At 39.8% G+C, this 288358-nt stretch overlaps 6 protein-coding genes across 18 annotated transcripts; 4 read left to right on the top strand and 2 right to left on the bottom strand.

Annotated features, from left to right (window-relative positions):
- Positions 1–609: 609 nt before the first annotated feature.
- Positions 610–94788, bottom strand: LOC124285083 (POU domain, class 6, transcription factor 1-like). 8 transcript variants are annotated; one of them, XM_046721237.1, is made up of 12 exons: positions 94711–94788; positions 59294–59457; positions 33058–33253; positions 32183–32365; positions 18557–18721; positions 16052–16191; positions 15318–15368; positions 14469–14730; positions 12943–13038; positions 10048–10225; positions 9361–9581; positions 610–8718 (listed from the first exon to the last, which is right to left on the bottom strand). In XM_046721237.1, the coding sequence occupies exons 2-12, from the start codon at positions 59390–59392 to the stop codon at positions 8594–8596; spliced, it is 1716 nt and encodes a 571-aa protein (XP_046577193.1). In that variant the 5' UTR covers positions 59393–59457; positions 94711–94788; the 3' UTR covers positions 610–8593. The 8 variants fall into 8 exon arrangements, with proteins under 8 accessions (XP_046577193.1, XP_046577197.1, XP_046577195.1 ...); XM_046721241.1 differs by having other exon boundaries at positions 16052–16188; XM_046721239.1 differs by lacking the exon at positions 94711–94788 and adding an exon at positions 94506–94635.
- Positions 94789–99147: 4359 nt separating this feature from the next.
- LOC124285082 (vacuolar protein sorting-associated protein 41 homolog) lies at positions 99148–144853 on the top strand. 2 transcript variants are annotated; one of them, XM_046721236.1, is made up of 26 exons: positions 99148–99232; positions 100061–100153; positions 100583–100675; positions 100859–100942; positions 102043–102117; positions 103233–103367; positions 109868–109990; positions 111272–111333; positions 114589–114670; positions 115690–115854; positions 116683–116815; positions 117765–117880; positions 118311–118367; positions 119752–119895; positions 121562–121654; positions 123592–123719; positions 127017–127064; positions 136637–136775; positions 137419–137469; positions 138045–138237; positions 139143–139283; positions 142015–142151; positions 142713–142812; positions 143137–143181; positions 143829–143905; positions 144580–144853. In XM_046721236.1, the coding sequence occupies exons 1-26, from the start codon at positions 99203–99205 to the stop codon at positions 144643–144645; spliced, it is 2610 nt and encodes an 869-aa protein (XP_046577192.1). In that variant the 5' UTR covers positions 99148–99202; the 3' UTR covers positions 144646–144853. The 2 variants fall into 2 exon arrangements, with proteins under 2 accessions (XP_046577192.1, XP_046577191.1); XM_046721235.1 differs by lacking the exon at positions 99148–99232 and adding an exon at positions 99762–99838.
- Positions 144854–147788: 2935 nt separating this feature from the next.
- On the top strand, positions 147789–153216 carry LOC124285080 (ASNSD1 upstream open reading frame protein-like). 5 transcript variants are annotated; one of them, XM_046721231.1, is made up of 5 exons: positions 147789–147940; positions 148835–148888; positions 150447–150522; positions 151932–152015; positions 152054–153216. In XM_046721231.1, exons 1-5 carry the CDS (start codon positions 147893–147895, stop codon positions 152074–152076), a joined length of 285 nt encoding a protein of 94 aa, XP_046577187.1. In that variant the 5' UTR covers positions 147789–147892; the 3' UTR covers positions 152077–153216. The 5 variants fall into 5 exon arrangements, with proteins under 5 accessions (XP_046577187.1, XP_046577186.1, XP_046577190.1 ...); XM_046721230.1 differs by having other exon boundaries at positions 151932–152034; positions 152092–153216; XM_046721234.1 differs by having other exon boundaries at positions 150447–150526.
- A 1137-nt stretch (positions 153217–154353) lies between these two features.
- LOC124285067 (ATP-citrate synthase-like) lies at positions 154354–223023 on the bottom strand. The gene is given in 33 exon segments (XM_046721210.1): positions 154354–155503; positions 155613–157549; positions 159105–159187; positions 160392–160505; positions 161198–161341; positions 162591–162741; positions 163340–163374; positions 163376–163495; positions 163947–164040; positions 164411–164538; positions 165464–165574; positions 167692–167773; positions 168638–168742; positions 169158–169249; positions 170177–170281; positions 170615–170730; positions 171289–171341; positions 171780–172024; positions 176445–176453; positions 177419–177564; positions 178510–178627; positions 179430–179491; positions 181041–181100; positions 181185–181255; positions 181550–181668; positions 183557–183687; positions 184172–184251; positions 185304–185395; positions 186063–186161; positions 187020–187082; positions 196901–197026; positions 200102–200272; positions 222892–223023. Coding segments are annotated over 31 exon segments (3282 nt in total). The 5' UTR covers positions 200252–200272; positions 222892–223023; the 3' UTR covers positions 154354–155503; positions 155613–157371.
- A 2824-nt stretch (positions 223024–225847) lies between these two features.
- On the top strand, positions 225848–226559 carry LOC124285066. Its single transcript, XM_046721209.1, has 2 exons — positions 225848–226246; positions 226383–226559. Exons 1-2 carry the CDS (start codon positions 225848–225850, stop codon positions 226557–226559), a joined length of 576 nt encoding a protein of 191 aa, XP_046577165.1.
- Positions 226560–229625: 3066 nt separating this feature from the next.
- LOC124285079 (small ubiquitin-related modifier-like) lies at positions 229626–234454 on the top strand. Its single transcript, XM_046721228.1, has 5 exons — positions 229626–229709; positions 229813–229908; positions 231482–231559; positions 233461–233532; positions 233998–234454. The coding sequence occupies exons 1-5, from the start codon at positions 229689–229691 to the stop codon at positions 234055–234057; spliced, it is 327 nt and encodes a 108-aa protein (XP_046577184.1). The 5' UTR covers positions 229626–229688; the 3' UTR covers positions 234058–234454.
- Positions 234455–288358: the final 53904 nt, after the last annotated feature.

Raw genomic sequence — 288358 nt, 5'->3', positions numbered from 1 at the left:
AACACAAATAGCCATTCAGCTGTGGTTGTTCTTGCAATTTAACATATTAAAATGGAATTCTATGCTGCTTGCAAAATTGAATGTCAAATTTGATTTACTTCAAACAATTCGTGCTTCAGTTTCATCTTTGGAACTACACATAGTTTGAATGACTTGACAAACAAAATTGCACCACAAAGTAGATTATGCCGAACATTAACATAAAACTTGAGAAAGGCATTACAAGTATTTCTTCTAAAGAGGTTCTTTCTCTACAACACACGCTGGCAGCTGCACTGAACTGTTGGGTGAACTTGGCAGTAACAAGTGGATTTAGTAACAGATCAACGGACAACAGAACAAGAAAAACAAAAGGGAAATGGAAGGTATCACCAAGAATTTTCAACATGAGAAGTACCATTAGAACCATAAAGACTTGATAACCTAGCATATATCTACATTAAACACCCCTGACACTGCAAATCAAAAGTTCTACTGGAAGTTTATCAACGGCCAAACAACAGCTCTAATGTTGAAGTTTAATGGGGCGCAGGGGCCTATCCAGGATTTTGGAAAAGAGGGATGCACATAAATCATGAAGTCCAAACGTTAGGGGGGAAATGCTCCTCAGGGAAGTTGGGGGGTGGCGCACAACCCCCACACCCCCTCTCTGGATCTGTCCCTGGGATGTAAGATTATTTAGGATTGGACGCCTTACATCTAAAGAGGAAGAGAGGCCAAAATGTGTCACAATAAGAAGAGATGAGTAATGTTAAATAGCAAACCTCTTTTTTTTCAAATATTTTTCTATACTTTTGAACATTATTTAGGGACTATTATTCGGTGGGAAGGTCGGAGGACGGCAGGTCTTGAAAAACTGTTTCCTAATGCAATATCACAAATCTTGGCTGCCAACCCGACTTTGAATGCATGATAAACAGTTGTGTACTGTAGAATAAAAAACAGCAAATAAATAAAAAGAACTGCTTCTAAAATGCCATTTTTTGTCAGCTGAAGACTCATGGTGAGATAACATAACAAAAGAAAAAAGGAATAAATATTGCACTGGCCACGAACAAAAACAGCAAAACATATTTGACACGTAAACACATAACTTGTTACTGGATCAGGGAATAAATGCAACAAGACACAATAACTAGATGGAAGCAACAGTAACAGTGTCCTGCGTCCAGGGAGTGGCTGATCCGTTCCGATTAACACCCATGGAACTTAACACAACTCTGACCACCTTGAAGACGAGTGACCTTGACCTTGACCTACCGTAAAATTCCACCAATATCAGGGTTAAATATCATTGATCATTTCGGCCATCTTGTCCATACCTTATTTCATATTAGTGGTTTCTGTAAAACAACTGGATTTCGGGTAGAAAAGGATTAGTCTTTTTAAATTTCAGTTGTCTAACAGATTTGTTTCCTTGCCATGCTCTGAATACTGATGCAATATTCATACACTGCATCTACGGAAGAAATCACATCTTGATGAGAATGACGAGCCTTTGTCTTAACTTCTAGGCTGCCCCTCACTTAAATATATTTTCACGAGAATAGTTGAGAAAAAAGAGTGAGAATAAAAAACATTGTCAGTTCAAAGTGATCAAATAATAACATTCTACATGATACGGATGAAACACTGGAGGAAACAGGCCCATAATAGTGCTTCACTGGACCAAGGGTGATAATGGGAATTAATCAGAAACACTCCCTGAAGGCCGAGGATGGGTTCATTGTGTTTTTCCCCCGTCATATACAGCACAATAACCACACAGAGATGAAACACTGATTGTTCAATATGTACACAGCATGGATCAACAAGTCAGCACTTTCCTGGATTCTATGGACACAGAATGAAGATGAAAACATGAAAGCTGTCCTTCATTACATGACTAAATATGATGAAGATTCATGTGGGGTTTAAAGCAAAACAATGTTTCTCCATTGAGAAGTTTGTGCAGGGTTCCAGCAAATGATTCTGACACTCAAATAATACTTCTCAAAATTACATACACCTTTGAATTTGTCATGTTTTGAGATAATGAGTTTGAATCCTGTACATCTCATCAGACTTTGTGTATCCATTTAGTGCCCATACATGGATAGTTAAGTATGAATCACATAGATTATGACGAATCTATAAGGATTATTATGATATAATACAAATTTGACAGGAATCTTCCAATGATATTGGTATAAATCCAATACTTCACAGTTCAGCCCAGTACAAAGGCCGCCATTTTGAACACCTGTGATTAACCTGTGTATCACTTGTATCCAAGACCTGCTTGAACAGAAGAATATGATTAATGGAATCGATGAGCTGGGGAATTATGTTCCAAATGCAACGTAAACATGATGACGAAATTATTTGTAACCTTTGCAGCATAACATATTCATACAACTACTAACAGTTATAAACATGTTATACCATATATAATAGCCATTGTACTGAATCATGGTTAGATGTCAAAGGGTGATGTGTCCGTATATGTTCAGCAAATTATGGACTAAATTTATGGATAAATTTGGTTCTACAAAAGTAAAAATAACTAAAAAGTACAAAAATATACGATGGGGGCAAGAGTCACTGAACACACCTCACAACATGGACAATACTTCATATCAGCACAATTCGAAATCTAAACCAATATGAGGTCAGATTTCACAAATATGCAATAATTCCATGAGAAAAAGTAGTTCCATTGTGAGAAGATGAGAAAATGATTCATATCACTAGTTAATACATAAATGTTGCCATGACAATGAACATAAACAAGGCATACATACAAGCTATTTTTGTAAACATTGCCATGACAACAAGCATAACAAAAATATACAACTCATTACACTGACAACTGTTGCCATGAAAACAATCAGAAAGAAAGTATACATACAATCACTTATTTTCATAAATGTTGCTATGACAACAAATATAAAGAAAGCAAATTAATTCACAAAGGAAGCAAGGAGGTGCCACATCTTTACAAATATCAACATTTGTCGGCTCCAGGTTGTCATTGTTGTCATAGCAACACTTACATCTTATTGTCAGAGCAACATCTACATAATATTGTTTCCATAGCAACAATTATTATATTATTGTCATAGCAACAATTCCATGATATTATTGTCATAGCAACGCTTACATCATGTTGTTGTCATAGCAACGCTTACATCATATTGTTGTCATAGCAACACTTACATCATATTACACACAGTGTAGGCATTTTCTTACAATTGCATCTGCATGAAAGCAGCTGTGTGTCTTGACCTCTCCTCTTCAACATATACAAGCCTAAGGTACAAACTTTGTTCAACGCAATGGACCCTGTAGTCAAACTGATATGTCAAATGATGATCTACATCTAGTTTAAGTACAAAAATAAAGGATAATATCAACACAGGAGAATGAAAACATGACTAGCTTTGCTTTCAAAATTCTCCAGCGTACATCAGTCAACACAACCATATATTTATACATTTATAGTAACAGAATCACAATCGGGAAGATTGTTTATATGTGGAGTCATTTCTGTCGATTCAGCAAATTTGACACATTCGACTTCCACAATCTTTAAATAGATTTCAAAATAACCTTTATCCATAAATGGAATTCATCATTCATTGTTATTTACAAACTTAGCAAATATGTCTCAATAATCTTATCATTTTTATAAAATGAAAACCACGTCTTTCTTTAGTTAAAAACATCTCTAAAATACTCTCTTGGTAAGTTTTTGCTCTTTTCTCTGTTCTGTAGATCGCTCAAATGTAACATTCACTCAATAATGTAAACTGGAGAATTTTGAAAACTTCATAAATGACTGAAAATGATGTATATATATATTTATATAACACTTATTGTGAAAACATATTTAATACATTTTCTCATACAAACGTGAATATATTAAGAGACTCTTGAACTGTAAAAAAACAACACTGCTTCACTTAAAGCAGGGGAGAAACGTCTCCTCATATGACTTGCTTTGCTCGAGTTATTGGAAACAAACAGACTCAGTTTGCAAACCGGACAAGATCGGACGTGAAATAATGAGATTGTCGAACACTCTACTCTATGGGAAACAGCTTTATGATAAACATGAGTGGTTTTAATTATGAAATATCTGCATTTCCTTTAAAGAGGGACCATGTTCACTGTCTATAGTGAGCGAGTGAGTGAGTTTTATGCAGTTTAGGACAGTAATCCAGTTATATCACTTCGTGATGTTGGTGGAATCGACTGCCAAGAATATATTTCCGGAGTATCAATGTAAATAGAGACCAAATAAACTGAGACACAATTACTCACATTTACTCTTGAGCTGACTTAATGTGGCCTCTGTTTTTAACTGGATCAGATGGGACCAGCAAAAATGTCTCATCACTTAGAACTGGACAGTTCAAAATGAAAGGAAGAGATGATTTTGAAATGCATTGACCAATTTAACCATCAAACAGATTTTATGAGATATTTCACTTACTAGTTACCTTGTTTTCCTAATTAACAGAGCTAATTGACATGGTAAATAAATATGAATATTGCCAGCACACTCACAGTCAGATCTGTTGTAATTCTTTTGAGTTGCCAATCATTTCATCAGAAGCAATGGCACTGAATAGAGAAGTAATTGGAGTGAGTTTAGTTTTATGTCGCTTTTAGCAATATTCAAGCAATATCACGGTGGAGGGACATCAGAAAGACGTAACTAAAGATTGAGTGCCAGTGTCTGGAATAGACAGATTCCAAAGTGTTCAACTTTCAATCTTAGTTTTGACACAAATATATTCCAGTTTACAGAGAGAGCCAGATAACACAGTGTCCACTGTAGATCATAAAGAGTCAAGAGTACTCTCCAGTACTGCCAAATAGTCCTATAGCAGTCCCCCTTTAAGTAACCTGCAGTTTCAGTATGAACATCTCGTCTCTTCAAATAAAAATAATTGAGGTACGATCTTTTGAGTCAACACAAAATTGCTATGTATGAAACATTTCAACTGCCATAATGTACAGCGCATGCACATGCTGCCATTGCCCACATGTGACTATTGCACAGCAATATATTTCTTGCACATGTACAGATTCTAACAGCTTAAACATCAACTTCAGACATATTTAACACGTATGGATACAGAGAGTTATTGTGAGCTTGTAGCTGACCTTGGTCCCAGAGTCGTAATGACAAATCACTTAAAAGCATTTCATTCAAATGAAAAAAAATAATAAAAAATGGAGCTCAAAGATAACAAATAACCCAGCAATATTAAAATATATTCTGTCAGTACATTGACAAAATACTTCCCTATTTTTCATATTTTGACAAATTTGGTAAAAATATGGGCCATTTTAGATTTGCTTTGTGAACTTATAATTACTATATTTTGAAATGAAATATTTTAATTTTTTGTTAATTCAAAAGAAACTATCACAACAGTTCTTGTATATTAATTTGCCTAAGAAACTGGTTTCAGAAACAGACTCAAAATCAGCGTTATGCTACCGTGTATGTACATTTTGATTGCGATAGCATCTAGGATGACCAGTGACTATAACTTGCACTACGTTAAGTTAAATAAATAATGATTTTGTACACATATTTGGCAGCATTAAGATATAAATACACATACAAATAAACAAATATTCTGATTCACATTAGTTCATTCATTATATGTGTGTTTTGATATTAAGTAGTTGTGGTTTGCCGATCATCATGCCAATCATAGCTTCTTAATGTAAGCTATGGGTTGAAGGAGTCCCTCGTGTATCTGTCAAGCTTCAGATAAAACTATCACTAATGACCTCAAGTATTTCCACAGGATTTCTTTGTTTGTTGTTTACAGTTGGTTTCTACCACTGTTGTTCACAGTGGCCGATATCACAGAATCAATTTTATGTTGTTTAACTTTTAGTCTGCTAAATTAATTTCAGCACACGGTGCTGTAAACAGGGTGGATGATTTGAAACAGTTGGTGTGTCATAAAATAAGGTACAAGCACAACAAATTGCAGTTATATGACGGTAGCCTATAATTATTGGAGACAGGACCAGACAATCCACTGATTGATATTGTGAAAATAATGACACATTAAGATCTAGTCAACGAGTATGACCTGGATCCTGGTCAACAAAGTGTTCGTAACTTTAGGACCTATCGTAACTATATAGTTTATCATCAGATTACTGGTTACGGTTGTTACTTAGTGATTATAGTTAAAACGTTGTGTAGAAAACATGTGGAAATAATTAAGGTCCTTGGCTCTACATCATGACCATTTCTTACCAGATTCGTACATGCATGCTTCAAGACATGTACTACCGATAATAGTTGTGGATCTGCCATTTTTGTCACATAAATATAGTCATTTGTCATGCTTTATGTTGAGAAATAAAATATCTATTCAGATATGAATCAAATTGTCTCAAAGATTAAATCTCCAAAATGTTATGGTCTTTTAAATTAAATTGAGCCCATTGACACAGATAACTAGTTTAATGGAACATAGTATTCCTTATGCAGTTAACAGTCTATTACCATGTTTTCATAAGCCACAAAAAAATTCAATTATAAAATGGAGTAGATTTTCAAAATGGTTACAAATCCATCTGAAAACTACTGATCACAGTTTAACTTATTATTATTATTATATTTTTATTACAGGTGTTATCCACAAACACGATCGTGGTAACCATCTGAACACAGCATTACTTACAGGTCTGAATATGGTCATGCTGTTTGTCTGAAAACTTTCATGTGTTCACAATTTAGACTGAAATGTTAATTGCTATTTCAATATTTAAACATCATAATAATCTACAAACCTAGCAATAAATTGCACCTTTCCACAATATAACAAAGGACATTCAGTTTCATATGAGGTAATAAACATTTCCTAGAGAGATTATGAATGACTTACAGTCACTGAAGGCGTGTTCATCTGGCATCTAAAACTGCTTGCAATACAACCGTATTACACTTTACGCAGGACTACAGAAGCATACACTCTGACTCAGTTATAAAATTAACAAATATTTGTTCACATCATCAAAACACGTTATCACAACTTCATCAGGTCAATGTGATCCCACAAGCATCACGTTCAGTTGTCGCAGAGATTCTACAAGCCTGGTTAAAAGCCTTCATCAGAAACCAGCACACAGTTGACCAACTGCCAACCTCTAAAACATATCAGACATGGTAAAATTACCAGGAATAAATAACAACCTTATTCTTGACATTCAGAACAGCTTGGCAGTACCGCACAAATTCTGTGAATCTGCTATTCTTCAAAAATGGACCAAACGACATAACACATATGTTGCAGTATAACTTTTTCACAAGAATTTTCACATCTTAGTGAATATACTCTTATACTTTAGGAGCATATTTTTAATTAAAACTGAATTCAACGAAGAATTTAGATGAATGCTGCGTTAACATTCTTCACACAATTCCTGAAAAGGAAATACACACCCAGTGTGTGATTGTCCAAAATGGATGGTACTGCCATGTTGTTCTGAATTCAAGGGAGACAAGTCATACCTATAGAGCACTACATACCTATAAACACAATATCACATAATAGCTTCAACTTACATAGCATGAACAAGCATCAGATCTCAGTGGGATTTCTGTCATGTGACTTTTGTTTTGATCATGTGACTATGTGATCCAGTCATGTGATTAGCTTGTCATGGGACAAAAAAGCTTGAGTCACATGACCACCATTTCAGTCACAAAGCTATTGCTTAAATCATTCAGTACTGATAATTCAGAAAATTTTATAAAGTGAGTAGATGAGCTTTTTAAAATGTTAATGAGCTTTGCCGAACTACAAAAATTATTTTCAGCTCTTTTCACATCATTTCTTGTTTGAAGAAAACATTTTGAACACTAACTCGGAGACGCAGAATTACCAGTACCGAACCCCAATCACTTGAAACACATTTTTAACACCTGTCTCTGTAAGACTATATCTTCACAAACTATACTTCTCAGAATCTGACAAAGATATTGCACTATTTCATGTTGTTTCTCAACTCGAACAGAAACTTGCGTATTCTCATTTTAAATGACTACAAATGCAGCTGAACATGTTCAGCTTCCATGGTATGGAAGTCTTTGTAAGATACTATTCCCAAGCCAGCAATTGTCAGCTCTAACCAGAACCTTCAAATCTCTGTCAAATGTTGAGGACTATATTTCTTCAGAATTTCCATGATTTTTACGTTCAATGGTTAATGTTTGACTTAATAGAAAAGGTCACTTTTTGTGTTTAAACGTATCTGTACACTGACGATATGACAAATAAAGTCATATTATCTACATCAACATAGAATTGACGAGTGAATATTTGTTTTCAGCAATGTAATGTATTAATCAATTATTATCTGGAAGATATAGTCTTACAAGGGGGAGTAATGACAGTGACAGACCCGTTTCGACCTTCTACTGAAAAGTCAGAAATCTGATCTGAATCCTGCTTCTTCAATCTATACTATGGATCATAGCCCTGAGAAAAAACAACCTATTTTGAAATAATAAATAATTAACAAATCTGGCCAAACATTAAACTATGCCGCATATACGTCCACGGATGAGTCACGGTGCTTCTTGTTTCAACTTCTTTATCGTATTTTTTAACGCTTGCCTTTTGTTACAGAACCACACCCTGATGACTTCTCGGTCGTAGTTTAATTTTTCTGCTAATTCTGTCATTTCAGCACCTGAAATTGGAAGACATACAATTAACAATAACAATAATATTGTTTTTAGTATGTGTAGCTTGTTAATCCTGAAACATAACTGAACAAACTGATCTACTATTCAAATTAAACGATATAGAATTGGATGTTATACATGGACTGGTCATTTAAATAAGGATAACATGGGCTATGGGGCTATTTATTTTACTTTCACTAAATTATTGTTGTTTGGGGGGTAGAGGGGGTGGGGAGAGAGAGACAAGGTGAGGTGGATCCTAAATATTGAAACACAAAAATACCAGAAGGGGTGGGATATAAAAATTAACACAGCTACAGCACAGATGATGGTGGGTGAGTTCAGTTTTACGCCGCTTTACGCAATATTCCAGCAATATCACGGCAGGGGACACCAGAAATGGGCTTCACACATTGTACCCATATGATTAATCGAACCCAGGTCATCGGTGTGACGAGTGAACACTTTAACCACTAGGCTACCCAACTGCCCCACAAAGTGCATGGACAAAGGCCATAATTACATGTGTTGGGGGGAATTGTTGCATAGAAAATGGGGGAAGGAGCAGCTAGAAGTGTTCTAAGGCCAGTCCCACTTTCCCACGATAACTATTCCCCTTCAGCCCACACATCCCTTGATCTACTTACCAGAGGGATGGGTGTTCCTCTCAAAATACTGGTTCAATATTTCCAAAGCCTGGGGCGTAAATGATGTACGTCTCTTGCGCTTTTTTGAGGGTTCGCTGCCGATGAACTCGGTGAGATTCTGAACGCCGTTCTTATACCGCTCTTCCGCCTCCAGCATCCATCTCTCTAACACAGGTTTGATTTTCTGGGCGCTCTTCGGAGTTATGTCCAGCTTCTCAAACCTGAAACAACAGAGAGGAGGTAGAAACACCCTTGTCAGGTATTGTTCATTTTCACATTTATAAATCTGAAATGGAATTATTGTGACTTTTTAACATTTTCACATGCACACTTACACCATCCTTTTTTAGGGTCCTAACAAACATAGTAAGATATAGGTAAGAATTTATGGCTGTCTAATTTGCATTTTGAGGAACACGACTTTCAGATTCACCTGATAAAGAAGTAAGAATAAACTTTGAAAGTCATGTTCCTCAAAAAAGTGTTCGTCTTTACGTGTATTACTTCTTCTAAAAGTCACTTCCTGAAAGTCTTTAAACACAGTAGGTTTTATCAGCGAAGCAGCGAGGATTATCAAATGTTGGAGTGGACACTAGATGTTGTGGTATCTTGGGGATTACCTCCCTTTACCACAAACCTGTGACACAACGGATCCAGGAATATGCCATGTGGAGGGTGGGATCTTACCGACAAATAGCTGACTGACTGTAAGCTGGCCCCTCAGTGGCGCTGAGGGCTTGTCCCACCTGTGTCTGGGTCAGTCCCAACGACAATCGACGGATCTTGAACTGCCGTGCAAACTCTTTAATCTCGTCCAAATTGATTCCATCTACAGTCGTACTCTCAGTTGAGTTGCCCACTGTGTCTGGAAAGGAAACTGTTTGCTATATTGACAGCGACAATATTCACGACCAAACTGAAAGTCACTGATTGGCAGATAGTTGTATAGAGAGGGTACAAAATTGTTCAGAATTGCAGAATTGCAGAGGTTCATCTGCGCAATGGCTAACAACAGACCTCCAACAGACACTGGTACAAAATCACCTTGGGAAAATAGAAGCTATGGTCTCTCACACATACTAGGTCTTGAATAGACACCAGGTCTCTCATACACAATGGGTCTCTCATACCCATTGTCTCTCACACACAGCAAGTCCCTCATACACACCATGTCCCTAACAGACATGAGGTCATGTTTCATGGAAACAGCAAAAAAATAAATTCTGATGAACATTCAAATGGCAAAAGGCACATTTGTGGGTAATGATTAACATGTGTGTGAAGTTTGGTAAACCTAGCTTGTAAACTTTAAGAGATATGCTCTGGACAAAGTTTTGGGGCAGAAGGACAGAATGAGTATCTCATAAACACTGGGTCTCTCACACACTGGATATCTCATACACACTGGGTCTCTCACACACCAGATATCTCATACACAGTGTCTCATACACAGTTTCTGGATATCTCATACACAGTGTCTCATACACACTGGGTCTCTCACACACCGGATATCTCATACACACTGGGTATCTCACACACCGGATATCTCAAACACATCAGGTTTCTCATCTTGGTTCGTACAGATTATCAGCCATCATACAGATTAACACGCTGGGTCTCTCACACAGTGTTTCTCATACACACTGGGTCTCTCATACACACTGGATCTCTCATACACACTGGATCAATATACAGCAAGTGTCTCTCTCTCTCTCTCTCTATCTCTCTTTCTCTCGCTCTCTCTCTCTCACACACACACACATACACTGGGTCTTTCACACAGCAAGTGTCTCTCTCACACACACTGAGTCTCTCACACAAAGCAGGTGCCTCATACACTTCAGGTCTCTCACACACACCAGGCCTCACACACACACACACACACACACACCGGGTCTCACACACAGCAGGTGTCACACACACACACACCAGATCTCTCACACACAGCGGGTGTCTCACACATGCCAGGTCTCTTACACACAGCAGGTGTCTTACACACACACACATATACACTGGGTCTTTCACACAGCAAGTGTCTCTCTCACACACACTGAGTCTCTCACACAAAGCAGGTGCCTCATACACTTTGGGTCTCTCACACACACCAGGCCTCACTCTCTCTCTCTCTCTCACACACACCGGCCGGTTCTCACACACACAACAGGTGTCACACACACACACACACCAGATCTCTCACACACACCAGGTCTCTTACACAGCAGGTGTCTCTCACACACACACAAAGCAGGTGTCTCAAACACACCGGATCTCTCTCACACAGCGGGTGTCTCACACACACCAAGTTTCTCACTGAATGTGTCTCACACACCGGGTTTCTCACACACGGCAGGTGTCTTACACCAGGTCTCTCTTTCTCTCTCTCTCTCTCACACACAGGTGTCTTACACACGCAGGTCTTTCACACACAGCAGGTCTCTCACACATCCCAGGTCTCCCACACACAGCAGGTTTCTCACATACACTGGATCTCTCACACACAGCAGGTGTCTCATACACACTGGGTCTCTGAGGTACACCTAGTTTCTCATGTACAATGGGTCTCTCTTGAAATGGGTCTCTCATACATAATTGGTATCACATACACATAGGGTCTGTAATGCTAACTGGGTCTCCCATACACACTGGGGCAGTGGGAATGCCTAGTGGTTCAAGTGTTCGCTCATCCCACCGAAGAACCGGGTTCGATTCCCAACATGGGTATAATGTGTGAAACCCATTCTGGTGCCCCCCGCCATGATAGTGCTAAAAGCGGCGTAAAACTAAACTCACTCACTCACTCACTCTCATACACAGTAGGTCTCTCCAGAACACTGCATCTCTCATACATAGTGGGTCTCTCAAGCACACAAGATCTCTCATACATAGTGGGTCTCTCATCCATAGAATCTATCTACATGTTAGTCTCACTAGTCCCAATGTTAGACGTGAGGATCCCATTGTAACTCATAAGGCCCATTGAGGATTCGAGGGACACACATGGCTTGCTCATCCATGACACCACACATACAAGCTAAGCAGAGTTATCTCCCCTATGTAAATCACAATCACAGATTCCCCATTATAAGGTTTCAGCTGTTGGGGTGGGGGGGTGAGAAGAGAAAAGGAGGAGAAAGGTCATTTTATTTCTGACAACATAAAATTACACATTAAAATTCCTCTTTTTTTTCACAAGTTAAGATAGCTGGGGGGAAGGTTGGTAGCGGCTTGTGCCTTGCGCTGACTGAGGGTCTTACAGGCCGTCTCATGTGTGTATCCCTCCACGCCCCAGGTCACACCAGAGGTCACAGTCCATTAAAACAAAATAATCCCCACTTTGGCTATTACTTTTATAGAAACATTGTGTTCCACATGTTACAGATGTCGTCATCCATACACTTTCACCCTAAATGCTTCTAAATTCTATTCAAAGAGTTCATCTTTCAGTTTTTAACAAATATCTTTAAAAAAAATCATAGTTTTTTAACATTTCCCACGCATTTTCGCATTTATTTAGGGTCACAGAAACCATAAACCAATCAGTACAACAGTGCCACCGATCACGGAGTCCTCGCCATGACTTACCTGGTATGAGTTCACTAATACTGGTGGGAAGTCCATTTGAGGTCAGAACGGTCTTAGGGGCTGAGAGGGTCAAGGGCAGAGACACCGTGCTCTTCTCTTGAAAACAGGTGCAGAAAAAATAGCCAAACTCAATGTTAACTGAGGCAGAACTACAGTAACGTACAATGAGCAGCCAACAGTAAGATACAGCAAGAGCTTTAACTCTACATCTGTCGCAGTAATCCACTACATTGTATACACATACTGCTACACCGAGAAATCAATAGAAAACTACAAGCAGTACGTAGCACAAGATGTCCAGGAGCTATAGCGATTCTATTCCATATAAATTTCAGTAAGGATTTTGATTTTTTTTTTAAATAAATTTCAAATTATTTTTTCATTCTAAATACTTCAAAATAAGACACACAATGCACACAAACTACAAGGACCAATATTGCCAAAATGGGTAAATTGATAAATTGTTGTAACTTTCAAATGTAATTGTGCATTTTTGCAATTCTCAATGCTGATTGGTCAGCAGTAATGATATGCCATAAAAATCTTTCATTGTTGAAAACAATACAATATGACATGATCCACAAGCTCAAACTCAAACATAATCTCATCTGAAGCCAACTATAGTTAGTTTCCATGTAGTGTGGACATTACAAGCTTTTTCTTCATGTCTCAAAATGACAATATCAACATGATAATATTTAGAATATATACCCAAAAATCAAATTTACAGGTCCTGTGCCTTGATAATGAATGGCATGTTTCGTGCCAAGATTAATAAGTCAAAATTCCGTCTACCTAAGTTATTCTCTTTCCAAACAAGTTTTATCTACCTATACACTTAAAAAGTTTCCTTATCATGTCAATGATACGTCTCTCTTCCTGATGAACATTTTGAAATTTACTGCAACTTATATAACCATGTATTTTATCAGTAACTGACAAAACAAACATGAGATAGAATACATGAACAAAACAAAACTCAACATGTGCTGTAACGGAAGTAAGTGCAACACTTAAATAGGCACCATCGGAGCTGTCACAAACAGTATGAAAAGCAAGGGACGAGGTATCACAGCAACATTTTGGCCCACAGGAAAATTTGCCACCTTTAAACATTTTCTTTAATATTTCATAAATCCAAACTGATTTTCTTCATTTGCTAATGGTTTAGATAGAATTTCTGAAAACTTTACTAAAATTCACACTTTTTATATACTTCTAGGTACCATTGTACAAAGAGATCTTAGCTCTAAGGTGACCGTAAATCCCATACCTTAACATAGACTTAAGGTGGTCTTACCGCTAAGGTTGTTTTGTACAACGGCACCCTGTACATGATCACTGCCTGAGGTCAAAACCAGGCCAAAAAATATAGCCATTCTCCTCAGTCAACAAACATGTTACATACCTGTATCAACAGTTTGATAAGCATTTCTGTTAATACAGAACATTTACCATTTCCAGTGGTCCAAAAAGTCCTTATAGAATCTCATCCTTCATATCAAAGTTTTTCTTTGGCAACTTACTTGGTAGCAATTGACTAACGGAGGGGGGAAGTCCATTCGAGGTAGCTGCCGGATTGGCGGAAAGTGCTGAGGGTCGCGTGGGGCTGTGCTGTGCCACAACGGTGTGCGACGTCGACCCACCCACTGCTTGTGTAAGCGTCTGTTGTAATGACGGGGAAGTAGAGATGCTGTGATTGGCTGAATGACCTGCAGCGCCAGCAGTTGATTGGTTGGAGGAAGCTGAAGAATTATTTACTTGAGCGACAGAGACCGGTGTCAGCACCTACAATGTGGAAAGTTCTGGATTAGTAAACAGAAGCCATATCTACATGAGTCAAAGAATCAACATCTACTTGCATCAAAGAATCAACATCTACTTGAGTCAAAGAATCCATATCTACATGAGTCTGTTAAAGAATTCATTTCTACTTGAGTCAAAGAATTCATATCTACATGAGTCAAAGAATCCATATCTACATGAGTCAAAGATTCCATATCTACATGAGTCAAAGAGTCAAAGAATCCATATCTACATGAGTCAAAGAGTCAAAGAATCCATATCTACATGAGTCAAAGAATCCATATCTCCATGAGTCAAAGAATCCATATCTCCATGAGTCAAAGAGTCAAAGAATTTTGAAAATGTTGTTATAAGTGATTTGAAACTGGAAATCTGTTGATAATCATCCCCACCCCACCCCTACCCCCATCTCAAATTTGAGAAATGATATTTGGCTTGGTAAAACGGATACCATAGACAGTACATATAAAGTGTGACAAATATTTATCACAGCATCTTGGATTTGTCTGGGTTTTTTTCTCCCCATTTAATATCATTCAAATTTTAATTTTTAAAAAGTATATAATCACCTGATTATCGAACTTGAATTTTCCATCTAACGATAATCCTCGGATTGCATTCTGAAAACAAAGATAGAAGAAGTCTAGGAAATGAGCAAAGATTATCCTGAACCAGAAGTCTACCCCAATTCTGTCTGACTAAAAGAGACAACTCTGTACAGGGAAAGACAACTTTTACCAAGAAAGAAAACTCTGCATATTGTTAAACCATGAATTGCCCTGCCATCAGTAGTATCCCCTCAACACTATTGTAACCATGGTAACACCCAATTACAACCAGTATCCCTCAACAATATTGTAACCATGGTAACACCCAACTACCACCAGTATCCCCTCAACAATAGTGTAACCATGGTAACACCATACTACCATTAGTATCCCCTCGAGAATGTTGTACCTATGGTAACACCCTACAACCACCAGTACCCCCTATGTTGTACCTATGGTAACACCCTACAACCACCAGTACCCCCTATGTTGTAGCTATGGTAACACCCTACAACCACCAGTACCCCCTATGTTGTACCTATGGTAACACCCTACAACCACCAGTACCCCCTATGTTGTACCTATGGTAACACCCTACAACCACCAGTACCCCCTATGTTGTAGCAATCGTAATGCCATACCACAACCAATATCCCCAAAACAATGCCGTAACCATAGTGACGCACCACTTCCACCAGTATCCCACAATAATGCTGTAACCATGGTAACGCCCCACTACCACAAGCTCCACTTACCTGTGTGCCAAGTGCTAGCAGCTGACCCTGTGCTCCTGTGGACAAAAGTTGTGGCAACGCTGCTGCCAACTGACTCGACACTGCGTGACTACTACTACTACTGCTACCGTGGTGACTTGCAGGGCTGGACACACTGCCTGCTGAAACAATAACATCACCATTAACAGACAGCTTCAAGGTGACACCATTAACAGACAGCTTCAAGGTGACACCATTAACAGACAGCTTCAAGGTGACACCATTAACAGACAGCTTCAAGGTGACACCATTAACAGACAGCTTCAAGGTGACACCATTAACAGACAGCTTCAAGGTGACAAACTTCAGGCTGTGACTACCGACCTATTAATATGCTAACATTATTATATGAATGAAATATGGTAGATGATAAATTACCTGACCAGACAAATGAGTGGGCTTCATAAAAAGAGTGAGTGTGTAAGTTAAGGTTTACAGTCACATCGGCAATATTTCAGCCATATCGTGACTAAAAACAACTTATAATTTCACAATCGTGGTATCGTAACCTCGGTATCAAGATGCAAATCGAATCACGACCTCAGTATCAAAATACATATCATATCGTGACCTCGGTATTGAGATACATACGGTATCGTGACCGCGGTATCGAGATACATATGGTATCGTGACCACGGTATCAAGATACATATCAAGATACATGATGATATCACTTTGGTATCAAGATACATATCGACCTCGATCAAGATACATATCATATCGTGACCTCAGGATGACATCCCTGGTTGCTTGTATGACAAGCATACGTTGTGGAAGGCCATGTCTACCCTGGGTATTCACAATGGCCAAAACGTACAGCAGTCTTATAAAAATAGGGGCATGAAGTGAATGTGAATCGAACATTTATTCAACAAGATGAAGGCAATTTTTTCAGATATCTTTCCACGGGGAACATTAGTTTTGACTTTTATTGTTCACTGACAAAGAGCATGTAAAAAAACACTACTGACTCTTCCACCATATTGGAACAACATATGAAACCGTATCACGTCATGCCTCAAAGCATTTCAATCACCATAAATTACTTACGGCTGAACCAGCTGTAATAACATAAAGCTAAGAGAAAAATACCATTTGGTACGGAACAGCAATATATTTCCTAGTAATCACAGACAGTATTGCATGATGCTTTTCCTCTATTTGTTGATAATATAATCTTCACTTAAAATATTCCCCAGTTTCCCTCTACTTCAATGTACTGGGTGACTTTTATGTACAAAGTTACCTCCCTTGGGATGTCACTGGACTATGATATTACCTTGTAACCTCCCCTTAGGTGTTACTTGACTATCCTGTACTTAGTTACCTCCCTTGGGAAGTTACAGGTCAATGGTATATATATTGCACTATGGTATACCCAGTTACCTCCTGGTAGTTACTAGACTGAGGTATAACTAGTAACATCCCCGGCAGTTACTGGACTTCAACTAACATGTTACCAGATAAGCTTCTATCCATACCATGACATTTGTGTTACCCTTCCAAGCTCTTCGCTGCCACCTGTTCCAAAGCAGCCATTATATGATTCTTGATAATCCCATTTAACCAGAAACTTAGTGAAATGTATTAATTTTTTTGCATGTCTTTGAGAATAGCCTAAAAGTGAACTGGGAGAAGGTTTACAACTGATTTATTATTTCCCAGGTATATTTATCTTTTAAGTCTTTTTGGCTCAAAACCGGACCAATGAATTGCAATCTAACTCGAAAACTACTAAACATATAATACTCAATCAAACATTGATCATAATCAAAATATCAGACCAACTCTGTGATTTTTTTTTCAGAATTTATGTCCTAAAAATAAAAAAGTTGTTTAACAAACTATCATTAAAATTTTGACACAGTTCACTAGTGTTACAAGGGAGGGGTGCAAAGAGAGGAACAGCCAGGTGTACGAGAAAGGATGCAGATGGCACAGCACAGGTAAATGAATCTATAACTTTGTGGCACTTGTGCACATGCTTTTTCTGAATTTTCCTGCAAGAATAGTTCAGTGTCATTTGTCCTGGGCCCACAAACTAACCCAAAAGCTTTGTCATAATCCAAACCGTGATTTCCTGCTATGCACAATGGTATTCAAAATAGAGAAAGAGGGCCACCAATAGACAGTTTAATAGCATTCAAAAACAGATCTTGAATAATTCCAGTTAGTTATATTCATCTTATTTTCTATTAAATGAATCAAGGTATTATTTTCATAATTCTTGTTGTGCTGCCAGGGCATATTGAAAATATTTATCTGAGCCATTTCAAAATTTAAAGCGTCATGGCACACAAATTGAGCACTAGTTCGATCCCTGTAATCCCATCACCAACTGTGGTACACCAAGTTGTCTCCCCTGTCACGTTACACACTGCAAATTCAAACTGGAGTCAGGATCTGCTGTCATGGTGACAGTCAACATGATATAAACAATTTATTCACATCTGATCGTGTTTTAATGGTTTCTAGTCTTGTGTTTACCTGTGACTCCTGCCAGGCCAAGGTTGAGAGGCTGTGCCAGCGCCTGTAAACTGGCAAGATTCGTGGCAATTATCTGCCCATTGGACGTCGTCAAGAGTTGAATCTGTTGATTCCCTCCCGTTGCCAAGGATACCGGGATGCTGATGAACTGTTGTGTGCCATTACCTGCATAAAGAAGAGAACATTGTGACGGATACAATGACATCATTGTTTTCTTATACATCAATAATGCATGCCAGTTACATAATTGTCACCAAAGATCAATAAACAATCAACCGAAAGGTTCTTCTAATCATTGGCTTATACATTCAAGCTTACAGCACACATTACAAGCAGATGACAGTTGAGACATTAAATTTTATCTCAAGTTGTTACAGAAAAACATATTCCTCAATACTGGGGGCAGCGGGTAGCCGAGAGGTCAAAGCATTCGCTCGTCACACCGAAGACCCGCATTCTATTCCCCATGTGAAGCACATTTCTGGTGCTCCCGGACATGTTATTGCTGGAATACTGCTAAAAACAGCATAAAACTATACTCACTCACTCACTCGTCAATATTGAAAAAATAATAGAAACATCAAATATACTCATGGAAACAAATAAGGGAACACATGAAAGCACAAGAGTTCCTTTATTCTTTTCCAGAATTTCACCCACAGTGCAATACAAAGCTTGAGAAGAAACCTGGAAAAGAATAAAGGAACACTTGTACTTTCAGGTGTTCCCTTATTCGTTTCCTTGAGTATACAACACATCACTCATTACTTAGAGGAACTGAGGAGGGACTGATCAGCAAAGCTTGCAGTTTTAGTTCAAGTGGGTATATGGCCAACTTCTGCTATATGGAACAAACTCTATGAATAACAACTTCTTTATTTCATGAGTGCAACGTTTCGCTACAGATTCTGCTATATGGAGGTGAGGTGAAATTGGGTTTAACGTCGTGCTTGAGAATATTTCGCTCAGATGACGACGTGCATGCGTGTGTATGTGTATGTGCAGCTGTTTGTACTAGCCCAGACTTTAGCTGGTTTTATAGTGCTAGCCCACTGAGATACCATGCCGCAGTGAAGCATGAATACCCCACTCAGACACAGTATACTGACTCCGAGCCGACCAGTCCTTGTTGTACCCATTAATGCCGAGCGCCAGGCAGGGACCAACAAGTACCATATTTTAACGTCTTTTGGTATGACGCGGTCGGGGATCGAATCTGCTATATGGAACAAACTCTATGAATAACAACTTCTCTTTATTTCATGAGTGCAACGTTTCGATACAGATTCTTGTACCGTTGTCAAGCAGGAATGATACATGAAAAAAATTGACAAAGAAAACAACATGATTGACTAATGTATTGTTTTCATTGTTACATTTAGTATATATACATCTCCCCCGTCTTCATGTATCATTCCTGCTTGACAACTGTACACAAAACGTCGCACTCACGAAATAAAGAAGTTGTTATCCATAAAGTTTGTGTGCGAGAAAGGATGGAGACGGCACGGCACAGGCTAATGAATCAATAACTTGATGGGCACTTGTGCACGTGCTTCTCTAACACCTGGCTGTCCCTTTCTCTGCACTCCTCCCTTGTAACAAATAGTGAATTGTGTCAAAATTTCACTCACTCACAGCCCTAACACCTGATACATAAGGTTGACCAAATGATGAAATGAATGAATGAATGAGGTTTTACACTGCTTTTGCCAACATTTCTGCAATATCACAGCAGAGGACACCAGAAATGGGCTTCACACACTATACCAAATTGGGGAATTGAACCGGGACCCTGCTCAAATGACGGGCATGTGTTAATAGGGATCAATTCTATCCTGAAATCCCAAAAGAGAAACCAGATAGGATGTCCGGCTGTCAGTAAGCAATATACAACACGAATCTGTTTTTATCTCACGGGAAGGATATAATTAACTTATTCCATACTTTCTATACAGGGTCGGTCAATACATTCTACAGATTCACTCTACGGCACTCCTTGGCAGCTGCCTTGATGGCGCTATGATACGTGTGACTGCCACAGCATGAGTATTACACACAGAGACTGTGTCATTCATTGATTTACCACTGATTTGTACCGACATGTTGTTACAGAATATAACAAGCAGACAGGCCGTGATAGAAACAGCTGTTAATGGCTGGCTGATGGCAGGTAATGGGCAGGATGGTACATGTGGACTGAGACTTTGGGTCCGGAGTAGGACCTGGTACTCATAGCTCTACCAATATTGTCATGTGATATATACAAATATATAAAACAAGAGAGTCGCTGATGTGTATGTATTTTTCCCTGTCATACATGTATTCCTTCTGACGTTTATATGTGTGAGCTAAGATGAGCTTCAGACAGGTTCACAGGATCAGGCCCAGATTTCTTGAAGCAAACTTTAATCTGAATTTTAGATTTGAAAATGCATTTCTTGAAATAAACTGAAATCGATATTAAACTCAAACTTAGTAAACAATTTGAGTTTGGTAGATAGGTTACTTATGTTGTTTAGATGGTTTTTTGTTTTATTTTGTGAGTGAGTGAGTGAGTGAGTGAGTGTGAGTGAGTGAGTGAGTGAGTGAGTGAGTGAGTGAGTGAGTGAGTGAGTGAGTGAGTGAGTGAGTGAGTGAGTGAGTGAGTGAGTGAGTGAGTGAGTGAGTGAGTGAGTGAGTGAGTGAGTGAGTGAGTGAGTGAGTGAGTGAGTGAGGTGAGTGAGTGAGTGAGTGAGTGAGTGAGTGAGTGAGTGAGGAGTGAGTGAGGAGGAGTGAGGAGTGAGGAGGAGAGCGAGCTGAAATGAGCCAGCTGGTCTAACACCAGATTTACCAGTATTCCAGCTATCTTCACAACCTGTCACAGGAAAGTCCAGGGTGAAGTTGGTCTGTCAGACCTCAAGTGCCATGAACCATATTTTGTGGGATACGATCAAATATGAGCACACAGTTGTTACACTGATCGATACCAGATGTATCACACTATAATCATGATATGTCCATTTATAACGGGTCAAATACCAATCACCAAGTGAATACTCACTCCGCTACATTATTTCCCAAGTCAATGGATTGCTGTGCACTTGACTTATGTTCTCAACTCCCTGGGAAGTCTACAACCAAGGCTTCCTTGCTACCCAAGAAATCATGAACACTACGTGTTTCCCATATAATGCTTGTATCAATGGTACTTGACTTATATTCTCAACTCCCTGGGAAGTCTACAACCAAGACTTCCTTGCTACCCAAGAAATCATGAACACTAAGTGTTTTCCCATATAATGTTTGTATCAATGTCACTTGACTAATATTCTCAGCTCCCTGGGAAGTCTACAACCCAGGCTTCCTTGTTACCCATGAAATCATGAACACTAAGTGTTTCCCCATATAATACTTGTATCAATGTCTGAGAATAGTATTTCATGGACAAGTGACAAACTCTCCCCAACACATATTCAGCATTTAATCAATACCAGATCAGTAGGTCCAGCATATGTTATTAGAATGCCATCAATAGCAGGAAATCACTAGTCCGCTCCCAGAGCAAATGTCTTTCAATCACAACAGATTGCAGCAGCTCCAATAACCTTTTCTGTATCGAACGTTAGGTTTGGTTTTACGGCTGCAGATCGTCATCAACCATGAGCAAGACAAATGGGATATTAACACTCAGTAATGTGATCGTGGTTTGCAAGGATTCGAGTTTCTTGAATATATGTCCTTAATTGCATACCAGGGCTCCAGATAATTGTTCAACATCAGGAGTACATACTCCTTATTTTTTCAATGTAAGAGTACTAGAAAACCTTCAGTGTACATTTAGAGTACTGAATGGAAATTAATGGAGTATCAGTAATCTTGTGTTTCATTGCTAGTCTTGCGTAAGCAGGTCAGTAAACAATAAAACAATACGACTGTAAATGATTCTAAGACCGTACACCATTGCTGTGGTGCGTATCTGCTACGTTTTCCAAAATATTTCCTACCATATCGTGCAAATTTATATCCGTACATACGCCGACTAGGCCCTTATCTGGAGCGAGACAAACAAACAGCACCACAAACTTTAAAAATACGTCATAATACCCTTTTACGTAATGTAATGTGATTTTGTTCGAAAGCACGTTCTCGAAACAATGCCTTATGACGCCTGCATGGCAACACGGTTGTCTGGCTCAGCGAGTGCGTATAAGCTCCGCTCACTGGTGTTTCATCTCTACGAGCTATGTCATTGCATAAGCCCAACGATGTTGAGAGTTTCCAGTAGTTGTATACCGGCGGATGCGCAATATTTTGCAAGCACCAGTTTGAAATATTTTCCTTTTTTCACTAATACGCTCATATTTATTTGTATTACGGGCTGCTGAGGTGTTATGTTTTGTGTATTTTATATTTTTAATTTTTTTTTAATTTACATATATATATTTGTCATTCAGTAATTTGCACCATTACATAGAAAAGTGTTTTATTAGTATTTTATTTTTCGAAGCGGTAATAATGCATTACACTAGACACGTCAGTCGTGTTTGCGCCGGTTCGGTCAATGCATTCTATTTATTAGGATTAATTCAAGGGATTGGGGTTAGGGCTAGGGCTAGGGCTAGGGCTAGGGCTAGGGCTAGGACTAGGACTAGGACTAGGGTTAGGGTTTAGGGTTAGGGTTGGGGTTGGGGACCTAATGCAATATATAGTAGGTACATGTCCGGTGGTTCGGTCAATGCATTCTATTTACTAGGATTATTTCAAGGGGTTAGGGTTAGGGTTAGGGCTGAGGGTTTAGGGTTAGGGTTAGGGACCTAATCCAATATAGCAGGTACATGACCGGTGTAATACGTGAGTACCATTTGTTGTTTTTCTTTTTGCATTTTAATACTTTTTTTTCACACAAAAACGGGAAACCAAAAACGTCGAAAGTACATTATGAAATGGGTTAATGTAGAAATTTTGGGCTAATGGAAATTGGTCTGGAATTTGCACTCAAGCCTCTTTCACACGCAACATAAATTTTGTAAAGTAATGATTCGAAGGCTAACTCACCCGAGTGCCGCCACTACACATGCTCATGTCTCCCTCGCTCCTTAGTGCGCGATCCACATTATCCTTACAGTGTTCCCTACATCACTTTTCTGTCACAAAATCACCGATTTATATAAAAACGCCATTCATGCATGCACCGTGAAATCTACGCCTGACGCCTGACGCCAACAACCCTTTTCAGTTTGAGGCATATCGGCTCATTCCACGCCACACGCTAATTTGTAGATTACGGAATGGGACGAGTGTGCCAAATGGCATCGGATCCATTCGGCAATTGTCCGGAGAATAAAATCACGAGACACCAAGTCTACCCGTAGCATTCGTAATTGTCCGTGACCTATTCGACTCTTTCCGTTCATTTCCGTGACGTCACAGGAATGACTCGATAAATTTGCACATTGTGCAACAGTGTGGACGTAGCTCAGTCGGTTAGCTGTCGAGCTAACAATCCGAAGGTCGCGGGTTCGCCTCCGACGGGTTCTCACAAACTGGTTGCTTGTCTTAATGACACGTGACCTACGGCAGAGATCGTCCTCACGAGAAGTTGTGGTGCTGTATTCTAAAGGTGCTCCCATTTGTTACATGTTTGGTACATAGAGCACGAGTGAGTGAGTGAGTGAGCATTAATCTGCTACATTATCGGGACAGACCTGACATTTAAACCAAAAATCTGGCACAGCTGTTAGTTAATTTCTTTGATGAGTATAGTATAGATGTCACAGGTTTGACCAATCATAAAAATCTGAAAATACATATTATACTCAAATCAGAACAGTTGTGTTTAATATATTACATTATTTTATAAAAAAAATACCCCAAAATATGTATATTTATTATTTTCCTTGCTTAAGCAATCCATGATCTATATTTTATGCAAATATAGTTCACACTGTGCACAAAGCACACATTTCGAACATGAACTACGCCACACACCAGCAGTTCAAGTGGGAATTACTCAGATCAGTTACTCTTTCGTCTTTCCTAACATTAAAAAAGAGTTCACAAAGCGAACTAGCACTGCAAGTACCCAGCTGCATCTTTTAGTTGCAATTTCCCTTGGGCAGCATTCTAGGAACTCTATCCACCATGCACTGCAGTCATTACATGTAAGCTGATTATCTCCCTTGGGAAGTGACAGCTCTGCAGAAAATACTACCCTGCACTAAAGGATTACATCCATCTGGATGTAGATGGGTTTTTTCACAATGAATAATATGCTTTGATTTGGACAAAGCAGTAAATAATGTAGTGATCATACATCAGCATTTTAAAATAATTTCAGAGAGCTTACTTCTGACATTTTTTAACTTAAAAACGTAAGTCACAGCAATCTTCTGTGCGGACCATGAATCAAAAGACAAAAAACACACTGAGGTTAAATCTAATCATAATAATAATAATAATAATAATATTGTGAAGATTAAATGTTATAACTCAAAGAGCCGAGTCTTTCTAATCTTCTTTGATGTTGTTTTGTGTGTTGTTTAATGCTTCATTTAATTTCTTAATACATGAATAACCTTCACATTAATGGCATTAGTAACACCCAATAAACCCTCTCAGTATTTAGTTACACTGGGAACAGACCTCAGAGAATATTAAAGTGTATTTTACAGCTTGTAACACTGATATTTTCACACTGAAACTTAACATAGCTGTTGATCCATCATAAATGCTGAAATATTGATCCAGCCTTCAACCAGTTCAGCCGAGTGTGTCCGTCTCTGGCGATATCAATTCAGGTTTCAACAACCACCAGAGAAACAATGGCCGTCCAAAAATCTATAAAGTTTCTTTCAAAGCAACAAAGCAGAACAAAAAAACAATGAAAACACAAAAAACTTGCCTGAACATACATTTCCACTCAGGAAAAGTCGGATATGTTTTTTTCTCCAGAGTTTAAACAAGTACTGTTTATGATTCAGCATCGATGTGCATCATTGTATTAACCTGCTTCCCTGGGACTCACACTGCATACAATACACCGATCAGGACAGAAGAATTGATTTGTATGCGGCAACGTAAATAACATACGTAACAGCACAGCGTGTAACAATGATGCAAAAAAGGAGCTGTTCTGATTTCTTTGGTTTCGGTATGAGAATTCAGAGTGCAACCTCTTTAAAAAGTCCCAAGAGAATGACGGATGAAGAAGTTTACAACTACTCCTCATTATTCCCGATCGTACGTCAAAATTAACAAAGCGTAATCAATAATAACAGTACCAGGTTACCTTTTCATTGCAATATTTTTTGGGGTAACAATAAAATCATATTCATGGCTTTTGACTTCTAGTTTGAATATCAAAAAAGCACAGGAGTGATTCATAGTGAGGTCGAAATAGGCTTCAAAAATGCTTTTAAGATTATCATAGATATATTTGTACAAGAGTGTGAGTGTGTGTTCCCCCTGTACATGGTGTTTGCATTTGCTTGTGTGAGTGAGTCTAGTTTTACGTCGCTTTTAGCTATATTCCTGCAATATCACAGAGGGGACACCAGAAATGGGCTTCACACATGGTACCCATGTGGGGAATCGAACCTGGGTCTATGCATGAAGAGCAAAAGCTTTAACCACTAGGCTACCACACCGCCTAATGTTCGTGTTTGATTGTACTAGTCAGGTCTAAGGCTGGTTTTATAACACTAGCCCACTACAGACACCATGCTTCAGTTCATGATGACACAGAATACTAACTCCAAACTGACTCCACTATCAATCCCTGGAGCACCAGGCTGAGAAACAACAAGTACCATCTTTTAAAATCTTTATCGTCAGATAGTATATCATGGAGGTAGCTGACTGATCTAGTGACTTCAACATGATTTTTTTTACCCACGAACAGTTGACTTTTTAAGATGGGTTTTGTTGACCATCATATTTGTGGCTGCTGTTCGAAGTCTAGAAAAACTGCTTCACACTTCTTTACAGACTGTAGAAAGGTAACACCCATTTTTGATGGAAGGGTCTCATGAATGAAAGGCATTCTTTCAGACAGGTATATCTCCCTGTGGCGTACCAGTTGATTAATTATTTATTAACAACAGGTGCTTATTAATTGCGAATTTTTTCAAAACAAATGCTGTCAAAGGCAGACATTTTTTCAAGTATTTACGGTACATTAATTTGAGGTAAAGGTTACAGCTCTGATCCTGAACCAGAATACAGCCCGTATTTCCCATGAGATAATACCTACAGTGATGCTAACGAGACAACCACATCCACTGAACCCAGTGCCTCAACTCTAATGAATGTATTCAGACAAATCCTACATAAAGCTTCCACATCAGACTTAATGACCTTTATTTCCACAAATTACTGACTACATTCGTTATTTTCCGCTATTCTCATACGCACGTTTAACAAAGCAATCTAAATCTCAAGATAATGAGTTGTATGCCAAGCAGCACCGCTGACCGACTCTTCTTGAATGAGAACACCAATGTATACATAATAAATGAAGCAAATGTTGTATTGTGAAGTAAGTCTTTGAAGAAAAACTACAGAGAACCAAGGAATGGAAGCAAACATGCAAGATCAAAGACACAGTTGGGATCACAGAACGCCAGTCCTGAATATTACCATTCCAAATTTATTAGCGAGTGTAGAGAAATCTGGAGCACTAGCCATAAAGATAGAAAACTGATTTTGAGAGGAGAATATGCAGACGAGAGAATTTCTATGGATGAAAGGGAAGGTGGTTGCAATAATTCACATCAATGCACATAATTATACTTGTGTTGTGATAGACACTGCATATGGTAGAGGTCGTGTGGGGATAAATAGCAACATGGCCATCAGTGTTTCTCCATTACAATATCCCATCTTTCCTGGGTGAAATTTAAAAACAAGTCATTCAGGATTGTGATTCACCTTCAAAACGAGGGAGAATATGCACTTAGGAAATGAAGTTATTGTATCAGGATACAATTATCTCGTACCCATACAGGATACATATTAGGATATGTATCGTATGACAGACTCACAGCATCGTTATTTGTTACGTTATGTCTTATACAGCAAAGTCTGGAACATGAGCAACAATAAGTCGAGTCCCCAAATACCTAGAATCAGGTCGGATATTGTAACCTAATTAATCCACTCTAGACAGCCGGGTGACAAACAGGGTAAATATTGTCAAAACCAATCCATATGCAAGGATATGACTCCACACTAAACAGTCAGGTGACAAACAGGGTAAATATTGTCAGAACCGATCCATAAACAAGGATATAACTCTACACTAAACAGCCGAGGGACAAACTGATGGTAAATATTGTCAGAACCGATCCATATGCAAGGATATGACTCCACACTAAACAGTCAGGTGACAAACTGATGGTAAATATTGTCAGAACCGATCCATATACAAGGATATGACTCCACACTAAACAGTCAGGTGACAAACTGATGGTAAATATTGTCAGAACCGATCCATATACAAGGACATGACTCCACACTAAACAGCCGGGTGACAAACTGATGGTAAATATTGTCAGCACCAATCCATATACAAGGATATGACTCAACACTAAACAGCCGGGTGACAAACTGATGGTAAATATTGTCACCACCAATCCATATACAAGGATATGACTCCACACTAAACAGCCAGGTGACAAACTGATGGTAAATATTGTCAGCACCAATCCATATACAAGGATATGACTCTACACTAAACAGCCAGGTGACAAACTGATGGTAAATATTGTCAGCACCAATCGATATACAAGGATATGACTCTACACTAAACAGCCAGGTGACAAACTGATGGTAAATATTGTCAGCACCAATCCATATACAAGGATATGACTCAACACTAAACAGCCAGGTGACAAACAGGGTAAATATTGTCAGAACCGATCCATATACAAGGACATGACTCCACACTAAACAGCCGGGCGACAAACTGATGGTAAATATTGTCAGCACCAATCCATATACAAGGATATGACTCAACACTAAACAGCCGGGTGACAAACTGATGGTAAATATTGTCACCACCAATCCATATACAAGGATATGACTCCACACTAAACAGCCAGGTGACAAACTGATGGTAAATATTGTCAGCACCAATCCATATACAAGGATATGACTCTACACTAAACAGCCAGGTGACAAACTGATGGTAAATATTGTCAGCACCAATCCATATACAAGGATATGACTCTACACTAAACAGCCAGGTGACAAACTGATGGTAAATATTGTCAGCACCAATCCATATACAAGGATATGACTCAACACTAAACAGCCAGGTGACAAACAGATGGTAAATATTGTCAGCACCGATCCATATACAAGGACATGACTCCACACTAAACAGCCGGGTGACAAACTGATGGTAAATATTGTCAGCACCAATACATATACAAGGATATGACTCTACACTAAACAGCCAGGTGACAAACTGATGGTAAATATTGTCAGCACCAATCGATATACAAGGATGTAAATATTGTCAGCACCAATACATATACAAGGATATGACTCCACACTAAACAGCCGGGTGACAAACTGATGGTAAATATTGTCAGCACCAATCCATATACAAGGATATGACTCTACACTAAACAGCCAGGTGACAAACTGATGGTAAATATTGTCAGCACCAATACATATACAAGGATATGACTCCACACTAAAGAGCCGGGTGACAAACTGATGGTAAATATTGTCAGCACCAATCGATATACAAGGATATGACTCTACACTAAACAGTCAGGTGACAAACTGATGGTAAATATTGTCAGCACCAATCGATATACAAGGATATGACTCTACACTAAACAGCCAGGTGACAAACTGATGGTAAATATTGTCAGCACCAATCCATATACAAGGATATGACTCTACACTAAACAGCCAGATAATAAACTGCTGGTAAATATTGTCAGCACCAATCCATATACAAGGATATGACTCTACACTAAACAGCCGGGTGACAAACTGATGGTAAATATTGTCAGCACCAATCGATATACAAGGATATGACTCCACACTAAACAGCCAGATAATAAACTGCTGGTAAATATTGTCAGCACCAATCCATATACAAGGATATGACTCTACACTAAACAGCCAGGTGACAAACTGATGGTAAATATTGTCAGCACCAATACATATACAAGGATATGACTCTACACTAAACAGCCGGGTGACAAACTGATGGTAAATATTGTCAGCACCAATCGATATACAAGGATATGACTCTACACTAAACAGTCAGGTGACAAACTGATGGTAAATATTGTCAGCACCAATCGATATACAAGGATATGACTCCACACTAAACAGCCTGGTGACAAACTGATGGTAAATATTGTCAGCACCAATCGATATACAAGGATATGACTCTACACTAAACAGTCAGGTGACAAACTGATGGTAAATATTGTCAGCACCAATCGATATACAAGGATATGATTCCACACTAAACAGCCAGGTGACAAACTGATGGTAAATATTGTCAGCACCAATCCATATACAAGGATATGACTCCACACTAAACAGCCGGGTGACAAACTGATGGTAAATATTGTCAGCACTGATCCATATACAAGGATATGACTCCACACTAAACAGCCGGGTGACAAACTGATGGTAAATATTGTCAGCACTGATCCATATACAAGGATATGACTCCACACTAAACAGCCGGGTGACAAACTGATGGTAAATAATGTCAGCACCAATCCATATACAAGGATATGACTCAACACTAAACAGCCGGGTGACAAACTGATGGTAAATATTGTCAAAACCAATCCATATACAAGGATATGACTCAACACTAAACAGCCAGGTGACGAACTGATGGTAAATATTGTCAGCACTGATCCATATACAAGGATATGACTCCACACTAAACAGCCGGGTGACAAACTGATGGTAAATATTGTCAGCACCAATCCATATACAAGGATATGACTCTACACTAAACAGCCGGGCGAAAAACTAATGGATAATATTGTCACCACCAATCCATATACAAGGATATGACTCCACACTAAACAGCCAGGTGACGAACTGATGGTAAATATTGTCAGCACCAATCCATATACAAGGATATGACTCAACACTAAACAGCCGGGTGACAAACTGATGGTAAATATTGTCAGCACCAATCCATATACAAGGATATGACTCAACACTAAACAGCCAGGTGATGAACTGATGGTAAATATTGTCAGCACCAATCCATATACAAGGATATGACTCAACACTAAACAGCCAGGTGACGAACTGATGGTAAATATTGTCAGCACCAATCCATATACAAGGATATGACTCAACACTAAACAGCCAGGTGACGAACTGATGGTAAATATTGTCAGCACCAATCCATATACAAGGATATGACTCAACACTAAACAGCCAGGTGACGAACTGATGGTAAATATTGTCAGCACCAATCCATATACAAGGATATGACTCAACACTGAACAGCAGCCGGGGGACAAACCGAAGGTAAATATTGTCATCAAATGCCATTGATGCTAAACAAACCATCCCTACCAACCCACAGTATCTGTCCATGAGGCTAAACAAGCGACTGGGCACCTGTTCCACAAAGCAAGTCTCACACTATCTGACTGTCAAAAGTCAACACATGTGTGTTAAGATAACCACTCAAAATGATCAGCTCCTTTCTTTCATAATACTGGAGTTAATCTTCCATGGCATGGCTGACCAACTACAGCAATAGAGAATCAGGTGGTCCTTACATTCTTTTGAGGAGTATACCTTTGAACCGTGATGACTTTGTGGAACAAGGACCAGGCCCCGATTTCTCGAAACAAACTTAAGTTTTTACTCAAATTTCAAACTGAGTTTGACAATTTGAAACAGCTGAATTTTTAACTCAACTGCATTTTTTAACTTAAAAAAGCCCAAACAACTTAAGTAATCTATCCACCAAACTCAAATTGTCTGCTAAGTTTGAGTTCAATATTGATTTCAGTTTATTCTGGGAAATGCATTTTCCTGCGTTTTCTCAAATTTGAGTCAAAACTCAGACTTAAGTTTGTTTCGAGAAATCGTGGCCAGGTCACAGCTCTTCCTGGGTGTACAATCCCTTCTCTAAACCAGTCACTACAGATATCGGAATGGTCCCTTCACGAAAAGCACCAGGTGATCAGGACAGAAGCAGAGCAGCCCTTAACATAGAACCTTCAAAAGCCCTAGTTTGTGTTGGGAATATTATAGATGTTATTTTAAGAAGTTATATATTGCACATTCACATTTTGCAATTAATTCAGTAGAACAAATATGGCCAGGTGTTAAACAGGTTCCAAATCAGTCTGAATCCTCCAAAGGAACAAGGAACCCATCGTGATTCTTTGAAACGACAAGATACCACTAATTTTAATTCCTATTCTTGTTTATACAACAGATGCTTGATGCTTGAGTCTACATAAGGAACTGCAACATGTTCTCTTGTGAAAATTGTATGATTTCATAGCAATATCCAAAACCAACTGAGATGTCCAAATTATTTGACTGTGACAGTATACTAAGCAGAACTCTGTGCCCTTTGGAAAAACGGACAAGCTTGAACGTGCAGTGAAGTTGACTGAGTCTGACCTGTAGAGACTGGAATGAGAAGTTGCTGTACACCGAGGGAGCTGGCCGCCGCGGACGCTGCTGCCGCCTGCCCCTGAACGGCAGCTGCCTGCGCCGCTGCTTGACTTGCCAGGAAGAACTGTGGTGCTGCTACCTGGGGCTGTCCAAGAAGCTGGGTCTGACTCGATAATGAGTGGATTGCACCTACACGATAAAAAGTCCAAATATCAACAGGATCATCGCAAGACAGGCTCTGGCAAAAAGATAAAAATGTCAAACTCCGACCCAACCATAAAAACTCATTTCTTCAATTATTGAGGTGTTATGAAAAAACAGAAAGTGTACCAAAGACATGCAGCTGTTCTTGATATTTTAATTACAAAATAGTAATCCAGACGAGCTAAATTTTCATAGTCTGAATTATAACATATTTGAACTATAAATAATTGATGGGAAAAAATGAGATACTGTCTAAAAAACTTAGGGTTTGTTGAAAATTTGACTTCATCATCGATGTTACTGAGCAAGCATTTGAAAAAATATATTTGATAAAAAGTATGAAAAAATAAATGGAATAGTAGTAGTAATAGCCTGGTTAGTGACGTCAAAATTGTAGACAAGTAGACAAGAAGCTGTTGAGCTGTTTGCTGTGGCAGGTGACATGTTCACATCCTTCAGTGAGTTTAAAGTGAAACCACGATATATTTATCGAGGTATTTGTTAATCCGGGCAGCAATTATTCATGGAACAATTTACCACGTGATCAGCATCCCACAATGCACGCAGAAAGTTCATGAATGACCTTGACCATAGATTTTTGTAAATATCCACTAATGATTCAGTGAATCATTTTAGGTGACTTCCAAGATACATTTGACCTTGACTTTGCAACTTACCATTTGCCTCTGATTTGGCGTCTGTGACCGAGGATGTTGTGGATGTGTCTGCTATGGAGGGTACGGACATGAACAAATGGTCGGAGAGACCCAGAGTGCCGCCTGACGCGTTGGGCAGCGATACAGAGGGCATCGTAAAGACTGACGACACAGGGGCCAGGGGGGACTGTGTGGTGGTAGCTGATAGCATAACATCCTGAAAGATAAACATGACATACAGGAACATTGTAGACACTGGTTGCTGAGATATAACATACAGTAACATTGTAGACACTGGTTGCTATGGTATAACATACAGTAAAATTGTAGACACTGGTTGCTGGGATATAACATACAGTAACATTGTAAACACTGGTTGCTGGGATATAACATACAGTAACACTTTAGACACTGGTTGCTACTGTATAACATACAGTAACATTATAGACACTTGTTGCTGGGATATAACATATAGTAACATTTTAGACACTGGTTGCTATGGTATAACACACAGTAACATTGTAGACACTGGTCGCAAAGATGAAACATACAATAACATTATAGACACTGGTTGCTAGGATATAACACACAGTAACATTGTAGACACTGGTTGCTATGGTATAACATACAGTAACACTGTTGACACTGGTAGCTAGAAATATAACATTGAGTAACACTGTAGATGTTGGTCGTTAGGATATAACCTAGAGTAACAGCTTGTGACTGTCACCATAATGCAACACTGTTGACATAGGTTGCTAGAAATATAACATTGAGTAACACTGTAGACACTGCTTGCTAGGTTATACCCTAAAGTAATACTGTCGCCATAATGCAACACTGCTCACACAGGCTGCTAGAAACATAATAATAAGTAACACTGTAGACACTGCTTGCTAGGTTATACCCTAGAGTAACACTGTCGCCATAATGCAACACTGCTAACACAGGCTGCTAGAAACATAATAATAAGTAACACTGTAGACACTGCTTGCTAGGTTATACTCTAGAGTAACACTGTCGCCATAATGCAACACTGTTGACACTGGTTGCTAGAAATATAATATTGAGTAACACTGTAGACACTGCTTGCTAGGTTCTACCCTAGAGTAACATTGTCGCCATAATGCAACACTGTTGACACTGGTTGCTAGAAATATAATATTGAGTAACACTGTAGACACTGCTTGCTAGGTTATACCCTAGAGTAACATTGTTGCCATAATGCAACACTGTTGACACTGGTTGCTAGAAATATAATATTGAGTAACACTGTAGACACTGCTTGCTAGGTTATACCCTAGAGTAACATTGTCGCCATAATGCAACACTGTTGACACTGGTTGCTAGAAATATAATATTGAGTAACACTGTAGACACTGCTTGCTAGGTTATACCCTAGAGTAACATTGTTGCCATAATGCAACACTGTTGACACTGGTTGCTAGAAATATAATATTGAGTAACACTGTAGACACTGCTTGCTAGGTTATACCCTAGAGTAACATTGTCGCCATAATGCAACACTGTTGACACTGGTTGCTAGAAATATAATATTGAGTAACACTGTAGACACTGCTTGCTAGGTTATACCCTAGAGTAACATTGTCACTATAATGCAACACTGTTGACACAGGTTGCTAGAAATATAATATTGAGTAACACTCTCGCTGATCACAAGATGCATACTGAAAGAGCGACTCTGTTTTACATTGCAGTCAAAAAACACGAGAGAAAACAACAACATAAACACAGAATGTCTTCAGCAAATTAATGTTTGTTAAAAGAGGCGTCTAACAGGACTGGTGGTCAGGCTTGCAGACTTGCTTGATTCATGTCATTATATCATAAGTAAATAGACCGATGCTCATTATGTCAATCACCAGATGTTTTACAGAGCGCTAGAATTATTGCTGAATACAGAGTTAACAAACTGGAAAATAAATTTCTCTATGGATGCAATCAGTGAAACCCACAGACAAGTCTAGTGTGTGTTTATTCAGGCTGGGATGATAGTACCCACGTGTTTGTACCTCAGGCAAGTCAGCATTAATATTTAATAAATCCTCGCACAGGGATGAATATTTTATGTCCCAGCAATCATGTCAACACACTAACAAAAGATTACTTCCTGACATAATACCTTCTCTGTGAGAGCAAAACCACAGTGAGAACTAGTCGATATGCAAACAACATGGCCGACAAGTCACGTCTGCTGCATATGACAGGCTGATCTACCACAAACACATCTTCAGTCATACTTGGCTACCAGGGCAGACTGGAGCACAATAGACATGATAGAGCTTGCCAATATTTCAGAGCTTGCTGCCACCAAATGACTGAGCAACTGTGTACAGGAAGATGGTATCTAGAATATTGTTGGAAGCTGATTATGTGTTTGTTGAACATGTTCCGTGATATGGTAGGAAGCCAGGCCTTGCTCAAATGCAGATGGATTCTACGTACATGAAAAGTGAATGTTCAGTCAGAGAAACAATTATTCTAACAATTGCATCGCTCTACCACCATGATTGACAACAAAAATGTTATCTAGTCATGAAGACTGACTGACTGAGTTTAGTTTTACGCCGCTTTTAACAATATTCCAGCAATATCACGGCGGGGGACACCAGAAATGGGCTTAACACATTGTGCCCATGTGGGGAATCGAACCCGGGTCTTCGGCGTGATGAGCCAACGCTTTAACCACTAGGCTACCCCACCGCCCCAAGTCATGAAGAAGTTTACCTGCTGCTGAAAGGGAAATAATTATGGGAAGAGAGAGAAGTATATGGGAATAAACATATGTGATATTAAATTCATCGGTTTGGCGTTGGAAATGATTTGTGTCAAGCGCTATTATCGTAATAAACTGACACCTATAGACTACAATCTGTCCGTCATTCGAGAAGGGCAGAGTAAGTACAGGGTTCAAATTTCAATTAGTCTGGATCTGTATTCCGTCTTATGGGATATATACAGGCATAATATAACATGGTTAATACCGATCCTGGTGAAACTTTCAACTGCTTCAAACATCTCTGTCCACACATCCACCCAAGTTACTGTGTCTGACAACCCAGTCATTAACCAGATGGGTGGTGGGGTAGCCCGGTGGTTAAAGCGTCCTGAAGACCTGGGTTCGAATGCCCACAATATTGGGTAGAATGTGTAAAGCCCATTTCTGGTGTCCCCCACCATGATATTGCTGGAATATTGCTAAGAGCGGCGTAAAACTAAACTCACTCACTCAGTATTAGCCACTTGTTACGTGGGACTGTCTGGAACAATTCTACCCAAGAATTATCATCAGTTTCAGAATCCATTTATGTAAAGAGAGAATGAATTGACACAAGCGGAGCCAATCCAACAATTCTTCAAAGATTCTGTACGTCATTGTTTTTATTCCATCTATAAAAACTTCCATTCTCACTCCCTATCAAAAACAGCTTGTTAAATTTTTTACATGATTTTTTTGTGTCCACAATTGTAACATGTAGTCTATGAGATAATACTATCCGGCTATCACTGTCAGTAAAGCGCTAACGAGGGTGAACCATCCACATTTGTACTAAAGACAACAAAATCAGCACCCAATCAATTTTGTTATTGATGAGCCTTTTCCTTCACTCCTTCCCCCTCTCCAATTCCAGCATCTCATGCATGTGTTCAATCTTGCGAAATTGACACTGTCACATTTCTCAATAGCTCAAGAGTCGGGGACAAAACCAGCACGTATTGATTGGGAAAGCCATCTCCGACTGTCATTCAGTGAAATGAAAGATACATTATTTTACAGGGTTGCCTAGCAACTCTTGACAAGGGAAGCCAGGGGGAGTATTTCCACAAATTAATGGAAGTAGTTCTAACTTAAAACTGAAACAGTAGTTGGCAAGCAGTACCTCACGCTGTCAAGAACTCCATCCTTCATACGCAACAAAACGACAGCACAGAACTTCTTGTGTGTATCTTAGCTATAGATGATGGAGAGATAAACATACACACTTATGTCAGTATTCACGACATTTCACCCCTGTAACATTTGACACGAGTCGCCTATAAATTGCTGAAACAGACACCCTATTATACACGTACGACAAAAAAAGTCGATATTTAGATGGGCCAAATGAGCTGACTGTAAAAGCTAACGTAACAAATGCAATTGTGGTAGAGAGGTTATTTCTAAAACACGCGTCATAACTGTGGTAACAAAAAACCCATTAGTATCACCCTGGTTATAATTGGATCCATTAAAGAATAAAAGCGTACATCAGGGCTCATATTTATGGTCTTCCTGATATAGCTTCGAAATGGGCGAGAGTGCTTTGACATGGAGTTAATAATGTATGAAGAAAGTGCACATTTTATCAAGTAACGAGTGCCGTGGTTGCTGAAAGTGATAGTTATACCCATGACCATTATACAGAGTTATTGGTCAGTGGGAGAATAAGACTGTGAGTGTGTATGGGAGATAAGATGGATAGTGCTTTGTGAGTGAGTGAGGGAGTATAGTTTTACGCGGCTTTTAGTAATATTCCAGTAATATCATCGCGGGGCACACCAGAAATGGGCTAACACATTGTACCCATGTGGGAAATCGAACCCGGGTCTTTGGCGTGACGAGCAAACACTTTAACCTCTAGACTACACCAGCACCCCTATACTGCTTTGTGAGACCGAGATATCCAATAATATTAACTTGAGCAAGCCAGCAAGTCGAGGATATGTGAGTGAAGACAAATGTAGCACTAAAAACTGATGGAAGTCTAGAGTGAGTGAGTGAGTGAGTGAGTGAGTAAGTGAGTTTACGGGTTAGAATTGATCTTCAGTAACCCATGCTTGTCGTAAGAGGCAACTAGTGGTATCGGGTGGTCCGGCTTGCTGACTTGGTTGACACATGTCATCGGTTCCCAATTGTGTAGATTGATGTTCATGCTGTTGATCACTGGATTGTCTGGTCCAGACTCGATTATTTACAGATCGCCGCCATTTAGCTGGAATATTGCTGAGTGCGGCGTTAAACAACAAAACAACCAACCAATCATGTTACAATCAAACAATGTGTCATCTCTCAATGTATGAACATTCCATCACTGATGTTGCCAACAGCCCCCTACAGATCCAAGGAGTCTATTGTTTTGTTATTATGCTCATTTACTTCAGAAGCAGATGTTTAGAGCTCTGGTGAAACACTACGGTCCTTACAGACCAGGGAGGATGAGTGAGTGAGTGAGTGAGTGAGTGAGTGAGTGAGTGAGTGAGTGTGAGTAGTGAGTGATGAGTCCAGTGAGTGAGTGAGTGAGTGAGTGAAGTGAGGGACAAGTGAGAAAGTGAGTGAGTGAGTGAGTGAAGTGTACCCATGTCACTTTTAGAATATTCCAGCAACATCACGGTCACCAGAAATGTCTTCACACAATGTACCCATGTGGGGAATCGAACCTGGGCCTTCGGCGTGACGAGCGAACGCTTTAACCACTAGGCTACCCACCACCTGCCCAGGGATGACGAGAACAAACAGGGACAAACTCCACAGGAAAAAAAGGAAAAAGATAAGAACAAAATGTGCAGCAAAAAGAAACAAAAACAGCAAAACGGTATGCAGAAAGGAAATACACATACAGATCTCCAGCAACCACATCACATGTTTGATGATGCCTCATATGATATCATCATACAAAATCACTGAACACATCGGCTCAAAGCTGTTCGAAAGAATTCATTTGCTGTTTCAACAAAACGGGAAATCTTTCATCTCTTCGTGTTTGTAGTCTTTCCTGAAGGCATCTACTGCCAACATCAAACCCAGCCACATTGATGAGAAATGGATCCATTACAATATTAATTAAATCCACCAAAAACAAAAGAACTTTCTTCCTTTTTAAGTCCGAGTCTTGTCTGACATTCCTCAGCAGACGTCCAATCAAGAAATCACCGAGTACATGAAGGTCACATGTTGCAGCCACAGGAGTCGGGTACCATCACAATAACTTCCAAGGCGGTCTGTCTCACAAACCCTGTATCATATTACTTTCCCTTCAGCCCTTATTTTAATACTGTAGCCCTAAATGAAGCACGTCTAGATTTGCCACATGTTCATGTGTAGTGGGGTAGCCCGGGTGGTTAAAGCGTTTGCTTGTCATGCCAAAGACCTGGGTTTGTTTCCCACATGGGTGCAATGTGAGAAACCTATTTCTAGTGTCTCCTGACGTGATATTGCAGGAATATTGCTAAAAGCAGCGTAAAACTAAACTCACTCACTCCACTCTAAATGTAGCTCCTTGTATTTATCACATTCATGCTTTTTCAGAGAGATGGCGTTAGTCTGCGAAAATGCAAGAGACACAAATAAAACTGTTTCTACTCGCAAACAAAGGGCAGATTCAGCTTTGCTTTGCCTTAATGTAACAGAATGCATCAAAACAGTGAAAAAAAACAGTTGACACCTTCAACATGCTTCGACATTTTCTCAGGGAATCCCCACAGGTCTGTGAAGTTGAAACTCCGGATGATCCGTCCTGAAATGTCTCGCTCAAGCTTCATTAAATTATTTCAATCAGGTGTCAAGTTTGGTTACCCTGGTAACCACATTTTTGTTTAATTTGTCCTCTGTTCATGCAGACAACTTCAACATTCCAATGAACGTGGAAAGTGATCAACAATCATTTTTCACTTTTTCTGTTTCTATTTTTCCTCCCAATATTTAAACTTTTCTAAACCATGCAAGCAAAGCCAATTGTTCACCCTGACTCCATAGATATGTGATATATGTGATATCAGTGTCCTCTAATTTGCCAATACCATACTTGTTAAAGTTCAACTTGATTAAACTTGACCTGATGAAGGGGCAAGTATTAGCCCAGAAACGTTGTGTGTAAATAATATAGAATTTGCACGTCCATATCAAGTGTGTTGTATTACCCTAGCAACTTCTAAATGCCTATCAAACCTTGAAACTTGAATGCATGCTTACGAACTAATTAAGATGATCAAGACAAAAAATATATATTGTTTAGAAAAACAAAGATTTTCAACATAACATTCAGAAATCATTAATACTGAAGAAATTAGTTTTATATTCACTTCTGTCGTAATTAATCTCAAGGAAACAACTGAACCTGACCCAAGGGGCGAAAACAAAGAAAGATCTCGTTTTAATGAGTGGAGGTCAAAGGAAGGACAGGGAAAATAAGGCATCAGTCCTGCAATTAAGAACAGAATACTAATAGAAGAGTCACAATGATGGCCAGCATGTCACAGGTCAGTTAACCCCTTTAATTTCCTCCCAGATGACGGAGTGAAAGGCTCTCAGTGTACATGGCCACTTGTCAGTGATGGAGTCAATCTCAAAGCAAGGCCTGGGCCAGACACATGACAGGGTTCTCTGACAGCTTCAGAAAGGCCATGCTCACGAAATATTACTCTGTCAATTTCTATAAGGCTTATCTTTGTTGTCTTGTCAAAACATTTATTTTATACTTTCTTGAAAATAAACCAAATATTTCTCTAAACGATGAAGTGGGTAATACGATACTTTGTTGAAAATAAACCAAATCTTTTTTTAAAGGCTGAACTAGATGATACTTTCTGGAAAATAAACCAAATATTTCTCTAAAGACTGAACTGGGATGATATTATACTTTCTGGAAAATAAACCAAATCTTTCTCTAAAGGCTGAACTGGGATGATATTATACTTTCTGGAAAATATACCATATCTTTCTCTGAAGGTTGAACTGGATGATTCAAATGAGTCAATTTTATGCCACTGCATATTCATGCAATATTCAGGCAGACGAACTAAGACTGGGTCTGGCTGTACCATCAGGAATCAACCTGCCTTCAGTTTTATGAGTATTCACCTCAACCACAAGGCCACCACAACTTTTCAGAATTTAATCTGCCAACAGCTCAAGCAAATGTTCTTCAGATTTATGTTCATTGTTAACTTCTGTGAATAATAGACCATGAAAACGTCTTTCCTTGAAGAGGATTATCTGACCTAAGGTTGATTAGAACTGCCTGCATCGGATTATAACAATAAAGTTCCATGCAATGAAATTCTGAAGATACTTTCAGACTTGATTCCACACGACTAAAAATAATATAACGACCACCTGATTCTTTCATTTTATTTCAGTTATTCTGTCATAGTATGCCAGATTAGAAACAGCATCATGATCGGGTGGTGCTCAACCTTTTTCAGTTGTGTATACTACTGCTATTATCTAGCTGAAATATCGTGGAATGGAGTGTTAAACAACTGATTTGGTAATATGCCAGACATCTGTTTGTTCTTCATAATCCTCAGCACGGCCATGACTTGACCTTCATCGATGCCATACAATGTAAACATATTGGGACAGATATCTTTTCCTATTGCCTCCACCCCCTTCCCCAACAAATCCATGACTTCACCATTCCTTCATCGATGCCATACAATGTAAATATATTGTGACAGACATCTTGTCTTGGAGCCTCCATCCCCATCCCAACAAATGATGATTTGACCATTCCTTCATCAATGCCATACAATGTAAATATATTGTGACAGACATCTTGTCTTGGAGCCTCCACCCCAACAAATCGATGACTTGACCATTCCTTCATCAATGCCATACAGTGTAAATATATTGTGACAGATATCTTGTCCTGGAGCCTCCACCCCAACAAATCGATGACTTGACCATTCCTTCATCAATGCCATACAGTGTAAATATATGGTGACAGATATCTTGTCTTGGAGCCTCCATCCCCACCCCAACAAATCGATGACTTGACCATTCCTTCATCGATGCCATACAATGTAAATATATTGTGACAGATATCTTGTCTTGGAGCCTCCACCCCCCCCCAACAAATCGATGACTTGACCATTCCTTCATCAATGCCATACAATGTAAACATATTGTGACAGACATAATTTCCTATTCCCTCCACCTTCACCCCCAACAAGCAGATGGCCTGTCCTCCATTCACCAAAGCTCTAGTATTATACTACACAGATAGCCATCACACAGGGGTCATCAAGTGTGACACAACTCCTCTTTGTTAGGTCAGTGCATCAAAGGGGTCATGTCAAATGTATTAAGATAATTTCGTATCGATTACAATGCCACCCAGCATGATGTCAACAAGAAGTTACTGGATGCAACCAGGGAAGACAGAGTAGTCTGCCATTATGTTAAGAAAATTAAAAATATCCAGTATTTATGTTAAGAAAATTAAAAATATCCAGTATTTATGTTAAGAAAATTAAAAATATCCATATTTAGATAGATACAGAACGTCTGTCACTTGAGTTAAATAAAAAAAACAACGATTTCACCAAAAAAAAACAATCTATAACTCCCAGAATGACAATGTGTCATGCTGAACAGTTCTGGAAGTGCAACAAGCAAGGTAATCAAACAAGGAGACAAAGTCATCAATATCTCGCAATGGCAAAATACTCTTCATGATTATGTCTATGAGTTATGATTATGTCAAATATTTAGGTGTGTATATAGAAAAGGGGAAGGAGAGTATTGAAAAGTTTTTAAAGTTCTGCTCCAGAAAAGAGCACTATCACCAATTTCAGTCTAAGTCAAACTTGTTGCCATGGAAATGCCAAAAATATTGTACCACAGTAAAGTTTAATGTGGATATATACTTGACCGACCGCAGAATACCACGCAACTCGGACGTCAGGCAATGGTATTTTTCAACCCCTGCCTTTTGATTCTGTCTGATCTTGTCACTGTCATGTTTGTGCCTTGATTGATGTAAATTGTTCACTGTGATGAAATCGACAACTGGTACATCAGACCAGGTATCAGAGCGAACCGAGAATCAATCCTGAAACCGTGACACTAGAGAGATGTGTTGCTCCAGAACCTTGACCACCTGGGTTCCTTGAAACACTAGCCTACCTGGTCTGTTAGTCAGAGATTTCAACATTTGATACAAACCCTTGCTGACATTTGACAGACAGATCAATACTGAAGCAGCTACAATGTCAGAGGGATACAATGCTCTCCGGTTAATAATGGTTAGTGAATTGTGACAGGTATAAAACATTTATACAACATTAACAAATAACATCTGCATCTCTTGTACATGGTCAGTGATGCTTACTCTCTTGTTATAACATTTATACAATGATCACCCAGTAAATAGCATGTGTTCACTGTGTAAGGTCTGTGATTCTGTATGTTGTTATAACATTTATACAATGATCACTCAGTAAATAGCATGTGTTTACTGTGTAAGGTCTGTGATTCTGTATGTTGTTATAACATATATACAATGATCACTCAGTAAATAGCATGTGTTTACTGTGTAAGGTCTGTGATTCTGTATGTTGTTATAACATTTATACAATGATCACTCAGTAAATAGCATGTGTTTACTGTGTAAGGTCTGTGATTCTGTATGTTGTTATAACATATATACAATGATCACTCAGTAAATAGCATCTGTGTTTACTGTGCAAGGTCTGTGATTCTGTATGTTGTTATAACATATATACAATGATCACTCAGTAAATAGCATGTGTTTACTGTGCAAGGTCTGTGATTCTGTATGTTGTTATAACATTTATACAATGATCACCCAGTAAATAGCATGTGTTTACTGTGTAAGGTCTGTGATTCTGTATGTTGTTATAACATATATACAATGATCACTCAGTAAATAGCATGTGTTTATTGTGTAAGGTCTGTGATTCTGTATGTTGTTATAACATATATACAATGATCACTCAGTAAATAGCATCTGTGTTTACTGTGTAAGGTCTGTGATTCTGTATGTTGTTATAACATATATACAATGATCACTCAGTAAATAGCATCTGTGTTTACTGTGTGAGGTCTGTGATTCTGTATGTTGTTATAACATATATACAATGATCACTCAGTAAATAGCATGTGTTTATTGTGTAAGGTCTGATTCTGTATGTTGTTATAACATATATACAATGATCACTCAGTAAATAGCATGTGTTTATTGTGTAAGGTCTGTGATTCTGTATGTTGTTATAACATTTATACAATGATCACTCAGTAAATAGCATCTGTGTTTACTGTGTAAGGTCTGTGATTCTGTATGTTGTTATAACATTTATACAATGATCACTCAGTAAATAGCATGTGTTTATTGTGTAAGGTCTGTGATTCTGTATGTTGTTATAACATATATACAATGATCACTCAGTAAATAGCATCTGTGTTTACTGTGTAAGGTCTGTGATTCTGTATGTTGTTATAACATTTATACAATGATCACTCAGTAAATAGCATCTGTGTTTACTGTGTAAGGTCTGTGATTCTGTATGTTGTTATAACATATATACAATGATCACTCAGTAAATAGCATGTGTTTATTGTGTAAGGTCTGTGATTCTGCATGTTGTTATAACATTTATACAATGAACACCCAGTAAATAGCATCTGTGTTTACTGTGTGAGGTCTGTGATTCTGCATGTTGTTATAACATTTATACAATGAACACCCAGTAAATAGCATCTGTGTTTACTCTGTGAGGTCTGTGATTCTGTATGTTGTTATAACATTTATACAATGAACACCCAGTAAATAGTATCTGTGTTTACTGTGTAAGGTCTGTGATTCTGTATGTTGTTATAACATTTATATTATCTTAACTTATCTTATCTGTCATCACATACCAATTGCGCAGATCGATGCTCAAGCTGTTGATCACTGGATTGTCTGGTCCAGATTTGATTATTTACAGACCACCGCCATATGGCTGGAATATTGCTGAGTGCAGTGTTAAACAACGAACCAACCATTCGACTTTTCATTGAGTACATCCATTTGGGATATTTTACTGAAAGTTGCTGTTGTCTATCCATAAAAAGTGATCACACCAGCTTCTGCCATTTAGGTCAAGACAATAACCATGCATTCATTTTTATTAATTTGTTAGGTTTTTGTGTGTCTTTTTCTGTATAATTTACACGTTTTTTGTCATATGTACATGGGGGTAAGACTTACGCTCGTATCCCCCTCAATCTTAACGGTGAGGACAATGTTTTTCAAGTGACATTTTTAGAAGTTGGATATGTCTTTCAGTATGTCCAGATACAATTAAAGAAACATGTTAAAACTCATCCTTATCAGATGAGGAAGATATATTCAGGTGATGTGATTTGACTAGAATGAAATTTAATGTAGGGATACAGGCGAATGTCTTTCCAACATGGGTACATGTTGCAAGGATGCATCTAAATCATTAAAAAATACAATAATATATGTTTCATGATAACATCAGTTCATAAGTCAAGTATGGAGAAAGCATTTATTGCTTTAAATACAGATTAGCAGACATGTTCACAAGTCTGTCTTACAGTCCCTGAACCACATTATTTTCCCTACTGCCCTCCCTGCAATGCTTAAGCCCTAAATGAAGCAATTATAGATTTCCCCAAGCCAAAGGGGCTCCTTTTCAATTTAAATGGGTTTGTTTCTTATATGAAAATTATACATATTCAGAGACTAAGCCTTAGTCTAACATGTTCACCAACAACTGAGTGTCCCTTACGGAAAGAGATTGGTGAACTGCCCTGTGGTATGGACAGGTTGATAAGGCCTTGTCTGTGTTATTGGGGAACAAAGCCCCTGTTGTGTGAGTGACAGGTGACAGGGGAACTGGTGTTATTACACCTTTGTCTGCCCGGACAGCGATTTCGGGATTACCACAACACAAGCCCTTTGTTGTCAAAAACACTGAATCAGTCAGCAGGATGCAGCTTTAGGCTGATTTGAACTATCAATATATTGATCTCACCGTGCAGTTTAGAAAAGATTACCGTTCAATGAAAATGAGATTATTGAAAAACTACACATGTGCCATATGGTAATGAAGTTGTACAAAATGACTTTGGTTTATAGCACTGCACTGTTGGTTTATAACACTGTTGGTTTATAACACTGTTGGTAAACATCCAGTCAATTTGCAACACTTTACCTGACAACAAGCCCTACTCAGGCCCGACAAAATGATCTTAGCCGTACAGTTTATTATGTACTGACTTACAATCATCCAAGCACTAAGATACTGTGGGGAATGTCCATGTGAATATTAGTGCTGATGAGAATGTCCATGCCTTAGGTATACTTCTTATAAATATTGGGGGGGCGGTGGGGTAGCCTAGCGGTTAAAGCATCCGCTCGTCACACCGAAGAGCCAGGTTTGATTCCCCACATGGGTACAATGTGTGAAGCCCATTTCTGGTGTCCCCCGCTGTGATATTGCTGGAATATTGCCAAAAGCGGTGTAAAACCATACTCACTCGCTATAAATATTGGACTTTTAGGTCGCTTATAATCCACATACAAAAACAAACAAAACCACCCCACAGTTCAACCCCCTACAATGTCTGGCAGACTTCCAAATTCAAAATTTAATTATGCAACACCAACGCCTCCTTAAGATTGCTTTATCTTTCAGTCATAATCACCCCTCTTTCAATCAAACACTAAATGGCCTGACGGGACCGTGTATGAAATTTGCATTATGCAGAAAAGACATCATCACCATCATCATCATCAGAGTACAACAAAGAATGACAGATTTAATCCTTGTGTACATGTGACTCATGTAGATGCTATATATCAGATGACTCACTTGCAGCTTATCTACGTATTCTGGATCATGTATCCTACACAACACAACTTCTACATCCAGAGAGAGTACTTGCTTCTGGGGCGGTGGGGTAGCCTAGTGGTTAAAGCGTTCACTCATCACGCCAAAGACCCGTGTTTGATTCCCCACATGGGTACAATGTGTGAAGCCCATTTCTGGTGTCCCCCACCATGTTCCTGCTGGAATATTGCTAAAAGTGGCGTAAAACACAACTCACTCACTCACTTACTCATATACTCTGTCAGTTACAATTTATGTCAAGATTTAACCTCCATCACACAAATGTCCCCATAGATTCAAGCATATTAGTCATCAGTCCTATCAGGTTCAGGAGAGTCCCACTGAATGCTTTGTATTGATTCCGTAAAAGCCTAGAAATCATTTGACATTAATACACGTAAAACATTACTGTACAGAGAAACTAGCCCAGGGAATCACAATCAAAGGCATTGGGTAACAATAGTAACATAATACCACAAGTATCATTGATCGCTGTAACAGAATCCTACATTCTAATGAACGGGAGTGAAATGCCAGTGTTATGGGACAATGGTTGACTGACAATGTTAATAGCTTTGTACAACATCAGTCACCTCCAACATGGCCTGTAGGGTAACAGGTGGCAGGCTTATGTCTTTACAGGATTACACCGGGAGGACAATGGGGAGATCGAGGGGTGGGGTGGGGACAGTGGGTGGGGGAGAAGAGGGTGATGTGGGATGGGGAGATCTAGGTGGGGTGGGCTGGGGAGAAGAGGGTGATGTGGGATGGGGAGATCGAGGTGGGGTGGGGTGGAGAGAAGAGGGGTGATGTGGGATGGGGAGGGAGGAGGGATGGGGTGGGAGAAGCTGGTGATGTGGGATGGAGAGAGATCTAGGTGGGGTGGGGTGGGGAGAAGAGGATGATGTGGGATGGGGAGATCTAGGTTGGGTGGGGGAGAAGAGGGTGATGTGGGATGGGGAGACGAGGAGGGATGGGGTGGGGAGAAGCGGGTGATGTGGGATGGGGAGATCTAGGTGGGGTGGGGTGGGGAGAAGAGGGTGATGTGGGATGGGGAGACGAGGAGGGATGGGGTGGGGAGAAGCGGGTGATGTGGGATGGGGAGATCGAGGTGGGGTGGGGTGGGGAGAAAGAAGTTTGTGATTCAGAAAAGAGAAATCAACATTAATACACGAGACAGGATGGGATGGGATGGAAAAGACAGGGGTTGGGTAGAGAGACAGGCGGTGGGGTGGGGGGGAGAGACAGGGGTTGGAATGGAGATACAGTGGGTTGGGTGGGGAGACAGTGGGTGGGGTGGAGAGAGACAAATGTAGAGATGGGGGTGGGATGGAGAGACAGTGGGTGGGGTGGGGAGACAGTGGGTTGGGTAGAGAGACAGTAAAGAGACAGGGTGGGGTGGAGAGAAAGTGGGTTGGGTAGGGAGACAGTGGGTGGGGTGGGGAGACAGTGGGTTAGGTAGAGAGACAGAGACAGGTGGGAAGGGGAGAACAGTGGGTGGGGTGGGAGACAGTGGGTTGGGGAGACAGGGAGACAGTGGGTTGGGTAGGGAGACAGTGGGTTGGGTAGCAAGGGGAATGTTGGGAATCGAACCTGAGTCTTCGGTGTGATGAGCGAATGCTTTAACCACTAGGCTACCACACCGACCCAAAACTGCTTTGAAAAGTACTCCAGTACCAGATAGGATGACCTAGGTCAGTTACCTGGTTGATGTATGTCATTGTACCCAAATTGTGTAGTTCTGATGCTATTATTTCAATCACTGGATTGTCTGTATTTACAGACTGTTGTCATAAAGCTAGAAAATTGCTGAGAGCAGAGTGGAACATAAAACAAAACATTCTGCTAGTAAACAGATTGATTGTGACCTAGTGAGTGTTGATATTACAACGCTTCAAATTTGTTTGAAAAATAAACTGTAAAACAGGAAATAACTTTTTTCACATTACTTTTTTACATTAAATGACTCGATGCATGGTGATCTTAACACAAAATACATCATGGCTCCATAGCATTTTATGCTCAAATATTACCACATGAAACCATTCCGATTACATTTAACGATTCATCAAGTTAATAACCAGTAACATAAAATTAGATTCAATATCTGCAAAAATGATTTCAACCCCAACAAAAAGGGTAGTGTCAGATTCTACTACACAGTACTTCAAGTCTATTCATCAGGTCAAGCGAGCCACAATCTCACCGATGCACTCAACACGATTTTTTATTCAAACAGTTTCACGTCACATTACTCTCCTATCGTGCAAAAACACATTTAATTTTCTCTACAGCTTTTCGGCACAAAATCCTTCAAAAGACCCACTAATGACAATCAGACAATTCCTTTGTAGGAAACCTAATATCTTTCCTCGGCATAAAATAGATATCCATCTTATCGGGCCAGCCATAAGTAATTAAAGAAGATGAATGCGTTCTGATCAAAACTTCTGGCAGACATATTCAGACGTCTAATTCTAGTGAGTTTTGTAGGGAAAGCGTATTGATCCTGGAAAACCTGTCCGCCAGGATAAAACAACTGGGCTACCATCTTCTTAAAGTATAACATGGCTGTATTTTGCTTGAAGCTTAATTCAATGCCATTAATATCAATGATATAGACATAGACTACAACTCTGTATCACAACGGATGGTTCTGAATCTGATATATAAACGTGGGCTACGACACTGTATCACAACAGAGGGTTCTGAATCTGATATATAAACATGGACTATGACACTGTATCACAACAGAGGGTTCTGAATCTGATATATAAACATGGGCTACGACACTGTATCACAACAGAGGGTTCTGAATCTGATATATAAACATGGGCTACGACACTGTATCACAACAGAGGGTTCTGAATCTGATATATAAACGTGGACTACGACACTGTATCACAACAGAGGGTTCTGAATCTGATATATAAACGTGGGCTACGACACTGTATCACAACAGAGGGTTCTGAATCTGATATATAAACGTGGGCTACGACACTGTATCACAACAGAGGGTTCTGAACCTGATATATAAACGTGGGCTATGACACTGTATCACAACAGAGGGTTCTGAATCTGATACCTGATATATAAACGTGGACTATCACTGTATCACACTGTATCATAACGGAGGGTTCTGAACCTGATATATAAACGTGGGCTACGACACTGTATCACAACAGAGGGTTCTGAACCTGATATATAAACGTGGGCTACGACACTGTATCACAACAGAGGGTTCTGAATCTGATATATAAACATGGGCTACGACACTGTATCACAACAGAGGGTTCTGAATCTGATATATAAACATGGACTATGACACTGTATCACAACAGAGGGTTCTGAATCTGATATATAAACATGGGCCACGACACTGTATCACAACGGAGGGTTCTGAATCTGATATATAAACATGGGCTACTTACACTGTATCACAACAGAGGGTTCTGAATCTGATATATAAACATACGCATGACACACTGTATCACAACAGAGGGTTCTGAATCTGATATATAAACATGGGCTATGACACTGTATCACAACAGAGGGTTCTGAATCTGATATATAAACGTGGGCTACTGACACTGTATCACAACAGAGGGTTCTGAATCTGATATATAAACGTGGGCTACGACACTGTATCACAACAGAGGGTTCTGAATCTGATATATAAACATGGACTCACTGTACACTGTATCACAACAGAGGGTTCTGAATCTGATATATAAACATGGACTACTTACACTGTATCACAACAGAGGGTTCTGAATCTGATATATAAACATGGACTACGACACTGTATCACAACAGAGGGTTCTGAATCTGATATATAAACATGGACTACGACACTGTATCACAACAGAGGGTTCTGAATCTGATATATAAACATGGACTATGACACTGTATCACAACAGAGGGTTCTCTGAATCTGATATATACAACAGAGGCTGAATCTGACACTGTATCACACACTATATCACAAACGAGGGTTCTGAATCTGATATATAAACATGGACTCTGACACTGTATCACAACAGAGGGTTCTGAACCTGATATATAAACATGGGCTACGACACTGTATCACAACAGAGGGTTCTGAATCTGATATATAAACGTGGGCTACGACACTGTATCACAACAGAGGGTTCTGAATCTGATATATAAACATGGGCTACGACACTGTATCACAACAGAGGGTTCTGAATCTGATATATAAACATGGACTACGACACTGTATCACAACAGAGGGATCTGAACCTGATATATAAACATAGACTACGACTCTGTATCACAACAGAGGGTTCTGAATCTGATACATAAACATGGGCTATGAACTTCACATATTGTCCCCACACGAGGAACTGAACCTGAGCCTTTGACATTATGCTACCCAAACGCCATACAACTGTCAAGGTTCTGATTTCAATGCACAAAGTGAACAAAAAGCATATCATTTATCAAACATCTGTTGCTTTCCATAATCTTTTATTGCCATCAAATCAAGTTACTATCCTGGATAATAACCGCCCCGAGAAACCGACACGGAAATACAAGAAAGAAGCCATGGAAACACTATCCGACAGTGTTACACAATACTTGCCAAATATGATACAAATGCTAAACGCTATCAATAGACTCAAAGAAACAAGCATGACCTCATTTCAACCATGCCTTAGAGAAGCTAGTGATGTCAGCAGAGTTTTTGCAGCCTGCGATCAATACCACGATGTTAAGAAGATTCAATTTGGGTTTCCAGAGACCCCGGTTACTCCTCAATCGATAACGGCCGACGTGTGGAGGAATTTCATGAACATGCACACAGGGACTGTTGCTGTTGGGCAACTTGTTGGCGGCGACGGCAGCGAGGGAGATTCAGACGAGGAGCGATGCCTGGTTCACTTACATAATGGCCTATCAGTACTTGTATCAATATTGTACCTCGAGCTTACTTGTATCAATATTGTACCTCGAGCTTACTTGTATCAATATTGTACCTCGAGCTTACTTGTATCAATATTGTACCTCGAGCTTACTTGTATCAATATTGTACCTCGAGCTTACTTGTATCAATATTGTACCTCGAGCTTACTTGTATCAATATTGTACCTCGAGCTTACTTGTATCAATATTGTACCTCAAACTTACTTGTATCAATATTGTACCTCAAGCTTACTTGTATCAATATTGTATCTCAAGTATACTTGTATCAATATTGTATCTCAAACTTACTTGTATCAATATTGTACCTCGAGCTTACTTGTATCAATATTGTATCTCTAGTATACTTGTATCAATATTGTATCTCAAACTTACTTGTATCAATATTGTACCTCAAGCTTACTTGTATCAATATTGTATCTCTAGTATACTTGTATCAATATTGTATCTCAAGTATACTTGTACCAACATTGTATTCCGAGTATACTTGTATCAATATTGTTTCCCAAGTATACTTGTATCAACATTGTATCCCAAGTATACTTGCATCAACATTGTATCCCAAGCTTGCTTGTATTGATATTGTATCCCGAGTATACTTGTTTCAATATTGTATCCCAAATATACCTGTATCAACATTGTATCCCATGCATACTTGTATCAATATTGTTTCCCAGGCTTATTTGTATCAATATTGTATCCCAAGTATACTTGTATCAATATTGTATCCCAAGCATGCTTGTATCAATAGTGTATCTGAAGTATATTTGTATCAATATTGTATCCCAAATATACCTGTATCAACATTGTATCTGAAGTATTACTTGCATGAATATTCTGCTCATTATACTTGTATCAATATTGTACTAATATTACTTGCCCCAGTTTACCTGTAAGAATATTCTACCCCCAGTTTACTTTTACTAATATTCTGCCCCAGTTTACCTGTAAGAATATTCTGCTTTAAGAATACTAGTGCCAATATTCTGTTAACCTGTAAGATCACTTCACTCTAAACTGACTTCTATGAATATTCGGCCTTCTCACATGAATACTCTGCACCATGTTCATTTGCATGAATATTCCAACCTGAGTTTTATATGTATGAATACTCTCCCCCAAAATCATGTGAGTGAATATTCTACCCAAGATCACGTGTGTGAATATTCTGCCCAAGATCACAAGAATATTTTGCCCAAAGATCATGTGTGTGAATATTCTGCACCATGTTCATTTGCATGATTATTCCACAGTGAGCTTCCACGTATGAACATTCTGCTCCAAATTCACATGTATGAATATTCTGAATCCAAAATCACGTGTATAAAAATGCTGCACCATGTTCATTTGCATGATTATTCCACAGTGAGCTTACATGTGTGAATATTGTGCTCAAAACTCATGTGTGTGAATATTCTGCAGCAAGCAAACTAACCACATTGCCATTTTCCCGCTCTACGTAGGCGCTTGTGAATGATCTTTATCATAGAGATGGCAGAAAACACTGGAACTGGAGGAGGCGGTTCTGAGACTGAAACCAAAAGCAGTGGTCCATTCTGCCGGGGAATGGTGACAGGCGAACCAAGTCATGCCAGCCAGAGACAAAAAGCACCATTTTGGGGGGGTGAAGGAATCAGAGACCGAACCACACACCAGCCCTCACGAGGCTGACTAACATCCAACCACAGGTTGCCAAAGGTTCCATATTCTGATCCCCTTCCGGGATATATGCAGCCCAAAGAGTGAGTGAGTGAGTATGGTTTTACGCCCCCTTTAGGAATATTCCAGCAACATCACGGAGGGGGACACCAGAATGGTCTTCAAACATTGTACCCAGGAGCGGACACTTTAACCATTAGGCTACCCCCCCACCCATTCAGCCCTGGGGATAATGTGACACGCCCCTTCAGCCCAGGGGATAATATGACATACTACATAGTGTAGCAGGTCTTGCTTCAATATTTCAGCTATATATCGCCATGTCAACAATATGTGTGATGAAAGAAGATTGAATCCCTCTACCACAGTCTGTAACTTCAGCACTTAGAGTAAGCCAACATTCTTGTGGTCCAATAATGTCAATTTGATACTAACCAAAACAAAGAGACCAAATTTTACTTAATAACAAGCCAAGATTGGTAAAACTAACTAAGGATGATAAACTAGAGGAATCTCGATCTGAACCCACAACCAGCATATCCAGGACAAACAAAGGGACACCACTCAGTACAGCAAATTGGACAGCTGGATCTCTAAATCTCATTAATTGCACCATCATCCTTTCATTAAACTAGTTTCTTTTTACAGGTTTCTCATGGGTAAAAAAGATCCCCCCCTTCCACCAATACCTACCCCTAAACTGATTAACATCTACTGAAGAATTATCTATAGAATTCCAATCGTGGAAGACTAAACAAAAATCTGTTGACCTTCACTTGTATAATTATAGAATTCAAATTACCATATTCGCAATTTCTTCTATAAATCAATCAATCCTTGAGCAATAGTTTCTCCGGAGGTCTGACGATTTGAGCTTTGCTCAATATTATGTAAATTTCAGAAATTTATAGTCACTGGAATTGACCCTCATGACAGATGATTAAATTTCTATGGAAATCTGCTAAAAAAATCAAAATAAATGTGCACAGGATTTTCCTGGGGCAAAGATAAGATTGCTCACACTTGCATAATTCATCTTGCTGCCAGGAGGTCTCAAAAAAAAAGTCATCTGTTGTTTTGGGTTTGTGAGGTTTTGTCTTCGTCACAAGAGAAGTTTGTTAGGAGGATGTTTTTCAACATCATTTTATCTTGGAAAGAAATTACAATTTTCAAGAGTATGTAAGTCCTGAATGGTTTTTTGCAATTTTTTGCTTGAAGAACATAATCAAATTTCAGCTCAAGGATGTATTAAAATTAACTTATTGGTGGTACTGCAGACATTTTTGGCTGTTTTATATTTTTTAGGCCAAACCAATTTACTTGGGTTTTTTTATATTAAGAAGTTTAACCCTTAGGTAAGTGTACAAAATACTTGAAAGTTTCACAAAACAAAAGTTTTACTGCTATTGTGTATTTTGTAAGAAATAAATCTTACACTTTATTTTACTGTATGTCAAAAGTTTTACTTTTAAACAGATATTTCTTATAATACTTTCAAACACTTAAATAGTTTTGCTTTCTAAAATTTTAATAGTTTTTCAAGGAACATGTTTTAAGCAAATAATCCCATAAAATAATATCATCTTATGTCCTGTCTCTTGTAACATGGATGAAAAAATGTGTAACAAAAACAAAAAGTTTCCTTGGTTTGAAAAGTGTGTGAGTGAGTATGTTTTTTACCCCGCTTTTAGCAATATTCCAGCAATATCACAGTGGGGACACCAGAAATGGGCTTCACACATTGTACCCATGTTGAGAATCGTGACGTGCCAACACTTTAACCACTAGGCTACCCAACACCCCGGCATCAGCAGTGAGATACTGAGCCATAGTGTTCGGGTTTATGTTGCTCTAAACATTATTTCAGCCACGCTATGTCAGCTGGAGATGCAGCGAGAACCAAGTGTGGTACAGGTGTTCAATGTTTACCACGTCAGTAACATCACCACCTGGTGGTGACAAACATAGGAAATATCATCGCGGCTAATTACGTATTCAGTCCAATTATTCAGAAACTCAAAAAGGATGTAAATATGGATTTGGTTATTATTGTTCTACAATCCCTCGACCAGAATCCAACTAACCCCAACCTCACCCCACCCCACTCCACCCTTTCCCCACCCAAACAACCAACCACCACACCCCATCCCATCCCACTCCACCCTTTTCCCACCCAACAACCAACCACCACACCCCATCCCATCCCTCTCCACCCTTTCCACACCCAAACAACCAACCACCACACCCCACCCCCACTCCACCCCTCCACCACCCCCTCCCCCCCCCCTTCCCCACCCCATCCCCTGCAGTATGACAATTGAACACTTTAACCATTAGCCTACCACCCTTGGACGCATGATGTACAAGAGGACAAGTTCATTCACACATCTGACCTCATTGAAATAAGCTTGTAAACACGACACAATATTACTTGATTTCATACTTAATAATGTTTCGTAATCATGTACACTCATACACAACTGGTTTAAAAGGAATTAGCGAAGGATGAAAATGAGTCACCCACATTCAATAAAACACCTCCATATTACATTTGTGTATACTAGCAAAATATTCACATAGGCTGTGACAAATTAATATCAAAATGATCACAACAAAAAACTCAACCACACTATTTATTCATCTCTGTGTCCTTTCTTTCCTTGCTGAAACTCCCCACATATACCACATTTACTGTAATATGCACCTACAAAATTAAACAATGGCACCTATTATTATATTAACCAAAAATATAATTTGCTGTCTTGACGTCCAGCAGTAGAGAATAAAACTGGTTCAAAACATCAGAGAAGCAAAAACAATACTGACTGTTACTAGGCAACTGAGTGAGTTTAGTTTTACGCCACTTTCAGCAATGTTCCAGCAATATCTGTGGAGAGGACACCAGAAATGGACTTCACACATTGTACCCGTGTGGGAATCGAACCCGGGGCTTCATCAAACACATGAACCACTAGGCTACCCATCAGCCCCTACTAGGAAAGTATAAACCTCTGATTTCTTTTTTCTGTAAATAATCTGTAATGCACACAAGAAAACACAGACTGTCATGTCAAGTTTCAAACTCAATATGAGCACTTATAAAGGTTATTTATAACTGGTATAGAAGTTGGTGGTTATTGGTGTTGGACATATAACATGGAGAATACGGTAGGCCTCAATTCACACTCATGCTTTAGGTGAATCACACCCACCAAAGTTTAATGTACACAGACACCTTTAATAGTTTGTTTGAAAATAATAACAACAATTGCCATGAAAAATTTATCATAAATTGTTCACTACAAAACACTCTACCACTTTACATGTTTTTCTAATACATCTTGTCTGAGGATGACAAAGTTCCTGGTCTGATGCTTATCTCAAATGGACATCAGCTACATAGATCCAACTTTTGTTTTATTGCCATGGGATACCTCCCGGTTCCATGACAAGAAGTAACGCAATTCGGTATTTTTCAAGATCCCAAATTATCAACACTAGACTGATCTGTGAATCAAGTTTCAACAAGAAATATTTAAGGATTAAGGAGGTCTGCTTGGAAAACAGAAAACTGAACACGGATGGATGGATGGATGATATGACCATCAATGTTAATAAAATACAAATAGTGAAAACCATCTTGATATCCTTTTGTCAATATTTATGGATGAATGGATGGATGGACTGCGAATCAATGTTAATAATATACAAATATTGAAAACTATCTTGGTGTCCTGTTTGTTAAAACTCTAACAATATTCAATAACAGATATCAAAATTTCATCTGCATGTTAATGTTATTAAAGCAAATATTTATGATATTCTAACATTAATTAATGAAAACTCACAAAATTATGCTGCATTAGAACTCATGCTGCTCTTTCAAGTCGTTCTGAGCAATTATATAGACCCTAATAATCAATAATGACGTATTTAGTTTCAAATTATTAATATGGTTTTAACACTAATTTTAGAAGTACTTCAATTATATTTAGTTATATTCAGTTGCATATTTGCCCCTTTTCTTATATCTCTCTCTGTGGTTCTTCCTTATTTCGGGGGTGGTGGGGTTGCCTAGTGGTTACAGCGTTTGCTCGTCACGCCAAAGACCCGGGTTCGATTCCCCACATGGGTACAATGTGTGAAGCCCATTTCTGGTGTCCCCCGCCGTATTATTGCTGGAATATTGCTAAAAGCGGCGTTAAACTAAACTCACTCACTCACTCTTCTTTATTTCAAGCATTATTTGTTTCAAAAAAGTTTTGTTTATCATTTAATTTGACAAATAAGAATTCTGTCAAATCAGATAAGATTTGAAAACAAATTAATAATTTGCATCCATTTTATCACTTGACCAGGTCAAATGAATCTTGTAAAGCAAGATCATAAAACATGCTTTAACGCCTGACACATGTGCATTTACTAAGTATATTTTGAACAGCTTGGCTAAACATAATCTTCACCAATCCTTGTATACGTACTTGATTTTATTTATGGCTGAGAATATAGACCCAGTGACCTAGTATAAGAGCCCATTCAAACATCGGGATAACATTCACAATTTATTACTGCTCGTGTCACATGACTGAACAAGCAGTTTGTTTTGATACACAGAAATACTGTATATAAACATGTCGGGGCCAACTATGGTTATCACGGCTCAGCAGTGTATTATGTCACATCACTCCAAACAAGCAACTGTTTCATCAAGAATTATCTCACATGTGTCTACGTTTTCAAGAAAAGTTCAACAAAGCAATATCTGTTCTAAATAGCATATCAACATCAGAATAAATGTTTTCTGAAAAAGCTGTTTTATAATTGCCATAAGTTCTTCACTATCAACACAAAATACAAACTTTTCTTTCCTAAATTGAGTGTAGGACAAAGTTAAGAAAAACATAGTTGGTTATTTACATTCTAACTGTAATTAAGTCATCACTGTAATATATACCGTTATCAATTATAGAAAAATAATTAACAAAAACAATGTTATTATCCACAAAAATTAGTAGTAGTACCTAAAATATATCACCATACCAAAACACAATAAATATCATATCACCAAAAGGACAAGCCTACAAAATAATAGTTTCTGTTCATGCTATTTAATGAAACACAAGTTAATTAAAACATAATTATACTGCATATGAATTAAAAATATATATGATTCATAAACAATAAACACACAACTACAATTCTGACAAAATCAAAAATATTTCAACATTTCATCACTTGATTAGCTATTAAACAAATCTCCACAATTCTAAAATGTCACAACAGCAGATAGCGTCAATATCCATCTTAACTTCCTGATTTAAAATCAATAGCAAACAATTTCAACATAAATCATCTAAACATATGATTCTGAAATGGTCTACATCAACAGCATCTAAATATATCCATAGGAAGCTGGCTACTACATTATGTAACATCATAATTGAATTTAAAATCATTCAATAATGATGAAAATATGAGCAAGTATTCACTGATACATCTCCAGCACATTTCCAACAAATATTCTCAATGACACCCTTAAATTTATGTAAATTCACCCACCACACAAAATACCCTAAATCCACTGGTCAAAATTGTAATGCAAAATATTAGATAAATGAATGAACTGCAAGATAAATAATGCAATATATATCCAGGAACACACATCATGTCCATAGTTCTAGCATACCTGGTTGTACGGAGGTCCGCCAACTTCAACAATGTCTCCTGTTTATACACAACCCACTACCACACGCAGCTGATCATGTACATAAAACTAGTAAAATTCCCCTCTCCATTAAGAAGGAAAAGATATTGTAATATTATTAGTTGCGAGTTCTTCGTCAGTTGGGAGAAGGAAGTCACAAGGATCATTCCATATCATTAGCATAGATTTGTTAATGAGAGATCATTACCTGCATAAAATGTATGCGTACCTGAGCAACTACACATGTGTGGTCGTGCGATCAGCCACAGTAAGACGAGGGAGCATCCCCACAATAGCTTGTCTTACCTGCTTAATAATGGCCGAATGGGCAAGCTTTGTCGGGTCAGGTTTTGTTTCTCCATTGAGGCTTTCCGTAACAGTCCCATCGTTGGAGTCAGTGTCCATGTCGTGTGTGCAGGGATGCCAAAATGATGGTCAGTAGACGAACAGCATTCAATCCAGTGGAGGACCTGCAAAACATAGCCGACTTGATAACTCCCGATCAATCGTCTAGGAACCAGCGATGGCTTCCTGGCTTCATGGAACTCTCATGCTTTTGGTCATCGTGTCAAATTTGTTTTTATTTTGGGGCAAAATGTCGGAATTTCACACTTACCCATAGTGCTAATTAATAATTCGTCGGTACCACTGTGAATATTTCATTGAACAAAGCCTAGTTATTATAATATGATCATTACCTGTCATAATAATATCCAATGTATCACTATGTGTCTTGCTAGAGAGAGGCTCTGTCTAGGTTAAGTAGCAGGCAATAGGATTCCGCGATTCGCTACCAGCAGCAGCGCGGGGATGGATTTCCGTGTCAGGCGCAGTGTTAGAGGTCAAACTGGACCGGTGGAATTGCTGAGCTAATCCCTTTCTCGAATTTATTATCGCACAACCTGGACATTACAAAAGCCCCATCACCGTTTTGTTATAACACTGTTAAACTTGATAAAATCCCAAAGCATTTTATTTAAATAAACACAGATGACACATGTCCATTTTAACAAGTTTTACATTTAAATTCTTGACATAGATTAGGAGATGTTCTTCTCTGAGTATCCATCATGATTGCTATTAATGGTCTCTCCGATTATCTGCCTCATCAAAATTCAAAAGATATTAACACCATTATGGCTCACAACCTTCTCTTCCTTACAATAAATGTGCTATTATTTTGACCAACCCATGCGATCATATGGAACCTGTCGGGTTTTTCCTATCGTCCCAACATTCGATAATCACACAATCTTTGCTCATTGGACAAAGACGTATGAGATGCCATTACTAACGATATGTATTGAGAATTTAGCTGGGACTCGAAGCATAATTATTGAAAATGTCATGTTTGGCGTGCGCAGGCTTCGAATCTATGTTCCCTTGGAGACGGGCAGCTTAATTTAACCGAGGATATTGATGCGAGGTCTCCGCGAGTAATGCAATGTAATTTACGAAGCTCAATATTCCCCCATCCGTTGCTTCCATAATGAGGCTCTTCGAGGATGCTGCATTGATTCTGATAATGGAACCGCATGCAACTGAATTCTAATACAGCGATATGACCTGGGGTGTCTTCGCAGTGCAACAAGCACACTTCCACTCCATCGCTTTACACCATACAAAACCTCACACAAATAGCTGACACTTTTCAAACAAAATTAAATAAAATGTCAACTTAATTTTCGGAATTAGCTTTGTCAACTTTTCCTGTTTCACTTGTTTCAAACATGAAGTCCACAAAAACATACAAATTAATGCATGAATTATTTGGAATAAAAAAATAATTTTATTCTTTTATGGGTTTTTCTGGTGTTATTCCAGAAATAAACATAAAACACATAAATGTAGAAACTATTCAAGTTGACAATGCATACAAGTCCATTATGCTGATGAGAGGGATCTTCCAAATGCATGCATGACCAATATTCAGCACAATACCTTTCTAATGGTTACCTCGCCCAACTACCATTGAATGCAGAGACTTTGTTTAGTTGTACAACTAATCCTGATTAAAATGGATAATTTATCAGTCCATTTCCTTATTTATTATCCAGGAAATACATTATTCTAAACATGTAGTCCTAAATCAATTCACCATTACTACCGTCAAATTCCACCTCCAGTGAAAAACCTGTTCCACTCAACCAATGGTGGCCTGTACAGAGGTTCATTTCCAATGCAAATATCTTCATAAATTTTTATGATCAGGAAACCAAATTAGATGTGGAAATTCCTATCAGCTGCCGATTGTAGTGGAAGGCATACTAATCTATACCCAGTGAAATTGATGGAGTTTCTAAGCAAATAATGGGTCTGGTTGCTAGGCAACTTGGAAAAATCAATACGCCAATTCTGAGAGAGAAAACGTGGACTGGCTGTTTTGTCAAGAGCAGTCAAATATTCCACAGCTAATAGCAGCGAGATATATCTATGTTCTGTTACATACAACAGACTTTTCTATTAACATAATTGACAGATTTACATAATAGTGGTATTATTAGCATAATCCGACAGTAGAATTGCCATAATTTACTCAAAGATCTACATCTCATTCATATTCCAATATGTTCAGAAATTATTTTAATTATTACTTTAAAATGCAGAAGCTTATTTATTCACATCACTTAAATAGCATAATGAGTATTCAGGAAACATGTATATCCCAAGCCATTGTGCATTGGACACACTGAGGGCATCAACAGAGGTCAGACAGAACATGATATCCCAGCCAAGACTTAATCTATACTTGAATGTTTGAATGTAAATATTTTAACTGATCAAAATGTATCATAGAATATCATTAATCTTTGTTTGTTGATGGGAGCTTCTGTCAGATCAAAGGGGTTTTGTTTTTTGTCAGTGGTAAAGATATAAAATGTTCACAAAATGCTTGAAAGAAATTTCTAATAAGAACATTCTGTTTGATTCCATACAGACTGTGTCCTGTTGTGTAACAAAATGATAGTCCCTGGTATTATGCATCAAGTCATCAACATTAATAAAGAAAAATATAAAAATAATATATCATTCAGATGAAACATAGCGTTATTTACCAAAATACTTTGATTAGATTTTAGTGAATGGGCTTGGTTGAACATGAATTTGATTGTATTTCAGACAGTTCATTTTGGATGGGAATTATACCTTTTTCAGTCAGTGTTCGTCCCCCAGGATCCAAAAAGGGCAGGGCGACAGATTTCCAAGTATTATCTTAAGTTATTCATGCATATTATTCTAAAGACTTAAAGAGCACAGTTATTTCACTTAACTTCAACATGAAATAGAAACTAAAAACCACCAAGTGCTAATATGAATTATTGTCTTAAAAGAAGGGTAGAGCGCCAAACAAAGAGTGAGTGAGTGAGTTTGGTTTTACGCCGCTTTTAGCAATATTCCAGCAATATCACGGCGGGGGACACCAGAAATGGGCTTCACACATTGTGCCCATGTGGGGAATCCAAACAAAGAAGGCAGGACGCTGATCCTGCTAAAACTGCTTAGGGGAAAGGTGCTGACAAACCATTGAATAAAGATCCAGCTCCTGGCACATCTAAGGGAGGTAACTCTGCAATCTGCACCAAGGTAGATTTGATTAAATAACACAAACCAAAAGTTTAAACAAAGATGTAAACAGTTGTTTAAAATACCCAGAATCTTTCCTTAAAAATACAGCAATTTCTTCCTTTGCAAGATTTTGCTCAGACTCATAACCTTTACAAATAGAACTTTCTTTCTGTGATGAACTAATTAATTAAAGACGCTGAGGAAATGTGAGCTCTTTATGCCCAATCTTGAATCATCACAGAAAACTATTTGGAACAAAAAATAATCTTCTTATCCAAATCCAAATTAAAAATAACGACCGCTTTCAAAATGACGAGCAATTATTGACCAGTATTAAATATCAATGGCAGCATCTTGAATTTCATCTTGTAACTGATTAAGAGTTGCCATAAAAAAATGATATAATTTGCAAAGTTGAAAATACAAATAAATAGCCCTGTTTCTTGGAAGCCTGCTTTAAATAGATAGCTGATTGTCTGGAATTGTCCAGAAGCATTAGAATTACCTCTCAGTGTGTTGTTCAAAGAAAATCATTTTTTATGACTTAAACTGCAGAATCCTAATGTAACATAAAAGTGTTTCTCAAAAGACTTAATCCGATATACTTAAGAATGAGTTTACTTTTACGCGGCACTCAGCAATATTCCAGCTATATGGCGGCAGTCTGTAAATAATCGAGTCTGTACCAGACAATCCAGTGATCAACTGCATGAGCATTGATCTGCACAATTGGGAACTGATGAATGTGTCAACCAAGTCAGCGAGCCTGACTACCCGATCCCATTAGTCACCTCTTACGACAAGCATGGGTGGGTTACTGAAGATCAATATTCTAACCCGGACCTTCACGGGTGGTTCCATTTGATATTTGGGAAACATCAGCATACTGTAAATGATAGTTGCAATACACTCAATGGGACCACAAATTTTAGTTCCTCAAAGCCCCATGTGTACAGTACACAACACTGTGCATTTAAAAGAACCCACGAATCTGTTGGTGCAGACACCTTGTTGTGGGTACAGCAACGTGCAGTAAACTTGGACAAAGTACTGTGACTATGTGTCCCAGTCCACCCAGCTGTGAATGGGTACCTCGGGAAGGGAAAGGATGGGAAGGCCGCAATAGCTTGGGGTGCCTAGTGGCTGCAAGAGTTGTATGTTCCCCAGGGAGCTGAGATGACATCCAATGATCGAGGATAAAAACACAGCATGTACTAGTTGTGTGGATATGTGCACTCTCTATAAATATCGTATAATAATCCTATAATAATAATAACCGTAGTTCATTATATGCATTTTGATTAAGATATGCAAGTGGATAGGAACAAGAAAATTAGTTTGGTACATCCATCAGTTCATCATAAGTGTCTTCATAATATATGGTGTTAACTGTATTGCGAATCTTAGGAGCACACATCTCTTTCAGAACTGAAAGATCATTAGTGGCTTGAGATAGCTGTGGTTGGTGGACATGTGGGAATGTCAGTTGTTCTATCTCCAGGTGCATCATGTCAAAATATGGTATTTGTTGTTGCTTTGCCTGGCACATGGCTGGGAATAAAACCAGGACTGGTTGACACTGGAGCTAGTATTCTGTGTATGAAACTATGGCTTGGTGTCTCTGTGATAACACTATCAGCTGAGATCAGTGTAGATAAATGCATTCAACCATCCCTCCCTCTTTCCAGCCATGCATACCTCCTTCCCTCCATCCTTCCCTCCTTCCAACATCCATCCTTCCCTCCTTCCAACCATCCATCCATGCATCCCTCCCCACCATCCATCCATGCATCCTCCCTCCTCCATCCTTCCCTCCTACCATCCATCCATCCTTCCCTCCTTCCAACCATCCCTCCCTCCCTCCTTCCAACCATTCATCCATCCATCCCTCAAGCCATGCATCCATCCCTCCCTCCGTCCCTCCTTCCATCCATCCTTCCTTCCTTTCAACCATCCATCCCTCCATCCATCCTTCCCTCCTTCCAACCATCCATCCCTCCTTCCAACCATACATCCATCCATCCATCCTTCCCTCCTTCCAACCATCCATCCCTCCCTCCCTCCTTCCAACCATCCATCCATCCATCCCTCAAGCCATGCATCCATCCCTCCCTCCGTCCCTCCATCCTTCCCTCCTTCCAACCATCCATCCCTCCATCCTTCCCACCATCCATCCCTCCTTCCAACCATACATCCATCCATCCATCCATCCATCCATCCCTCCTTCCATCCATCCATCCATCCCTCCTCCTTCCATCCATCCCTCCCTCCTTCCAACCAACCATCCATCCTTCCCTCCTTCCAACCATCCATCCCATCCATCCCTCCATCCCTTCCCTCCATCCATCCATCCTCCTCCTCCAACCAACCATCCATCTTTCCCTCCTTCCAACCATCCATCCATCCCTCAAGCCATGCATCCATCCCTCCCTCCCTCCATCCTTTTCTCCTTCCATCCATCCCTCCTTCCAACCATACATCCCATACATCCATCCCTCCCTCCATCCATCCTTTCCTCCTTCCAACCATCCATCCATCCCTCCCTCAAGCCATGCATCCATCCCTCCCTCCATCCCTCCCTCCATCCATCCTTCCAACCATCCATCCCTCCATCCATCCCTCCCTCCCTCCATCATGGATGAAGATAAAATTACAGTTGTGGCACAAAGATCGCACAACCAGTCTACAAAAAAACCCTCAAATAATAAACCATTTAAATCATGAAATAAAGAACAGCTTTTGCCATCAAGTGGAGAATCAAACTCAGACCTCGTTCTTCATAACCAGTAAACACACAAACCACTCTCCTAACCTCACCCCCTCAAGCTCTCAGCGACGGAAACACTCAACTAAAGGCAAGAGACAAATCAACACGATTTCAAACAAACCACTAACAATAAACCCATTGATGGAATCTCAGTCCGGTGACTTTATGGCTGCATGATATTGGTGCAGACATAATTTCCTTATTATCTAATCGTCTGCCTCTTCACAAACCATGCTGGTAGCCCGTGCCAATCAGTTCAAGGATTGGTTTTGTTTGACTGTTCGAGCGAAAAGAGCTGAAGTGTGTTTTATTGGCTGAATGTGAATGAGAAAGATGTACACACGTCTGGTGTGTGTAGCCTCCGACAAGGTCATAGAGGTCATTCAACTGATGCTGATGACTTGCTTCACAAATTGAAAATCATGTAACCTGCGATATATTTGTTATGGCTTTGTAAGAATTGGTTAGGTATCAATAACTCGGACATGATTTAATAGTTACTTGCCATAAAATTTACAAACTGGAGTCATGTAAAATCAAGCAGCAATGATATGGCAAACCTTCATTGGATGTAAAGGACTGGCAAGGCTTTGAAAGATCATGACCAAAAACAAATCTGTTACAGTATAAGGTCGTTTTTTTATTCCAGGTTCCGGATGTGAAAATAATCAAGTCTGGACAAGTCGATCCAGTGATCGACATCATGAGTATTGACTTATTATTTTCTTCCTCGTCATCTGAAGATATACATTATTTGTTTTCACTAAAACAGCCATGATCATAATTCAGAAAATATGACACCATTTCCCTCCAAAACTAAATGGTTGCTGCCAAAAACATACACAAAGCAATGACTAGTTTTGAAATGCCTCCAATGAAGGTCTCCCTCATTATTAATATTCTACAGTTCAATACATGGTTAATCTACTGTGTCTATACTGGAAGACATAAATACAATCCAGATCAGATGTCCAAAAATAGCAATTACAGAGAGATTTGATTAGTCAGCCAAGTCCTGTGAATCACTTCCATGCACTTGAACACAACCGAGAATGTAGTCTTCACAAGTTGCCTCCCCTGGGGTCGTCTGGATCCTATACACCTATTTTTTGTTGTCTTATTAACAATTTTTTCTAACACTCAATGCAGGATATACTGGTGCTTTTTGAAAATCCAAAACAAGTAATGCTTTCTAACTTACGAAGGAAAACACTTATTTTCTATTGTTTCAAAGCATGAACATGTAATAAATAATATTTGTGTTTAAATGAAAATAATTGAAAGATTACTAATATGGGGAAAGAACGCACCCAAGCAAAATAATTGTGTTAAAGCTTCACATCCACCCAAAATTATTTGGTCAAAGATTTGGCTCACCCTTAAATAGGTATTGATCCCACCTGCCCCGAAAATAGTTGAGTTAAATATATTAGAACTGCTACAACTACTGCGGGATAAAACCAACACAGCACACATGGCTAAATATTCAAAATCGTACAGCTGGAATATTGCTGAGTGAAGGGTTAGACAACAAACAAACAACAACATGTTTTGAAGAAGAAAAGAAATCCTAACGTGCCAGTTATAATTATTTTACCTCTCTTCCTATTCATCTGAGGAATTGGTCAGGCGAGAACCGATGCATGACCTGGAACTTGAACACAATAAACTTTTGCTGTCTCTAATCATATCAAACTGTCAGCAGATAATTACCTTTGCCTATCAATTAGCAAATCCAGGTTGACTCTCTGTGAGTTACAATACCTGCGTTGCCACAATATGGTGAGTGAGTGAGTTTGGTTTTACGCAGCTTTTAGCAATATTCCAGCAATATCACGGCGGGCCACGATATGGGTCGTCAGCTACCAATGCCATTCGTAAGACGGGGTCGGGGGTTTCAAGCTCACTGACTTGGTTGACACTTGTCATTGTATCAAAATTTTGTAGACCAATGCTCATGCTGTTGATCACTGGCTTGTCTGGTCAAGACTTGAATTTTTACAGACAGGCACCATAAAGCTGGAATATTGCTGAATGCGGCATTAAATTAACGTGTTGGCTGGCTATCCGTTGTATGATAAAGTTTCAAAGAATCTTCGCCTATCATAATGGGTATGTCCACTGTTCCGTGAACCCTCAGTTTCTTGCCAGGATACAAATGTCAATCTATGTACCATGCGTTCAACATTTGGGTTAAACATTAGGATTCAAATAGTAATACTTGGTTACATCTCATGAGTGAGTGAGTATGGTTTTACACCGCTTTTAGCAATATTCCAGCAATATCACATCAGGGGATACCAGAAATGGGCTTCACACGTTGTACCCATGTCACGATGTGGGGACATCTCATGGGACACACTATACCAGGCAATTTATACACATATAGGATGTCATATATTGCACCCAGAAAACCCCTGGATTAGCCACAATCTTCTTCAAGGTACTTAGTTTATTTGAAATAGCGCAGCCAAAATATTGACATGGCCTGTCTGTCCTTGACTTTGATTCTTGATAAAAACTAATACAATTTTATCGTCATTCAATTTCCTCATCATGAACATTTTTTTGCAAACTTTCTAATAACATATTCAAGACACTCATCCAGGAAACTGCAAAAGTGACACCATGTCTTTCGACAACTTGTGACTAGAATATTATCTGTCCATAATAGAAATGCAAGGATGCTTCAATATAGGATTCATTGCATCAGGATCACTGATATACAACAGCCTAAACATCAACACAAGAATTCTTCCTTCTAACGTTTTTTTGACAATGAATAAATGAGGAATATACCATTGGCTGCCATAAATGTGTGTGAGTTTGTGCCTCCGTGCACAGGCATGTGCATGTGCATGTGCATTCACGCATGAGCGTGTGCATTCACAAGTGCTTAATGTAGCTTTTTGCTTCCACAGGTTTCAAAATATGAGGCAGTCAATATTGAAGAGATCATAAACCATATGATATTCCTGCATCAGTAATCAAAACAGTTCCTTGACGAAAGCCCCTCAACATTCCCTGTGTAGCAAGGAAATGAACTAACAAAATATTGTTTCCGCAATGTCATTACCATCTAGAAAGCTGGAAAATGTATTCAGGAAAAGAGAACTAATAATCGATTTTGGTATAATTGTTGTTGCAATTTTACAACTTTGATAACACTAAAATCCTGGCCAAACATAAGTAACACCTTAACACATAAGGTGGGTGGTGGGGTAGGCTGGTGCTTAAAGCATTTGTTCATCACGCCAAAGGCCCGGGTTTGATGTGAGAAGCCCATTTCTGGGGTCCCCGCTGTTATATTGCTGGAATATTGCTAAAGCAGCGTAAAACCATACTCCCTCACTCACTCACTCACTCACACACTCATACATACATACATAAAGTTTTAAACCTGTCATTGAAAACCATTGCAGAAATTCTGAATGATATTTCAGACTTCATGATTTTGTGCACGAGTTAACCAAAGCAACATTAACTGGTATCTCCTTAACAGCATGTATTGCTAATTAACCTGGCAATATACTTTCTCAATTAGACACATAAATATGACCCAGCTGATATGCATTTTAACTACCGTACATTTGATTTCATTTGAGACCGATGAATTGCTCACTAACACAAAATCTAATAATTGCGACAAAACCAAATTTTGCACAGTCAGATGAAATCGACAGAGCAACTCTGATGATTTGTCTCATAATTTTGGACACCTGAACAAAAATCTTGTTTAACAAACAATCATTATTTTGTCGATATTATGTCACTTATCGCTATTTTCTACGTGGGAGGACCACTTGCTGGAAGGAGAGCCAGGTGTGCGAGTTGCACGTGTGCAATTGAAATTCCACTACACACACTTGTTGATTACCTGGCTATTCTACCAGCAAGTGGTCCCCCCTCATAAAAAATAGCAAAAAGAGACAACAAAATAATGATTGTTTGTTAAACAATTTTTTTATTCCAGTGTCCAAAATTATGAGACAAATCATCAGAGTTGCTCTGTCAATTTCATGTGAAATTTGGTTTTGCTGCAATTATTAGATGTTGTGTTAGTGAGCAATTCATCGGTTTCAAATGAAATCAAACGGACGGCAGACATAGATTTGATGTGACTGTTTCCTCAAAATACCTTCACACCGAAGGCATAATATATCAACTTTATTCATACAGTTTTCAACCAGTTGTTAAAAACCCTTCTATAAGAAATCATGAATATTTCAAACCTCATGACACAATGGACTATTAACCCAAGCAACATTCATCAGTACCTCCTTAACAGCATCCATAGACTAACAACTAGTCTCTGAAATGAACATATTTTACTGAAAAAAGGTCATTGTAAAAAAAAATATAATATAATGAAAGGGAGCCCTGAGACTTTCTTCATCTAGACTTGCGTGGGCTTTCTTGGATATATTTGCTTCAGGGTCTGTACGACAGACTACAGCATCCATCGCTAATGAACCTGACGATTTACTCTCAACAAGACACATAAATTTGACCCGTCTGTTTTCTCAAAATATCTTCACACCGGAGCAGAGATCATTAAACCAGAGTTCAATTCCACCATTAGTCATCAAATGGACACATTTTCCTTTAATGGAAATCAGGTCGAGTACCTTTAAAACCCCACATGGCAATTCTGTTAGCGATCAACAGTGTTCCCTGGCAGACCGGACCAACCCTCACGGCTGGCTGAGCTGGCAGGAAGATATAGACATGGGTGACTCCTGCAGATCAATACTCGCTTCTGTGGGGCAACCAAATGACCCTGCATCATAGCAACAGCAAATGTTCGCAGACATAATGGTACGGCAGTCTCCCGAGCATTCCCAATCTCAGCGTCTATTTACATGGGTAATTTTCTGCAGGTCACATGGCCGCTTCAGTGTGTGGATTTCCGCAGTCCGAGACTCTTTTTTTGGACAGTGATATGGACGAACCACAGATAAAAATCATTATATCTAATAACTGTTTCAAGTTTCTGTGTGCTTCACGTGATAAAAATGAAACAATTTTACAATTTTCTTAATTTTAGTCTTTGATTTGAAATTGTAAAATCAAAACAATCCATTCAAAACATGAAATGTATTTACGAGCCTGACACAGCATGAGTATTATCAGAGACGATAAAGAAAAACATAAACAATTTTTCCTTATCAAAGATACAACTTGGCATGAATGAAGCTCATTATGTCAATCAGTGCTTATGATGCCAATCACTGGATTGTCTGTTCCTGGCTCTATCATTTACAACCAATGAGCCTACAACTAGATATTGCTGATAATGGTGTTATATGAACAAATGAACAACTATGAACCTCTCAAAACCCCTTGGGCATGAGTAAAATAAGGATAAGTTGGACACAGTGTCTGAACATCATGACCGATGGATAGCACCTTAGCTCACACTCTCAAACACTGCCCGACCTGAGTTGATCTGGGTTAGAATTGGTCTTCAGTAACCCATGCTAAAATGTCATAAGAGGCGACTAACGAGATTTTGTGCTCAGGCTTGCTGACTTGGTTGACATGTCATTGTATCCCATCGTGTAGATCGAAGCTCATGATGTTGATGACTGGATTGTCTGGTCCAGATCTGATTACTTACAGACTACCGCCATATAGCTTTAATATTGCTGAGAGCAGCGTTAAACACCAAACCAAACCCGAGCTAGGCTGCAACATTGTGTCTTATTAGAATATTCATACACTTGTTCAAAAGTATTGAAAAGTAATGCAATAAAGTAGGAACCCAGTAGGTTTAATTTCACTTGAAAAGTTGAGGATTAACAGCTTTTTTATTCTATTTAAGCAGTTTTGTCAGAAAATCAATCTAATTTTGTATTTCAATAAAATAAGACTGACCAAAAAGGGTTGATTGAGAGAACAAGATGCCTTTTTCATGTAGAATGGCAGTTTTTCTTTCATTTAGGAATTCTAAGCATTATACAATCGGGTTATAACTCTTAATATCCAGTCTTCTGAATCACAACAGATGCAGTGTAGTTTGTCAGGAAACTAAAATATATGAGCATGGTTTACTGATAATATGCAGTGTTTGAACATAATCGATCGTAATCTGCATCATTACGTCCAGGATTGCCTGAAGGGGGCTGTGTGTTTGTATAATTATGGACCATGCACCATTCACATGGGTCCACAAAGGATAAAAGGAGTGGACGAGTGGTCTCTCACCACTTATCGCTATTTCAATCTTATCACAGGAATATTAAGTGAGACAGTTCTTGGATATTTACCACTGGGGGAGACCTGTGTTGCTGACAAACCAAATATAATTATCAATGCCAGTCGCTGATTTGAATCCATGATCATAGGATCCTGGTATTCCCAAGGGAGGCAACCAGGGTTGTCCAAAAGCAAAGCAAAAGGAATTTAATAACTGAAGTCTGTTGTATTTGGCATTCTTTCAAGAACAAGAGTTTTCTACATGGGCACACATGTAAGCAAAACATAGCATATTTCGATCTGATGAAAATATCTTTGTTGTATGTTTCAATTCAACCAAAAGGAAAGTCAGAAAGGCCAAGCCAGTGTTCAGAAAGGCCAAGTAGTTGTTCAGTAGGGTTGAGTGGATGTTCAGTAGTGGGTGTTTAGTAGGGCCAAGTGGGTGTTCAGTTCAGCTTTGTTACACTGGACTATCATATTACATTAAGGTTTGGATTTGGCACAATTAAACCATACAATCCATACATATTGTACTGTAATCTTAAGCAGAGAATTACATCAAAACGTTTAGTGTGAAGGCTGCATATATACAACACATGAACAAAAGACACTTAAACAAAACAAAAAGTCAATATTTATTCACTAAAACTTGTGTTTACAAGAGAATTCTAGTCAACAACAAGCACTCAGACTTTTATAAGTGTCTTAAGGCATTGTCTAACAAAAAAAACCTTCCGTCTGCTTCATCCTCAAAACCTGAAGCCTTCACTCTCAGTGTTAATAACTCCAAAAGCTATTTGGCTTTGGGTTTCAAAAGGAACCTATTAGAGCCCAACAAAAACACTTGTAGACAATAATTGCATGTTTTCGTAATAGCGATCCACTGCCCTGGATGCACACACAGCTGGACAATTGTTATTATCTGTTTTACAAACCTCAGATCGTACAAATCAGACGCAGATGCACTAAGAAATATTCCAGCTACAGGCAGCGGTTTGTAAATAATCAAGCCTGAGTGAGTGAGTGAGTGAGTGAGTGAGTGAGTGAGTGAGTGAGTGAGTGAGTGCGTGAGTGCGTGAGTGAGTGAGATTTTGGGTTCTTCAGCGTGACTTGAAATAAGTGTAACCACTACGCTACCCCACCGCCCCAATATTAAAAATAACAAAATGACTATAATATACATTCAAATCACTTTAAAATTCATAATTTTGTAGAAAAACAGAATGATGCAGCATAAAAGCAGCTGATCCGTGGACACCATAACAAAGTGTCCATGAGTTCAGTGTTTATGTAATTGATGTCAAAACGTGAAGGTGAGGTGAGTTGAAATGGCGTTTAACGGCATACTTAAGAATATTTCGCTCATATGACGACATGCATGCATGTGTATGAGCGGCTGCGTGTACTAGCCCAGACTTAAGCTGGTTTTATAGTGCTAGCTGACTAAGATACCATACAGCAGTTAAGCATGAATACCCCACTCAGACACATTATACTGAGCCGACCAGTCCTTGCTCTCTGGGCGGACGCTCTAACCACTACACCACGGAGGCAGCCAAATCTTTAGTGAAACCCACACCCATAATTTTGGGATTCAAACTCATGATCCTTGTATGAGTACATGTCTTATATGACCTGGGCCCCGTTTCACAAAGCTCTCGCAAAGCCTAAGATCTCGTAACTTTTCTCGTAGCATTCGTACCTCCCATACTGTAACTGTTGACTTACGACAGTCGTAGCGCTACGAGAGCTTTGTGAAACGGGGCCCAGGTCATCAAAGACACACAACGAAGCACAAGAAGTTGCATTGCCTTAGATCACCACTATTATGCTTGCAAAGAAACTAAAACTGATTATAATTGTTAGGTAAATACTCATACATCTTAACCGTTGTTTACAAGCTGTCATTCATATTTTCACTAAAGATGTTTGTATTTGATGCATTATTGATTCATAAATTTTAATACAGTTTTAAGCTGACATAGAATATCATCAATGGAATAATGATGAAAGCAGGGTAAAAAACCAGCTCACTTCCCCAATCAAGGGCAGATAATTCAGTTGCTATACTGCTAATAATGATGACTCCATTCATATGGCGCCAACTCCATACACAATGCACTACACATAGCGCTACAAATATACAGTATATGACCGTCTATAAGACGACCCCATGGATAAGACCCTTAAAATCAGTGTCAAAATGGTATGTTTCGTGCATAAGTCGATCCCCCGCGATGGGTTCCTAATCGCGGCAAACACAGACCACAGACAACTGGCAGTTACCAATAATTATAACTTTGGTCCACATTATTCAAAGAAATATTGCGTCTACTCACGGATCGAAACGAAGTGTAGTTGACAGTAAATGCATAATATATTTTGTTTCTCTAAATATCATATTTATTGTAGCAACAAACTGGCTTGCATATTTTACCCCATTCAACAATCACGAACTGATTACCACCTCGTTTGACGAAAGCATAACCCATGGATAAGACGATCCCCTTCTACAGACTGCTTTTTATGGTCCTCAAAATTCGGCTTATAGACGGTCATATACGGTACTACAATATCAATGTTAACTCAATGGTGACACAAACACATGGTAGTAGATTATAGTCCAGGTATGACTGTTGGAAGAGATAAGTAATTTAGCTGGGACTTGAACAGCAAGTTCAGTTTGGAATTTGTTCCATAGAACTGCACCATTATGATTGACCGATCTTCGGCCAAATCGTTTCAAGTTAGTCCTTGGAATGTGGAAGAGATGCTGGTCTGCTGATGAAGGACTCTGGACGGTTGATACAGCTGGCTACTTCAAGCGGTGCTATGGTTACTAATGTGATTCAGAAACAACTGAATGTCCATGGTTTCATAGTCTAATCTCGCCCTTCTACGTCGGATTTCGGATTGTTTCAGTTCGCACTCTCCACTTATTGCCGGTATGCACATGTAACGCTTTGCAAGAGTGGACAGAAAGGGATATGTGCGGCATCTTCTTTGCCACCAGTGAATCGGGCTGTCATCAAACGATATGTCCGGTTCTGAGTGAAACAGCTTCAGCTCATTTTCAATCTGTTGACCTACACTCAGTGAACTTTTCACCCTCACGATATCGCCCAGCCAGTCAGAAATTGACACATCACTCCTCGGGACTTTAGCTGGTGGTTCTTCTACAGCAGAATCCCCATATGATCCATCATCAACTTCTGTTTTCACTACAACATTTGTGTCTGCCACCTCTCTCGTTTCCTTGCATATTCTTTTCCAAATTTCTTCTCTTTCCGTTACAGAGAGGAAAGCCAGTTTTTTCATCCTCGGATCCAGAGCAGACGCTACTTTCATCTGTTCCTGTATTGCGGCATCGCCATAGCTATCCTCGATAACTTTCACCATGATGGCCTTGACACTCTTCACTAACTCCACATCATCAGGCGAGTCATGCAGGCTACCCTTCAACTTGATCACAATGGGTAGGATGACAGAGAGAGTGTGACCCTTGTCTGGTGAGAGGTAGGCGACTGCAGTGTTAAACACAACCAGAATCTCCACCAGCTTTTCCAGGTGCTCCAGAGATGCTTCCGACAGAGGAAGGTCCGGATGAAGGCAACATTCCCCAACAACAGCCTTCAGGAGGGGTTCCTGTTCTAAATACAGCTGCAACATCTCTATGCTTGAACACCACTGATCATCAAACTCTCTGCATACATCTTTTTCTGGTAAATTCAATGACTTCTGCTTCTGCTTGATATGAACAGATGGTGCAACCTGCTTAATTTGTGAAAACAAGTTTCTCACTTTAGATAAAATCTTGTGAACGGCAGGAAATGAGAACGTTTTGTTGACAGCTGAAGCCACAGTATGGTTCAATCCACAGACACTGTGCCAACATGGACAGCTGGACACGGCTTCAACTATTACGTGGTCGCCATCAGTTACCACCACTGGATCCCTCAGATTCCAGTCTTCGGAAATCTTCAACAAACTGCTTGACAGATCCTTGGGGGTAGTTTCTGTACTGAATGGGAAAGTTTTAATCATTTCAGTTCGAAATGCCCATGCATCGTCAATAAAATTTACCATCACTGTCATATTGTAATCGCCACGGTCTGATCGCCATATTTCAGTCGTAAGGCAGTGCTTAACCGCCTGAGACACTTCTTTCATAACTTTTGAATGTTTGCTCCGATACATTGGGGTAAGGACATCCTCAACAAACTTCTCCTGATCTGGTAGGGAGAATTCAGGACACATCACCATGCACAATTCTTGAAAACTAGGAGATTCAATATCACTTAGAGGTTTCAAATCAGCAATGAAATGTTTGGCAATTGCTTGTGTGATGTCATCTTGTTTTGTATAGTTGGATGTTGGTTTGGAAGAGGTAGTGGCATTACTGTCGCTCATGTCCGTTTGTACAGCTGAAGAAAAACATTCTTCTACATGTTTACGCTTCAGATGCTGTGACAGATTGGATGTGTTTTGAAAATATTTCATCTTTAATCCACAGAGAGTACAGTACGCCGATGTTTTGTCCACATAATTACCTTGACTGTCAACTTCAAACTTAAAGTGCTCCCATACAGGGCTTGTAGCATTACCCCAGAATGCCCTGTAAAAAGATGGCGGTTCATAGATGACTTCCCCTTCACTCTGATTACGTGTGAAGGTTTCGGCATAGACGGGCGTTTTCTTCACACAAACAGAACCCAGTTTCCTCTCCGTGACTTTCTTCATGTTACTCTTTTGGTCAGACACAGCTGACAAATTGAAATATTTCACATTTAAGAAGGGTTTCTTCTGGATCTGATGGCGCTTCTCTAAATGGTACGCCATGTTGGTTGTGTTGTGGCAGTACCTCAGCTGCGTGTTGCACAGCATGCAGTACATGATAGTCCTGTCAATGTAATTGCCGTCCTTGTCAGCTTCAAACCTAAAGTGTTCCCACACATTACTCGTGGTATGTCCCCAAAACTTGCGAAAATATTTCTTCACAGAAGTGTTCTTGGGTTCGTCACTCCTTGCTTTAAAATCCGTCTTGGCACAGATCTCCCTCCGACACTTTTCAGCCAATCGTTTCACCAGATCCTGTTTCTGCTCCGGCGTCATCAAACTCTCATCCTCTAGCATGGAGGGATTGACGTGTCTGACACCAGGATGCTGGTTGACGATGTGCAAGTGCAGGTTCGCTGTGTCCTCCTTAAACTCCAGCCTGCAATCGCACAGCGTACAATACACCACCTCAACGTCCAGATAATTCCCATCATCATCCACCTCAAACTTGAAATACTCCCACACATCATCAGCTCCTTCCTGCCAAAAACTTTTCAAAATTCTTATCCCATCTGCAGACTCCTCTTCACCATCCATCCTTGCTCCTCCTGAAGTTCCTGCCCTCGTGGATGAAGAAGCATTTTGATACTCAACAAAGTTGCTGATGACATTTTCACCTTCTTCTTGTTTAATCACTGTGTTGTCTGCAGCATCATCGATGTACACCATTGAACGTCTTGGTGTCTGATTTCTCACTCCAGGGTGCTTCCTGTCCAGGTGGTTGGACATATTGGTTGTATTTCCACAATACCTCATCTTCAGACCACACAGCATACAATACATGGACTTTTTATCCACATATTTAGTACCTGCCTCTGTGACCTCAAATTTGAAATAATCCCAGACGTGGCTAATAGAACGACCCCAAAAACTTTTCAAAAGCATTCCATTGTGTCGTTCACACCCAGGGGGTTCCTCCATTTTGCCTGCCCAGTGTTAACTACAACCTGAGACAGAAGCCAATGTTGATTGAACACTTCTATTCGCCTTCAAAATGGCGTCAACAAAGTGGTAAAGCAGCTAAATTTAGTCCCGCATTGATCCACATTGTTGCATGCTATCACCACTGAAGCTCACTGCAGAAGCCAGTCGATGCATCGAGAATGAGGTCAAGGTATTTATAGAACTGCCTGAGCCACAAGCCGTCTGCTTGATCACAGTGTAGCCAGTATCTTGATGACGGAACTACTTTCAAAACTGTTGGATGTTATCAAGTTGTCGGACAGGTTTTATGTCTGATTCACTTTACAAATAACTTGAACATAAAGCTATTTTTTTTATCAATTAAGAAACAATCTTCCCAAGTTGTAAATTATTTCTTTAACTAATAAACTAACAGTTTTGCCCTCAGTTTTATTTAATCCTTTCCAAACCGAGTACTATTCATGGACAATTAAAACTATTTCATATGTTACATATTTCTTTGTAAAACACTCAGAATGTTAAAAAAAATGAATTCTATAAAACATTAAATGTCATTTTTCAAAACCTTACTCTTGCCAAGTAAGCATGATTTTGTGTGTTAATATCCATAATAAATACCCTATATATGGCATGGTTCATAAATAATACCATAAATCATTGATAATTTCAATCAATAAATTGTTAAACATATACTGGTGTGTAAGTGGGTCCTGAACTACATAAGGATGCAGCCCATGGTGATTCAAACAGGTATATTAGAAATGTCTGCTGCCACCTGACCAATATATTAGAAATTTAACAAAATCACATAATTCTAAATAGCAGCCATTCTACAAAACATTTCATCACTCTACCAGAAGTTTCATGCCATTACAATCATTGGTCTGTGAGACTTCATGCAGAAAATAACAAATATCTACGGCTTGTGTAACACTGGACACTCTGGACAACAAGACTGCCTTGACATTGGACTGTCTTGATTAAGTTAACAGGACTGTCTTGACATTAAGTTAACAAGACTGTCTTGACATTAAGTTAACAAGACTGTCTTGACATTAAGTTAACAAGACTGTCTTGACATTAAGTTAACAGGACTGTCTTGACATTAAGTTAACAGGACTGTCTTGACATTAAGTTAACAGGACTGTCTTGACATTAAGTTAACAGGACTGTCCTTGACATTACATTAAGTTAACAGGACTGTCTTGACATTAAGTTAACAGGACTGTCTTGACATTAAGTTAACAGGACTGTCTTAAGTTAACAGGACTACATTAAGTGACATCTTGACATTAGTTAACAGGACTGTCTTGACATTAAGTTAACAGGACTGTCTTGACATTAAGTTAACAGGACTGTCTTGACATTAAGTTAACAGGACTGTCTTGACATTAAGTTAACAGGACTGTCTTGACATTAAGTTAACAAGACAGTCTTGACATTAAGTTAACAGGACAGTCTTGACATTAAGTGAACAGGACTGCCTTGACATTAAGTGAACAGGACTGCCTTGACATCAAGTTAACAGGACTGTCCGGTGACAGTCTTGATATTGGTAACAGGACATCAAGTTAACAGGACTGCCTTGACATTAAGTTAACAGGACTGCCTTGACATCAAGTTAACAGGACCGGGTGAGTGAGTGAGTGAGTGAGTGAGTGAGTGAGTGAGTGAGTGAGTGAGTGAGTGAGTGAGTGAGTGAGTGAGTGAGTGAGTGAGTGCATCACCCCCAGCAATGTTTCTGCTGCGCTACCATGGGAAACACCCGAAATCAGCTCAACACACTGTACCAATCTTGGAACCAAACCCAGGCCTTCCATGTGAACATTCAACCAATAACCTATTCCAGAGCTCTATCATGGAATAATTATTCATACAAATTCATTATTAATTAGTACCACTACAAGCAATATATTAGGATTCAGATATTAGGAAAATATATAGAATATTAGTTTCATCATGTATCAGTAATAGCTTAGAGAAAGACCCCAGTCAAAAGTAGTAAAACTCATCTCACAGACATACTATTGAAAAAGGTGTAATTTACGGCTGCACCATTTCACAGATGTTCAAGATAAAATCCTAGCCTAAGGTATCAAGGACTCAAGCTGTTAGTAACACAAAGTTATGTCTAGACATTTTAATAAACTGCTTTGATAAAGAAAACATGTCATCATCTATATGACAATAACATTAAGCAAACACCAACTTAGGGTCATAAAGACATGGCCCAGAGTAAACACATCTATTGTAATCCAAGCACCTATAATTGACACATCAACTTAGGCTCGTTAAGATCTAGCCCAGGGTAAGCATCCAAGCATCCAGTAAAAGTGCAAACTAGATTAGTGCCAGTTGAAATTGGATTAGCAGGATTAAGTACTCACGCTGTCTGATCAATGAAGTTGTTTTTGTAGGACACACCCCATTTTGTTATATTCTGTATTTCATTGGTTATTGTAGGTTACACCCATTTTTTGTATCAGTCAACGAATCATAATCTCTTCCTTGTTTCAATATTAGATAAATAGTCACTATCTCCATTTGTTTGTCAGTAGGGTTTAGACTCCCAACACAGGTCAGCTCTAGCCCTCAGCCCAGAGGGTTATACCAACTCTCTGTGGCCACCCCATGTTATTCCGTTCTTGTAAATAAAATTGTGATTAGCTTCTTGTGACCTCGGACTCTTTGCTGAGTTAATTCCCCCAAGCAGACCAGCACACCAGTTAGATAAGGGGTTTCACCGGCACCATCACTTGGACCCAAGACCAGTATCATAATAGCTTTCCTGAGATCTGATCAGGAAAGGGTCAACAGTCTGTCTTGAAATAATCTCAGTGTTACTGGTGTTAATTATCTCTGCCTACAGTATTCACAATTAACATGATGTTCCTCAACACCTAATTCAGGTGACCAACAGGTAATAACGTTATGTAAACAACCAGGTAAGCATACAATGACTGTTTCCATAGTAACCGGGTCAGTCCACTTAATTACATAGAAACAGAATGGGGGAATATACACAACACAGATATGTACAATATGGCTTTATGTATTCTGTTTCTTGATATTAATTCACATTTGATTTGCCAATGTAGTGAAACTGTTATAACATGCATGTATGTGATACAGCAAATCAGACAGAGTTAGTTATTCTATGTACTAAGTGCAGACAAGTTGCCAAGTCATTTACGGCAAATTTCAAGCCTTTAAAACAAACCACTTTGTAGTGAAAATGAACATGTGTTTATTTTTCTAAAGCTACTTTCTTGAGCCAACATTTTAGGAGCCAAGCCATTTTAAAAAGAGACAACCCGGTTTACCACGGAACCAAGCCTGTTTACCTAGGAACCAATTCAGTTTCACAAGGAGCTAAACCAGTTTACCTAGGAACCATTTCAGTTTCACTAGGAGCTAAGCCAGGTTACCTTGGAACCATTTCAGATTCACAAGGAGCAAAGCCATTTTACCTAGGAAAAATTTCAGTTTCACAAGGAGCCAAGCCAGTTTACCTCAGAACCAAGCCAGATTACCTAGGAACCATTTCAGTTTTACAAGGAGCTAAGCCAGTTTACCTTGAAGCCATTTCTGTTTCACTAGAAGCTAAGCCAGTTTACCTAGGAACCATTTCAGATTCACAAGGAGCCAAGCCAGTTTAACAACTACAAATTCAAAATAAATACAAGAGTAAAACAATGTGTAACAACATAATTCTGAGAGTCTAGTATCAATAAATGTTGATGATTCATGAGATATGACACCACTCCCACAACTATCCACTCCACTATCCCATTCATGACTGAGCTGCCAACATCCTTTGTTGTACAAGCACTGCTGATACGGTAACATGGCATTTCCTGCCAAACCACCTGTCCAAGAGTGAACTTAACTCAGAACTGTATTACAGTAAACCTGGGTCAGCTTATTGTATGGATATGATCTGCTGATCCTTGCACAGCTAAGGGAGACAACTCTGCACCACAAAGTTTAGCCCTTTAACAAACTGGCTGTATCACTCAAATTATAGCATTTACTGTATATCAACTCTCAGCAGTCTATCTCTTAAGGACCTAGAGAATTGATGAAGAAATGAATTGATTTCAAGTCTAGAATTATTCAGTAAGTCTAGATTGCCTCAGCTTCTGAGTATTCTTCTGGGCTCCCTTAGACCCGTGAAGATCCGGGTTAGAATTGGTCTTCAGTAACCCATGCTTGTCATAAAAGGCAACAAGGAGACAAAGTCATCAATATCCCCTGCAATGGCAAAATAATCTTCATGATTATGTCTGCGAGTTATGATTATGTCAAATATTTAGGTGTGTGTATAGAAAAGTGGAAGGAGAGTATTGAAAGGTTTTTAAAGTTCTGCTCCAGAAAATAGCACTATCAATTTCAGTCTATGTCAAACTTGTTGCCATGGAAATGCCAAAAATATTTTATTCAGAATTCCAAAACTACCAAAAGGCACCAGTACACCACCAGATCTATGTATGTGCCAAGTTCGGTGAAGAAATAGAGAAAGGTTTTAGAGTTCAGCTCCGGAAAAGAGCACAACCACCAATTTCAGGCTAAGTCAAAACTTGTTGCCATGGAAATGCCAAAAATATTTTATTCAGAATTCCAAAACTAGCAAAAGGCACCAGTACACCACCAGATCTATCTATGTGCCAAGTTTGGTGAAGAAATAGTGAACGGTTTTAGAGTTCAGCTCCGGAAAAGACAAATGTGCACGGATGGACGGTCGGACGCACGCACGGACGGAGTCCATATTAATCCCCCCTGCAAAACGCATTGCGGGGGATAACTAACAGGAACAGGTGGTCAGGCTCACGAACCTGGTTGACACGTCACAGTATCCCAATTGTTTGTATCATTCTGTTAATCACTGGATTGTCTGGTCCATTTACAGACCGCCGCCATATTATAGCTGGAATATTGCTGAGTGCTGCGCTAAACAACAAACCAACCAACCAACTGGCTCCTTTGGATATTATGCTGTATTGTAACAAAAATGTTTGAATAAGATATCTTCTGGGACTAGATGTAAATCTCCTTGTCAGTGTTAAATAGGCTGATAACACACACAGATCAATTGAGTGAAGGCAGCAGTCAAAGAACAAGCTGTATCCCAGCAACCGGAATAAACCAGTGGTTGATAGTATGAGAGACAAACAACACAATCCAGTCCCCTCTCCCTGTGGATGTAGTCAACCAGATCACACACTGTAAACACTCAACCGAGACCTAGCCAGCACACACAAACATCTACAGTGAAGGATGTAGACTAACTCTCAGTTTCTGGACATATATATCATTTTGATAGAAACAAAGAATTAATTTTAAATTGAAAAGGAGCTCCAGTGAGAAGGGAAATTCAGAACCTGAACAAGAGGAAATCTAAACTTGCATCATTAAGGTGAGGTGAGGTGAAATTGGGTTTAACGTCGTCCTTGAGAATATTTCGCTCATATGACGACGTGCATGCTTGTGTATGTGTATGTGCGGCTGCTTGTACTAGCCCAGACTGAAGCTGGTTCTATAGTGCTAGCCCACTGAGATACCATGCCGCAGTGAAGCATGAATACCCTACTCAGACACATTATACTGACTCCGAGCCGACCAGTCCTTGTTGTACCCATTAATGCCGAGCGCCAGGCAGGGACCAACAAGTACCATATTTTAACGTCTTTTGGTATGACGCAGTCGGGGATCGAACCCGCGACCTTCCGCTCTCCGGGCGGACGGATCATTAAGGGCTTTAACATAGGGCGGAAGGGAAATAATGCAGTATATGGACTGTGAGACAGACTAGGAAGGATGTCCATGTGATCGTTTGTTTGTTGTTCAACACAAGTTTGGGTTACTGAAGACCAATTCTAATCAAATTCTTCACAAGGAGTGCTTGAACTTCAGCACTAATGGCACAGATAAATCTTCATGGCACGGTCAAAATAAGCTCAGTGTGCCTACAGGGCACAAATTGGAATCGTATTATCTAACTTGTAGTGAAATATCATTGATCGAGTTCACAGACGAACCAAACCTTTCGAGTTCTGGCCATAAACATAAATTTCATAACCACCAACTAATGGAAACAGTTGTGGTTGACTGACTCATAATTCCATGTGAACGTCAGTGACCATTGAGGATAATACAATATTGACGTCAAGCATAAACAGCTAGTTCACATAATGTGCTTCACTAAACGAAAGTGCTCTTCATGTTGACACACTTCAATTCCAAAATGTATCTTCATCTCTCTGAATGCCCTGCGGATCATGAGAAAAAGTAGTCATTTAAATCCTAATGTGGTACCGTGGACTTCTTCTGCCATGAAATCCCCTGGAGGAAATGTTCATCAAACCTTTTATGAAACCCAGTGTGCAATAGGCAGTCGTCAATGAGCATGATGGGATTGTATTGTTTTCCAATGTTGAAGACGCTCACATTGATGTTTTGGTGTCCATTTTGAAATTGTATCACGCCAACACAGCTATTGCTGTAATAATAACAGATGGTGTTATCAACGTGTAAAGAAATAACTACCGAGATGTCTTCGTGTTCGGACGTTTTGTGGCTCGACTGAAATCATAACATACATTTCTACTGAGTATTTCAACATGAAAATATCATTTGGATTAATAATGATTAATAAACCTTGATTAATACATATGGCCTCAAGTCATTGAGATTACATTTTAGTATTCTGTTATTTGCTATTAATTCACATTTGATTGAAAAAGTAGTTAAACCGTGAAAACATACCTGTATGTGAGATGACAATCAGAGAACAGGGCAAGTTCTTGTATGTACTAAGTGCATACAAACTGACAAGTCATTTAAAGCAAATTTCAAACTTTCAAAACACACCACTTTGAAGTGAAAATCAAAATTTATCAATTTTTCTAATGCTACTTTGTTGATTCAACCTTCTAAGAGCCAAGTCAGTTTTTTTACCAGGAGCCAAGCGAGTTTCACTTGAAGCCAGCCTGTTTCACATAGAACCAAGCCAGTTTCACATAGAGCCAAGCCAGTTTCACTCAAGGCTAAGCCAGTATAACATGGCACCAAGCCAGTTTTACCAGGAGACAAGCCAGTTTTACATGGCACCAAGCCACTTTTACCAGAAGACAAGCCAGTTTTACATGGCACCAAGCCACTTTTACCAGAAGACAAGCCAGTTTTACATGGCACCAAGCCACTTTTACCAGAAGACAAGCCAGTTTTACATGGCACCAAGCCACTTTTACCAGAAGACAAGCCAGTTTTACATGGCACCAAGCCACTTTTACCAGAAGACAAGCCAGTTTTACATGGCACCAAGCCAGTTTTACCAGAAGACAAGCCAGTTTTACATGGCACCAAGCCAGTTTTACCAGGAGACAAGACAGGACAGTATCCAGGGCTCCAGATAATTTGTCAACATCAGGAGTACGTACTCCTTATTTTTTCAATATAGGAGTACTGGAAAAACTTAAGAGTACATTTAGAGTACTGAATGGAATTTAATGGAGTATCAGTAATCTTGTGTTTCATTTCATATATGCACCACAACATTGCTACTCTTGTGTAAACAGGTCAATAACAATATAACAATACTTTTTCAGATAAATACGTCTGTAAATGATTCTTAGACCGCACACCATTGCTGTGGTGAGTATCTGCTACGTTTTCTAAATTATTTCCTACCGTATCGTGCATATATGTTATCCATACATACGCCGATACAGCCCTTATCTGGAGCCCTGAGTATCACATGGAGTCAAGCCAGTTTCACATGGCACAAGCCACTTTTACCAGGATACAAGCCAGTATCATATGGAGCCAAGCCAGTTTCACATGCAGCCAAGCCTGTTTTACCAGGAGACAAGCCAGTATCACATGGAGCCAAGCCAGTTCTACCAGAAGACAAGCCAGTATCACATGGAGCCAAGCCAGTTCTACCAGGAAACAAGCCAGTATCACCAGGAAGCAAGCCAGTATCACATAGCACCAAGCCAGTTTTACCAGGGGCAAGCCAGTATCACATGGAGCCAAGCCAGTGTTACAAGGAAACAAGCCAGTATCCCATGGAGCCAAGCCAGTTCTACCTGGAGACAAGCCAGTATAACATGGAGCCAAGCCAGTGTTACAAGGAAACAAGCCAGTATCCCATGGAGCCAAGCCAGTTCTACCTGGAGACAAGCCAGTATAACATGGAGCCAAGCCAGTTCTACCAGCAGACTAGCCAGTATCACATGGAGCCAAGCCAGTTGTAACAGGAGACAAGCCAGTATCACATCGCACCAAGACTCAAGATGAAGTGAAAGTTTTCAAAGCAATTAATGATTTCCTGTGTCCATCATCCCATCTAGCAAAGGCCAGGTTACAGTATAAACTTCTCCAAGATTAACTTTCTCCAAGATAAAATGAGATTTACAATAATGTATTAATATTGCTGGTAAATTGCTGTCAGATTCCAAATTTTCTGAAATGGAATTCATTCCGAATAAGCGTTTATGCGAGCTCCACTGGGTAACACTCCTGTTACATGTGTCAGGAACTGTCATTAATTTTATATATATATACCTTCTTAGCTATATTAATACAATATATACACAATCTCAGCTTGTGTTTGTTCAAGTAGTATACACAATGGTGGTACGGGACCAGGTCCCCCCCCAAGGGCTCAATTAAAAATTTGAGCCCTTGGGGAGTCCCTAATCCTGTACCACCATTGTGTATACTACTACTCAGTTGCATGCAAAATTTGATGAAAATCGGTCGATTGGTTTCTGAAATATTGACTTTTAAGTGAGCATGGGGTAGGTTGGGAAAAAGGCTTGGGTCGCCTCGGTGGTGGTTGCTCCTCCGAGCGCTGTGGGCGGACGAGTCGCAGTGCGTGTGCGTGTGTCTCTCTCGGATTGGTGTACGGGTGGGTGGCTGGCTGGCTACATTAAGCATAAAAATAGGCATGCAAGACTGATAAAAAAATCATGATGAGAAACTATCATCACACGGTTGGTGATGTGTAAGGGACTGTGACGTGAGGTATGATCATCAACTCCTCTCTGACGAATGCTCTCGGCGGTCCGTCTTTCAAGTAGTACAAGTTCGGTTCGCCGTCTTTGATATTAACAAGGTCTACGTTGTACGTTTTCATGGACCATATCGGATCGCTGGTGCGTTTTCTGCTGTCTCCCTCATATTCTCCAGGCTGGTACAAGTACCTAACGCTGACCCGGTCCGGTAATGTTTTCTCTGTTTTATCGCGACGTGTTGATGCCGACGACGATTCGACAGATTTCATTTTGATGTCTTCGACGGGTCTCTTGCCCACAAGTCTGGTGACTTCGTTGTTGATGACATCCACCACTCGCGGTAAGCGTACAACCCATTCTGTGTTTCTGTTTCCGGGATCCATTAAATCCTGCGAGTATTGGTGCGAGAACAGGCGTTCGGCTAGGGTGCAATTGAATCTCTTAACGATGGCTTGGCTACGGTGAGCTAACGTCTAACTTGGACACTTGTGCTTGGCCAGCAGCTGCTACACGGCTCCCATGAACTTCGGCGTTTAAATGTCAAATTTTATTCTCGGGATGTATCGAGGCACCGGCAGGTAGACTTCGGACCAAGATTCGAACCAAGTCTCATAAAAACACCGTCATTTGCGAAGACGAGAAAACAAAATTCATAGAACAAGGGAAGCAACAGGCCCGACAAGCCTTCCTTACGAAAACCAAACAAATTATTATCGGAGAAGATTCATAATAAATTGCTTCGCGGACATCAACATCACAGCCGAGACTTAGTGAGCACCCTTGATGACGTCGCGGTGGTTGTAACAATAGGTAAAGATAGAAAGGTTAAAATAGAAAGATAGAAAGTTTTTAAAAATAGTAGCAAAACATCCCTGGTAGCCACAATTCCCCTAGGGTGAAGTAGAAAGATGAAGGTTGCGCAACTTCTCCCTAGGGGACTTATGTGTCGGCTACCTTTCTCTCACCATGACAGTGCCCCCAATTCAGCTGAGTGCAGCTGATGTGATCCTGATTCCTTGCTACCACCAACGAAACACACGAAAGTTGCAAGGAACCGACTGAGGCAACAGTGGGATACGAACACACAATGCATAGCTGCGCGACTACACATCCTAAGTCCACACCTCAACCAATTGCGCTACCAGGGACTTGATAGCTACATTTCGGTTTAACAGGTCTATCCTGAGATTGCATCATCCTCCTAACCTAGGCTCCGTCTATAGAAACGCAAAGGATGTCTTGAACCCGTTTTATAAGCTGAGCGCACCAGACTTCTAGAAACAGTTTATCACAAATTCTACTTCCACATCAAATATTTCAGAAACTATTCCACCTATTTTCATCAAATTTTGCATGCAACTTAGTAGTAGTATACACAATGGTGGTACGGGATTAGGGACTGCTTAAGGGCTCAATTTTTTGTCGGGCCTGCTTTGAATTTTTAAATTGAGCCCTTGAGGGGACCTGGTCCCGTACCACCATTGTGTATACTACTGTTCATTATTTGTGATGGGTGTGGGGAATTGCCCTACTGGTTACAAAACATGGGTGGGGAAATGTCATGTGGGGAATTGTCCTGATGGGGAAATGTCCGTACACCGTATATCCAATAGGAGTAAACAACAATTTTAATGAGATATTTGAGCCCTAAAGCTTTGGGATATTGACCAACACTTGCATGGAATGTATGTGTCCGGTGTCTGGAAAAAAACTCAGACTCTTGTTATGAAAGGACAAAAATATCTTCTGTCAAGGCAAAAAATGTTTGGTTTCACTGATGATAAAATAAAAACTGTCACAACACGACATCCTCTCAAGGGTAATTATTTCTTGAGATGTCACAAGGCTGTCTGTATGATCTCATTTATTTTCTTTTGAATTTTTATTTTTTTGTATTCCAAAATGGCAGCGATCTTTCTTCGTGAAAGTAGGTCTCTCATTTGAGTGAGAAGTTTCTTTCTCTTTTACTTTATACATACCTAGACATTGACATGTATTTCTTTTACTGAATTTGACAGTTCTTATTGCCTGCTTCTGGAACGTTTTTTTGTATTATCTCTTGACTGAATGTGAGTTTAGATGATTTCACAGCATTAGTATTCTGACATCACATCACCTATAGATTATCTAGTCTAGAGCAGACATACGTGTTGACAGCATGGGCAACTGCCGTTTAGAAAACATGGACACATGATCAACCTGGTCGGGTCTAGGACAAATGCCACCCGCACAAAAACCACCCGGACAAATGCCACCCGGACAAAAAACACCCAGACAAAAGCCACCTAGGACAAATGCCACCCAGACACACTGCAACCACCATTTCACCCTAATACTAGACTCCAATCAACACTCTGGACTGATCCACATTCTAGACCGTGATCCACACTCAGGTTGATCCACATTCTAAACCCCGATCCACACTCTGGACTGACCCACATTCTAGACTCCGATCCACACTCCATACCCCAATCCTCACTCTAGACTTTGATTCACACTCAAGACTGATCGACATTCTAGACCCTGATCAACACCTTAGACCTCGATCCACACTCTAGACTTTGATTCACACTCAAGACTGATCCACATTCTAGACCCTGATCCACACTCACGACCTCGATCCACTCTCTAGACCTCGATCCATGCTCTACTTCCCGATCCACTCTAGACCTTGATCTATGCTCTAGACCTTAATCCACACCCTAGACCCGAATCCATGCTCTAGACTGATCCACACCCTAGACCCCAATCCATGCTCTAGACTGATCCACACCCTAGACCCCAATCCACGCTCTAGACTGATCCACACCCTAGACCCCAATCCACGCTCTAGACTGATCCACACCCTAGACCCCAATCCACGCTCTAGACTGATCCACACTCTAGACCCCAATCCACGCTCAAGACTCTGATCCACACACTGGACCCCTTCCACATTCTAGACTGATCCATGCTCTAGACCCTGATCCATGCTGTAGACTAATCCATGCTCGAGACCATGATCTTCACTCATGTTATGGATCATTCCCGTCCCTGATCTTCACTCCCGGATAGTCATTTCAGTCCCTGATACCCAGTCTAGTTTTGGATCTTCACTCTAATCCTTGATCCTCATTCCCCTCCCTCATCGTCATTCTCGTCCCTGATCCTCATTCTAGTCCCTGATCCTCGCTCGAAATAAACTGAGTATGGAGTTCAGAAGTGTTTTGGGTTTTTTAAAACATATTATCAAAGGATTAAGTCATAGAGCTGTCTCATGGCTACACTGAGTATCCAAGATTATGAGTGAGTGAGTTACGCCGCTTTTAGCAATATTCCAGCAATATTGCGTCAGGAAACACCAAAATTGGGGAATCAAACCCAGATGTATGACATGGAAAGCAAAAGCTGTAACCACTATGCTACCGTACCCATCCCCTTCACCCCCACCCACTACCCCCGAGTTTATGGGAATCTATTACCTGTAAATCTGGATCATCCTAATCAGACAAATAAGGTGAGGTGAGGTGAGGTGAAATTGGGTTTTACATTGTGCTTGAGAATATTTTGCTCCTATGACGACGTGCATGCGCGTGTATGTGTATGTGCGGCTGCTTGTACTAGCCCAGACTGAAGCTGGTTTTATAGTGCTAGCCCACTGAGATATCATGCCGCAGTGAAGCATGAATACCCCACTCAGACACATTATACTGACTCTGAGCCGACCAGTCCTTGTTGTACCCATTAATGCCGAACGCCAGGCAGGGACCAACAAGTACCATATTTTAACGTCTTTTGGTATGACGCAGTCGGGGATCGAACCCGCGACCTTCCACTCTCCAGGCGGACGCTCTAACCACTACACTACGGAGGCGGTCGACAAATAAGGAATTCTAACCGACAATTATAGGATTCTGGTCTACTGAAGGGACACAACTCTGCCTTTAACCACCCTTTCTCTAGTCAAGCCACTAAGCAGAGTCAACAACGATGATGTCAGTTATATATTCTCAGATTATGGTTGATCTGTAACACTCTAAGCACAACAAATTCATTCATTCATTCAGAACAAATTAATCCTTCATTCACCATCCAATCCATCCTTCCATTTACCCATGTCACACTTACACGTAATCACAACAGGAGACAGCCAACAAGGTGTTAATTGTCTCGCTGTCTGATTACACATACATCAAAAATAGTTCCGGCTGAGTGATCACAGACACCTTCACAGCCCCACCCCAGGGGTCATCTGGCCTGCCCCCACATGTCTTTGTCCATCATGCTTCATGTCCACACTGACAGGTGGTCAGCAATTACATGTTGTGGTAATCTCTGGTCATTGTGATTGAAAAATTGTAATCTGTCATACAGACCCTGAAACAAATATCCAAGAAAGCCCATGCAAGTCTAGAATATGTGGCAAGTCTGGAGAAGCTGTTTGGGCGCCTTTTCATTATATCGTATAATCATTTTTATGAAAAGAGATTTCTGTAAAATATGTTCACTTCAGAGACTAGATGTTAGTCTGCAATAGTGGGTAAAGCCCAATATAATCTACCTGTTTATATCTGCGTGAAAAAATCCGTTTTTTGACACGAATACTTCAGCATGATGGTTATTTTGAGATAAAACAACAAAAAGGGATTAAAGTAACTCAGTTGACAATATTCCGTTTTGGATATGTATTCTGCCGAAATATTAAATTAAGATGAATTCCGTGTGAGAAATCATTAATCGCATTATGTCGGAAAGCGCATGTTAAATCTCCAAATCTCCAAATCATCATCATCATCATCATCATCATTTATTAATACTATTGCCTATCATACTTCAGACAAAGACTGTTTGATTATGTTTATAAATGAACAATGTTTGATATTGCCTTGAGCAGTAGTTCAGATTTTGTTGCCTGTCATCCAAAGTGGGGAACTCTGGTGAAAAAATGAAAATATAAGACGAACATTCAAACAAAAACATTTGACAGAAAGCAGCACTCAACTTGACATATAACCATCAAACACAAAACACAGTTACAAAACCATGTATATCGCGTTACAGCTGAAACATCTACAGACTGAAACAGGTGCCTGTTTTTAAGACTATTGAATCTATGTAACAAACAATTTGATGTGTATCCAGTAGTGGTGTTCCGATTAATTGAAATAATCGAAGATTGGTCGCAGTGACCAAACGACCAAGCAATCGATCACATTTTCTCATAATCGAACATAAACAATTTTGGAACTACTCTTTTAGTCTTTGAAATACTTGACAATGGAACATATCTTAGAAGTTGTCAGGGCCTGAAAACGTGTTTATTCACTTCACTATCTGAAAATATTTCTCTAAGACTCCGGGAAGTTAATGTTCATGATATATCAGTCATCACTTTAAAGTAGCAAGTTGCATCATGTTATACATATCTGCAATAACAACCTGGATAGGAAAATCTAAAAAATGACGCTAACCAATTTTTTTCAATGATTGTTCGTTGCTTATGAAGCAATCATCATTGTGAGATTTCAACCAATTCCCAACACTAGTATCCAGTCGACAGAGGGCACCTGTTTGATTTGACAAGACGTAAATTTAAAGATCGGCAGTTGTGTCATTGTTACATTGAAATGGCCAGGTCAAGTAAAAAAATGTCTACTTACGACACTACTGTGCAATAGTTGCCGTGTGTGAAACACGCATTATGTCGGAAAGCGCACACTAAATCTCCAAATCATCATCATCAATCACGTTAACAGTAAACTAGTAGTTCACAAGTATGTTTGACAAGTTTTTTATGAGGTTTACTAATCTCCAACTCGCACATTTATGTTAATTTATTACCCTGAAAATGGCAACCACAAACATACATAAGATGTGCTGGCGATTAGGTGCCTGACAGTGAGAGTGTGGGTTTGAATCCTGGATGGGACTCAACCCAACAAAGTACTAGAATCTGAACTTTACTGAGAAAGTGTAATCCCAAATATAACACAGGTTACATTTGACCACTTTCTAAATGGCACTGTGTATTCAAGAAACATTTGTTCCAATTACACTTGATTCGTACTGAACAGAATCACTGACTTCACTAAAAGAATGGATTCCGATCTTGAATATGTATTTGAATATTTGAAACCATGATAGACGTTTCACTGAATAACTGACACAAGTGCATGAATGAATCAAAATCTCATTGTTAATATTACGTGTTCAGTAGTGAGATTGTAATATGCAGACGTCTGTGTTGTAAACATGGGGCAGCGTAAATAACGTTCCTCTATTTCTGCATATTCACAGATCATATGATCAATCAATCCAGCCCATATTTGTATTTTTACAGATTCTTTCAGGTTACATACTTAAATTGGTATTTTTGTTTTCTTTGTGAGGCTATTGCGTACCTTACTTGCATTACGATACATGTTTGCATATTTAACACCTTGTGATGTGAGATACATTGTAACTTTTGCAAAAAGCAGCCCAAGTTTGAATATGGTGATTCTAGTCCAGACAAACTTACCATGTGATTTTGACTAAAATCTTTTTGAAAATCCGGCTAAAAGACAAATTTGGATTGGTAGGCTGAAGTACTTCACTCGCACTGGATTGGTGAATCATTACTGAAATTGTGATTTTAGTTGCTTGTCTGAAGCCCCAGTCTAGTAAAAATCTGTTCTGTAAGCTCAGCAAATGGTAATCCATTTGAAAACACTGATATCCAACATAAACGATGATAAGCCCCATGATTGGTATAGTAGTCTCAATGTTTTCTACCTCAACTGTAGAAATAATAATAAGTTAACATGCAAGTAGTATTTGAGGTTTGAATAATCAAGATAAGAAAATGTACTTGCCAGATGAATGTTTCATTAAAAATGAAATGTATTTGATCAATAAGCAAGAATAAAAACAAACATGGAACAAACATTAATTCACTCTCACACAAACATATATGTTCCCCACATAAAAACTGTATTTGTTCATTGTTTATGACAAGTTATGAGTAATCGTTGTACTGCTCCTGACAACGGCTGAACTTTTTTCTGTCAGTGGCTGAGTAAAGTTATATGATGCTTATAGCAATATTCTAGAACATTCACAACAGGGGATTCTGTGAATGGGCTTCACAAATGGTGCCCCTGAGGGAAATTAAACTCCAATTTGCAAGACAATATCCTTATTATGCCACCCTTGTGTTTCTCAATGAAATTAAAGAACAACAGCAAAACAACAAATTTGATTTTTAGAGTCATTTTGGTCAATAAACCTTATCTTTTTATTAATGACTAGCAAAACATTTACTTTCTTATCATCGTATTGCATGCTTGTTGACAATGCAAATCTCATAGTTATGAGGAACAGAAGTATTTTTAATTGTTTTTTTTCAAACATTAATCATTTTTATATGCTCATAATTGTTCTACACAAATTTCTTTTAAATAACTGTATTATTTCATTTTTTATTATTTATTATCTTTAAAGAATTTCCTGCTGGACAATAGTTTACTGTGTTTGTCAACAAAAATTAGCTTTATTATGCTCTCTGAAGTTTTCTATTGAAATATTTGATTGCAATTAAATACATTTATTCAACTGAAACAAACAAATTGATCACACTGACAAAGTCTCCCTATTTAATAATACTTCTGCTAACTCAACTGTCAGTCATAACAATATGAATTATTCATTCTGAATATAGTCTGTTTTAAGTTTTTATTTCAAAATTCTTCATCTAAGCAAAAACAATTAACAAATTTGAAACTGTTAAATTGGTTACAAAAACAAACAGATAAATTTTCAATTTAACAAATGTTCAAAACCAACTCAAAAGTCACTAAAATTTATATAAAATGTATTACTACACCTTAGTCTAATTGCAATTTGGATGCACTTTTCATAATAATTAACAATAAATTATGATAATACTAGTAAACAAACTGCTGTCAGATTGATAAAAGCACATGGCCGGCTTGCCGCAGTCAGAAATAAACAAGTTGTCAATCAACAGTGATATATGCGTACGAAGCCGGTGTATATTGTCTGTAGATCACACTGGTAAATTCGAAAAGATGGATCCAAAGACAAAATGCATTCTCTGGCCCCGGACAGGCCAAAACGATCGTGATGCGACGGTAGGAAGCATGTTGAAATACCGCACACAATAAATTATGATAATACTACACCATCTTATGTACATGCGCCAGATATTAAAATTTATACAACTCACCAAATATTCGAAATTCCTCAGCGAAATTTGCCAAATTTTCCGACAAACTGCGAAATAAAGATGTATCAGGAAAGGTAACGATGTCGTCTAAATAAATGCCATCCCTAGAAATACGCCGACTGACAATGCACCTAAGCACATGTGCATGTTAATAAATTATGTTAATGATAATTCGTCATAAATAAATATTAGATGTCCCACCTACCTCCAGAAGCTCTACGCCGAGAATTGGATTTGCCAAACAATGGCAAGTCGAATGCGACCGGGAATTTCTATTTTTGGGCACAAGGTTGAACTAATAGTGGGTACCTGCTAAATGCTATATTCTTCACGACTAATTATGTATGCAATTGTAGGCGTCTGTTGGACATATAGGGACGGCTTGTTCGTATTTTTATTCTTATAAGGAAATGCTCCTGTTTGAACTAGTTTATGGTCGATTTCATTAGCATAATACAAAGATTATGAAAGTTATTCTATGTTTATAAACAAGGCGGTATATAGTATGAAACGATTGTATGGATTAAAATAAGAATGAAACATATTTGTGAGAACTCTTTCTGACTTGGGTGCATAAACAACCGATGACCTAGACGTGTCATGTCATAAATGATATTGATTTCTTTAGTTACATTTTTAAGTAATTATGTGCACCTGCCCGACACATTCAATATTATATGTTCTAGCCATCAATTATAATATATTCTAGTTTTCAATTATTGCCTCATCAGTTAGCATAAATTATGCAAATGTATACATTCATGATGAAAGCTAATACAGGGATGTTTATGCTAAATCTAGATGAAAACGTTATGTGTCGAGACTGCTTATAAAGCAGCAGTCGTTCCTTTAAATATAAAAATACTAAACGTAACAAAGATTGCCATAATAGCAAAATGTTGCATTAAAAGTTTTTCTTCCGGTTTATAATTAAGCGTGGACTAAATCCGGGTGCCACGAGAGTGGATCTGGAGGTCCCATAGGAATGTGGATGGGGCAGTCCCACGAGGGTGTGGATCAGATGCTTCCGGTATATCACCGGCAATGTGGATTGGATGGCTACACTAGAATTGTGGATCATGTGGTCCCACGGTAGTATGGGACATGTCGTCAGACGGCGATGTGAAACGGGAGGTCTCACGGGAATGTGGATAGAATCGCTGGATGAGAATGTGGATGAGATGGTCTCATGGAAATGTGAATTGGGTGAACCCAGGAGAATGTGGATCGGATGGTTGTGCACAGAAGACTTCGGCCATTACACTTTGATGACGTAATGACTCGCACGGGATTAACATGGATAGAAATGTCGTCATTATGTATTTGGACAGTTTGGTGCAGCTGTGGTCTTGATGCATGTCTCACCATTTTCCTGACTAACAATTTCTTGGTACACGACGCCGTTTGGAGCCCTGCATTATCATTATGGAATAATGTTGTCGATCTCTGACTTATACGAGTGGAAGTGTTACTTTTTTTAGTCTGTCTCACAGTCCCTGAACCATATAATTTTCCCTACAGCCTAGCCCTCACTGCAAATGTTGATCACTGGATTGTCTGGTCCAGACTCGATTATTTACAGACCGTCTCCATATAGCTGGAATATTGCAGAGTAAAACTAAACTCACTCACTTATATGTACATGCATATACGAATCTACACCTACAAAACAAATCTATCAATTTTCTGATTACACGATGCAATTGTCTCGTCTGACATTTAAAACAAATCCTGATGCTGTTTTTGGTCTTTTTGGCTGGACGTGCTTTTATTTTGTGTGTTGTTGTTTAACGCCGCACTCAGCCATTTTCCAGCTATATGACGGCAGTCTATAAATAATCGAGTCTGGACCAAACCATCCAGTGAACAAACAGCATGAGCATCGGTCTATGCAACTGGGATACGATGACATGTGTCAACCAAGTCAGCCAGTCTGACCACCCAATCCCGTTAGTCGCGTCTTACGACAAGCACGGGTTACTGAAGATCAATTCTAACCCGGATCTTCACAGGTAAGACATGCTTCTAAAGACTCACAGCGACCTCACGATGTTGTGAGGTAGCCAAGTAGTTAAAGCTCATGGTGGCAAAGATCGGAACTTGGTTACCCACATATATAATGTGCCTGTAACCATGTTGTTTTATGCCGCAGTAATTACGATCATAATATTATAAAGACGCCATGTATGGTCAATCCAGTGATTGATAACACAAACCTCCAGTCAGACACACATTGTGACCACCCAATCCACATTTTATTAGGATGTTCTTTAACAAAACGCATAACTGACATTCAAGAAGAGTGAGCGAGTGAGTGTAGTTTTACGCCGCACTCAGCAATATTCCAGCTATATGGAGGCGGTCTGTAAATAATCGAGTCTGGACCAGAAAATCCAGTGATCAACAGCACGAGCATCGATCTGCGCAACTGGTAACCGATGACATGTGTCAACCAAGCCAATGAGCCTGACCACCCGATCCCGTTAGTCGCCTCTTACGACAAGCATGGGTTACTGAAGATCAATTCTAACCCGGACCTTCACGGGTATATATTTTGTCTTCTTATTTTGTATTTATACATATGTACTTTTCCAATACGATGTAAAAGTCGAAATAATAAGTTGGACATTTGATGCATTCAATATTGACGCAGTTATGCATTCGCGAGTGTGTATGTGTATTTGCGTGCGTATGGCAAACCCTTTTCACATTCATTAAGAAATTGCGGATATCTTCAGTTTTTATAAAGAAATCTGTATTATATTTGAAGATATCAGTAATATTTTCAAGCTGATTTGACGATAACTCTAATTTATTTCTGATATTCAAAATAGAATTGCCGATATCTTAAAATGTTACTGAGATATCGAAAAACCATTTCGTGAAATCTTTAAAATGTGTATAACATATATAAAACATTTACCATCATATTGTACACACTCGCGTAAGAAATTAATTCAAGATGCATTAAATTCAATTCAAGATACCTTGAAATATTTAATACATAATCACATACGCACTACATATGTCATTAATTCACTAAAGATGTCTTTAATTCAATGTGAGGTATCTTTAATTAAATTCAATATATCTTCCACTCTGACCGTCACTGGACTGTAAAGATATCTTTACATCAGCTGTTGAAATCTAAAATATAAGTTATAGGAATGTGTGTGTGTGGTGGTGGTGGTGTGTGTGATGTGTGTGTGATGTGTGTGTGATATGTGTGTGTGTGTGTGTGTGATGTGTGTGTGATGTGTGTGTGTGTGATGTGTGTGTGTGTGTGTGTGTGTGTGTGTGTGTGTGTGTGTGTGTGTGTTTTGTTTGTTTCCACTAATCCAGACATGTGTCTGGTTACTAGTCCCCGCCCCGAGATCTTACATACAGCAGTTTCACAGGTATACCACACTCAGACACAGTAGGCTGACCTCAAAATGACCTTTCCGTCTTTAATCACCTTTATGATGGAGGCTGGGGACAGACGAGCAGTTAAGGCGTTCGCTCGTCACGCCGAAGACCCATGTTCGATTCCCCACGTGGTACAATGCATGAAGTCCATTTCTGGTGACCTCGGCCGTGATATTGCTGGAATATTTCTAAAAGCGGCGTGAAACTAAACTCATTCACTCACTCCTCCACTCCTGCGCGATGGATAACAAATTAAATAATATAAATATAGAATATTAATGAGTTTTTCGTTACAGATTCCCACTCGTATCCTGTGAAATATTCAGTTTTATTCGTTTTCTTCTACGATTACGTTTGAATGAGTGAGGTTTAATATTGCCTTGAACTTAATGGCGACGTGTCCACCTTGAGTATTGTGAAAGAAAGACCGAAGTGAAGTAGGTGTTAGATATTTGCAACTTGGATGAGACCCACGAGCTTGGGTTTGGTGTTGACAAACCAAATATGATATGTTGTGAAAGTAAATTGTCAAAAAGGGGATAACCTTTAAGTGGTTATCGATCATGTGCAGAATCTCACCTGCATCACACCAGAATATATTTTGCCATGCTTAGATTGTATCTGCTGCGGTTTGTTCATACAATAACTTCTATATTAATTTATCAGTTCAGGATGGGATTTACTCGAAACCTTTCTGAATCTTACGAGCAAGGCCCTTGATTACAGTTTTCAAGTTTGATCTCTGTCTTGAGAAACGTAACATAAACAGTGTATAATTGTGTAAAATATCACTGAAGAATATAAGCACTTTCAGTGCAGTAATAATTGTTCACTTGTTGTCATAAGAGTCAACAGACTACTGCCAATGGGACTATTCGTTAGGAAAATAGCACACTTCAATTTTCCAAATTTAGGGAGCAGCTCTTGAGTAGTGTTTGAAAAATCAGCAAAGATGAAAACATGGGGTTATGTCGGTTCAGATACAACCAGAGATTAATATTATAATCATATTTTTACTATAATAATGGGCACCTATTCTACAGTGATATGAAGAAAGATACTTTACAGCTACAAGCTGTCAACACATAATAACTTCTCACATTGCAGGATATAGTTCCCTTAATTTTTAATATCTACTTTCAATAATATAGACTTCTTACACAAATAGTTGCTGGATTATAGGTGATGGTCTGCCTTCCCATCAATTTAAAGCAAATAAAACGTATATTACGCCCAAAGAGAAAACGTAAACAAAAATAATTTGTGTCATGTGATACATCTTATTCAAAATGGCGACTCCCTCGGAAGCAAAATTGGGGGTACGATGTTTTCATGTCTTTAGGCTTTTCTGATTCGCAGACATTGACCTGTGTAGTATTGATAACCTGAGCCTAAGATCACCCACAGAGATATGTGGTTTTTAAAATATGGGATACTAACCGATTCTTTATAGCCAAACTTGAAACTTGCTTTGACAGAAACCGGAAATCAGGGTCCACATGCACGAAGCTATCTTAGACTTAGTGCTAAGGTGATCGTAACTCCCATATTATTAACATTGGCTTACGATCATCGTAGCGCTAAGATCGCTAGATCAGAGGATCCTATAAACTGCATTCTTGTGTGCCCAGTACCAGTAAATTGGTCAGTACCATGCTTGTCGTAAGAAGTGACTAATGGGTTGAGTGGTCAGGCAAACTGACTTGGTTGACACATGTCATCGTAAATCAATTGTGGAGATCGATGCTCATGCTGTTGATCACTGGATTGTTTGGTCCAAGCTTGATTATTTTCAGACCGACACCATATTATATAGCTGGAATATTGCTGAGTGCAGTGTTAAACAACAAACCAACAACCAAACACGTCATGGAGTTTGCAGCTTACCCATGCTATGCTTGGCATTTTCTGTCTATAGCTCAAAAGTAAAAAGACATTTCACACCATTCAACTGTCAGCATAATAAGATACCTTTATTTATGTTACTCAACACTACTATCTAAAGTATTTTTTATCTAGTGACCAATGAGTTATAACTTTAACATTAGTACATTTTTATCATTTGATAAGCAACAATGTGGAAACCTTTATTATTGTTTGCCCTTATGCTTATGGTTTTACAATAAACTAATAATGTGTGTTTACAGAAGGTTGAGAAGGTTGAAGCTGTTGATGATTATGACGATGATGATGATGATGACGACGACGATGATGATGAAGATGATGATGATGAAGATTCGGTAATGCTAAATAATCTGTGAAACAAAGTAACAATAATTACTACTAATAATAAATCTAACATGTCTGAGAAAATAGTCTAAGTACCTGCAATGTTAGCTGTTTAAGGATTTGCTGTTTATCAGTTCCAGTGAATTTTAGCTGTATTCCCAAAATATTTGACATGTCATTATGTAAGTTATGTTACATGGATATATAAGAGCAGATTTTAACATATGAAATAAACATGATTGTAAAGCAATTATTCTACTAAGAAACATAAAAACTTGTCTCTGTAAACATCTTGCAATGTGAAGAAATCTTTGTCCAAATGTGTGTTATGTTGGAGTAAGAAAAAACTAAAATGAGACTCACGTCTGACAGACAGAAGTCAGAAGTGAATAATGACACTCTAAATTGTATCATGGGTTTCCATGTTTCCATTTGTACAGGTTGAACCCAAGCTGAAGTATGAGAGAATTGGCAACGATCTGACAGGGATATTCAATAAAGATGCAGCCAGCTGCATGGCTGTACATCCAAAGGTAGACAATACATGTTCACTCAATTAAACCAGGCAATAATTAACAAATTCTACAGCAAAAGTTTTAAAAACTCCCAAATATTGAATACTATTCACCAATTTAGACAATTTATGGCCCCCTTTGGGAATGTTTTAGTTTTTGAAAGTAGACATGTATTCCACGATGTAACCCCATCTGTTGCAGTTCTTGGCTCTAGGGACTCACTGGGGAGTGATCCACATCCTTGACCACAGCGGCAATGACATCAAGAGCAAGGAACTTAATGCAGTATGTCGCACTCTTTATGACACAGTCTTACAACTGTCAGTGACTTTAGCCATGTTAACTATCAGTCGGAAGATCATTAGTGGCACTGTTTGGTCTTTGTAAGCTTATTTCATAAAAGTGCCTGGGTTGAGAATTGTTGGTACATTCACAGATTTTGTTACGTCATGGTTTACTTTAGTGATACGTGCCATTATTATATATGCATATATCACATACTGTATATCGCCGTGTATAAAGCGATCCCACGTGTAAGGCACCACCCTTGTACAAAGCTTCAAAATCAACACTAATTTCTATACTCCGTCTATAACGTGACCTTGAAGAAGCACATCATCAGAGACAGGGTTTTCTTACCATGTCAGCGGGCTGGGCAATCGTAATCGAGGCGAGGCTTATTTTATCTGTATTTGCAGAATATATAGTATGAACAAGGAACCCATGTTTTCTACCAAAGTAGTTCTTAGAACAGTAATTTTGAATGAAATGTTTAGTTTTAATGTCAAACAACGTTACTGGTTATTGGACACCCATTGACATCACCAGGCAGAACAAAATGTGAGATCTTCTATGTGTAAGGTCACTGCCCTTCAAACCCATCTAATTCTAGCTAGGAAAAACTCGCCTTGTATGCGGCGATATACAGCAGTTACCCCAGGCACCTGACTAACCTTTCTGTATTGTGGAGGGGGTGTGTGTGGGTGTGTGGGTGGTAATTCTCATCCAGTTATTAGCATTAATGTCTACTGAAGGTGATGCTATAAACTAGGCTCACTGGCTGCTATTATGCAGATTCATGACATATCTCAGAGTGAAATGTTTCAGTGGTGAAATTCAAGTAATACAATGCCGGGGATATAACTTTCTGATACATCAATGTCAACCAAATCTGCAACAGTTAAACTACACAACCCTGCGGCACAACTACTTAAAACAGAAAAAATCTGTTCTGATGTTCTTAGTCTGTTTTATGTCTGCATTGAAGTGATAGCATCGCACGAATTGCCAAACCTCCCTTATAAGACTTGAATGTAGGATTCTGTCAACAATATTGGCCAGTGTTGATAGATTTGTTATGCATTGATATATATCGTCCCATCCAGCACACAACAACTATCAACCAGATCAGCATTGATTACAAGGGAGACTATGTCGCCAGCTGCTCGGATGATGGCAAGGTAAATACATTGTTGATGCCTACCATTGTCAGTTACTGTGGAGATCAAACTGTCAGGAGCTTTGTTGTCAGAGCTGATATATAGAGCTGTCATTGTCTAAAAGTGAACATTGTAGTCAGATAGAGCTGTTATTGTCATAAAGGGAAGATTGTTGTCAGATAGAGCTGTTATTGTCATAAAGGGAACATTGTTGTCAGATAGAGCTGTAATTATCCTAAAGGGAACATTGTTGTCAGATAGAGCTGTTATTGTCATAATGGGAACATTGTCAGATAGAGCTGTTATTGTCATAAGGGGAAGATTGTTGTCAGATAGAGCTGTTATTGTCATAAAGGGAACATTGTTGTCAGATAGAGCTGTTATTGTCATAAAGGGAAGATTGTTGTCAGATAGAGCTGTTATTGTCATAAAGGGAACATTGTTGTCAGATAGAGCTATTATTGTCATAAAGGAACATTGTTATCAGATAGAGCTGTTATTGTCATAAAGGGAACATTGTTGTCAGATAGAGCTGTTGTCATAAAGGGAACATTGTTGTCATATAAGGAACATTGTTATCAGATAGAGCTGTTATTGTCATAAAGGGAACATAGTTGTCAGATAGAGCTGTTATTGTCATAAAGGGAACATTGTTATCAGATAGAGCTGTTATTGTCATAAAGGGAACATAGTTGTCAGATAGAGCTGTTATTGTCATATATTGTAGAGATAAGACTACTGTTGGGAACAATGCTATCAGAGCTATCAGATTAACAACATTATTGTTAGATTGAGCTGTAATTATCATATAGGGAACAATATTTTCAGATACAGCTGCCATTTTGAGAAAGGGAACATTGTTGTCAGATAGGGAGCAATGTGGTCAGAGCTGTCATTAGAAGAATAGAAATGTTGTCAGATAGAACATTGTCAGATTAGAAACATTGTTGTCAGATGAAAACAAACCCAAAAGGTCATTACAGGATTATGTATGTGATTTGAGATGCTTGTATATGTCTTTAACAGGTGATCATATCCGGACTGTATTCATGTGATTTGAGATGCTTGTATATGTCTTTAACAGGTGATCATATCCGGACTGTATTCATGTGATTTGAGATGCTTGTATATGTCAGGTGATCATATCCGGTCTGTATGCTTCGGAAAACAACCAGTGTGTGACCTTTGATAGACCTGTCAAGGCCGTTGCTCTTGATCCGCACTTCAGCAAGCCCGGGAGAGGGAGACTGTTTGTCACTGGAGACGAGAAGGTGATCTTTGTTGTTCAGAGTGGAAAGACGAAGAATCAAAATAGAAGCAGCTGCTTTTGATAGATAATTGAAAGGAATGGAGATAATAATCCTAAGTATATATAGAATTGTTTATATTATTTTTCCTTATCCTGACTCATGCATATTGCTTGTCTCCCTTTCCTTCCGAATGCTAGTTGAACACTTGAATCCCCTTTTGAAGCTCCCTTCAAAAAAGCGGACGTAAAATCACTTACCAGGAGTCACCTCCCTTGCCAGGTTTTGGCAGGAACGGCGCCACCCGTCTGCCATGCTCTTCACTCTCTCCTGATTCGCCCGAGTGGGCGGTTGTGAGAGCACCTGGTCCCCTATACGGCTTTATATCCTTTTATTATTTAGGCTTTTCTTCTAAATTAGCTGTATAAGGCTTTAGCTAACATTTACCTACAATATTGTACGGAATTAATTTTCAATTTCTCCGTTTTTGTCACGTTTTTACGTGATTATTCACATTGTTTACAGTTGATGAAATCTTGTTCTGATTGTAGGTATCGTTTGTCTGCTGTTGATCCGCATAACCTATGTCCTAATTGCAAGCCTATATGTTTATCTGACACTCGTTGTCAGTTGTGTTTTCACCTGTCTGATATTGCATTTTACAAATATTCATATTATCTGTCTAGACGTGCAAAGGACAGGTCCAGACGAGAATTACACGACATGTCTAAACCGGCTAAGCTTGCAGAGGACCGGCAGTTGGTGTCTGCGCAGATACAACATTCCAGTGGTCTACCGGGGTCGTCTACGGAGGAGGTTGCCGCCTTAGACACAGCTGGCTTGAGGAAGAGGTCATCTACATCTGAGACACCCTCTTCGCAGTCGAAGAAGACTAGGGCATCGTCTTCCCAGCGGAAGAAGGCAGCTACAGCTAAGACTTCGGCGAAGTCTCCACATGGGGCAACCAGAAGATGAGATCTTTTTCAGCTGAGATCGTCCCTCTGGAAGAAATAGATGTCTACGATGAGCCGCCCATCCTCATCCCTGAGATCACATCTAAGAAGAAGACGAAGACGTCTCAGATGCGTCGTCAGTACAACAGACAACGCAGACCTTCAACCCGGGCGCCTTTATTGCAGCAATTTACCCAACAGATGTTGGATCTGATGGATCAACGGTTCGCACGCCAGAGAGCTGCGGCGAAGACGACGTCTGCGACGAACCCGAGTGAAGGTCAACTGAGCAGCACACCACGTCCGTTGGGAACCAACGTCCTGCAGAGCATACAGGAAAATTCCAGCTCGACTACAGCATCCGCACGAATACCTGGCAGCCATACCAACGTGGACTCAGCACCAACTACGTTCGACGGAAGGACCAGACGTTCGCCGAACCCACGCAGATCATCATCGACATCAGATACGGACGTTCGTCATGAACCTGCACGCAACGGTTCGTTACCAAGGAGAAGAGAATCAACATCCGTACGAAGGCATAGAGATTCGTCACAAGACTCCAACCCTCGACAAAGCCATTCACCAACATGCAGGTTCGCGCGAAGGCACACATGGTCATCTCTATCTCCACGCAGGTCCCCACGTAGGATGTCACGAACACATTCACGAACGTATGGTTCGCCACGAAGGTCACCACGGAGGTCGCCTTACAGATCGCCACGCAGGTCACCACACAGATCGTCTTACAGATCACCTTACAGATCTCCTCGTTCAGACGACAATAGAAGACATCCATCCTCAGAGCAGGAAGATGACGGCGGGAATTATATTTTCCGACTCGGAAATCAAGTCATGGATGGCCAACGGTTTGGAACTCGCATCACCCTCTAAGGAGACCAACGAAGCACTATCATACTTGATGGTGAATGATGATATAGACTCACTCAAGATGCCACCTATCAACCCAGTCTTAGACGTTCCAGACAACCTCAGCACAGCCTTCAAGAAGGCAACTAAATACCAGACTCAGAGTATTCCGTCGTTCAACTCTAAGAAATTCTCTCTACACCACATGGAACCCTTCATGAAGGCCCCAGAGATAGATGAGAATTATAAGATCATCAACGACACTCGGACTAAAGCTTACAAGATAGAAGATAGCTGGCACAGTTAGAACCTTCTTCGGCCTAGCCAGGTCAAGAGCTGTCAACGAGACTTTCATCTCGAAGTTTAAGAATTCAACTTCAGAGGAAGATAGAATGATTTATTCAGCTCTACTTACACAGAAAAGAGGATCATCAGTTCATGTCTGAACACCTATCATCCATTTCTGCAGGCTTAACATTATCAAGAAGGCAAGGACTGTTATCTTCATGTACTTGGAGCGAGAAGTTTACCAAGACACTCTACAGAGCCCCTTGGTCAGCACCCTACATTTTTGCAGGAGAAATTGATAAAGTCGCCAAGGAAGTCGCTAAAGATTCCCGAGAAGTAATGATGATCAAGTCTATCGATACACTGGCCAGTGTAATACGTCAGACCTCCCAACATCATTCCGGCAACTCGAAGTTTGCAGGCATCCAGAGAGCAAGGGATAAGAAATCAGGCAACGCTAAAGGAAATAAGGATTCTTTTCGTCACCCATCCGCAGCTCCAAGAGGTAACTACGGAAGAGGTCGGCCCTTTCGAGGCACCAGAAGTTCCAGACGATGAAATACAGGTTCGGAATGACTGGAGTCTTCCACCCCCAGCCATTCCAGTACAACCCTCACAAGTGGGTGGACGTCTGCAACTCTACTGGAAGAATTGGGGAATTCTTCAAGACGACTTCGTATCTCAGATTCTACGCAGAGGTTACAGGATACAGCTACAAGCAGTACCACCAGTAACAATCAACTCTATGGTTCACAACTCTGCTGCAGACCAGAAGGGAAATCTACTAGAATCCATCACATCTCTACTAGAGAAAGAGGCATTAGAAGAGATAAAACACTGCGTCACACCAGGCTTCTACTCCCCAATTTTTCTGGTACCAAAGAAAAATTCAAAAGAAAAGTTCCAACTCATTTACAACATGAGGAAATTCAACAAAGATTACCTCCTACCACCCGCAAAGTTCAAGATGATACATCTTCCACAGCTACGACAGCTCATACGTCCACTAGATTATCTCGCCAGCATAGATTTACAGGATGCATACTTACACATCCCGATCCATCAGGAGTCAAGGAAATATCTACGATTCCTGTTCAACGGACGTCATTTCCAATGGAAGGTCCTGCCATTTGGAATATTGTCGGCCCCCTGGTTGTTTACTCGAGTGACAAAGCCCATCAATATATATCTACATCGTCGAGGTCTACGCAGTGCGTTCTACCTAGACGACGGGATTCAAGCTCAGCAAGATCCAAGTCAACTCAGGCTGCAACTGAACTTCACCATCAGACTTCTCACTCAACTAGGATGGCTAGTAAATCTCCTCAAGTCAGAACTACAGCCTACTCAGGACTTGCAATTCCTAGGAATACGGCTCATAACAACGAAGAATCGCATTCTCATTCCAGAGGATCGTTGGATCAAGATTCAACAAATGATCTCTCAAGTTCTACTCTCTCCCGTTACCACCACGAGAATGGCAGAGCCTATTAGGTCTCCTCACGTCAGCTCAAGACATGACACGCAGAGGGAGACTACAACTGCGTCCACTACAGAGATTTGTGAACGCCCACTTACACAGTCTGGATCCCTTCGAAATACCAGACAGGCTAAAACCATATCTACTATGGTGGACTACTTAATAAAGCCGGAGTGCAACGTCCACCTCTACACAGACGCATCACTGCACAGTTGGGGAGCACACCTCGACAACGAAGTGGTTGCCGGGGAAATGGTCGAAACAAGAAATGAATCTGCATATCAACATGCTCGAGATGAAAGCAGTAGTAAATGCCCTACTACATTGGTCCAACGTACTAAGGAACGCAAAATTGATGATCCATTCGGACAACTCAACAGTGGCATTCTACATAAACAAACAAGGATCAACAAGATCTTGCAATCTTCTAGACCTCAGCTTTCAACTATTCAACATAATAGACAATCTCAACATTTATGTGAAAGCATGTCACATTCCGGGAGCCAGGAATATAATAGCAGATGCGCTATCTCGACCACATCAACCATCCCCAACAGAATGGATGTTACATCCACAAGCGTTCAGATGCATCATACAGACGATAGGATCTCCACTCGTCGACCTATTTTCGCCACGAGATTCAACAATCAACTGGCAACATTCATCTCTCCAATTCCGATCCGCAAGCATGGGCGACAGGCGCTCTAAGCATCCCATGGGAAGGGCTAAGCGCGTCGCAGCGTTCCCTCCGCCAGCGTTAATACCACAGGTATTACAGAAAATCAGGCAGACAAACAATCTACAACTGATTTTGGTCACGCCTTACTGGCCAGCAAGAACGTGGTTTCCCGTTCTCTTACAAGAAATCGGAAAACCAACAATACAACTTCCAGTGTGATCGAACCTACTAATTCATCCTCACACCAAGCAAGATCACAAGTATCCCAGATTATTCCACCTACACGTATGGAACGTATCACGAATTGCTTGTCGAAAAGAGGATACTCCGCCAGAGCAGCTCAAGCAGTTACACTAGCTTTACACAGATGACGACAAGTGGCAAAGCTTTGAGAAATATGCATCGAGGAAAGGTTTCACTGCAATGAAAGCAACACATCCTCAAGTGGCGGAATATCTTTGTCATCTCAGACAAATGAGGAAATTAAAAGGTTCGACATTATCTACATACCTAGCGGCTCTCAGCTCAGTTATCACTATGAAGACAGGCGTGAAACTGACGAAAGTGCCAGAGTTACTGGCCTTGCTACGCTCTTTTAAGCTGGAAGACCAACAAAGGAAATTATAAAGCGCCGGCTTGGGATCTCAACGTGGTATTACGACATCTCACCAGTGATGTGTACGAACCACTAGAAAGAACTTCTTACGAATTTTTTACACAGAAAACGCTATTTCTGATCGCCTTGGCAACAGCGGCGCGGATGTCAGAAATACATGCGCTCGACTTTGAACGGATACGGTTTGACACACGTCACAACACGGTTCATCTAGGATTGAGGTGGGATTTCATAGCTAAGAATCAACTGCCAGGTCAACCGGACAGACAATTCCACATCCCAGCATTATCTACAATCCTTGGTCCGCAGGATATACAAGATTTATCCTTATGTCCAGTCAGAGTGCTGAAAATCTATCTACAAAAGTCTAAAACCAGGAGACGAAAATTCAAACGCCTTTTCATCCCCATATCGTCAGAGACACCCACAGAGATCTCACGTACTACGATATCAGTTTGGATGAGAGCAATCATACTACGAGCCTACAAGGAAGCAGGACTTGAGCCTCCTCGAGCCTCCAATCCGCACGAAGTTAGAGCACTGGCATCTACACTCGCTCTACATGGAAACTGCTCAATATCCACGAGCATGGAAGGGTGTTTTTGGAAATCGGAGACAGTATTTGGTAACCACTACCTCAGAGACTTTGCTACCGAGGACGTCTCCGGTATCCACCAGTTTGGACCTCTGGTTGTAGCTCAACAGCTGGCCGGTCCCTCAAAGGCTGAGGTGTATCTCCATCCTTTTACGCATGTCATGCAAAGCTGGTACTCCAAGGAATAGAGCTTATAGTCCATGTACACGTCTAGAACAGACTAGCATGAATATTGGACCCTGTACTGGTAAGGAATTACTTGTACATGGTTAGGGTCACTACTCCACTTGATACGAACATCAAGAGTTGGAGTTATTTAAATCCACATGTACGGTTACAGAAGAGTTTGATATATTGTGGTCCCCCCAAATTACCAAATTATTTTGACATATGGATCAACAGCAGCAGTGCCATTTAAAGTTCCCATGGGGGTATATAGGATGTAAATTCATCACTAAAGAATCCAGAGGTGGCTTGACCCACCACCTATACCGTCGGATTCTACAAGCAATAAGCATGAGTCAGGATAAGGAAAAATATGTAATTTTCTGACTAAAATTGATACTTTATACTTATCCTGACTCATGAGGTAAGCCCTCCCAACCTCCCCTCAAGGCACTCTGGATTTCCCAGTAAACCAGTGTGTCGGGTTATAATACGGAGAGAGTGAAGAACATGGCAGACGGGTGGCGCCGTTCCCTCCAAAACCTGGCAAGGGAGGTGACTCCTGGTAAGTGATTTTACGTCCGCTTTTTTGAAGGGAGCTTCAAAAGGGCATTCAAGTGTTCCACTAGCATTCTGAAGGAAAGGGAGACAAGCAATAAGCATGAGTCAGGATAAGTATAAAATATCAATTTTAGTCAGAAAATTACATTTATGTTGTTGATCATTGTTTAAAAATTAAACTGAGGACCTTCTTAGTGATATTAGATATTCAAAAGTGTGTAAATAACAATCAGGCAGGTACAAGCACCTAACACCAACACCCACCTTTGAAAAGCCTCACAATCAGAAAGTGAAAATGCCCTTATTTTCATTCACAGCTTATATTGAATGAACGAGCAGGACTGTTTAGTCGACACAAGATGACCGTTCTACACCAAGGTGAAGGTCCCATCAGAAACATCAAGTGGCGGGGAGACTTCATCGCATGGTCTAATGATAGGGTATGTTTGGTAGCACACCGACCATGTATGTTGTGGGGATTACAGGTTAGAATTAATCCGTGAAGGTCGGGGTTAGAATATTGATCTTCAGTAATCCATGCTTGTCATAAGAGGCGACTAATGTGATCGGGTTGTCAGGCTCGCTGACTTGATTGACACATGTCATCAGTTTCCAACTGTGCGGGTCGATGTTCATGCTGTTGATCACTGGATTGTCTCGTCCAGACTCGATTATTTACAGACCGCCGCCACATAGCTGGAATATTGCTGAGTGTGGCGTAAAACTAAACTCACTCACTCACTCACAGGTTAGAATTTGTCGGAAACAACCTATGATGGTTGTAAGAGGCGACTTGGAAACGTGTGAAGGTCTGGCTTAGATTCATCCTCGATATGTCCAGGGTATACGTTCCGATAAATCTCCACTATAGTTGACATATCAAGGATGGGTTAGAATTAGTCTTCAGCAATTCAAGCTTGGAGTAGGACGCAACTAATGGGATCAGGTGGTCAGGCTCACTGACTTGGTTGACACATGTCGTATCCCAATTGGGTAGGTCGATGCTCATACTGTTGATCACTTGATTGTTTACAGACCGTAGCCATATAGCTGGAATATTGCTGAATGCGGCATTAAGCAACAAACAAACAAATTAATGGATCAGGTGGTCAGGTTTGTTTACTTGCTTGTTGTGTGTCATTGTACACAAGCTATGTGGATTGTTGCTTGCAATCACTGGATTGTTTGGTCCAGACTCTTTACTTCACTGGCAGCTTTCATAACAAACAGCCATGCATGGAACATATCTCAGAATGTCTTTGCATCACTAAACGTAACATCAGTAATGCAATTATATTTTAACCATAGACAGATTTTATCAAGCATTTTAATACTTGTGAATCAAGTAGCTGATTGTTTTACAAGATGTATCTGCTTATTATCTTTCTTTGGATTTCTCACAGAATTGTCGTTTGGGCAACAAATAATAACATTGATGCATAAAGTTGATCCATAACCTTTATGAATCAACTTTGTGCATTATTACTATCTTTCATTGCTCAGTGATCTCTGGCCGCTAGTCATTCTGCACAGTTACCTTCCTTTGCTGCCAGGATCTGCTGATCATGTGTTCACAGATTGGTGGCAAATGTGATCCAAGTGTGACAGTACCATATCCACTGAGTATTACTCCCTCACATCAAGGCTTTAACAGTCTAATGATACATTTCAGTTACTCTCACAGGCTTAGATCAGTGTGTATCTGTGAGTTTCTGTTTCAGAGTGTGAAGATTTTTGATATGACGTCCAGGAAAAGAATCACTCACATTGATAAAGGTCACAGGTAGGATAACTACACAGCAGCCCTGTTATGATACATTCCCAGTTGCCTGTTGTGTAGCATAATTAAAGATTGAAATATCTGCTTAACATTCCTGATTTAGTACTGGTCACCATTTGTTTTAACATCATTATGAATATTGAGTAAGTGTAATTGAGAGGAAGATTTTATTAATAATTAACCTTCAGGAAAATAGTTTTCTTTTTAGTGTTTGACACATTCAGTATGGCATAGAATTGGCTTTAGAATAGAAATGGTCAGAAATGTCAATGTGTCCATATGTCAGAGTAGGTCCTGGGTTGGAAGAGGTCCTTGGCTCTCTTTTGCTTGTATCTTAGTGAAAACTGGGTCGGAAGAGGTACGTGGCTGTCTGTTGCTTGTATCTTAGTGAAAACTGGGTCGGAAGAGGTACGTGGCTCTCTGTTGCTTGTATCTTAGTGAAAACTGGGTCGGAAGAGGTCCTTGCCTCTCTGTTGCTTGTATCTTAGTGAAAACTGGGTCGGAAGAAGATGGCTGTCTGTTGCCTGTATCTTAGTGGCTGGGTCGAAGAGGTCCGTCTGTCTGTTGCTTGTATCTTAGTGAAAACTGGGTCGGAAGAGGCACGCGTCTGAGGTTGCATCTTAGTGAAAACTGGGTGTTGCTTTGTATCTTAGTGAAAACTGGGTCGGAAGAGGTACATGGCTGTCTGTTGCTTGTATCTTAGTGAAAACTGGGTCGGAAGAGGTACATGGCTGTCTGTTGCTTGTATCTTAGTGAAAACTGGGTCGGAAGAGGTACGTGGCTGTCTGTTGCTTGTATCTTAGTGAAAACTGGGTCGGAAGAGGTACGTGGCTGTCTGTTGCTTGTATCTTAGTGAAAACTGGGTCGGAAGAGGTACGTGGCTGTCTGTTGCTTGTATCTTAGTGAAAACTGGGTCGGAAGAGGTACGTGGCTGTCTGTTGCTTGTATCTTAGTGAAAACTGGGTCGGAAGAGGTACGTGGCTGTCTGTTGCTTGTATCTTAGTGAAAACTGGGTCGGAAGAGGTACGGCTGTCTGTTGCTTGTATCTTAGTGAAAACTAGGTCGGAAGAGGTAAGTGGCTGGCTGTCTGTTGCTTGTATCTTAGTGAAAACTGGGTGAAAACGGAAGAGGTACATCTTAGTGGCTGTCTGTTGCTTGTATCTTAGTGAAAACTGGGTCGGAAGAGGTACGTGGCTGTCTGTTGCTTGTATCTTAGTGAAAACTGGGTCGGAAGAGGTACATGGCTGTCTGTTGCTTGTATCTTAGTGAAAACTGGGTCGGAAGAGGTACTTGGTGAAAACTGTCTGTTGCTTGTATCTTAGTGAAAACTGGGTCGATCTTAGAAGAGGTAATCTGGCTGTCTGTTGCTTGTATCTTAGTGAAAACTGGGTGTCTGTTGCTTGTATCTTAGTGAAAACTGGAAGAGGTACGTGGCTGTCTGTTGCTTGTATCTTAGTGAAAACTGGGTCGAAAGAGGTAGTGGCTGTCTGTTGCTTGTATCTTAGTGAAAACTGGGTCTGAGGTCTGGCTGTCTGTTGCTTGTATCTTAGTGAAAACTGAAAACTGGGTCTTAGGAAGAGGTACATGGCTGTCTGTTGCTTGTATCTTAGTGAAAACTGGGTCGGAAGAGGTGGGTTGCTTGTATCTTAGTGAAAAGAGTACATGGCTGTCTGTTGCTTGTATCTTAGTGAAAACTGGGTCGGGAAGAGGTACGTGGCTGTCTGTTGCTTGTATCTTAGTGAAAACTGGGTCGGAAGAGGTACGTGGCTCTTAGTGAAAACTGGGTCGGAGGAAGAGTGCTGTTGCTTGTATCTTAGTGAAAACTGGGTCGGAAGAGGTACGGGCTGTCTGTTGCTTGTATCTTAGTGAAAACTGGCTTCTGGAAGAGGTAAAACTGGCTCTCTGTTGCTTGTATCTTAGTGAAAACTGGGTTAGAAGAGGTAATGCGGCTGTCTGTTGCTTGTATCTTAGTAGAAAACTGGGTTAGAAGAGGTACATGGGCTCTCTGTTGCTTGTATCTTAGTGAAAACTGGGTCGGAAGAGGTGCGTGGCTGTCTGTTGCTTGTATCTTAGTGAAAACTGGGTCAGAAGAGGTACTTGGCTGTCTGTTGCTTGTATCTTAGTGAAAACTGGGTCGAAGAGGTGCGTGGCTGTCTGTTGCTTGTATCTTAGTGAAAACTGGGTCGGAAGAGGTAATTGCTTGTATCTTAGGAAAACTGTCTGTTGCTTGTATCTTAGTGAAAACTGGGTCGGAAGAGGTGGGTTCGAAAGAGCGGCTCTCTGTTGCTTGTATCTTAGTGAAAACTGGGTCGAGGTAGAGGTGCGTGGCTGTCTGTTGCTTGTATCTTAGTGAAAACTGGGTTGCTTGAAGAGGTAATTGGGCTGTCTGTTGCTTGTATCTTAGTGAAAACTGGGTCGGAAGAGGCACGTGGCTGTCTGTTGCTTGTATCTTAGTGAAAACTGGGTTAGAAGAGGTACATGGCTGTCTGTTGCTTGTATCTTAGTGAAAACTGGGTGTCTGTTGAAAGAGGTGCGTGGCTGTCTGTTGCTTGTATCTTAGTGAAAAACTGGGTTAGAAGAGGTATGCGTGGCTGTCTGTTGCTTGTATCTTAGTAGAAACTGGGTTAGAAGAGGTACATGGCTGTCTGTTGCTTGTATCTTATATCTTAGTGAAAAAACTGGGTCGGATGGCTGGGTTAGAAGAGGTACGTGGCTGTCTGTTGCTTGTATCTTAGTGAAAACTGGGTCCTTGACTCTCTGAAGAGGTTTTGATATATTTTGTGTGCCCCCTGGGAGCAGGTTAGAATAGTTTCCCAGGGTGCTGTTGTTCAAAACAACATCAGCTACAATTTTCTATGTTAAGGTATGGGACCTTAAGCTAAGGATGTTTTGTGTACAATGGCAGCCAGCTCTGTATATCCTGTCTTCCTTTAAAGAGCCAGTTCGTGACTTAGTGAGGAACTGGTTAAAGCCTATGGTTGTCCCCAGCCCTGTACAATGTGTGAAGCAGTTTCTGGTGTCTCCTGGAAAGGAGAAACCTCACAAGAACAGCTCCCCTGCTTTGTATCCCCTGTATTCCTGTGAGGAAACAGTAAGAATACATTCCCATCCCTTCCCTAGGATCATTTTATATTTGTGGGTCAATATGGGCCTCTAAACCTGTTATATAATACAGACTTCATTTTACTGTGATTAATGAGAAAAGTCACTTCAGAATTGGCAGCCATTTTTAGCCAGTCAACCTTGACTTTGTTCCAGTCACCGTCCGGAGCTGTATTGCTGTAGTCTGTTCTGGAAGGATGACCACACTCTGCTCCTCGGCTGGGGCGACCAGGTCAAGGTAAGTAACTTTTAGATAGTCGGGGTACATTTTACAAGTGAAAACTCCAAGTTTGATTAGTGAGCATTGGTGTGGATTGTAAACATTTGTATTTCAGCATGATGAAGCTTGATATGTGAGAATCTTTTAATTTGAAATTGAAATCAAATCGAGGGTATTTGTTCGCTAAGATGTTGTGTTCATCTTGTAAGAGTTTATTATCATCAAAACCACCTCCGTGGTGTAGTGTATTGCTGTAGTGGCCCAGAGAGCAGAAGGTAGTGGGTTCGATCCCCGGACACGTCATACCAAAAACGTTAAAATATAGTACTTGTTGGTCCCTGCCTGGCGCTCGACATTAATGGGTACAACAAGGACTGGTCGGCTCGGAGTCAGTATATTGTGTCTGAGTGGGGTATTCATGCTTCACTGCGGCATGGTATCTCGGTGGGCTAGCACTATAAAACCAGCTTAAGTCTGGGCTAGTACAAGCAGCCGCACATACACATACATACGCATGCACGTCGTCATATGAGTGCAATATTCTTAAGTACGACGTTAAACCCCATTTCACCTCACCTCACCTTATTGTCATCATTAATATGCTAATTGACATCCAAGTCTTGCTTTCCATGTCCAGCGGAATAATAATGGTTGACTTATGCCTTATCCATATTGCCTTGTGTTTTGAAGGTTTCTTCTTTTCAATATTATTGTCTTGTTGACTCACTTGACTTGAAGTCATGAAACTACAAGTCTTGTTTAGGAGAGACTTTGTATGAAATCACAAAATTCCAATCTTCATTTTAATGTAGCCATTGTGGCCATATTTAGAAACACTTTAATGGCTGCTGATTCAACAGAAACTGTGAAGTGAACTTATGATGTCTCTGAATGATTTTAACATATGAGGGACCATTCTGTGAACCGTAAGAGTAAAAATGGGAAGATTTCTCAGTGTGTTTGGAACCAGGAAACTAATGGTAGATAGTAACAGTAAGTGTATGTCTTAGTTTGAGCTGTGACATCTTTTTTCACAGGTTTGTGTGGTACGAGAACAGGAGAGGCGGGATGCGAGGGATTCGCCCAACAGATATGTGGAGATTGTTGCCATGTTTAAGACTGAGTTCTTTGTCTGCGGAATCGCGCCACTTGCAGACAGTGTGGTGGTACTGTCGTACGAGAAGGACGATCCTCACCAGGAGGTGAGTCAATACTTTCACAAACTAACCACTCTGTCATCGTATCCAAATTGCATAGATCAATGCTCATGCTGTTGATCACTGGATTTTCTGGTCCAGACTATATTTACAGACCTCCACCATATAGTTGGAATATACCCGAGTGCGACGTAAAACACCAATCAACTGACGTCACTAACTGCGGAGATCTGGGTTAGAATTGGTCTTCAGCAACCCACGCTTGCCGTAACAGGCGACTACTGGGATATGGTGGTGTCACTGATGCTTGTCACTGCATCCCATTTGTGTAGATTGATGCCCATGAATTCAATCACGTGGTTGTCTGGTCCAGACTGGTTTATTTACAGACAGCTGAAATGTTGCTGGAATATTGCGTTAAGCAACAGTCCCTCACTCACTCACAAGTACGCCCACCCGGCCACATGCCTGTCCTCCCTTCCTGCCTCCTCTCCTTCACTCACTCACTCCTTCACTCACTCCTCACTCCCACAAGTACACCCACCCGGCAACATGCCTGTCCTCCTTCCTGCCTCCTCTCCTTCACTCACTCCTCACTCCTTCACTCACTCACTCACTCACCACACTCACTCACACTGTGCACGCCCACCCGGCCACATGCCTGTCCTCCTTCCTGCCTCCTCTCCTTCACTCACTCACTCACTCCCACAAGTACGCCCACCCGGCCACATGCCTGTCCTCCCTTCCTGCCTCCTCTCCTTCACTCACTCACTCCTTCACTCACTCACTCACTTACAAGTACGCCCAACCGGCCACATGCCTGTCCTCCCTTCCTGCTTCCTCTCCTTCACTCACTCAGTTACTTACTTCCAGGGAGGTCGCATGGTGTCCAATCGGCCCCATCTGCAAGTGCTGGATGCAGGGATGAACCGGTTTGATGAAATCTCCAACGATGCTCTTTCAATCCGAGGTTTCCAGGAATACAGGTGCAATGACTACCATCTTGGTAAGTGAATCCATCGGTCTGTTTGTAATCAGTCATTGTGTCAGTTGACACCTTCGTATTCCGTATTTGTGACAGTTGACGTCATGGAAATCAGTTATAGTTTTTACACTTTCATGATAATTATCAAAGTATCATTCACATGATAACCTGCAGCATTATGGCTGCACCATTTCTATTATTCCTTTTGCCGATTAAAGTGTCCAGAGGCAAATTGCTTACTCATAAATAAAATAGAAAGACTTCAGTAGTGCTGTAGAGTAAGATATAAAAAAATTTCATTTGATTTTTAAAATGTATATCAAATATACTCAGCAGCAAAAAAAATGTCAGTACAAATTCAAAATTAGAAAGGCACTGTAATCAAATCATTACAGAATTGGACATAATAAGCAGATCAAAAACTTTTTTTGTGTACAATATCTTGACATATCAATGAAAAACTCAAGACATTACGTGAATGTTTGCAGTCCATTCAGACTCTTGACTTCAGTATCTAGTGTGACCACCACGAGCGGCAATAACTGCAGCACAGCGTCTATGCATGGAGTGAATGTTTCAACCAGGTTTAGGGGTGCATTTTATAGGGCTGGTCCTTGTGAACAGCACGTGCAGCATGAGTTGCATGAAAAACATGGAGAACACCGTACCATCTCCGATATCAGGTTGCATTTTTTAGACCATTTCCTGGGTTCCATTCTGAGTTTGGGAAGGAATGTCTTTGCTCAGGTAAAGCTGGAGATGTTGTCAAAAATATACAATCAAAACATTAAATGAGTTTACAGTTATTCATTTCTGCGAAGGAAAATTCCAAACTGACCTTTTTTTGCTGCTTAGTATATGTAGATGTAGCATAATACGTAGAGAAGAAACTGTTTGTGTTCTGCTGTTCCTCCCAAGGGGAAGAAAAATTGTGAACACATTGGAATAATTCTGTTTGTTTGTTGTGCAGAGAGTATTGTGGAGGAGAACTTGTTCTACATTGTCAGTCCTAAAGACATTGTCCTGGCTCGACTCCGGGACCAAGATGATCACATCACTTGGTTGTTGGAACATGAGCAGTTTGAGGTACGCCTGTACAGTTTGTGTACTTAACCCCTTGAGTGTTCTACAGCATGTGTGTTTATCCACACCCCATGCTTGACTCCAGGATTCCTGGAGTAGAACAAATCCTAGGATTCCATGCTTGCTCATAATATCGATCACTGGATTGCCTGTAGCTGGAATGTGGCTGAGTATGACAAACAGGCAAACGTAACAGCTGAAACTGGGAGGAGATCTTTGACTGATTGTGTATATTAGTACCTGTCAGATAGTTTTATCATTACTGTAGTCTGTGGCGTAAAACACTATTCAGCCATTGGATCTACAAAAGTGGGTATTTTTATGAATCAGGGCTGGGTAGAAATGGTCTTTTGGATATTACAAAGAATATGCCTGAAAATTTATTGAAACTGTTGTTATTCAGATAACATTTTCCTCAATATTTAACCTTCAGGCGGCCATGGCAGCAGCGTCTGAACACTGCAAGGAACTCAAGAAGCACACATACGAGGTGAGCAATAGAAGGTGACCAGGCTGTCTCGTCTGTCTGATGCATGAATGTGGGTTAGAGTTAAGTCCGTTGTTGTTGTGGTGAAACATCCCGACCTTGTCATACCAAAGAAAATATGGTACTTGTTGATCCCTGCATGGCTGTGGCATTATGGCTGTCTTGTCTGTCTGATGCATGAATCTGGGACAGAGTAAGTCAGTTGTGTTGTGGTGAAACATCTCTTTGAACAGAGAAGATTTGAGTTTTGATCTCATCTGTGTATTATACTCCGTATCCAAGATGTCAGAACAGGTATCCTTGTTGTTGGCCTGCCTTATGTTTTATGCTCAGGGAGTTAAGACTGAAGAACCAGCAGGGGTGGAAATAACCCATTGCCCGACACCCGAGTCCAGTGTTTTTTTCTGTCGGGCAAGCAAATTTGTATATCACACTGTACCGGTGTCCAGTTGACTTTCCAATGTTAATTATGTTCTTTATGTAAAAAATCAACAAGAAAACAGCTGGTATAGTGGAAAAATTATCAGGGCAAGTGATTTTGCATGTGCCACTGTACCGGAGTACACTAGCAATTATAAAGTTATTTCCACCCCTGACCAGTTCCAGTATGGATTGGTACAAGCAGGCTCACATATTCTTGCACATTGCTATATAAATGCAGTAATCTTGGGATCCTTGAAGGTGAGGTGAAATTGGGTTTAACGTCATGCTTGAGAATATTTCGCTCATATGACCACGTGCATGCGTGTGTATGTGCGGCTACTTGTACTAGCCCAGACTGAAGCTGGTTTTATAGTGCTAGCCGGGATCCTTGAAAGGGACATGGGTCAAATATTATGTGAAGTTGAGGAACATTGGTGGCAGAGAGAAGTTTGATGGGTAACCATGGTCCTGAGATTTTCTAGGGTGTCTGGTCTTTTGGGCACATGTGTAGTACCGGTACATGCACTGTCAGTTTAGCCAAGTGACTGGGTTACCAGTAGAATGAGATACTGACTGACATTTTGGTTTCACAGGGGATTAAGGTTTAGCAATATTCCAGCCACATCTTGCTTGTGAATACACCAGAAATTGGCTTCACACATTGTGTACCCATATGTGGGGATTGTACTAGCCCAGGCTTAAGCTGGTTTTATAGTGCCTTCCCACTGAGATACCATGCGTAGTGAAGCATGAATACCCCTCCAGCTTTAACCACTGGAGCTACCAGTCCTTGCCCGTTACCAGTAGACTGAGATAGTACCATGTTTAATGTCTGTACATTCAGAGGCTTCCCAGGGGATTGCGGCTCTCGAGAGTATAAATGGATACATAACTATTATTGAGATGAAATTATGAATGGATCCATAACTATTATTGGGAATTATGGGAGTTATTGTCATTTCAGGGCATTGGTCGTGCGTATCTGAACTATCTGTTGGAGGAGCGTTGCTATGACGATGCAGGTAGACTCTGCGTGAAGATCCTTGGAAAGAAGAAGGAATTGTGGGAAGATGAAGTCTACAAGTTTGCAAAAATAAATCAATTAAAGGTGAGCGCCTTTCTTAGTTGTGTAGATGTGGAGAATCTTTCCTGAATGTATTTTATGATTGTTTATGTCAACTGTCATTGAAGTACACGATAGCAGTTCTCCTTGGCTTGAACATGATCAATTACGATTACAATTGATTATTGATTGATTACTGAGCTCTGATTATCGATCTGCATATTGTGAGCACTGTACCAGCACTTGTGGTATGTATGGCAATATATAGGCTGTTGTATCAGTGGACAGTATGTTGGTTGGTATGACTTATCTTGGCGTGTTGTACACTGTAGGGTGCTGTACCTGATGGTATATTTTTTATCAGTCACTAATACCATCTTGTATTCATTTTTGCTTCTTGTTAAATGGCAAACCATCGTTTGATAATGTGATTTTGAGATGACCTCTTTTGTCCTTCACTGGTAGTGTCACCATGCACATTTGCATGGCCAGGTGGCTGTTCCGATTATTCGCCTAACGCCCTTGACAGTTAAAATGTTATTGTGTCTTGACATAATGATAGGTTATGTAGACAACATTTTTTATTATTAAATCATAATTCATGAAATTCAAAATTCACAATGGTAGAACAATCATAATGCATCATGCCCAATTAGAAAACGATTGTACTTGTAGTTTTTGAGTAACATGACCAAACACCATACCGAAAAGTTTTCTACCAGCCATATTATGGCTGTGTATCGTGTGGGCAGTTGTAATAGTGGTTAAGATACAGAATACAGTGGAAACCTGATAAGTAAAATTTCAAGGGACTTGTACTTATCAGTGGTTATCAAACTTATAAAACCTGCAAATGACAACCATATGTATGTATATGTATGCATATGTAACAATGGCTGGCCTCCAGTTGTCAGTGTATTGCCTTGACGCCAGCCCGAGCTGTAAAGTAGGATGTTTGTTTAACTGGAGACTGACACGTGCCCCTCATGTCGGATTATGTGGTGATACAAATTTAGTTATCCAAGTGGGACCGGTTAGATTATTGTTTACTTATCTTTAGTTAACCCATGCTAATGTGATAATTAATGAAGAAAGTTGCGGGACCAACAAAATCTTATCAGGTCTGTTTAGTTAGGCTTTACTTAGGCGGTTTCCACTGATGTTGGTCTGTAGCTCTGGCATTGAGGCCAGACTTACTGCCATCTCTCTTAAGCATATAAACCGGGTTCCCAATTGATCTTCAGTAACCCATGCTTGTCGTATCGATGCTCATGATGTTGATCACTTGATTGTCTGTTCCAGACTTGGTTATTTACAGACATATTTATTTCCATACAACTGGAATATTGCTGATTGCGGCGTAAAACTAAACTCACTCACTCACTTACTCACTTACTCACTCACTCACTCACTCACTCAAGCATATATTTCTACAAGATATAAAGTGATATTCAACTGGAACCCAGAATAATGCTTAATTTCAGGACTTGCCAAATCATTCTGGACTTGAGTTGAACTCCTACTTTTTATATATTCACTGAGATCTAGGAGACAGACTACATGTCATTGTATTGTGTAGGTTATGTCAGGTAGAAAGACCTCCAAAGTGTTTATTCATAACAAAATATCTAACATCATTAATTGAAAGAAAATACATATGACGAAATCACATGAATGATTGATCATGTATGTCTGCCATTGTGTGCTGCAGGCTATAGCCACCTACCTGCCCCGTGGAGACCCCAAACTCAACCCTGCGATATACGAGATGGTGCTGAATGAATTTCTACAGGTGGACACCGAGGTAAGAGAATATCAGACATAAAACAGCCATCCTAACAATAATCAGAATCAGTCTTCCTATTTCCTTCAAGTCCCGTTCCTGATCTGGGAAATATCTGAAAGTGTCGGTCTGCGGCTGTACATAGATAACAGCCATTACACTTTGGGATGAATCATCATGGTATTTTTCATCAAATTCAACACAGGCAATTGGAGGAAATTTCTCAACAAAACATTGCCTTTAATTTTGACTTGATATTATACCTGTGAAGATCCGGGTTAGAATTGGTCCCCCCCTAGTGCATGTGTACAAAATTGATGACCCCCGCTGCCTCCCCAGAACAAAATGGGTGACCCCTTCAAATCATCATCACGCCCCCAACCATAATTTACGAATGGTCCCATAGGTTGTGGTGAGTTGTTCTAAACAATGTATTACAATTTCTCTGAAACCAACTGAACTCCAGATAAGCTGCGTATTTGCGTATAATACGATATAGAAAAGTTGAAATACAAAAGAAAAATAAATGCCAGCGTATGAAAAAACACAAAAAATTTACGTTTACGCTATGCCAAAATAACATTGAGTATTTACGCAGTGCATCAAAATTATGTTGGCATCGATCAATTCAAGCCAATCGAAACAAACTTGTCCATCTCCAAATAGTTGTGATTAAAATATTCTTGAATAATTCTAAACACAATTAAGATGCGTAATGCAGATAGAATACCAGTCATAGTTTGTTAACCTTCACTGATTGGCCAGTCTATACATAGCAACCAATCAAATGGCTGTTTCCTGTGTACACACTCAAAAGTAAAATATCTAGTTTTTTTATGCTACAAACAGAAAACAACTTCATTAGAGGACTGCTAGATGAATTAATATTACGCTGTGTTTCACCAATCAGAATCAATTGCCGGTGATATCTTAAATGAACTTGTAATATAAGCTATTCACTGCGTGGAAGTGAAACAACACGATGGGAACAAGGTTTTGAAAAAACAACAGTTGCCATGTGGAAAAGAAAATATCCACGGTTAATTTTGAATTAAAAAAGGTCTTATGAGGCTATGTTGTAGATGTGTGTCAGGCACACCTCTTACACTTGTTATTTGAAATGAATACCCGGATCTTAAAAATATGGTGAGTATCAAAAAGTATAGATACCCACTTGAAATTGGAAATACCCACTTAGTTTAAAAAGTATGGGTATCATACCCACAAGGCCAAAGGCTTATCTGGAGCTCTGTAACCAATGAGGCTAACACTGAAGTATAGTTGGTCCCACTTTATATATTGTGTCTCTTAGTGCTTGTTAAGTGCCAGTCCAATTTCAAACATGATCACCATTGCAACCATATTGAAAATTAGGGCTGCGCAATATAACCGGTTTACCCGGTATATACCGGTTCAGACATGAAAACGATACGTATTGCGATACGCTGAATGAAAACCGGTATTTTGACATGCATTCGGAAAACTTCGTAACACTTGGAAATCTTCGGATATTTCCGTTTTATAAATTGTTCCTTTCCTTTTTTTATTTGTGCCAAATATTATTTACATTTTTATTTTGTCATGATTAAAAGCTTTTATTAAGCTTAATCAAGCATGGTAAGTTTTTTGGTGTTTTTGCTTTATATATCAAGCATTAACTCGATTATAAGTAGTTTTTGTTAAAAAAGAACTTCTTGCAAAATATTGCGATACATATCGCAATATCTGCTTTTGCATCGCAATATATTGCAATATGAAAATTCTCCGCAATACCCAGCCCTATTGAAAATACATCCCTTTTTTATTTGCATGACAGAGGAACATAATGTATACAAACTATTTAGAATTGACACATCTCCACACATGCATTGATGCATTTCTTCAAAAGGAGGGAACTCATGCAAATATTGTTCTCACTTGGATTAGAGCAAAATGATAAATTTGATGTGTTTTTACAGAGATTCTACCAGCTGATCAAAGAGTGGCCTCAGGATTTATACAGTATAGAGACAATCATCAACGCTGTGTTGACTAAACTAGACCGAGATCGAAACAACTGGGACCTCCTGCAGTGCCTCGGACAACTGTAAGTGCACCGTCTTGCTGCGTTTGCTGTGCAGAGTTGTGGCCCTTGGCATGCTAGAAACTGAAAACAATTGGTTTGAGTGAGCCAGTATAGCCGTATGCCACTTACAGCAATAATCAAACAATATCACATCGAGGGACACCAAGGAACAAGTTTCACACTTAACCATGCAGGGAATTGAACAAGGTCCTCTGGCATGACAAGCAAGCACTTGAACCGTTAAGCTACCCTTGTGCCCATAGCTTTCTTATATGCCTCACTCGCTCTGTTCTGTTATTACTTTAAAGGTCACATAAACCCTAGGGGTTAAAAATACATAAATCACTAACTGGCATCGTTATAAATGAAACCCCGTCATTAAAACTACTCATTTCGACCTTTAATTGACTTAAATCGACCTTTTTGACAACAGTGCACAATTCTCACCCGCGAACGAAATTTCAACCAATCAGAGCGGCGCGACTCTGTGACGTCATATGAGGAATAGCTTTGAGGGCCGATGCAGAATTCATCTACATTTTAGGGGGTAAATTATCTTGTTTACAGGGTTGTATAAACCTGAAATCGTGACAATTGTTGTGGAAAATGAAAGCTATATGTTCTCACAATCTACTGGCATTTAATTTTGTCTCCTGCTTTGCCTAGTTTCGAGTTACAACTTGTTTTCATAGGCGCTTCTGTCACAATTGATTGGTGTCGTTAGGCCCTATTTGTATAATGACTGATCCAAATTGATCCCATTTCTGTGTTTTTACCTCGATATTTAATCATGTCATGTAAAAATCTGTTTGTATTCTCAAAACAGTGTCGGCCCATAAGTTTTCACATGCAATACAGCAATTAATACTCCCTTGTTGTAACCCGTGTTAGGTGGTATAAACCTACACATGTTATTTGTCATCATTCACTTGATGGTCAGTTAATGAATTTATAACAGGTATAATTAGTGGTAACACACTTAGATTACCCGACAAAGGTTCATATTTGGCATTTCTTGTGTCTGGAGTAAATATTCAACATTATAAACATCGATCAAAGGATTAACCGATAACACGCTGATTGATTAATTACTTTTATCTTACACAGCGGATTTTTCAAAAGGTAGTGTTTATGTATGTAGATTTACTAATCTATACTGAATACACTCTGCCGTGTCGGTGTCGGCGTAAAAACAATGTCCTTCTTTCAAAGGATTAACCGGCAATACATTGATTGATTGCCCATTATTGGCTAACTAAATTACTGTTTTTAATGAAAGGCGGACATTATGCAATTAGTTGCCAGGTGTGCTATCTTGGGTGACCAATGAGACTATACACCAATACCTGAAAAGATTTATCACTTTTTCGTATATTAAACTGTTAAAAGACACATCATTTGGAACAGTTTTGTGGATATTGATGGATACATTCCTCAAACAAGGTAATGGCCTGATATTTTTCCTATAACTTTAATCTGTTTAAATTTTAATATTTGTATTTTGTTTTTTATTCATTTGTCGTAGCATTCAACAGAATCATTGTTTTCGCCGTGAAGTGTAATGAGACAGACAACATACACTAGGGTGTGTGTGCGAATTATGATTCACATTGGCAAACTATAAAATGTCTAGATATTACAGTTCTGTTATAAATTCACTATAAGTATCAGCAGATCGTCAGCTTTTTATTTAGTTTCAAAATGCATGCAAGTATGATAATAAACTAATTAGGATTATAAGACCAAATATAAAGACGCACATTGACTAGTATCTACATACTGGTGAGTGGACATTAACCATGTGAATGTAGCAAGAAATGTATCGCGAAGTATTGTGACTTCGACCCCCACCTCGCTTCCGTGGAAGAAATCGTCATGTTATAAGTTGTGTCATGCAAAATCCTTTTGGTTATGATTCCAATACATATTTAACTACGAGTAGAAAGTAGTTTTGATTTTCTAACTTGATGAAAACAAACTATAATCTCATTAATTCTACCAGACTTTACGATTTTCAAAATGGCGGCGCCCTGTCAGGAACATCCGCCAGTCTGTGGATAAATGCTATTTAGGTTTGTTTTCACGAGTTAAAATCAAAACTACTTTCTACTGGTAGTAAAATATGTATTTTATTGATGGCCAATAGGATTTTGCATGACATAGCGTATAACATAACAATTTCTCTCCTGGCAGCGAGGTGGGTGTCAATATAATACTACTTACAATATTATTGTTACTTGACCACAACCTCACTTCGAGGAAGAAATCGTTATGTTACAAGTTGTGTTATGGAAAATCTTTATGGTCATCAATCATATACATATTTTACTATAACTAGTAAGTAGTTTTGATTCTTTAACTTCCGTGAAGCGATCTGAACACAAGTAAGATATCGTTTCAGGCTTCCACAACGCTAAACCGCTCACAAACATAACCCATTTAGCACCGAACTGCGGGGTCCTGTGAAAATCTGTGCATGGTGACACCATCACCCGAGCCCTAGGAGCAATTGACGACAAAGCAGCGATTCGGCATGTTGTGCGTTCATGTCGAGAAATCATCAAAATGATGAGCGTGCTACACACTTTCTATACAACTAACTGAAAATCGTTCCTCATATGACGTCACTCCAGTGCTCTGGCGACAGAGTTACGTAACCTGTCTGTGGTTTCGTTGGCGGGCGAGAGGGAGACAGGCGACTTTTTGGCCACTTTTAATCGCTCGGTATTAATTAACCACAAGTTTTTAAAGAATAAATTTGGTGTTCCGCATAAGACTAACCACAAATCTTTCATATGTAATGGTTAAAAGAGTAACAAAAAACAAAGTTTAGTGGTTCTTTAATAAATCTTTACAGTGCAGAGAATTAAAAAATATTATAAACACAGGGTTTTCTAAGGGGTTGTTTGTTGGTATAAACTATAAACTACTGTTTGATCTATGTGCCATCATCATTGTAGTTCATGTCCACAGTATATTGTGCCTCTTATCCTCGGGGGCGGTGGGGTAGCCTAGTGGTTAAAGCGTTAGCTCGTCACGCCGAAGACCCTGGTTCGAATCCCCACATGGGTACAATGTGTGAAGCCCATTTCTGGTGTCCCCCGCCGTGATGTTGCTGGAATATTGCTAAAAGCGGCGTAAAACCAAACTCAGTCAGTCAGTCAGTCTTATCCTCAGCGTCAAGATGTTCATTACCGGCTGTCAGTGTAAGTTTGGCTTTGCTATCTGACACAAATGAAAAAACATTTGGTGCATGGGCGCTGATTTGCAAGCTTGGATAATATTAGATGGTCAGTTAAACTTTTTTGTCTTTTTCAGATATGCATGTCAGAGGGCTTTTGACAAAGCTTTGGCTATTTATCTGAGGTAAGTAATGCTACATACAGTGAAATGTAGTAATGCTGTGGAACAAGGGGAATTACTCTTATTACATTGTGTAACAAGAGGGGTAACTCTTATTAGTGTGACTCATATTAGTGTGACAAATTAGTGTGACAAAAGGTTACAGATATTCTAGTTACAGAGGAACAGAGGATAACTCTTTTTTTTACAGTATGGAACAAACTCTTGTTACATTGTTACTCTTGTTACATTGTGTAACAAGAGGGGTAACTCTTATTAGTGTGACAAAAGGGGATATTCTAGTTACAGAGGAACAGAGGATAACTCTTTTTACAGTATGGAACAAGGGGAATTACTCTTGTTACATTGTGTAACAAGAGGGGTAACTCTTATTAGTGTGACAAAAGGGGATATTCTAGTTACAGAGGAACAGAGGATAACTCTTTTTACAGTATGGAGCAAGGGAATTACTCTTATTACATTGTGTAACAAGTGGGGTAACTCTTATTAGTGTGACAAAAGGGGATATTCTAGTTACAGAGGAACAGAGGATAACTCTTTTTACAGTATGGAGCAAGGAATTACTCTTGTTACATTGTGTAACAAGAGGGGTAACTCTTATTAGTGTGACAAAAGGGGATATTCTAGTTACAGAGGAACAGAGGATAACTCTTTTACAGTATGGAGCAAGGGAATTACTCTTATTACATTGTGTAACAAGAGGGGTAACTCTTATTAGAGTGACAAAAGGGGATATTCTAGTTACAGAGGAACAGAGGATAACTCTTTTTACAGTATGGAGCAAGGGGATTTACTCTTATTACATTGTGTAACAAGTGGGGTAACTCTTATTAGTGTGACAAAAGGGGATATTCTAGTTACAGAGGAACAGAGGATAACTCTTTTTACAGTATGGAGCAAGGGGAATTACTCTTATTACATTGTGTAACAAGTGGGGTAACTCTTATTAGTGTGACAAAAGGGGATATTCTAGTTACAGAGGAACAGAGGATAACTATTTTTCCTTATCCTGACTCATGCTTATTGCTTGTCTTCTTCTTCTGGCGAACCTAGTGGAACACTTGTATCTCCCAATTGAAGTTCCCTTCAATAAAAAAATCACTCATTAGTACTGACCACGAGTTACCTCCCTTCCACAAGCGCGGGAACGAGGGCGCCACCCGAACCCATGTGCCTCACTCTCTCCTTCTTCGCCCAGTGAGCTGGTCGTGAGAGCGCCTGTGTCTCCCAACACACTATATCCTTTTAGTTTAGTACCTCTTATACTTAGTATAGAGGTGTAACTAGTATCCTTATTCAACTTGCATTGATTATTAATGGTGTTTCTGCTGTTTATTCACGGTTCGCCGTGATTGTTCAATAGTTCGTTAATGAGAATCTGCACAGATTGTAAACTACGTTATTCCGCTACTGATCCACATTTAAAATGCCCTAGTTGCATTACTCCATGTTCTTTTGTTTCTCGTTGTAAATTATGTATTAATTTACCAATTTCTGCCTTTGATAAATATTTATGTTCCGTTTTTAGACGGAAGGCAGATAAATCTTGCAAACAATCTTCAGTCATGGCTATTAGATCAGAAGCTAATATTCCCTGTCAATGTTGACTGACGACCCGCAGCCGGCTGGTGGCATGCCTGAGTTCCCTCGGAGAATAGCGTGGGACGCAGTCCGCTATGTCCAAGCAGCGACCTGCATCTCAAGACCTGCCGTCTTCTCAGTCTAAGACTAGGAAAACGTCCATATCATCACATACGTTTCAAACCCTAGGTCTACAGCTACGTCAAAAGGGAAATCTACAAAATCTAATAAATTTGCCTCCGATAGTTTACCTATCACAGAATTATCTTTATATGATGATGACATTCCGATTATCATTCCAGATGCTCGTCATAAGAAACGTCTTGTTTCTGCGACTGTTACCTCAGCGCAGATTAGCACACAACCGGAGATGCCGACACTATCACCAGAAATTTATCTGAGGGTCCCGTCACCTCTGCAGAGAGACATCCCTCATCAACGCAGACCGCTTCAGACGACTTGATCAACCAGATAATGAGGGTGATGGAAGACCGCTTCTGACTTACAGAGGCCTCAGAGCCCACGGGCCTCAGAGCCCACCCCATATCAAAGTCATACAGGGCCTCAGAGCCCGCCTTGGCTTCAGCGTGAGCCTCTGAGCCCATAGACGCGCTTCCCGCGAAGGGCAACCCTGCCGGGTGAGCTCTTTGCATAAGGTATCCCAGGCGCCTCCGTGAAGGAGCTAGAGCCTCACCTTTTGCAAGAGGCTTCGCGGAGAAGGAGCGCTTCGCTGAGCAGGCACCTTGTCATGCACGGCGGGCGTTAGCGAAGCAAGCTCATATGTCGATCTGGACACTGACTCGATACATTCGCGAAGGTCGCGAAGGCTAAGTGGCTCCAGTTCTTCATCGCCTAGAAGATCTACATCGCCTAGAAGAGCTTCGAAGCCCCCAGCGTTCACTGAAGCCCCAACGTTCGGAAGATATAGTAGAGTTCGCGAAGTCCCCAGCGTTAGCGGAGGGTGTCTCCTCAAGGTCTCCTTACACTAGCCACTTTCGTCCAGTCCGTTCATCACAGTCCTCTCATAGATCTTCCTATAGATCTAGGACTCCGACATGTGACCCTCGTCAAAGAGGAGGAAAGTATCATTTTCTCAGATGCTGAGATTAGATACTGGATGGTGAATAAGTTACAACGTGTTTTCATCGAAGAACGAGAATTCAACTCAGACTTACGTCATGAAGAATGATGATGTAGACTATTTCACCTTACCTCCTATTGATCCGATTGCAGCGGTACCAGCTAATCTGGATACAGCCTGCTCCAAATCTTCGGAAGTCCATACGCAGATCTACAGACAATTCTATTACGGAATTGAACAGCAACCTTGTTACAGCGAATAAAACTCATATCGTCAACGATTTCTGAGAAGAAATATGTACAACAAGTTCAGCTTTAATTCTACAATTATGACGATACATTCATGTATACAGTCTACAAGTTGACAACTTGCAAGTTTTATTAAACCTTTATATAAGGAAGTCGGAATTATCTTCAAGACTGAAGTTACTTTCCGCGACAGCCAGGGAAATAACCTACCCAGCATTAATATTACAGGCGAGGTATTTGGCGGAGGTTCAGCGTTTACCATTAACCCTCGAACACGTGGTTACTCGGGGTAACCCGAGGGAAGCTACGGTGAAGACCGGCGATTGTTCTAATATCAGCACGGCACTATATTATACAAGGTTCCTTTTCCTGCTACACGGTGACATCACAGCGGGTACTCTACAGAATCAAAATGCCTTGTTCTGATTGGACCACGATGGACAACGCCCTACACAGAGGTCGAGCATAGTTCACAGTTCAAGACTTAGGTTGCAAGTGACAACATTATCTCAGTGAGCATCATCAAAGGACTTAGCAGCGAATTTTCCTCGACGACGGTATACAAGTGGATCCAAATCCACAGGCGTCTCAGACTACAGTTGAATTTCATCATCAAGACCAAGAGATTGAATGTTTAGCAAAAGCGTCTCCTTAGTAGAGGCGAATCGAAAACACATCTGTGCGTGAGGCAGCGTCACTACAAGGTTGGGAGCCCACCGCATGCCGGCAGGACAGCCTCAGGTCTATGGAGCAATCAAGAGAGCAAATGTCACATAATCTGCTAGAGATGCAAGCAGTTATAAGCGCCATAAGTCACTGGAGCAACCTACTACAGAGCGGCTCAGATAATGGTTCACACAGACAATTCAACACTGGCGTTTTTTATGTGAACAAACAAGGTTCAACTAGGTCACAGAACCTACTGACTTCGATGTTTCAGACTGTTCGATCAATCGACAATCTAAACATACACGTCAGTACTTGCCACATTCAGGAGCATAGAATGTATTAGCAGGCGGCTCTCTCTGGGCTACACCTACCGTCGCCCGACAGAATGGATGCTCCACACACAGGAAATAGGATCTCCTCTGATAGACCTATTCACCACTTTCGGTTCAACAAGCAACTGACAACATTAAGTATCGCCAGTGCCAGACCCACTAGCATGGGCAGCGGGCGCACTAAGCAAGTCTTACAGAAAATCAGTCAAATGCAGAGCCTCCATCTGATTTGGTCACGCCCTACTGGCTAGCGAGAACTTGGTTTCCAGATCTCATACAAGAAATCGGAAAACTAATTCTTCAGCTCCCACAGCGCTCAATCTATTGATACATCTGCACACAAACAAGTGCGATACACCAGAAGCATTCCAACTTCACGTATGGATTGTATCAAGGCATGTCTGAATAAGAGGTTATTCTGCCATAGCGGCTACAGCGGTCACGCTTGCGGCGTAACTTCGACTTCGTAACTTATCACGATGACAAATGGCACAGTTTGTCAATTACGCTGCTAAGAAAGGATTTACAGCCAGATATGCTACACATCCTCAAGTGGCAGATTTCTTATGTTATCTACGTTAAACTAAGAATCTAAAAGGCTCAACCTTGTCCATTTATCTGGCAGCTATAAGTTCTGTCATACTATGAGAGTGGGCGTCAAGTTGACAAAACGCCAGAGTTACTCGGTTTGTTACAAGCGTTCCGATTGGAGGATTAGAAACGGAAGTTTCACGCTCCAGGTTGGGATCTAATATAATGCTCCAACACCTCACTAGTGAGGTTTTTTGAACCATCGCTATCTACATCGTTTGAATCACTGACCCACAAAACCTTGATCCTGTTAGCACTAGCTACAGCCACCAGGATGTCAGATTCACGCACTGGATTATGAGAGAACACGCTTTGATGATTTTCATAACATAGCTCATCTGGGACTTCGCTGGGATTTTATAGGGAAAACCAACTGCCAGGTCAACCAGACAGATTATTCCACGTCCCAGCTCTCTCATCCATACTTGGACCGCATGATACGATGGATCTATCACTATGCCCAGTTAAGTACACTGAAAATATATCTCCAACGATCCAAATAGAGCAGGGGATATTCAAAGAGATTATTTATCCCTATATCTACAGCTACATGAGACGGAAGTCTTCGTACTACTATCTCTATCTGGATCAGAACTGTCATACTACGTGCCTACAAGGCTGTTGGGCGCGACCCTCCAAGAGCTTCTAATCCTCCGCGAAATTAGGCTAGCCTCAACTCTCGCTCTACATGGGAATTGTTAGTTGAATACCATAATGGAGGGATGTTTCTGGAGATCCGATATGGTGTTTGCCAACCACTATCTGAGAGATATCACCACCAAGGAAGTCTCAGGTATCCACCGTTTCGGTCCCATGGTCCTCGCTCAACAGTTGACAGTTCCACGGAGAAGATAAGTCTATCTTACAGATTTTATACTTATCGGATGACAATACTAATAGATACATGCTATCTATATATTTTGCTTAAGTTTAATTTATTATCTTAAGCTCAGTACTATGGTGTTTATATCATACTATATATAAGCTAACAACTCTACGGAGTTTGTTATTATATATTTAGCTTAAGTTAATCATATCTTAAGCTCAATTCTATGGTTACATTATAATGTATTAGCTAACAAACTCTACAGAGTTTTTGCTATTATATATGTAGCTTAAGTTTATTCATATCTTAAGTTCAGTACTACGTTTATATCATATAAGTATATTAGCTAACAAACTCTCAAGAGTTTTTGCTATTATATATTTTGCTTAAGTTTCATCATATCTTAAGCATTATGGTTACATTATAACATGTATTAGCTAACAAACTCTAAAGAGTTTTTGGCTATTATATATGTAGCTTAAGTTAATTCATATCTTAAGCTCAGTACTATGTTTATATCCTATAAGTATATTAGCTTACAAACTCTATGGAGTTTTTTGCTATTATATATTTAGCTTAAGTTTCATCATATCTTAAGCATTATGGGTACATTATAAAATGTATTAGCTAACAAACTCTCACGGAGTTTTTTGCTATTATATATGTAGCTTAAGTTAATTCATATCTTAAGCTCAGTACTATGTTTATATCATAAGTATATTAGCTAACAAACTCTAAAGAGTTTTTTGCTATTATATATTTAGCTTAAGTTTATTCATATCTTAAGCATTATGGTTACATTATAAAATGTATTAGCTAACAAACTCTATGGAGTTTTTCGCTATTATATATGTAGCTTAAGTTTATTCATATCTTAAGCTCAGTACTATATTATATCATATAAGTATCTTAGCTAACAAACTCTAAAGAGTTTTTTGCTATTATATATTTTGCTTAAGTTTCATCATATCTTAAGCATTATGGTTACATTATAAAATGTTTTAGCTAACAAACTCTACGGAGTTGTTTTGGCTATTTAGGTAGCTCAAGTTAATTATATCTTAAGCACAGTACTATACTCATATCATAAAGTATATTAGCTAATAAACTCTAGGGAGTCTTTTGCTGTTATACGGTACTGTGATTCTATATCATTCTATATATATGCCTACAACTCTTAGGAGTTCTACTATTATATATATGTTCAGCTTAAGTTTCAATCCTTAAGCTCAGTCATATGTTCAGTTCATGACATGTATTAGTTAACAAATTCTCAGCAATTGGTTACAATTATACAGCTTAAGTTATAGTTATATCTTAAGCACAGTTATATTATAGCTTATATATATGCATATTGTAAGCTTAATACTTTGGTTCATTATAAAAGTATTCACTATAAACTATCAAGAGTTTATACTATCACATTAATGGCTTCAGCTTACTTAATGTTATATATACTTTTATTATATTCAGTAAATTGTAATAACCCTTATATGGCAGCTGATAAGTTAACAGCAGGAATTCTTCAGTTCAGTGCCTTTATGAAGTTCCCATAGGGTTATTGCAATCATCTCAGTTCAAATCACTAATTAGTAAAATCCAAAGTATATATAATCCCACCTCCTTATCCATTAGGATTCTACAAGCAATAAGCATGAGTCAGGATAAGGAAAAATATGAAATTTTTAGAGTAAAATTAATATTTTATACTTATCCTGACTCATGAGGTAAGCCCTCCCATCCTCCCCACATAACACTTTGGATTTCCCTGTAAATTCAAATGTTGGGCTCAGTATATGAGGAGAGAGTGAGGCACATGGGTTCGGGTGGCGCCCTCGTTCCCGCGCTTGTGGAAGGGAGGTAACTCGTGGTCAGTACTAATGAGTGATTTTTTTATTGAAGGGAACTTCAATTGGGAGATACAAGTGTTCCACTAGGTTCGCCAGAAGAAGAAGACAAGCAATAAGCATGAGTCAGGATAAGTATAAAATATTAATTTTACTCTAAAAATTTCATTTTTTTACAGTATGGAGCAAGGGGAATTACTCTTGTTACATTGTGTAACAAGAGGGGTAACTCTTATTAGTGTGACAAAAGGGGATATTCTAGTTACAGAGGAACAGAGGATAACTCTTTTTACAGTATGGAGCAAGGGGAATTACTCTTGTTACATTGTGTAACAAGAGGGGTAACTCTTATTAGTGTGACAAAAGGGGATATTCTAGTTACAGAGGAACAGAGGATAACTCTTTTTACAGTATGGAGCAAGGGGAATTACTCTTATTACATTGTGTAACAAGTGGGGTAACTCTTATTAGTGTGACAAAAGGGGATATTCTAGTTACAGAGGAACAGAGGATAACTCTTTTTACAGTATGGAGCAAGGGGAATTACTCTTGTTACATTGTGTAACAAGAGGGGTAACTCTTATTAGTGTGACAAAAGGGGATATTCTAGTTACAGAGGAACAGAGGATAACTCTTTTTACAGTATGGAGCAAGGGGAATTACTCTTATTACATTGTGTAACAAGTGGGGTAACTCTTATTAGTGTGACAAAAGGGGATATTCTAGTTACAGAGGAACAGAGGATAACTCTTTTTACAGTATGGAGCAAGGGGAACTACTCTTGTTACATTGTGTAACAAGAGGGGTAACTCTTATTAGTGTGGCAAAAGGGGATAATCTAGTTACAGTGGAACAGAGGATAACCCTTTTTACAGGATGGAACAAGGGGAATTACTCTTATTACATTGTGTAACAAGAGGGGGTAACTCTTATTAGTGTGACAAAAGGGGATATTCTAGTTACAGTGGAACAGAGGATAACCCTTTTTCAGGATGGAGCAAGGGGAATTACTCTTATTACATTTTGATCAAGAGGGGTTACTCTTATTACAGTATAAACTTATGGGGATAACATTGGCACATACACTGATTCAATATTGCCGGAATATGTCAACGGCAGCCAAACTAAGTTTTTGTTTACAGTTTTTGTGTTTTGGTGATGAAGATATTCTGCATCAAAAACTCTATGCAGATAGTAGACAGAATAGGTCCTCAATATAATATACACAGCACAGTATGTTGCAAGACCCTTGTCCTGACAATGACTGATTGATACTGTCTATCAGTGATTTGCCTTTCTGATTAACTGAAGGGTCTTGTGATATAACTGATATACAGTGAGACCTCAGATATCCGGACACATTCATTTTTACGTAAATCGTCCGGATAATTGAATAGCCGGATATCTGGATTTTTGGTTTTCATACACCTCAAGGAAAATCCAAAATGTTTATGATCATCAATCGTTTATTGTACATGTATAGACATTCAAAAACAGCATCACAACATAACAATCATACCTTTACAATTATTCAGTTTTGAAAAAGTCTTTCATTGAGGACTGCTTACACTGGGTGCCGCTCCTTTGCAACACGACGGACAACATTTTGTCCAGGTTTTCACGGTCGCCATTGTTCTCAAAGAAGCTGAGTAGGCCTTCGTAGTATTATTAAAGCTTACTTTGGGATTTTGTTCTTTGTAAAGACATATATCTTTCTTTTCCTTGGCTGTCACTGCGTAGCGCTTGCGTTTAGTAGGTTGACTAGCCATTTGTGATCAATTGAAAGACCGACTGACTTGAATATCGACGCACTGCACTTTTATTGCTTTGACTGAATAAACAACTTAACAGTTAGAACTCAATGGTTAACTCAGTGTCAGCTAGGCCTTCTAATCACCACCAATACCTTGATGATCATTAATCCGGATTAGCCGACCATGTCTCGTGTCAAAATACGTGGGACTCTCGCACTTCCCTTCACACGGTTAGCGGTAGATCAAAGCTTCGTGCGGATAGGTGAGTCAATTTTGTGTTGACTTAGCCGGTTTGTTTGTAAAATGTACCGTCCGGAAACGGAAACTGAATATCCGTTATAGACAGTCACTTTTATAACGTAAGAGATTGGTTTTTACTAAAAATTGACCAGAAGGCGAGGTTTCCGGATATCTGGGGTCTGGGTATCCGAGGTCTCACTGTAGATCACTTCAGAATAATACTGCTTCCACTCACAATTTACCTGTGAAGATGTGGGTCTTTAATCATGCTTGTCATAAGAGACGATTAGCAGGATGGGGTGGCATGCAACCTTATCGATGGAATATTGTTGAGAGCAGCATTAAACAACAAACAAAAACAGTAACTATCCATATCTGTAAGTGTGTTTGTGATGTTTCCGACAAGGTTGAAGCACAAGGACGTGTTCCAGCTGATCCACAAGCATGACCTGTTTGACTCCATCAGTGACAAGATCGTGCAGCTGATGCAGTTCGACCAGGACCAGGCCTGCAAGATGCTCTTGGATAATGTCGCCAAGGTTCCGGTGAGTTCACCTCGATCTGTCTCATCTCAATGCAGTAGTGAGTGAGTAAGTTTAGTTTTACGCCACACTCAGCAATATTCCAGCTATATGGCGGCGGTCTGTAAATAAAAGAGTCCGGACCAGACAATCCAATGATCAACAGCATGAGCATTGATCTGCAAAATTGGGACCGATGACGTGTCAACCAAGTCAGCGAGCCTGACCCCTGATCCCGTTAGGGGAGCTATGCCATGTATTGATGCTAAACACTGTTGACAGCTGGAGAGTAACTGTTAATTACAAACTTTGTCCTCGCTTGTGAATTCAGCAGATTTGTACAAATGCTGAAACTGTGAAACTGTGTTAATCTAGTCATACTACATATTCTAGTCTTGCATGGACTGCATGGGGTATATTTGTTTCAGGGCTATGGATTAATGTGTGAAGCAATACTCATAACATGTCCAGACATGATTAAATATTGTTACAAAGTATCAAAATACTCTTATGCTTCAATGATTCATTACAGATGTGGTTTTTCAAAATATTGAGAAGGGCAGATAACTCTCAGGAATCTCTTGACAAAGTTCTGTGTGGTAGAATACCCTTATACCATGACTGAATGAAAACTTGGGAGACGTAATAAACGTGTGTTTGTTTGCAGGTGTCGAAGGTCGTACAACAACTGAACAAGACTCCACCGTTCCTCTACGTGGTGAGTCATTGCTTTCAGCACAACAGTGATGGGAATGCAAGATATTTAGGATTAATGCTGCTTTTCAATCACAGTATGGCAGGTTGAAGTTATGCCATTGGAGTACATTTTCCATGGCTATGGTACAGACAAACCTAGGTTAAATCTTGGTTTTGGACCCAGAATCAGCAGATCCTGATCTGTTGAAGGCATTTAACTCTGCACATTGATATTGATAACCTAGGATGATGAGGTTTGAATTCAGCCAGGGTTTACAAGGACTATGCTAGTTCAGAGCTTTTTACCAGTTCATTTACCTGAGTTATTAATTTATTTACAAGCTTATTATCTTTTATGTGTCATTCAAAAGATATTTGCTTCAGTAAATTTAGAGGCTTTTAAGTTTAGGTTATATGACTGTTTGGGTAATTCTAAGAGTGTTTTTTCCACATTGGCCAACCTTACTCAAAGTGTCCTTGAGTCTCCATTATTGTGTTTTGATTCAAGGGAGCAGAAATGTACACAATGTGTTGCGAGTGCTTGTCACCATTCAAATTCTGAGTTTGATTCAAACTATATGTTTTGTCTTTCTCCAGTACCTTGACCAGCTGATACAGAAGGACATGAACTCAGCCCAAGAGCATCATGGGAAGATGGTCAAGCTGTATGCTGAGTTTGACCGACAAAAGTTACTCCCCTTTCTGCGACGTAGTGAGTCCTACCCCCTACAGATGGCGCTGGAGGAATGTGAAGCCAGGAGCTTTGTCAGGGAACAGGTGTTTCTTCTAGGTAAGCTTGAGTTCAAAATATGAAATCCAAATCTTGGCAACGGTGATTGACTGGACTGGTATGTCAGGCAAGAACTTATGTTGGTGGCGGTATTAATAAGTTACAAGTGAAGATCCGGGTGAGAATTGGTCTTCTGAAACCATGCTTATTGTAAGAGGCTAGTATCGGGATCCGGTGGTCAGACTCGCTGACTAGGTTGACACATGTCATTGTATCCCAGTTGCGTAGATCGATGCTCGAGCTGTTGATCACTAGATGTCGTGGTCAAGACTGAAGTATTTACAGCTCATGCCATGTAGCTGGAATATTGATGAGTGTGGTGTTAAACAACAATCCAACAAACATTAAAAAAGTGAAGCTGACATTTTATTGAATTTACAACAAGTATATGGTACCTTAGATGATTGATTAGAAGATGCTATTTGATGAACATAAATATTTTTCTGGATTACATCTTCATTTTATTCTTTGATTCAATGTTTGGGGCCTGTTCCGGTCCATCATCAGGCAAAACTAATGAACAGTAACTGATGATGGGACCGGAAATGTTGCATCAAAGAATAAAAAGAAGATGTAATGCAGACAATTCTTTATGTTCATATATGGTACCTTATTCAACAAATTAACGTGAAGAATTTTCCACGGATCTGCAGATTTACGGGATTCTTGTTTCATTTTGAACATTTTTGAGATTGATGTAAATCTGCGGGGTTTTTTTGCTTTGCTGTTTTCATGTCTGTCAAATACACCTATTCCTGTTTGAAGGCTATGTTAGAGATAGTGGTCATTTAGATTAAAATGTAGTCCTCCAAAAAGCCAATCCACAGTTGTTCGTTAAAGTGAATCATCTACTTGGGGTATGTGCAGCATGTGTGTGATGTGACTCAACCGTTGGTGTGTTTCAGGACGTATGGGTAACGTGCGGCAGGCGCTGACGCTGATCATGACGGAGCTGCAGGATGTCAACCATGCCATCGAGTTCTGTAAGGAGCAGGTGGACGAGGAGCTCTGGGAGGATCTCATCAACTACTCCATGGATAAACCAAGTCAGTGCACAGTTATCTGCCCTTAGTTACACATGGATGGGTTAGTAAAGTCACAGTTACCTACCCTTAGTTACACACACCTTTGTTAGTAAAGTCACAGTTGTCTGCCCTTAGTTACACACACCGTTGTTAGTAAAGTCACAGTTGTCTGCCCTTAGTTACACATGGCTTGGTTAGTAAAGTCACAGTTGTCTGCCCTTAGTTACACATGGATTGGTTAGTAAAGTCACAATTCTCTACCCTTAGTTACACATGCCTTTGTTAGTAAAGCCACAGTTCTCTGCCCTTAGTTACACATGGATGGGTTAGTAAAGTCACAGTTACCTACCCTTAGTTACACACACCTTTGTTAGTAAAGTCACAGTTGTCTGCCCTTAGTTATACACCCCTTTGTTAGTAAAGTCACAGTTGTCTGCCCTTAGTTACACATGGCTTGGTTAGTAAAGTCACAGTTGTCTGCCCTTAGTTACACATGGCTTGGTTAGTAAAGTCACAGTTGTCTGCCCTTAGTTACACATGGCTTGGTTAGTAAAGTCACAGCTGTCTACCCTTAGTTACACATGGATTGGTTAGTAAAGTCACAGTTGTCTGCCCTTAGTTACACATGGCTTGGTTAGTAAAGTCACAGTTGTCTGGATTGGTTAGTAAAGTCCCTTAGTTACACATGCCTTTGTTAGTAAAGCCACAGTTCTCTGCCCTTAGTTACACATGGATGGGTTAGTAAAGTCACAGTTACCTACCCTTAGTTACACACACCTTTGTTAGTAAAGTCACAGTTGTCTGCCCTTAGTTATACACCCCTTTGTTAGTAAAGTCACAGTTGTCTGCCCTTAGTTACACATGGCTTGGTTAGTAAAGTCACAGTTGTCTGCCCTTAGTTACACATGGCTTGGTTAGTAAAGTTACAGCTGTCTACCCTTAGTTACACATGGATTGGTTAGTAAAGTCACAGTTGTCTGCCCTTAGTTACACATGGCTTGGTTAGTAAAGTCACAGCTGTCTACCCTTAGTTACACATGGATTGGTTAGTAAAGTCACAGTTGTCTGCCCTTAGTTACACATGTCTACTTAGTTACACATGTTAGTAAAGTCACAAGTTAGTTACACAGTTCTCTGCCCTTAGTTACACATGGATGGGTTAGTAAAGTCACAGTTACCTACCCTTAGTTACACATGCCTTTGTTAGTAAAGTCACAGTTCTCTGCCCTTAGTTACACATGCCTTGGTTAGTAAAGCCACAGTTCTCTGCCCTTAGTTACACATGGCTTGGTTAGTAAAGTCACAGTTGTCTGCCCTTAGTTACACATGCCTTGGTTTGTAAAGTCACAGTTGTCTGCCCTTAGTTACACATGCCTTGGTTTGTAAAGTCACAGTTGTCTGCCCTTAGTTACACATGGATTGGTTAGTAAAGTTACACATGGATTGGTTAGTAAAGTCACAGTTGTCTACCCTTAGTTACACATGATTGGTTAATAACGTCATAGTTGTCTACCCTTAGTTACACATGGGTTGGTTAGTATAGTCACAATTCTCTACCCTTAGTTACACATGCCTTGGCTTGTAAAGTCACAACTGTGTACCCTTAGTTACACATGGATTGGTTAGTAAAGCCACAGTTGTCTGCCCTTAGTTACACGTGCCTTGGTTTGTAAAGTCAAAGTTCTCTGCCCTTAGAGCCTTAAACACATGTGCTTTGATAGATAGTTTTGGTTAGTAGAGTTAGAGTTGTCTCCCTTTAGATACTTACATTACTACATGAGTCTATTCAATGGATAGAGAGAGTATGGTGTAAGCCACTTTTAGCAATATTCCAACAATATCATGGTGGAGGACGCAAGAAATGTGCATCACTCATTGTACCCATGTGGGGATTCGAACATAAGTCTTTGGTGTGATGAGCGAACACTTTAACCACAAGGCTACACACTTAATGGATTGGGGGCATTCTCAAATATATTCCAGAAAAAAGGGCAGGGATGATACACAAATTATGACATGTTAAAAATGTACAAAGCAACAATACAGGGCCCCGTTTCACAAAGCTCTCGTAAGCCTAAGATCTCGTAACTTTCCTTGTAGCACTCCTACCTCCTAAACTGTAACATTGACTTACGATAGTCGTAGCGCTACAAGAGCATTGTGAAACGGGGCCCAGGCAATGTACCAGTGCTATGTGTAATGTACTATCAATTGTTGTATATATTTGAATATAAGCTTCGATACACTATCGGAATGGCGTACGGATATCTTTCATCTGAATATAGTTCCGTGTTGCCAAATGAGATCAATTTGTCGTCTGGAGTGTTCAGTGGTCATGCTTGACGAACTCCATGAGTTAGTCTGCAGACATGTACGGTATGCTTTGTTTATAACAAATACATTTATAACAAGCTGATGGAAATAACAAACTGTGTTTTTGGTCCTTGCATATTTCATGCAGCTACATCTTAACCCTTTGAGTATCCGTGAAGGTCTGGGTTAGAATGAACCTTCAGTAACCCATGCTTGTCCTAAGAGGCGACTAACGGGATCGGGTGGTCAGGCTCGTCATCGGATCCCAATTGCGCAGATCGATGCTCTTTGAGTGAGTTGTAACTGTAGTTTACTTTACACTATTATGAAATGTATCTTCTAGCATGGCTGTAGCAACTTACAAAAACTTTTTTTGCTTCATTATGTATGATGTATCAGAGAATAGTGTTGTGAATTGACATGAATGTATCTTTTCCAGAGTTTATAACAGCTCTGCTGCAGAATGTAGGGGCCGACATTGACCCGATCAAGGTCATCAGTCGTATTGAGAAGGGCATGGAGATCCCGTCACTCCGGGACTCACTGGTGAAGATCCTACAGGACTACAACCTACAGGTAGTACAGTCTTCACCTACCTGTGAAGATCTGGGTTAGAAGTGGTCTTCAGGAACCCATGCTTGTCACTAACGGGATCGGGTGGTTCGGTTTGCTGACTTGGTTGACATGTCATCATATCCCAATTTCATGGATCGATGCTCGTGCTGTTGATCACTGGATTGTCTGGTTCAGACTTGATTATTTACAAACGCCCTACAGCTGGAATATTGCTGAGAGCAGTGTCAACCAATCAACCAACCAACCAACCAATCAGTCATGTGGGCAACTCAATGGAAACGTGTTGTCAGTCAGTGAACAAGTGAATTGCAAGTCAAATATCTTTAATGTAGATGAATTTGGTGTTAAACAACAAATAACGTCAGGAATTAAATAATCTTGTCTAATGTTAAAATTTGATTTCATGTCAGACTTAGAAACAGCTTTTCATAATAAGTAATAATTCATGTATTTATAAAGTGCAGCAATTCACAATCATCGTGTGCCTTGTGGGCTAGCAGTAAAACGCTGGAACTTGAAGCATTGATTGAAGCAGTTAGTTGTTCGTGTATTTGTATTCAGATATCTCTCCGAGAGGGGTGCCGTAAGATACTGGTTGCAGACAGTTTCAACCTGATGGACCGACTGGTCCGCACAATGAAGAAAGGCGTGTTTGTAGATGGTGAGGAAGGAACCAGGCTATTTAATAACTTAATGTTAATGTCTGGTCGGTGTGAATTAATTACTTTAGTCCATGTGAATTAATTACTGCCCAAAATAATTCCCAGTAGTGGTGGCCATATAAAAAAAGCTATTTATTAAAAAAATGTGGTCAGTGGGTGATGTGAAAAATATTGTTTGCTTTTATATTGAAGCATGGTGTTTTTGTTATCATGGTTTGTTCAAAGCTTTGGTACCTGTTATTCCGAACTATTGTGATTTTGAGAGTGACTTCATGTGAGTGAGTGTAGAGACAAGGAACTGAAGGATCTTTCTCACTTTACAGATGTACAAGTGTGTCCAATTTGCCACCAGCAGCTCATTGTGAATGGTGGGTACTTATTGTGTTTCTGGACTAGATAATGATGGTCTTAGTATTGCTAGACTCTACTGCTGTTTGTAAGAGGCTACTTGTTAAGCAGCAAAGGAAGACTTGAAAATAACTCAAAAATTTTCAAAGTTCATGTAGTTTTACCGACAGAAACATGAACCAACAAAATATTTCAATGGCACTATATACATCAATATGTCCTTATTTGACATGAGACACGGTCCTTATCTGACCACCGAAACCACCATGTGGTCTTATTGAAGTCCTTATTTGACTTCGTACAACTGTGCACTGATTTGGCACTATGAGAGATAGTCACCGACAGCATGGCTGCTCTATTGAAAACATGACGAATTCTGCCTTGTTCAGTAACAATGTCCACTGACGCAAGCTTTTGTGCATGCTGCATGCACGGCTATCCACCGTTTTTCAAGTAATGTGTTCATACGAATGTTGGGGTTTGTTCAGACCTTCTGTCCACAAAAAAACCCCACCATTTTATTGCGAGTGATTTATAAAAGAGAGTGCAGACACTAATAAATCAATGATATATGTGTTTGATACAGATTATTTAAACAGTAAAATGTCATATATTGTTAACGCTGCATGCTTAAATGTCTGATCTTTCAAATTCTTTCTGACTGTAGATTTGCGGTACGCAAGTAATGTCAATGCATATTTCTGCCATCATGCATTCCATGAAGACTGTCTCCCTGCTGGGGCGGTAAGTAGCTCAGTAGGGTGTGCTGTACGTCGTAAGTCAAGAGGGTGGGCAGATGGTTAGTGTGTTTATCTTGAGCACATAAGACCTGAGATTGATGCTGACTTGAATACAAGAAGACCCCTGTTGCTCTCCTCTCAATAAAATAGCATGAAACCTGTGGTTCAACCTTTGGAAGAATCAAACTTCCATTTTGTCCTTTTGAATTTATTTCGATTAGTTGTACTGATAACAATCTTGTGTGAATTTGGTATTTTATGTTGTGTTAAAGTTCAGTGTTTAGTTTGTTTAAGGTAAAAATCTATTACATGTTACTTACTGTTTTTGGTTTTTCATACTGATTTTGAAACATGTTACATGTTCTTGTAACAAAATTCCACTAACATAACTTTTTCTTTTAGTACATTCACTAAATATTTAGATTATGTCGTAAACATTCGCTCTAGATTATGGCTGCCGTATGCTGTGGGTACCACAGACATACAGAAAATGAATGTGAATAAAATTCAAAATTAAGTCATAGTTATCCTTAGTGGTATTCCTAAAGAGCTACGCAGTTATCTCCCCTGGCTGTGATGTCACAGCATTGTTCTTTGAATATCCTCATGATTTTTCTTTTTTACATAATTTTTTACTTTAGTACATTCATTAAATATATATTTTGTCTTATTTTTCAGACAAATTGTAAGATATGCAGCAGCAACAAAAGAGGCCCCGGTTCCAGAGAACACTACATGAAGTGATGATACTTCCCTCATAACTTATTTAAATGCTACAGACAAAGCAATTAGAGTCAGCTCATTGACTTGCCCTAACATGTTACTTAAACATATTTCAAACCTGAAAACATGAAACACAAAAGATACTTTCTTTACACCACCAGGAGTATCTGTTTTCACTGTGATATGTTGTAGGTAAATAGCATATATTTCCCTGTTACATTCAAATAGACCATAACAGTGATAACCATCCAGATTCCACATTGTGTTATCATTCTCTGAGTTGTTAGAATAACAAATCAGTGTATAAGAAGTGATATGATACCACAAACATTATGTATAAGTTTATTTGTTAATGTATTTTTGTTTGTTCATATTTTGTAAAATGCCAAATGTCCTTGTAAATATTCTTCATGACCTTCCAAAACAAGATGAAGAAGTAACAAATGTTCTATTTCGGATTACACTTTCTCAGTAAAATTGAAAAAGCTCTTTATATTTTATTATACGATGTTAAGTATATTTTATTACTCTCCCCTTGTTGCTAGACTTTGGGGTGGGGTAGCCTGTTTGTCAAGGTGTTCGCTCGTCATGCTGAAGACCCGGGTTCGATTCCCCACATGGGTACAATGTGTGAAGCCCATTTCTGGTGTCCCCCGCCGTGATATTGCTGGAATATTGCTAAAAGCGGCGTAAAACCAAACTCAGTCAGTCAGTCAGTGAAGCCCATTTCTGGTGTCCCCCGCCGTGATATTGCTGGAATATTGCTAAAAGCGGCGTAAAACTAAACTCACTCACTCACTCACTCACTACTATATTTTGGGTGACACTGCCCAGATTCCATTGCTCCACTCCCCTGTCCTTTTCTCCCTGTTAGTCAATGACAGGTTGCTTTATGATCTTAAGTTCATCAGCACCATCCCATGCTCATGGGTTAAGCTCATTTGACATACTATTGAGACTTATCAACAGGATTTTCTTCGTATCACCTAGAATGTTTCATAAGGACAACATGGGGCCTGATTGTCTAGCCTTGTTGAGTATTATGTATCATGATGAATATTATGTGTATATGTATGAATAAATACATAATAATCAATTCGCTATTCTTGCTTATTTACTCATTGTGGGCAAATGCTTGAAAAAAAGAAAGAAAGATGGAGACAAGATGTATTCACAATTCCATACTCAGTTACACAGTGACTACACTTCATCACAACACTTCATCACTATACTTCATCACTATACTGCATCACAACACTTCATCACATTTCATCACTATACTGCATCACTATACTGCATCACTATACTGCATCACAACACTTCATCACTATCCTTCACCAGTAAACTTCATCACCATACTTCATCACAACACTTTATCACTATACTGCATAACAACACTTCATCACCATACTTTATCACTATACTTCATCACAATGCTTCATCAATATGCTTCATCAATATGCTTCATCACTATACTTCATCACAACACTTGATCACCATACTGCATCACAACGCTTCATCACTATACTGCATCACAACACTTACAAAGTGTAATCACTATACTTCATCACAACACTTCACTTCATCACTGTACTTCATCACAACACTTCATCACTATACTGCATCACAACACTTCATCACTATACTGCATCACAACACTTACAAAGTGTAATCACCATACTTCATCACAACACTTCACTAAACTTCATCACTACACATTATCACTATACTTAATCACATATCCTCCATCACTAAACTGCAACAGTAAACAGGACTGCATGCATTTCCATCACTGTAGACCGCTGCCATTGTGTAATGGATAGAGGGTCTACCTGCAGAATGAAAGGTCAGAAGTCCCATCCCCAGCTGTGTCATACCAGACATTCAGGGTGCTACTTGTTGTCTCCCTGCCTGGATCAAGGACTGGTTCAGTGGTGTGTCCGAGTCTCAGTAGCTCTACTCAGTTCAATGTCCACTTGGTCCGGTTCAATAAAGCTGTTTACAGTAGTCCAAAGTTACCATCTATGGGAACTAGAACATCTTAGCACTATGCTGGCTTTGTGGTATGGCATCCTTGTCATTCAAACATTGCTGCAAATCCTGCTACAGTCATTTGTCATACAGTCTATCTCAAGAGGAGTGAACAGTAGGTGCTTAAAGGGACACTGATCCAGAGCAATTTCGGTGGACTGGTTGTTGCTTTTGTTATTGTACCCACCTGGCAGATAGACCACGTAAAACAATGGTTGGTGTGAAACTTGAGTCACTCTGGGCCCCGTTCCTCAAAGCGATCATAGCGCTAAGATGATTGTAACTCCCATACTTTAACATAGGCTTACGACTGTCGTAGCGCTAAGATCGCTTTGAGGAACGGGGCCCTGGATCAGTGAATTCTCCAGGTTCTTTTACAGAATTTTGACAGGGGTGCTCAAATTAGCAAGGGTATTTTGTCAGTGTATGAAATAAGCCAAAAACCCAGCAAGACATCAGGGCTGGTAACTTCAAACTGCTTTTGTACCATGGGGCAATTGTCCCGAGGGGCTTTTGGCCGGAAGAGAGAGAAAGGGTAAGCATGTCCTGCTCTAAAATGGAAGTATTTTTTTACCTGACACTGTGAACAAACCAGACAATCAAGTGATCTACGAACTGGAAAATTCATTCAAATAATTTGGAATTACGACTGCTGTGTAGAAGTACAGAGATTGGATGCTTGTAAGTAAAGAAATACGTTTTGGGAGTCAAAACACATGCAATTTCACTACACTTACTAAGGAATCTTTAGAAAGGAACCATTTGTGTTTGAAGGGATGATGGGTAGGGTTTAGGTTTGAGATCTGCAATAAGATATTTTTTAATGTTTAAGACCTCAATTATTTATGTTTTTGAATGAACAGGTGCTCAAATAATGAACTCAATTCCAGATAAAACTTTCTATCTCAATGACATCCTAACATAGATAGAGGCACTGCAGCATGACACCCCCTGTTTACTTGTGAGTTTTTAAGGAATGTTAACAATGCCTCTGACTGGCAAGATTAACTCTTTGTATATTTGAAATTTTGTCCAGAGAATGATATATTTTTTCATACTTCTACAAAATGCTAATATGATATCCCAATCCGTGTTTTCCGCATACTAACTTTGTAATAAACCAGGGGCGGGTAACTCTAATTCTCATGATTTGTTACCATCGTGTCTTGCAGTCGACAAACATGAAACACCTTTCTCCAGTTTAAGTTTGATGTTTGATGTGTGAAATTTAGACACAATGTCTAATACAGGAGCTGTTAGAAGAAAACAGAAGCTTGATTCAAAGGTACGACCACAGGAGTATGTGCTTGCAATATTTATTCACAAACAGTAGCGTCGTTGTCTCGGTCAGGCAAGATTTCGTTTTCACCAATGTAGAGGATATTACAACGTCCAGACACTTGACAAGTGTGAGGAAATAATCAATTAATGATGTTTGTCGTACTACAGATGTATTTATTTTCTCTTTTGCACGGATAACTGAAGCATCTAAGTTTAAGAATGATAATATGCAAATTAGATCTAAGCAAGAGACTGATATTTGTGATAAATAAAAAGTAAAACTTACGGTGGCTCTTCAGACAGTAGCTCAGTAACCTAACTTTGTGCATTTCCCAATTCAGAAACTTGCAACCTACAAGAACATAATGTGCTAATCACAATCACCATCTTTTTAAAACAGCATAGGAAGCACTGCCGGTCAGAAAATCGATAACCTAGGCCCCAATTTAGTGGATACTAAACTGGGGCCTAGTTTATCGATTTTCTGACCAGCAGTGATCATATAAAGTAAATCATCAAGGTCATGGCACCTTGAAGTGCTCTTGAGTGGTAGTTTACTGGATATCTGTGCTGTTCAATTACATGTATATAAATTATAACTATTGTTATTATTATTATCAATCTTGCTAATCACTGAAATATGTTTTTGTTTCCAAACTGAAATAACACAGATTTATCTGGGGGATGATATCTATACAGATATACATCAGTCAGCGGGTTATCTATGACTAGTAATGAGGGTTTTGTTAGTTAGAGTATACCCTGGACATGTGATTGCACAAAAATATTGCATGGGCAGAAAATGGTTCTTAATTATCATGTTAAAGTCCTTTCATTTTGTTCATTGTTTGCCTGATTGTATTTTATTGAAGTTTTCATGCCCTTTGATTGTATACAGATTACTGAGCAGAAGGTTCTTCAAGATGAGATGAAGTCAATCAGGAAAGGAGCAGTACGTATTTGGAGTTCATAAATGCAGCATTTTTTAAGTGCAGTAATTAGACTTAGACGGAAATTGAAGCAACTCTCTATTATCGCGGCATTGCTATTTTCTTACTATGGCACGTGGCACAAGCAAATGACACTGTGAAATGTTTACTAAGACAAGTGATGAATCTAAATAGTTTTATCATTAAAAATTATTGAGGAATTTCATTCACATTACTAATATTAGTAATATCATCATGTTTTCAACAAAAACACAGGAAACTTCTATTCATTTAGATACAAGGTAACAATAACAAAATATTGTTTTGCCGCCTTAAAACGTACCATAAAATTTGCTGCCGTGTGCAGGGTGAAACTGCTACTTCCTGTTACATTTTTAGGATGGAAAATATGCAAATGACCTTATAGTTGTCGCAGGATTACTTTTGACGGAGTAAGTTTTGATTCATGCCAGATGTATTGGCAGTAGGGGTCATACTAGTTCAAGATGTTCCAGAACTTGCTGAAAAGATGCTTTAATATTTTTATGATGAGACATGACGTTCCAATGAAATAGACGACTTTTTCGAGAGCAATGATTTGTTTTTACGTAATTTGCATATGTAAACAGCTGATGTGGGGTGTGGTGTTTTTGCTTTCCCAATGTTTTCACGGGTCGCGATATTAGAGAGCCCGCAATAATAGAGAGTTCCAGTATACATTGCGTTTCCTGGTTACAAAATGTTGTCAAAAATGGGTGATAATATTAATCATGATAAGGGTTTAGGGTTGGCGATCATGCTATTACTGTGATTTTGAGACTTCAATTCTTTGAACTACTTTCTGTCCAAACTGAAAAGTGATATGCCTGGTACAGAGATGCCAACCTCTACGGTTTTGTCGTAGTCGCTACGAATTTTAACCTCAAACTACACCAATACGATTGCACTAGAAATTCTATGAAATTTGAAGAAAATTCATTAAAATTTGGATATATGGACAAAACCATATATTTTCGTCGATTAAATACATTTTTGGACTTCAATTACCTTCATCCATCAAATTTAATGACACATTTGAACATTGCAAGTAACTAACATAATTTTAGCGAAATTGTCTTTCAGAAATATGAAGCTGATTTCAATACCTTTGCGATGTGACCCACTTATTGTGTACTGACAGAAAATGACAATCCTATCGGAATGATTTAACCACGTGACCGTCCCTTACGTTTGATTATACGAAACCGATGTGTGAAATTCAAGCTTCACTCTTGATTAGTGTCATATTATCTTTCTCAGAGTCCTTCATGATTTTAAGTGTTTAGTTGACTACTAATTTTATGGTCAAACTACTAATTTTGATCCTTGAAACTATTATTTGCAACACTGCATCTCTGCTGGTACATATGAATGTAACAAGGTAAAACTGAACTGTGTCCCCATGGCTGACATGGAACAATCTTGCAGACAGTGTTTATCTTATTTATATAGAGGCAGTGTCTCATTTACACAGAAACACGCTAATTACCAGGAGGCGCAGACAAGAAATGCAGTGGAACAGGTCCGTCTTGTTTGTTTCAGCGTGTCTACAGACAGCAGCAGAACAGCAACATCTTGTTTCTGTCCACAGTCGACAGAGAAATGGCTCAGTCAAAAAGTAAGTTTCCGTAACCATGGTAATAAAGAACAGAAAACAATGTGGTGAAATCTGATGAACCTGTTCCATCAGTTCTCAGACATTAAATGATACAGAATTTCTCCCAGTTGTCTAGTATTATCTGGTCCAGGCTCAAATATTTACAGACCACCGCCATATAGCTGGAATATTGCTGAGTGCGACATTGAACAACAAACAAAACCTGCTGGAACTATCAATTTGGGTTGGAAATGGCCAGCTGTAGTTAGGGCACCTTTTTATCCCCCTCAACGCGATTTGCGGGGGGTATTAAAATGGACTCCGTCCGTCCGTGCACATTTGTCTTTTCCGGAGCAGAACTCTAAAACCGTTCAATATTTCTTCACCAAACTTGGCACATACATGGATCTGGTGGTGTACTGGTGCCTTTTGGTAGTTTTGGAATTCTGAATAAAATATTTTTGGCGTTTCCATGGCAACAAGTTCGACTTTGACTGAAATTGGTGGTAGTGCTCTTTTCCGGAGCAGAACTCTAAAACCGTTCAATATTTCTTCACCAAACTTGGCACATAGATAGATCTGGTGGTGTACTGGTGCCTTTTGGTAGTTTTGGAATTCTGAATAAAATATTTTTGGCGTTTCCATGGCAACATGTTTGACTTAGACTGAAATTGGTGTTTGTGCTCTTTTCCGGAGCAGAACTCTAAAACCATTCACTATTCCTTCACCAAACTTGGCACATAGATAGATCTGGTGGTGTACTGGTGCCTTTTGGTAGTTTTGGAATTCTGAATAAAATATTTTTGTCATATCCATGGCAACAAGTTTGAGTTAGACTGAAATTGGTGATAGTGCTCCTTTCTGGAGCAGAACTTTCAAAACCTTTCAATACTCTCCTTCCACTTTTCTATATACACACCTAAATATTTGACATAATCATAACTCGTAGACATAATCATGAAGAGTATTTTGCCATTGCGGGGGATATTGATGACTTTGTCTTCTTGTTTTTTGTGTTTCATGCAGCAACCAAATTCTGAACATGGGTCGGTCGGCCGGAAAAAAACCCAAAAAACCCCAACTTAGTAAAGACAAAATTATCTAAATAATGTTCTTGATTCTCATTTATTGTAATTCTTATTACAATTTCTGACGTTCTGTGGACTTGTGGCATCGACTGATTAAAAGATAAACATTTTATATGATAAGGAGGTACGTTTTAGGTCCGTGTTGGCTGTGTTGGTTTTGGGGAGATGAGCTATAGGATTAGAAGGGTTGGTCGGGAAATGAGAAACACAGAAAATAAAAATGCTGCCCTTACAGCGTGGTGAGTGACTGACTGGTGTGTATTCTGATATCAGCTTATTGTGAGTTGCTGCAGATGTCTGATGTAGCAGGCTCGTCTATTTTACAGAGACTATTTTGGACAGAGACCATGGAGGAGTCTGGTGGAAAGAGTACAAGGAGATTGAGAAACAAAGTGGTGATGACCAAGTTGGCCAAGTTGGAGGAAGGTGACCAAGTTGGAGGAAGGTGACCAAGTTGCAGGAAGATGACCAAGTTGCAGGAAGATGAGCAGGGTGGAGGAAGATGAGCAGGGTGGAGGAGTGAGTGAATTAGTTTGGTTTTACGCTGCTTTTGCAATATTCCAGCAATATGACAGTGAGGGACACCAGAAATGTGGTGAATCGAACCTGGGTCTTCAGCGTGACAAGCTAGGCTACCCCACCGGCCCACAAGGTGGAGGAAGATGACTGTGATTCACTGGAGTATGAGAGACTGGAGGAACTGGTGATGTCTTCAACACTCGTTCTCGGGGCTCACAACTCAAGTACATCTTCCTCCTGTGAAAGAACTTGCACTGTTTGAAGTGATGTGTGTTTGAGTCTTTCACAAAATGATTCCCAATCTTCAACATGTTTAATGCACTCTTTGCAACAATATGAGATCTGTATGTATGTGTTGTAATGGATGTACCAGTATGTGGAAAGAATGTCATGTTGCCATGGTTACATGTGGTCAGTGCTGCTCAATCATTCTTTCTGTAAAACCTCTACAAATATCAGATATGTGACTGACTGACTGACTGAGTATGGTTTTACGCCGTTTTTAGCAATATTCCAGCAATATCACGGCGGGGGACACCAGATATGGGCTTAACAAATTGTACCCATGTGGGGATTCGAACCCGGGCCTTTGGCGTGAGGAGCGAACGCTTTAACCACTAGGCTACCCCACCGCCCCTCAGATATATGAAAAGATAATATATATGTTGTCATTGCTGGAAGGAGGGTGGCGTTTAGTAACAAACATAGAAAAGCCGATCCTTGATCTTGTGTCTGTCGTCACATAAAAGTGTGAGTGAGTGAGTTTTATGCCACTTTTAGCAATATTCCAGCAATATCACCGCAGGGAACACCAGAAATGGCCTTCACACATTGTACCCATGTGGGGAATTGAACCCGGGTCTTCAGCGTGATGAGCGAACACTTTAACCACTAGGCTAGCCCACCGCCCCATGACCTGAGAGAAGGATAAGGGTAGAGAACTGGATTTTACATTTGATATTAAAAACTTGTTGGCATAAAAATGTTTGTCATAGTTCAACACAACAGCATGGGTAACTGTGATGAGAGGAAGTTTGTGCGCCCCACTGGAGACAAACACATTTATCATCCTGCCTTGTGTCAGGTTGATCTGTTTGAATTGCAAAAATTATGAAATTGATCGAATGCCATTTTGAATGTGTTGAATCCACAATGTCCCTCTCATTAGCAGTATGTGCATGGCAGCCCTTTAAACAGGTTATCGTTTACCTTGAGCATGTGTAGAAAATATAGGTTCAATCTGGGATAAGTCACTTTATCCAGCCTCATGTAAGAATGTCGAGTTTTGATTGGTTCACGTGACTCTGATAAAATACCATGTACACCCATCACGATCAGCGAGCAGGGAGTACAAAAGTCGTATTATCCCGCCACGCCTCGGTGACCACGCGAACTGAGAAAAGCGTGCATCGCCAAGCCTTTAGTAACGTAAGCTGCATTGAGGTCAATCGATCAGCTGTTGTCAACATGGCAGCAAGAAAACATTTTGCCACAACTGAGAATTTTCTTTTCTTTTCATTTAGTAAAAACATTCGGCTAGATAAATGCGTTATCACATCGTGTCGAGGGAAATACGGGGTTTTATCAGTCCCTCGTAAGGTTGTATTGGTTCCGGCTCGGGGAATACAACCTTACTCGGGCCTGATAAAACCCTGTATTTCCCTCGACACGATGTGATAACTTATAATATCCTACCATGACTGAGGGATGCAACTCTTCACTGCACGTTCATATTCCTTTTGTATGTTGTGTGACAAACTGATTTCAATAGTGGCCGAGTGCACATGCTGATCATCATGTAGAGAATACATCCGTTTTCATTTTGTAATTTGTCCTCCATCCACATTGTGTACACAGTTTCTTCAGAGGATCAGTTATATTTTTGAGTAAGAATAAAACATGAATGGCATAATCAGCTTTCTAACGTCTTGATTCAGTGACGATAATGGTAACTGATGGAATTGAATGGCGAAGTTTATGTATGTCTTTGAATTTGATGCTCGGGCTGTCAGTCACAGGTTGATCTAGTCCAGATAGTCATCGTAAAACTGGAATATCGCCAAGTGTTGTGTTAAACAAATGAACTGATTACAACATCACAGTATTTCACCTGCTTACATTCAGTTCAACAGGTGATCCTGTTTGTGACCTCTTTTGCCAAGCACGGGTCACCAAAGACCAATACAAACCTTGATCTTCACAGGTCAATCAGTAAACTACTATCACACAAAACAAACACACCAGATATAGTTTCCCAGCTTTATTACTGCACCAAGCCTACATCTGACTTCTAGTCACAAGACATGTTACCATGGTTACAGCATGACGAATAGTTAATTACTCTTTGCGTAAGTGGTCCCACAATATAGTTATCTTATGCCAGTATCTACATTGCCATTCAAATCATCGACATAATCCTCCATCAAAACTCTGTTACCACGGATACCACATTTCCAATGACTGTTAGGAAAAATGTGTTTCCATGGAAACAGTTAAGGATAATGTTCAATTAACTTATGTGTTAGTCTATACTGTCGGGATATAAATAAATTATTTGACAAAATCTGTTTGGCCAGTGTCAAGTATTAAATACCACTAACTTAACCAACCAGGCTAATATCTACAACACCCTATATTCCTCAATTTCTAGCCATTTCTATGAGATATGGCCAGGACAAAGTGCAAATCCAGGCTGAGAGGTTATCTCCCATAGAACATGTCTAGAAAAATGTGGCAAACAGATTTAGCCATGTCTAAACAATAAGCACATTGTTCCCCAACATTGGTGGATATACCTGTATATCCTCCAGCCATGGCCACTAGTTGCACAGTGTAACAATGTATCACAAATGTGCAGAAACTACACTATTTTATCAGGTGATAACCAGTAATAACAAAGTCCAGCCATCACAGCATCTACTCTGTACATTATGTCAGGGGCTGAAATCTTCAAGCCACACTTTCATCAGTCTTGCAAATCACCTAAAAATAAGTAATTACAAAATGAAATGCCGTCTCTCCCCTATCCAGTTTAATAATTGCAAATATCTTCAGTTGGCTTACACATATTTTTCTCCCAAAGACTAATACAATTTTATAAGGTACAAATATATTTTCGATTCCATTTGGACCTAAAGTCTGTCAATATTCACAGGTTTAAGTAGAACATGGCATCATATGACTATAGGCTATGAAATAGTGAAGACATTTCAACCTACCCATGAAAATGAATAACATTCCATAAACCCTCAAGTCAAAAGATGTGGCCAAGATTCACTTCTACTCCCTGATCTATCACACCTATGTACATAATATTAATATTCTCCAACACAAACTAGCATACCCTACAGAGGCTAATGCATCCATTTCTAACCCTATAACCTAACACCCAGGGCCTAGATTTCGAAGCTCTCTTAGCGCTAAGATAGTCGTAAGTGCCATACATTAACATTGACTTACAACTATCTTAGCTCTAAGAGAGCTTCAAAAATCTAGGCCCAGGACAAGAAAGAGATCACCCCAATGGAAACAACTTTATTCATGATTCACTAACTACATACCACTCAAAGAAGTTAAGGAGCACCTAATGACACCATATCTATAACAACTTGAAAGAATCAATGTTCTTTAACAGTTTTGAGCAGTATAGTTGTCTCGGATCATGTTTGTCACTGAACATGTTACCATGGTTACAGAACTAATATTGCAAAGTATCACAAAGGTGAAAACAAAGTTCACAGGTTTCAAATAAACAGTAACAGACATTTGACTACTAATATGTAGTATATTGTTCAGATCATGGGGGTTGCTAGGGGTCTGACCATTTCCATGATGTTGAGGATGGTGGTTTTAAAAATAAATAAATAGAATTGTCAAAATCTGGACAAAATATGCCAGCTCCAGAGACGAACATGTCTTTTAGCAGTGGTGACCAAAAACACTCGGATTGTAACAAAATACTCAGTCCCACCCCCAAATTTTAAATAGTGAGCATATTTGTTCCCTCCCCTCTCAACAAGCACTTCATCAATATTGACTGGGGGGTATTTTTGCCTATGTATGTGCAACTGTCAAATGACAGAATATTGGTCTAAAAGGAACAAAAGAAGTGCGACATGAGACCTGGAATGAAAGACGAGCCTCCTCCAACTCGAACGCCTGCCAAGGAAACTGTTCAATAGATTAGTGACAGATGACTGGAATGCACGATATCAGATCCACGACAACACGATGCTTCCACATCAAAGGATTTCAAGAGGTCTGTTAAAAAATCTTAACTTGCAGCTAATTAGACATGATGAAATCAAACAAAGAAACAAAGCTGTCAGGACAGTGCAGCAAGCAAATATCATGTAACTCCAAAATAATGGTTCTGCATGTGTGTAATATCCACTTTAGATCCGATTCTTGTGCTTGCTGCCACCACAAGAAGCCATAGCCAGCACTGTTACAGATCTTAATGAGATTGATAGTGATATGTCAATAACATACTGGCATCAAGTTGTAAGTGTCATCACATTTTTTCACCAATATCTATGCTTCAGCGTTATCAAAATGACAATTTTAACCTTGAATGCAAGAAAGTACGAACAAAACAACTGGAGATCAAGAAAGCAAAAATAACAAAACATAAAATTCTGTAAATATACAATGGCACAAATAAATAGAATCAATAAAGCATTAATCAAACATGTCCCATAACATGAAACCCCAACAATGCCAGCTAAACATTTAACCACCTGGCTAAAACCTACATGTGTTATCCCATATACGTTTATCAGATATAGGTGTTATCTACCAAAGACAAGGTGTCGTAAATGTCATATTTCATAGTTCATGAACAGAAAACATTGTTCATTGAATGAGATTGGCATTTTTGCCAAAACATTTTGTGAATGAATGTTATTATTTTGCTGGCAAAATCTGAAAGTAACTTGAGCTTCTATATTCACTGTAATAATCTTCCCAATCACTTAGATGTAAACGGGTACTTATCAAAGAGCATCGTGCCACACGACGCTTGATAGGGTAAATACAGTACGTATATTCTAATCTTTGTTCATAATATTTGCTCATTTGACCCTAGAAGGAATGAGACATGGACGTGAATAACGAGATCCATTCCACATGGACATGAATGGGAGGCTTCCCACACGGACAATTCACTCAGTGATCCCATACACACGATCATGTGATCCATATCAACAGTCATACTACTTTCTCTCCACAACATGTTTCAATGATGTTCATGATGATCACAGCTTCACGCGGTTTCATTCAAGCCCTCGGGCATGATGTAGGAGATGTCGTCCCAAGGATGGCGGTACAATCCTTGCTTCAGACGCTTCTGATCCAGGTAGTGGCCGATGAATCCCATGCTTCGTCCCAGAACAAACAGGGCGTTGAGGGCACCGATTTCTACATACTCCTGGGATTCTTCTCTGTAAAATAATGGTCAGGTATGAATTTTTTGTCCTCGCCGTAATGGACATGCATGTTATAAGTGAATACAAATTCTACATCATGACATTGCCAGCACTATCATAACCAAAGCAAATTACAGTCCAGTTTGCAGATAAGAGTGAGTATGGTTTTAAATAAACATTTAATAAATACCAAATATACATTTATTTCTCTTGGTTTCATGTAACATCTTACAAGTGGAAGAATCTTTATAAGTGGCTCCAAAAGAGCCAAATATTCTACCAAATGCTTTAAGTTTGGTGGATTTGAATCATGGTTTCAAATGTGACATTTTGGAGGAATTAAGTGGCCTCAAATGGACCAATCTTTTAAGAAAAGCATGCAAGATTTATGGATGTCAATTTCTTGCTGTGAATAACAACGTTTCGGAGTGCATGCTTGCTCCTTCATCAATAAAGATGCTATTCACAATAAAGAAGGTGACATCCATAAATCTTGCTTTTCTAACGCCTTCCACTTCTAAATGCCCTTAAAAGATTTTACCAATCTTTTATTTGGACGTATTTGTAGAACCCCTGGCCCTGAGTGACCATTTTGTTTGTTATATAATAGGACATATGTTTTCAAATTATCATAAAGGCCAAAGTCTTTTGTAGGACTGCATAATGACATTCTAGTCAAGAATCTTACTAATATATTGGATGTCACATGAGATTTAAAGTTCAAGTAGTTCACCTAAATCATGTTTTTGTTTTCATTTTGCAATAGCTCATGTTAACACATGTTTATATTGGAGTTTAATCTGAGTGAATCACTGACATACAGTAACAATAATTACATACTGCTTAGAAGTGCATTCTGTTGAAGAAAACAACGCTGATAATGAAAATCATGTTATACTATTAAATTTATCATTATTTTCGCAAAACTTGCAATGCAGTACTTCAATTAAACATTCTACATTAAGGCTCTGTATCATTTCATTTATCTGTAAACCACTGACATACAGAAAGTATGGTGTAACAGTAACTAAGAAGACAATGTCACACACAGAGCTATTATTAATTAATGATGTACACACTTGGGCAGAAACCTTCCAGTCAATATATCACAATATGTATTACAATATCTCTTCAATTATTGCAATATATCACAATTTGAGAATCGGGGCAATATCCAGCCCTATACTTTACATTCATATATTCAGGTGAGGTGAGGTGAAATTAGGTTTAACGTCGTGCTTGAGAATATTTCGCTCATATGAAGACGTGCATGTGTGTGTATGGTATGTGCGCCTGCTTGTACTAGCCCAGACTGAAGCTGGTTTTATAGTGCTAGCCCACTGAGATACCATGCCGCAGTGAAGCATGAATACCCCACTTAGACACAGTATACTGACTCCGAGCCGACCAGTCCTTGTTGTACCCATTTATGCCGAGCGCCATGCAGGGACCAACAAGTACCATATTTTAACGTCTTTTGGTATGACGCGGTCGGGGATCGAACCCGCGACCTTCCGCTCTCCTCATATATTCAGTGTTACCATTATTAAACAGTGATGACAGTACCAACCTCGTGAAGCAGCCACATGTTCTCAGCAGGTCGACGAAGGAGACCCCGATGAAGCCGTCAACATTCAGAATCAGATTAGGTTTCTGGAAAATAGTACAAAAGTTTACGTGTGAAATGAAATGTTAAAAATTATTTTCCAGCTATAAAAAGGTCTCCCCAAAAAAGGCTGAAGAACAACTGAAAGATTTATCTCTTCTACAACATGGAACATTGTCCATGTCAGCACTAAGGGCTAGGGTATCTATTTCTAAAAAGATTAAGTTAGTCGGGTTCATACAGCCATGACCTGTATTTCAGTGATATGACTGGATGTAAGCTTGATGAGTGAGTAAGTGAGTGAGTGAGTGAGGAGTGGAGTGAGTGAGGAGTGAGGAGGAGGAGTGAGGAGTGGAGGAGGAGTGAGTGGAGTGAGGAGGAGTGAGTGGAGTGAGGAGGAGGAGGAGTGGAGGAGTGAGGAGGAGGAGTGAGGAGGAGGAGGAGGAGGAGTGAGTGAGTGAGGAGTGAGGAGGAGTGAGTGAGGAGGAGTGAGTGAGGAGTGAGAGAGGAGGAGGAGGAGTGAGTGAGGAGTGAGTGAGTGAGTGAGGAGTGAGTGAGTTAGTTAGTGAGTGAGTTTTTAGCAATATTCCAACAATATCATGGCGGGGAACACCAGAAATGGGCTTCATACAATGTACCCATGTGGTGTGAGTGAGTGAGTGGGAGTTTTATGCCGCTTTTAGCAATAGTCCAGCAATATCACGGCAGGGTACACCAGAAATGGGCTTCACACATTGTCCCCATGTGGGGAATTGAACCCGGGTCTTCAGCTTGATGAGCAAACACATTAACCACTAGGCTACCCCACCGCCCCTGATATGCGAGGACTACCAGTATTGATGAGTCTCACAGACACCTGCATGGTGCTGACAAACGTACAGACATACTGATGGACTGGAACTTAAACCATGATGAAAGGTTGTCTGACAGCCCAAGGGAAGCAACTCTGAACGTGAGTGGATTAATCAAGTTAACTGGAGAAAGAAATGAGCGGTTTTTAGAGTGTCAGCTAAACCCCAAAATATGTTCACACTGCTGAAGAACCAAGACTTATTAATCTTCAGTTACAACTTGTGATGGAGTATTTACATCAAATGACAAGCACTTGAAGGATAAAACTGCTTAAGACATTGGAACAACCCGAATCAGAAGCTTCCAAAGCAGAAAGTTATGAAGGCTGATTGACAGACTCCAAGAATATTTTTGATCATACGTATGTAACAGGCAATCAATAACCAGCGCAGCTCCTACCTTGGATGTGGTTATCTTTTCCACCTCGAGGGCGTAGTTTAGGAGCGGTGAGGCAGGGAAGTTTTTCTGGACATACTCCTTCAGGATGACCACTCGCATGTCAGGGTTGTTCAGCTGCAACAAAAATCAACTGTTCAACTTCAACACACCCCAGCCGTTCAGCTTCAACACGCCCCAGCCGCTCAGCTTCAACACCCCACAGCCATTCAGCTTTAACAAACGCCAACAGCCAGTTCAGCTTCAACACACCCAGCCCGTTCAGCTTTAACACGCCACAGCCGTTCCTTTCAGCTTCAACACGCCACAGCCGTTTCAGCTTCAACACGCCCCAACTGTTCAACTTCAACACGCCCAAACTGTTCAGCTTTAACACGCCCCAACTGTTCAGCGTCAACACGCCCCAACTGTTCAGCTTCGACTGTTTAGCTACAACACGCCCCAACCGTTCAGCTACAACATGTGCCAACCGTTCAGCTTCAACACACCCCAACTGTTCAGTTATAAATTCATGATAAATGTGCAAATTTTAAAAACCTGTCGATGAAGGACAGTAAAACCATATCACAGTCATCAAATCTAAGATCTAACTTAACCATAATATCTATTGACACAACCTTGTATGTATTGAGGTAAATACTGTCAACTTTCAGCCTTTCAGTAACACCTACGTTATTCAGCCCTTCAAAAGTATGCAGTTCATTAACGTATTGGACAGTCATCATTGAGTAAAATGTTTCAAGAACTAAAGCAGCAGGATAGGGCCAAGAACTGTTAATTAATGCTGAGATAAATCAACAAGTACTGACCGACTTGACCCTGTGACCAATCCCCATGATCAGCTGACCCTTCTTCCTCATGTCGTTGACGAAGTCCATGGGAATCAGGCCGGTGTCGTAGGCATCGCTGAACTGTCTGGCTGCAGCATCGAGAGCGCCACCGAATCTGTCTCCCTGGAAAATATTGAAACATCTGGTATTTCTGTTTTGTATTATTTGTCACGACTTGAGTGAGGAGTAGTAAGGAGGCGAGTGAGTGGAGTCAGTGAGTAAGGAAGTGAGTCAGTGAGTAAGAAGTGAGTGGTGAGTAAGGATGCGAAAGTGAGTCAGTGAGTAAGGAAGTGAGGAGTGAGTCAGTAAGGAAGTGAGTCAGTGAGTAAGGAAGTGAGGAGTGAGTCAGTAAGGAAGTGAGTCGGTGAGTAAGGAAGTGAGTCAGTGAGAGTAAAGGAGTGAGTCAGTGAGTGAGTAAGGAAGCTGAGAGTGAGTGAGTCAGTGAGTAAGGAAGCGAAAGTGAGTGAGTCAGTAAGGAAGTGAGTGAGTCAGTGAGTAAGGAAGCGAGTGGAGTGAGTCAGTGAGTAAGGAAGTGGAGTGAGTCAGTGAGTAAGGAAGCGAGTGAGTGAGTAAGGAAGTGAGTGAGTGAGTAAGGAAGTGAGTCAGTCAGTGAGTAAGGAAGCGAAGTCAGTGAGTGAGTAAGGAAGCGAGTGAGTGAGAGTCAGTCAGTAAGGAAGTGAATGAGTGAGTAAGGAAGTGAGTGAGTGAGTCAGTGAGTAAGGAAACGAGTCAGTGAGTGAGTAAGGAAGTGAGTCAGTGAGTAGGAAAGTGAGTGAGTCCAGTGAGTAAGGAAGTGAGTGAGTCAGTCAGTCAGTAAGGAAGTGAGTGAGTCAGTCAGTGAGTAAGGAAGTGAGTGAGTCAGTCAGTCAGTAAATCAGTGAGTAAGCAAGTCAGTGAGTGAGTAAGCGAGTCAGTGAGTGAGTGAGTGAGTGTCGTCAACAATTTCAGCTGAGTCATGGCTGCTTGTTAACAATCAAGTCTGGGTCTGTCCTCTCTGTTCCCAGTTTAGTTACAGACTGAGGACATATATGGCTCTATGGGACAAGTTCTAACCCTGTTTGTAGAATAAAGTCATCAGTCAATCAGATTGGTTTACAAGTCAGTGTTTAGCAATCATGCAGGTGGGTGAGTGAGGAATGTCGATTAATGTTGCCTTCAGCAATATTCCAGCTATCTGAATAAATGCCAGTCTCAATAAGCAGCACGAGCAGTGATCCATGTTGTTGGGATCCAAATCTGCTTGGTGGCCTCTTACAGCCATCGTAGGTTCATCTATTCTAACCTGGAATCTCCTTGGACCCGAGAATAATATAAGTAGAATTTCAAATTTTCTATTAAAAGCCAGTAGAGATGAGGCAGAGAATGTACGTACAATGGTGAGCAGGCCAGATGTGAGAGAGGAGATGAGATCTTTCCCTGCTCGGGCACAGACGATGGTGTTGTGAGCCCCGGACACCGCCGGGCCGTGGTCGGCAGTCACCATCAGACACATCTCAATAAACTTGGTGGCATACTTCGGCAATCTGGAAATCATGACAACATTTATTTATAGCAACTGTCCTGGAAACGAGTGCACATTTAACTATTTCAGTGTTTGACTGCCAACATTTTTGACATTCAGTGTGAAAGGCATCAACCTATATTGTTTGATATATTTGTCAGTTGATAATAAAAGGTTGTGTAAAACGCTAAAATACCTACAACTGCCAGACACCGTAGACCCTCAGGCAAAACTGTCCTACTTCCTTGAAACCAACAGATATTGGCCTACCTTCTCACTATTACACCCCCTACACACAATGGTTTACCCCAACTCCCTTACAATAACATTGGTCTACTCAAACACAACCACAATAACATTGGCCTACCCTACAAGAACAATGGTCTACCCTGACACCCCCACAAGAACAATGGTCTACCCTGACACCCTTACAAGTACAGTGGTCTAGCCTGACTAACCTGACAGTGGTCTTCCCAACTCTCCCCACCTGACAGTAGTCTAACCCGATATCCCCACCTGACAGTGGGATAACCCAACATCCATACAGAACACTGTCTACCCCAACACCCCTACAGAACAATAGTCTACCCCAACACCCCTACCTCCCACAATGCACCTACCTCCTCTGGAACCAGAGCAGACTGAGCACTCCCCCGAATGCCCATGTCCTCCTTGAAGATGTCTGTGATGGGGATGCCTGCGTACAGCAGCTCATGGCCTCGCTCGTCACAGATACTGGTCATGAAAGAGGCTGGCTTCCGGATCAGGCCAAGTTCCTGCAGGACAAATAACCATTTGCTTTCAATCAGTCAGGAAAGTGGCATACACCAGAATTATTGTCCTTTCTTTTCTGCAAGAGATATCTAGTATTTTCTTCAGTTCTGTTAGTTACATCCCAGAACAAATTCATTTAACAGCCACTAGATCAATCAGCGATCAAGGAGAGTATGGTGTCAGATGTTTTGTTAATGTATGTTTTAGATGGGGATGGAAGATATGACTGTGAAACATTAAGATATATTCGACACACCTAAATTATACAGACCTGACCCCTGCCCGTCAGCCATATACATTCCCATTTGAAAAGTAAAAGTGAGTAAAGTGAGACAAGCAGATCTCCCTTCACCTTCCCTTGGTGAAAGAGAAGACCTACATATCCACTCATAAGGGGATGGACATGACCGATACCCATCCACCCCCGGGGGGTACAGAAAAGATGGCACTCACCCTAGCCCAGTTGTAGTCCATTGGTACTGTGGGTGGGGCCTCCTCCGGCTGAGGGACAATGGCGCCCTCCTCCACCAGCTTCTCATACACCTGTCTATAACAGATTAACGTATTGTACGTACATTTTGAAGAACATAATTTCACTTTTGGGGAATAAATAAAATTCCCCTATTCACTTTCATAGTTTTAGGGTGAGTGAGTGAGTTCAGTTTTACGCCACACTCGGCAATATTCCAGCTATATGGCCGCGGTCTGTAAATAATCGAGTCTGGACCAGACAATCCAATGATCAACAGCATGAGCATCGATCTGCGAGGTTTAGGGTCAATAGATAGGTGAACAATGAAAAAAGATAAGGAAACTTTTTAAAAAACACAAAAATGCCATATATTAAATTCTTATTCTAGGAATAACAGCATTATGCAACAAAATGACAGCTTTAATCAATTTTAACTCCTTTTTACCTAATGACAGTTCCAAGTTCATCAAAACTGCGGGGGACACTGGCGCCAACCTCTTTCAGAGCCTTGTTCTTGGCCTCTGCCGTCTCAGAATCTGCATTTGCACACGCCCCAGCATGGCCAAACTGAACCTGCAACAGAGGAACTCGTACAGTCAACATTTCACGAGATATGGGTTTGTTTTAATGCTGCTTTGAACAGTATTCAGCTATATCATGGCACCAAGCGAAGAAAATCTTACACATTTACTACTCTGGTCGAACCTTGGTGCTGACAAACCTAGAAACACAATTGTGGTTGAAATTTAATGATCCTGTCAGATCTACAACTGACAATCCCAACCACAGGATCCAGTGGGACAGAACCCAAACCCTAACAACCAACCTCAAAAAACTCAGAAAACTCCAAGAAGCCATCTACATCAAAAGACTCCAGCCATAAATCAACCATGACCAAGGTTACTACATACCTCCTGCATACTGTCAACTCATTAAAGTGAGTCGCTGAGTATGGTTTTATGCAGCTTTTTAGCAATATTCCAGCAATATCACGGGCGGGGGGACACCAGAAATGGCTTTCACATATTGTACCCATGTGGGGAATCGAACCCCAGGTCTTTTAGCTGACGAGCCAACGCTTTAACCACTAGGCTACACCACCAGCCCCCAACTCATTAAAGATCCTCATCGATAAACCCCATTTATGTATATTACAGGCTTCACTATCCCCTTGTGTACTTTGCAAGCTTCATTTGGTAACGCTTTTATCTAAGCCCTTGTGTTGTTATTGTGTCTGGCTTCCTAATCCCTATTGTACTGTACAAACATCTACTCTAACTTGTATATATGCTCCTCCATCCTTATGCTATTCATCACTTGCTTGATAACAGTGTTAGAAACTACACCGAAACGTCGCTCTCACAGCAATAAAGAAGTTGTTCACCCATATATCCTTCCTTACTGCCCCAACTTCTAAATGGCTCTCAAAGAAGATCTACAACAATCTGAATATTTGTAAACACTAGCAACTTCCTTCATGGTACTTGGTTGCTCTTACCTCTGAGGTGAACATCTTGGCACACGTTCCAATACACCAAGCGATCACGGGCTTGTTGATTCGGTTCTCCTTGAGGGCGTTGACCAGTCGGTACTCCTCCACACCCCCAACCTGCAATATCACCGACCTGGATAACACTCACACCAAACAATGAAACAAGTTCAATCTTACTGCACTTCTGAGTGAGTGAGTGAGTACTGTTTTACACCTCTTTCAGCAACAACCCAGCAGGTACACCAGAAACGGGCTTCACACATTGTACCCAAGTGGGGAATTGAACCCAAGAATTCGTCTCAATACTTTCATCACTTGGCTACCCTACGGCAGTCAATTGACTCAGCATATTGTACAGAACGACCTTAGCACTAACTCTACCTTAAATCTGTGTTAAGGGAAGGGAGTTACGGTCACCTTAGACCTAAGATCGCTTCGTACCACAGCACCCAATCCTTATTTCATCTCCTTACTGCCAAGTGCCAGGCAGGTTTCCAACAAGTACCAAGTTTTAACATCCTCAACATTCCCACACTCAACTACAACACAAAGCTGGTCACTAAACAAACGAGTCACTAAACAAATGAGTCACTAAACAACGAGTCACTAAACGAGTCACTAAACAACGAGGTCACTAAAGCGTCACTAAACAACGAAGTCACTAAACAACGAGTCCGAGTCACTGAGTCCGGAGTCACTAAACAAATGAGTCACTAAACAAACAAGTCATCACTAAACAACGAGTCACTAAACGAGTCACTAAACAACGAGTCCGAAGTCACTAAACAAGTCAAACAAATGAGTCACTAAACAAGTCGAGTCCTAAAGTCGAAGTCACTAAGCGAGTCACTAAAACAGAGTCACTAAACAAGCGAAATCACTAAACAAACGAAGTCACTAAACAACGAGTCACTAAACAAACGAACGAAGTCACTAAACAAAGCAACGAGTCACTAAACAGCCGAAGGTCACTAAACAAACAAGTCACTAAACGAGTCACTAAAGAGCGAGTCCGAGTCACTAAAAACAAACAAGTCACTAAACAACGAGTCACGGTCACTAAACAAACAAGTCACTAAACAACGAGTCCGAGTCACTAAACGCCGAGTCCAAGTCACTAAACAAGCGAGTCACTAAACGAACACTAAGCAAGTCACTAAACAACGAAGAGTCCGAAGTCACTAAACAAACGAGTCACTAAACGAGAGTCACTAAAACAAACAAGTCACTAAAGAACGAGTCCGAGTCACTAAACAAACAAGTCACTAAACAACGAGTCCTGTCCGAAGTCCGAGTCACTCCACTAAACAACGAAGTCACTAAACAAACAAATCACTAAACAATGAGTCACTAAACAAACGAGTCACTTAACAAACGAAGTCACTAAACGAGTCATACTAAACAACAAGTCACTAAACGAGCCACTAAACAGGCGAGTCGAGTCCGTCTAAACAAACGGGTCACTTAAACAAACAAATCACTAAACAACGAGTCACTAAACAAACGAGTCACTTAACAAACGAGTCACTAAAATGAGTCACTAAACAACAAGTCACTAAACAAACGAGTCACTAAACGAGCCACTAAACAGACGAGTCCGAGAGTCACTAAACAAACAAGTCACTAAACAATGAGTCACTTAACAAACGAACAAGTCGAGTCCGAAGTCACTAAACAAACAAGTCACTAAACAACGAGCCACTAAACAGACGAGTCCGAAGTCACTAAACAAACAAATCACTAAACAACGAGTCACTAAACAGACGAGTCCGAAATCACTAAACAAACAAGTCACTAAACAACGAGCCACTAAACAGACGAACCGAAGCCACTAAACAAACAACAAATCACTAAACAACGAAGTCACTAAACAGACGAGTCCGAAGTCACTAAACAACAAGTCACTAAACAAACGAGTCACTAAACAACAAGTCACTAAACAAACGAGCCACTAAACAAACGAAGTCACTAAACAGGCGGTCACTAAACAGACGAGTCACTAAACAGACGAAATACTAAACAAGTGAGTCACCAAGTTAATGTTGTTTGACACACTAATTCTTTTCTAGGAATGTTTGCAAACAATCGTTCATTCCCCATGATTAACTGGAGGGTTTGCACATGTCTAAAAAGATCAGATATGATGCAAGGTAAAACTTGTCATATCCATATCTGAACTAACATCAAGGTCACATCCACAGTTATGGTTTTAGGATGTTGGATGAAGCACTCACCTCTCCGAGCAGCACCAACATCTTAACTTCTGGGTTGTCTTGGTAACGGAGGATGTGGTCCATGAATGTGGTTCCTGGGTATCTGGAATATGATGTAACCATAACAGTACGAGTGACATTTCTAACTTGGTCAGATTGTGACAAGAATAGGATTGAGTGGACATACTCCACCTCAAATACAAGAAGCTGTTTGTTGGAGATACCAAAGTGCTCATGACTGTGACCAATTCAGGTGGCCTTTTGACTACTGCTTCATTGTGGCGACTTAAATACTGATAGACGGTGCCATGTGACACCGAAGTACATGGCATCATACCAAAAGACGTTAAAATATGGTACTTGTTGGTCCCTGCCTGGTGCTCGGCATTAATGGGTACAACAAGGACTGGTCGGCTCGGAGTCAGTATAATGTGTCTGAGTGGGGTATTCATGCTTCACTGCGGCTTGGTATCTCAGTGGGCTAGCACTATAAAACCAGCTTCAGTCTGGGCTAGTACAAGCAGCCGCACCTACACATACACATGGATGCACGTCGTCATATGAGCGAAATATTCTCCAGCGCGACGTTAAACCCAATTTCACCTCACCTCACCTAAGTACATGATTAATCCATATCAGTTCTGTCAACAATCAGTGTATTCATCCCAAAATATCTACCAACTCGGGAGAGGTGGGACTCCAAATTCTCCACTGATACATGGACATCCAATTACGTTGCTGTAACCTCTATACTCTGCCTGTATTCATTGACAATCCCAGTGCTGAGTGTTTGTCGTAGTCAGTTAAACTGCATCCAATTTAGCACCACCAGATCTATATGTAAGACGTGTTTATCTCCCAAGTGAATATTGCTAGATATTGTCCTCCGAGTTCCCTGCAGAACTGAAATACAGTTTCAAAGGTTTAAACAACATGTTATATACAGCTGTCACACAGCAAGCCCTACCTGTCTCCTCCGATGGCTACTCCCTCGTACACGCCGTTGGTGTTGAGAGCGATGATGTTGTTCAGTTCATTAGACATACCCCCTGATCGGGACACGTAGGCAACACTGAAAACACAACACTTGGAATCAATAAATAGAGGACAAAATTCAAGATCTTTGGCTTCCTGTAAATAAAATTGAATTTATAATATGGATACTTTTTAATGATAAAAGTCGTCTTCTCAAAGTGATTCATATATAATGTCCCAGACTGAACTCTCGTCCAGAACTAAAGTTATCCTATCTCAAAATATATATCTACAAATTATAAGAAATTCCCAATCTGACGTTGTCTTACTTCACACTTTATTATATAACACATGACAATCCAAACAGACCAGAACAATCCAAAATTTCAGGCTACACCTGAGCACTCTAGACTTGCCAAAACATTCTTGACTTGAATTGCACTCAGGGAAAGAGACCAATACTGTCTGGTGTGTAAGGGCAGATTATCTGGATAAGGGGAAATAACTCCTACCTGCCAGGCCTGTACAGCTTGGAGGAGAGAATGTTGTCCAACATGCCGCCGGTGTTGCCGATCTTGAAACAGCCGGGTTTTACACCGCCCACCTGTAAATACACACAATGTCGGTACAACCTTGGTCTGAACTCTCTTTATTCCAGTACTGAAGAGGCCACAGGCCTATAGTACAAAGCATGATAACAATAATGGCATATAATCACAATAGATATACATACCAAGTTTGCAAATATAAGTTGCATTATTTGAGTTCATTAACAAATTAAAGGTGGTAAGATATGAATGGCAATATTGTGGTAGATATTTTGTCCTTAAATCAGTGTAGTAAGGACATACAAGCAACAAGTGGAACTCATCTTCAATTACATTTAATGTACAAAATTTGCACAATCTGTTTACTTTTGGAATATTATAATATCAGCCCTTCTCGGTTATAAGATCATGTGAAGAACATCTAAACCTGGATAACAAAATGAGGAATTTTCTGAGAATAATATTGTGGAGGTATTGCCCTGTATTTAAAACAGATTTAAAAGTCTGTGAAAAGTAGATTTGGGCGACTGTATTAGAGATGAATTTCAGGTCTGAACGTACGCATCTTTTTAATCTTTGCGATAAAGCATTATAAAATGACTTTGGGCACTTTGACTTTGGACAAGTGCAAGGTCTCACCTACACATACATGCATAAGTGTTGGGGTGTATATGTCGTCTGCTAAAATCATGTGGAATCTGCTTGAGCCCGTCTGCTCACATTTCGAAGTGTTGGCTTTCATTTGGTCACATGCTAACATACTGTGGCTTGTTCAGTCACGTGCTCAAAAGTCGGGACTTGCCTGAATGCATGATGCGTGTCAAGTGTTGGGTACATTATATCTTTTAATAACACTTTGTAACAATTTATTACAATACATGATAGTGAAGCATATGACTTTATAGATATCATTTTTTTGTTTATTGTACAGTGTGATAATTGCTCCAGATATGTCACGTGTCTCGGACAGCATGTCTACTCACCGTGGCTGGTCCAATAATGGCTACTTTCTTCTCGTCAGCTGTCTTCACCAGTTGGCGTGTGAGATTCTCGGGGATGCCTTCGGCGATAATGGCAATTGTTCTGATCTGAAAACGGTGAAAATGTTCGTAATTAACTTAACAACTCAACCTAGCCTTTATGAACATATTTCCTGCAAAACCGAAAAGAACATGATCTACGAATATTGGGTAACGTTACCATCATCAATGTGCTACGAATATTCTACCTTACTTTTGTGTATGTGCACCCATATTTGTAATGGCTGACATGTTTGTAATGGCTGACAACATACCCACCATGCATATTTGAGAACAAGTATACCTGTAGGTGAAGCAGAGTAATATCCATAGCTATTGTCAGATAAGACTTTCTATATAATATCGATTTGTTCATCTAAACAACAAACATGTCACATCTACCTGAGGAAAGTTCATGGTCTCGACTGTGCTTTCATAGGCTGATCTGAGAGAAGCAAAGTTGATCAGAACGTCCGCGTCCGGATGTTTCTTCATACAGTCAGCCATGTTCTTGTAGGCTGAGAAAGCAGGAATATTGTCATGACAAGTCATAAACACAGATCTTTAAATATTCACACAATAAATGGGTCAAATGAACAAACAAACAAAACTACACCACAGTCTGCAGTGTAACTATCTCACAGCTAATAAAAAAATTCATTGAATCATTGCCAGTGGTCGAGAGTAAGTGAGTTTAGTTTTACGCCGCTTTTAGCAATATTCCAGCAATATCATGGCGGGAACACATGAAATGGGCTTCACACATTGCACACATGTGGGAAATCAAACCCAGGCCTTTGGTGTGACGAGCAAACACTTTTAACCACTAGGCTACCCAACAACCCCTAGTGGTTAAGAGCAATGACCCACAGATTCAGGAACCAAACATCACTCAAGCTGGTTCCATGGGGGGACAAAACTGACAGTTTTCTGGATTTTGTCACTCCGATATACAGCAGTTAAATCCACCATCAACAGCTATTATTGACTGCTGGAAATGGACAAATAATTCATAAAACAAACACTGGACATATCTAACATTAAATTTAAGACACAAGCTTGGTATACTTTCTTACCTGGGATGAGCACCTCTTTGTGGCCCCAGTAGAATTTCTGCTTGTGGTCACCTCTGAAGGAAAACCAGAGTAAGGCTTTTAGCAACTGATTTTAGCAAGAACTACATAATTGTGGGCACAGGTCTCAGACACTGCACTGCTGATTTACATAGTAAATCTGGACACACATCTGCACACATATGCCAAAATAACACAAAACATGAGTGCGTGAATGAATCGGGCATCACATTGTACCCATGTGGGGAATCGAACCCGGTCTTCGCCCGGTGACGGGGCTTAACACTTTAACCACTAGGCTACCCACCACCCTGGGCACAGGTTTAAGTAAGGCACTGCTGATTTAGACTTAGCACTAAGGTTGTTCCGTACAGCAGCACCCTGAATCAATACTTTGCTGAGAAAGCGTAATCCCAAATATAACATATGTTACATGTGAACGTTTCTAAATTACATTGTGTATTCATACTTAAAGGAAACATGACAATACATACGTGAATGGGTAGATCATAGCGACGACAGAGGGCTCCTTGCGGGAACACACATAGTCGTAGTCCATCATGCTTTGCACAGCCCTCATCTGCATGCCCCAGATGATGGCCTTGGTGCCTTTGTTGAACAACATCACATCTTTGCCACCCTCCGTCTGATTGGCCAGGCTTTCCAGCTGAGCACTGGCTGTCGAGGATGTTGATTGGTTGAGCTCATTGGAGGACCCCCTGCGGCTCGTGGTTGGGGACTGGAATTAAGGCATATTTTTACACTATTTTACCTAGTTCACAAAACTGACAGTGCAGGAATTTCTAAATATTTGTCAAGTGGCTTTTTTATGTTCAGTGATCACTCAGAACCATTTAAGAAGTCATGGCAGCCTGCAAACAGTCAAGTCTGGGTCAGACAATCCAGTGATGGATGTAGTGAGCAATGATCCACAATATTGGGGGGACAATGACACAATCAACCAAGTCACTGATCACTCAATCCATCAGTCACCTCTTTCGAGCTGCATATGTTGCTGGGCCGCAACTGTAGTGAGTGAGTGACTTTAGTTTTACGCCGCACTCAGCAATATTTCAGCTATATGGCGACGGTCTATAAATCATCAGATCTGAACCAGACAATCCAGGGATCAACAGCATGAACATCAATCTGCGGCCTGGGATACAATGACATGTGTCAACCCAGTCAGTGAGCCTGCAGCAATTGTAACCCAGAAACCTGACAGGGTTTGTCACAAGTGACTAGCTAATGAACATACAGCCGTGACCGGCTTGAAGAATGTCTTCAATGAGCTTTCAGTTATAATCTGCATCAAATATAGGACATGATGACCAGATACTTCAGATCCTTGCATAGAATAACCATACTGACATCACTATATCTTACCATCTTACTGTACCGTTATCTTACCATCTTACCGTACCGTTATCTTACCATCTTACTGAACTGTTATCTTACCATCTTATTGTACTGTTATCTTACCATCTTACTGTAATAATCTTGAATACAAGAGATTTGAATCAATGATTTGTGATCATTAAACTCGTCGACTGACATCTGTAGCAACTTTACACCAAGAACTTCTTTCATTCAACAGAAACAAATTTTATGAGTCGATGGTCTGTACAGCATTAGAAGCTTAATAATGCAGAATTCAGTCCTGAAACAGATCTATCTCCGCCAATCCAAAACTGTAAATCATGAAATCTATCAAATATTTAAACATGAAGTCAATATCATAATGATGATGCCTGTCAATATTCTATGGTCAAACTATTTTTCGCAAGGAATCTGTGTTTTATTGCAATCTATACATTTAAGAATTAAAACTGAACCTGAAACAAAACCATTGAACAAAAGAAACCCAATTAAAACATATCAAGTTTTAAAGAAAGCATTACTCCAATGTGTTAAAAGAAGCAGTTCCCATGTGAAGACGCTGGAGAGAGGTTCGCTGTTAAGGATAGATATGGCCATGTTGAATAGAGGGAAGAGATATTACACGTCCATTTATTGTATAATCGTAAAAATATCTTCACTCTGAGTGATTTAACTCTTGAATATATATCAGTTATTTTGAAACATGTCAGCTTGATGTCACAGTGAGTGAGTGAGTTTGGTTTTATGTCGCTTTCAGCAATATTTCAGCAAAGTTACGGTGGAGGACACCAGAAATGGGCTTCACACATTGCACCCATGTAAGTATCAAACCTGGGGTGCCACTGTACAAAACAACTTCAGCGCTGTACGTCCCATAGCCCAGCATAGACTTATGGTGAGGTGAAATGGGGTTTAACGTCGTACGTAAGAATATTTTGCTCCTATGATGATGTGCATGCGTATATGTGTGGGGCTGCTTGTATTCGCCCAGACTTAAGTTGGTTTTATAGTGCTAGCTCACTGAGATACCATGCCACAGTGAAGCATGAATACCCCACTCAGACACATTATACTGACTCTGAGCCGACCAGTCATTAATGCCGAGCGCCAGGCAGGGATCAACAAGTACCATATTTTAATGTCTTTTGGTATGCCGCGGTTGGGGATCGAATCCATGACCTTCCGGGCGGACACTCTAACCACTACACTACATAGACATATGATAGACTTAGCTCTAAGGTTGTTTTGTACAAAGGCACCCAGGTCTTTAATGTGGCAAGCTAATGCTTTAACAGACCTCAGATCATGAACATTTTTTACTTGGGAGAATCATATGGGTAAGTGCTGAAATAGTCTGGAATCAAACATGGTCACAGGTGCCTGGCTAGCCTAAGGGAAGCAACTCTGCACGAACTGTGATACATTACAATGACATGACCACTGTTTCCAACAAATTAAGGAGTAAGGAATAAGCCGGCAAGAGTAACACAATGACATGAAGCATGATGCACAATATGCAGCTCAATACAAGATAAACAATGGTTTCATATGACCGATGAACTATAGTCACATGAGAGAATTGTATTCTTTATTTCTTTTGAGTAGTATATATTTCCCGATTAATATTGGCACAAGTTAAAGAGGCTGGAAAGAACAGCGGTGGCTATAAGGCTGGAGAGGAGGGTAGGATGCAGTTCTTGTACAGGCACACCTATTGTGCACTCCTCAACAGTGTCTGAACAGACTGGATGGCTTGAAGATGTCATGGTTATACTGTTATACACTTCCTTGACAAACTTTGCTGTTGTATGCTATTCAATGTTTGATAGGGACAAGGTCCAGGTGTGACTGGTTTGTTTGAAGATGTTGCCATAGTTACACAAGTAGTGTTCACATTCATTTACAGTTAAATCACACATAAGTACACTTTACAAACAGTTTCGACAAAATACTAAACACCTAGGTAACTGATATAGGTCCCAAGACCCAATCTGATTTGATGCCCAAACTGTAATTGTATAGATTGTATTTTTTTCTTAAAATCATTAACAATTTCATAAATTCTCAAGACTTCAGCTATTTCTACTCAGCAGACAGCTATTCTAAAGTGTAAATCCATGCTCAGTATTGGTCAGGTTTGTGTGAAACTGTGCAGTGTGTGAAAATGAGTCACAGACTCCTAGAAATGTACGGTAATACTCTAAACAGCGGTGAGCATTGTGAGTGATCTCCAATACTGCTGTCAACAGTATTTCCGTTACAAGGTGAGTCAGTGAGGAGAGTCTGAAGAGATGCAGGTTTCCAAAGTTTACCACTCTTCAGAAGCCTGTGAGAACAAGTATCGTAAGATCCTGGAGAACCTAAGGGACATAATTCTGTGTAACTCCTCACCATTACCCAAGAGTGAGTACACAACCCGAGTGAATTTAAGGTTCACTGTTTTTGATTAAAAAAAAATGAAAAAATGAATTTAGTCATAGGCTAGCTATGTTAAGTCAAATAAGTGTTACCAAAAGAGCTGCTTCATTAAATATTAGTCTTTGTACCAGAATGTAAGAGTGAGTGAGTGCGTGAAAAAGTGAGTGAGTATGGTTTTATGCTGCAATATTCCAAAAATATCAGGCAAGGGCCTCAAACAATGTACCCATGTGGGGAATTGAACCCAGGTTTTCGGTGTGACGAGCGAACACTTCAACCACTAGGCTACCCCCCTGCCCCCAGAATGTAAGAACAAGCACATGCTAAAGTTTTCATCTAACATGTCCATTCAGCAGTCCCAATCATATTACAAAACCCAAGTACAACCCACATATTAATGATATTACCTATCTCACAACCAGTGTTAAACCATAAAATATCCCAACAGGTTCTGTCGCTCACCTTGCAAGTTAATTGTTTACTTCTTAACACAGAGCCTCACTTCATATTGACAGTAACATATCTTGACTACCATCAAGACAAACAGAATAAAAAAATAACCTGGAAGATAGTGTTAAAATAACTACATTTTTTTACATCGATTTTAAAAACTCTCTCTTTTCTTGTAGCCATTATAAAACATGTTATGGTTCTGATAACAGCAATCTCAAAATTAAGCAAGGGTTTGTCATTTTTACACAATTTATACATGTATGCCAAGAAAACATATCCCAGCCATATGGCGGTCTGAACCAATCAAGTCTGGACCAGACAATCCAGTGATCAACAGCATGAAAATTAGAACGGATGACGGTCAACCAAGTTTGGTAAACTGACAATCCCGTTAGTAGGTTTGGTAGCATAGGGCCTTTGTGGCATTTTTACACAATTCTATAGCATGTAAAGGGTCCACTTTGTTGATGAATTACGAAAGAAAACATCAGATATAAATGAAAGTCAGCAGATTTAAAATTAAACCATAGAGATAATCCCAAAACTTCATATATTTTTACCCAATATACCAGTTCTCAGAAGAAGTATTACAATACATGCCATTTGAAATCCACATACTGGTGACACCATGCAGTTCTATGAACTATACTACTGAGAGAAGTTATAGACCACCTGCTTTCTTTTACAGGACAACATATAATGTGTTACGCATGACATGAAAACATTAGGCATTCCTTAGCTCTGTTTGGTTGCATACTGATATCAGTATCAAACCATTCAAATATCATGTCACAAGGATCTTTGACCCAGGCGACCTAAGACAGCTACAACATTGGAATGCATACAGGCAGGCAAGGGACTAAAGGCTAAAGTTTGAGGCGGACAACATAAAAAAATACTGAATCTACCTTTGCAAGCTGAAAACAAATCAAAGTCAAGTTTACTATGATGAATATTATAATTAGATTTGTGCAGCTCAAACAGTTAGTTTTTAATGGATGTTTCACCATGCAGGGCATGAAAGAAACAATATTACTATATGTGGTTTATATTGTAAAACAAATTAAATTTCAAACACAAATGGAAAAATGATAAGCACCATTTATGATATATTTCCACATGGAACAGCCACCCAAACAGATGTGTTTGTTTACAACTGACATGCTTGTAATGAGTGAGTGAGTGAGTTTAGTTTTACGCTGCACTCAGCAATAATCCAGCTATATGGCGGCGGTCTGTAAATAATCGAGTCTGTACCAGACAATCCAGTGATCAACAGCATGAGCATCAATCTGCGCAATTGGGAACTGATACAAGTCAGCGAGCCTGACCACCCGATCCTGTTAGTCGCCTCTTACGACAAGCAGGCTTACTGAAGGCTCATTCTAACCCGGAACTTCACGGGTTGCTTGTAATGAAATACAGCCACAGAAATTGATTATCTTAAATATGATTTGTCTTTGCTACAGCTAAAGTAATTGGGCCATCACTTGAACCATGTCCTCTCCTCTTGCTAACCCCCTTGCCACTGCTTCTGCCCAAACCCCTTTTGTGTTTTCCTCCGTCCAAACCCTTGTTTGTGTCATACAATTTCGTATTCAATATCCCTTTCCATTTAATTATCATGGAATGTAACAAACTGAAATGGATTTCTGGAGGTGCAGTTTAATCCAGGCTCTACATGGGTAGAGATTTCCGAATGTACACAGCCATCAGGGATAAGTCTTAAACAACTAAAGTGTGGTGCTTAACATTTTCCAGGTGTATATTAATATGCTCATAATGTTTTATTTACTTAAAGATATCTTTAAATCTCATTTGTACAAAACATTTACACTGACATGTCGTAAAATATCTGACAATGAATTGCTGCAATACTCACAGCTCCCCCTGGTAGCAGGAAGTTGGCGGTTGTCTGAAGCCGCTTCGGCATTGGTGGGATGTCTCGCTTGCCGAGAGCCATACTGACAATGGCAGTCATGTGAGTCTCAGGGCCAAACACTTGGATCGGTACTCCAAGGTTGTCACCTGACGAACAAATCGTTCATGAAACCTTCAAGTTTGGAACAAAAGTGCTAACTATTCGTTATCTTGCAAGTATAATGTATCAGTTAAAGAGTGAGTGAGTTTAGTTTTACGCCGCACTCAGCAATATCCCAGCTATATGGCGGCAGTTTGTAAATAATCAAGTCTGGACCAGACAGTCCAGTGATCAACAGCATGAGCATCGATCTGTGCAATTGGGAACCGATGACATGTGTCAGCCAAGTAAGCGAGCCTGACCACCCGATCCTGTTAGTCGCCTCTTATGACAAGCATGGGTTACTGAAGATCAATATTCTAACCCGGACCTTCACGGGTATATCAGTTAAAGAGCCTTCTTAACTGACTTGTCATAATCATCACTGCAACATGTAAGCGGTGATCAACACCAATTAGAAATAATTTAGGCTGCAGCAGATGACTTTCGTAAAACATCCAGGGATGTAGGGATGTTTGGAGCCTTTCATTGATGTCCCTGATTGGATGGAGCAGTACAAACAGAGGCTCAGTTTGTGAGAGGTCATCGTATTTGAAGAGGTGAGGTGAGGTGAGGTGAGGTGAGGTGAGGTGAAATTGGGTTTTACGTTGTACTTGAGAATATTTCGCTCATATGACGACGTGCATGCGTGTGTATGTGTATGTGCGGCTGCTTGTACTAGCCAAGACTGAAGCTGGTGATATAGTGCTAGCCCACTGAGATACCATGCCGCAGTGAAGCATGAATACCCCACTCAGACACATTATACTGACTCCGAGCCACCCATTAATGCTGAGCTCCAGGCAGGGACCAACAAGTACCATATTTTAATGTCTTTTGGTATGACACGACCGGGGAGCAAACCCGCGACCTTCCGCTCTCCGGGCAGACGCTCTAACCACTACACCACGGAGGCGGTCTATTTGAAAGAAGCGAAGAAAGAGTTCACTCACCTAGTTCTCTCATAATACGGAGTCCCTCTTGATAGTTGGGTCCAGCTCGCCGCACATAGATCTTCACGTCAAACTCGATCAACTTCTGCTGAAACTCTAGCAGAGCTCGGACAATACCCTGCAAATAGTAGAGGATTTTGTACTACACAATGAAAAACTCTCAATGTGGACAATGCTCTTACAGCAATCAGTACACAGTGAGACCTTGGTAATATGGATCATGCTTATACAGCGAGAACCTGTTTTAACTGGAAACCAAGCATAGTTGATAATGGGTGGCAGTTTTCATAAGCTGGTTCATCTGCCATTATTGAACAAACTTTATGGATAACAACTTCCTTTATTTCGTGAGTGTGACTTTCAAATACAGATTCTTGTACCATTGTCATTCCTGCTTGAAGTTGTTATCCATAAAATTTGTTCAATATTGTACGGCCCAACTTCTATGCCACTCAAAGAAGTTAGTTTATCTGCCTTTGATAAATATTCTTTCAACATCAAACTGCGAGTAATGTTCCATTTCAATGACAACTAAACTATCTATTTTTTTATAACAAAGGGACTAGCAGATAATCTGCAAGCAGAAAAAATAAACTAAGACCTCTTTGCATGTCAAATTTAAACAAAACATACTTTCATTAAGGAAACAGTTCAGTTACCACTGAAATTCCATGTCATATCCAATCCAATTACTAAATCAACTATTAACATGGAAGTTAAAATCCCACATTTTGTTCAGTGGACTCACAAGATGAATTAATGAGTTTATGAAAGCAATATTCCAGCAATATCAATGCAGCACCAGAAATGGGCTTCACACTTGTACCCATGTGGGGAATCAACCCGGTCTTCGGCGGACGAGCTTAGCAAACCACTAGGCTACCCCAATCGCCCCAGAGTTTATGAAAGAGGAGGCTTACCTTGAACGTCATAGCAACGTTTGTGAAGTTGGCGATGCCGCCACCAATGATGAGTATCTTCCCTGAAAGTAATCAACACCCATTTAACACATTCTGGGAGTGAGTGAGTGAGTTGTGTTTTACACTGCTTTTAGCAATATACAGGGAGGGGTGAGGTGAGGTGAGGTGAGGTGAAATTGGGTTTAACGTTGTGCTTGAGAATATTTCACTCATATGACGACGTGCATGCGTGTGTATGTGTGGCTGCTTGTACTAGCCCAGACTTAAGCTGGTTTTATAGTGCTAGCCCACTGAGATACCACGCCGCAGTGAAGCATGAATACCCCACTCAGACACATTATACTGACTCCGAGCCGACCAGTCCTTGTTGTACCCATTAATGCCGAGCGCCAGGCAGGGACCAACAAGTACCATATTTTAATTTCTTTTGGTATGACGCGGTCGGGGATCGAACCCGCGACCTTCCGGGCCTCGCATACAGGAGGGAGGGGGTGCGGAGAGGGGTGGGGAGAGGGAGAGAATGCCAGGAATGTACTTCACACATTGTACCCATGTGTTAAAGAGAACCCAGGCCTTTGCCATGATGAGTGAACACTTTAACCACTACCCCAATTACCCCAACATCCAAAATCACCTGTATGAACTGTTTGATCATGTATAGAAACAGAGTGAGTGAGTGAGTTTAGATTTACTCCTTAATATTCCAGCTATACGGCAGCGGTCAGTAAATAATCGAGTGTGGACCAGACAATCCAGTGATCAACAGCATCAGCATCAATCTACATAATTGGGTACAGAAACAGAAAGATGCTTCATATGTATATGCTTTTAAGCATGTTTTGTATGTATGTTAAGCATGTGAGTGAGTATGTTCAGGAATTGAACCTGGGTCTTCGGCTTGATCAGCAAAAAAGCTTTAACCCAGTGTTTCTGCTGGCAATTTTTACTGCTGGACATTGTGACCGCTTAGCTTTTCAAATGCCGATCATTTGTGAATTTTTTACAGGTCAAGTAATCACGCTTCTCATTGTGTGCAAGACGTTGCACCCTAACAACCAATCAGAAACGTAGAGGGTATTACAATGCGTCAATGCCGCTATTTTTAGCCTGGTTTTTTTTTCTTTCTAAAACTGCTATTTTTCATTTGACAACGCCTCGATGTCATTGTGAAAACGTAATCGTTTTGAGGAGAAATAAAATTGACAGAGGTAATTAGAAAATTGATTTTACAATTTGCCGGACACGATGACCAACAGCCTTTGAAATTAACAGACACTCTAACTCAAAGTCTGGTATATACAATAGTCTGGTAACTATACTAGGCTAACTGCCCCAAGTTAAAAGAAAACACATATGCATGTTCTGTGGAGATATTGATGACCATGACTGACTATGGTCCCTCAACTCCACTGCCCCAAGTTAAAAGAAAGAAATTTAGACATATGCATCTTGTGTCTGGGGAGATATTGATGACAAATCATGACATGTGACTATGAAAATCCCTCTAGAAAATGTTTAACAATCACAACAATCTCAAGTCAGGTTGAGTATACCAAGTCTCAGCTGAGACTGATAGTTCGCTAATCACGCCGCTAATTGGGTCTGCCTTACCTTCAGCATGCTTCTCCTGTGTCAATGAGACCAAAATTTGGATTGTCTTATCCGTGTTCGCTATATCCGCTTTTCTACTGTATTACTTAAATGTGCCTTACCTTCAGCATGTTTCTGCATGAGACCAAGGATGCTCACTTGCTCACTTGAGCACCAGAGTACTCGCGCCATAGTTCGCCAAATCAGAAGCTCTCTCTAAGTCACAGATAGTGTCTCTGAAGGTGAAGGTCATATCTATTCAGTGAATTTCATCTCCAGATTGAAGGTGAAGGTCATTATCTATTGAGTGAAGGTCGTCTACTGATAGAAGGTGAAGGTCATTAACTTTCCTGTGTAATTATCAATTTAACAAAGGTCACTATCAGAGGGGCATCTTATGTCTGTATATACACTTGTATAGAATAGAGGGATGTTATGTCTGTGTATATATATATGTATACATATATAGAATAGAGGGATGTTATGTCTGTGTATATATATATGTATACAAGGAAGGATGTTGTACGTACGCATATATGACAGAGGCCCCACCCCCAGCAACCATGGTCCAGATCCGGCCCTTCTTGTTGAGGACAGTGAGTTTCAGAGATGCCCCACTCTTTGAATCCAGGTCGGCAATGTAGGCTTCCTGTTGACGGACCAAAACACCATGTGAGTGAGTTTAGTTTTACAACGCTTTTCACGGCAGGGGACTCCAGAAATGGGCTTCACACATTGTACCACTGTGGGGAATCGAACCAAAGTGTTTCATGTGATGAGCGAACACTTTAACCACAAGGCTTCTCCACTGCCCCCACCATGTAACAAGTTGAGCAGTGTAGCCACTTCAGCCAATCATAAATAGTTTTTCTGCTCATGTTAGTAGATATAGTCAGATGTGATGTACATCAAGGGTACATCAACCCATGGGCCCCGAGGGACCAGTGAACAACGTATTTATCTTACCAAACACTAATTTTGAATTGTTTGAAGCACGGGTATAAATCTCTTTGTAGCCATCGCTAAATTTTGCTGACAAGAAAAATAGATCTAGAGTTATCTCCCTTCCATCGATTTGCATTCGCAAAACATCAGTAATTTCCGTACATCATACGTGATTCAATGTTATTCGAGATAAAAATTACTACCACGAAGTACCAAAATGAGTTACCATTGACAGCGGGGTACACTGAAATATTACTCGCTTGTAAGCGGGGTACATTGAAAATAATAGAAGAGCGTTTAGCCAATCAGAAAGCGACATTTATGTGTGAGGTAAGATAAATATTAATGATTTTTTTTTAATGCAGAAATTGAGAAATTGCATGGTTGAGTTATTATCCATGCTGGGAATAGAACACCAGTTTAGATAAACTAGGAAATCAGAGGAATTCTGGGGACTGAGTTTGCATCCATGCTGCACCAAGAGGGAGGAATAGAACCCAAGTCATGTAGGTTCCAAGGGAGTTAAACACTATCTGCTTGGCTACGAGGCTCATGATACAATACATTTATTTACAATTTCTGTATAGCAATACATACAGTTCATTACAACATACGACGTGAAGACATCTGAATAACAACAGAAACTGATCAAGAAGCAGTTTATGCAGATTCTCTAGTATTTTCTCATTGTCTCTACATAGAATCTGAACAGTGTCCCTGAACTTAATGATCCATGTCAATGTTTCCCATTTCTGCCATGAGAAATTTAAAAACACATGATTCAGGGAAGGGAATCATCCTCGATAATCTCCAGGGTATACGTTACGATAACTCTCCACTATACCCTGGACGCATCTACAGTCCCGCCGGATGATTTTATTACCTCCCTTGGCTGGCTTCTTATCCAATCAGGTGTCTACGCTGGGAAGTTGAGCGGACCAAACACAGCTCACATGCACTTCTTAAATTATCTAACCGATCAAACTTGGCAACACAATTGATGCAGAGGTAGTCTGGAAGAGGTTGAAGGAGTTCTTGTTATATTTTTTTTAAGTTTCTGACCTGTAAATATGTCTGTATGATTTCCCCAAAAATCTGAGCCGCACTGCGAACAAACCTTCGCAGGTGCGACCACTATCTTTGTTGACACTGGCAAGTTCGGTTGTAACGGCGGCTTAGCTGATTGGCTACTGTGAGAATGCGGAGCCAGCCAAGGGAGGTAATAAAATCATCTGGCCAAGCCATAGATGCATCCAGGGTATAGTGGAGAGTTATCGTAACATATACCCTGGAGATTATCGAGGATGGGATGGGAATAAGAAGTTATGAAACAAAGTCCTGTATCAGGATACGAATTGTATTGCACCTATATTATCAGAATACATGCCGTATTTGGTCTCACAGTTATGTTTCACCCCTACTGGGTGAGTGAGTGAGATGGGTTTTATGCCACTTTTTTACAATATTCCAGCAGTATTATGGCAGGGACACCAGAAATGTGCTGCAAACATTGTACCCATGTGGGGAATCGAACCCGCTTTAACCATTTGGCTACTCCACCATCCCTCACTCCTACTGGAAGGAAATGTTACCTCTGGAAGAGCGTCGCGGCCGAATGGCGGGGGGAACTCCAACTCTCCCCATTTTGATTTACACAGGAACTCTGCACACTGGTCGATCTTGGCCGCCAGGTCAAGGATGTAGATCTTGCCTCCAGTCATCACTGGAAGACAAAACACAAAACAAGGTAAGACATAACCTTGTGGCTTGTAGATATGAAAAATAATAAAATTACCATGGAAACAGTTTAAAAGTTACTGTCTTGCAATCTCAGGGTGAGTGAGTTTAGTTTTAGGCCGCACTCAGCAATATTCCAGCTATATGGCAGCGTGCAATCTCATTGAAAAATTTATGAAAACTTAAGTATTTGCATAACTGATGAGGTTAATTAATAATTAGTGACCATCCACATGGAAAAACATTTTGGATAAATTGTTGAAGGACAAGAAGTAATCAGATCTTTCTGTTTTGATAAAATTACCCCCAAACCCCACAAAAATATATCTACACCAAGCAAAAAAAAGAAAATAGTTTTTCTAATTTATCTTTCAGAATTTGACATCCCCCACTGGGGGGCATATCAACATATACCCTTTCAATGGTGATGAAAAAATAGGATACATCGCAGGGACACCACTGCTACCTACCAAGAGGGTTGATCTCCATGTAGGTGAAGTGCAGGTCTTTGTACACCTTGTACAGAGCCAGGATGAACTTGGTCAGGGCACTGGAACGACAACACCACATTACCAGACTACCAACATATGTTTGTTTGTTGTTTAACACCACGCTCACCTATATTTCAGCTGTATGACAACAGTCTGTACATTATCAAATCTAGACCAGACAATCCAGTGACAAACATCATGATCATCGATCTGAAATAATCTGAATGTCATAGTTAGGGCTGCGCAATATAACCGGTTTACCGGTATATACCGGTTCAGTCATGAAAACGATACGTATTGCGATACGCTGATTGAAAACCGGTATTTTGACATGCATTCGAAAAGACTTCGTAACACTCGGAAATCTTCGGATATTTCCGTTTTATAAATTGTTCCTTTCCTTTTTTTTAATTTGTGCCAAATATTATTTACATTTTTATTTTGTCATGATTAAAAGTTTTTATTAAAGCTTAATCAAGCATGGTGATTTTGTTGTGTTTTTGCTTTATAAATCAAGCATTAACTCAATTATAAGTAGTTTTTTGTTAAAAAAGAACTTCTTGCAATATATTGCAATACATATCGCAATATATGCTTTTGCATCGCAATATATTGCAATATGAAAATTCTCTGCAATACCCAGCCCTAGTCATAGTATCCCATTTGCATAGTTGGATGTTCATGCTGTTGATCACTAGATTGTCTGGCCCAGCCTCGATTATTTACAGACCGCTGCCATACAACTGGAATATTGCCAAGTGTGGCGTCATACAAGGAACCAAGTATGATGACATTCTGATTATTTCTGATCAATGCTCACGACGCTGGTCACTGGATTGTCTGGTCTTGACTAAATTATTTACAGAACTTTATTTGTCAATGACTCTTCCATGATTTGCAAAATGGTTGATTGGTGCCATGAAAACCATTTTTATGGTTACTCATGTATCAAGTGCATTAAGGTTAGAATAAAGTGGCTGTTTGCCTAAAGAGGGGTTACCATATTATTTATCCAGTTTTAAATGGATACAATTTCAAAATATAAATCTACGTTAAGTAAAGTTGTGAATTTTGGTGATCCTTATCAAAGTGTGAGTAGTATATTACATACCCCTGTGCACCAGCTGGGACCTTGGACAACAGCTGAGTCTTGACGCTGTCTGCAGTGGGGTCACTCCCGACGGGCACCTCCAGCTTGACAGCCTGGGACACAGATACAGAGTGAATGTAGTTTCATGCAGTAGTATTTCAGTTTTATCTTGGAGTGAGTGAGTGAGTTTAGTTTTACGCTGCTTTTAGCAATATTACAGCAACATCATGGCAGGGGACACCAGAAATGGGCCTCACATATTGTACCCATGTGGGAAATCGAACCCGGGTCTTCGGCGTGACGAGCCAACGCTTTAACTACTAGGCTACCCTACTGCCCCTTTAATATCTTGGACCATGCAGTGGTTACTGGCCTCAATACATGCAGTACTGCTGCCTTTGGTGGAGGACAAAAAATTTTAACTTGGTCTCCGCAACTGGGGGGACCAGTAGGAAATGGATGATCACAATTAGTACAAGCAGCATTCATCATATGAATGTAAGATAGAATTTTGATAAGACAAGGCAGCTTTTATTGGTGAAAGAGTTCAAGAAGTGTGTATTAGGACTTATTTCTTGTTAAACCAATGGTATATCAGTTACACCTGGCTGCAGCATTGGCAGATGATTACAGGAGTACATTCAGGAAGCAGGGACACTCTTGTATTAATGTCAAGGTACTTTTCAGGACAGGTTGGTGAGAAAGGTCATGTGACTATGACCAGATCTACAAAGTGTTTGAAGGGCTATGACAGTGACAAGGCAAGTTTTGAGATAGTACCTTTGCATCAACGTCACCGATGTCAATTCCTCCCTCATGGTGGAAGAGGATGGAGTCAGCATATCGGTGAGAGAAAATACAAACATAGAATTCTTCACTCTGAAACAGAAACAAAACTAATTCACAATCAACCAAGTTGGTAGTCTCTAAAACGTTTGTAAAATTTTAAAAAAATTCATAAGTTGTATCACATGTTATCCTTTGTTAAGAAACAATAACATCTGTCACGTTATTGAATTAACATCCAAAGTTTTTATAACATACACAAGTAGTTGTTGGGAAATCAATATTTAATGTTTGGTTAGAGCACGGCTAAGTATCTGATAACATGGGTATTCTTCACATGGGTGATGTGTAGTTCAATTATATCCCTTCAATGTATTCCAAGCTAACACATGAATGCTGCTCGAGCCGGCTGTACAATGAGAATGTCACAGATGACTGGGCAGTGATGTCATGGGTGTTGAGTGGAAAGTTAATTGTGCTGTCTGTAGGAGCAGAAACTACTTGTAGTGATATGCTATCTGCTGTTCTCAAGTATTTAGATGTGTTCTAAGACAGATGGAGAAGTTGCCCTTTGTTCTCACAAGAAGTCTACTTCACAGATAAGTAAGTATAGATTTATCCACCGGTGTACATTAGTATAGATTTATCCACCGGTGTATATTAGTATAGATGTATCCACCGGTGTATATTAGTATAGATTTATCCACCGGTGTATACACTCAAAGGCTGATATTCAGCATCAAATCTGCAGCAAATGAGAGTAATAATTCCAAATTTCAAGAAAAATGTTAAATTCCTTAGAATTCATGTGTTCTAATTCAATATTTGGCAACATCACATTTTTTCCAAATGCACTGTCATTCTATTGATAGATTTTTTTATCAATATGTAACTAACTGTTAAGAAAATCCTATCTAAATATGACCCTGGAAACATCTGGAGTGTACTTACCTGTTGATGAGCCACAAAAGGTTCGATGACAAAATGTTTCAGCTTTCCTGTGGAAGCTCCGATCTGTGAAAGGAAATGTAAATTGTTAATATTGTAATGAAATCACAAAATATTAGTGACATATGAAACAGTTGTCATTGCATGAGCAGTGCCCAAAACAGGATTTATGTGATGCAAGAAATGTGCATTCAGTATAAACAAATGTGCAGAATGGATGCTGAAAAAATACATTGGTTATAAAAATAATATTCACTGACCACACAGGTGCTTGTTAATGGGGCAGGACAGAAATCCTCAAAACTCTCAGAGTCAAGCTGCCAAACACAGTGCCTAACTTCAACTGATTTGTGAGTGAGTGAGTTTAGTTTAACGCCGCACTCAGCAATATTCCAGCTATATGGCAGCGGGGTCTGTAAATAATTGAGTCTGGACCAGACAATCCAGTGATCAACAGCATGAGCATCGATCTGCGCAATTTGGAACCAATGACGTGTCAACCAAGCCAGCGGGTCTGACCACCTGATCCCCGTTGTCGCCTTATGACTCTTAAGACAAGCATGGGTTACTGAAGGTACATTCTAACCCGGACCTTCACGGGTAACTGATTTGAGACTAGGGTGCCATTGCTCAATACGACTTTAGCACCAAGTAACTGAGTTGATAAGTAAGGTCTTACGCTGCTTTTAGCAATATTATAGCAACATCACAGCAGAAATAGGCTTCACACATTGTACCCATGGGGGAATCGAACCCAGGTCTTTGGCGTGACGAGCCAATGCTTTAACCACTAGGCTACCCCACCGCCCCTTTAGCTCTAAGACCATGAAGACTGTCGTAAGTCTATGTTAAGATATGGGAGTACAATCACCTTATCGCTAAGAACACTTAGTACAATGGCACACACAACAGGTCTACAGGCCATTGGGCTTGGCCAGGCTTTTGCACAGCTTGATCACACACTACTGAGTTGGGCACAGGTCTACAGGCCATTGAGTGAGTTTAGTTTAACGCCACTCAGCAATATTCCAGCTGTCTCAGCTCTGTCCTTCGACCCACTACAGTGATCAACAGCATGGGCACGAAGGCTAATTGGGAACCGATACTATGGAACAATCAGCTTAAACAAACCTGTCGCCTCTTACGACAACCAAGCCAGTCCCTATTCTACCAATCTTCATGGTGCTGACCATGGAACATCATAACCAACCCTTGAAAATCATATCCAAAAATCTAGTCAAATCACAGTCACTTCTTCGAGTGGTATTTAGAAGTTGTTGTGATGAACAAAGAGGACAGTTCTATGGATACACAGACCGACATTTTGTAATAGATAAGTTGTATATCCAACTATCTCCCTTGTACATCACAATAAATCTGATGTCTAACAGAGCCATGTGGTGGAAGAACTGAGACAGGGTATTAGACTAATAATAATGAAGATATTTCTGTAGCGCTGATCTCCACATCTCATGGGCATGCTCTAAGCGCATACAACAGTTCAAGTCAATTTTATATCTCCCAAAGACATATGACTAGACTAAGGCTTAGTCTCTGAATATATATAATTTTGATAGTAACAAACAAGCCCATTTATATTGAAAAGGAGCCCTAGGGAGACCAGAGATTCAGAACCTGAGGAAATCTAGACTTGCTTCATTTAGGGCTTTAGCACTGCAGAGAAGGCTTGGCAGTAGGCAAAATGATGTGGTTCAGGGACTGTGAGGCAGACTGACATATGACCTGAGATGGGCTTTAAAAATGTCAAGTGAAGGAGACTCCGAGCCGACCAGTCCTTGTTGTACCCAGTAATGCCGAGCGCCAGGCAGGGACAAACAAGTACCACATTTTAAGGTCTTTTGGTATGATGCGGTCAGGGATCGAACCCGCAACCTTCCGCTCTGTGGGCGGACGCTCTAACCACTACACCACGGAGGTGGTCTTGTAGGAAAGAATACAAAGGAGGAACTGATCCGCAGATCTTGGCTTTCATGTGCTCTCTGCATCTCAAAGGTTTATTTTGAGATAAGAAACCTTCACAATCCGAGTATACTTGATATATAAAGCATGTCTCCATATACATGGTGTACAATGTACATTCTCTGACGAAACCAACAAAATCAATAACCATTGGATGAATCAAATCATTACAGCTTCAAGTCAGCTTCGTCATTTTCTATGGCAGTATAATGATCTACCCACGACAGATTGACGGAAGAAAGTTGTGATCAATACGTTCTGTATGGTAAACGGTAATAATCAGCGCCAATTACGGAAGGCTTGCTGAATTCTTGATCAATAATACAATAAGCATGACACGAAACATTCCTGGAGAAGAAGCAGACAGTTTAGGAGGCATTGTCACACGAGGAACAATCGTTGTTAATGACAAGCTACGGGATACTTAACAACAACTGCCGCTTTGCTCGGAATAGATTCATTCTGTACGCATGGGGATAAAGGTTATCCATTAGCTACTGAGATCAACTCTAGGAGTATTCTTTATTTCTCAGACATTTGGGCTAAGTGTTCAATAGGGTTCCAAAAAATGCAAAGAATTAATTAAAACTGGAATTTTTTCAATTACGTTGTTTAACACCATGCTCACCAATATTTAAATGTGGAAAATAAAATAGTACCAGAAAATCCAGTGAATCACATCAAGAGAATTAATATATGCAATTGAAATATGATCAACAGCATGAGCATCGATCTACACAATTAACATATGTCAACCAAGTCAGCGAGCCTCAACACCCGATCCCGTTAGTCACCACTTTATGACAGGCATCAGTTACTGAAGACCAATTCTAACCCAGATCTTCATGGGTAGCAGTAAGTAAAGAATTGAGTCTGGACCAGACAATCCAGTGATTGTCATCATGAGAATCAACATATAATCGGAATATGACGACATGTATCGACCAAGTAATCGAGCCTGACCACTCGATCCTGCATGTTGCCCCTTACAACAAGGTAAAATAATGGAGCCTGACTTTGATTGTGCTTCTTTCAAGTTTGAAAAGTTATTGGGTAATAACTTCTCATGTGTCATGTTATTTAATTGAAATTTGACTGCAGATGTTGACAACATGATTTATTGTTTCTCTTATCAACAAATAATCTGATCTCTAGTTTAGAAGGGCAATTTTAATTTAGCTGTTGAAACTAAGAATACAATACAATATTAGCACCCATTACGCAGACAGTGTCTGAATAAAACAACAACATTATGTCTGTTTTGTAAATGACAAAATGAGTGTGAATTCCATGTAAAAAGTGTGAACCAACCGGTATATATAGAAGATATTAACCTGCTGCTGAGCCAGCTTGCCATGACGTCACAGAAACAATAACAGTATTTAACATGATGGAAGAAAACAGCTGGATCACGACAAGAAATCAATGGCTGGTCGCCATCACGAGAAGTCTGACAGCGGTGGATACACTCCTGCATGGAATATCCCATGATTTATGTTGGATGTAGAGATTTATTAAAGGCTGCTGGGGTTAAACAGCCAGCATTTCTGTCATGACAGGCAAGGTCAAAGTTTGGCGAGGTCGAATATGGTAAGAAATTGACATGATTAACATTGGTCTGGGGTCTTTGAGATTTCAATCTAGGGTCCCCTAAAATAGCAGGCTTCATATACAATTAGCCTGACACATTTTCCTGATTTTCAAAAGTCAATTTTTAGTCTCCACAATTTTAATCAATATAATCACAGAATATAAGAATAACAAACCTGATTCAGCTTTATTTTCCGTTTTCACTTTGGTCAAAGCACATACCTTACAGTCACTTACATAAAGAAAAGAAATTACTGGAGGTATTATTTTATATTTCCACATGACCTTTTAATGACTTCATCCCAATTTCTTATTTCACAAAACTATTCCACTTTTGGGAGACTCTAAACTAAAATCAACAAATATCTCAAGATTTAATGACACATACATACTTTGCAAAAAGAGTCAGTGAGTTTAGTTTTACGCCGCTTTTAGCAATATTCCAGCAATAACACAGCAGGGACACCAGAAATGGCAGTCACACATTGTACCCGTGTGGGGAATCGAACCCGGGTCTTCGTCATGATGAGTGAATGCTTTAACCATTAGGCTACATTAACGCCCCTCTGCAAAAACCTCTGTGTAATCACAATGATGACATAATATTTGGACAACCACTGCCTGTATTGATTAGTATTGATTGGTTGTAGGTGGTGCCAACATAATGGAGGTAACAGCTGCAAGAAAACATCAAGAGATAGTACATGACTATAATGTGGCAGTGTTATTCAGTGTGTAACAATGTTCCAAGTGCATAGCATTGTACAGTTAGTGAGGAGCAGTGGTGCGCTATATTTAGACATGTGCCATATTCACAGAGTTTTGGAAAATACTACAGAAAACTATGAACCTATGGCTTTGTTGAACTTGGGTATATGAAGGGAGGTAATTCTTGACTTGCATCTCACATGATATTTCCAGTTACAAGAAGCTCAGCAACTGTGTGGAAATCATTCTATCCTGGATATTCAGCCAAAGCCTCATTGTGTACACAACGCCTGTCAATAGCAGGCTGAGGGGTTAGGTGTCTGACTTTGAAAACTGCTGGTGATTAGGTTCCTGGATGCTTAGCAAAGTGTGAATATTCAACCTATGGCTACCCTAGAATCTGTACTTTGCATCTCACATGACTGTTAGAAAGTGTAATCCCAATAACCTATGTTACATCTGACCACTTTCTAAATGGCACTCTGTGTAATCACTGATTCTTCTACTTTACTGAGAAAGTTGAGGTAAATATACTTAACATAGCAGTGAGGTGAATATTATCATCACTGCAATATCACTAGTTGCATGGGTGAATATTATCATCATTGTTGCAGTGAGGTGAATATTTGATTTCCTTTTGCAGTGAGGTCTATTATCATTGCAGTGAGGTGAATATTATCATCATTGTTGCAGTGAGGTGAATATTATCATCATTGTTGTTGCAGTGACATGGTGCCATATTAAGACACAATAACAATTTCTGAATACTGCATGCCCAGGTGGAGGTCTTTCTTTGGTACATGAAACAAATTTGTATGCTTTCATCCATGACTTCATCCAAGATGCTAAACCCAAACAGAAGAAGTGAATGACTCACTGGTTGACTTTTTCAAACATATTCATGAGGGCTGAAGATCCTTAAGTCCTGGCTTCAAAGGTGAATTTCAGGAGATACTAAGTCCTAATTATCATCATTGGAGATAGCTAAATATATCCCAAATATAGCATATGTAATCATTTTGACACTTCATCAATGTTGCAGTGAGGTGAATCATTGTCTTTTATTGCTGTAATCACTGCTTGTGTATTATTCTGCCTCTGTATTTGTAATGCCACTAAACACCTATTTTTATGCTCTAATACCGTGTAATATTCTTTTGTAGTGATTTGTATGAACTTGTAATTTGTGTATTTTACAATACAATTGTTAATTATACCACATTGCTTTGGGGGTTTTTCACAGCAAGTTCTTTTATGGACTGATTCCCCGTTAACTGTTACACTCAACTTCACAGCTGTCAACCTAAAGAGGTTTACAGACTGAAAAATTCCCTCATGTCGAACTTGGTGGTGGGTCTCTGGGGACACTACTTTAACTACATCGTTTTACACCGTCATTCACCTTTCAATGTTCAACTTTGAGTCTACAATTTTTGGCTACCAGATATCCTGGGAATCAATCAGTAGTATGCAACATAATACACTATTACACCTGTTGCATATTGTAACGTTACACCATGAACACTGCACATTGTTTCCAATCCACTCACACCTGTTTTCACAACATTTCTTGAAGTATTTGCACCTCTCCTTGAGCTCGTTACAACTATAATAATAACACCAATCACTAATTCAGTATGCGATGTATGAAATTCAATTATTAGAACAAAAGCACTACCTCTCTAAGTTTTAATTTATGCTGGTCCATTTATGACAGCAATACTGCAGGCCAATGGTCCATTCTCAGGACTAGAAAATATTTCAATAATTTTCTACACCTGTCATATCTCTAATGATAAAAGTGGCAGTCAGTATGTTCTTCCTGAATTTTACAAGACTCAGATTATGCAGACTGGACTTCAAACCCATCATCTATGTATTTTCCAGGGGCCAGTGGTTTTAGTTGTCACAGGTCTTGTTGTTTATGGTAAACAATACTTTGAACTTACTTGTCTACCTAAGAATGCTATACTGCATTTATGCAACTGATGACTTGAATAATTAAGCATTAATTGCAATTGGTTCCTTGTCATAACCTGATGTTAAACATTTAGAAAGTCCCTAAATAAAAAAAAACAACTGCTTGACTCAAACACCTTGCTTCATGCATTTTTACTGTTCCCAAATACATAAAAACAAGCACCTGTCATTCTGGTTAGAATTACTCTTCAGCAACCCATACTTATTGTATGAAGCGGCTAACAGGATGAATGGTCAGGTTCTTGAAGGCGGCTGATGTATGTCATCATATCCAAATATTCCATAGCTCGATGCTCATGATTTCAATCAGTGGTTGTCTGAGTTACAGACCTTCGTCATCTAGCTGGAACATTGCTCCGTTCACGCATTTACAACAAACCTAGACAACCTTATTGTAGTGTGTTTCTATCTTTCTTTAAGAAATACATACTGGTATAATTTACTTTGTCCTTCCAACATTCCTGAAGGGGACTCACTGACAGTTAACATATGTGGTTGCATCACAAAATTAATGTTACTCTTTGTCCCAAAGTTTGTGATATTGCTTCAAGGTTTGTAGGCATGGAAACAGAATTCCAACAATCCAAAATTAAACAAAGCCAGTATGTCCATCTACAAGCTGTTTCCCTGGCCTTCTAGCCAGACATTTATGTCAGAAAATACACTTCCAACTTCAGCTCCATAATAGTCTCTGCCCATCACATTTAGACTGTCATTGCGTGCAGCATGTCAAACAACTTTCAGGTCCAAGTTATCCTGGTTTCTGAAGTTGATAGGTTAGAGGAGTAAAACTATTTATCGTGGCAGATCAATATTTGCCTGTCCAGCCTCTAGCAAGTCAAGGCAAACAAAATGATGCCATTTAGCCTCGGCTCGAGCTACACGCAGGCATGTAGGGAGGAATACACCAGGAACTGACATCTGCTGTGCTATTGTAGACTAATGTCTGCTGTGTTTTAGGGGGTAACTGTAGAACTGACGTCTCCGTGTTTTAGGGTGTCACTGTAGAACTGACGTGTGCCAGGTTTTTGAGTGTCACTTTAGAACTGACATCTGCCGTGTTTTAGGGTGTCACTGTAGAACTGACGTGTGCCTTGTTTTAGGGGGTTACTGTAGAACTGACGTCTGCTGTGTTTTAGGGGGTACTGTAGAACTGACGTCTGCTGTGTTTTAGGGTGTTACTGTAGAACTGACGTCTGCCTTGTTTTAGGGTGTTACTGTAGAACTGACGTCTGCCTTGTTTTAGGGTGTTACTGTAGAACTGACGTCTGCCGTGTTTTAGGGTGTAACTGTAGAACTGACATCTGCTGTGTTTTGGGTGTTACTGTAGAACTGATGTCTGCCGTGTTTTAGGGTGTTACTGTAGAACTGATGTCTGCCGTGTTTTAGGGTGTTACTGTAGAACTGATGTCTGCCGTGTTTTTGGGGGTAACTGTAGAACTGATGTCTGCCGTGTTTTAGGGTGTTACTGTAGAACTGATGTCTGCCGTGTTTTAGGGTGTTACTGTAGAACTGATGTCTGCCGTGTTTTAGGGTGTTACTGTAGAACTGATGTCTGCCGTGTTTTAGGTGTTACTGTAGAACTGACGTCTGCCGTGTTTTAGGGTGTTACTGTAGAACTGACGTCTGCCGTGTTTTAGGGTGTTACTGTAGAACTGATGTCTGCCGTGTTTTAGGGTGTTACTGTAGAACTGATGTCTGCCGTGTTTTAGGGTGTTACTGTAGAACTGATGTCTGCCGCCGTGTTTTTAGGGGTTACTGTAGAACTGACGCCTGCCTTGTTTTAGGGTGTTACTGTAGAACTGACGCCTGCCGTGTTTTAGGGGTAACTGTAGAACTGACATCTGCTGTGTTTTGGGGTGTTACTCTAGAACTGACGCGTCTGCCGTGTTTTAGGGTGTTACTGTAGAACTGATGTCTGCCGTGTTTTAGGGTGTTACTGTAGAACTGATGTCTGCCGTGTTTTAGGGTGTTACTGTAGAACTGACGTCTGCCGTGTTTTAGGGTGTTACTGTAGAACTGACGTCTGCCGTGTTTTAGGGTGTTACTGTAGAACTGACATCTGCTGTGTTTTGGGTGTTACTGTAGAACTGACGTCTGCCGTGTTTTAGGGTGTTACTGTAGAACTGATGTCTGCCGTGTTTTAGGGTGTTACTGTAGAACTGACGTCTGTCGTGTTTTAGGGTGTTACTGTAGAACTGACGTCTGTCGTGTTTTAGGTTGTTACTGTAGAACTGACGTCTGCTGTGTTTTTGGGTGTTACTGTAGAATTGATGTCTGCCATGTTTTAAGGTGTGACTATAGAACTGATGTCTGCCGTGGTTTAAGGTGTGACTATAGAACTGATGTCTGCCGTGTTTTAGGGTGTCACTGTAGAACTGACGTCTGCCGTGTTTTAGGGTGTTACTGTAGAACTGACGTCTGCCGTGTTTTAGGGTGTTACTGTAGACTGATGTCTGACGTGTATTTTAATTCATTAGACAGACAGATGATCAAATGTTCTTGAGATCATGTGTTTCAAACTAAATTGTTGAAAAGAAAATCAATAAAAGAACTTTTCCATTTCACCAGGATATTTTGTGTGACAAAATGTATTCTTGCTGACTGTGTCCACACTTAGCGAAAAGCACCGCAGTACTTGGTAAAACACTACTTGAGAGAAGTTGAAGAACACTTGATTTTTCATAAGACTTTTGTTGCCGCGTCAAGGCCAGGACAGATTTTCTATTATCATACAATACACCAGTGTTTTTTACTTCTTTAGAGTACTATGAGTTAATTCTCTGGGATTATTAAAACATAATGGTATCATTCCAGTTTCACGTGTGGGAAGAGACAGGCGATTTTATGGTGAGTGAGTGAGTGAGTATGGTTTTATGCCACTTTTAGCAATATTCCAGCAATATCACAGCAGGGGACACAGAAATGGGCTTCACACATTGTGTCCATGTGGGGAATCGAAGCCAGGCCTTCAGAGTGACGAGCGAACACTTTAACCATTAGGCTACCCCACCACCCCAGACGAATGTATGGAGGTGTACAGACAGATTACTGTGGTGACTGTATAGTATTGACAGAAGGCTTAATGTTAACTTGGCCATCCCTCAACATGAGCCAACTTGGTTATCACAGAATCCAGGGTGATAAACTGCTGACTAATTGGATGTGTATATATTTTCAGTGCCAGCAGATAAGAAGATTAGAAGATTCCCTGGAAATAGTCCACATTTTGTTACTGTGTGGTATGCTGGTATTTCACACAGTGGAGTACAGAACTGTGGTATACTGGATCTATCATATACAAAATGTCCTAAGGAGTGTGGTATGCAAGTCCGGTATCACACATACCATTATACAGCACAGCAGTGTGATATATAGAATATTGTTACTGCTGTCTCACTATATCAACATATCACACATCAATATCCACAGAAGTGTGCTGTACTGACTATATCACACATAGCGATATACAATGCAGGGTGCTAAAATGACAATCAGTGTGCTCCTATAGTAAACTACCCAGAAAGCACCCCGCTTCTTGGTTTGCAATGCTACCACATATAGATATACACAGCAGTGTGTGAAACTGACTATATCACACAGAAATGGATAATGTCGCCATTTACCTTGAAGTCTTTGCCCAGCTTGCCATTGAGCCACTCTCTACAACCAGCCAGGTTGGCACCTGCCTTGATCAGGCCAAGCTTCCCACGTCTCTTGATCAGCTGGTCTGGCTTCACCACCAGCTTGGTCTGCAATTGAAAATACTTTCATAATAGCATGGAAGAATATATTCTAGATTATTATTATATCGTGATATGCATGAACATGTGTGTGTGGTGGGGGTGTCTGAACTGGTCCAGTGAGTGAGTGAGTTTAGTTTTACACCGCTTTTAGCAATATTCCAGCAATATCTTGGCGGGTGACATCAGAAATGGGCTTCGCACATTGTACCCATGTTGGGAATCGAACCCGGGTCTTTGGCGTAACGAGTGAATGCTTTAACCACTAGGCTACCTCACAGCATGAGCATCGATCTACGCAATTGGGATACGATGGCATATGTCAACCCAGTCATTGAGCCTGACCACCCGATCCCGTTAGTCGCCTCTTATGACGAGCATGGGTTACTGAAGATCAATCTTCATGGGTCAAAATATCATGTAAAGTTTAACAAATTTCTGCAATAAATTTACATTATCTCAATGTGATATACCTCCATCCCTGTAACAATTGTAAATAGAGATTAATACCGAAGCGTGGATGTCATACTGTATTTACAACATGAGTGACTGAAATATTTTTTTCTGGCATGAGTGTTGTAAATACATATGACATCTAAGCGATCCGTGACTGTGTTAATTTCTTTAATATCCCCTACTCATCAGAAGGCTTTAATTACAAATAATGTTTTACCGACAGTTTCAATGTTAAAGCTGATCTAAATATAGCCTGGAAGCATATGAATACAAATACGGCAAGGTCAAGGTCGCTGCAAATTGACATGAACTGTTGTAGGACTAAAAATGTAGCACCAATTTAAAACAGTCAAATTCTGACAAATACAGTCAAGTCTCGTTAATCTGACCTCCGTTTATCCGACAATTGGCTTTATCCAACGCTTATGTCGGTAACAAACTGAATCAACGCTATTAAGTCTCGTTAATCTGGCAGTCCCGTGTTCCGACTCCGACGGACCCAATTAACAACCGACTGTCGTAATCACACAGTAATTAGGCCCGTTAATCCGACACTAAGGCGATCAGCGCCTATGATCAATTAACCGTGAATGCACTGACGTGTCACTCAAGATAAAGAAAGTGAGTTACACAATTTACAAGGTTAAGTATAAAAATTTATACAGGTGTTTGATATTACAAATGACATTAATAAATGTTGTGCATTTTTATGTTATAGGTGGGCTAATAAATACATGAACTCTGAATTGATTATAGTTTTAGTATTATTTACAGTGACTTCAGGGATATGAATCATGATTGTCCTGTTTTCGACCATGGACGTGATCTGTCCTTAGAATTCAATAATCCGACATTCTTGTTAATCCGACAATTTGGTGTGCAATGGACGGTGTCGGATTAACGGGACTTGACTGTACATGGAAAATGTGACAAACTCTTGAAAAATGTGATATGTGTTATTTTTTACTGAAATCTCAGGTGTTTATTAGTGTTGATGAATGTGTCAGATGGAGGTGAACGAGAATAACTGAAGTTGTAGTAAACATTGTATCCATAGTAAAAAGTTATGAATGAAAAAAGTAGTTCCGCATTCCCATATCATGTGATTGTCTCAACCAGCCAATGAAATGGCCTCTAGGGTTTAGTACACGTGTGCTATGCATCGAAAATATGTCATCACTTATTTTAACACATATGGATAACAATAACATTTATTCCAGAAAATATATGAAAAACATGCCTATGGATTTACATACAAAATTAAATTGTTCGCAGGACAGGCTTATCAGCCCGAAGAAAAGTGTTGTTAAAGACAATTAAAACTGTTCAGCACCTTTCACTCATTGCAGAGGATAATTGTATAGTGAATTTCTGTTTCACACAACATATTTATCTGATATTCCTGTTGGTCCTTGGGGTTGACTGTATCTGGCGTGCCCACACCAAGATACTACCAGTCTAAAAATAGCACAGTAAACTAAGGTATATAGAGCTCAGAGTGACCACTTATTTTAGAGTGTGAGTGAGTGAGTGAGTGAGTGAGTTTAGTTTTACGCCGCTTTTAGCAATATTCCAGCAAATTCACAGCGGGGTACACCAGAAATGGGCTTCACAATTTGTGCCCATGTGGGGATTCGAACCCGGGTCTTCAGCGTGATGAGCGAATGCTTTAACCACTAGGCTATTTTAGTTTGAAATAACCACAGTTCATTATATGCATTTGGACTAAAATATACAGCAAGTGGTTGGCTGAGAAAAACACATTTGACTATAAGAATGTTTGTTACAAACATAGTTTATTTGACCATTATGATTCACTCGAGTATTCGTTGAATTGAACCCTATCCCTTCATGAATTCAATTCATTATTCTTGGCCACTAGAATTACATATTAAAAATATTTTCAAAGGACTTTTTTACTTGGAACTAGTTTATTGTTTACCTAAGTGATACGCAAAATGGAATATATCCAAGCCACGCAATACCGTAACTTATGTACTTTGCAATGGCGCCTTACAACACTGTCATTAGGCCATAAGCAGTATTGTTTGCTATGTATTGCTTTTTGGCTTTATAAAAAACAAGTGTTTGCTACTAACATGGCAACGTCCAACGCAGCTAAAGAAGAATGAAATATAACATTCTAGTATTTACTAGTTTTCATCTTTTGATCACATAGAAGATTACTTTTTAAGAAATGGCAATATATTCTTGAGCTTGGAGGCTAAAATTGGTTGCAATATTTTACGATATATCGCGTAAACAAGAGTTTGAAAAGTGGTCAAAGTGTCATTGTGACCTTGAAAATATGTTCAAACAAATCAATTTGTTTCTGCATAATCCCCCAGTGTAGGCCGTCACAAAATTTGAAGGCATTGGGTATAACAGTTCATGAGATATCATGTTAACAAGAAACGGGACGCAAGTACGCATGTACAGACGCTGCTGAATACATCGCCCCCTGCCGCAACATGGAACGGGGGACTATGTATTCAGCAGTGTCCGCCAAATAATATCATTTAATGTTTCAACTTTAGCAATTACATGACATGTTTGTTATTCTATTCCTTTATACTAACCATGAAGTATTTATGAATAAACATGTAAACACTGAGAATCACTGCCCACCTCTGACAGCAGCCATGGATTGTCCTGTGTGAGTTTGTCCCAGTTCACTCCTTCCGTCACCTCAGCTAGTCTGTTCTTCACAGCCTCATCATTCAGGAATTTGTTCAAGAGTTCCTTCCCCTTGGATTCATATATGGCCTTGGCAGACATATTGGATTACTTTATTTTATTCTGAAAAAAAAAAGAAACAAAATGTCAAAAGGGTTTACTAATTCTGAAATATTCATGCAAGTCAATATGTTTTCTTCTTTATTATGACCCTGAATACTGACTGACTGACTGACTGAGTTTGGTTTTACGCCGCTTTTAGCAATATTCCAGCAACATCACGGCGGGGGACACCAGAAATGCCCTGAATACTCAACAGCATGGATGTTGGGTTCCATCAAGACATGTCCAGTTTTGATGAATGGTTCACTTGAAGTTGTACCCTTTAAGATTCAACCATGAGATTTTGGGCAGTGCTAAATGACTATCAAATGCACAAGACTGACATATTTCGCCCCTGAAATAAGGTTTCTAATTCTAACAAAATCTACTGAATCTACCACTAAAATCAAAATTGAGAGCAGAACTATCCTTAAATTCAGGCTAGAGGTGAGGCAATCTAGACTTGCCAAATCATTCTAGACTTAAGTAGGACTCCCTAATATATATTCTCTTGAGTGTGGGAGACAGACTACAAATGCATGTAACAGGAGAAATATCCGCACGACCCTTTCTATCGTATAATTACTACTCCATACTATCAAATCCGCCAAACCACAGCTGTCACCTGAAAAGTGGTCAGCTGTTCAACTGTTCCTGTGGTGAAGGGAAGCATTATTATTGTGTTTTCCGTTTTGAACGAAACATTATTATCCCCACCATGGGGCACATTAGAATTTTGTTTGTTCACATGGTAGTGAATAATATCAAATGTTCTGGGGGTTTTTATTTGCTGTTTAATGCTGCACTTAGAAATATTCCAGCCATAAGGCAGTAAATAATCAACTCTGTACTGGACGATCTAGTGATCAACATCAAGAGACCAGTCTAAGGAAACTTAGCCTCAGTATTATTCGTTACACTGCTATACTGAGTCTAACAGAACCTTGTGGAAGGTCGCGTCTGGTAACCTTTTCAACTGACCAATCAGAACACAGCTAACCAAATCGCGAAAGTTGACATTCGCGCATCCCTTTTGAACTTTTACCTCGAAAAGATTTGTACCCGAACGATTCCGAATGCTATTTTCCGTACGATCGCTTCCGAGTGATGCACATGGAGCACCCCACAACCGTGAGTAAACAGTCACTGAAATAGCGCTTTGTCAGTATTCAAGGATGTCAGCTTGTGGAAATATTAGCTAATGGTAACCATGTCAACAGAAACCCAAAAGCACATATTCTGCAGGTCATATATCTCTTATGAGGGTTTTCATTTGTTGTGAGATCAGTGTTGGCGACTAGGGAAGAGTAAATCCATTTTGTAAGTCCCGCCGAACCCTAAATAGTAGTCATTGTCTGATTGGTTAAATCTGTTCTGTTGTCTCGCGTTTGATTGGGCGGTCATAGGTCGCTCAAAGGTTACCTGACGCGACCTTCCACAAGGTTTTGTTAGACTCAGTATATAGCAGTGTAACGAATATTACTGAGGCGAAGTTTACTTAGACTGCATGAGCACCTGACCACCCAACCCTGTCAGTCGCCTCTTACGACAAGCACGAGTTGCAATTCTAACCTGGGTCCCACAGGTCCAACTTAATGTTAAAAAGCATTAAGGGAGGTATTAACTCAGTAAAAATATATAGGTATTAACAGGAACAAAATAATATTCATGTTGCTAATTTGTTTTAACTGTCTTGATAAGTATCCCTTAGATAAACCAGCAAAGTTTCATTCAAGTGACATTAGTTCCTGAAATAGGTATCGCTGTTGTAGACAGCATGCTCAAGAAAAGACAAGGAAACAAAAGGTCATTTTTTTAATATAAAAATAACATTGAAAGGCTCCAGTCTGTATTTCCATCAAATAGTATCATTGATTGGTACTTGTTTAGTGTTACGTAAATACTTCAAGCCCCATGAACCCATGAAGGTCCGGGTTAAAACGTGCCTTCAGTAACCCATGCTTGTCGTATGAGGCTAATAACGGGATCGGTGGTCAGGCTCGCTGACTTGGTTGACACAAGTCATCGGTTCCCAATTGTGCAGATCGATGCTCATGCTGATCACTGGATTGTCTGGTCCAGACTGGATTATTTACAGACCGCCATATAGCTGAGTGCGGCCCCATGCCTGATGTACAGATATCGAGAGCTGATTCCTACATCTTATCACTTCAAAGGCAGACAAATATTTCACAACATTCAAATTTGAGAAAGTCAATATACCATTAAACTTATCAATATTATATAATTGGTAAACATATGGGCTATATGTTCAAAACAAAGCTGCAAAGTTTCATTATAGAATAATAAATTGTTTCAAAGTTATGCTCCAGAAACAATATGTGACAGATGGATGCACAGGCCCCATTCTGATCTCCCCTGCCCTCCCCTGTGTGGCAAAAGGTCATCAGTGTTACTGCAACATCAGGTTTAATGACTATTTGAAAAGTATTTCAGTTATAACACAGCATGTCAGATTAATGTGCAATCAAAGCCAGTGAGTTGGGCTAGCCTTGCTCCATGGCTAAACTAAAGGCTAAACCCATGTATAGCAGCTCCATCCTTAAAGAGGCAAGTCTAGAAAAACAGACAGTACATCTGGGGATGCCAGAATGTTAAAGTGAGTGAGTGAGTTTAGTTTTACGCCGCACTCAGCAATATTCCAGCTATACGGTCGCAGTCTGTAAATAATCGAGTCTGGACCAGACAAGCCAGTGATCAACAGCATGAGCATCGATCTGGGCAATTGGGAACCGATGACATGTGTCAACCAAGTAAGCAAGCCTGACCACCCGATCCCGTTAGTCAGCCTCTTTACATGCATGGGTTACTGAAGATTCATTTTAACCCGGATTTTCACGAAAGTACCAGTATGTTACTAGGATATTCATTTATCTTTAGAAATTATCATTTAAACTAATAATTCTTACCTTAGAGACTTGTGCAAGTCTAGGCTCAGTGCTGCTTAGATCAGTATTCATATAATTGGAGGTTATATCACAGCACCTCAACTTAAAAAACCCCAACCTTTGAAGATCAGGGTTAGAATTGGTCTTTAGTAACCAACTGCTTGTCGACAAGGCGACATCACGGGATCAAGTGGTCAGGCTCTCTGACTTGGTTGACATATGTCATCATATCCCAATGTGCATAGATCGATGCTCATGCTGTTGATCACTGTATTGCACTGAGCTCCTTTTACGAGGCAACCTTTACTAAAGGGTTAACCTTAACTCCCATTCTTTAACATCGCACTAAGGTTACCTGAGTGACTTACGATCACCTTAGTGTTTTCGCTAAAGGAGGCCCTGGAATATTGCTGAGTGCAGTGTTAAACAATAAACAAACTGAAGACCAATTCTAACCGGATCTTCATGGGTGACTTGACCGACTGACTGATCGATTGATCGATCAATTTGATCGATTGATTGAACACAGCTTGAGTACAGAGGAAAATATGACACGTATTGGTTATTACCAGCAGAAGAGCGAGTCAAGGGAGGTAATCGAGCAGGACCAGGTATAATCTAGGTAAGGATTACTTCCCTTTGTTATCTAAGGGAGTCTGTAACACATTACCAAGTGACGGAGGAAAAGGCTAACACAACCCAGAGTGAATGTTTACTTATAATTCTGTCATTTTGGTGCTTGGTGCTTTATACCTATGTAGGGAATCAAACCCAGGCAAAGGTTTGAACCACTTGGCTAACAATACACATGTTTACAATGGGTGTCACGTGATTGGAAAGTTTAATATGGACACATCCATTAATAACAAGTATTTTGAAAGTGAATATCACAAAAATTCTATCTAGATCTTCAATTATTTAACTTAATGCAAAATATGAAGCAGGCTAATCCATTATGTGTTAAAAATTCTATGAGTCTTGTTGCTGTCCCTCTTAAACATAATGAAGTATCGATATTTATAAATTTGCACTTTAGTGAGTTTAGTTTAATGCCGCTTTTAGCAATATTTCAGCATATCAAAGTGGAGAACACCAGAAACGGGCTTCACACATTGAACCCATGTGGGAAATCGAACCCTGGTCTTCAGTTTGTCGATCGAACGCTTTAACCACTAGGCTACCCCACTGACCCTTAGCACTGACAGGTGAGTGAGTGAGTTTAGTTTTACGCCGCACTCAGCAATATTCCAGCTATACGGTCGCAGTCTGTAAATAATCGAGTCTGGACCAGACAAGCCAGTGATCAACAGCATGAGCATCGATCTGGGCAATTGGGAACCGATGACATGTGTCAACCAAGTAAGCAAGCCTGACCACCCGATCCCGTTAGTCGCCTTTTACGACAAGCATAGTCGCCTTTTATGACAAGAATGGGTTGCTGAAGACCTATTTTACCCCGGATCTTCACGGGTCCTTAGCACTGACAGAGTATCAACATCAAAGATCTATCACTGAACTGATATCATGATGGACGACATTCCTGACAATGACAAGCTTGAGAAAATAAGGTTTTCATCGGTTTAATGTTTTTAAAGATATGCTCCAACGTTTTGTCTGTACATGATTATATTATCTCCAATAATGTTCATGTAGCACAGTCTAATGATACAATGGTCTAATCATTCTATGGTTTCCGAGAGAAGTCCTCACAAACCCAGCTTTACACAATTTGGGTGTGTTCCCCGACAGATACATATAACTATAGCCAGCCTTAGAAGTCACACACCAAATCACCAGGACCATAGATATACCACTGAATGAAAGTTTGTTCCAGGTGATCAGGTATATATGAATCATCTCTGCTTGAGCTACACAGATACACATTCCTATTCAGATCCTACAAAGAGTAACTCGGTGTTCAGTGTCAATTATTTCCTAAATACACTCTGAAGTTACAATCAGAACAAACCAAACTAAGGTTCCCAGAGCTCATGGACAAGATCTTTATTAAAAGTCCAAAATACGCAAAAATACCTAATTAATAAGCAGTTGCTTACCTACAAGTAGACATGAAAATATTAGAAACTATAGCATAACAATGATACTGACTGACTGACTGAGTTTTAGTTTTACGCTTTTAGCAATATTCCAGCAACATCAATGAGGGGACACCAGAAATGGGCTTCACAACCCATGTGGGTTGAACCCGGTCTTCGCATGACGAAATAACGCTTTAACCATATTTTAACAATGATAAGAATATTGAGGTGAGGTGAAATGGGGTTTAACATCGATTCTTAAGTACCATATTTTAACTTTCGATGTAGATTCTTATATCGTTATCAAGCTAAAAAATGATAACGATGTAAGAATCTACATCTAAACGTCGCTCAACGCAATAAACAAGAAGTTGTCATCCATAAAGTTGTATGTTTCATTCTTTAATATCACACGGCCAGGAATCGAACCCATGACCTTACGCTCTCAGGGCAGGCACTCAAACCACTACACTATGGAGGCGGTTAAGAATATTGTGTCATTACCCAATGAAACCTTTGAACATGTTTAAGGTTGGTTACCCAAATATCTTTCAATATTCCTTTACATTACACTACATCGAAAACAGACAGATATGTGTTGTTGTCAGGGATGTGGGGAAGATCAACATTAATTTTAGACTGACTGAGTTTGGTTTTACGTGCTAGGCTTTTAGCAATATTCCAGCAACATCATCTTGGGGACACCAGAAATGGGCCTACCCACATTGTGCCCATGTTTACTTCAATACCGAAAACATCTTCACTGTAGTGTATACTGAGCCAACGCTTTCCATTATTGGCTACCCCACTGCCCCCAACATTAATAGAAGATGTCTCGGAGTTTTGATATCCGCGAGGCCAGTGAACTGAATTCATGAATGGATACAGCATGCGAGTGAATCGTTACAACCCTACTCATGGCTTAAGGCCAAATAAAAATAAAAATGTTGTGGTTCCGAATACACCTTTCCAATTTTTGGGTACATATTTCTTTTAGAAGTAAAGTACAAACTAATAACACATTTATCAATGTGTTATTGTTTATTTAATCATCAATCACGATTAATCATCATGGTATCTGAAAGCTTATTTTATTCATTCCGCTTAAAAATAATTGGGTCGGAACCAGAATTCAAGGGTCGCTAGGGTAATCGGAACCACAACATTTTTTTTTAAGACCTAATAATTATTGGACCCCTGGTATCCAATTGTGGAGTGAGTGAGTATGAGTTTACGCCGCTTTTAGCAATATTCCAGCAATATCATGACGGGAAACACCAGAAATGGGCTGCACACATTTTACCCAATTGAAATCAAACCCGAGTTTTAGGTGTGAAGAGCAAAAACTTTACCCACTTGGCTATCCCACCACCACACTAAGGCCAGTGTAATAGTATGTGAATTACAATAACTATAGTGCTAAGAGTGAGTGAGTGAGCTTGAGCGAGTTTGGTTTTTGCCACTTTTAGCAATATTCCAGCAATATCACAGCAGAGGACACCAGACTGACTGACTGAGTTTGGTTTCACACTTTAGCAATATTCCAGCAACATCACGGCGGGGACACCAGAAATGGGCTTCACATTGTACCCATGTGGGGATTCAACCAATCTTCACGAAGCCACGCTTTAACCATTAGGCTACCCCAATCACTCTGAGGACACCAGAAATGGGCTTCACACATTGTACCCATGTGCCAGCAATATCACGGGAATCGAACCTGGGTCTTAGGCGTGACGAGCGAACATTTTAACCACTAGACTACCCCACCACTCCCTATAGTGCTAAGATCACTTAGTGGAACAGTGCCCATATCTTCACTTACAGATCAAAAGCTAACATCACCTGTTCATACAGTCTGTTGTCATAGATATTGCACAAACGGCTGTCTGGCTTATTGTGACTGAGACATGTATTGTTGTAACAGCAGACACACGCTGAGGATGCAAATGAATAGAAGAAACTTCAAGTTAATAATTTGTTAAAAATATCCCCCAAATACTGGTTGACCACTGAAGCGGACAAATTCAAATTTAGTGACTGCAAATAATGAACTGAATTCATGAATGGATACATTTCGATTCATTGAATATGCAAGTGAATCAAAACAACCTAAGTCATGGCTTAATAAGTATTGCAGGTATGAGTGAGTGAGTGAGTGAGTGAGTGAGTTTAGTTTGAATCCAAGACTCAGCAATATTCCCATTGTGGGCTTGTGGGGTGAGTATGGTTTCTAGCTACTTCTGCAATATTCCAGCAATATCATTGCAGGAGACACCAGAAATGGGCTTCACATGTTGTACCCATGTGGGGAATCGAATCCCCATCTTCGGAACGAACGCTTTTACCACTGGGCTACCCCACCACATCCCTTGTGAAGACATGGGCTAATGATACAAAGACACCCAACATATTAGCTGTTACCCTACTCACTGGACACACTTTGTCTCTAACATAACCTGAAAACATGGATTGGACTGAACCTAGAAAAGAGCCTAAGCATGGTAGTTTAACAGCAACCAACCAAAAGACACATATTGTGGAATACCCTTGCCATAAGTATACTTAGTAAGGCTGGTAATGATTTAAAGTCTGACTAGTACTGATTGGTAAGGTTACTGAAGGCTAGTTTACTAGTACCAATTTGAGTGAGTGAGTTAGTTTAGTTTTATGCCGCTTTTAGCAATATCCCAGTAGTAACACCGCAGGGAATTGAACCCAGATCTTCGGCGATGACGAGCGAACGCTTTAACCACAAAGCTATCCCACCGCAGCAGTACCAATTTGAAAGCCGTCAGGTTTGTTCTGATTTCAAATCCTGTACAAAAGCATGACCAGTCATCAAACAATGTCAGTGAAATTAATGAAAATGTCAATGCTAAAAAACATGTGCAAATATATATACAAATAACATTTCTCAAATTTGACAGACACTGTACAGAACAAGAAAATGTCAGACCTTGGCTAGTACAGTTGATATAACTAAAATGCAAACAAGAATTCACCACATTCACAAATTCTGCCACACTCAAATGTTTCTCCCTGCAAGCAGCAAGTATCCAATGATGAGGTTCAATTACTTTCAATTGCCAGCATGAAGTTCAGAACACAATTAACTCTAACTAGTGCACATACAGAACACCAGGTCTGCTTCTGAACAGACAAGCACCTGTTACAACAATGAACAATTAGCACGTCCCATGATCACCTTCTGCCATCTTCAACATTAACCTGGTTTTAATTAAATGTAAAAACTCAACCGTTCACATCTCCAGTCTCACACCTTATCAAATATTGATACCCACAAATCACTACAAATGCAAAAGTCGAGATAAAACCCAAGCATCTTGTTATTCAATTTCCTGCCTAACTGTTTTTCATTAGGTTCTTACAGCGCAAAACTGTAAATCTCCAGGAATCTCTCTCAGCCACTGCCAAGCCTCAAGAATTACTATCCAAGAATAAGACGTCTCGCAAAATCAATATACACGTTCCCCCTTCCTTTAAGGGGCCTGTACAAGGATACTTGATCAATAACTAGTTCTCTGGCAAACAGTATCGACTGATAGAGAGGGTGTTTTATCACATTAACCTTGGATTATTCCTAAAAGGCGAATGATTGCCTCATTCAAAACTAATGTTCCACAACTGGCTTCCTCTCTATAAGTGCTGGGTGATGCTGTCTGCCGATGCAGCAGATTATGTCTGGAGGATACAGGATTGTGTTGGAGATGTCAACAGCCCTGTCAAAATTGAAAAGACAATCTTGCATCTACAAACTAAACACACATTTGAAGTATCAAGCATTATGTATCAGCATTTACTTTTCAATGAACAAAGTTTCAGTGTTGAAAGTCTTCTACACTGTAACTTTGGTTAATGTACAAAATCCACTTGACAATATCACTCCAGTACATCGTGCCTATGTCTGTTAAACCTGTTGCATCATTTCAGTCATCAATGGTAACGACACACACGATAAGTATGAAAACAACACTTGTGTCCAATCATCAAAAACAACAAAACAAAAAATAAAAAAAATAAGACAAACCCAGATTTCAGGCACTCACAATAGAAAAAAAGACCTCTGACATAAAAACATCATGATTTGATTATGAATATATTTGGGGCATTAAGTTTTTGAGAGTATACATCACAAATCATCCTGAGTCTATACTTGGCCTTTACATTTGGCACCCTCAAACTTGAACACATTCTTCAAATTCATATGATTCAGCCATTTAAGTCAAAGACACACACAATTTTGACTGATAAATGCTCAAGAACCATTATATACACTTTAGCAGTAATGAAGAAATCTGACAAAATCCTGATGGATACATTCCAGAAGAATATCACACATTTTACATACACGCGGAACACTGTCAATCCTGATATCAATGTATCAAGTGCATAGCAAAGCTCAACAGAAAGCTCACATCAGCCAAAGATGGAGGACCATTATGTATCCCCGAATCAATGCATGTGAACATTCAATATGGCCGTGAAGCCCCAACATCAATATCATGTGTTTCATATTGCTCCCTTACCCTCTCAACTCTAGCCCAAGGATCCTCACCTACCTCTGTATGTCTTTACTGCAGAACGCTATGAATTAAATCCATAGATTGTGGGTGATGAAATCGGCCAATGAAAACCATTGAATTCGACATCCACAACGTGTTAGCGCCAATATACATGTCTAATTGGAGATACCATTTTATTCCCAGGGGAAATTCCAAGTTTGGCCACTTCTAATGAAGAGATCTGCCCAACAAAATTTAGTGGACATCAAGAAATTGATTTGTTCCGCAGTGGATCCAATTTAAACATACCCTTGCGGCAGACGGACATTCTGATGGAGGAGACGTACATGATTTGCTTCTGTTTGAGAAGTTTGGTTCAACCTCTATCTGGTCTCTTCAAACTACTAGCAAGAATTTAAGGGGTAAATTCAGGAGTAATTCAGTATAGTAGAAAGTCTATCCATATTTGTTTCATTTTATGTCATACAGACTAGAGTAAACTGTGGTTAAAGCAGACTCAAACAAACACTAATTTTTTTTAATGTTTTATTGTAGTTTATAAAGTAGTCAGGCCTGAAAACCATCATTATATGTCGGCCATTATCTGTCTGTTACATATGCAGCTACAACATTAAAAGTAATTTGGGTCTATTGAAACATCTTGACATTAAACTGCAGTGATCACCATGCCGAATGTTTGGCATTAGTTTGCATGAAATAGTTTGGGTTGTTTGGTTAAGTGGGACAAAATATGATCAATATGTTTCAGAAAACATGAATATTATTTTGATTAAATTTCTGAAGTAAGGATGGGAACACAATTACATAAAATGCAACTCTAAAATATTAATGCTCCCTCGTTTTGTTTTCATCATTAGTGAGCAAGTATGGTTCTATGTTGCTTTTAGCAATATTCCAGCAATATCATGGTTGGGACACCAGAAATGGGCTTCACACATTGTAGTATATGCACCCATGTGGGGAATCGAACCCACCTTCAGCATGAGGAGTGGAAGCTTTAACCACTAGGCTACCCCACCACCCCTTTTTTAGCATTAAAGACTGCACACACAATTTCATCAAAATTCCCCTCAAATATCCATGATGCCTTGGCTTTTTCAGTAATATGTAATGTTTAAACACCGGATCTTAAGTATTGATACTATGGTTGTAGTAACATATATATTTATATTTATTTCTAAAAGGTTTTCAGGATTATAGAAGCAGAGGTTAGAGGCTACATACAAAACATTTCATCCATTATTTTCAAAAGTACGTCTAAAAACGTTAATAGTATCTACATGTACAAGTGGCATCTTGTTCCATCAACGTTGATCACACTAAGCAATATTCACTATTTGTAAATAACCGAGTCTCAACCAGACAATCCAGTGATCAACATCATGAGCATCTACCTACCCATGATGACAAGATGACGTGTCAACCATGTCAGCGAGCCTGACCACCATATCCTATAAGTCGCCTGCTATGACAAGTGTAGGTTCCTGCAGACCAATTCTAACCCAGATCTTCATGGGTCTCAAATTATGTACCGTTGGACAAATAGAAATACACTTAAACTGTATAGAGGATTATCTTTTTGGTGTGCAATTTTAAATTTTTGGCCCAATCAGTTGAATACAAAAAACACAAAAATATAAAAATGTATCACTGAAGATTCTATTGTCAAAACAAAAACAAGTTCAGAAATATTGTGTCACATAGGGAATCAAACCTAGATGTGCAACCTTGCCTGCCAGAACAAGCAAACACTTTGACCACATGGCTAACCAACCACCCCCTCAATAAGAAAAAGGAAAAAAAGGAAAGAGTCAACAATTTTACAGTAGCTATGACAAACAATGCATGACTTACAAGATCTCCTTGAGCCACCCACATGTGGAGTCATTTGTCTCAATCGTCAATATCCAGGGACAACATTATTGAACATGGAGCTGAAATGTTTAACCAAGGAAATCCAATAATGGCTTTATTCAATATTTACAGACCAGTGATGCAGGAGCTGTCATTTTTCTTGTAATGTCCATATTGTGTTGTCCTTGTCATACTTCTGACAATATTTCATCAGGGCTCGACATTCACACTATCCCACTGGCCCAGGTCTAGTAAAATTTTGACAGAACCAGTGCAACTCGGATAAGTGCTATCCCGAGGATATAGTAGATATTTAAGACTGTCAATATAATTGTACAGGTTTTGAGCTTTCCCCCCCCAAAAAAAAAATGAATGAAAAAAAAAAAGAAGCAACACTACGTTGTTAAGCGTATGTTAGTTCTTTGTCATTTTTAAGATAAAATTCTACAAAAAAAAGTGCAAATTTGAATTTGACATTAAGAGTCCCTTAGCAGGACCAGTAAGAATCTGTAAGGACCAGTGATTTTTAAAAGTTACTGGTCCTGTGGTCTTGTTGGGAATTTGGGTGAATGTCAAGCGTTGTTTCATTTGTTTCTTTGTGAACATGGTTATTCACTGAATCAACTATTACAGCAAACATGGCAACCTGGCTAAGTAAGTGTATATATATTATATGTCCGCTATACCAAAGTGACAAGGGTCATAGACACTACTCACGATACTCAAAGCTTGAGATTAATTTATGAGCCAATCATTATTTACTTACATTTTAACAATCACTCTAGGAATTGATTTGTATGGGAGGGCTCAGTGCATACTGCTCAAGACTCAGAGCTCCAGATAAGATTTAGCTCATGTGGGTACTGTACCCACTGTATTTTCTTGGAGTGGGTATTATGAATGTTGAGTGGGTATTTCATTTTCCGTTGCCCACTGCTTTCAAATATGTGCGTATTTCAGTGATTTTACTCACCTAAGTATTATGTCATTGAGTAAGTTTAATGAGCAGGTATGTACTGCCTTATGTCATACTTTACCAACTTACATATAATGGAAATGATTTCATAAACAATCACTCATCCTGCCTACACTGACAGTACAACTTGATAGCAACTGATGTCTTTTTCATAACGCAAGCGAGTTTTATAAATTTATTTGGTATGCATATGTTTTAAACTTTTTGCTTATCTTACACTTTAAATGCGTAATTGGTACGCAACGATTATTTTTCAATGCGTAACTGGAAATTTTCTATGCGTATTTTACCCGGATACGCAGTTTATCTGGGCCTCTGAGACTTCAGAAGTCTTGTACAAAGCGATCTTAGCGCTAAGGTGACCATAAATCCCATACCTTTACATAAACTTAAGAGAGTGAAAGCGCTTAACGTTTTGTACAACAGCACCCGATACCACCAATAACCAGTATATCTTTACTCCATTAGTTAAAATCAATTACTGTATTTTTTAACCATACAAGTGTTTAACATGTATAAACATATTTCTGCAAAAGAATACAGCAATTTTTAGGTCTCCGAACTTCATGGATGCAAAGCTACAATCAATGGATCCTGGCATGGCAAAGGGACACAACTCTTGATCAGCAAATTCTGGGATCGAGCCCATCTGTGGGTGGGTGTAAAAACCTTGGAGTCAACTTTATTTCTAGACTCTTTCAGTGTTGTCACAACCCCTAGGGTACAGTACATAAGCCTGTGCACTTAAAAGAACCCACGAATCCATTGATAAATGACCAGATGGTGGCCACATGAATACGTGCAAACACCTTGTTGCGGGTACAGCAGCATGCAGTAAACTTGGACAAAGTACTGTAACTATGTGTACTAGTCCACCCAGCTGTGAATGGGTACCTCGTAAGGATGGGAAAGCCACATTAACTTGGTGCGCCTAGTGGCTACACAAGTTGTATGATCCCCAGGAAGTTGAGACTGAAAATACGATGTAGCGTTGAGATTGACATCCAGTGCTTGAGGGATAAAGCAAAGCATGCATGTAGACGGGATGGACTATAGCACTATATAAATAACCATATAATAATAAAAAAAAGGGACACCTCTTGCTCAGCAAATTCCAGCTATATCGTGGCAGGGGACACCAGAAATGGCTTCACAAATTGTACCCATGTGGGGAATCGAACCCAGGTTTTCCGAGTGTCGAATTAATGCATTAACCACTAGACCACCCTGTCCCCAAGAGCTAAGGTTGGTTTAGAACCTTTTTTCATGCCGTGCTTAGATCTGTTTAACAGATTTCTATCCATTAGCACGGTTACCAGAAGTGTTCTCCATGTCAAACCATGTGAAACAAGATCAGTCATTGTACTATTAAAAACTTGTAGAAGTATCATGCCCATGTGAGCGAGCACTTGGGACGAGACCAGGAAGTGATGTGTCTAGACGGTAGGTGAGACATACCCTCTAATGTGTACCCTTATCTCATACTAGTCAGACATGCACTGAACCAGCATCACAGCAAGCAGAATATGGATCACATTATTCAGGTCCGACCAGACATATAAAACTTTTATAATCCCCCAACCCTACAAACTTACTCATGAAAAATGTATAATCTTGTAAAAATATGTAAAAACTGTGTTTTTATTCAAAGCAGAAATAAGTGAAACATTTAATACTAGTGGTGTTCCAAGTAATTGAAATATTTGAAGATTGGTCGCAGTGACCAACTGACCAAACAATTGATCACATTTTCTCATAATCGAACACAAACAATTTCGGAACTATTGTTTTGTGTTTGAAACAGTTGACGATGGAACATATCTTAGAAGTTGTCCGGGCCTGAAAACATGTTAATTCTTAGAAAACTCACTTCACTTACTTAAAAGTCATAACTGAATATTTCTTAAGGACTCCAGGAAGTTTATGTTCATGATATATTAGTCATCACTTTAAAGTAGCAAATTGCATCATTCTACATTGGATGTGAAATCTGCAAACACAATTTGTGACATTTTCTAAAGTTAAAAGAACAAGAGAGAACCATGTTATACTTATCTGCAATAGCAACCTGAATGGGGAAATCTGGAAAATGACAGTAACCAATTTTGTTTGGATGATTGCTCGTTGTAAGGAACCAATTATCAATTGTGAGATTTCAACCTATTCCCAACACCATTAAATACACACTGACTGTTGCCATCAATGTAACTGACACTAGATTAAACAAACAAAATAGCTTTGACAAAATATTTTAGGTGTACTCAAGTTTCACAAGAGCTGTTGTAACATGAATATGTGAGCGAGACCATTCACTACCACGGTCCTATACTATGTTTACCAGCTTGGTGACTTCTTAAACCCTGACTGAGACGTTTGTTGTCGTTAAACGCTTTATTTTCCCCATCAGACTTTGTTATGAAATGATGGAATCGGCTGTAACCATGACAACTGCAGTCAAAACAATGACAACCAAATCACTGACAGTACAAGCTCAAAGTTGCTTGTTTTTCATTCATTAATGGTAAAGTGGGTATTTAATTGAAATATTCAGTCTCTTTCTTACCTCCTATATATTGTTCTCTGAAGTTTTGTTGTAAATTCACTGTAATATTTGTAAACCAAATCATAAAATATGGGACAAATTGTCTGTGTTCATGTAACCATGTGCAAAATAATTTCCTTCTGCTTCTGTGGTGTTTTATCTGGAGTCCTTGACCCCCAATGATTCTAAGTTGTTTTGTCAAGGTGTACCTCAGTGATGGTAGTTTCAACATTCCAACATTGTCCAGTCTCCTGGCTCCAGAACAACCTGTGATGTCACATCACTAAACTGACCGTAGTTTTACCATCCCTAAACCGCCTGCTGTTTTGCCACCCCCATATCACCTACAGTTTCCCCATCTACATGTTGCCTGAAGTTTCACTGCCTGTGGTTTAACCATTAATATATATATTGCCCAGGTTCACCATCCCTTAACTGCCTTTAATTTCACCATTGGAATATTGCCTTTTGTTTCACCATCTCCATATTGCCCGTAGTTTTACCATCCCTTAACTGCCACCAGTTTCATTGTCCCCATATTGCCTGAAGTTTCACTGCCTGTGCTTTCACCATCAATATATATCTTGCCCAGTTTCACCATCCCTTAACTGCCTTTAATTTCACCATCAAAATATTGCCTTTTGTTTCACCATCTCTGTAGTGCCCGTAGTTTCACCATCCCTAACCTGCCTTCAGTTTCACTGTCCCCATATTGCCCATAGTTTTACCATCCCTTAACTGCCACCAGTTTCATTGTCCCCATATTGCCTGAAGTTTCACTGCCTGTGCTTTCACCATCAATATATATATTGCCCAGTTTCACCATCCCTTAACTGCCTTTAATTTCACCATCAAAATATTGCCTTTTGTTTCACCATCTCCATATTGCCCTTAGTATCACCATCCCTAAACTGCCTTCAGTTTCACCATCCCTTAACTGCCTTTAGTTTCACCATCCCCATATTGCCCTTAGTTTCACCATCCCCATATTGCCCTTAGTTTCACCATCCCCATATTGACCGTAGTTCAACATCCCCATATTGCCCTTAGCTTCACCATCCCCATATTGCCCTTAGTTTCACCATCCCCATATTGCCCTAGTTCACCATCCCCATATTGCCCTAGTTCACCATCCCCATATTACCCTAGTTCACCATCCCCATATTGCCCTTAGTTTCACCATCCCCATATTGCCCTAGTTCACCATCCCCATATTGCCCTAGTTCACCATCCCAATATTGCCCTTAGTTTCACCATCCCCATATTGCCCTTAGTTTCACCATCCCCATATTGCCCTTAGTTTCACCATCCCCATATTGCCCTAGTTCACCATCCCCATATTGCCCTAGTTCACCATCCCCATATTGCCCTTAGTTTCACCATCCCCATATTGCCCTAGTTCACCATCCCCATATTGCCCTAGTTCACCATCCCCATATTGCCCTAAGTTTCACCATCCCCATATTGCCCTTAGTTTCACCATCCCCATATTGCCCTAGTTCACCATCCCCATATTGCCCTCATTTTGGACATTAACCATTGCTAACATTGTGTTGCGGTCCACTGAAAACATCCGGTCATAGTCTTCATTTGACAGAGGCTTTCTTTGACACTTTAAACGACCAGAATGTTTTGCTAAATGAAGTTTTTAGTAACTTAATACATAACAAACTCCCCTATATATGGATGAGTGAAGTAATGTCAAGCAAGAACACAAAGAGGCAGAGGACAGTGACATCTTGCAGTTGCTATCAGTTACTGCAGGGATTGGTGTCATGGTTGCCAGACTCTACACATCCTGGAGTATAAGCATGCCACAGTGTTGTGCTGTCCACACACCCACACAAGCGAGGTGAAATGAGGTTTAACCTGATATTCAAAAAAACTGTTTGCGAATATTATCAAACAGAAACATTTACTCCTTCCATATCACATCACTAGTGAAAAAGGCAAGCGGTATCTGATCCAGGCCAACCAGTGCTTAAAAGAATGACCACCAAACGGCCAATACAGAGTATAAACCCCAACGATCCTGACCCCCAGTCCATCCTGGCCAACTAATGCTACCAGGGATTGATTCTACTTGAATACACTTGGGGCAAAACATACAGAAAGGTTTGGTATGTCAATCTTGGCACAGTCACAGAGACAGCTGGTATATTTCTGAATATTCTCTTTAGAATTAGAGTTTGTTTGTTTGTTTGTTGTTTAATGCTGTACTCAGCAAACTTGTGTCTGGACCAGACAATCTATAGATATATTGAGTGAGTGAGTGAGTGAGTGAGTGAGTTTAGTTTTACGCCGCACTCAGCAATATTCCAGCTATATGGCGGCAGTCTGTAAATAATCGAGTCTGGACCAGACAATCCAGTGATCAACAGCATGAGCATCGATCTGCGCAATTGGGAACCGATGACATGTGTCAACCAAGTCAGCGAAACTGACCACCCGATCCCATTAGTCGCCTCTTACGGCAAGCACATGGGTTGCTGAAGACCTATTCTACCCCGGATCTTCACGGGTCTATTGAGTGAGTGAGTGAGTGAAGGTTGTTAAATGATGAGCGAGGGTAATTTGAGTGAGTGAGTGAGTTTAGGTTTACGCCGCACTCAGCAATATTCCAGCTATATGGCGGCAATCTGTCAATAATCGGATCTGGACCAGACAATCCAGGGATCAACAGCATGAACATCAATCTACGCAATTGGGATACGATGACATGTGTCAATCCAGTCAATCCTGACCACCCGATCCCGTTAGTCGCCTCTTACGACAAGCATGGGTTACTGAAGATCAATTCCAACCCGGACCTTCACGGGTGAGGGTGATTTGAGGCCACTTTGAATGATATTGCTTTCATATCAGATAAGGCAGGAAGAAAGGTAACAGTGATTCAAGTCAGACGTCTATAACACTTCAACCAGCTCTGTACAGCAAACTAAGGTTATTACAAACTCAACGGAACCACTAAGTTTAGTTCATTACAAGTAACCGTAACTCATCATGTGAATTTTGACTAACATATACACCAAGTAGCTGGGACCCCAAAACAGTTTGATGTGTTTCATCAGCTTGTTGTAAGTATGTTTGTTATAACCGTAGATTACTTAATAATGTGTCCGATTGGGATATTCATGTCAAACTGTGGCCAGGACCTGATTTTTCGAAACAAACAGAAGTTATTACTCAACTTTCAAACTGAGTTTGACAATTTGAAACAGCAGAGTTTCTAACTCAGTAGCATTTCTAAAATCAAAAAGCCAGAAGAACAACATCTACTAAACTCAAATTGTTTACGAAGTCTTATTTATATATAGATTTCATTTAATTCTGGGAAATATATTTTTCAGCATTTTCTTCTGTATAATGATTATTAGTAAAATATCTAAATTAAGTCAAACCTGAGACTTTAGTTTGTTTTGACAAACTGTGGCCTGGTATGTCAGTATTTGTCCACATTAGTTTAAGCTCCCACAGACCGACATGTGCATGTATATTGGTGAGACAGAGAGTATGGTTTTACACCGCTTTTAGCAATATTCCAGCAATATCATGGCAGGGACACCAGAAATGGGCTTCACACATTGTACCCATGCGGGAAATCGAACCTGGGTCTTAGCCGTGATGAGCGAACGCTTTAACCTCTAGGCTACCTCACCTCCTCAGTGTGTATGTATGTAGCCAAATACATGCAACAACCTTCAAGCCGACATTCTGTTTGATACCAGCATAGAAATCGCCACCTGTTCCCGTAAATGTACTGAATGAAATACACCAAGCCGTCCCACAATACATCTGTGGGTCACGGGTATCACATCTGCCCACAATTACTGGCAGATGACAAAAATATAACTTACTAACTACATCTATGTTTCAATTCACAATTTTTCAACATGATAAATATTAGAGAAGTTTGCATTCAAAAACCATCAAAGATGGGTTTTACAAATACCCACTAGCCATGAAACAAGTGCTCAGAATGATGCCACCAGATGGGTGGAGCAGCCATATTGGACCAGGCAACTGATCACTTTCACAAACAACAGTGAGTGACAATTTGTATCACACAACAAACCAAACTGTCAATACTCGGATACTGATTGACTATAGCTTGACAGATGGCACAGATCAATACAACTCTCCAATGGTCTTCCTGGACAGGTGTTGTGCTAGTCTGTCTCACAGTCCCTGAACCACATTATTTTCCCTACTGCCAAGCCTCTCAGCAGTGCTAAAGCCCTAAATAAAGCAAGTCTAGATATCCTCAGGTTCTGAATCTCTGGTCTCCCTTGGGCTCCTTTTCAACTTACATGGGCTTGTTTGTTACTATCAAAATTATATATACGGATTATCGGGGTCCGGACTAACGGGGCTTCACTGTATTCAGAGACTAAGCATTAGTCTAGTGTTTTACATGTGGGAAGGTGGAACATCAACCATGCCAAGTTTACTTTCAGGAAACTTAAGTCAAATGTTAAACAAAATGTACTGGGACTTAGTATAATATTGCTGACCTACACAAACATGGCAATAATCCTGTGTCGCAATGTATGTCTTAGAAATCAAAGAGTAGACATCCAGAATCTGTGACCTGGATTTGGTGTGTGAGGTGTGTGCGTGTGATGTACAAGCGCAATACATCTAACAAGCATGCATGTGTGTGCAAGCGAGTGAGAGATGTGTGATGTCTGTGTGTAGTGGGGAGGGAGGATATAAGTGTGTGTGTGGGGGTGGGGTGGGGTTGTGTGACAAGGGCATGGGGAAGGTGGTTTAGAGGAGAGATGACGATAGGCCATAGGTGAGTTAAGAGGACATAAAATAAATTCAGCTTGGTTGATATTGGGTGAGGTAAGTCAAGTGTGAGTGAGTGAGTGAGCTGAGTGAGGTTTGATGCTGCTTTTAGAAGTATTCCAGCAATATCGCTGCAGGGGACATGAAATGGTCCTTACTCATTGTACCCATGTGGGGAATCAAACCTGGGTCTTAGGCGTGACTAGCGACATGGTGTATTGACAAATAAATTGTATTGCAACACATTTCGAATCAGGTACCCGTATTGCGATGCGGATTACAATATATGGGGAACTTAAGTGTTTGACAGTGAGTGACACTAATTGCGCATGTCAATCTTACTTTCTACATTACATGTCCCTAAACATATATGTTATAGTTCTGATAACAGTAATCTTAAAATTAGGTGGCATAGTCAGGGATTTTCCTTTTCATACAATTTATACTATTACAGTATGCTGTTCTGTCATTGAATAACGAAGGAAAACATTTGCTGTGAATGAAAGTCTGTGTAGATTTTAATTTAAATCATAAAGATATTCATAAAAACTTTATACATGTTCTTTGCCCAATATACTGGTTCTCTGAAAAATATACGTATCGTCTGAAAAGCGTATTGCGATATACTGCTATACCGGCAATACCGTGCAGTCCTAGGATCGAGACAAGGTGAGGTTGGGGAAGGGTTGCATTACAAGGTTGTGGGATAAGGAGGGTGGGATAAGGAGGGTGGGATACAAGTTGTACTTGGGGTTGGGCTGGTGGGTGGAAGTGGAGTTAATTTTGACGAGGTTGCATTATGGGATGGAGTTGGGCTATAATTGAGCGGGTTTAGTTTTACGCCACTTTCAGCAATATTCCAGCAATATCATGTCAGGGGACACCAGAAATGGGCTTCACACATCGTACCCATGTGGGGAATCGAACACGGGTCTTCCGCGTGACGAGTGAATGCTTTATCCACTAGGCTACCCCATCACCCTAATTGGTCTGTAAGGTGGGTGGAGTATGAGAACTGAGATGGGGTTAGGTACACAAGATGGCATCCTCGATAATCTCCAGGGTATACGTTATGATCATCTCCACTATACCCTGGATGCATCCACAGCTTGGCCCGGTAACTTTATAACCTCCCTTTGCTGACTCTGCATTCTTACTGTAGCCAATCAGCTAAGCCGCCGTTACATCCGAGCTTGCCAGTGTCAACAAAGATAGCGGTCGCAGTTGTGAAGGTTTGTTCGCAGTGCCACTCAGATTTTGGGGGAAATAATACAGACAAATTGACAGATCTGAAACTTTAAAATAATATATGAAAGAACTCCTTCTACCTCATTCAGAGTACCTGTGCATCACTTGTGTTGCCAAATTTAAGTGGTTATATAATTTAAGAAGCGAAACTGAGTTGTGATTGGTTCGCTCAACTTCCCAGCGTAGACACCTGATTGGATAAAAAGCCAGCAAAGGGAGGTAATAACATTATCGGACCAAGCCGTGGATGCATCCAGGGTATAGTGGAGAGTGATCGTAACGTATACCCTGGAGATTATCGAGGATGACAAGATCGTGGACAAGTGAGGTTCTGTGATCAGGAGGGTTTGCAAAATGGTATGCTTTTAGAGTAGGACGTGAGGAAGAACAGAAGTGATGAAAAAACCAAGGTACGACATGGGGTTGGGAGACAAGAAGGAGGGGTGTGGGTGGCAATTGTTGGTACATAATGTAACATAGAAGACAAAAACGGTATATAAATTTTGATGACAGAAGTCTTGACACTTGTTTATCTCAAACAGAACTGATACAGATTATATCAATCAATTAGACCGATCACAAAGAGATATGTAAATCATCAAGTCTGGATCAGACAATCCAGTGACTGACATATCATGACATCAGTCAGTGTGATATATTGGAAGATGTTAACGCACATAAACAAAGTGAGTGATCCTGACAACCTGATCTCTTACATCTCCAAGCTCTTAAGACAATATTACATGTGAAGAAAAGAATTTGTCTTCAGCAAACCCATGCTTGTCGTAAGAGGCGACTAACAGGATTGGGTGGTCAGGCTCACTGACTTGGCTGACACGTCATCGTATCTTAACTGTGTAGACTAATGCTCATAATGTTGATCACTGGACTGTCAGGTCCAGACTCGATTATTTACAGACCGCTGCCATATAGCTGGAATACTGCCGAGTGTGGCGGGAAAAAACAAACAAACAAAAAAATCTTAAGAAAACACTGGTAGCAGAGGACCAATTCTAACCCAGATATTCAGGGGTCAGATCTGGAAAATAATGCAAATGTTTCAAAGTGTCAAAGCTGAATGTAATTAATCTTGTCCACTGACATTCTTGACACTTTAATAACACTGACAAAAGAAAACAACAACAAATTCCTGCCAATAAATGAGCTGGATGATATTTCACGTCTTAAGAGAATAGGTAAACTTGCACAAGTCACCATGGTAAAAAATAATAGTACAAATCATAATTTCTCAAAAAAATAATAAATAACAAACTATACGATTATCTAGACTTGCTCTTCGAAGGGTAGAAGTACTATACATCCATGGGTTCAGCTTTCAGTACTGCCTTAGCGCAAGGCTAGAGAATAGGTTACTATATATCAACCTTAGCTCAAATAATGCAAGTTCGAAATGGCAAATTAATTTGACACACCAGATACCAAATGTTGAATTAATAATTGGAGCAAAATATTTTATTAACAGAACTGAACACGTAGAAACAACCTATACAATATCTGCAGGGCGAAATTGCTGGAACTGAACATGCCTGTAGCGTGTTCAATGGGTACACGCAGTTGTACAGCTTGTTAGCACAACGTCAACACAGAGCCGGCTGTCGGCGAGATGAAATTGTCACATCGACCGGTAACTTCAGCCGTACTATTTTATCCACTGCCGAAACATTACCACATTTTCACTACGCCAGGAGCATGGTTAGGTTTTTAGTACCTTACCTGAAGCTGAACGTCGCGCAGAGTGACAGACGAACGCGAGGGGCAGTCGATTTATAAGGCCACACTCACGCCACTTTGTGATCTACACAGCATAGCCGTGCGTGTCGCATCAGCCGATGTTGGTATGACCCCTGACCCAGCTAAAAATAGAAGCACGGCGGCTTCCGAAACGGCAGATCATGGCAGATGTACATTTATGGTGATATTTCAGATACGAATTATTCGCCCACTGTGTCATGATCAATAAATTACAAAAATGACGAAAGAGAAAAGATATTTACCTGATAGAAATCCTGAACTGGCTGTCGTAACCAAAGATACGGTTTTCGTGAAGGCTGTTCTCATTTCCTATACATACCTAAGAGGTATTCAGTCGGACAGGACCTTTTTCCCAAATGCTATTATATCATAGTTTATATATCCCAACAGACTAACATCTAGTCTCTGAAATGAACATATTTTACAGAAAAACAATGTTTATAAAAAGTGATAACAACATAGAATGAAAAGGAGCCCAGAGACTTTCCTGCAACTGTGAAAAAATAGACCTGGCACATATTCTAGACTTGCATGGGCTTTCTTGGATATATATGTTTCAGGGTCTGTATGACAGACTACTAACCCAACTGCCTAGATAGATGCTCATGCTGTTAATCACTGGATTATCTGGTCCAGACTATCATTTACAGACCGCCACCATATAGCTGGAATATCGCTGAGTGCGCGTAAAACTAAACTCACTAGCCTATAGTTTAAATGACCAAATATGGTCAATGGGAAAGAAACACAAGTGTTTCACAAAAGGAAAGATGATTTGGTATATTTATAATAGAGTAAAATCTTATCAAGGGAGAAATCGTGTACCTTATCCTCTGTTGTACATATTCTCCATTTTAGTTTCTCTTTTCTTCTTCCGGGGCGGTGGGGTAGCCTAATGGTTAAAGCGTTCGCTCGTCACGCCGAAGGCTCGGGTTCGATTCCGGCGTAAAACAAAACTCACTCACTCACTCACTTTTCTTCTTCCAGATGTTACGTTTAACATAACCTACTGTGGTGTTTACATAAAGCGTATTATTTGAAGAGACAAAGAGAATAGTTCCCGAAAATGCCGAAAAATGGAATCTGCTAAAAGAAGTACTCGTTCACCGGACAGGATGAGTATTCATTGTCTTGTGGGTTCAAAACCGCTGTGGCTTTTCTTTTCCTCAGATGATAACAACAGACAGTTGTGTGTTCTGAAGCTCTGAGTAAACATATAGCGAGTCTGAAACAAAACAAACAAACCACAACAAAAGTTTAAACCCCTAAAAATGTCCGATCGCACCACGTCACATTCAAGGTGGACACGCGACGTCTACTTGCTGTTCACTTCTCTGAGTGGCATTATAGAAGTTGGAAAGTACAATACGGACAGACTATGGTTCACAAACTCTTTCTTCCGTGTGTGCGACGTTTCCATACAGAATCCTGTACCGCGACACCGCGACAATGTCCCTTCCAGGATTCCATATTATGTACCTTTGTTAGGGACCGTTCATATTTTTGGCTTGAGAGGGTGATGATGATTTTATGGAGAAAAATGACAACCCCCTTAAAAAAATAAATATATAAAATAATAATTTAAAAAAATAAATAAATATGTACAAAATAAGTGGACCTCGCCCCTTGTATGTCATGTACAAAATTGCAGAAACACCCCCACCCCATTACATGTGTACAAAATTGCTAAAATCCCCAAAACAAAATGGCTGCCCCCAATATCATCAAACAAACACAAACACACACACACTCACTCACACTCACACTCACACACTCCTAGCCATAAATTATGAACGGTCCCTTATGCTAGAATGGAACACACGGTACAAGAATTTGTATCGAAACGTCGCACACACGAAATAAAAGAAGTTGTTATCCATAACGATTGTCTATATTGTATCAGCTGTTCACAATGGCTGACTATAAGCATGGTTTTACGCCGCTCTTAGCAATATTCCAGCAATATCACAGCGGGGGACACCAGAAATGGGCTCCACACATTGTACCCATATTCCAGCAATATCAGGGCGAGGGACACCAGAAATGGGCTTCACACATTGTACCCATATTCCAGCAATATCACGGCGGGGGACACCAGAAATGGGCTTCACACATTGTGCCCATATTCCAGCAATATCACGGCGGGGGACACCAGAAATGGGCTTCACACATTGTGCCCATGCATATTCCAGCAATATCACAGCGGGGGACACCAGAAATGGGCTTCACACATTGTACCCATATTCCAGCAATATCACGGCGAGGGACACCAGAAATGGGCTTCACACATTGTACCCATATTCCAGCAATATCACGGCGAGGGACACCAGAAATTGGCTTCACACACTGTACCCGTGTGGGGGAATCGAACTCAGGTCTTCGGTGTGAAAAGCGAACGCTGTAAGCACTAGTCTACCCAACCACCCTGTTCACATTGTTGTTTCTCACGTTTGTCCAGATTTGCTGTTTGTTGTTTAACTACTCACTCGCCATGCCAGGATTCATAATCATTGATTGTGTTTTTTTACTACTAAGGATCCGCCGACCCGAAATGTGAAGAAAGTGGGTTTTTTCATTTATTTGTTTTTTTGCCATTATATGCCGCCGACCTGATAAAAAACAAAGAAAGTGAAAGAAATATATACTCACGTCCAAAAGAAACTTGACCCTATTATTTTCGCTCTAAAGAAACTGTGACGTTTTAAACATTGCAAAATACTATGTCCCGAGTTCTCCCGTGTTCATAGAGACTTGAAATTGTATAGCGGGAACGCAACAGTTCCAAAGCATGGTTCACAGGCACGGTTCTTGTAAAATCGGTTTTCTCGCAGTTGCACGAACCGCACGTGCAATTTTTGGTATAAAATGCCCCCATATAACCCTCTGTCATCAGTGTCATTGGAAAACCACAGCAAGAATGCCGAGACTGACAGCAGAACAGCGTGAACGAGCCATCGGTACCATCCAAATGGGGGCTTCTCGTGGGCACGTTGCGAGAACCTTCGGTTGCTCTACCACGGCTATATCCAACCTCATCCAGCGGTTCCAACAGACTGGCCAGACGAGGGACCGGCCCAGATCAGGGAGACCCCGCATCACAACGGCACAGGAAAACCAATACATCCGTAATCTCCACCTACGTAACCGCTGCCTGGCGGCAACGTCAAAGGCAACAACGGCATTGGGTCGCCACCTCAGTCGACATTTAAGGTCACAACAGACGTCTCCGTCCTACGGCATTAGGAACTACAGACCGTACAGAGGAACTTTCCTGACACTTAGACATCGCCAGCAGAGATTACTTTGGGCACGTCAGGTACGACGCTGGCAGAGACGTGACTGGCAAAGGGTAGTCTTTTTCGGACGAGAGCAGGTTCTCTCTGTTCCATAATGACGGAAGGACACGAGTTTACCGGCGAGTGGGCGGACGAATGGCTCCTTGTTGCATTCAGGAGACGGAGCCTTTCGGTGGAGGGGGTGTAATGATCTGGGGATTAATTTATGGAGACTGGACCACTAGATTTGTTGTGTTTGACGAGACACTGACTGGTCAACGCTACATCAACTACGTTTTGAGGCCGGTAGTTCTCCCGTTCTCCCCAGCAGCGAGGGACTCTCTTCCAACATGACAACGCCAGGCCACATGTTGCTAGAGTTGTACAGGACTTTCTTAATCGCAACAACGTCAACGTTCTGCCCTGGCCCCTAAGGTCTCCTGATATGTCACGGATCAAACACCTCTGGGACCACCTCGATCGCCGTATCAGACAACCACTTCCACAAATACGTCGGCAGTTGATCAAAGCGCTGAGGGAGGAGTGGCAGAAAATACCCATCATCGTCATCAGACGGCTGGCGTCATCAATGCGCAGATGTGTGTTTGCATGCATCCAGGCCCAAGGCGTACACACCCGTTATTGACAAAGCTTTTTGACCACTCTGAAAGTCTATGAAAGTGTAAAGTCTTTATCTTTTGGCTATGTAAATTTCAAATTTCACCCCTTCTGTAAATGGCACGTCAATACATCATTGAATGTTCAATAAATCTTGATAAAATTTTGTGATGTGCTTCTCAATAGATTTATGTTCATATTACAATAGGTCTTAGTGACATGGGACTGAAATTCTGCACACAGTCAGTACTTTGTCAGGTATCAAGTTTCTTTTGGACGGGAGTATATATATATTTATATGAAAAAGAAAAAAATAGCAAACTATACTTTTCAAACGTTCCCTGAAACTATTTTATATTTTACAAAAGAAAATCTCACAAATCGTAAGAACTCATAACAAGAAGAAATGACAAACCTGTTTATCCCGCAACCTGAATTAGTGTCTAATAAATGTTATGCATTCAATATGTTGAAGTTTCATATCTCAGAAATGACTACATTTCAAGTTTGAGCTTTCACTGTGCAACCCCTGTTCGCTGTACTTGTAAGTGGGTGTAAGATCTCACTAGGGTCCACTAGGGTCACACTACCATTCAATTTAAATATATTATTCTCTGAGCTGATTTGTCAGACATATTCGCTTTTACCTGTGGAACAGAGAGAAAGGTAATGCCACAGGCTGCTCAGCTGCATGTTGCACCTGGCATATATGATATACTTAAGTGTGCAAATAACATCTCCATCTTCCCTTTTTTCCCTCCCTACCGCCCAAATATTTCTTTTTTAAATCCGTAAATCAAGTAATTAAAAAAGACCTTAGGAAGTTGTGAAAGTTCCAAATATGCTGCATATTTGTGTAAGATGTTTGAGCTGCTTGTGTACACGTGTGAGTGAGAAAATTCATACTCAGTAGTGGAATTATCTTATGTAGCCTTCTCAGTGTGTGTGCCTGTCTTTATTGATCTCTGTTCACTGCTCAAATGTATTCATCGTGTGTCCATGGGTGAGTGAGTGAGTATGATTTTACACCGCCTTCAGCAATATTCCAGCAATATCACGTCGGGGGACACCAGAAATGGGCTTCACACATTGTACCCATGTGGGGAATCAAACCCGGGTCTTCAACGTGACAAGCTGATGCTTTACGTGTCTCCATGAATTCTGCATATGAAAAGTGCAAATTGTAACTAAGGGCCTATTCGATAATGCGAAATCGGTTTTGGTTTCTGGAAAACCATGCACTCGATTGTCGAAACCTAAAACTGGGTTCTGAAACTTCGAAACCATCCCCGAGGCAGGTTTCGCAGTTTCGGTTTCGCGTTCCCTCACAACAAAGATGGTGGAAACGAAGTTCAGCTGATCGTGGTGGCAAAATAGAGCAGCAGTTTCTGTAACCAAAACAATAATGAAAATCAAATGAAAACTAGGAAAATATTATTTAGAACCGCAATCTATTGAACATGACTATTTTATGTAACTTGTATACATATAATTGCCTGTTACAGTATAATTACATATACGCAAATATTTACCTCCAAGAGCATCTCATCTCTTTATTATTTGTTCATTCCCTGATAAAATGACAAAAATATACCTTCGCCAATGCTGTCATCAAATTCCTTCCACATATATAGTAGCTGAGACATTTTTTGTATCCATTTTGAAACCGGATGGTGAAACCATCCACTCGTTTATAAAACTAGAAACTAGTTTCACTTTGAAACCATGTATCCGAAACTGGACACTCGTTTATAACAAGAGAAACCAATTTCAGAAACCAAAACCAGTTTCGCAATGATCAAACAGGCCCTTAGACTTGGATCGCTGTAATCTTGTATATATGTAGTTTGTTTGTAGTTTAAAGCCCCATGCACTCACCAATATTCCAGCTATATGTCGACGGTCTGTAAATAATCGAGTCTGGACCAGACAATCCAGTGACCAACGCATTCATTTTAGCATGTTTGGTATTCTTTGGTAAGAACCACGGTTTTAATTTTACACTTTGTTTCATCAGGGTTAGGTGACCTTGACCAATAAGGTGAGGGGAAAACCCCGGACAATAATAACAAGAACTACAGTCGTTAAAACTGGCAGGATGAATATACACAACATTGTGGCGGTACTACGTTCTATTTTATTTTAAAGAGCATGCTAACGTCGTTTGTTTTCATTTTTTGAACTACAAATTTACCCCGCAAACACATTATGCTTACACTGTGTTAAACTGACAGATCCGTCCCACAAGTAAACAATGTCTTAAGATAACTTTCAGGAGCACAGAAAGCTGAAATTCCTTACTTTCTTTACAAATTCATCCGTAAATCAAGGGCTAGAATAATCGTCAGATAAAATTAGTTTAAAAAGATGTCATTACAAAATAGTTTCTTTTAGACTTATCATCAAGATTTCTTTGATGGGCATTTTAGAAGTTGAGTTGATGAAGAATAATGACAATTATTATGGATATACAACTTCTTTTATTCTGTGGAGGCGACGTTTCGACATAGGTTCTTATGTCATCACTTGCGTGACAACGACATTAGAACCTATGTCGAAACGTCGCCTCCACAGAATAAAAGAAGTTGTATATCCATAATAGTTGTCATTATTCTTTATCATCAAGATATTTATGAAAATAATTTATTTATTGTGTAGTAAATGAAGGAAACATTCGATTGCTGAAATGATAATTCTCAAACTCTGAAAACAGGTTTCGACAGCGACAGTGATGATCCAGTAGGCGGTCGTTATTGTCATTTAGGTATTACAACTAGTCATAGGGAAGTGCTATCTGGTTGACCCGGAAGTTGAAACTGCAGGTGCCCCAAACAGAGCGAGCGTGCAAGGAGCGAAACTTAGAGGATGTCTGACCAGGATCAGGGTGTATGGATTTTTTAATAGTTACAAACTGTTGCTCGGAAATTTCTTTAGTCGTGAAAAGTCTAACCTTTTCCTGATTGTTCATTGACTTCTTGTATTTTGTCAGGACCATAATCAAGAGACATCGGGACCTGGAGATGGTGGCACCGCCAGTGCCAGCGACTCGTCAAGTGAATATATCAAACTGAAAGTTGTCGGCCAGGTGGGGACACTTATGCTAACTGTCACAAGTTTTCACGGAAACAGCATATGGGCAATTGTATAATTAGATCAGTTTCTCCAAAATGCGATGATTAGTTACCGTAATTTTGGATTTGTCAGTGTTGCAAAATAGTGTTCGTTTGTTTATGACCCTATGAAATTCGATCCGGGATAAAGAGATTCAGCATATATTGTCCCCTTTCTTTGGTTGACAAATTTAAAGAAATATCTGTCTTAAGGTAAGTTCTCATTCATCAATATGCAAAATAGCAATAAATATATTATTTTTTTCATTAAAAAATGGCCAAAAATACTACGATGAGTGGTTGTACATCCATTTTGATACTTTTAATGGAAACTGATGAATTGTCGTCCATAATGTCTTGAACATTTGCCCACATTTGGTAGAAAAATAGAAGAATATGTACTTAAATCATGAATTGTCCTAAAACATTTGTTTTTCAAAATATAAATCTGGTTTTGCCATATTAGTCTTCAGTTTAACCTCATGAATTTTGACTAACATATTTGTCCATTCTCCATATGAAACTTATGCTAATTAGTTGATTGATTATGATCACCCCTTTCAAAACCAATGCCAGTGGTCATTCTGCCTTCCTGTTGTTGTTTTGTTACTGACTTAATGAACAGAAAATGCTTGAAGATATATAAAACATTATGGGAAAATAGTTTTATAAAAAACTATTGTTTGAATAATTGTTAGTTGTATTCTGTGGCACTGTTGCTTCTGATTGCCTGAGGTGCTGGAGTAGCCTTGTGGTTCAAGTGTTCATTCATCATGCCTTAGATCCGGGTTCGATTCCCCATATTGTACAAAGCATCAAAACATACTAACTCACATTAGCTCCCAATATATTACTACACATATCACAATATTTGTCAGTACACAGTGATTTTAAATATGATACATGTATTTTAAATATTGTGATATGATTGTCTCATTGAAGTCCTGATTCTAAGGAATGAAAAACAAATATCCATTAAAACCAGTGTGTTAAGCCCATTTCTGGTGTCCACAGCTGTGATATTTCTGGAATATTGCTAAAAGTGGTGTAAAACTAAATTCACTCACTCACTATTGTCATTGTTACATCTTTGTTTCTTTGTAATATTTATTTTTTAGTCACGATATGGCTGAATGTACTTACTACATCTTTTGTTTCTTTGTGGGGAATCCATATCCTAGCAACCAATATTGGTCATAAGAGATGACCAAACTGACTGGATGGCCACTGTTGTTTGTTGATAAGCAACAGCTTGCTTCACAAGACTCCAAAAGCTGTTTACAGGGATGGGGTAGCCTAGTTACTTAAAGCAGCCTTGGCTCGGCTCGTCAACCAAGATCCAGGTTCGAATCCCCACATGGGTACAATGTGTGAAGCCCATTTCTGGTGTCCCCTGCCGTGATGTTGCTGGAATATTGCTAAAAGCGGCGTAAAACCAAACTCAGTCAGTCAGTCAGTTTACAGGGATGGCAGTTTTCTGCTGATCTGCGGATTTCCGCCGATTTTATTTCAAATTATTTCACATTGAGGTTCCATGTGTGTTTGCAGGACAGCACAGAAATACACTTCCGTGTGAAGATGAGTACTCCAATGTTGAAACTGAAGAAGTCGTACAGTGAAAGGATGGTGAGTGGTGGCCATGTACCGATACTGTGTCTGAATCAGTATCCATTTTGAAACTGACCGCCTCCGTGGTGTAGTGGTTGGAGCATCCGCCCAGAGCGTGGAAGGTCGCGGGTTCGATCCCCGGTGGCATCAGACCGAAATACATTAAAATATGGTACTTGTTGGTCCCTGCCTGGTGCTTGGCATTAATGGGTACAACAAGGACTGGTCGGCTCGAGTCCGTGTAATGTATTCATGACTGCGGCATGGTATTCAGTGAGCTAGCACAATAAAACCAGTTGTATAATAAGTGAGCTAGCAGCCACATAAAACCAGCTTTATAATAAGTCTATGGCTAAACAAGTCAGCCACACATATAAACCCAATTTCTGAATATTTTAAGTACAACATTAAACCCATATGCAAATATTGCTTAAGTGCGACATTAAACCCAATTTCGCCTTACCTCACGTCATTTTGAAACTGACATTGTATCTCTATCTGTCACCATAACATGTAACTTAGGGGCCACAGTATGTAGAACAATGGATGTGTATGTATGTCCACTGTCACTCACTGTCAAACACTTAGGCTTCAATATTTCAGAATACGAATCACGCTATATGTAACACAATTTATTTGCCAATATACAGCCATACAGAGTTTGATAACTAATAACTGTGGCATTGTATCTCAGTGTCTTACACTGTAAAACCTCATTAATCCAGATTTACACAAACAGCCACACACATACATACAGGTCACTCTATAAATAATAAACTTGTATTACTCCTTTCACCTCATCAACTACACCAGTCTGGGAATCACTACTCTACATATAAAACTTCATGGAGGTGGGGATGGGTTGGGGTCTTTTATGTAAATGGAAACGTTATTGATCTTAGTTTTTTGTGGTATACCTAGGAGTATTTCTAAATGTATTTCTGCTGGTATTGTATGTAATTCCCTGTCTCAAGGAAAGTAGTATGTATTTATGAAACCTTATTGATGTGAACTCTTTGTGGTATACTGAGGAGTATTTCTAAATGTATTTCTGCTGGTATTGTATATAATTCCCTGTCTCAAGGAAAGTAGTATGTATTTATGAAACCTTATTGATGTGAACTCTTTGTGGTATACTTGAGGAGTATTTCTAAATGTATTTCTGCTGGTATTGTATGTAATTCCCTGTCTCAAGGAAAGTAGTATGTATTTATAAACCTTATTGATGTGAACTTTTTGTGGTATACTGAGGAGTATTTCTAGATTATTTCTGCTGGGATTGTATGTAATTCCCTTTCTTAAGGAAAGTAGTATGTATTTATGAAACCTTATTGATGTGAACTTTTGTGGTATACTGAGGAGTATTTCTAAATGTATTTCTGCTGGTATTGTATGTAATTCCCTGTCTCAAGGAAAGTAGTATGTATTTATGAAACCTTATTGATGTGAACTTTATGTGGTATAATGTGAGGAGTATTTCTAAATGTATTTCTGCTATTGAATGTAATTCCCTGTCTCAAGGAAAGTAGTATGTATTAAAACCTTATTGATGTGAACTTTTTGTGGTATACTGAGGAGTATTTCTAAATGTATTTCTGCTGGTATTGTATGTAATTCCCTGTCTCAAGGAAAGTAGTATGTATTTATAAAACCTTATTGATGTGAACTTTTTGTGGTATACTTAGGAGTATTTCTAAATGTATTTCTGCTGGTATTGTATGTAATTCCCTGTCTAAAGGAAAGTAGTATGTATTTATGAAACCTTATTCATGTATATATTCATGCTTTTTATGGTATATTGAGGAATATTTTAAAATGTATTTTAATGTATTGTATGTAATTCTGTCTAAAGGAAAGTAGTATGTATACCGATCATCATAATGACCTAACTATCAACACACTGGTACATTCTGTTCCAGGGCTTACAGTTAACGTCATTGAGGTTTTTGTTTGACGGTCGGAGAATCAATGACAGTGAGACACCGAAACAGGTAACGTTAACTCTTGATCCTTAGCTGACTAAAGTTTGAGATAAAGTAAAACTGAATGAAATTAAAAACCTAAATGGCTGACCTCACCATTAACAGGGTTAGACACCATTGTCATACCCAGCGAGTACAGTAGTTCCCAAATGCGTAGATCACTCATGCTGTTGATCACTCTATTGTCTGGTCCAGACTCAATTATTTACAGACAGCTGCCATATAACTGGAATATTGCTGAGTGCGACGTTAATCAATCAATCAGTTGTTAAAATAGTAAAATAGGTGCCTTTAGGAAAATTACATTTTGGGTGGTAGTTTTGTTCCAGGTAGGAAAAACAGATTATCATAAGTGACATTTTTGTGACAATTTTGAAAAACGATATTGAAGTGTAATTTTAGCTTTCTAATGTGGCAAGTAAAATTACAATTTGGAAAGAATAATAATTCCCGGTGACTATTCTGTGTTTTCAGCTGGAGATGGAGAACGACGATTCTATTGAAGTTTACCAGGAACAGACTGGAGGCCACTGATATCACATATGACACATCCCCGCGACACCTGTTGTCCACAGACTAAAACGTTGAGCATCCAGTTTGGACACATTCAAAGCTCAACTAGTCCATGAAGCTGGCGCTGAACCAAGTCTACAAGTCCGGGACAGATTTGTAAATTCAGTCTTAACAGTACAAAGGAATCGTCTTATCATTTTTGTTTGGTTAAGACATTTTTGTGTTTGGTTATGTTCCTGATTTTCATGTGGCTTATTTCTCTGTATCTTTAATCTTAGAGCAAAGTGTTGCCATAGTTACAGGAATGGAGCCAGCCAGTGAGCTTGTAAGCTTGAAGACCTCTAATCATTTATGTTCCCTTATTTGTTTTATAATGCTCAAGATAAGTGAAGAACAACCAAAATTGAAAGGCTGTATAAAAATGACAGTCATACGAAAAAAATCAGTTCTTTTCTTATTTTGAGTAGTATGTATATTTTTGTTTTTGGAGGCTTGATGTACTGACAAGTTTCAAACACTGCAGTTAGAGATTGGAAGCTTATATTGCACTGCATGTATCAATAAGAAATCAATGTTTTTGGTTGAGGATTTTAGATTAAAGTTTAGGGGATTAATTGTTTTCAGGCAGAGATCTGTTTTTCCAACCTGAGTGGAATTACCAGGCAATGTGAGATAACATTGTTATGTTCAAATTTATTTTGGTTCTAATCTTTTTCTCCTAAATTCAAAATGGTATATTAACGTGAATGACACAGGATCATTCAAACTTCTGCCTTTTGTTGACGAGGTGCTGCGGTAGCCTAGTGGTTAAAGCGTTTGCTTGTCACGCTGAAGACCCAGGTTTGATTGTACAATGTGTAATTCCTGGTGTCCCCTGCCGTGATATTGCTGGAATATTGCTAAAAAGCAGTGTAAAACCAAACTCATTCACACTAAGGAGATCTAGATTTGCTACATTTAGGGGCTTTAACATTGCAGAAAGGGCTGGGTTGAAGGGAAAAATAATGTTGCTTAGAGCTGTAATGTCTTGGTATGCCTGAATTGTGTAGTACCAGGCTGTGGTGAGTTTAGACAATGCAGTATATATTACTATTGTAGGATAATGTCTTCATTTATTATAAGTTTTTATTTATCATTTTTACCTTATAAGTAACCAGCCCATTCCTTATGGGGACAAAATATTGATTAAGATATTTCATATATACTTCCCATTCAGAGTTTAGACTCACTTGAAGCACTCACTATATGTTATGTATATATATATATATGGTTACATCGAAGATGAATTTCTCCACTAACGTGGGAGAACCAACTGCAAACCTTATGCAGATGAATTGCACGAGGATCATGCTTCAAATTGCTGAAAAGCATGTGCAAATATCGTGCATGTGAACAGCTGCGTTTTGGTATAAAATTTTGTAAAGAATTCGCCAATTTTCACTCAGTTTCATCATTTATTGAACTCATGACAATATTCTTTTCAACGTTACAAATTTGTTTTACAATACATCAGTTCATGTGTAAACAGTACCTTTAAACAGTATGGAATATTTTGCAAAATTTGGTTCAGAACAGTTGACTGTAGTAAGTGGCTACATCAAAGTCTATACTATTGATGGGTAGTATATACTGTGCTTCATGCATACAAGCCTTCACTCCATGCTCTGGGGCACAAGATGCACACAGTGTTAAGTACCTGGTAGATTGTTGCAGTGATATGAATTGCTACTGAAAATGTATTTGGGTGTTGGAACAGCGTTTCTCAATTTGGTTCCCCTTGATTCAGTACATGCATGTTGAACATATTTGCTTGTTTTGATAGATTTCAGATTACATGAATAAGCATATACTTTGTATGTTTGGCTGGCCGAGTAATGCTGTAGACAGTGTCCAAGATGGAAGAATAACTTTTGAGATGTTTTGGTGTACACGTATGTTGAGTTTTGTATTTTCGTGAAACGTCTAGACATTGTAAATGGCTTGGTTACCTCTTTCATTTGTTTGCCAAATCTCATTGAAATCAGATCTTAGTGCTCACTACAGCTACTCAAAGATCTGGGGACGAACTTCAACTTCTTTCAGTGGTATTTAGGGGTGAGGTGAGGTGAAATGGGGTTTAGCATCGCACTTAAGAATATGTCACTCATATGACAATGTGCATGTGTGTGTATGTGTGGCTACTTGTACTAGCCCAGACTTAATAAGATGGTTTTATAGTGCTAGCTCACTGAGATACCATGCCGCAGTTAAGCATGAATACCCCACTCAGACACATTATACTGACTCAGAGCCGACCAGTCCTTGTTGTACCCATTAATGCCGAGCGCCAGGCAGAGACCAACAAGTACCATATTTTAACGTCTTTTTGAATGACGCAGCTGGAGATCGAACCTGCAACCTTCCGCTCTCCTGGCGGACGCTCTAATCACTATACCACAGAGGCGGTCAGTGGTATTTCACTTACATTAAAAGTAAAGAAGTTGTATATCCAGAGAACTTTCCCCGTTGTTTAAGTACGAACTTTGACTAACCAATGAAATGAGAGTAAACAATCGCTGAGAATAGCGTTTTGTCAGTATTCAAGGATGTCAGCTTGCGGAAATATTAGCTAATGATAGCCATGTCAACAGAAACCCAAAAGCGTATATTCTGCAGGTCATATATCTGTGTTTTATGCTTGGTTTTCATTTGTTATGAGATCAGTGTTGGCAACCGGGGAAGAGAAAATCCATTTTGTAAGTCCTGCCAAACCCTAAATAGTAGCCGTTGTCTGATTGGTTAAATCCGTTTGTCCGTCTCACATTTGATTGGACGGTCATAGGTTGCTCAAAGGTTACCTGACGCGACCTGCCACAAGGTTTTGTTAGACTCAGTATAGCAGTGTAACGAATAATACTGAGCCTAAGTTTACTTAGACAGTTCCAATAGATGGTATTGTATGGCAGTATGGGAATCCCGTTAATGTGGTCCATTTATTTGTGAGGTTAGGGCTGGGACGGGTACTCGGGTACTCGAATCCGGGTCGGGTACAGCGTGAATCGAGGCCTATTTGTATGAATGGAGTACCTGGAAAGGGAGAGAACTCTGTAATGACAAGGGCAGATAATAGCTTGTCTTTTTCATTATTGACGTAACACACGTTTACATCATTGGTATTGTCCGATTAATGGAGGTTATTATCAACGACTAATTTATCTGCGCATGAGCAGTGAGGAGTCAAAGTTACAGTAACAGCGGAACGAAAAGTTCTGTGTTTTAACGATAAATGTAAGTAATGGTGTTACTCTTTATATTGGGAAAACAGACGTAAATTAAATAGCTCAGTTTTAATTACCTATTGCCATCCTTGCAAGTTTTCTGTAATAATTTCTGTTAACTCGTGATTGCATATTCAGAAAGTTGACAGAAGCACTTTATTCCTTACATTTCCGGGTACTCGATTCCATTTTTTCCTACCTGTCCGAGCCCCATATATTTGGACTTGTACTTTTGTTATTGCCATAGCAAATTCCCTTTACGTGGAAGGTCATTCAGATATGACCTCTGATAAGAAGTCTCTACATGTTTTATAGCACATGTGAGCACTAAGATCATGTTTGAATGAGATTGTCATTTTTTCATGTTTCCATGGTTACTGTTTTTGATGAAAACTGATTGCAGTCAGTTTTGTAGACAAAGCGAGGTAGAGTGGTTGGTTGGTTTCTTATGTCTCATGATTCAGGGCTCAGTTCAGTGTGTTTAGCTATGTTAAACATTCATGAGTAAAGCCTGTTATTGAAAAATGTATTTCTTCATGTAAAAAAAATGTCAAATTTGTGCCTGATGTACATTAACTTGTGATCACTTCATTGATGTTTAAACTCACATAAAACTTCAAAATTTATTTACATTACAACGTCACTTATCCATTTATGTATGTAGTTTGTCATGATTTTGTAGACTTGATGTCATCAAACTATGGTCCTTTCTAGACAATATACACAATTTTCTGTTACGTTTTAAAGCAGCGCATCATTTATTTATGTGACACTATCCACACACACACACACACACACACACACACACACACACACACACACACACACACACAGAGGTGTGTACAAAATTGATGACCTCCCACAGAGGTGTGTGACACAAAGTGATGACACTCCCCAGAACAGAACAAAATGTGTGACACACACACTCTCGCGCGCATGCACACCACACCACACCACACCACACCACACCACACCTTTTTAAAAAAAAGTTATCATCACCTCTTTAGCCATAAATTATGGACTGTCCAGGGTTATCCCTGGTTTTGTTTGGCGGGACTTGGTGTTCATATCAACAGCCCCCAAGTTAAATCAAGTCCCGTAAAATCGGAGTTTACATGTTGGACGTTTTCGTATGTTGTCATGTTCGATAAATTTTATTGAGTCAAATCTTGTGGTAACTGATATGTATGTCATGGGTTAGAGGATGTCCCCAGTTACCTATGGTTGTTGTTAGAGGCGATTTAATGTGGATTGGGTGGTCAGGTTCTATGATTTCATTGACAGCGTCTCATTGTATCAGCGTGTGAATCATTATCACAGTATCATCACAAGGTTGTTCCTGACACGTTAGGGGCCGCCATCATATAGCGCTAAGCAACTTAACCAAAATACTGAAACCTGAAGAAGTGCCCTCTATTCCACAGGATTATTCCAGCTATTTTGCAGCAATCTGTCAATAATTGAGTCTGGACCAGGCAATCCAGTGATCAACAGCATGAGCATCGATCTGCGCAATTGGGAACCGATGACATGTGTCAATCAGTCAGTGAGTCTGACCACCTGATCCTGTTTCTTGCCTCTTATGACAAGCATGGGTTGCTGAAGATCATTTTTGTAAGAATAAGTTCTAATAACTGATGCTGTCGTAAGATGTGACAAAATAGTTTGGGTGGCCAGGTTTGTTGACTGGACTGATTGGTGTTATCCCAACAGGATGATCTTTGTTCACACTATCAATCACTGGATCGTCTTGTCCAAACTTTATTAGTTACCAGCTGCCGTCTGGAATATTGCTGAGTAATGTTGGGAATCGGAAACCAAATCGACTGTCGATTATCGGAGGACTTGTGGTGAACGATTATCGATTGTAATTGATATATATAAATAAGTTTTTAATGTAATCACCAATTTTTAGCGTTTTCCCCAAGGCAATTTCTAATTAATGTTTTTTATAACTAATACTGTCATGCAATGAAATGCATGCATGCAAGAAAGACACAGGAAATGTAATTAAACAATAAAAGTGGTTAAATTTTAAAATGCTAACTGTCATCTTTTCATTGCTTGATTGTTTTATTCTATATCATTAAATATGTATACCATCATTCATTCAGTGAGTGAGTCTATGTATACAATGCGCATAGCTTTACACTGTTGAGCGCATGTTTGTTCGTGAATATTCGTCAATTTTAATGGTTAATTTACTTCATTCAGGTGTGTTATGCTAAACAACAAAATTCCGATAAATCAAAAATATGTTTTTTTTACAATCGATAATTATTTTTAATCCTTCTTTCGATCGACTTTCGATTATTTTCGATCATCGGAACACCACTATTGCTGAGGATGGGATTAAAATAACAAACACATGTACATTAACACCTGTATGTATTCGCGGTGATCGAAGATATTCACAGTCCCTTGAAATATTTCATTTGTTACAACAAGACTTGAGTGTTTTCCACTTCAGTTATAATTTCAATAACATACATTTTAGGAGTTATAAGTTTTTAAAACGTTTTGCTTCTCATACCAGTGACATCATGAATGATATTTCAAAATATGTATGTGCAAGTTATTTATTCTTTAAAATGTGTACTTCTTTATATTAACCAACATTGGCAGGTTCCTGGTTTTATCAAAGATGTGACCATCAAGGACCTGCATCATATGGAATTCCTTCACATCAAGTTCGCACACTGTATATACATGTAACCCTCACTCACTCATACACAAATATCCCGGTGGAATCCTATAGGGGTAATATTTTTAGTAATAGAAATATTCTTTGAATCATATTATCCCAGTAATTGATGGTGGGACAATGGTGGCCCTGTCATTTAAGTTGCTGCAGTTTGTGCAGAGTTACATCCCTTGAGCTTGCCAGAAACTTATGTTTGGTTTGGATCCTGGCTTAGCAAGATCATGTTTATCGGTTTGTAAGCACCATATCTGTGTTCATGGCTTTCATCAAATTAATTGTCTGAGACTAGCATCATGGGATTTCTGAGACATACTGCCACTCTGTGACACAACTAAAAATTGTCCTAGGTGCTGTTAAACCCAACTTACTTTTTAAAAATTAAATGAACATTTATATCCTTTGGCTTCATGAGCATTATAATTTGTTTTAGTGGGCTTGAAATTTACTACACATGGTTACCTCCCTTGAATTGGATTCTTTTGTCTCCTAGTTTGCTATCACCAAAGTGGAACATGTCTTACACCTGCTTCAGGTTGTAATCCAACTTGACCCACAAACTTAAATACCGTTAAAATTGTCATTAACATACAAGTCACTCACTCACTCATTGATGTTATGTGTGATATGAACATTAACAAACTTGTACAAGATTTACTCAGTTACCATGGTAACCGTTTCCTCCTTGTTCTGTTGTTAGATGTTGTTATGTCTCAGAATATTCTTTGTTAGTTTATACTTGTGGTGATTCAGGGGCAGAGTTTCAGTGGTCTTTTAATAAACTTTCAGGACAAAAGGGGGGTGGGGAGTAGGGTGCACAACCCTCCACACACACACCCTCCCCCTCTGGATCTGCCTATGTGATTGTTATGTTATTTGAAAGTAAGATAGACTTTTACATAAGTTACATAGGGTGATCGTGTTTACAAAGTAAATATATACATATATATACATATACGTTCTCTCTAGTTTCTTTTAAATTAACAGTAGTTACTCCAGAAGTGCTTTTATGTAATTTTTACAGTGTGATGTAGTTTTACTTGTAATTTTTGTGATGTTTTAATTTAGGGGTGTTAATATGCCTACAGTTTTGTGACATTTCAGTTAAGATACTGTGATTTGTGACATAAGTCATATTACTTTATTCATTCTGTTGAGGGGTGGTGGGGTAGCCAAATGGTTAAAGTATAGACTCATAACGCTGAAGGCCTGGGTTCGATTCCCCACATATGAACAATGTGTGAAGCCCATTTCTGGTGTCCCCCGTCATGATATTGCTGGAATATTGTTAAAAGTGGCGTAAAACCATTCTCAACCACTCATTCTGTTGAGAGCAGCAAACTGGAAGCAGTTGGAACCAGTTTGTGCTGGTTTATTTTAGATCATAATGCTGTTCTTTTTCAAAATAATAATGCTTATCATTATCATAATTATAAGAGTTTGAATGATGTTTTAGGGCTATGTTGTAGCTGGCAGATCAGGTTATCAACACCTCACTAATGTAAATTGTTGAAAATTCATACATAATTCAAATATGAATCAATATGTCGCTCAGTTACCATTTGGATACATCGGTGAATTATGTCACTAATTGTTTGATCGGCATTCTAGAAGTTGGTGAGACAAAAATGAAGCATACAACTTTGTGGATGACAAATTCTTGTTTATTGCATAGAGCGATGTTTCAATGTAGATTCTTACACCTTTAGCAAGCTAAAAACTTTTAGATAAAGGTTTAGGAATCTACAAGGAAATGTCGCTCTTTGCAATAAACAAGAATTTGTCATCCATACAGCTGTATACTTCATAATTGTGTCACCCCTGTATTTTATGTTCTGCTGTTAAAGAGGATGTAGTGTAGCTCAGTGGATACTGTGTTGGCTTGTCAGGCAGCTATCTCGGGTTTGATTCCCAGTGTGCTGTTCTATGATATGGCAGCACTTGTACTGAAGGTACTAAAATTCAATACACCATCTCTCAGCTTTCATCATTGTATGTGTAAATTAATTTAATTTTATCAATGAATAACTTAGTGGTCATAGTCCCGTCCCTACTGTTTAAAAATTTCAAGTTGGATTGGTCACATGTATGAAGTGAACATGTTTTTGTTACAGAGACCATATACTGGTATGGATATATGGTCTCGTTGTTGAGATACAGTGACAACTTGGCTGTGTATGCTAACAGATCATGTAGAGTTATCTCCCTTTATCAGTTGAATTGTGGATGGCAGGGAACATGGTTGTTGATTAATGGATGGTTTGTGAGAGAAAAAGGAGTCTTTTAGTGATATTAGAATTTAATATCACTCCCCAGGACAATATTACCTTGAGTGTTCTCCTGTCAGCTATGCTGGTCACAGATGGCGACTATGAGGATTGTGTGGTGACGATCGGTAACTTGATTGGTTGTTTGCCGTCATACCCTTGTGACATATCCCTGTATTTCAATATTTTCTGTTGCTGTATATGTGAGATATTGGTGAGTGCTGTGTTAACCAACAAACAGGCAATTGATTCTTCTTAGGAGTTTAAGTTGGTTTTTAGATTTACTCCCCAAAAAAAGGTATATGGTTGAAAAAGAACTGTGAAAATCTCTAAAAATATAATCCTTTGAAACGAAAGTGATTTTACTGGGCAAAGGATTATTTCATTCCAGCATTGAAATAGTTTGATTTTTTTTTCATAGCTGAAATGTTTTCTGAAATATTTATAACTCTGCAAGGAGTCCCACAGGATGAATATATAAACATTTTATTCAACTTTGCATTTTTAAAACTTGTATTAGTTCTGTAAATGAAGAATATCAAAGGATGAACATTGTCTTGTGATTGTTATGATGCTAAGATCTTAACTCTCATACACGAACATGCTTGCTGTGTTTCGGTGGTCCAACATGATGTGTTACCATGGTTACACAAACATGCTTGCTGTGTTCCAGTGGTCCCACGACATGATGTGGTCATGAACATGCTTGCTGTGTTCTGGTGGTCCATGTGTGTTACCATGGTTACACGAACATGCTTGCTGTGTTCTGGTGGTCCTACATGATGTGTTACCATGGTTACATGAACATGCTTGCTGTGTTCTGGTGGTCCTACATGATGTGTTACCATGGTTACATGAACATGCTTGCTGTGTTCTGGTGGTCCAACATGATGTGTTACCATGGTTACATGAACATGCTTGCTGTGTTCCGGTGGTCCAACATGATGTGTTACCATGGTTACATGAACATGCTTGCTGTGTTCTGGTGGTCCTACATGATGTGTTACCATGGTTACATGAACATGCTTGCTGTGTTCCGGTGGTCCAACATGATGTGTTACCATGGTTACACGAACATGCTTGCTGTGTTCGGGTGGTCCAACATGATGTGTTGCCATGGTTACATGAACATGCTTGCTGTGTTCTGGGGTGATGTATCCATGTGTTACCAGTCTGCCTTGCTGTCATTCCACAGCCTGAAACATGTGTTGCTCTGTGTTACACAAACATTTTGCTGTGGAGCATTGACGGGGTCCTCATGTGTTCTTGTTCTCATGGATTTGCTGTGTTTCTTTTGATCACGATGTGTTGCAATGGTTACATGAACATGCTTGCTGTGTTCCGGGGCCCCTCTATCACAAATTCCAGTCTGCCTATAGGTCATTCCACAGCACTGAAACAGCTCTGCTCTGTGTTGTTAATGATTTGCAGTGGAGCATTGACAGGGGGAACTCAGCTGTTCATGTTCTCTTGGACTTATCGTCCGCGTTTGATACGGTGGATCACCAGATACTTCTATCAAGACTTCAGTTACAGTACGGATTAAATGATATGACTCTTCTATGGTTTAGGTCCTACTTATCAAACAGGACTCAATCTGTTGCTGTTCATAATGCTCAGTCCGAGGAAGCTATGCTTCTTTGTGGTGTACCACAGGGATCGGTTCTCGGTCCTGTATTGTTCTCTTTGTATACCAAAGAAATTGGCGACCTGCTTTGTGAGAAAGCTACTAATCATCATCTCAATGCTGACGATACTCAGTTGTTTGATGGTATTACCAGGGGCTGTGACAACAATTCTGACTTAACCAGAATTGAAGATGCCATCGACCATATTGGTGCGTGGATGTTCAATAACAAACTAAAACTAAATGAACACAAGACAGAGGTTATGATTGTTGGCACAAGTAACATGTTAGTAAAATCACAACATGATCAGTTGAAAGTTGGAAGTATGGTCATTCAGCCTTCTCCATATGTCAGAAATCTTGGCGTCCTACTCCAATCTGACCTCTCCATGAAGAAACAGATTTTGGATGTATGCAGAAAATGTCACTTCCATCTGCATAACATTGGACAGATCAGACATCTCCTGTCACAGGATGCTGCGGCTGCCCTGGTGAGAACACTGATTCTCTCACGACTTGACTATTGCAACAGCTTGTTGGTTGCAGCTTCACAAGAGTCCATCCAAAAGCTCCAACGAATCCAGAACACAGCTGCCCGCATAGTTACTCTCCAACCTAAACACTGCCGCATCACCCCCATCCTGATGTCTCTTCACTGGCTGCCTATTGAAGCTCGCATTGACTATAAGATCCTAACACTTGCTTATCAGTCCATTCATGGTATTGCACCTGTGTATCTTCAAGAACTCCTCCCTCCTTACATGCCAACAAGAACTCTGCGTTCATCCTCATCTAATCTGCTCTGTGTACCAAAGTGGAACCTCAAATCATTTGGCTACAAGTCTTACCAGAACATGGCATCGGTCAGATGGAATTCTCTCCCTGATGACCTTAAGCTGTCTCCAACCCTTGAAAACTTTAAGCGTCACCTCAAAACCTTTCTCTACAAAAAGTTCTATGGACTTCAATAATGCCTTATTGATTGTTAGCGCGCTATATAAATGGACACATTATTATTATGTGTTGCCATGGTTACACGAACATGCTTGCTGTATTCCGATGATCCTTCATGATGTGTTGCCATGGTTACACGAACATGCTTGTTGTGTTCCAGTGGTCCTATGTCATGTGTTACCATGGTTACGTCTGGTGGTGAAGTTGTCACTGTATATCACTTACATGTATGTATATCATTGTTACCCTGTGTGTACAGCGTGTTTCATTGTATATCATCAGAATTGAGATGTTTTCAATAAACAGTGAACATTTTTAGCTGATTCGTTGTTTTTCAGCACTCTGTTATATATTTAGTCTGACAAGAACATTTCTAGAAGGCAGGTCACTTAATAACTTTTCATGAAACTTTTTGCAATCTGACCTTTAAATCTTTACTTCTGCATCAAGGTCACACACTGCTGTATAACTGGGCCTAGATTTTCGAAGCCGTCTTAGCGCTAATATAGTCATTAGTTAATGTTAATGTATGACACTTATGACTATCATAGCACTATGAGAGCTTCGAAAATCTAGGCCCCTGATCTCAGTTGAATGCAATGATAAAACTGGCACGCTCTTGTACGCAAGCACACACTCACACACTCACACACTCACTCTGTGGTTGGGCGGTGGAGTAGCCTAGTGGTTAAAGCGTTCGCTCGTCACACAGAAGGCCCAGGTTCAATTCCCCACATGGGTACAGTGTGTGAAGCCCATTTCTGGTGTCCTCCACCGTGATATTGCTAAAACAATACTCACTCGCTCACTGTGTGGCTATAATGTGATGTTATGTCATTTGCTTGTCACGTCTCCTACCATACCAAGAATTCAATATGGATGTTGTTGTCGCACACAAATAATTCTGCCATTACTTTGTCTCCAGCTGGCATTTCCCTCCCTGGAATCAGTCACACCCACAATCTTTTTTAAGTACAAAAACATTATATGGATATATATAGTGGATACAGCTTTTTTAGATAGTGGGGGGTGGGTGCACACGATATTTTGACGAGAACTTCAATGGTGATTAATAAACTTTCAGGACAAAGGGGCGGGGGGGGAGGGTGCATGACGCGCGCACACACACACATACACACTCTAGATCCGCCTGTGTATATGTTTTGGAAACCAAATTACGCCTATTGAATTAGTAACATAAAATATACACATGTAACTTAATTAAGCAATCCCCTGTTTTAGATTGGTTGCAATATACCAGTTATATGGCAGCGGTCTGTAAATAATCGAGTCTGGACCAGACAATCCAGTGATCTACAGAAATCCCTGTTTTTGATCAGTGATATGAACAGAAAGGTGTCAGAACTTTCATATTTCTGGAAGGGCAGTAATGCCTGATTATCTGATTAACATTGAATGGTTGATCATGACTACAGAAAAACAACAAAATATAGGCAATATGTTCATTTTTATGCTCTGTAGGTGAGAAATGCCAACACTGATTTTGTAGAAAATTAGTTCATTAAATACGTATTAACCTGGCAGGACACGTGATGAGATAGTGCCGAATCACGCTGTCTGTTCAGGCCTCTTGAAATGTACGGAGGTGTTTGACATCAGTATCTCGTGTAACCGCCACGAGCCTGGATGACAGCCTCCACCCTTCTCTTCATACCACAGGTGGGCCTGCGGATACGTTCTCGAGGCAATTGCCGCCACTCCCCCTGCAATGCTGACTCCAGTTCACCCACAGTTTGTAAGGAGGGACCCTTGCTTACAAACGACGTCCATGAATTTCCCAGATATGCTCGATGGGGTTCAGATCAGGGCGTCTTGCAGGCCAATGGAGAGTCTCAATGGCATTTTTCGCCAGGAACTCTCCCAAAGCAGAGGAATAATATGAGTGAGAGTTTTAGCAATATTCCAGCAATATCACGGCGAGCCTCACACATTGTACCCTTATGGGGAATCGAACCCGGGTCTTCAGCGTGACGAGGGAACACTTTAACCACTAGGCTACCCCACTGCCGCTGTGAATAACGTGATCTATAGCGTTGCCGTCCATGAATACGGGCGGGTATCCAATGGGTGGTTATCAAAATGAGACACAACAACTTGATCAAGAATGTCCGTTTTGTAGCTCTTGCCATTAAGATTTTACCGTACAGTCACCAATGTCAAGTTACAGCCATGGGAGATACATCCCCACACGATAACTGCGTTGATTCAAACGAAGCGTACATGACTCACGTAACGGACTAGAGTGTGGTCTTCCTGGGTTGTCTTGGCGGTGGTCGATCCGTGACAGGGCCTGTAGGTGTTTCCGGACAAGTCGTCTGGGCCCTGTTTCACAAAGCTCTCGTAAGCCTAAGATCTCGTAACTTTTCTCGTAGCATTCGTACTTCCTATACTGTAACACTGACTAACGATAGTCGTAGTGCTACGAGAGCTTTGTGAAACGGGGCCCTGATGACAGAGTGGCAGCATAACGTAGGGACGTCTGATCGGACGGCGTTCCCTCAAGACCCGCAGCCCGTAGACTCCGTCTGATGGTACTGGTTGATAGTAACAAATAAACCGATTTGAATTGAAAAGGAACCCTAGTAAGTTGGGAGAATTCTAAACTTGCTTCATTTAAGGCTTTAGCACTGCGTGTGTGTGTGTGTGTGCGCGCGTGCGTGTGTGTGTGCGTGCGGGGCTGGGTGGAAGCGCAAATAATGCGGTTCAGGGACAGTGAGACAGACTTATTCTTTGGCATGGGTCATGGATTGCGTCAGGACTCTGCAATCACGGTCACTGGTCATGGACGATCCTTCACTTCACAGGTTACCACATGCTTTCTCACACGTCAACAAATAGCCTTGTGGTTAACGTACGCCTGACGATTCGGGTATACGGCAACATAGAGGGTCCATCACGCCGCAAACCCCACGTGATAGACTCAACTGTTGTAGCGCCTTTGTTTCGACAGAACATTGACCCATGAAGGTCCGGGTTAGAATTGATCTTCAGTAACCCATGCTTGTCGTAAGAGGTGACTAACGGGACTTGGATACATGTCATCGGTTCCCAATTGCACAAATCGATGCTCATGCTGTTGATCACTGGATTGTCTGGTCCAGACTCGATTATTTACAGACCGCCTTCATATAGTTGGAATATTGCTGAGTGCGGCGTACTAAACTCAATAGGGGTGGGTATTGCAGAGGATTTTCATATTGCGATATGTTGCGATGCGAAAGCATGTATTGCGATATGTATTGCAATATATTGCATGAAGTATTTGTAAACAAAAAACTACTTATAATCGAGTTAAGTCTTGATTTATAGAGCAAAAACACGTCTTGTATGCCAATAACTTGTCATCGTGTACTTCCTGAAAGTCTTCATTATCCCATGTTAAAGAAAAGGTTTAGCTCTGTTTTAAATCAGTTCAGAAAACTAAGGTGCAGGTAATTATAAAATATATAACCCAATGTGCTTGGTGTCTTCGCAGCACGTGAGTGAGTTGGGTTTTACGCCGCCTCTAGCAATACTCCAGCACTATCACGGCGGGGGACACCAGGCCCCGGGGTCATGAAAGTGACTTAAGTCTAAAATTTGCTTAAGTCTGTCATTTTGATCTTAAGTCCAAAAAATTGTCTTAAATCGGGGATCACGTACATTTTTTAGTCTGAAAAGTTAAGACTGAGATCATTTTTTGTCTTAAATCCTGAGACTGCTACCTACCAGTCTTAAGTCCTTTTTGATGCCGAGTTTTTTTTCAGGCGCACAATTCATAAGGTTTGAAAAGTGAACGTTGTGCGAGATTTGCGCTCGCGTGGTCCTGGATCTGCGTACAGCTATAAAATTACACAGAAATGTGGAATATTAAATTTCCTATCCGTAGGTATAAGTATAAATGCAAATACCTCGGCGGTTTGAGAAATAAACACTGCTAAATGATGTCCAAAATTTTGCTATGCATTCAAAAACAGTAAATTTCTCCGCTTTTGATCGTGCACCGGTAAAAGCACTGTGCTACGATTTTTTTAATTTGGCATCTTTACAGAAAGTGTGAGCGAATAAATTACAGCCTGATATCTGAACGACATAAGTATATATGAAATGGGTTTATTTGCTTATGCATAACGTTATACGCTCAACATTAAAAATGACTCGCAATAAATGTCAAAAATGGATTTTCTTCTATGACGTCAAAGGACGACAGAGAGGTCATACGCGTATAAAGATAAGGGGGCATAACTCCGCTATGCTTAACACTAGGTCAATGTAACTCATATCACTTGGCGAGAATTCGTTGTGGATACGGACGCTGTATTTTCCTTATGTTTTGTTCACCGTGAACCAAACTACATGTATTCCAATACAAAGTTCCCCAATGTGAGCGGATACGTTTTAGTAGTTTCACAAGTTATAAGAAAAGATGACAATGTACTACATGAGAAAGCACGTAAAAGCGATTTGGATGGCCCTATCTGATATGTAAATTAGTTCTTAAATTCACATATTCTCCTGTTTGTGTAGATGTATTTTGACTGATTTTGCATCATTATTTACTGAGTACTAGCCATATCTTCAAATATAATGAAATTACTGAAAAGATTACAAAATTGTAGTTGACGTCATTGCATGTTTTATGTATTTTGCGACGTCGGAAAAAAACGCGACACTGGTATGCTGATCAGTATATGTCTCACATAATTTCCATGAATTGTGTAAAAGGTTTCGGTTTCTATGTCTGAATTTAACACTCTTGTGACAGAACTTAAAATGGCTGATTTTACCATTTAAATAATGTCCTGAATAGATCCATAATTAGACGGTTTGACTTTGTATCTTAATATGAACAACACACGCACCTGTTTGGCATCAATTTGACGTAAATTAAAAAGAATATTTCACAACCCCCTGGCCCCGGGGTCATGAAAGTTAAATCGCTATTCATAACCTGTTCATATGCAACTGTAATATTGGTCCGAATGGCGAATATTGCACATGATACATGAACTATTTAAGTACATGTTGCAGTTACGCCCTCGTTTGTTCTTTAAATACTTGTTCAAGGGTTTAAAATATGGTGTACTACACTCAGTATATCAATTTCTTATGTAAATATTATTCAAACAAACAAAACCCTTGAAAGAATGAAAACCGTATACCCTATATCCAAGGATATGATATAGAACAAGGCTAAATGTAGATAATGAAATTAGTTTCATGAAAAAATATCTGAAAGATACTCAAAATATACACTGAAATTGTAATCGGTGGAACATGGCGATTGCGTTTACTCTTATTCAACCGACCTTCACCTCAAAGAAATTGCCAAATATGTAACAACAATGTTGACGTATATGACATCACAACCGTTGACCGATTTCTTACAAAATGGCGGCTTCGGTGACATGGGTATACAGGATTTTGCGAGGACCTTTCCTTTGATTCGGGGATCGTTGGTACATAAATGTGTGATGTGAGTAATCAGAATGATTCTGACTATCTGTGTATTGTTACATGTTTAATCGTTTTCATTGCAAGTAAGAGAAGAAGCCAGATATGCCGATCATTACCGTTGTTCTGCGAGATTTTCCGTCAGTCATGACGTTACGCTGTTTCGTGTAAACATATCACATTACTGTATTGTATCTATTATTTTTGGCTACGATACTATTTCCATGTATGTTCTAAAAGTATTGAGCCTATGCATGCTACGAATAGACGAATGGGTGTCTGAAATTTGAGAAAATGCAGTACACAGTGTAAAGTCTCAATGTTTCTTTGTTTACATTTCAACAAGTGCTGTCTTTCTCACACAGCGTTCGTTTCATATCACCTAGACACTTGGTTTTAGTGACAAAGACCATTTCTTATTTGATACTAAAATGTATGAGGAATTCAGTGATGTATTTGTCACAGCTGAATAGGAAATATACGTGATGTAATAGGCGTCTCAATACCGGCCTTCGCGACACGTGATTTTGAAAACACTATCCAATGCAATATGGCAGAAAGCGCATTTAAGCGTTCGTGTTGGTGTATTTAGAAAACATCCCAACCTTAAAGACACTAAAAGTCACCGCGGCAGGGATAAAAGCGTCAGTTGACTTGTTTGGAACATTTCAGCAGGTGCCTGCTACTAAACTATTCTCCTCAATTATTTAAGAGTGACCGGACATGATTACATCATTCTAAAATTTCCATGGTAACTGTCTTAGTCTTAGTCTTAGGTAAGATTTGGCTGAGACAGTTTCATGATCCAGTCTTATCTAAAATCTTAGCTAAGCAAAAAAATTTAGACTTAAGATATTTTTGTGCTAAGCTAATTTTAGACTTAAGATTTTTTCATGATCCCGGGGCCAGGAATGGGCTTCACACATAGTACCCATGTGGGGACTCGAACCCGAGTCTTCAGCGTGACGAGCGAACGCCTTAACCATGCACTAGGCTACCCCACCGCAACATGCGGGTCGCTTTTTGAGATATTGCGTGAAGCACAGGTTTCAGATGTGCATTGCAGTATGCTTGGGTATATCACCTGTTTGGACAACAAATGCCGTTGAAATCAGGTGTTGCCAAATTAAAGCCTGTGCGTCTACAATGAAATACTACAACAGAAATACTGCAGTTACCAACAGGTGTTTTTGTCTTTAAAGTGGTTAATCATGTTTATTGTCTTCTCTCTGTTCAGGGGGCGGTGGGGTAGCCTAGTGGTTAAAGCGTTGGCTCGTCGCGCCGAAGACCCGGGTTCGAATCCCCACATGGGTACTTGAAGCCCATTTTGGTGTCCCCCGCCGTGATGTTGCTGGAATATTGCTAAAAGCGGCGTAAAACCAAACTCAGTCAGTCAGTCTCTCTGTTCAGGATTTTTGGGGATAACGTTCCATAAACCTGCTAGATAGATATTGGGTTTTACGCTAAAGCTTGTCGGGTCGGTGAAATTTGTGGAATATTGCTGATAAACACGTCATCTGTCCCTGCTGGAAGCTGCTTCAGTCTGTTCACTCAGTCGCTCTGATGTCACACTTACAGTATCATTACTGCCGTTATTATACTTATATTCCGTTATTAACGAAGTTGCAATAGACAGGTGAGTTAGTGTGGATGAATATGTTGTAAAGACAGTCAATATTCCAGCCAGTGCTGGCGATTCTGTGCATGACTCTGAGAGTGAGGGTTCGAATCCCCGATGGAATGTATGGAAAGTACTAGAATCTGTACTTTAGAGAAAGTGTAATTCCAAAGCTACTATGACTTGAGTGAGAAAACAAATGTAATTTTAGATCAGTTGCAGCCAAATTTTAAAGTATAAAAGATCAAATGTCTGTTAACATGTATAGATTATAAAATGTTCAATAAGTGAAGGCGTCCGGTCCCAGTTGGGCGTTGTCTTCAATATCTGCGTGTAGGATATATTTCCCCACATCATGACACTTATGCCACCATATCGGTCAACCTGGGCGTCCAACCTCTGGGCTAAACGTTAATTTCGACATCGATAGATACGTACTCTTCCGTCACGACACTGAAGCAGCAATTCGTCACTGAACCATACACGTTGCCAGTTCGGTAGATTCGAGAATCAAACGGTATTACACCCCTGGATAAGTCGAAGTCGATGTAGTTGTCGCAGCACAGGGCCTTCTGGCTCCAAGTCCAGCTTCTCTAAACGATTACAATGATTAGCGCCGACACTCTCCTCAAACCAGACACTGCACTTGCGGTTGCATTGACAGTTCGATCCTGCAAAGGAAATACCTGTATGTACCTATCCTGCGCTTCTGTGTTTGTCCGAGGTCTACCACTTCGAGGTCGATCTTGCGTAGTTTGACCACATTGGTCTCATAATAGGTGAACACTGGGGTGACGTGCAACGGCAGATTGAGACTCCCCAGCCGCCAAACGTCCAATAAAGGACAATGTTTCGATTTACAGCAGTCAGTCTAAAAGCAAGTTAGACTATTACAGGCAATGTCCCTGCTCATGATTCCTCCGAACAGCACGTGCACATTGAGAGCCATTTTTTCTCCATGACAATTTCAAACAAGATCTCTTTAGAACGTAAACGTGCATTAACATTTCCGAAGATGCGTTTATGCGCTGTCCTTTCGCTCCATGTACACAAAACAGCATCATAATAGCGAAATTATAACAATTAAACACCAATTTGAAAGATATTTCAAATTTCATTTGTCAATTTCACCTGTGCGTTTCATTATTTACTCGGAGAGTATATATACATTCCATTTGATGACTTTCTGAATGGTACCGTATTATGTATTCATAGGTAACTGTGGCTGACATCATTTGATTCAGATAAAGGATAAAACTGCACGTGCTTTCTATTATCCAAACAATGAAATCGTGGAATTCTGAATAGTTGCAGCATATGCTGCACTCACGTGAAGAATTCTGCGAAAACACGTGCTCGACTTCGACACGTTGTTTGAAGCGGGACGAAAATCCTCAAACATTAAAAACAGGGAGATAACTCGTAAAGCCTTATTGATTTTACAAACCGGAACTGCTCTCATAGCGCATTTGTCAGCTCTTTTCAAACAGTGATGTCACAGCTGATCGGTAAGCTGTCTAGTAGACATTGCATTTATTTACAGCATAATTGAAAAGTCTGAATTGAATGTATATTTCAATGAGCGTTCTCATGAATGTTTAACCGAAATTATGTCGTTTTTGAAGCTTTATGATTATTTCAGGATTTCCATTATTTTCTGTCATTTTGGCAGAGGAATGTTAAGAGTTGAATGGAAATAGTTTTCCACTAACCCGTGCTTGTACATAGGACCTGGCTTGAGTGAGAATTGGAGGATAGTATTGTGTCTTGGTCTCATTAAGACACGTCATAGTCACACCAAGATCTCGTGGATTGTTCACCATGCTGTCAATCACGATTAGTGTGGTCGATATTCGCGATTTCCGGCTACATTCGCACAAAATGAGTGTGGTCATACACTAGATTGTATTTAAAAAATATATTTTGGGGATTATACATGGAGTTATGAATGAGCATATGAGAAGGTGACTACCCCTATCTCAAGGCATCTGATACATCATTTAGCATACTATTCAGCCTACCATATGGTATACCATTCACCTTACCATATGGCATACCATTCACCTTACCATATGGCATACCATTCACCTTACCATTCAGCGTACCATTCAGCTTACTGTTGAGCATACCATTCACCTTACCATATGGCATACCATTCACCTTACCATATGGCATACCATTCAGCTTACCATATGGCATACCATTCAGCTTACTGTTTAGCATGCCATTCAGCTTACCATATGACATACCATTCAGCTTACCACATGGCATACCATTCAGCTTACCATATGGCATACCATTCACCTTACTGTTTAGCATACCATTCACCTTACCATATGGCGTACCATTCAGCTTACCACATGGCATACCATTTAGCTTACCATATGGCATACCATTCACCTTACTGTTTAGCATACCATTCACCTTACCATATGGCATACCATTCACCTTACCATATGGCATACCATTCAGCTTACTGTTTAGCATACCATACACCTTACCATGTGGCATACCATTTAGCATACCATTCAGCTTACCATATGGCATACCATTCAGCTTACTGTTTAGCATACCATTTAACTTACCATTTGAAAAATATGGCATACCATTTGGCATACCACTCAACTTACCATATGGCATACCATAAAGCTTACCTTATGGCATACCATTTGACATGCGTCTTCCCGGAGAGCAGAAGGTCGTGGGTTCGATTCCCGACCGCGTCATACCAAAAGATGTTAAAATATGGTACTTGTTGGTCCCTGCCTGGCGCTCGGCATTAATGGGTACAACAAGGACTGGTCGGCTCGGAGTCAGTATAATGTGTCTAAGTGGGGTATTCATGCTTCACTGCGGCATGGTATCTCAGTGGGCTAGCACTATAAAACCAGTTTAAGTTTGGGCTAATACAAGCAGGCGCACATACACATACACACGCATGCACGTCGTCATATGAGCGAAATATTCTCAAGCATGACGTTAAACCCAATTTCACCTCACCTCAACTCACCATTTGACATATCATCCAACTTACCAAGTAACTTAACGAGTGGCATACCATTCAGCTTACTATATACAGGGATGATATATTTGATCACACAGGGGTCATTCTTGTGAATCGTCTAAACTTGCGTCCCCCAAGAGCCCTGGCTCATTTTCCCCTTTTTTTCACTCATACACATTCTCATCCCTGCATATGGCATACTATTCAGCATACCATTTAGCTTACCATATGGCATACCATTTAGCTTACCATATGGCATACCATTTAGCTAACAATATGACATACCATTTTGACATACAATGTACTTACCATATAGCATACTATTTGGGATACCATTCAGCTTACCATATAGCATATCATGTGGCACACCATTTAGCTTACCATATGGCATACCATTTAGCTTACCATATGACATACCATTTTGACATACAATGTACTTACCATATAGCATACTATTTGGGATACCATTCAGCTTACCATATAGCATATCATGTGGCACACCATTTAGCTAACCATATGACATACCATTTGTCAAACCGTTTAGCGTACCATTTGGCATGCCACTTGACATCCAAGAAAAGAACCTTTTAGTCCTACTGGTGTGCACAGCTCACATAAGTACATTGCAATGGGATTTTGAAGTACACTCCATGCTTAGAGCTAAATATTTTATTGATTTTCATTTTATGTAAGAACAGAAGGGTTGGCACCATCTCATATGATGAGAATATAATGTTATATATGTTTTTCAGGACATTTTTGGAAAACTGACTGCAGTCAGGATTATATTTGATATGTATGATTCAACGTGGCACAATAGAACACAAAGAAAATGGAAGCGCCAAGGGTCAACACCCAGATAAATGAATGCCGGATGCTACTCCAATGTGTATTATGTTTGTTTTTCAGTAATTTGATTTTTCATTTGATATATGTTTCAATCATAGGCCTCCCCATACTCCTGTCGTCCATCATACAGCCCATCTGAATTGCATGACAGATTCCCATTAAAGCAACACCTTGCGGACTCAGAGACATGTTGCATTGATGATCTTTATGCTGCAAGCATTGATGTAGCTTTCAGCTCACTATTATCTTGTGAGTAGCAGTATCTTTGATATTATTTATAACTTAAATTAAAATATTGAAGTATTGAGGATATAGTTTCAGTTGATTGTTGTATAAGGAGACGGCTTAATAGGACTAGACAGTATTACTGGTATACCGGTGTAGCAGCCCAGAATACCCCCCCACCAGATTATACCTCGGGGTAAACTATAGGCTAGCCCAGTTTATACCCCGGGGGTATATTCTGGACCAGGCCAAAGTATACCCCTCCAGCCCAGACTATACCCCTAAAATATTATGTTGACAATTCACTCAATATGAGTGTGTGACTCGGGCAATGGTCTTGGTGTCATTTAAAGGAATTTGTAGGTGCATTTCATTTACATTACTGCATAATACAAAATTTATTAAGTATTTGTTGAGTGCCTCTCTGCAATATGATATTTTCGACTTTGCGTAACCCAGCCATGCTGATATATCAAGGTTAGTAGTTAGTTATTTGCTTTATTTAGCGTCGCACACACAACTAAGGTATTTTGGCAACGGGGTAGTACAACATGAACAGATTAACTACGGGCACACTCTACTCATCAATCTACTTAGAGCTGTACCATTATGGAGGTGGGTGTTGTCTTAATTAATACCCTACTCCACTGTCTAACAACTGGCTGTCTAACTAATGGGAGATAACCGGTTTGAGAAGGGGCTGGTGTGAGTAGGGGCTGGTATTTATTTATTAATATGAACAAGTGACTCTAGAGACTGATCTTGGTGTCATGTAAAGGTATTTAAAAGTGCATTTCATTTCGTATCCTATATCGCATTCAACCTTCAACATGGATGACAACCTCTATACCCAGATCTTGAACTTCTACACCAACTCTGATAAGAAGTATCCTCCGCACATCTATGACCTGGATCCTGACACGCGTTTGAATGCGAAGTCACATTTTCGGCAAAAAACTGCAAAGCCATTTCGGGTAGCAAACGGAATTGTCTTTCGTGGTGAAAGGGAAGTGCTCACCAAAAGCCACCTACCCAGCATCCTGAAAGCATGCCATGACAACCCAGCTACAGGTGGACACTTTGGCAGAGATAAAACCTTCGGCAAAATATCCTCGCGTTATTATTGGAAAGGCATGAAGAACGACGTGCAAGAATATCTCAAGACATGTCCGAAGTGCTTTGTCATCAATCCGAAAGTCAACACAGAAGCACCAGTTTAACCCCGGGTATAGTCTGGGACAGGGGTATACTCTGGCCTGTTGCACCGGTATATCGCAATACGCTTTTCAAACGATATGTATTGCAATATTTTTTCTGAGAATCGGTATATTGGGTAGTTTTTGTGATTATTTTTATGGTTTAAATAGAGATTATTAACCTTGTGTGTTTCCATATCATTAATATCATATATTCGGAATAAAAATTGTATTATGCGAGCCTTTGGTGAGTGAGTTTAGTTTTACGCCGCACTCAGCAATATCCCAGCCATATGGCGGCGGTCTGTAAATAATCAAGTCTGGACCAGACAATCCAGTGATCAACAGCATGAGCATCGATCTGCGCAATTGGGAACCGATGACATGTGTCAACCAAGTCAGCGAAACTGACCACCCGATCCCGTTAGTTGCCTCTTACGACAAGCGTAGTCGCCTTTTATGGCAAGCACATGGGTTGCTGAAGACCTATTCTACCCCGGATCTTGAAAACAGTAAGCCTACAAACTTGACATCATCCATGCCAACTGGCTGGCAATATGAGGCAGTCTAGTTTTCCAGGAATTTGTATGACCTCATACTAATTATGTGTTCAGGATATCATGATTTCCTAGTTTGAAACAAAGCCAAAACATTGACATGGATAGTCTCTGTTTTACATGAACAGTTTTGCTTGGGATGAGTATTGGTAAGGAATGTGTTTCTTTGTATGGGATGCAATATTTGTGTCCAAATCCTTCTGGACAAAGTGGAGCTGAACATTCAGTTCATTCAGACTAGGTATATATCAGCATAATCAGTGTAAAGGCAGATTTCAAAAGCAAGTACCTGTTGTGTAGGATGTTGTTGAATTTTACCATCCATTGGTGCCACCACCATGTTTGTGTGAAGACAAGAAAACTCAGAGAAAAACAAAAATCCTGCACCGTGTGACAAAATTTGTCCGAGTCCATCCCAATGGCCACCTACAGAACTTTTGAACATCTGCATCTAAAGGCATCTATAACCCTGGGCCCCGTTTCACAAAACTCTCGTAAGCCTAAGATCTCGTAACTTTTCTCGTAGCATTCGTACCTCCCATCAGAGACCATATACCGGTATATGGTCTCTGCTCCCATACTGTAACATAGTGAGTACGAATGCTACGAGAAAAGTTACGAGATCTTAGGCTTACGAGAGCTTTGTGAAACGGGGCCCTGGTTCCTTAAAACATAAAAACTCTGTAAAAAAGTTTCCGGATATCCCAGTAACTGATCTTTATCGAGCAGGATCTGTTGAAAGGGGCACACCTCGCTGTGCCTGCACCTATTGTTGTAGGTAGAGTTTCAGTAAGCCATGGTAGATAGGTAAACAATGGGGAGATTAACTATAGTCTATTGCAGTAAAGTAGACTTGAAAAATTTAGAAAAGCTCCTAAAATACTTTGTGAGGTTATACTGCTGAAAGTAGGGTTTGAATCCCAGAATTATGATCCTTGTTTTGTTAGCATCATACTTGTGACCTTGGGTTTAACCTGTGTCTATGACCAATGTCAGTCCATATTTACTTATATAGCACACATTTTAAAAGAAAATCAGCATCACAGAACGGGGAATGTACCGTCTATAAGCTGAATTTTGAGGACCAAAAAAAGCAGTCTGTAGAAGGGGGTCGTCTTATCCATTGGTTATGCTTTCATCAAACTTTTTTCCAGGGGTAAGAAAACAACATCGTATCACTTCGCATGAACAAACAACAGAAGACGACTTTGTCAGTAGAGACGTCAAATTTGCAATTAAACATCACTAGACAAGATTATTTACCGTTTAAGTTCTAAGTTGTTTTTGCTGGGCATTGTATTATTTGCAGGGATTAAAATTACCGTGTGTATCTGAGCCGGAAATAGCAATCAGCTGTGCACATGTTTCCCGGTGATCAAGTTCAAACATGCACAATAATATAACGGGACGAACATTTATGGATGTCAACTTCTGTAATCTGAGGAACAAGAAATTTTTCATATAGTATTATTCCTTCATCAGGTGAATGAAAGCTGGCAAGCAGATAGCTGTATGTACACATGTCTAAACAAGAAAAGTGATAAGATAACAGAGGTGGACACAAAACAAGGGAAGCCAGTAGTTAAGTGGTACTAACTGGTGATGGACAAAGGGATGTCTGGACTAAATCCAGGCTTACATAGTACAGATAGGTGAAAGAGAACACTGCTGGGCCGTTAAGCACTGATTGCTAATGGACAAAGGGAGGGCAAGGGGCTAACAGCACTGGTTGGTAATAATGAAGACTATATTTGCCGGGGGCGGTGGGGTAGCTCAGTGGTTAAAGTGTTTGCTCGTCACGCTGAAGACCCGGGTTCGATTCCCCACATGGGTACAATGTGTGAAGCCCATTTCTGGTGTCCCCAGCCGTGATATTGCTGCAATATTGCTAAAAGCGGTGTAAAACCATACTCACTCACTCACTATATTTGCCAAGTAATGTTTATTGACATTTCTTCAACATTTTAATTAGTTTTTACCATTACCACTCGATGTCTGAAAACAATTGTGTTTTTAATAAGCATCACGGGTGTCCGGGTAGCCTGATGGTTAAAGCATCCGCGCGTAATGCTGAAGACCCAGGTTTCGATTCCCCACATGGGCACATTGTGTGAAGCCCATTTCTGGTGTCCCCCTGATATTGTGTAAAACCCTACTCACTCATGAATTCATTCGTGATCACTAAAATTGAATATAAACAAAAAAGATTATTAATGACTATTTCGTACTTTAATTTATCTGTTGTCAATCACAACAATGTACATGCGGAATGAAATATATCCTAGATAATGGTCAACACTTTTATAGATTTCATTTGACAGTAAGTTGGTTGCTAATCAAGAATAAATTAACACTTCCACATAGTCAAAATATGTTTTAGAATGTACTTGTTATTATTTGACTGAATATAATGAATAATGCATCAACTGGTGTCATGATATAGTATTTGTGAAAAATTCATATTCGTTACCCTACAATCATGATACGTGTCATTATTCGTATCTCAGTGGACTCATTAAAGTCCAAGTGAGCAGCTAGAGGAAGGGAAAGACAGGTTGCTGTTATTACCAAGTGTCCTCTTTATCTTCTAAAAGATGCTTCAACTTTGGTGTGGGGTGTCCCAATGGTTAAAGGCTCATCACAACGAAAACCCAGGTTCGAATCCCCACATGGGTACAATGTGTGAAGCCCATTTCTGGTGTCCCCTGCCGTGATGTTGCTGGAATATTGCTAAAAGCGGCGTAAAACCAAACTCAGTCAGTCAGTCATTGTGTGAAGCCCATTTCTGGTGTTCCCTGCCGTGATATTGCTACAAATGGCGTAAAACCATATTCACTCACTCACTCACTACTTCAATCATATTGTTTTTCTGGTATACTTCTTTACAAGGACTATTGACTGCCATTGACAAAACACTGATACTGTAGCATAAGATTTGAACGAAAACAAAACTGTCATAGGAAATGCACTGAGTCCCCAAGAAACAAATATTTACTGTTGAGGGCTTGCCTCCAGATTTACCAATTGGGAGCTCCTTTACAAGCAGATAATGAAAGCTAAACAAACATCAATCCTTGCTTCCATGTTAGATTAAAATGTTTGACTTGTAGGTGTCCTGTCTAAGCTTTCCCTCTGGGCCACACAGGGCTAAGTTGACAATTGATGGACACTTCAGTATTAAGGTTCACACAAAGAGGCTGTTGAAGTATTTCAGGCTCTTCAGTTTGAGTTGGTTATATTTCCAACTTTGGTATTTTTGTTTTGTATTAATTGTTTTACTAAATAAATTTTTAAAAAATGCTTTGAAATTTGAAGTTTTAGAACAGTCAGTTTTTTGTGCTGAATCTGTTAACAAGGGATGATAGACAGGAAGTCTGGAACGATGGAAGCCTGGAACGATAGAACCCCGGGCAGCTGGTAATGTCAACGTGGTCAAAATGGAAAGCTGTGTAAAAAGTATCAAAGAAACTCAAAATGGGAATTCCATTTCATTTTACATATAACCAAGTGACTATATAGTCATGTATGTACTAGTGATGGGAACTGTTTGAAATCTCACAATTGATGATTGGTTCGTTACCAACGAGCAATCATCGAGACAGATTGGTTAGCAACATTTTTCAGATTTTCCTGTTCAGGTTGTTAATGCAGATAAGTATAACATGGTTCTCTGTTGTTTTTTGTTTTATTCAGAAAATGTGCCAATCACATTTGCAAATTTCACATTCAATGTAAAATGAGTCTTCAAGAAATATTCAGTTATGACTTGTCAGTAAGTGAAGTGAGTTTTCTAAGAATTAGACATGTTTTCAGGCCCGGACAGTTTCTAAGATATGTTTCATCGTCTATTGTTTCAAACTCTGAAACAGTAGTTCCAAAATTGTTCGTGTTTGATCAAGAGAAAATGTGATCGACTGCTTGGTCGTTTGGCACTGCGACCAATCTTAGATTATTTCAATTAATCGGAACACCACTGGTTTGTACCCAGAGCTCCTGTGAAACCGTTGTTATAATCCTGCTCTGTACCTGTATAATGGCCCAATGGCCCCTGTACGTGAATAAAACATCTAAGACGTGGGACCATGTGGCTTATACTTGTGAAATTTTATTATTTGAAATCAACCACAAAACCTTTCGTTGCAAACCAAGACAAGTGACTGTCATTACATGAATCTATCTGTATGATACAGGGCTCCAAACTAAGGACCCTTAGTGAGTGAGTGAGTGAGTTTAGTTTTACGCCGTACTCAGCAATATTCCAGCTATATGGCGGCGGTCTGTAAATAATCGAGTCTGGACTAGACAATCCAGTGATCAACAGCATGAGCATTGATCTGTGCAATTGGGAACCGATGACGTGTCAACCGAGTCAGCGAGCCTGACCACCCGATCCCGTTAGTCGCCTCTTACGACAAGCATGGGTTACTGAAGATCAATATTCTAACTCCGATCTTCATGGGTAAAGGGCCTTTAGTAAATTGGTAACTTGCACAAGAAAAACCCCAATATTTTGTAGAAAGTTTAGATTTGTAAACTTTTGTTTGGAAGAGGTAAGTTGGCATCACATTTAGTGTAATCATGCAAATCAAACATTAAGATATCTTCCTTGTTATCATGTTTAAAGATGATGTTATCAGTGAAATACAAGTCACTTCTACAAATGGTGGGGTAGCCTAGTGGTTAAAGCGTTTGCTCATTATGCCAATGACTTGAGTCCTCTCAAGTTAACAGTGTGTGAAGCTCGACTTCTCTTAAGATGAATATAGAGAAAATTGTAGTTTCAATTGGGATTTTTTAATTGGCATGTTTTGCTCAAAAAAGTAATGAGTCTGCGCACTAGTAACAGATGAATAAATATGACAAATTCTATCAGACAATTATCCTTGATAAATCCAAATATGACAATAATATTAAAAACAACCCACACCAGTTTAACATGGCTTAACATGTTACAGAATGCATGAGATGTGATAATGGATGGCCGCAGTATTTTCCTAACAAACACTGAACATTGTTGGAAAGTACAAAGCAGTAATTCATTATAATCTTATAAACACTGTAACATGACATTTTTATATCTACAACACTCTCTTTATCACAATGTTAGCAATGTGTCGTGACATTACTTATAAATATACCCTTTGAACTTGGAATCAGGAGATATTTTTCTTGTAACTGGTGCCAAAGATTAGAAAGAGTTTTCTAAACATTGGCCATCTTGTTGTATGCTTTATAACAGGCGTGGTCTCACAGGGCAGACTGTTGGCCGACAGTGACTCAACAGAAACAAACTGATTAAAATCAGTTGTAAGGAAACCCTCATCTGGTACTGTCCCCTTTTGTGCTGGGATGAAACAGAAGGGTCCAGGAATTTAAGAAGGCCTTACTTTTTGTGGGTAGTTTACAGATTTGTTGACCCTAAGTTCAAGAATTCAAAAGCAGTTATACATAATACAATTAATGTCTTGCCTGACATCAACCAACCTACCACAGATATGCAACCCGGAACCAAGTCGGCTTTGTAAAAAGGCATATCTTTCATTACAATTTTCTGCACAAAACATATATGCAATCCTGAACCAAATTGGCTTTGTGAAAGGGCATATTTTGTTACAGTTTTGTGCACAGCCAACATGTGAAACTTTGAATGTGATTAAAAACTTAAACACCAGTGTAAGTAGGTCTTTCTTTTGTTAGAATTTTTAATCGTTACTGAGTGAGTGAGTTAAACTTTGATGTCACATCAATATTATGTCAGGCATATAGCGACGAGACGAAGTCTGTACATATATACACATTTTAAGTACTTTTACTGAACAATACAAGATTTCAGAATTTTATTTTTGCTATGCATATTCATTATGGATCAATTTATCATTTTTATATATTTTAAACAAAAAATATCCCTAAGGATGTTCAATACAATGTCATTTCTGTTGGGTTAAGCTTTAATCAGTTTTAGTGTTGATATGACCTTGGACCATTTGTAAATGCCAACATAAAATGTATCGGAAAGATTTTCTTACTTTTTAGTTTTTACATTTTCGCTGATCTTTGCGTTTGTGGCAATTCCATTATTCAATGCAGCAAGTGACTGTATGTCTCAGAATGTATTCAAGCCCTGAACATGAATTATGTATTTCAATCTGGTATTTAATACATCTACTTCAGCTCTGTATTTACCATCTCTGTTGCATGTATACATCTAATGGTATGCTTATAGAATATACTCCAAGACTTGAAAAGACCATCCGTACCCTTGGCGCCACTACAAATGACTCCTGGGACTGATATCCTCTGATCATGGCCATCTTGTCAGATTCAATCAATATATTACCCTTAGTTTGGCATCTTGGGAGGGAGCAGTCTTATCATTTCCACTGTTTATTGCAACCAAGGGGGAATATATTACAGACAATTTGGACTGGCCCGATGCCATAAGAATACCTACCAGTGAGTTGGGCCAAAGGTCTACTGATGGACTCTCTGCAGGAAATTGGATATATTTCGGGTTGTATTATTTAAACTTCAAATTGGTTGGTCATGTGCAAGCAACTAATTCAATGTAATTATTTTGGTATATATATACTGTTTGAAGAATGGAGTGGAATTTCATGTTTGGCACGAAACTTTAACGCTCTCAAAATTCTGCTGTTGAACCCATTTAGCAGTGTCAGTGTACATGCATTTCATAGCAGATAGCAGAGTTTAAATCAAATTAGACTAAATTAATATATTTTACACCAAAAAGGTTCCTAAGTTATAATCCCATAAAATATATTGAAATGGTACCCAGAGACTTTCTGCATTTTCAGAAACTGTGGTGCCTCTATATAGCTGGAATATTGCTTAGTGCAGCATAAAACTAAACTCACTCACTCACTCAGAAAATGTGGTCATCTAGACATTCTAGACTTGCATGGAATTTCTTGGGTATATTTGTTTCAGGGTCTGTATGACAAACTACCCTGAAATAGAACTCGCAATGACTGTTCACGAAGTAGGCATATCGTTGAATTAAGTAGGATATTCATAAATGCTCAGCTTTCTAAATATCCAAACTTTCGGTTGTTTTTGTCCCTGAAAGGAAGTCCTGTAAATGCTTTCACTACATTTTGGATGACAGATACTCTGATAATATCAGTAAATGGTTGTGATTACTGATTGATGTTATGCTGTTAAGATGATGATGATGATGATGATGATGATGATGATAACACAAATATTTAATTCTCTCTCTCCTTCAGTGGGTAAAATGTGTGAAGCCCATTTCTGGTGTCCCCTGCCGCGATATTGCTGGAATATTGCTAAAAGCGGTGTTAAACACGCTCACTTGCTCACTCACTCACTCACTCACTCACTCACTCACTCACTCACTCACTCACTCACTCACTCACTCATTTCAGTGTAAATCTTTATCTCATGGAATTCCTAGACAAAGGATAAGCTCCTAGTTTCTTGTGTGAAAAAACTCTTCAGTTTTAATGTTGTAACATTAAGTCAGTGATATCCTGTGTGATTAGAATTGATGCAAGTGGTTAAAATATGTGATTGTGTTACTGACCGCTGATTGGTCAGATTGTTATACTGGTGCCACCATTCCCGGATGTGCCTTGGTACAGTGTGTCTCTGACCTCTGGTGGTCATGGTCTTGTGAAGTCAATGAGATAAATGTTCTTGTGCTCAATTAACTGGATATACACATGATAAATGAACATATGAATATGTTGAATTGATTATGTTTTGATTCACCAAATAATCCTTTGATCCAGAAACTTGAAAAGAGTATTATAAAGTGAAATGTAAGGAAATGGGACTTTCTTTTGGTTATTCACATTCTTGTTTAGTAAATGACGTTCACAGAGGTCAAGATGAATCAAAGATAATTTTCTATTTGTCACGCTTACATTCCAAGGAGTGCATTCTTGCTGCCTGTCACATATTTGTACAACAGCCATTCTTTCCCTGATAGACTGCCTCCGTGGTGTAGTGGTTAGAGCGTCCGCCCGGAGAGCGGAAGGTTGCGGGTTCGATCCCCGACCGTGTCATACCAAAAGACGTTAAAATATGGTACTTGTTGGTCCCTGCCTGGTGCTCGGCATTAATTGGTACAACAAGGACTGGTCATCTCGGAGTCAGTATAATGTGTCTGAGTGGGGTATTCATGCTTCACTGCGGCATGGTATCTCAGTTAGCTAGCACTATAAAACCAGCTTCAGTCTGGGCTAGTACAAGCAGCCGCACATACACATACACACACATGCATGTCGTCATATGAGCGAAATATTCTCAAGCACGACATTAAACCCAATTTCACCTCACCTCAACTTTCCCTGATATGTATTTGAAACATTGCAATGGCGACATCATGATTATAAAAGTACCACCAGAAATCAATATAGACATGGGTTGGATGGGTGCGGAAGTATTCCTGTCTCAATGGTGGAGGGGCACCCTGGTGTGCAACGTCCCACAATGTCAGACCTACTAGATAAACTAGCAATTATGGAAACATGATCAAGGTGTTTTTTAACACAATTTGCAGCTTGTAATGTGATTACAAGAAGATGTGTGTGGTTGTAAAGAGATGTAATATGATTATGTCATTAGTTTACTTCTTGTGAAAAAAACCGATCAGACCTTTTAGCTGAGCTGGTTATTGATAAGTAGAGGAGAGTTCAACTGATCAAGATGGCTGCAGGGTAGCTCGTTGGTTAAAGTGTTCATTTGTTATGAAGAGTGAGTGAGTGAGTGAGTTTCATTTTACGCCGCTTTTAGCAATATTCCAGCAATATCACAGCGCGGGACACCAGAAATGGACTTCACACATTGTACCCACCTGGGGAATCGAACCCGGGTCTTCGGCGTGACGAGCGAACGCTTTAACCTCTAGGCTGCCCCACCGCCCCTGGTTATGAAGAAGTTCCCGGTTCAGTTTATTTAAATGGTCTTTGTGAGTCCAGTTCTTGTGGACACTTTTGTGGTATGGATGGGATATTTTTTAAGGCTTCACAAACGTAATCTTTAACCTGATCATGAGGGGCAGTAGGGTAGCCAAGTGGTTAAAGCTTTTCATGCCGAAGACCTGGGTTCAATTCCCCACAATGTGTTAAGCGTATTACTGGTGTTCGATGCCATTTTCTTGCTGGAATATTGCTAAAGGCAGCATAAAACTTTACTCTTTCTGGCTCACCTGATCATGAAGTAGGGTGCATATAAATATCCCACAGTCTTTGACCATTACTGATAGTTTTGTTTGAAGGAGAAAGATTTATAAGATTTGCAATTTTAAAGACAAACTTCGCCAGATCAAAGACTCGAGGGTTTAGCCTTTGTTGCCTGACTCTTAAGGCCGAGTCTTATTACAATGTTCTGATGCATATGGCCTTTTTCTCCTATTGCTTATGTTAGACGTGAGACTATGAGTGTATGTACAAGCTTTTAACTGTTGTTTGGAGATGTTTACAGTTAATGTCTTCATGGATATGGCTCCTAAAATTTGATATAACATTGGCAAGAAATAAAAACCTTTTGTGTGATTAATTCCCTGACGGATGCTGATGGCTTAAGATATGTCCTTGGAAACCTGTGCTGGTCACAGGAGGTGACATATAGGATAGATATTGCTGGGAGGTGACATATTGGAAGGCTGTCATTATTCACCTAGAATATTGCTGAGTGCAGCCTTTTTGTTAAAGGATCAGTGCTCATGATATCAGCCACCTGTTAAAGGATCAGTGCTCATTATTTCAGCCACCTGTTAAAGGATTAGTGCTCATGATATCAGCCACCTGCTAAAGGATCAGTGCTCATAATATCAGCCACCTGTTGTTAAGGATCAGTGCTCATGGTATCAGCCACCTGTTGTTAAGGACCATTGTTCATGATATCAGCCACCTGTTGTTAAAGGATCAGTGTTCATGATATCAGCCACCTGTTGTTAAAGGATCAGTGCTCATGATAACAGCCACCTGTTAAAGGATCAGTGCTCATGATATCAGCCACCTGTTGTTAAGGATCAGTGCTCATGATATCAGCCACCTGTTGTTAAGGATCAGTGCTCATGATATCAGCCACCTGTTGTTAAGGACCATTGTTCATGATATCAGCCACCTGTTGTTAAAGGATCAGTGCTCATGATATCAGCCACCTGTTAAGGATCCGTGCTCATGATATCAGCCACCTGTTGTTAAGGATCAGTGCTCATGATATCAGCCACCTGTTGTTAAGGACCATTGTTCATGATATCAGCCACCTGTTGTTAAAGGATCAGTGCTGATGATATCAGCCACCTGTTGTTGGAGGATCAGTATTCATGATATCAGTCGCCTGTTGTTAAAAAATCATTGTTCATGATATCAGCTACCTGTTGTTAAAGGATCACAACTCATGATATCAGCCATCTGTTGTCAAAGGACCACAACTCATGATATCAGCCACCTGTTGTTAAAGGATCAGTGCTGATGATATCAGCCACCTGTTGGAGGATCAGTATTCATGATATCAGTCGCCTGTTGTTAAAAAATCATTGTTCATGATATCAGCCACCTGTTGTTAAAGGATCACAACTCATGATATCAGCCATCTGTTGTCAAAGGACCACAGCTCATGATATCAGCCACTTGTTAAAGAGGATATCAGCTAATGATATCAGCCACCTGTTGTTAAAGGACCACAACTCATGATATCAGCCATCTGTTGTCAAAGGACCACAACTCATGATATCAGCCACCTGTTGTTAAAGGATCAGTGCTGATGATATCAGCCACCTGTTGGAGGATCAGTATTCATGATATCAGTCGCCTGTTGTTAAAAAATCATTGTTCATGATATCAGCCACCTGTTGTTAAAGGATCACAACTCATGATATCAGCCATCTGTTGTCAAAGGACCACAGCTCATGATATCAGCCACTTGTTAAAGAGGATATCAGCTAATGATATCAGCCACCTGTTGTTAAAGGACCACAACTCATGATATCAGCCATCTGTTGTCAAAGGACCACAACTCATGATATCAGCCACCTGTTGTTAAAGGATCAGTGCTGATGATATCAGCCACCTGTTGGAGGATAAGTATTCATGATATCAGTCGCCTGTTGTTAAAAAATCATTGTTCATGATATCAGCCACCTGTTGTTAAAGGATCACAACTCATGATATCAGCCATCTGTTGTCAAAGGACCACAGCTCATGATATCAGCCACTTGTTAAAGAGGATATCAGCTAATGATATCAGCCACCTGTTGTTAAAGGACCACAACTCATGATATCAGCCATCTGTTGTCAAAGGACCACAACTCATGATATCAGCCACCTGTTCATGCTCTCAGCTGTTGTTAATGAATCAGTGCTCGTGATAACTCCTGGAATATTGCTTAGTGCAGCGTTAAACAAACAACACATGATACCTCTATTTGGGAAAGAAAGTAGCCATTTTATTCAAGTCCTTAGTAAACATTCTGAATGTTGGACAATTACGCAAGTGATAAGAAGGCCATGTTTAACAGATTACCGTTTGAATCACTGGAAAACAACTGTTTTATCCTGTCTAAACCCGTTTCACCTGTTTTCCTGTTTATTGACAGTGTTGACGAGCACAAGAAATCAAGAATTAGGAAATGCTCACCTGTCAAGGATGTCAGATCAGTCCACAGACACACTTTTGAGCATTTCCTTGTTTTGAGAGAGATTTCCCAGGGAACTTTTCAATGATTTCATCATTTAATCACTCACACAAATATATTGTCAGCTCTCAGCGTACATGTGTTTCAAATGAATACAAAGATTGGTTAGCGTGTCCTGTGTGTTCCTATTGTTGACAGTAGTGGTGGTCTGATTAATTGAAATAATCGAAGATTGGTCGCAGTGACTAAACGACCAAGCAATCGATCATAATTTCTCATAATCGAACACAACCAATTTTGGAACACTTGTTTTCATTAACAATATTTATCACATGGTTGGATTTGTCTGTTATATTTTGTAAGCACTACAAGTTCTTTTAAAGTCATGATTGAATTTATCTTAAAGGCTCCAAGAAATTTATGTTCCTAACATACTAGTCATGCTTTAAAGATGTGAAATTTTGCCAAAAAGCCCAAAAAGAACTACATTATTTTTATGTGCATTAACAAATTTCATTAATGACGCTAACCAATTATTTTCGATGATTGATCGGTTGTAATGAACCAATCATCAATTATGAGATTTTAACCAATTCCCAACACTAATTGACAGTGAAGGGTTAATCTTTGGGTGAATATTTACACTCAGATTCTTACATATTAAGGATGTTACTCTTAGAAGAGATCAGTCTACCAGAGTGTAAATATATTTTATTATTACCTACGAGGACGAAAATAACGGTGTTCATATTTTTCATTCGATGCCCTTGGGCAAAATATCACTTGCCATGGTGACGTGACACCATGAACAATGTTATGGAATCACGTTTATTCTGTGACATTGCGTTCAGCATGCCGCAACGGCAGGTAGCCAGCCTATGTTTGAAAGTAGATTTAGGTTTATTTTCCTCAATTTTATGATTTCTTTAATAAATAGAACATTATATTTGTGCCCATATCATACTATGTTTACAACACTCGTGCCTAAATATTGGTATATCCCTCGCTCTCGCTCGTAAACATAGTATGACATAGGCACTCATATAATATCCTCTATTTATGTTATACCCCAGTAGGTAATAGTTCAGCTATTTCCTGTTGGCCTGGGAGATAAACCGGGTGGTTGATATTCTGAGCATTCACACTCAATCAACTACAATTCACAACCAGGCTGATGTCTGGATGGCACTACAGAGGTAATTAGCTGTTGGGAAAACGGTACTCCGAAGCTTCCTTGCAATTAACTGCTACCGCCAGTATTTTTATTCAAAATGTGTGACTTAATCAATTCCTGGATTTCTTGTAGCAAGATGTACAGTCATCAGATTGGAAGATGATTTCCTTTCTTTTTATTATGGGGTTGGGGGAGCCTAGTGGTTAAAGTGTTTGCTCTTCACACCAAAGACCCAGGTTCGATTCTATATATGGATACAACGTGTGAAGCCCAGTTCTGATGTCCCAAGCTGACATTGCTGGATTATTGCTAAAAGTGGTGTAAAATCCAACTCGCTCATTTTTCAATAGGCTACCTGACAGGTGTTGCCAGTCTGGGAGTATATTTTCTACTGGAAGTGCATGTTGGTGTCCGTTTTGGGGCTTTGATGAAATGTTGATGAAAGGCAGCTATAACTCTGTTAAGTACTTGCAGACACCTTATTTGTGTCTTTTTTTGACGTTTACCCTTTGGACACCAATGATGTTCCGGTTTAGAACTGGTCGTCAGCAACCCATCGCATAAGGTGATTAACAGAAGGAGGTGGTCAGACTCACTGACTTGTTTTAATTTTTTAAATGTTTATTTTGCATCAGAAAACAGGAGGAGTGTATTAGTGCTGTCACCTAAGATGTACCCATGTGAACACACACGACATATTTAGGCATGTAACATATATGCCTCTGTTGCATGAGACCCGTGAAGGTCTGGGTTAGAATGAGCCTTCAGTAACCCATGCTTGTAAGAGGCGACTAAAGGGACTGGGTGGTCAGGCTCGGTGACTTGGTTGACACATGTCATCGGTTCCTAATTGCGTAGATCGATGCTCATGCTGTTGATCACTGGATTGTCTGGTCCAGACTCGATTATTTACAGACCGCCGCCATATAACTGGAATACTGCTGAGTGCGGCGTAAAACTAAACTCACTCACTCACTCTGTTGCACGGCTTGGTTCATGCACAACATCATACGAGAACGTGGATAGATGCTCACATTGTCAATCACTGGAATGACTGGTCCAGATTATTGTTTTTACCAGGCTGCAGTCATTTAGTTTGAATATTGCATTTAACAACATACAAACAAAAACAAAAATTGATTAGATTCAGAAATTAATATCCTTGAAAAGTTAACACCCTAAAATAATCACCCTTTATTACTTCAGGTAACTTAAATGTCAGTGCAAATTAACACCCCATTCACTGCTAATATTACAACACAGGATACCATCATGGTTATCTATATAGTTTATGTCTGTTGATATCAAGTTGAGTCTCTGAGATAAATATTCTCTTTGGTTGTAAGCCAGAAGTGGTGGAAATTACGATCTGAACTGCCATCGATTTTGGTTCCCTCAAGAGAGACCTTGAAGCACGGAGGCAGAAACATCAATCGGACTGTTTCATTCCGATACAAAAACATCCCCATCGCGTTACGTAGGAACATATCCATCCTGAGTGTGCCTTACTTCCACTTTCAGCCCTGTTGAGAAAGAAATGGAAATCATTAGTTGTAGAGAGTCGGCACACAGTCGGCTAGCAGATGTGTGTTTGTCTTGCACACACGCCCTATCTGTGTGTCATTTCGCATGTTGATGCAAGCGCCCCCTGGTGTCATCCCACTTCAGATACTTGCCATTCTTGTGCTTGCCAATACAGAGGTGTTGTTTATTGAACATCTGTTGATTGGAGGAAAGGTGACAGACTTGGTATTTGAGTAGGGATTTTGTGTGTTATGTCATCACCTGTAGGTAGTTAAGTATCAGACCAGTTACCAGTTATTTGTGAGTCTCTGCTCATCATATCAGCCACCTGTTAACAGATCGCTGCTGATATCAGCCAACTATTGTTAACAGATCACTGCTGATATCAGCCACCTATTGTTAACAGATCACTGCTGATATCAGCCACCTATTGTTAACAGATCACTGCTGATATCAGCCAACTATTGTTAACAGATCACTGCTGATATCAGCCACCTATTGTTAACAGATCACTGCTGATATCAGCCAACTATTGTTAACAGATCACTGCTGATATCAGCCAACTATTGTTAACAGATCACTGCTGATATCAGCCAACTATTGTTAACAGATCGCTGCTGATATCATCCACCTATTAACAGATCACTGCTGATATCATCCACCTATTAACAGATCACTGCTGATATCAGCCACCTGTTGTTAACAGATCACTGCTGATATCAGCCAACTATTGTTAACAGATCACTGCTGTTATCAGCCACCTATTGTCAACAGATCCCTGTTCATGATATCAGCCACCTGTTGTCAACAGATCCCTGTTCATGATATCAGCCACCTGTTGTTAACAGATCACTGCTGATATCAGCCACCAATTGTTAACAGATCACTGCTGTTATCAGCCACCTATTGTCAACAGATCCCTGTTCATGATATCAGCCACCTGTTGTTAACAGATCACTGCTGATATCAGCCACCTGTTGTTAACAGATCACTGCTGATATCAGCCACATATTGTTAACAGATCACTGCTGTTATCAGCCACCTATTGTCAACAGATCCCTGTTCATGATATCAGCCACCTGTTGTCAACAGATCCCTGTTCATGATATCAGCCACCTGTTGTTAACAGATCACTGCTGATATCAGCCAGCTGGACTTGTGGAGTAGTGTTTTGACTTCAACAACCAGTTTGAGGATTACTGCTCATGGTACAAGCCACCAGTTCATAGCAGATCATTGCCTAATAATAAATTGCTCTCAGTTGCCAGTTGTTAGCAAAGATTTAAATGCTTTGCAGCAATTGTTTTGGGTTGTCTTCATATTTCAAGGGGAGGTAATTGCTAGTGGTTGCATCAGGAGACCACTATAGAGGGAAGGTGTGAAGCACGTTCACCATTTTGTCATATTTTCAGTTAGTTCACCTCCTGCCCTTCCACGCTTCCTCTCGTCATCGTGTGACATTTCAACAATTGACCTTTGACACCCCACCTCATCTTCCAGACTGCTGTTAACATTTGCAGTAGAACGGATAGATCTCTGGAGGGAAAACACAACAGACACGTGTTTGAGGGGGCTATTGAAATCAGATGTCGGCTTGTATGAACAATTGCATTTCTGAAGTAAAATGCAGTCATGAAGAAGCACTACTCTTTGTTCTGAGAGTTGATAACCTCTTGAAAACTTGTTATACAGATAATGGTGATGATAATGATGTTTAAAGGAGGACAAGACTGGGAAATTGGCAAAATCATATTATTCAAACATAAGTTAATTCATCTGCTTAATCTACCTGTGAAGATCAGGGTTAGAATTGGTTTTCAGTAACCCATGCTTGTCGAATTACACATGTCATCGGTTCCCTATTGCGCAGATCGATGCTCATGCTGTTGATCACTGGATTGTCTGGTCCAGATTCGATTATTTACAGACCGCGGCCATATAGCTGGAATATTGCTGAGTGCGGCGTAAAACTAAACCCACTCACTCATTCATCTGCTTAATCAGATTCTATATTGCATATTTACCTTACACCAAGTTGTAAAACAATTGGGAGTGTGTGCTACCCTGTTTGGTTGAAAATGTTAAATTGGATTCAAATTCCACTGAACACATTCATCCCATTTGCATAGATGGATTATCATGCTGTTGATCACTGGCTTGTCTGGTCCAGACTCAATTATTTAGAGACCATCGGCATATAGCTGGAATATTGCTGAGTGCGGCGTTGTTCATAAACACACAAACTGAAAACACTGCCGTATCACATCAATGACTGAGGTCAGGAGGCCAGGAAATCTGAGCCATAACAATTCTTAATGAAAAGTTGCCTCTTTTAGACATGTTTGAATCTGATTTGAATGTGATTATGTTTCTGGGTTTGTTTGCTCCATGTCTCTCTTTGTTTCTCAAACTGACAAGGGGCGGTGGGGTAGCCTTGTGGTTAAAGTGTGTGCTTGTCATGCTGAAGACCCGGGTTCGATTCCCCACATGGGTACAATGTGTGAGCCCATCTCTGGTGTTCCCTGCTGTGATATTGCTGGAATATTAAGAAAATGTGCCGCAAAACCATACTCACTCACTCACTCACTCAGTCAAACTGACACACAATTATTTGGCTGAAAACTGTTCATAGCAATGTTAAAACCTCTCTCACTTTCACCTGGAACACTGGTTTGATGAAACAATACCCACATGATCTTGGGGGGTAGAAGAATATTCAGAAATACTGTATTGCCTGATCCATCTTGACATTTACAGGGTTAAGCTTAGACATTTGTCTTCCATATGCCACTTGTGCAATACCCACTCAATGTCTATCATTACAAAACAGGTGCCCTTTCCTGATCTGTTGACTTGCACACAGCAACCTGCGTGTAAGACTGGGTCCGGGGCCTGGTGCATGTATTTGTTTGGGTAATTTGATTTCAGCATTTCCTGTCATTCAAATTGATGGGCTCTGTCTACAGTGCAAGGTTGCATTTTTTCTTTCTTATCGAACATCTACTGTGTGTTTTAATGTTTCAGTGTTTGTGGACACTGGCTTTTTGGTCATTTTCCTCAGGTTTTGCAATGTTCATTCACGTTAAAGGAACAAACAGTTTCTCCTGATTAAACTGTCATGTACTCACTTTTCGAATTAGGCCTAAAAAAAAAAGCTTGTGGTTCCAATTTCCCAACCGACCCTAAATATTCCCGCCAAGCCTAACAATTTTACTCACCACATAATGAATTAAATTTATTTTCTGACACATGAATAATGTAAAAATATTTTGCAAAAACAAAACCCCAAAACCTACCTACCTACCCTAGTTCTGAAATGTAGGAAATCGGAACCACAACATTTTTGGGGGGGGGCCTTATGGTATGACTCGCTTATCTTTAAGATCATGAATGGAGGTCTATGGAGTGAGGAGTGAGTTTACTTTTGTGCCGCTTTTAGCAATATTCCAGCAAGATCACGACGGGGACACCAGAAATGGTCTTCACACATTGTACCCATGTGGGGAATCGAACCCAGATCTTTGCAGTGATAAGCGAACGCTTTACTCACTAGGCTAGCCTACTACCCCAACCCCTCCTAGTGGGAACATCGCTGAGAGTAGCATAAAACTAAACTCACTCACTCACTATAACCTCAACTAATAACAGTCTCTATTATAATACTAAAATTGACTTAAATTTATGTTAAGAGCCTAGTTCGGGGGTCTAGCCTCTATAGTAGACTAACATCTAATCTAACAGTCCCAGAACCGCATTATTTTCCCTTCTGCCCAGCCCTTTCTGCCAAGCGAAAACCCTTAATGAAGCAAGTCTAGATCTCCACAGGTTCTGAATCTCCCATCTCACTGGGGCTCCTTTTCAGTTTTTTTAGGAATGATTTGTTTCTATCAAAATTATACATATTCAGAGACTAAGCGTTAGTCTAACTGACACCTAGCCTCTGAAATAAACATATTTTACAGAAAAAACGTTTCCTAATTTATAATCATAAAATATAATAAAAAGGAGCCCATAGACTCTCTTAATTTTCAAAAACTGGTAATCTAGATTTTTACACATATTCCAGACGTGCATGGGCTTTCTTGGGTATATTTGTTTCAGGGTCTGTATGGCAGACCACCTCTACAAAAAAGTCCTATCAATCACTTTTTCTGCTGAATGTATATCTTTACAAGACACATGTTTGTTTGTTGTTTAACACTGATCTCAGCAATGGTCCAGCTATCTGGGCCTGACAATCCAATACAATCTATTTGCCAGGACACAGCTCTAACAGTACAAGTCAGTAATGCCATAAGTTACAAACAAACACAACACTTTCAGTTTTCACTTCCTCATTTCTTTGTACACACAGCACATTTCTTAAATTCATAATACCCGTGAAGATCCGGGGTAGAATAGGTCTTCAGCAACCCATGCTTGCCACAAATGGTGACTATGCTTGTCGTAAGAGGCGACTAACGGGATCGGGTGGTCATGCTCGCTGACTTGGTTGACACATGTCATCGGTTCCCAATTGCGCAGATTGATGCTCATGCTGTTGATCACTGGATTGTCTTGTCCAGACTCAATTATTTACAGACCGCTGCCATATAGCTGGAATATTGCTGAGTGTGGCGTAAAACTAAACTCACTAACTCTCTCACTTAATTCATAATTATATTCTTATTAATTATTATGTGTAGGACGGGGTCCCATTTCTGTTACCATCACACATTTGGGTCCTCTTTGCATAGGCTGTGCAGGGGTACCCCCTCTCCCCCACCCCCATTTGTGCTGAAAGTTTGTTAAATGACCATTGAAACTCGGGTGAAAATGAAATGTGCACCCCTCCTTTTTCATAAAGCTGTATCCGCCCCTGTTTTGAGCATAGAATCCTACATTTTGTATCCATAGGGAGCAGTTCAAAGGTTTGTTGTCAGGTAGAATACATTTTTCTGATGTTTGAGAATGAGTTAGCTTGTCTTGGTATTTTACAACGTAAGGTGACTAACAATTCAAGTAAAAAAATACCAAGACAATTAACAATCTCCATTGTCTGTATAAAAATGAGTCGAAAAACATGTGACATGATCTGGTTAAAAACTAGTCATTTTATCCTGCATTTTACCTTTGATCTGCTCCCTCAAGTTGTTGCTATCTATGCTGCAGCAAAACAGAAATTACATCTTGGTCATTTCAACCCTTTGATTCCTCAGAAGGAAGCTTGGTTATTGTCTGTGAGAATATCCTATCACAGCAGGATCAGGATTACAACTCGTCTGTTTTGTTTTCCTATTCCTCAGTAGTGTCAACTTTGTGTCTATTTAATATGTTTTCCAGCACATGACAAAACGCTTTCATGGTTTTGAAGCAGAAACATGAGTTATCCTTTGTGTTGAGTTATTTCTGGCTTTTCCTCAATTATTTCAGTGACCTTTATGAACAGACACCAAACACCATACAATTATAATTGTCTTACAAGTGGCAGTCTTTTCTTTCTTACTGAATGCTGTAGAGTAAATGACTTGGGGCTAAACCAGTTTTCTGACAAATACTGGGCTCTTTCTGACAATTCCTGTTGCTTGGGGCTAAGTCAGTCTTGGTACAGATACTGGGCTATTTCTGACAATTCCTGTGGCTTGGGACTATACCAGTTTTTGGACATACTGGGCTCTTTCTGACAATTCCTGATGCTTGGGGCTAAGCCAGTCTTGGTACAGATACTGGGCTATTTCTGACAATTCCTGTGGCTTGGGACTATACCAGTCTTGGTACAGATACTGGGCTATTTCTGACAATTCCTGTGGCTTGGGGCTAAGTCAGTCTTGGGACAGATACTGGGCTCTTTCTGACAATTCCTGTGGCTTGGGGCTAAGCCAGTCTTGGGACCGATACTGGGCTCTTTCTGACAATTCCTGTGGCTTGGGGCTAAGCCAGTCTTGGGACAGATACTGGGCTCTTTCTGACAATTCCTGTGGCTTGGGGCTAAGCCAGTCTTGGGACCGATACTGGGCTCTTTCTGACAATTCCTGTGGCTTGGGGCTAAGTCAGTCTTGGTACAGATACTGGGCTCTTTCTGACAATTCCTGTGGCTTGGGGCTAAGTCAGTCTTGGTACAGATACTGGGCTCTTTCTGACAATTCCTGTGGCTTGGAGCTAAGTCAGTCTTGGTACAGATACTGGGCTCTTTCTGACAATTCCTGTGGCTTGGGGCTAAACCAGTTTTCTGACAAATACTGGGCTATTGCTGACAATTCCTGTGGCTTGAGACTAAACCAATCTTGTGACCGATACTGGGTTATTTCTGGTAGCTCCTGTGGCTTGGGACTAAACCAGTCTTGTGACCAATTCTGAGTTTTTTCTGGTAGCTCCTGAGTTTTTCTGGTAGCTCCCGTGGCTTGGGACTAAACCAGTCGTGTGACCGATTCTGAGTTATTTGTGGTGGCTTGGGACTAAACCAGTCTTGGGACCAAAACTGGGCTCTTCCTAACAATTCCTGTGGCTTGAGACTAAACCAATCTTGTGACCGATACTGGGTTATTTCTGGTAGCTCTCGTGGTTTGGGACTTAACCAGTCTTGGGACCAATACTGGGCTCTTCCTGACAATTCCTGTGGCTTGAGACTAAACCAATCTTGTGACCGATACTGGGTTATTTCTGGTAGCTCCTGTGGCTTGGGACTAAACCAGTCCTTGGACCAATACTGGGCTCTTTCTGACAATTCCTGTGGCTTGAGACTAAACCAATCTTGTGTCCGATACTGGGTTATTTCTGGTAGCTCTCGTGGCTTGGGACTAAACCAGTCTTGGGACCAATACTGGGCTCTTCCTGACAATTCCTGTGGCTTGAGACTAAACCAATCTTGTGACCGATACTGGGTTATTTCTGGTAGCTCTCGTGGCATGGGACTAAACCAGTCTTGGGACCAATACTGGGCTCTTCCTGACAATTCCTGTGAGATAGAGGATTGTTAGGGTGTGTTTCTGCATACAGAAACATACCTGGTGTACACGTGTAGGGTCAACGACCCCCGTCAGCAATATCAATGTAAACACTGTGGCTACAGTTCCAACAAAGCCTGCCAGAACTTCTATTTCAAGATCCACACAGAACTATTCCCATGTCGGCGCCATGGAGTAAGTTGATTACTCCAAGCCATTACCACATCCAATTACATAATGAGACATCATTTGCTGTGTTCCTGGCTGTGTGTACAAGTCTTCAGTCTCAGAAACTGGGGATCTTTACAGACTCGTGTAGGGGACTAGTGGAACCGTTATTTTCCTTGTCCTCAAATTTTGTACATAGTCCTGCTTGAATGATAACAACATATTTACTATATTTACACTTCCTGTAAGCACTGGGAACTGGTTCAAAATTGTAGCACTTTAGTTTCAGTGAGGACTTCCATTATTGATGTTTTTCTTGTCCTGAGGGGCGGGGGCAGGTAGCCCAGTGGTTAAAGAGGTCGCTCATCATGCTGAAGACACAGATTTTATTCCACAAATGGGTGCAAAGTGTGAAGCCCATTTTCGGTGTCCTCCGCCGTGATATTACTGGAATATTGCTAAAAGGGCAAATAACTAAACTCACTCAATCTGTACAGTTGAGGGGCGGTGGGGTAGACAAGAGGTTATGGCCTTGCTCGTCATGCGAAGACCAAGGTTTGATTCCACAAATGGGTACAATGTGTGAAGTCCATTTCCGGTATCCTCCAACATGATATTGCTGGAATATTGCTAAAAGCGGCATAAAACAAAACTCACTCGCTCAGTACAGGAGTTTTACATATCTAGCACAGTATTCATACAGTTTCCGTTGATGTATAATTGTGTGAAATATGCCCAAAGCTAATCAGACTGACATTACACCATAAAGGGGTCATCATCCTTGTATGTGTCTGTGTCAGTATCAGGAAGTCGTATCACACTCTTGCTAGAAACAAATGTCATCATCAATTTATATTTATTACACATAAACATGTTCTGCTAATAATCTCCATTGCATCCTTTGCATCTCCATTAAGCATCCTTTGAAGTGCTTGGAATGATCACAATGAGATCTGTTATCATGTTTATTGGCTTGTCGAAACTGAATCTTTGGAGAACCAACCTTAACATTGTCAGGGTATACAGCGTATACTGCTGTCTTGTTGCCATGGTGTCCAAGACATTAGACTCTCGCATTCTGGGATATAATATAGACATGGATAATCTGATAACCAGGCTATTTGTGGAAAATAATAATCTTTCACTTCTATTACCGAGTCTGATGACGGACTGGCCGAAGGCTGAAGTATGTCAAAACACTTTAGTGCTGAAACTGGGCAGGATGGGCCTCATATGTCCGAAAATCAATATATATCAATATACTTTGTCACATGGTATTGTATTGATTATCAAGATTGGAATAACAGTACAAACAAAATGAAACAATTTTTTTCCACTAAATATCATTCATGGTCATATGAAGTTGTGACCATCCAACCAAATTTCGGTCTCTACATGTGCTACATGTATGTGAGACCACCTCCGTGGTGTAGTGGTTAGAGCGTCCGCCCGGAGAGCGGAAGGTCGCGGGTTGGATCCCCAGCCACGTCATACCAAAAGACATTAAAATATGGTACTTGTTGGTCCCTGCCTGGCTCTCGGCATTAATGGGTACGACAAGGACTGGTCGGCTCGTAGTCAGTATAATGTGTCTGAGTGGGGTATTCATGCTTCACTGCAGCATGGTGTCTCAGTGGGCTAGCACTCTAAAAACCAGCCTAAGCCTGGGCTAGTACAAGCAGCCGCACATACACATGCATGCACCTCGTCATATGAGCAAAATATACTCAAGCACGACGTTAAACCCCCCAATTTCACCTCACCTCACATATATGTGATATATTGGTTAACGACCTTGGTAATCAGTTAGCCTCATCACCATATTAAAATTACAGTTCCAATAGCTACCAAATAGTTAATAGTTACAATAGCTACAAATATGATAATTTCCATTTGCTTTCATGTTTATGCACAAATGTCTTGTACATGTAAACTCATCAATATATATACTCAGCGCTGCAGCCTATATAGAAGATAATCATCAAGTAAGAGAGTATTAGCTGTATTTTACATTTTTAGAGGCGACTAATGAGATGGGGGTCAGGCTTGCTGACTTGGTTGACACATGTCATCATATCCCAATTGTGTAGATCGATGCTCATGCTGTTGATCACTAGATTGTTTGGTCCAGACTTGAATATTTACAGACCACCGCCATATAGCTGGAATATTGCTGAGTGTGGCGTAAAACAACAAAGCAAACCAAAACCCAAACCTAATTGCCGAGTACGAGAGTAAGTTGTGTTTAACACTATGGAGAATAGTTATATCATCTCAGCTCAGCTTGATGTGGAGAGTGAGTAAGTGAGTATTACTTAATGCTGCATCAGCAATTTTGCAGCTTCTCACAATGAAATGATGGAATCATGGTCATATTTTTCTGGTGTGAACTCTGCACACCAAACTAAGGCCTCTTTGTTGACTGGGGAGGTGGGGTAGCCCAGGGGTTAAAGCATTCGCTCGTAACGCCGAAGACCCGGGTTCGATTCCCCACATGGGTACAATGTGTGAAGCCCATTTCTGGTGTCCCCCACCGTGATATTGCTGGAATATTGCTAAAAGCAGCTTAAAACCATACTTACACATTCTTTGTTGACTGTCTCATCTACATACCTGCAAAAATGAAAACATAAGTTGTCTGATGTGTAATTTACTTGCATCCCAGTCATCGAGTTAGAGAGTAAGTTGTATTTACTCCCATATCACAACATTTCAGCTTGATGTGGGGAGGCAGTGAGTGAATATTGCTTAACGCTGCATCAGCAATTTTTCAGCTATTCACAGCAAAATAATGTCTAGAGAAGGTGTGAAGTGATGCAGACGTTTACCACATGGGTGAGATAGATGGGTGGTTTCTGGTGCCTCAGGGTTGAACTCCACAACCAAAATGTGACGTCGTTGTTGACTCTGTCATCTATGTACATTGTACCTGCAAAAATGGTAATCTTTGAAAACATAAGCCGCATGTTTTGGATCCCTGCCTCGATCTGATGTTTGCAACAATGCAGTTTTGTGTGCATATGATGTTGATGAATATATATAGTGTGCATATGCGTTAAATATTATCTCACAACACAAACTTTGCTTCCATCACCTACTTAAGCACTGTGAGAACGTCAGGGTCAAGGACAACAAAATCGTGTTTATCTATATCAGACATGATCTACTTCATGGCCAACTAGGGTCTGTAACGTGTTTAAAGTCGGAACAACTATGACCAGATTTCAGGAAAAGTCATGTTTTGTACACTCAGCACATGTGGAAGTGGAAGCCAAGATGGCCGCCAAGTATGCCACAAACTTGATGCCTTCTCAGAACGACCGTGGTTGATCACACACTGGATATTATGCTGTATGTAGTTAGGGGTAAAGAAAAGCACTGGTAAATATTTTAACACCACTGTGTTTAAGAAGATTTACTTTTTGTCGGTGGTCTGTATGGACAATGGACAGAAGAAAGGTTCCTCGACTGTTTGACAGGAAAAAAACTGTTTTCAGACGTTATTTTGGTCAAGAAAATATATCTTTGTCCATGCCAGTTTTGATAAAGTTAAAGATTTTTAAGTCTTGAGTTTGTCTGGAGAAATATAGTTTGCATTAAGGTTACAGAGAGTTTTCCAGTTTCAGAATAATCAGAGGAGTTCTGTTTCAGTGTTGTATATTGTATAAACATAGCTCTAGCCATCTATATGGTGTGTGTCATTGGACAGGTAAAAGAAATAAATAATGAAACAAATACAGTTATGGTTGAGCCCCTTGGAGAGTCTGGGTTAGAGTGAGTGAGTATAGTTTTATGATATTTTTAGCAATACTCCAGCAATAAAAATCATGATGGGGGACACCAGAAATGGGCTTCACATGTTGTACCCATATGGGGAATCGAACCTGGGTCTTATGTATGACGAGTGAATGCTCTAACCACTGGGCTAGGGTAGGGTAGGGTGTGAGGTGTGGTGAGGTGAGGTAGGGTAGGGTAGGGTAGGTAGGCAGGTAGGCGCAGGGCGAGGTTGGGGACAAATTCTAACTGCAATCCCTACAAGGGAGGGGAGGGGGCTACTAAAATACATCAACAAATCTGATCATAGCTACCTGATTCAAAGCGAACCATACTATTCAGATTTTTTTTCCAGGGGTCAAGCATCTTCCGCTGTTGGCAAAGAGCAGAATGAAAGATTAGTGTGTTTTGGATGTAACTACACTTTAAAAGTGTGTCATTATTTTCAATCAACATTCCTTCCACACATAACCACCTACTGGTACATCACTCGGAAGTAATCCAAAGCAAATTAACAGTATGGAAAAACGCACTGCCAGAACAACCAGGTTTTTTTCCATCTCATGGAATTTCTGACTAAATTCAGATGATGGAGGGATAGTTGTGGGGATGTAGGGGAGAGGGGGATAGCTGTGGAGGATGTGGGGGAGAGAGGGGTGGAAAGGGGGGAGGTGTCTGTGTGTTGTCATTATAAACGTCTCGCCTGTTATATCAATACATATGTGATAGTTAATTAGCACAGTGTCTGGGCCAGCTCACAAGAGGATTTACCAACCTGTTATGTGTTTGTGGGTTAATGCTGAACACGGTGAAATCTCAGTGGCATGTTTATCACTGAATCTGGATCCGACAATCCAGGAATCATTATTAAGATCAGCAATTTTGAAAATGATGCAACACAATCAACCAATCACACTATCTATTTGGTCAAACCAGTGAAGATCCAGGTTAGAATTGGTCTTCAGTAACCCATGCTCTAATGGGATCGGGTGGTCAGGCTCGCTGACTTGGTTCACATGTCATCATATCCCAGTTGCATAGATTGATACTCATGCTGTTGATCACTGGATTGTCTGGTCCAGACTTGATTATTTACCTCACCTCACCTCACCTCACTACCCAACCCTCCCTACCCTACCTGCTTCCCCTGCCCTGCCCTGCCCTGCCCTGCCAGTCTCTACATCAATTAATAAAATTATTAATGGCTTCCTCTGTCAGACATTTATAAAGAAGTCACCTTTTATATTATTATTAATTTTTATATTTTTTTAAACTTTTTTTAATCTAACTTACATTCCATGATGTCTGTGTCATATGCTTTGAACATATTTGCCATAACCCTGTAACAGTATACATACACTTTGACAGTGATTTGTTAGCCAATCACAACTTAACCCTTTCTGTAAGGCTTACTGTGTTAACACCCATTTGTATATGAACATTGTCATTGATTGTTTGAACTCAGAACTGTTGCTCATTCGCTACTCATTTGTATTCATTGTCAATGATTTCACCCCTGCTTGTAACCTGATTTGCTGGAATAAATTAAAAAGAAAAAGAAAAAAAAGAATTATTTTCAACCTCAAAATATGTTTATGCCATATGGTCTAACACAAAGTGTGTTAGAAACACACATTCCAATATGCAAACCAAAGCTATACAGTTCTAGTTATACAATATACAAGTTGACAAGCTACCTGAATACAATTCTAAACTCCGGCTTCACAAACCAGGTCAGGTGAGAGTGCAGACAGATGCAATAGTACTCCAGCTTGTTGTTTCCAGAGACCTGTGATGAAGAGTGCATGTCAGAAGTAGGTTACAAGGACATAGATGCTGCCTCCATTATGTGTGTTTTTACCTGATGCCCATCATACGTTCACTGTTGGCCTCCTGGGATGGGAGGCAACATCTGTGGTATGGTTGGGAGGAGGTATTATTTGGGATAGACTAACTTCTTGGAGTGGCATTTTTAGAGGTTTGAGAATCAGATGAGGACAAACTTTATTGATGAACAACTTCTTTATTCAGGTGGTGCAATTTACGATACAGATTCTTGTATCGTTGTCAAGCAGGTACCTATACCTATACCTATACCTGCTTGACAATGATACAAGACTCTGTATCAAAACCTGTATCACCTGTATCACCTGAATAAAGAAGTTGTTCATCAATAAAGTTGGCCCTTATCTGGGATAGACTATAGATCAGGGCCCACTAGACTAACAATTAATCTCTTAATATGTAAATTGTTCTTAGAAACAAAGAATTCCTTCTAAATTGAAAAGAGCCCCAGTGAGTTAGGAGATTCAGAACCTGAGGAAATCTAAACTTGCTTCAGTTAGGGCTTCAGTATTGCAGAAAGCTTTAGTCAGAAGGAAATTAATGTGGTTCAGGGACTGTGATACAGACTGGTATACCAGGTACCAATCTCATGTTCACTGTTCGGGATGGGAGGCATCTTCTGTGGTATGGTTGGTAGTAGTGGTCATCCAATTAATTGAAATAATTGAAGACTGGTCACAGTGACTAAACGACCAACCACTCGATCATGTTTTATCATAATCGAACGCAAACAATTTTGTTTGCTTTAACAATATTTTTCACACGGTTGGTTTTGTGTGTTACATTTCATAAGCACTACCAGCTTGTTCCGAGTCAGGATTGAGTTTATCTTAAAGACTCAAGGAATTTTAGGTTCCGAACATACTAGTCATCCTTTAAAGATATGAAATTTGCAAATGCAATTTCTGCAATTTGCAAAAAACTCGAAAGAACTACGTGTTTTTTTGTTTATTTTTGTGTGCATTAACAAACATAACCAGAAAAATTTGATAAATGACGCTAACCAATGATGTTCGATGATTGATCCGTTGTAATGAACCAATCATCAAGTATGAGATTTTAACCAATTCCCAACACTAGTTGGTAGGAAGTACGGTCTTGGACAGACTAGATCAGGGCCCACTATAGTATAGTCTCTGAATATATGTAAGTTTGGTAGAAACAAATAATTCCTTTTATATTGAAAAGTAGCCCCAGTAACATAAACAATGAACCCGAGGAAGTCTAGACTTGCTTCAATTAGTGGTTAAGTGTCGCAGAAAGGGCTTGGCAGAAGGGAAAATAATACGGTTCAGGGATTGTAAAACAGACAAAGCGCCTTCTTGCACAAAGCGACCATACTCTAACACGGACTTAAACAGTTGTAGTGCAAAGATCGCTTTGCGAAAGTGGGTCATGATTTGGCCACTGTCCATCAAACTTCTTGCTCTGGAAGAAAGATTACCATTGACCAGTTTCGGAGTGCATTTTGGTGTTAGCGTTGTTAACACGCCAGCATAACGGCATAATGGTTTCTGTACTAAGTGGCGAAAGTGTTTCGGAAATAGGTCAAGTATAAACAAGTTGATGAAGTTACAGTTGCAATATGAGATCTCTGTCATTTACGCTGAAGGTACTACAGATATGTACCCCAGGTACGTTTCTGTATACAGACATGTGCCCTAAACAAAGTCAAACTACAGAAACGTACCCGGTACCCTAAACGATGGACGAGTCTATATTCCGCGACCCAATACCGAAACCATATGTAGTTATACCCGTTCAGCTGATTGCGAGTGGTGTGCGTTGTACACCGTGAAATATTCGTTATACTGTGTATGCTCTTATATAACGCAATCAAATGCATCTAATACAACAGTATGACAGTTCCGGAAAACACCACAATGCAAATGGAATCGTCCTAGGGTACATTTCTGTATTCTGATTATGGCCTGGGTACATGTCTGTATACAGAAACGTACCTGGGGTACACATCTGTAGTACCCGTGCCGACAACGACCCTTTCAGCATCATTTACCTTTTTATTGTTCTTTGTTTATTAATATGAACATTCAGATCCCAAAGTCACAATGAGAAAATCATATACAAATATAACAATATATGCAGTAATATAAGCTGTACAAAGAGAAATAGGTCATATGACCTAATGTTTTTAGGCCAGAAAGTAAGAGGGAAAGATTTATGTAGGTCAATGAAGTGACTCTCACTAAGCTAATATGACCTCCTATTTTGGGCTCCAGCTGATTGATGTCTGATTGTCCCTCATAATCACCTGTTATTACAAGCCTCCAGCTTATCTTACAAAATATTGACTTAGCACTGTGGATTAACCCTTGTCATTCTCACCTTGGATCACCTTGATAATGCTAAGCTTAAGGAGTGAGGGAAGTATAGTGTGTATTGCCATTGGATTGTCCCATTGTCATCCGTGTGTCAATATTGATACGAGTTATTAACCGTTAGTTATGGGATAATGGCTTGTCAGGAAGAGTGATAGGCTGGATAAAGATGATGATGAATGCATCTTGATATTGATATTGATGGTACTTGAATGTGTGATTGGTCAGTAATGATTCGTATTCCCTACCAGTTGGGATTATTGATTGTTTTATTTGCTCTCAGCTTTTCGTGTTTTCTGGTTTAGAGATTTTGTTTCATAAACCAAGGCTGCTGGTTTGATAAAACTCAAAATTGGAAAGTTAATGTTTTATGTGAACTCAAGTTGCTAGTAATATCAGAATTATTTATTTAATTTGTTTATTTTGATTAGTACCATTTTGTTTGTTTAATGTTTAGGGAACGTTCATAATGTATGGCTTGGGATGTGTGTGTGTGTGTCGCGCGTGCGTGCGTTTGTTCGCATGCGTTAGGTATGCGTGCGCATGCGTGTGTTTTAGTTGATATATATTATTGGGATACGGGACGCCAACCAAGTCAACAGGTCTGACTAACCGATTCCATTAGTCCCCTTTTATCACAAGCATGCTTTTTTGAAGACCAATTCTAACTCGGATCTTCACTGGTACAATTGGTACCAAACCAGTCAGGACAATAAAACTGATTTTATTTGACTTTTAACAGTGTGGATAACACTGTGTTTAAGATGCATATTATCTGAAGAGTCACCTGGTGAGACCGGCACCAGATGCACGTAGCGTTTGTAATGGAGGAGCCATCAACGGCTCCATGAGTCTGTCATGCTGTCATTGCTTTAACGATTTTGTGGGGAGAAATTGTGTTAATATGTTTACCAAGTTCAGTTTTATAGATCTGACTTCCGAGATGAGTTTCAGAATAATGGATATGGTTTTGTCACAGACTGGTCCATTATTTGATTGTTACAAGTTAAATGTGTTGTGGGGTTTTCAAACATTCAATTATTTTCCTTTATTATTTCTTCTGTTGTTTTTTAAAACATTTATGGGTGTAATCACTCTCCCTTGAGTGAGTGAGTGAGTGAGTGAGTGAGTATGGTTTTAAGCCGCTTTTAGCAATATTCCAGCAATATTGCGCCGGGGGATACCAGAAATGGGCTTCACACATTGTACCACTGTGGGGAATCGAACCCGGGTCTTCGGC

The sequence above is a fragment of the Haliotis rubra genome, unplaced genomic scaffold (genome assembly GCF_003918875.1).
Source record: "Haliotis rubra isolate DU_JTF1 unplaced genomic scaffold, ASM391887v1 Scf351, whole genome shotgun sequence".
Lineage (NCBI taxonomy): Eukaryota > Metazoa > Mollusca > Gastropoda > Lepetellida > Haliotidae > Haliotis > Haliotis rubra.
The sequence above is the reverse complement of the archived record's forward strand: the minus strand, read 5'-3'. Positions and strand labels throughout refer to the sequence as shown.

What these genes read in the sequence shown, in the direction of transcription:
- LOC124285083 (XM_046721237.1), bottom strand. Translation starts at nt 59,392, where the DNA reads ATGGACACTGACTCCAACGATGGGACTGTTACGGAAAGCCTCAATGGA. An exon ending in CGCCAAATCAGAGGCAAATG is followed by an intron (nt 32,366 to 33,057) that starts GTAAGTTGCAAA and finishes TTTATCGTGTAG; the next exon opens with GTGCAATCCACTCATTATCG. An exon ending in CGTTAGTCAATTGCTACCAA is followed by an intron (nt 13,039 to 14,468) that starts GTAAGTTGCCAA and finishes CCTGTTTTCAAG; the next exon opens with AGAAGAGCACGGTGTCTCTG.
- LOC124285082 (XM_046721235.1), top strand. Translation starts at nt 99,803, where the DNA reads ATGCTATGCTTGGCATTTTCTGTCTATAGCTCAAAA. An exon ending in ATAATGTCGCCAAGGTTCCG is followed by an intron (nt 136,776 to 137,418) that starts GTGAGTTCACCT and finishes GTTTGTTTGCAG; the next exon opens with GTGTCGAAGGTCGTACAACA. An exon ending in ACTGTCTCCCTGCTGGGGCG is followed by an intron (nt 143,906 to 144,579) that starts GTAAGTAGCTCA and finishes CTTATTTTTCAG; the next exon opens with ACAAATTGTAAGATATGCAG.
- LOC124285080 (XM_046721231.1), top strand. Translation starts at nt 147,893, where the DNA reads ATGTCTAATACAGGAGCTGTTAGAAGAAAACAGAAGCTTGATTCAAAG. An exon ending in AACAGAAGCTTGATTCAAAG is followed by an intron (nt 147,941 to 148,834) that starts GTACGACCACAG and finishes GATTGTATACAG; the next exon opens with ATTACTGAGCAGAAGGTTCT. An exon ending in GTTGGCCAAGTTGGAGGAAG is followed by an intron (nt 152,016 to 152,053) that starts GTGACCAAGTTG and finishes AGTTGCAGGAAG; the next exon opens with ATGACCAAGTTGCAGGAAGA.
- LOC124285066 (XM_046721209.1), top strand. Translation starts at nt 225,848, where the DNA reads ATGCCGAGACTGACAGCAGAACAGCGTGAACGAGCCATCGGTACCATC. An exon ending in GATTACTTTGGGCACGTCAG is followed by an intron (nt 226,247 to 226,382) that starts GTACGACGCTGG and finishes TGTTGCATTCAG; the next exon opens with GAGACGGAGCCTTTCGGTGG.
- LOC124285079 (XM_046721228.1), top strand. Translation starts at nt 229,689, where the DNA reads ATGTCTGACCAGGATCAGGGT. An exon ending in AACTGAAAGTTGTCGGCCAG is followed by an intron (nt 229,909 to 231,481) that starts GTGGGGACACTT and finishes GTGTGTTTGCAG; the next exon opens with GACAGCACAGAAATACACTT. An exon ending in ACAGTGAGACACCGAAACAG is followed by an intron (nt 233,533 to 233,997) that starts GTAACGTTAACT and finishes CTGTGTTTTCAG; the next exon opens with CTGGAGATGGAGAACGACGA.